This window comes from Trachypithecus francoisi, unplaced genomic scaffold (genome assembly GCF_009764315.1).
Source record: "Trachypithecus francoisi isolate TF-2019V2 unplaced genomic scaffold, Tfra_2.0 Lachesis_group0, whole genome shotgun sequence".
In the NCBI taxonomy this organism is placed as follows: domain Eukaryota; kingdom Metazoa; phylum Chordata; class Mammalia; order Primates; family Cercopithecidae; genus Trachypithecus; species Trachypithecus francoisi.
This window is the reverse complement of record NW_022681453.1, coordinates 144,535,680-144,824,037: the sequence shown is the minus strand read 5'-3', so window position 1 is coordinate 144,824,037 and position 288,358 is coordinate 144,535,680. Positions and strand designations below refer to the sequence as shown.

The 288,358-nt window shown below is 38.9% G+C and overlaps 6 protein-coding genes and 1 long non-coding RNA gene across 23 annotated transcripts in view; 1 reads left to right on the top strand and 6 right to left on the bottom strand.

The window, feature by feature from the left end:
• HLTF (helicase like transcription factor) overlaps nucleotides 1-25,917 on the bottom strand; it is a 54,725-nt gene extending 28,808 nt beyond the window's left edge. For all 7 annotated transcript variants that reach the window (XM_033212361.1, XM_033212362.1, XM_033212364.1 and 4 more), the window contains exons 1-12: nucleotides 25,679-25,917; nucleotides 24,035-24,242; nucleotides 15,964-16,130; nucleotides 14,294-14,427; nucleotides 13,299-13,396; nucleotides 11,669-11,743; nucleotides 11,341-11,532; nucleotides 7,965-8,060; nucleotides 5,082-5,157; nucleotides 3,707-3,797; nucleotides 1,059-1,138; nucleotides 925-969 (exon numbers count right to left, since the gene is read on the bottom strand). In XM_033212361.1, coding sequence (XP_033068252.1) covers nucleotides 925-969; nucleotides 1,059-1,138; nucleotides 3,707-3,797; nucleotides 5,082-5,157; nucleotides 7,965-8,060; nucleotides 11,341-11,532; nucleotides 11,669-11,743; nucleotides 13,299-13,396; nucleotides 14,294-14,427; nucleotides 15,964-16,130; nucleotides 24,035-24,242; nucleotides 25,679-25,698 — 1,282 coding nt within the window. In that variant the 5' untranslated portion in view covers nucleotides 25,699-25,917. The remainder of the gene's footprint in view (nucleotides 1-924; nucleotides 970-1,058; nucleotides 1,139-3,706; nucleotides 3,798-5,081; nucleotides 5,158-7,964; nucleotides 8,061-11,340; nucleotides 11,533-11,668; nucleotides 11,744-13,298; nucleotides 13,397-14,293; nucleotides 14,428-15,963; nucleotides 16,131-24,034; nucleotides 24,243-25,678) is intronic.
• Nucleotides 25,918-67,718: 41,801 nt separating this feature from the next.
• Nucleotides 67,719-112,914, top strand: HPS3 (HPS3 biogenesis of lysosomal organelles complex 2 subunit 1). Of its 6 annotated transcripts, XM_033212359.1 has the most exons (18): nucleotides 67,957-68,073; nucleotides 77,649-77,700; nucleotides 78,106-78,600; nucleotides 79,120-79,291; nucleotides 79,393-79,478; nucleotides 83,913-84,105; nucleotides 90,239-90,320; nucleotides 93,377-93,531; nucleotides 94,964-95,072; nucleotides 97,175-97,356; nucleotides 98,307-98,487; nucleotides 99,682-99,915; nucleotides 101,809-101,994; nucleotides 102,345-102,533; nucleotides 103,485-103,592; nucleotides 106,670-106,876; nucleotides 107,524-107,614; nucleotides 112,074-112,914. In XM_033212359.1, exons 3-18 carry the CDS (start codon nucleotides 78,210-78,212, stop codon nucleotides 112,199-112,201), a joined length of 2,694 nt encoding a protein of 897 aa, XP_033068250.1. In that variant the 5' UTR covers nucleotides 67,957-68,073; nucleotides 77,649-77,700; nucleotides 78,106-78,209; the 3' UTR covers nucleotides 112,202-112,914. The 6 variants fall into 6 exon arrangements, 4 of the variants coding, with proteins under 4 accessions (XP_033068247.1, XP_033068249.1, XP_033068248.1 ...); XM_033212356.1 differs by lacking the exon at nucleotides 77,649-77,700 and having other exon boundaries at nucleotides 67,719-68,073; XR_004437297.1 differs by lacking the exons at nucleotides 77,649-77,700; nucleotides 112,074-112,914 and having other exon boundaries at nucleotides 67,729-68,073; nucleotides 106,701-106,876.
• On the bottom strand, nucleotides 86,762-87,583 carry LOC117084050 (non-histone chromosomal protein HMG-17-like). Its single transcript, XM_033212360.1, has one exon. It carries the CDS (start codon nucleotides 87,502-87,504, stop codon nucleotides 87,244-87,246), a length of 261 nt encoding a protein of 86 aa, XP_033068251.1. The 5' UTR covers nucleotides 87,505-87,583; the 3' UTR covers nucleotides 86,762-87,243.
• Nucleotides 102,071-105,737, bottom strand: LOC117084051. Of its 2 annotated transcripts, XR_004437300.1 has the most exons (3): nucleotides 105,577-105,737; nucleotides 103,956-104,036; nucleotides 102,075-102,530 (listed from the first exon to the last, which is right to left on the bottom strand). It is a non-coding gene; the product is annotated as an uncharacterized LOC117084051 (long non-coding RNA). The 2 variants fall into 2 exon arrangements; XR_004437299.1 differs by lacking the exon at nucleotides 103,956-104,036 and having other exon boundaries at nucleotides 102,071-102,530.
• LOC117084046 (ceruloplasmin) lies at nucleotides 112,456-164,274 on the bottom strand. 4 transcript variants are annotated; one of them, XM_033212353.1, is made up of 19 exons: nucleotides 163,867-164,274; nucleotides 154,403-154,650; nucleotides 152,089-152,301; nucleotides 151,134-151,307; nucleotides 148,964-149,218; nucleotides 145,833-146,004; nucleotides 142,130-142,269; nucleotides 139,553-139,705; nucleotides 138,208-138,419; nucleotides 128,213-128,363; nucleotides 126,675-126,887; nucleotides 125,364-125,571; nucleotides 123,911-124,050; nucleotides 122,403-122,531; nucleotides 119,878-119,984; nucleotides 118,737-118,953; nucleotides 118,160-118,299; nucleotides 116,225-116,399; nucleotides 112,456-113,688 (listed from the first exon to the last, which is right to left on the bottom strand). In XM_033212353.1, exons 1-19 carry the CDS (start codon nucleotides 164,010-164,012, stop codon nucleotides 113,672-113,674), a joined length of 3,210 nt encoding a protein of 1,069 aa, XP_033068244.1. In that variant the 5' UTR covers nucleotides 164,013-164,274; the 3' UTR covers nucleotides 112,456-113,671. The 4 variants fall into 4 exon arrangements, with proteins under 4 accessions (XP_033068244.1, XP_033068246.1, XP_033068245.1 ...); XM_033212354.1 differs by having other exon boundaries at nucleotides 112,712-113,688; nucleotides 116,237-116,399; XM_033212355.1 differs by lacking the exon at nucleotides 116,225-116,399.
• Nucleotides 164,275-169,330: 5,056 nt separating this feature from the next.
• LOC117078741 (ceruloplasmin-like) lies at nucleotides 169,331-217,150 on the bottom strand. Its single transcript, XM_033202157.1, has 19 exons — nucleotides 216,996-217,150; nucleotides 215,941-216,176; nucleotides 214,010-214,222; nucleotides 212,159-212,329; nucleotides 211,232-211,474; nucleotides 208,113-208,284; nucleotides 198,663-198,793; nucleotides 197,648-197,788; nucleotides 197,181-197,392; nucleotides 195,276-195,426; nucleotides 194,000-194,212; nucleotides 191,151-191,358; nucleotides 190,216-190,355; nucleotides 188,540-188,668; nucleotides 186,842-186,948; nucleotides 185,447-185,648; nucleotides 182,564-182,703; nucleotides 173,369-173,530; nucleotides 169,331-169,378 (listed from the first exon to the last, which is right to left on the bottom strand). The coding sequence occupies exons 1-19, from the start codon at nucleotides 217,148-217,150 to the stop codon at nucleotides 169,331-169,333; spliced, it is 3,174 nt and encodes a 1,057-aa protein (XP_033058048.1).
• A 40,621-nt stretch (nucleotides 217,151-257,771) lies between these two features.
• Nucleotides 257,772-277,339, bottom strand: TM4SF18 (transmembrane 4 L six family member 18). Of its 2 annotated transcripts, XM_033212350.1 has the most exons (6): nucleotides 277,096-277,339; nucleotides 276,794-276,987; nucleotides 273,411-273,500; nucleotides 271,869-272,011; nucleotides 261,560-261,740; nucleotides 257,772-260,795 (listed from the first exon to the last, which is right to left on the bottom strand). In XM_033212350.1, the coding sequence occupies exons 2-6, from the start codon at nucleotides 276,968-276,970 to the stop codon at nucleotides 260,781-260,783; spliced, it is 606 nt and encodes a 201-aa protein (XP_033068241.1). In that variant the 5' UTR covers nucleotides 276,971-276,987; nucleotides 277,096-277,339; the 3' UTR covers nucleotides 257,772-260,780. The 2 variants fall into 2 exon arrangements, with proteins under 2 accessions (XP_033068241.1, XP_033068242.1); XM_033212351.1 differs by lacking the exon at nucleotides 277,096-277,339 and having other exon boundaries at nucleotides 276,794-277,089.
• Between the last annotated feature and the right edge of the window lie 11,019 nt (nucleotides 277,340-288,358).

Sequence of the window (288,358 nt, the reverse complement as noted above, 5' to 3'; positions counted from 1 at the left end):
TCATGGTAAGACTTGAGGAGAAATGAAAGTAGGAGCAGTTGGCCGGGCGCGGTGGCTCACGCCTGTAATCCCAGCACTTTGGGAGGCCGAGGCGGGTGGATCACGAGATCCTGGCTAACACGGTGAAACCCCGTCTCTAATAAAAATACAAAAAAATTAGCCGGACGTAGTGGTGGGCGCCTGTAGGACCAACTACTCGGAAGGCTGAGGCAGGAGAATGGTGTGAACCCAGGAGGCCGAGCTCCCAGTGAGCCAAGATTGGGCCACTGTACTCCAGCCTGGGCAACAGAGCGAGACTCCGCCTCAAAAAAAAAAAAAAAAAAGTAGGAGCAGTCATATGCAAAGTGATTCAGTTCTCAGGTGGAAGAAGAATTTTTCAAGGAAACAAATAGTTTGATTCCTAATGATAAGGCTGCCAAATTTTCAGATCAGTCAAGATGATCAGTTATTTTCCAAACTGCAATACAATTTCTCAACAGAAATATAGTATGATCTGAATTACAGGAAAATAGAGCATATTTTAAAGAAAAAGAAAAAATATTAATTATTTTCACATCTGTATAATAATGTAAACTAACAATAATAGTATTGCCAGGAAGACATTCTCAACCTAATTTTGTAATTACTATTCATACTACACACATAGGTTTTACTGAAGTCATTTTATAGGTAGTAGAAAATTGTTTTAAGGATAGTTTAAATATTATTATACTGTAGATTTTAATTTGCAACTATTCATTCACTTTTCCTCCTTTACAAAATTAATTTAACACCCATGGTAAGCTCCATGAAGAGTTCAAATGTAAACATCAGCCAAGTTTAAGAACTATTATTAAAACATTCCAACCTAGCGAGATACAAATCAATGGAGTTGTACTTTAATAATCTTGAAGTCTAGATTATGGATATATAGTATACACATACCTTTCGCCCTGCCTTTAGTTTCGGACTGTACATTTTTCAGTTTGCCTAAAAATAAAACAAAAATAAACATTAAAATGTGCAAAATAGGACATTAGAATAGGACACATTATCAAATCAAATCTATTACATGTTACCTTTCATTTTCTGTGGCAATTCACTTGTTTCAATTTCCTCTGAATCACTGCTTTCTATGTACTGGACAGCAGTTTTTCTTCTAAAATTAAGTATACACAAAGAAATTTTTGGACCAACCCAAATCAAAATAAGATACACAAACATGTTTAACAAATGCAATAAAAAACTTTTGCACTACTCGTTTATTTTCTGAAAATTTTTTTAAAGATTTTGACAAATGAAAGTCAAATCTGCTAAAAACATTCTGCTTTCATAACCAGATAGATGCATTTATTATACAAAATGAAGTACCACTGTTACTATTTTTTGAGACAGGGTCTCACTCTTTTGCCCAGGATGGAGTACAGTGACACAGTCAGAAGTCATTGCAACCTCATACTTCTGGGCTCAAGTGATCATCCCGCCTTAGACTCGGGAGTACCTAGGACTACAGGTGCGTGCCACCACACCCAGCAAATTTCACTATTATTAAAATAAATTTGATAGCCGGAAATGGTGGCGGGTGCCTGCAGTCCCAGCTACTCGGGAGGCTGAGGCAGGAGAATGGTGTGAACCCGGGAGGCAGAGCTTGCAGTGAGTGGAGATCACACCACTGCACACCAGCTGGGCCAACAGAGCGAGACTCCGTCTCAAAAAAGTAAAATAAAATAAAATAAATTTTAAAAATTAAGTCATTCTAAAAAATTAATAATTTCAATACAAGGTTCAATATTTAGTAGTTCAACTAAAGTATGTAAAACTACAACAAAAAAGAATTGGCTCTTGGTCAGGCACAGTGGCTCATGTCTGTAATCCCAGCACTTTGGGAGGCAGAGATGGGCGAATCACCTGAGGTCAAGAGTTTGAGACCAGCCTGGCTAACATGGTGAAATCCCGTTTCTACTAAAAATACAAAAACTAGCCAGGTGTGGTGGTGCATGCCTGTAGTTCTAGCTGCTTAGGAAGCTGAGGCAGGAGAATTGCTTGCACCCAGGAGGCAGAGGTTGCAGTGAGCCGAGATCGTTCCATTGCACTCCAGCCTGGGCAACAAGAGCGAAACTCCGTCTCAAAAAAAAAAAAAAGGAAAAGAAAAGAAAAAAAAAAAACTGGCTCTCAAAGAAAATACTTCTAATACAATGAAATAAGCAACCAAAAGGCAAAAATATAATTCTTTCACAATAGAAAATTTCATAAATTTTGTGTAGAAAGTTTAACAGTGATTAAGTGCCTAAGAGCAATAAATTCTGAAGTCAGACTGCCTAGCGTCAAATCCTCATTCCACCAGTAATTTGTTATGTGATTTTAAGTAAATCACCTAATACTCTTCAATGCCTGTTTCCTCGTAAGATAGAAATAAAAATATAATCCTCATAGAATAAAACGTTACTACATGCAAAAAGCCCCTAATGTTACTACATGCAAAAGTCTGTTATACAATAAGCATATCTGTATTAGCTATAACACATGTGTCAGTCGTTGTTAGTTTTTCTCATGTCCTCACCATTATTATTTCTATGTCCTTTAATCTGATCTGGTCCAATTAACAGTGTTGTGTTACCCAGGTTTATGGTTAAGTTCAAAGTTGTAACATTTGTCATTTATCTAAATCTGAAGGAATTAGATTTAGATAACACTGATGGGTACTGGCTTTGTGCTTATTTCAGACGGCTATTAATGATAGAACAGTTAGCCAGTTTCAAAACCTTTGTTGATGAAATAGCTAGCAGAGACAGATTTGCAATGACTTGTGTAGATACTGATGGTAGACAATATAACACAACAAAAGCCCAGTTTTTAGACCTACTTCAGAGGATAAATGAAGTTTGTAAAGTTAACAGATTCAAGACAAGATCAGAGGGGAATTACATCTTTTTTTAAATTCGTCCTCTAGTCTATGTTAATACAATACTGTTCATAAATAACTGTATCATGTCTTATTTCTACTACATGTGAAGAACTGAAATGATCAAGAATGCTTTTGTTAAGCTATCTAATAAAATATCTTCAGTTTTCATCCCCTTAAATCCACAAAGAAAACTTCTAAAATCTCAAAAAAAGCAAAAATCCCAAGATCTAGATCTTAGCTCCTTGATAAAGTAGAAAAAAAGTAGTAGAAAGATGAGTGATTATTAAAATTTACCAATTCATTTCTTTTATAGGTCAGTATCATTTTTCTTCATCTGTAAAATGAGAATACCCTATCTGCCTAAGTCATTGTGATCTTGGCAGTTTCAAATAAAAGAATGTATTTGAAAGAACTACTTAACAAATATAATGGTCATGGTCATCTTTATCTCTCTCTTTTTCTTTTTTTTGAGATGGCGTCTCGCTCTGTCACCCAGGCTGGAGTGCAGTGGCGCAATCTTGGCTCACTGCAAGCTCTGCCTCCCGGGTTCATGCCATTCTCCTGCCTAAGCCTCCTGAATAGTTGGGACTACAGTCACCCACCACCAGGCCTGGCTAATTTTTTTCTACTTTTAGTAGAGACGGGGTTTCACCATGTTAGCCAGGATGGTCTCGATTTCCTGACCTTGTGATCCGCCTGCCTCAGCCTCCCAAAGTGCTGGGATTACAGGTGTGAGCCATTGCGCCCAGCCTCTATCTCTCTTACACATAAGAAAACAGAGTCTAAATAAACATATGACATAATCAAACCATAATAGTTTACCTTTTGGGGCGGGAGCTAGACAATTCTGACATGCGACACTTATTCTTCTCCTTGACATCTGAAATACTGGGTTGTTCACATCTAGATGTTTCTATTTCAAAGAAAAATGCAAATATAAAGTATTAGTAAGGTGTCTTAGAAACTAGTACTATCCCTCTTAAAACCTTGGTTTTCTAATTACTGATTTTCAGTTTTCTTAACATCTTCATTCCTTTCATTACTCTATTTTCTCTACTTTTTTCCTAATCTAGTATTTCCTCATTTCTAATTAGAAAGTACCTTCAAATTTTTATGACCCAGTCTTTTCTTTGTACTCATCCAGCCAATCCCCACACTAGCTGAATGTTTTGCTGTACCAAGGCAGCTAAGAGCTACTGGAATCACAAATAGGTGCTGTTATAAATTTACATGTTCAAATCTCAGCTGTTACCTTGTGTCACTTGGTAACTCTTACTAAACACTGTTCAGCTCCCCTACCCATTCATCAGCATGATCCATACTACATTGACCCCTTTGCCTAGATTCTAACTCCTTTTATTCCAAGATGACCTATTTCACTTTACAAAGAAAATGAGATGGTATCTTCCATAAAAATCTCAATTTTCCTATCTTTTAATCCACTCATTTATCTATACTTTCCCTCAACCTTACTTCTTTCCTTCTACTGCTAACTCATCTACCTATTCTCCTGATTCTATTTCTTCCCACAACCTACTAGTCTCTCTACTAAATCCAAAATCTCATGGATTCCTTTCTTAAAACCACAGAACAAAATCAAAAACAACAAAAAAAAACCTCATCTTACCCTAACTCAGCCACCTATTTCTTTCCTATTCCAAACTTAAGAGCACACAACTGTTATTTACAATTTTTCACCTACTACTCTTGAAGTATTTTTGGTCTGCTCTAATCTATCTTTAGAAATTAACTTAATGAAGGTCATTTAACTGTAAAATCCAGATCTCTTTCCATTTCTCCTATGACTTCAGAATTTGGCTCTAAAGCTAGCTTTCCAGCATTATCTGCTGTTATCCATGCGTATTACATTTTAAATACAATAAAATTCACTGAGGTCCCAAAAGAAAACATGCTCTTTTTAAAGTATCCTTTCATGAGATTTTTTTTCACAACCCAAAATGCTCTTCCCCAGTTCTCTAAATGGCATACTACCCAATTCAATCATCTCCTTGATGAAACCTTTCCTACCAGTACTCAGGAAAGACCTTTTAAAAAAGAGATCCTAAATTTTTGTACAGTACAAAGCCAAAACTAGAATTACAATATTAGGCTGAAAAAACACAAATCAAATATTGGGTCATATTCAAATTAAAGTTTACCAGATCAAATATTGGGTCATTTCAAAATTAAAATTTACCTTTGCTTAGTCCATCTGCCTTTTCACTGGTAGTGTTTCCTCCAAGTTTCATAGCGTCATCGTTAACATTACATTCCTGGGTAAATAGGCATATTTCTTAAACAGTACTGCTATCAGTTTTAAATAACTTTAAATGCATCCTGTTTTATATTGCTTTACTTTGCATAATAAAAACAACTTAAATTGCTACCCAATTCTGGAGCAACTGAAGGGGAGGGTGAATAAGTGAAAAGGAAAATACACAAATTGATTTAAAATTTTTTCACAGGTATCTCAAAAAAAAAAAAAAAAAAAAACTACTTGGTCTTTACCTTTTCAAAAGGAATACCGAAAGCAAATCTCAATTATAAATGACACATTAATGAGAAATTCAAGAACTGGGATTTACTTTATAATTAAGAATTCTCAGACTTCAAACTTTTCAAATCAATGTTCCATGTTCTTATCGTGCCACTGCACTCCGTCTCAAAAAATAAAATAAATTAAAAATCCAAAATACAATATTTTTAGAGATACGTAACTAGAAGAGTTACTTTAGATAGTTAACGTCTAAGCATTAGCTCCGAGAAAGAGATGGTAAAAATGTTTTTCATCAAACGTCCTACCAGTCTTCAATAATTACTATAACCATTTATATTAAACAGTATGGGGAAAAAAAAAAACTACACTTTTATTCAAACATAAAGGATGTCCTTTGCATTCATTTTCTTCCTTTTTTTTTTTTCTGAGCCAGAATTTCATTCTTGTTGCCCAGGCTGGAGTGCAATGGCACAATCTTGGCTCACTGCAAACTCCACCTCCCAGGTTCAAGTGATTCTCCTGCCTCAGCCTCCCGAGTAACTATGATTACAGGCATGCGCCACCACACCCAGCTAATTTTGTATTTTCAATAGAGACAAGGTTTCATCATGTTGGTCAGACTGGTCTGGAACTCCTAACCTCAGGTGATCTGCCCGCCTCGGCCTTCCAAAGTGCTGGGATTACAGGCATGAGTCACTGTGCCCAGTTTTGGATTATTCTTTATATCAAAATATTTTGTTCAGCAAACTTTTTCTCTATAAAGTTCAAAGATAAACTTTTTATCAAGTCCAAGCTGGATGAAATAATAGTATGTTAGAATCTAGAGGAATTTAAATCAATATTTCAGTATACTTATGTTTGGAATATCTAAACACACTTGAAAGAGTGATTTTTTTTTTTTTTTAGTAAATCCCTGACTGGAAATCACATCTTCAGTTGCCATTTCAATTAATGTAGCAACCCAAATATCCTAAAAACCTTCCTACTATAAAACACACCTTAAATATGTAACTGATCTTGGGGAAAAATAAGAGAAATCCTTATTGTCTATTGATAATTTCTCAATTAATACTTGAGACTAAAGCCGTAAGCAGTCTTATGTGCTTCTATCAAATCTGGTAACCTAAAACTTCAGTTTCAATAACCAAATGTAGGAAGAACAAGACATAACACATTAGGTTGCTCAGGGTGAGGAACTGAATCTGAGACTTCAACAGGTTTAACTCTCAATAAAAGTAGAAAGTAGGAAATATAACTAAGTGCAGACATTAATAAAATAAAATCTCAATAGCACTGACAGGAAACTGATGTACTGCCTTCACTGAAAACTAAAAACAGGGAAGAATGGCAATTCAGAAGAGTTCAGAAAAGAAGTATACTGCATACATCTTTTTGCTATTTCCTTCTATTTAAGTTATTTGAATTTGCAGGTAAGAAAAGAAGTAACTGTTCCTCTCCAATAACACTTATTTTTCTCACTAAACTAATTTTTAATTCTTAGAGACCAAATATAAATGTATGTTTATATTATATACATATATACACACACACATACACACAAAGTTTCAAGAAAAGTCACCCTTATTCTCATCACTAGGATGTAAGTTATTATTAACATTTTGGTACAGATAGTGTATGTGAACGGACTTAAAACACACATGAATATATTATTTACAAAGTGAAGAACCAAACTTCACACAAAGATTTGTACCTGTCATTTTTTAACTAAAAAGAATCATGAAAGTGATTATTCATAAAAAATAATACTTAATGGTTGCATTAAGTTTTATTAATGTAAGTTTTATGGCTATATCGTTTAACTGTTCCCTTGTCAAAAGATGTTTCAAATTGTCCACCTTTATCTTATTTTTATTTGTTTTAGAGACAGGGTCTCACAATATCACTGAGGCTGGAGTGCAACTGTGCAATCATAGCTGACCATAGGCTCAAACTCCTGGGCTCCAGCAATACTCCTGCTTCAGCCTCCCAGGTAGGTGGAACTACAGGCGCCAGTCACCATGCCCAGCCTTTAAAACAATGTTGAGGAAAAAGAAAAAACTTGTACTTTCTTTGGAAAAAATGAATTTCTGGTAACTCCTTTCAGATAGTTGCTTAGAAATGGCATTATTGACTGGCAAAATTGTTCAAAGATTATAAACAATTTTAAGTCTCTTGATACAAATTATTAATTGCTCTCAAGCATGTGATACCTGCTGGTGGCTCACACCTATAACCCCAGCACTTTGGGAGGCTGAGGCAGATAGATCGCTTGAACTCATGAGTTCGAGACCAGCCTGGACAACATGGCGAAATCCCATGACTTGAGACCGGGAGGCAGAGGTTATAGTGAGTCGAGATTGCAACACTGCACTCCAACCTGGGCAACAGAGCCACACCTTGTCTGAAAACATAAAAAGAAGGTGGCACGAACTTTCATTCTTATCAGCAACACATGAGAGACAGAGAGACCATTCTTCACATTTCTGAAAACACAATTTCTTGATAGTTTTTTTAAATGATGAAATTGAAAGATTTCACAATAAACTGGAGGTTTCATATAAAGTGCACTTACTACTACTTTACCTTCTTCAGTAGATTCTTTTTAATTCTTTCAATAGGAAGAGGTCTGCCATCATGGAAGTTGGTGAGGATTACTGCAATGGCTGTAAGAGTTTTACCCTTAAACATGTTTTAAAAAGAAAAATGGTCAGATTCTGAAACCCAGTTCACCAGAAAAACATTCCCATTTTAAAACCACGTAATCAAATATCAAATATCATTCAAGGCCACAAAAGTGTACTGTATATACATGTCAATGAAAAATGAGTATTTCATTTAGTTAGAAAATGCTTTCCTCCACTGCATTAGTAGGGAATTATTAAATTATTTACACTATAAAATACTACAAAGTATCTCTGAGAAATGTCATTTTTTTGAATGACTGCTATTCTACAATTCTACATTTAACCCTGAACTATTGATTTTTATCACTCAGCTATTTATAACTATTTATTTGCCGTGAAGTTCGGACCTAAAGTGATTAGTAATTCCAGTATGCATATAATCATTTTATTAAAATTTGACTTAAAGATAATACCAAGCTTAAAAGTCATAACTTCTCCATAAAGCATAAAAGACATATTTCTTATGCATTTCTCTTAAGTGGAAGCATGTAATTTTTCAATGTTTACTGCAGCTTAATTCATAGTTAGCAATACAGAAGTAAAACTGGCAATTTTAAAGCAGTGTAAATAACAGCAGTTTTAAAAGTGTGGTCCACAGGCCACTGGGGATGGGGATGGTTTCCCAGGAGCCCTTCATGAAAATGTGAAGTCAAAACTGTTTTCATAATACTACTAGGACAGACCTTACTCTGTCAACATCTGCACTAATCCTACAAAAAGCCCAAATACCAATGGTGAAAAAAGTGTCTCAGCATAAAACAAAGCAGTTGGTAGTAAGGGGTATATTAGTACTAGTCATCACATTCTTAACTGCCACATAGTTTTTAAAAAAAAGTTTTCCTTAAGAAAGTTCTTGGCTGGGTGCAGTGGCTAAGGCCTATAATCCCAGCACTTTGGGAGGCTGAGGCGGGTGGATCACCTGAGGTCAGAAGTTCAAGACTAGACTGACCAACATGGTGAAACTCCGTCTCTACTAAATACAAAAAATCAGCCAGGTGTGGTGGCGCATGCCTGTAATCTCAGCTACTTGGGAGGCAGGAGAATCACTTGAACCTGGGAGGCGCAGGGTGCAGTGAGCCAAGATTGAACCATTGCACTCCGGCCTGGGCAACAGGAGTGAAACGCCATCTCAACAAAAAAAAAAAAAGAAGAAGAAGAATGTTCTTGATGAAGCAGTACACATTAATTTTATTAAATCTCATTACTTAAGTACAAATCTTTTTAATATTCTGTGTAGTGAAATGGAAATTACATATGAACTACTTCTGTTGCGTATCAAACTATGAGGGTTAGCTAGAGAAAAATAACTCAAGATGGGAGTTATAAGCTCAACTAATCACTTTTTTCATGCAACACCATTTTTACTTGAATGACAACTATCAATCACGACGGTCTAAAGATATTTTCTTAAAAATGAACAAAGTGAGACTGTCATCTACAAAGGAAACAACTGAGATTATTTGTAAATGATAAAATGTGAGTTTTCAATAGAAAATAAGAATGTTAGAAAAGTTGTGACACTATGAACATAGTGCCTTCTCAAAATGTAAATGATTTTCTAATAACATCAGTGGTAACATTAATGAATGTAAGTTTTGGATATTGCATACGAAATACATCAACATTTGGCAGGTCTGCCCAACTCAATGAACCAACATTTTCTAAAAGAGCAATGCTTGGTGTTATAAAAATCATACATGGGTAAAATATCCATTCAATGGGCAAGATTCACAAATAGATTTTAATGGAACAGGGTATAAAAAGCTCACTGATATGATTTAGCGTTCCGTATTACAACAGTTAACCTTTAATAAACTAATACTTACTGAATTTTGATGTAGTATATCAAAGAAATCTGCAATTACCTAAAAAGCTATTAAAATACTCCTTCCTTTACAACTACATACCGTCGTAAGGACAAACTTTCTTCATATACTTCAACCAAAACAACCTAACAGAGCAGACTGAATGAAGAAGCAGGTGAGAATTCAGCTGCCATCTATTCGGCCAAACACAGAGATGTGCAAAAATGTAGAACAATGCCAGTTGTCTCAACAAAATTGTTAAGTGTTTTGGCATACTTTTCATTTAAAAATATGCTATTTATGTTAACAAGTAATGAGTCTGTACTGTTATCTTTAGTTACCACTGGCTAATACTATAAATACTGATAACAGCACCAAAAACAAAAGTTCTTTGAGATCATTAATTTTTTTTTTTTTTTTTTTTTTTTTTTGAGACGGAGTCTCGCTCTGTCGCCCAGGCTGGAGTGCAGTGGCCGGATCTCAGCTCACTGCAAGCTCCGCCTCCCGGGTTTACGCTATTCTCCTGCCTCAGCCTCCAGAGTAGCTGGGACTACAGGCGCCCGCCACGTCGCCCGGCTAGTTTTTTGTATTTTTTAGTAGAGACGGGGTTTCACCATGTTCGCCAGGATGGTCTTGATCTCCTGACCTCGTGATCCCTCCGTCTCGGCCTCCCAAAGTGCTGGGATTACAGGCTTGAGCCACCGCACCCGGCCGAGATCATTAATTTTTATAAGTAGAAGGGGTTACTGAGACCGAAAAATATAAAAACTACTAGTTTAAGGACCCATAAATATTACTCTGAATACCACAATATTTGTGATGGAATACAATTTCACATAACATTGTTTTGTCTTTACTTTTTAAAAGAAAACCTATGAAAGACAGGTCACCCTGAATTTCAAAGAGCAAAGAAAATTGAGAAACATGGCCAGACAGGGTGGCCTACATCTGTAACCCCAGCACTTTGGGAGGCCAAGGCGGGTGGATCACTTGAAGTCAGGAGTTCAAAACCAGCCTGGTCAACGTGGTGAAACCTTGTCTCTATCAAAAATATAAAAATTAGCTGGGCATGGTGGCACATGCCTGTAATCCCAGCTATTTGGGAGGCTGAGACAGGAGAAATGCTTGAACCTGGGAGGCAGAGGCTGCAGTGAGCCAAGATCACGTCATTGCACTCCAGCCTGGGTGACAGAGCAAGACTCCACCTCAAAAAAAATAAAAAAAGAAAACTGAGGAAAACATCTTTATACCATTATTGTTGCCTAATTATTTTAATTGTACTTTAACCAAACCAAAACTTTACCACTATTTTAAGTAAAAACTATAGGAAACACTGTGTTCTACAAAGATAGTAAAATCTAGTCCCAAACTGGTACCAACATATTCCTATCTCTTTTTACTTCAAAATTACTTTCTAGAAAATCATAATCACAAAATTAGATTTTATTAACTAAAGAAAAAAATAATTACCAAACCCATATCATCAGCTAAAATTCCTCCATGGACATTTTCTGGTCGGTCCTTCTCAGAAAAATTTGTTATTGTGTTATAGTATAAGTCATTTCGCTGTTCCCAGAATGGTGGAAGTTCTTTGCTGTTTTCCCGTGACACCATCCAAGCTAGAGCTTGTTTTTGATGTGGAAGCAGTGGTGTTTCAATAGCCTATAAATAAAAAGTCACAAAGGCAAATACAGTAAGTCATTCCTTTTTTCACATGCAGATCCTGTGATTAAACAAAGAGTAGATTATAAGTACATTTAAACATTTTGAGTAGTCTTAAAAAATATTGGTTCAATACCTCAGCTGGTTCCATTTCATGGGTTTTATCATCTTCTTTCAAATCTTCAAACAATTTGTCAAATTCTGTTTTAAGCTACAACAAACAGCAACAAGAAATAATATAAAACAAACTAATTAAAATAATACTTGCATGTAAGTCAGATTTGAAATCATTTAGTTAATTAACTGACATTAATGTCAAATGGGCCAGGAGTGGTGGCTGATGCCAATAATCTCAGCACTTTGGGAGACCAAGGTGGGAGGATCACTTGAACTCAGGAGTTTGAGACTAGCCTGGACAACATAGTGAGAGATCCCATCTCTACAAAAAAATTTTTACAAAATTAGCCAGGCATGGTGGTACATGCCTATAGTTCCGGCTTCTAGGGATGCTGAGATGGGAGGATCACTTGAGCCCAGTAGGTAGAGGCTACACTGAACCATGATTATGCCACTGCACTCCAGTCTGGGCAAGTAAGTGAGACCCAGTCCCAAAAAATTAAAAAACTGAAATTAAATTAAATTTAAAAAACACAAAATAGTCAAACGTCAAAAAGGCACATAAATCAACCCTAGGATTACACTACTCACTGAAGAGAGAATGAACAGCTGTTTTAGTTTTTAGGAGGAAAAAGAATATAAAAGAGTTTTAAGTCCTGAGTTTCAGTCACAGTTTTATCACAAATAAGCTTATATATAAGTTTTGGCAAGACTTGACCTTTATGGCCCCATGTCTTATTCCTATAAAATGAAAGGGATGAACTAAATTTAGATTGTCTCTAAGGTTCCTTCTACCATTAAAGTTCTGTGATGCTATCAGTTATATTCAAAATATTTTGTCAGTCCTACCAGGTCAATGACATTCCATTTATTATTACTGCAATAAGGAACTTGCCATGCACTATAGGATACTTTTATTATTATGCTAATTTAATTGACTATTTAAACTAGGTTAGTCCAATTTTATATCAACATATATGTGATACAGATATTTTTGAAAATTAACACATAAACACAGCAGCAGCTCAGAAGAAATCAGGCCAGGACTAAAAAATCAGGAGTAACCTGGGGTCTATCTACCAGAAACATGCTCAAGTCCTTCTAACAATAAGCAGGGGAAATATGGTAACTACAATTAGTAGATAAAAGGACTAACACTGGTAGATACAAACATCAAAAAAAGTTTAATGTTATTTTTAAATTGATCAGCATTATTTTATAAACTTTTTTTCAAAGAAATTCAGCATAACGTCATCCTAAATTATAAATTAGACAAAGATAATGTGAAGAATTGGGAGTTAATTCTTTCACATTGCATTTGCAAAATTACTGAAAGGAGTCTCAACTTCAATTTTTTTCTTAAAATTACTACATCAACATTTAAAACATTTCAAATACAAAAACATGCCATGCATAAACAGTAATGTGTGTGTTTTGCATGTCAGGTACAAATGTTCACGTATGGATTTATTCCTAATCAGAACTTTTTATATAAAATGTTAACATATATATACATATTCTATTCTATAACATGTTTCATTATAAATATATTTGAAGATGACACATACCCACACGTACATATTCATCCTGTTCTTTTAAATACAACCCGCAACATTTGATATTCACTTTTAGATAAAAGAGAAGCACACCTGTTCGGTTGTCATCTGTACTGCAGCATGCACTGGCATACTATAGCTTGGTCCAGCTCTTCCAGAGCCCCAACCACTTTCCAAATTGAATCCTAAAGCTATAATTTACAAAATAAAAAGAATAAAGCCATCAAATAAAATAGATTTTTATCTTTTATTAAGTAGCTTTTAAAATGTTCATAACAGGGCTGGGTGCTGTGGCTCACTCCTATAACCCCAGCACTTTGGGAGGCCAAGGCAGGTGGTTTGCTTGAGCCCAGAAGTTCGAGACTAGCCTGGGCAACACGGTGAAATTCTGTCTGTACAAAAAATACAAAAATTAGCAGACCATGATAGTGCGCACCCATAGACCCAGCTACTCGGGAAGCTCAGGTGGAGGGATTACTGGAGCACAGCAGGTCAAGGTTGCACCGAGCCACTGATCGTGGCCACTATACTCCAGCCCAGGTGACAGAGCAAGGCTCTGTCTCAAAATATATACACAAATAAATAAATAAAATGTGAATAACAAACTGCATTAAAAGCCTTGTATTTTAGAGGTTTTTAAAAAGCTAAATACTAAATCACTCAAAAAACACAAGTAATTCCACATTATTTGAACAAACTCTTGCCAAGCACTCCTTTTCGTTCACTATTAGAGGATTCTCTGTCTAAAATTTATCAAAAAGAATGTTTAAAGTCAGGGGTTTCCGATGTTACCATTAGAGAAAATTAGGGGAGGGTATACATGAGAATTCCTTGTATATACACTTTTTCTTTAATTTTTTTGTTTAATATCCCCTCACTATTCTGACCATGTATATTTTTATGTGTGAATCTATTTCAATAGAGGCAAAAGGAAAAATCAGAGACTTCCTCAAAAAGACTCCTGAAAAAAACTTGTACCTTGGAGCCTTGAGCACAAATTAGCCAACAAACTCCAAGAGAGAATAAATGTTTCATAATCCCTGCATCTTATAATATTAGAATAATATTAAGTCAAACCCTAAACTTACTTTTTGGTGCAGGACCCAATTTAAATCCATGTTTCTTCAACTGATCTGAAACCGCTTTTCTATTTTCTTCTTTTCCCCAAAAAGTCATATGCAGAGGCATGGTAAAAGCATTGTTTGCACCAAAAGGAACAACCCTATTATATTTGGGAGAAAAAGAAAGGGAAATTAGAAGCATTACTTTTTATCCCCACTAAGAAGTAGTTCAATATTTTAAGTGTATCATTTACATTTTACATGGAAGTAAAGTAATAAGGAACTAGTTGAGCAGACTTGAAAGCAAAAGAGGACAAGGAATAGAATCACAATCAGAAGAAAAGGGTGATTTTTAGAAACAGAGTGTCAGAAAAAATTGAGAAAATGGAATAAAGCACTTTTAAAAATGCAAGGGTGGCCTATAAACAAGATTGTAATATAAGTAAAATAAGTTAAATGAAAGGGTAGAGCTTCAGCTAATGGAACCACTGAGGGAGTAACTCATTCTGCTTGGAAAATGGGGAATGCAAGAACTTGTGACTCACTAAGTTATTCTCAATAACTGAAAAACCTGATAAACTGAAAAAGGAGAAAACAAAGTGAGACATTACTGAGCATTTATTTTATCTTCCAAACTCAGAGTCTAGGATGATGATATGAATATCCTAAAAATTAGAATTAGAATATCAAGATCCTAAATATTCTGGATACTTAAATTGAGATCACAAGTACAAATGCCTAAAAGAGAAAAGGTAACTGAAAGACTAGAGTTTAAAAAAAGAAAAAAGAAAGAAATAGGTGATAAAACTGGGAGAGCATATGCCCTAGCTAAAGGAAGAGTTCCAGTCAACTGTTGTCATATGGAAGTGACAACTCATCCTGCATTACCAGATTTTCCACTTGTTGAGAGAAAAGTAAGTTTTTTGTATTTAAGGAAATAAATTAATATGTATAAAATGCAGACTAGCAAGGTATTTCAATATTAGTACTAAATGAAAAAATGTCTAAAACACTGCAGGGCAAAATGAAATTCACCTACATCATATCACAGAATACCAGTTTATAACCTCTGATATAAACAAACACTTCCAGGCCAGGCGCGGTGGCTCACGCCTGTAATCCCAGCATTTTGGGAGGCTGAGGGGGGCAGATCACCTGAGGTCAGGAGTTCGAGACCAGCCTGGCCAACATGGCAAATCCCTGTTGCTACTAAAAAATACAAAAATCAGCTGGGCATGGTGGCGGGCACCTGTAGCTACTCTGGAGGCTAGGGCAGGGAGAGTTGCTTGAACCCGGGAGGCAGAGGCTGCAGTGAGCCGAGATCACACAACTGCACTACAGCCTGGGTGACAGAGTGAGACTCTGTCTCAAAATAAATAAATAAACAAACAAACACTTCCAAATTCCTAAACCTAGCTACCAAAAGGTTTGGAGAAATGGAATGTACTTCCTAATATTTGAACCAAGGTCTATTTTCTCCATGGTAATAATTCCATAGGAAAATGAGAGGACAATTGTTTGATGGCTGGGGTAGTAGAAGTATGTAAAAGGAGAATTAAAACTTTATTTAACACGTATCAAAAGTACAGTGATAAAAATTGTTAGCATACCTTTATAGGCTCTAACAAGAAGGCCTAACTAGTTCAAAGATGACTATAATTCACAATTATTAAAACTAAATTCTGAAAGTACATTACCCTTCAACTTGTGCCAATTTGTTGTCCATGATATAGGCCAAAGCACCTGCAAGATCTTTCTTTAAATGGCCAACCTGATTTCCATTCACATTGTTTACTTTAATTGCATTCTTATCATAAGGGTTATTAGGATCTCGTTGTAATGCAACCATTTCATTATTATTAACCTAATAAAAATGATAAACAGATAATATTACATTATAAATAATAGACAATAACTTTGTTATACTTTATCTGGGATTTCCATTCATTTTTTAATGCTACTGCTAAACACTGCACATAAGAAAAATATATTTTCTTAGACACAAACTACAGAAATACTAACATATTTATTATGATTCTTTAATATTACTTTTCTAATCTATATTCATTAGGAAGTTAACAAATCCTTAATGTCTAAAAAATAGTCAAACGTAAACTAGCAAATTCAAATTATCTTAAAATTTTCAACATCATAACTTCTGAAAAATGGCTAACCTTTATTGAGTGCTTACTATGTGCCAAGCATTGGTCTAAGCACATTGCACAGACTGACTTTTTAAATCCTCACAGTTCTATTGGGAGGTACTATCATTATTCCCATTTTACAAATGAAGAAACTGAAGCACAGAAAAGTTAAGTAACTTGCTCAAGGTCAAAAAGTTAAAAAGTAGTAGAGCTAGGATCTGAACCCAGACAGGGTGGTTCCTGAGCCTCATTTCTCCAGAATCTAAAAGTCAGGGAATAAGGCATTTATAAGTCAGGATGGAACTAGGTAAGAAAAATATATCCAGCCTTCAACTCATGCCATTCTCATTCTACTTTATTAAAAACTGTATGATGTAACTTAAATATTATGATGTATATTTTTAAAAACTGAAGGAGTGTAACACAACAAAGCATGGTAGAATAAGGACTTTCAAAACTTTCTCAGTAAAAGCAACAAAAAACTAGATAAATTATTTGTCAGAATCAAATGTTACAGAACACTGAGAATTAAATCAAAGGCTTGCAGAAATCTGGGTAACACTTATTCAAGAATAAAAAGAATAAACAGCTGAATAACAGTACTTCAGTCCCATCGCCAGCAATACTGTAGCCTTTAAAAATAAGAGCATGTGGCCAGGCACAGTAGCTCACGACCCCAGCACTTTGGGAGGCTGAGGCTGGCAGATCACGAGGTCAAGAAATCAAGACCATCCTGGCCAACATGGTGAGATCCTATCTTTACTAAAAATACAAAAATTAGCTGGGTGTGGTGGCGTGCACCTGTAGTCCTAGCTACTTGGGAGGCTGAGGCAGGAGAATCGCTTGAACCTAGGAGGCGGAGGTTGCAGTGAGCCGAGATAGCGCCACTGCACTCCAGCCTGGCAACAAAGCGAGACTCCATCTCAAAAAAATAAAATAAATAAATAAATATAAAAATAATAGCTCATTGGGATCCTAGGTAAAGCCTGGCAGTCAACAGAGAAAAACAGAATGGAGTCAGAGTTCTTTCAGAGATTCATTCCCAAGGAACTGTTATTCTACTGAAGTTCCCCAGAAGACCCCACTTGCAAGGCTGACTGTATTTAACCTCTGAGCTCACCAAGTACAAAAAAACCTCCTTTGGGTGAATGTCAAAAACAATTTTACAGGGAAGTGTTTTAACTTCATGGCTGCCTGAGGAAAAAAAACAAAAAGGCTTGTAAAGAAGAGCTAGGGAATGAGATGTCTGTGATGGCTCTGAAAAGCTCCAATGTATTTCTGGAAATCTAGAAGGCCATAAGCAGGCACAGGGCTGGTATGCATGACCAGGGCTGTGCACATTCTCAAGAAAGACCTGAGAAGGCCCTAAACTCTCACTTTTGCCTGAACTTGAGGTATTTAAACAAGCCAGAAGTGAAAGCTAAAGCAGAGTTGTCAAGTGCTTTAGAATGTTGAAGCAATGTCTCAATATACAGAAGTTCTCAGCAAAGAATGTGCAATTTATTTGTTCCAGCACAATCATTAGCTGACCACTAAGCTATCCAAGTACAGACTTCAGTGACCACACACGATAAAGGATAGACATCACAGAATTAATTCAGAAAAGTCACTAACACACACACAATTAATTACAAAAATCAGCAACAACAAACCACCCTGGAAGGGAGGAGAATCTGACTTCCAGAGTTGCCACGTTATTTAAAATGTCAAATTTTCAAGAAAAAAGTACAAGACATGCAAAAAAATGAGAAAGTATGGTCTACACACAGAATCAATGTCAACTGTCCCCAAGAAAGTACAGATGTTTCACACAGTAGAAAAAGAATTTAAGTCAGTTATTTTCAACATGTTCAAAGGGGCTGGGCATGGTGGCTCACACTTGTAATCCCAGCACTTTAGGAGGCTGAAGTGGGAGGGATCTCTTGAGGCCAGGAATCTGAGACCAGCCTGGGAAACATAGCAAGACCCCATTTCTACAAAATAAAAATAGAAAAATTAGCCAGGTATGGTGGTACGTGCCTGTAGTCCCAGCTACTCAAGAGTCTGAGGTGGGAGGACTGCTTGAATCCAGTTCAAGGTTACAGTGAGCTATGATCATGCCACTGCACTCTAGCCTGGGTAATAGAGCAAGACCTTATCTCTAAAAAAATTAAAAAGTTCAAAGACCTAAAGCAAACCATTTCTTTCAACATGAAAACGCATGTCTAAAAGCATGAAAATAATGTCTCACCAAACAGCAACTCTAGAGTCAAAATGTACAATAACTGAAGAAAAAATTCACCAGAGAGACTCAACAGCAAATTTGAGCAGGCATAAGAAAAATCAGTGAAGCTGAAGATAGGTCAATTGAGATTATACAATCTAAGGAACAAAAAAATGAAACACATAACACAGCCTCAGAAACTTGTAACATCAAGTATACCAACATACATACATAATAAAAATACCATAAGGAGAAAAGAGAAAGGGGCAAAAAAAAAAAAAAAAATTAAAGAAATAACAGCCAAAAACTTCCCAATTTGATGAAAACCACTACTCTACACATACAAGGACGCTCAACAACTCCAACTAAAATAAACTCAAAGAGATCCACACCTGGTCACATCATAATCTGTTAAAAGAAGTTTGAGACCAGCCGGGACAACAGAGCAACAGTTTCAAAAAAAAAAAAAATTATTTAAAAAAATAAAAAACAAATTTTTAAGTATACTTTTTTGTAATTTTTGTCCTATCTGACTAAAAAGTGTATAAATTATAAATCTTTGTTGATAGGTATACTACATATATAAAGATATGCCTTGTATGATAACAGCACAAAAGAAGGCAAAAGGATGGAGCTCTGAGCAAAAGTATTTTTCGGGGGTTTTTGTTGTTGTTTTGAGACAGAGCCTTGCTCTGTCGCCAGGCTAGAGTACAGTCGCACAATCTCGGCTCACTGCAACCTCTGACTCCGTAGTTCATGCGATTCTCCTGCCTCAGCCTCCCGAGTAGCTGAGACTACAGGCAGGTGCCACCATGTCCAGCTAATTTTTGTATTTTTAGTAGAGATGGGGTTTTACCACATTGGCTGGGATGGTCTCGATCTCCTGACCTCGTGATCCGCCCACCTTGGCCTCCCAAAGTGCTGGGATTACAGGCATGAGCCATCATGCCCGGCCGCAAAGTTTTTTTAATATACTATTAAGTTGGCACTAATCCAAACTAGGTTCTTATAAATTAAGTTGTTAATTGTAGTCCCTAAAGCAATCATAAGTAACTCAAAATATATAGTAAAAGAAACAAGGGAATTAAAATGGTACACTAAAAAAAAAATATATTTAACATAAAAGTGAGTATCGGAGGCCAGACCCAAATGCTACATATTGTATCATTCCATTTACATGAAATGTCAAGAGGAGGCATATACACAGGAAGTAGAAAGATTCATGGTTGCCAGGGAATGAGGGTTAGAGGTAATGGGAGTGACTACAAATGGGAATGAGGTTTCTTTTTGGAGTAATGAAAATGTTTTGGAACTAGATTGTAGGGATGGTTGCACAACCTTGTGAGTATTCTAAAAACTACTCAACTATATACTTTAAAATGGTAAATTTTATTATAAATGTATCTCAATTTTTTTAAATTCCTTTAAAATATACAAGAAAGCTGCTTCAAACCTCTCCCAGCATCTGCCTACTGACTCAAAAGAGATTACAACCAGAACCAAACAAAGTATTAGACAGACATTCATCTCTAGCCCTTTGGAGATATTATCTATGAGGCATAGCTACGCTCTCTCCCAGTCACCACCCCTCTGCCACTGCCTACAGGATGATCTTTTTTAAACCATATTATGCAAATCCTAGAAAATACATAACCAAAAAAAAAAAAAAAGCAGGGCACAAAACTAACAATTTTTGAGCATTTCATCTCAAATAGGGTATTTCATAATTGTAATTTATCATAATAAGCTATCATTAACTGTCATTACAAATAACTAATTACTAGAATTTTAAATAAAATATATGAGCCAAAATATTGGAGACTATAAAAACAAAAACATGGTTCCAGCAGCAAGAAAAAATAGAACATATAAAAAACACACAAAGGATAACAAAAGGAATGAGAATTAATCATAACAGTATACTCATATCCTGCATAACAACATTTCAGCAATGACAGACCACATATATTATGCAATAGCTATTCCACAAGATTATAATGGGGCTTCACTATAGAAGTGTACCACTTTTTATCTTTTATACAATATTTTTACTGTACTTTTTTCATGTTATATATGCTTAAATACACAAATGTGTTACAATTGCCCACAGTATTCAGTAAAGTAACATCTTATTCACTCTACGTTCCCACAAAGAAATCACCTAACACATTTCTCAGAAAGTATCTTCATTGTTAACCAACACATAACTGTATTTTAAAATAGAAAAAGAAATAAACCACCTTATTATAAAAAAAGACACTGATGGGTCAAAAAATAAAAAATTTAACCATACGCTTATTGAAAACACACTTAAAAAAAAACCACAACAAAACAAAGAAAAAAATAAAAATAAGAATTAAAAAAAACAGAGTTAAAAATAAAGAATGCTACTATATAACACATCTTGGTGGCTAAAGGCAAGCAATACTTACAGGTTTAAAGATTAAAAGATTAAATTACTCAAATTAAGGCTCAAATTGCAAGTCCAACAGAAAAAAAAAAGAAAATGAACCTTGCAAGTCCAACAGAAAAAAAAAGAAAATGAACCTAAGAAAAATCGAATGTAAGAGAGTAATTATTAAGCCAAGAAACACAATCATTAAGAAAAATCTACGAGAGGCTGCCTTGAAATGATGTCACAGTTAATCAATAAAAAAGACACAAATGTATAATGCAAAGAATAAAAACAGGAATACAACCACCTTTTTTTTAAAGTTTTTAAAAAGTTTAATGGAGCCAATAAGGCATATAAAATTGTGTTCTAGCAGACATTTAAAAAATGGCACATTTTATCAAAATTTGACAATTCAGAGTTAAGAGTACTGAAATTAAGGTTCAGAGTACCAACTTAAAACAACCAAAAAAATGGTTATTCAACTTGGAAAGAGGAACTAGAACCAAGGCATAAAGGGGAGTTTAAATACATGTTCCTTGATCTCAAAATCCTTCAGGAATAGGAGTTCTGGTCACTTGTGAGCAACACAAGTTTGTCACACCACCAAATCCCAATTCCAGAAAATTACAGTTACAATTTTATAAGGACAAATGATTACTATATATATGCACAATTCTATGGGAATAAGTTCGACTATCTAAATAAAATGGATGCTTTTCTTCAAAAATATAAATAACCAAAACTGACCAAAGTACCTAAATTATGCTGAGTGAAAAACGCCAGACTTAAAATAGTGCATATTGTATAATTCAATGTACGTGAAGTTCTAGAATAGGCAAAACTTATCTATAGTGATAGAAATCAGACTTGCAGTTGCCTAGGGCAGGAGCAGGGAAAAATGATTGTAATAGGATAGAAGATACTTTCAGGGAGATGGATACAATCTGTATCTTGATTGGGGTAATAGTTATCAGGTATACATCTTTGTCAAAACACTAGGATCATACATTCAAAATATGTACATTTTATCATATGTAAACCACATCTCAATAAAGTAGAAAAAACTTAAAATAACAAGTATGCAAAGATAGTACCTCAATTCTTATTACTTTTTTTATAATAGTGATTAACTCAAAAATGTCCATCAATAAGGAAATTATAAGTCCAATATAGATAATATTCCTAATCACATTAGGGATAATATGATCTTATTTTTATTAATATGTAATGATTCCAATTTACACGCATATACTCACACAAGTGTAGAAGATAAGTTACAGTTCTGGATGATACACTTTAGAAAATTTAATGCTTTTTTAGCCATTTAAAAATAATGAACATGGCTGGGCGCGATGGCTCATGCCTGTAATCCTAGCACTTTGGAAGGCCAAGGTGAGTGGATCACCTGAGGTCAGGAGTTCAAGACCAGACTGACCAACACGGCAAAACCTCATCTCTCCTAAATACAAAAAGTTAGCTGGGTGTGATGGTGCATGCCTGTAATCCCAGCTACTTAAGAGGCTGTTGCAGAAAAACCGCTTGAACCTGAGAGGCAGAGGTTGCAGTGAGCCAAGACTGCACCACTGCACTCCAGCCTAGGCAACACAAGCGAGATTCTGTCTCAGAAAAAAAAAACATGTATTAATTATAAAATAAATGATATCTCAACACAGTGTTCCTGGAAAAAATAAAATTTAAAATATATACATTTGGCAAAAGAAGAAAACTGATGATTACATTTTTTCAACACACACTAGCTTACCGAGGTCACAGAGATTATTCTCAGATCAAAAATACTGATTGTTCTAAGATCAATAACTACCATAATCTAGTATTTCATGGTGGTATAAAATAATTATTGAAAACAATGTAAGCTTTGAAAAATTAGCACAAATCTGAAACAGAAAAGCTCAGAAATGCATATGAGAGCTAGAGAATATATAGATACGAAATAAGAACTGATAGATTTCAAGAATCTATTAGAAAAAACTAGAGGCTGGGCACAGAATCCCAGCACTTGGGGAGGCCAAGGTGGGCAGATCACTTGAGCCCAGGAGTTCCAGATCAGCCTGGACAACAAACCAAAACCTACAAAAAAATACAAAGAAAAATACAAAAACTAGCTGGGTATGGTGGCAAACACCTGCAGTCCCAGCTACTCGGGAGGCTGAAGTGGGAGAATTGCTTGAATCTGGGAGGCAGAGATTGCAGTGAGGCCAGATCAGGCCACTTGCACTCCAGCCTGGGCAACAAAATGAAACTTGGTCTCGAAAAAAAAAAAAAAAAAAAAAATCCAATTCTCTTAAGTGAAAGAGAAAATCACACTAGCCTGAAAATTCTATACAACATTAGGATATGGCGAGAAACTATGTATCACAAAGATTTTAAATTCAGCCCGACTGTCATTAAGTCCTTCACAACTTTCATTTTATGAAACTGTCATTCATAAAATGCCATAATTATGACAAAAACTTAGGAAATACTGTTTCTTCCTAAGGAATCTCCTAGACAACACATTTCAGACAATCAAAAAACAACTTGTAAAGTTCCAATGTAAAGGAAATATAGGAGAAAAACAAATCCAGAACACGAAACTCCCAAGGAATCTCCTGCTGAACATGCTTCAGACACCCAAAAATAAAAAAGATTTAAGATGCTTAAAAGTAAGAAACATACGGAGAAATGAAAGAATAAAATCCAGAAGATTCCACAAAACTACCTCCTTTTTGCAACAAATCAACGACATGAACAAGGCACTGGGGTGTGGGGGCGGGGTGTTACCCATAATAACCAAACATAACGCACTGAGGCCAAGCATAGTGGCTCACTCCTGTAATCCCAACACTCTGGGAGGCTGAGGTGGGAAGGTCACTTGAGGTATTTGTTATTTTTTGGGTACAAATATTTCATTAACTTAAAGTAAAATAAAGATGAACCGTACACATCACCTGCTAATTCTCTTATTTTCTAGATTAACGCCACAAATATAATCAAAATTTAACTTAGTTATCTACTATTATACTCACTACTCCCGTGTAATAGCGTAGTCCAACCACATGACCTCTCAAACTTCCAAATAAAACGGAATCTAGTTCTTCATCACTAGTTAGGAAGTCATCTGGAGGGATAACATCTTGGAACTCAAAACGTGGGAAGAAAGTTGGATATGAGAGGCGTGGAAAATTTCCATGAACTCCATACTGCACAGTCTGCAAGTACTTCCAAACAGGATCCCTAATTTTTTTTTTAAAGGCAAAGAAAAACAATATTCAAGTACTTCCAAAGACCATATGAGTAGTTTTCTCATGCTTTACTTCTGCAAATGACATCTTACATGGGAATCACAGTAAAGATTAATAGTTAGTTACTCTCGTTAAAGCAGGAATTGCAGTGAGTAGAGAAGGCTTCCCAGGAACTTTACCTGTTTTCAATACTGGCTCTTCTACCTGCCCCCTAGGAATTCAAAATGAAAAGCCTAGTCAGAGTTCACTAACCTCTTTCCTAGTGAAAATCATCTAAACTGAAATGTATATGATGTCTGCAAATACAATTATGGGCCAGATGTGGTGGCTCACGCCTGGAATCCCAGCACTGTGGGAGGCAGAGGCAAGTGGATCAACTGAGGTCAGGAATTTGAGACCAACCTGGCCAACATGGTGAAACCCTGTCTACTACAAATACAAAAATGAGCCGGGCGTGGTGGCGCACATCTGTAATCCCAGCTACTCGGGAGGCTGAGGCAGGAGAACCACTTGAACCCGGGAGGCGGAGGGTGCAGTGAGCCAGGATTGTGCCACTGCACTCCAGCCTGGACGACAGAGCGAGACTCCATCTCAAAAAAATAAATTATTAAAAAAATAAAATTATATGCCAAAATTTCAATAGGGATTCAGCTACAAAAGACTTACAAAAATACAACTATTATTGTATACGACGTTGTTTATAATTTTCCAGAAAAGACATCCAGCATCCATCACTGTAACTCCCTCCGAGCAGAACACTTACTTTATTCTGGTATCTAAACCACGCCACCGTGGGAAATTGGCCCCAAGCCACCCGTACCCGCCTCCCGTCGCTGGTTTAAGCATTACCCCAAACCCGTTACGTGTAACTGTTTCGGGAATGACCATAAAAACCAATTTGGACAATGAAAAGTGAGGGGAAGTCTGCTGGAGCATTGCAGAAAGTTTCCATTCTCCTAAGAACAGTCGCTTATTTGCGCTGCGTTTTCCTTGCAAGTGGCGCGTATCTCTATTAGCTCCTCCGCAAATACGTATCTGCACGTCTATGCATACACATAAGCTGTGAGCCACTTGGGGACAACGGCTGTCTTACTCGGCTCTCCACCGAGCATAATGCCTGCCGCACAGTGGGTATCTAATGGATGTTTTGTTGAATAACGCATGGGCCGAGAGGCTTTAAGCCCCAGGCCCCCCACAGTCGGTGACAGAGATTTCCCAAGTCCCTAACACGAGACTCGCCCTAATAGCCCCTACTCGCCAGCCAAGACAATGCATTTATTTCTCCCGCGGCCACATATGCGACCAACAGAACGAATACAACTGCACAAATCGCGCGGGGAACGTGGAGGAACGCGGGGAAGGTCAGGTTCATTTGGGGACGCCTCCAGGCCCTTAGCCCGAGCGCCCCACCCCCTCCGCCCCCTTCACCTCTTGAACATCCAGGACATGGCGCTGAGTGGGATGACAAGAGGAGCGCCTCGGCTCCCCTGGATCGTTCTTGAGCCGCCTCGATACGCCTCGTTCCAGGTCCCGCCGCCCAGAAGCCGGGAACAAATTCCGAGCGCCGGATAAGGAGCGCACCACTGAAAGATAAGTCGCCGCGAGTCTAGTCAGACGTCGACGCCGTCTCCTTCTAGCAACAATCTGGGAGACCAGCGTCGCTCTGTGACTGGCACTAGGAAAGCCCAATCACGAAGAGAAGAGTGCGGAGCCAAACCAATCAGAGCACAGAAGGGAGGGCAACTCCGCCCCGCTGCCATTCAAAGACTGCGGGGGGTCCCGGCTGCAAGGGTGGTTCCATCCGGGTTCTTCCCCGCCCCCAAGGCGGGCGCGCGGGAAAGCCACGAGGCCCCAGGAGTGCGACTGCGGTGCCTACGGTGCCTGCGGTGCCGGCGTTTTGTTTGATTCCCTGCCTCAAACGGAGGGAAACGACTTTCCTTTACCCCACAAGTCCTAAGACTCAACCCCATTCTAAAGCCTCTACCGTATCCTTCCTCTTATTTTCTGCTCATCTAATGTGGCACATAATGGGGCCTTATACTGAAGGAGCTCCACGGTTTACGAGACCTGGAGCTACCGGCGAGATACTTTGTTTCATTCCCTGTGGTGAACTCTGGGGACTTTCGCTCCAAATTTTCATGTTAAGCCTCAGCGAATGCATGAGACACAACGAGTTTGGAAAATCTTAAATGGAACTTAAGAGTCCCCTCTCCACCTCTTTTCGTTATTTTTAAGGAAAATTTTCCTTTCTTGGTACAGGAAAGCCATCACATGTTTATCACAGCTATGGGGGCGTCTGCCGGAAATGGTGGACAGGACCATTTTCCCCGTGGGCACGTGGCTGTTCCAGCCCAGCTGGGGAGACCCTTGTTTTCCCCAAGGAACTGCAGAGGGGCGCTCTGAGGCTCTCCACGGCTCGCTTTCCAGAGTCTGAGGTGACTGGAAGGAGAATGCAGCCCTGGGACCGTCAGCCTTGGACCAGCTGCAGCCGACGCCTGTCAGGGTTGGTCCCTGCGCGTTGGGGATGGAGAGGAGGTTGCTGTCCCCGAAGGTGGCCTTTTAATCGCACAGGGCGGGAAGCTGGTGGTGGCGCCGATCTGCACAGGCGGTGCCGTGTAACTGCCAGAGAATACTTGCCCGTCACAGAGAGGTCCACATTACACGCCCGTCAACACAATAATATTAGGTGGTCAGCTTTTCTTTTCTTTTTTCTTTTCCTGTTTTTTCTCTTTTTCATTGAGACGAAGTCTCCCTCTGTCCCCCAGGCTGGAGTGCAATGGTGGGATCTTGGCTCACTGCAACCTCCGCCTCCCGGGTTCAAGCGATTCTCCTGCCTCAGCCTCTCGAGTAGCCGAGATTACAAGCGCCCATCACCAGGCCCAGCTAATTTTGGTATTTTTAGTAGAGACGGGATTTCACCATGTTGGCCAGGCTGGTCTTGAACTCCTGACCTCAGGTGATCCGCCCGCCTCCGCTTCTCAAAAGTGCTGGGATTACAGGTGTTAGCCGCCGTGCCAGGCCGGTAGTCAGCTTTTCAAGAGACATTTGTTCATTATCATAAATAAACTGTAGTGATCTGTAATCATGAACCTTGGATGAGCAATAGAATTTGAAGCAATGTATTATTTCATTTGACCAAAGTTGATGAAGAAGATAAAGACAATGGCATTTCAAATTATTTTAATTGTTTTATGTTCTTCTTGAAGTGTGTTGAGGCAAATGGCAATACAGTTCAGCATTTGGTATGCCAGATTTTAAATAAATTCTTGGAAAATATGCCAGAAATTGCTCAAATTGATGTTTTGTGTGTAAGAGTAAGAAAGTCAGGCTCACTAGACAAAGAAAAAATTCCAAATGCGAGAACGTAGCTCTTCCAGACTTAAGACTGGCTAGGCGCAATGGCTCACACCTGTAATCCCAGCACTTTGGGAGGCGGAGTTGGGTGGATCACCTGAGGTCAGAAGTTCGAGACCAGTCTGGCCAACATGGTGAAAGCCCAACTCTACTAAGAAAATACAAAAATTAGCCGGACGTGGTGGTGCAAGCCTGTAGTCCCAGCTACGTGGGAGGCTGAGGCAGGAAAATCGCCTGAACCAGGGAGACAGAGGTTGTAGTGAGTTGAGATCAAGCCACCACACTCCAGCCTGAGCAAGAGTGAGACTCTGTCTCAAAAAAATAAAAAGACTTAAGATCTATGAGTAATGACTGTCCCATGGTTAAAGAATGTGCTTCGAATGAACTAAAATTTGCTATTTAAAGTCAACAGTTTTCTCTATGTTATCAGTATTTCACATCCCAGAACCAGGAGTAGAACATTATTTCCCTTAATCATTCTTTGTTTTATTTTCAAAGATCAAGTACAATTTGTACTAGTTTGATTAAAATGTTACAGCAATTACAATTTCAGAACTATTATACTAGATGTTTTCTGAAAAATTAACTTTTTTTTCTTGATTTATTCTAATAACAGCATCATATGTACATATGAAAAATGAACACTTGTAACTGGAAAATGAACTGTAGGGTGGCTTGTGGGGTTTGGCCGGTGAGTAAGGAGGAAAGTGGCACTAAAAGGATGGTGGGGAAGATAAGGTCCAGATTACATAGGAACTTAAGAGTCTCCAGTAAAGATTGTGTTTTAACTGCAATGGAAAGCCATTGAATGTTTCAAGCAGGAGGATGACTTGATTTAGGCTTTTTAAAATGCTGGCAGCTCTGTGGAGAATTACAGGAAACAAGAATAGAAGCAACTGATAGGAAATTACTGTGTTCAGATAAGAGATGGTGGTGGCTTGGAAAGGGAAGGTGATGAAGCCAAGAGAACCAAAAGGTTTACTGATAAATTTGGGTAGGAATGGTATGGAAAGGAAAGGAATCCAAAATTTCTCCAGTCAGCCACTTCCCAGTGACAAACACACTTCTCATCTGCACCCCCCACCCCGCCACACACACACACACAGAACCTTTATGCAATTTAATCATGTCATGTCACTCCCGTTTGATTCAGTGAGCCTGAAATCCAAGAATGGCATATGTGGCCCTTCCTCCCACAGTAGCTTCATTTCTCAGGTCACTTCCCAACCCACTCTGCCGATAATGGCCTTCACTAATTTCTCTAAAAACTACAGACATGGCAAAATTAATAATAAATCACTTCTTAGTATCTTCTAATAACTAGTTCATAATCAAATTTTCACAATTGTCTCAAAAAAAACATTTTTTTTTTTTTTTGAGACGGTCTCACTCCAGTAGCCCAGGCTGGAGTGCAGTGGTGCGATCTCGGCTCACTGTAGCCTCAACCTCCTGAGCTCGAGCCATCCTCCAGCCTCAGCCCCACAAGTAGCTGTGACTACAGGCACAGTGCCACCACCCCAGGCTGATTTTTGTATTGCTTGTAGAGAGAGGGTTTTGCCACGTTGGCCAGGCTGGTCTCAAACTCCTGAGCTCAAGCAATCTGCCCGCTTTGGCCTCCCAAAGTGCTGGGATTACAGGTGTGAGCCACTTTTTCTAGGCCTTTTCTAGGCTGGGTGTGGTGGCTCACGCCTGTAACCCTGGTATTTTGGGAGGCCGAGGCGGGCAGATCACTTGAGGCTAGGAGTTCAAGACCAGCCTGGTCAACATGGTGAAATCCTGTCTCTACTAAAAATACAAAAATTAGCAGGGAATGATGGTGCCACCCCTGTAGTCCCAGCTACTTGGGAGGCTGAGGCAGGAGAACCACTTGAACCCAAGAGGCAGAGATGGGAGTGAGCCGAGATCGTTCCACTGCACTCTGGTCTGGATGATAGAGCAAGACTCCCTCTCGAAAAAAAAAAATATTTTCTACATTTTGCAAAATAGAATTTTAAAGCCATTGGCGTGGGGGCAGGGACCAGGCAGCAGGGAGGGGCTTTAAGAGAAGAATCTGAATATCTAGAAGTCTGGCTTCAATACAGAAACTTCTAAGCTTATGTCGTAACTCATAGACTGAAGAAAGTAGGATGACTTATGAGCTTGCTTGTTTGTTTGCTTCTTTCACTGCAAAGGAGATAAAAGTTCAATTGAGGAGAATTTTCAAGAATGACAGGCAGGAGGGTTTGCAGAGTAAATCCCTTAAGTGAGTCTTAGAGAGGAGACCTGGAATACACACTGGGCCAGTCTCCACAAAGGGAGAGTGCTAGAAAGTCTAGCAAAGTTTCTGTAGATTACACAAGAAAAGGAAGCTATGCCACATTTCCCAGAGAGTGGCCTCAGTATTCTGCAGATCTCAGAGAGAACCTCAGAAACTAGAAATGTGCCAGGGTAGTAAAGGAGTAAAGGTGACTGAGTTGGCTCTGTTAAGGGGACCCAGGGCAGCCTCGTGAACCTCTAGCCCTGCAAAGGCTGGAGGGCGTTACCAGGATCATGGTTCAAGCAAACAAAAGCAGGATGCTGGTCCCCAACGATGAGGTGAGATGCGTTACATCTGCAATGGGTACCTGCAGAAGATGAATGGAGTCCAGACATAACCTCCCTGGCGGGTAAGAGGAAGGGAACTAAATCTGAAAGCTGCATTTAAATGACTTTAAATCTTGAAATGACTGAACTATTCAGAAGTGACTAAATTAGGTTACCTGCCATTAGGCAGACTGAAGATTTAAGAAAAAATAAGTTCAATAAAGAAATATAAAGTTTTATGTTTGCAAATATAGTCAGTGATTGAAATTCATACATGCTATATGTCCATATGCACACATTTTGATGAATATATACTTAGATATTTATAGTAAATACCTCTAGCTGGTTAAATTAGGGAATTTTCATTTTCTTCTTTTTACTTATATGTATATAAAATATTTGTTACATTAAATATGTATTTCTTTTTTGCCCTAATAAAATAAAATAATTTATTAAATAAATTAAAGAAATGATGAACTATTATTCAACTTTATTTTTATCTAATTGTAGACTTACAGAAAATTACAAATTTAGCACAAATTATTGCCTCATATCCTTTATGCCACTTATTTTAATACTGTACATAACTATAGTACAATGACCAAAATGAGGACCATTGGTACAATACTATTTCTGAACCATTTTTAAAAATAACCAAGACAATGCTGTGGAAATGATAGAAAATAAAATATTTTTTGACTTACTAAATTTTCCTACAGTTAATCAGATTTCTCTAGATTTTGGGCAAAATCCTGAGTAAAACCACAGCTGACAGGGCCAAAGTGATATAAAATTAATGCCAAGTAAAAATATTCTTAATTAAATAATAAAATGAATATGAAGTGCTGCCCTGGAGTAAGCACTCAATAAGTGCTATTGTTGTAATAGAGTTATTGTCTAACGAGTCCTCTAGCACTTAAGAAATATGGTTGATTGAGGCCTATTTCCTGATTGAGGCTCAATCAGCAAGGTTGTTCCTAAATAGCAGAATAACACTGTTTGCAGAAGCCAGTCATTTTTCCAGGTGCACGTCCTTGAAGTAGACTGAGTTGTTTTCATCAAGCACTAGGAGACACTCTAATCTCAACTCCGTCTCTGAGAAATCTATGGTGTTCCAGATTATACAGGCCTTTCCCAGGAGATAATTGTTCCCTCCTCCTTTAGGGCCTTGACTCACTAAATGCTCTTACGTGGCTCAAGCCCAGGGTTGCAAGGCATCAGGCCAGCCAGACATCTGCTCCCTCCTTTGCTTTCTGCCCAGGGTCCTTTCCCCAGCTTTAGGGAAGTACCACTCTAGGCCCTGGAATGATTTAGGGTTTCTGTCATGGTCATGCCAAAGTAATCTTTTTATTTTAATGAATACTGCAAGGATTAATAAACATTTTTTCTGCCTTTTTTTTTCTTTCTTTCAAGATAGGGTCTTGCTCTGATGCCCAGGCTGGAGTGCAGTGGCACAAACAAGCTCATTGCAGCCTCAAACTTCTGGGCTCAATCAATCATCCTACCTGTCTCCCAAGTAGGTGGGCCTACAGGCACACAACACCATGCCCAGCTAACTTTTGCTTTTGTTTTTTTTTTGGAGAGACAGGGTCTCTCTAGGTTGCCCAGGCTGGTCGTGAACTCCTGGGTTCAAGTGATCTTCCAACCTCAGCCTCCCAAAGTGCTGGGATTACAGGCATGAGCCACACACCCAGCCTTTCTGCCTCCTTTATGGCTAGAATATTAAAACTTCAACTCTAAATGCACTTTTGATATAATAAAGAAATACTACTTTTATTTATTTATTTATTTTTTAGACAGACTCTTGCTCTGTTGCCCAGAGTGGAGTGCAGTGGCGCGTTCAGCTCACTACAATCTCCGCCTCCTGGGTTCAAGCAATTCTCGTGCCTCAGTCTCCCGAGTAGCTGGGACTACAGGTGCATGCCACCATGCCTAGCTAATTTTTGTATTTTTTGTAGAGATGAGGTTTTGCCATGTTGTCCAGGCTGGTCTCAAACTCGTGAGCTCAAGAGATCTGCCTGTCTCAGCTTCCCAAAGTGCTGGGGTTACGGGCATGAGCCACTGCACCTAGCCTAGAAAGTGAGCAATTATATTGTAGTAATAATTCACTGGTTTCTTTTTTCTTAGAAAATGGGTTTCACTATGTTGCCCAAACTAGACTCAACTCAGGCTGTCCTACCACCTCAGCCTCCCAAGTAGCTGGGACTACAGGCGTGGGCCATCTCACCTGTCTGTAAATGGCTTTTTAAAAGTCATTTTTATCACAATTCACCAAACTATTGCATCCTGTAGCAATATTTATGCTAACCCTAAAATTAAGATTTAACTTGCTAACTTGCTGTTTCAAATAGCCTTTTAGAAAATTAAGAAAAAACCTCACAAAAAATACATTTCTCAAATTTGAAGAAAAAAAGCAGGGTGCTGTGGCTCAAACTTGTAATCCAAGCATTTTGGGAGGCCAAGGTGGGAGGATCATTTGAGCCCAGGTATTTAAGACCAGCCTATTTAAGACTACCCCATCTCTATAAAAAAAAAAACAACACAAAAATTAGCCAGGCATGGTGGCACGCACCTGAAGTCCCAGTCACTTGGGAGGCTGGGGAGAAAGGATGGCCTGAGCTCAGGAGGTAGAGGCTGCAGTCAACTGTGTTTATGCCACTGCACTCAGCATGGATAACAGAGTGAGATCCTGTCTCAAAAAAATTTAAAAAATTAAGCATTCCAATAGATTTTGAGAGGAACTTAATCTGATCCAATAGAATTAGAAATTCTAAGAGACTCAAATTAATAAACTGATGAAGTTTTAGGGTTAGAATATATTGATATCCTATTGCTATCATATGTGTATATTAAATTAGCAAACACATGTTAATTATCTCAATTAATATTGAGTTGCTAACTTGGTAACATTTACAAGTAAAATTTCTAGCCAGGTGTGGTGGCTCATACCTGTAATCCTAGCACTTTGGGAAGCTAAGGTGGGAGAATCGCTTGAGGCCAGGAGTTCACGGCTGCAGGGAGCTATGACCACTGCACTCCAGCCAGGGCAATGGAAAGACTCTATCGTCAATTAAAAAAAAAAAAAAAAATTCCATTTCTTAAACATTTTTAGGTAAGGCATTGGGTTGAAGAGGAATAAGGTGAGATATCCCCCAAGAGAAACATTAAAGCACTGATGACCTAGGTTAATGTATTGAAGTCTGTACAGCTGGCTGTAAATATTCAGAAAATTCAGCTTATCAGGAAACATCAATAGTTGGCTAAATTAGCAATCTATGAAAAAGAAAGATAATCAAAAAGGACCAGACATATTTTTACTCATAAAAGTAGTTCAGATTTTTTTTTAAATGCTGCAGTGAGAGGGGGGAAAGAGTAGAACAAGGAGTTCGATCTGTAACTGACTGAACAATTGAGATAACTCACTAACTTCAGACCAGCCAACTTTAGATTTTTTAAAAGAATTAGAAACACAGCTAGCCTGGTATTTTAAGAAGACTTCTTTAAGATATTTCTGGTAGAAAAGAAATGACTATGCACTTGTTTAAAATTTCCTATTTATTTGAACAAAAATTTGGATTTAGAAAAGAAATGGCAAAATTGGGTACAGGCCAGGTGTGATGGCTCATGCCTGATATCCTAGCACTTCGGGAGGCAAGGCAGGAGGATGACTTGAGCCCAGGAGCTTGAGACCAGCCTTGGCAACATGGCCAAACCCTGTGTCTACAAAAAAATATAATATTTAGCTGGGTGTGGTGGTGCGCACCTATAGTGTAGTCCCAGCAACTCATGAGGCTGAGGTGGGAAGATCGCTTGAGCCTGGCAGGTCAAGGCTGCAGTGACCTGTGATCATGCCATTTTACTACAGCCTGGGCAACAGAGCAAGATCCTGTCTAAAAAACAAACCCTGGTACATATATATTTTTTAACTAGATACCAAATAGAATTGTTCCCAATCTTTTCACCAAGTACCCCTTTATTGTAGAAAGATCATCTAAAACTTGATCAGGTTGTTCAGTTTTTAATCAAGAAATTTTAAAAGCCAATCAAAGCTTCAAATTAGCACTAACAAACTTGAAATGATATAATTTGAGTAAAAACAATTTTAAAGGCTTTGTTTAACCTATACATTCTAATTAATGAGATATATTTAATCATATTTAACATCAAAAATAGGTAATGAGTATTTTGCCAAGGGTTCCTAGCCTTAGGCTGGGAATTACAGATGATGCTATATACACACAAAAACAAAAATACATGGCCATGAAGTATAAAAGGTAAGTAATGCGGCCCAGCATGGTGGCTCATGCCTGTAATTCCAGCACTTTGGAAGGCTGAGGTGGGTGGATCACTTGAGGTCAGGAGATCAAGACCAGCCTGGCCAACATGGTGAAATCCCCTCTCTATTAAAAATACAAAAATTAGCCAGGCATGGTGGCACGCACCTGTAATTTCAGTTACTTGGGAGGCTGAGGCAGGAGGATCACTTAAACCCGGGAGACAGTGGTTACAGTGAGCCAAACTCACGCCACTGCACTCCAGCCTAGACGACAGGCTGGATAAATAAATAAATAAATAAATAAATGGTAAGTAATGAATTGTCCCTAAATACACAAAGGAAAGTAGTGCTTGTCTTTCATGAGCTTATAAAACAAAGGTGCATAAAAAGAGACAAAAATCACTAAACTACCAGGGAGATTAACAAAGTACAGTGATAAAGATAAAAAGTATTGTGCTCTGGGAACAAGGCCTTGCCTTGGGTATTCTGAGCTTCAAGGACTAGGTGACAGTTAAGGGGAACCAGGAATGATGACTGGATTTCAATGCCTGTGTTGCAAATGGGTCTTCAAAGCCAAGTCACAGAGTCCACAGAAAAAATGATGGATGAATGGAATGTTTGTTTTGAGTAGAAGGACGTCTAATGAGAAACTATATAAAACAATGAATTGAAAACTCCATCCAACTAAAGCCAGAAACAGTGCAGTTTTGTATTTCTCAATATAGGATCTGAGGTGGCTAATGAAAAGAAAAAGGGTAAATATTTTCCTAAGCATTAAGGCTTAACATGGTTTTTCTTGTGGTTATTTTGCTGAGTGGCTGTCCTGATGGCCACTACCCACCCCAGCAGTCCCTTGGAATCAATATTGCCTATTAGCAAAATCTTCCTTAATGAAAATGTATTTCAGAAACAAAATAAAACAAAAACAAAACAAAACGGAGAGACTATCACAGCAAACTTTAACTCCTTATAATTGGCCTATGTCCCTAGCATATTTCCTCTCCTACCATCCCCCAAATCATTAAACATCACTGAAAGAATAAAATAAAGGTCACATAAGTCTAAGGATCCTACTGTAATACTACTACATAATGAGGATCTTGTTATCCTCCTTCTACCTGTTTACAAAATATCCTCATTCCGAGAGCTAGGGAATCATTACAAATACTGCTGCTTTAGGGCCCGGCGCGGTGGGTCACGCCTGTAAGCCCAAAACTTTGGGAGGCGGAGGCAGGCAAATCCCGAGGTCAAGAGATCGAGACCATCGTGGCCAACATGGTGAAACCCCGTCTCTACTAAAAATACAAAAATTAACTGGGCGTGGTGGCGCATGCCTGTAGTCCCAGCTACTCAGGAGGCAGAGGCAGGAGAATTGCCTGAACCCGGGAGGTGGAGGTTGCAGTGAGCCGAGATCACCCCACTGCATTCCAGCCTGGAGACAGAGCCAGACTCTGTTTCATAAAAAAAAAAAAAAAAAAAAAATTGCTGCTTTACTTGAGATAGTTCAAAGTCCTGAAATAAACACAGCAAAATGACATATTTTTCTATACCACCACTGAAGAGTAATTATCCCCAAAGGCCTACCACCAAAGTCCTCATTTCCTCACACCGCCAGTAGAATGCTTTTCCTCCAATCACGCAATTTAATCTAACAACTGTACACACGGAGATTAAAAGTCACACAAAAATCACAAGTTAAATAAATAGCAAAAAAAAAAAAAATTAAAAAAATCCACTAAAAAAGTCTGTAAGTGGCAGCATATTAACAGACTAAGCAAAAGATCCAAAACTCACCTGTTTTTGAGAGGGAGTCTCGCTCTCTCACCCAGGCTGGAGTACAGTGGCGCGATCTCAGCTCACTGCAGGCTCCGCCTCCCGGGTTAACGCTATTCTCCTGCCTCAACCTCCCAAGTAGCTGGGACTACAGGCGCCCTCCACCAGGCTCAGCTAATTTTTTTTTTTTTTTTTTTGTATTTTTAGTAGAGACGGGGTTTCACCGTGTTAGCCAGGACGGTCTGGATCTCCTGACCTCGTGATCCGCCCGCCTAGGCCTCCCAAACTGCTGGGATTACAGGCATGAGCCACCTCGCCCAGCCACTTAACATTTTTTAAACTACAGCTATAGTATTTTAGAAAGTACTTGAGAAATTAAGTTTATAAAACTAGGGTAAGGCCGGGCGCGTCCCAAAAATTAGATGGGCATGATGGTGGGCGCCTGTAATCCCAGCTATTCAGGAGGCTGAGGCAGGAGAATCGCTTGAACCCAGGAGGCAGAGGTTGCAGTGAGCTGAGATTGTGCCACTGCACTCCAGCATGGGCAATAGAGACTCCGTCTCAAAAAACAAACGAAAAATAGGGTAAAAATGTGCTGAAAACTAAAATTGTCTCATACTTGGTAGAGTCTTCCTGCAAAATGTTTTGTCTGCAAAAATTAATGTCTTATGAAACCCTCTTCCTAGGCTGAATCATACACAAGATAATTTTCTTTTTTTCTTTTCTTTTCTTTTTTTTTTTTTTTGAGATGGAGTCTCGCTCTGTCGCCCAGGCTGGAGTGCAGTGGCCGGATCTCAGCTCAGCTCACCGCAAGTTCCGCCTCTTGGGTTTACGCCATTCTCCTGCCTCAGCCTCCAGAGTAGCTGGGACTACAGGCGCCCACCACCTCGCCCGGCTAGTTTTTTGTTGTTGTTGTTGTTGTCGTTGTTTTTGTATTTTTTTTAGTAGAGACGGTGTTTCACCGTGTTAGCCAGGATGGTCTCCATCTCCTGACCTCGTGATCCGCCCACCTCGGCCTCCCAAAGTGCTGGGATTACAGGCTTGAGCCACCGCGCCCGACAAGATAATTTTCAAGCCAGTTCACTTTGTACTTGTCTTCATGCTTGCTTCACAGGTGCAGGGATATTAGCAGAAGCTTTTTCCAGGTACATCAAGTACTCTTGACGAATTTCTGAAGGTTTTCGTGCTGCCTGTTGATGTTGTCCTGCACCTGCCTTTGTTTTATCAAATGTTTCTTGACCAGAACATCTTTCCATTATAATTTATTCCTTAATGCCAACACATCCTTTTGGATGCCTTGCTCTGGTTTTCTGAAAGATAACTGCAATATTTTTTGGTAGGAAAAAAAGTTCTGTCTTGCAATACCTGGAAACTTCTGGATACACTTCTCAACATCAGTTTGAATTTCTCCTTGATTAGTGCCATTAACAGTCATAAAAATTAGTCCAAGACAAGTGATATCTTAAGCAAATGACAGGGAAATTACACCTCACTGATGTTTCATATGCCACTGAAAAAAGTTTAGTCAGTGGAGTAGCCACTCCTGCAGCAAGGGAGGCTAGGTAGTGATGAGCCCAGCTAGAAGTTTATTACCATGGAAGACAGAACAGATCTAGGGCATTTAGGGATACAACTAGTGATCTTCTACAAATCTTAACGTTCAATAACGTAACTTTTTTTTTTTTTTTTTGAGATGGAGTCTTGCTCTATCGCCCAGGCTGGAGTGCCGCGGCACGATCTCAGCACACTGCAACCTCCGCCTCCCGGGTTCACACCATTCTCCTGCCTCAGCTTCCCGAGTAGCTGGGACTACAGGCGCCCACTACCACACCCGGCTAATTTTTTGTATTTTTAGTAGAGACAGGGTTTCACCGTGTAAGCCAGGATGGTCTCGATCTCCTGACCTCGCGATCTGCCTGCCTTGGCTTCCCAAAGTGCTGGGATTACAGGCGTGAGCCACCGCGCCTGGTCGACATAACTTTTGACAAGTATACAAGATGAAATGCAAAAGTTTTTTATGATAAAATGCCTATGTTATCGAATCAAAGTAACAGAAAAGATGCAAAATTAGAATCAGGAATACAGACTTTCTCTCTCTCTCTTTTTCTCTCTTTCTGCACATACAGCGGAAAGTCTATGTGAGCACACAGCAAGGCAGCTAGCTGCACACCAGGAGGAGAATCCTCACAGAACCCAACCATGTTGGTACCCTGATCTCAGACTTCCAGCCTCCAGGATAGTGAGAAAGCACATTTATGTTGTTTCAGCCACCCAGTCTATTTTGTTATACAGCCAAACCTGACAAATAAATACGGGTTTGTCTCTACATTTTCTTCTGTAGATTTTAACTACCATTTTTAAATGCAAAAGTGTATGAGTAGATGTTAGATAGCATTTACCATGTAGACGAGTTATTATGCAGAAAAACTTCATACAAACATATTTGAAAGTCTTAATGCTGTTATATAAAACAAATCAAATTTCTACACAAATACAAGAAACCAAAAGAAATGTAATTCCACATCAACTGTTACCCAAATATCTAGAACAGAATCGTCCAATAGAACTTTCTACAATTATAGACATATTCTGTATCTATGCTTTCAATAGGGTAGTCACAAACTATGTGTGGTGGCTGAGTTCTTGCAATGTCGTTAGTGCAGCTATGGAATGAATTTTTTTTTCTTTTCTTTTTTTTTTTTGAGAGAGAGGGTCTGGCTGTGTTGCTCAGGCTGGAGTGCAGTGGTGTGATTTCAGCTCACTGCAACCACTGCCTCCTAGGCTCATGAGATCCTCTCACCTCAGCTTTCCGAGTAGCTGGGACCCCAGGTGCACATCACTACACCCAGCAAATTTTTTGTACTTTTGGTAGAGGTGGGGTTTCACCATGTTGCCCAGGCTGGTCTCAAACTCCTGACCTCAAGCGATCTGCCCTTTTTGGTCCCCCCAAGTGCTGGGATTACAGGCATGAGCCACCACACCCGACTGGAACTGATTTTTAAATTTAAGTTTAAATATAATTAAACACATGTAGCTAGTGAGTACCACATTGGATGGCACAGATACAGAAGATACAACTTTGTAATTTTTTCCAGCACCAGATCCAGTCAGAATGTGCAAGTTTTACTGCAGTATGTCAGCTCATCCATTCAATGATCTTTAAGGGAAAATGGAGGAAGGAATATATAACCCACTGAAACTTCAGCAGTACATGTCCATGTTTCTCTAACATAAAACATCCACACCCTTCATCAAGATTTCCCAAAATGGACATTGTTGAAATTTTATTTATTTATTATTTATTTATTTATTATTTTTTAGAGATAGGGTCTTGCTTTGTTACCCAGGCAGGAGTGCAGTGGGGCAATCATTCATCTCAACTCCTGCAGCCTTAAACTCCTAGGCTCAAGGGATCTTCCAACCTCCCAAGTAGCTGGGACTATAGGGGCACACCACCATGCCCAGCTAAATTTTAAAATTATTTTGTAGAGACAACATTGTTATACTGCCCAGGCTGGTCTTGAACTCCTGAGCTCAAGCGATCCTCCTGCCTTGGCCTCCCAAAGTGCTGGGACAGGCATAAGCCACCACACTCTGCCACTATTGAAATTTTAGACTGGATTATTCTTTGTTGCGAAGGGGAAATATCTGTCCTGTGCATTGTTGAAGGTTTAGCAGTATCCCTGGCCTCTATACGCTGGATACTAGTAGCAACCCCTCCTGACCACTTGACAGTCAAAAATGTTTTTTGGACATTGTCAAATGACCCAGTAAGAGGGGAGAAAAATCACTCTCCATTAAGAAACACTGCCTTACATGATCATATTCACACATGACTTCCTTTTTTATTTAAAATAACACCACCTTCCAAACCTAACACAATTGTAAATACCATCTATATGCTGATCACTCCCAAATATATATCTCTCTAACCCGGACTGCTTTTTTTTTTAACTTTTAAGTTCAGGGGTACATGTGCAGGATTTGCAGATTTGTTACATAGGTAAACATGTGTCATGGGGTTTCGTTGTACAGATTATTTCATCACCCAGGTATTAAGCCTAGTATTCATTAGTTCTATTGTTCCTGATTCTCTGCCTCTTCCCACCTTCCACCCTCCAACCGGCCCCAGTGTATGTTGTTCCCCTCTATGCGTTCATGTGTTCTCATCATTTAGCTCTCACTTAGGAGGACATGCCGTGTTTGGTTTTCTGTTCCTATGTTAGTTTGCTAAAGATAACAGCCTCCAGCTCCGTTTCCCTGCAACGGACATGATCTCCTTCTTTTTTATGGTTGCACAGTATTCTATGGTTTATATGTACCACATTTTCTTTATCCAGTCTATTAGGTTGATTCCATGCCTTTGCTATTGTGAATAGTGCAGCAATGAACATATGCATTCATGTGATTTTATAATAGAATGATTTATACTCTTTTGGTTATATATCCAGTAATGGGATTGCTGCATCAAATGGTATTTCTGTCCTTAGGTCTTTGAGGAATCACCACAGTTTTCCACCATGATTGAACTAATTTATACTCCGACCAACAGTGTATAAGCATTCCTTTTCCTCTACAACCTTGTCAGCATCTGTTGTTTTTTGACTTTTTAATAATAGCCATTCTAATTGGTGTGAGATGGTATCTCATTGTGGTTTTTATTTGCATTTCTCTAATGACCAGTGATGTTGGAGCTTTTTTTCATATGACTGTTGATCGCATTAATGACTTCTTTTACAAAGTGTCTGTTCATGTCCTTTGACTACATTTTTTTCTTTTGCCCACTTTTTTAATGAGGTTGTTTTGTTTCTTGTAAATCGATTTAAGTTCCTTACAGATGCTGGATATTAGGCCTTTGTCAAGTGCATACTTTGCAAACATTTTCTCCCATTCCATAGGTTTTCTTTTTACTCTGTTGAGTTTCTTTTGCTGTGCAGAAGCTCTTTAGTTTAATTAGATCCCATTTGTCAATTTTTGTTTTTGTTTTAATTGCTTTTGGCATCTTCACCATGAAATATTTGCTCATGTCCGTGTCCTGAATGGTATTGCCTAGTTGTCTTCCAGTAACCCTAACTTCTCTGAGCTCCAGGTTCATATTTAATAGACATCTTAAGCTTATAAATAAAAAAACAGAACTTTTGATTCCACCTCTCCACTTCAACAGGCTTATTCTTCCAGCTTCCCACATTTCAGTAAATAGTATGCCAACTTGTAGTCAGCTATTCTTAATTCTTTACTTTCCCTCATACCATATGCGTCTTATCCCTCCTATTTACTCTCCTTCCAAAATATATCACAACTTACTTATGTCCATCTATACTATTATTATACCATTTAAGCCACTGTGACTTCTCATCTGAACTACTGCGATACCTTCTTGACTAAATGCCTTCCTTTTTAGAATGTAAAGTATATTATGTCATCATCTTGCTTAAAACACTCCAATGAATTATGTTTGCCTTAAAACAATATCCAAATTCTTCCACGGCACATTATCTAACCCCAGCCTATCTCTTTCATCCTATTTCACATCATACTTTCCTCAGTTCTCTATGCTCCAGCAACACTGGCCCTCTTTCTGTTTATGACATAGGTACTACCAAGCTTGTTCAGACCTCCAGGTTTCTGAAGTTTCCTATATGTGCACCTCCGGATCCTTCCATGCCTGGCTCCTTTTCCTGCTTCAGACTCTGGCTCAAAAGCCACCCTCACAGGTCTTTCTTGACTTCCTGATCTATGATACTATTCCCCAGTTACATTCTATCTCAGGGATCAACAAAGATTTTTTTCTGTAAAAGATCAGATGGTAGGCCGGGCATGGGGGCTCACACCTGTAATCCTAGCACTTTAGGAGGCCGAGGCAGTGGATCACCTGAGGTCAGGAGTTTGAGACCAGCCTGACCAACATGGAGAAATCCTGTCTCTACTAAAACTACAAAGAATTAGCTGGATGTGGTGGTGTATGCCTATAATCCCAGCTGCTGAGAGGCTGAGGGAGGAGAATCACTTGAAACTGGGAGGCGGAGGTTCCAGTGAGCCAAGATCGTGCCATTGCACTCCAGCTTGGACAACAAAAGCGAAACTCTGTCTCAAAAAAAAAAAAAAAAAAAAAAAAAATCAGATGGTAAATATGTTCAGCTTTGTGGGCCATGAAGTCTCTGTGACAACTTTTCAATTCTCTTATAGTAGCACAGAAATAGCCACAGGCAATACATAATGGGAGTAGCTGCATTCCAATAAAACTTTATTTACAAAACAGCCAGCCGGACACAGTTTGCCTACCATTTCTATCTCATATTTCCTGTTATATTATCTTCACAGAATTTATAACTAACTGGAATTAATTATTATTTTGTTTTCTTGATCACCACTTGTTTCTTTCTCCTAGATAAACACCAAAGCAAGAACTTACATTCTTCACAGCTGATCCTATAGCACCTAGAAGAGGATCTAGTAAATATTAAACATTTGTTGATTAAATAAATGAAGTAAATCACCTTTTCTTGCATCTAAGCATAACTTAGGAAAGTAATAATATAAAAAATCAAATTATATCCTGCCATGAAATATACTTTCTCCTGTAGATGCTTGTGTTATTATATTGAGTATTCCTTACTCGAAATCTTAGGACAAGAAGTGTTTCAGGTTTCAGATTTTTTTAATTTTTTTTTTTTTGAGATGGAGTCTTCCTCTGCTGCCCAGGCTGGAGTGCAGTGGCCGGATCTCAGCTCACTGCAAGCTCCGCCTCTTGGGTTTACGCCATTCTCCTGCCTCAGCCTCCCGAGTAGCTGGGACTACGGGCGCCCGCCACCTCGCCCTGGCTAGTTTTTTTTTTGTATTTTTTAGTAGAGACAGTGTTTCACCGTGTTAGCTAGGATGGTCTTGATCTCCTGATCTCGTGATCCACCCGCCTTGGCCTCCCAAAGTGCTGGGATTATAGGCTTGAGCCACTGCGCCCGGCCCCAGATTTTTTTAATTTTTTAATTTTTTTTATTTTGGTGTATCTGTGGCCAGGTGCAGTGGTTCACGCCTGTAATCCCACCACTTGGGGAGGCCAAGGAGGGAGGATCGCTTGAGCCCAGGAGTTTGATACTACCCTAGGCAATATGGTGAGACCCTGTAATTCCAGCTACTCAGGAGGCTGAAGTGGAAGGATCACTTGAGCCTAAGAGTTCGAGGCAGCAGTGAACTATGATCAACTCTATTGCACTCCAGCCTAGGTGACAGAAAGAGACCCTGTCTCTATTTTTTTTAAAGAAGTATTTGCATATACATAATGAGATATTTTGAGGATGGTCTCCAAGTCTATGCATGAAATTCATTTATGTTTCTTATATACTTGATACACATAGCCTGAAGGTAACATCATACAACATTTAAAAGTATTTTGTGCATAAAACAAAATCTGTGTACACTAAACTATCAAAAAGCAAAGATGTCATTGTATCAGTCATCCATGTGGACAATCTGTTTTTGATTTGCATCACTGTCATTCCTGATTCTGAATTTATATGCTACTATCAGTAGCAAAGCAATCATTTTCTTACACTTATTTGCACATAAGTACTTAACAGTAAAAAAAAAAAAAAAAAGCGGGGGGGGACATATCATTAAGATACTGAAAAAAATAATGTTTTGGAGGTAAGCAGCACAGTAGCATCACCAGAATGCCTATACCATCCATTAAAGAACAACATCAACAAACAATGGCAGGCTTTCAGTCTCCACTTACAATGCTGTACAGGTGAGCTTTGAAAATAAAAACATGGATTTAAACTGTGTGGGTCCACTTATATGCAGATTTTCTTCCATTTCTGCCACCCCCGAGATAGCAAGAACAATCTTTCCTCTTCCTCTTCCTCATTCTTTGCCCATTTAATATGAAGATGACACGTATGAAGACCTTAATGATGATCCACTTTCACTTAATAAGTGGTAAATATATTTTGTCTTCCTTATGATTTTCTTTATAAAATTTTCTTTGCTGTCATTTATTGTAAGAACACAGCATATAATACATATGACATACAAGATAATATGCTAATCGACTGTTTTTGTTATTGGTAATGGTTCCAGTCAACAGTAGGCTATTAGTATATAAATTCTGGGGCAGTCAGTTATATGTGGATTCTTTTTTTTTTTTTTTTTTTTTTTTACTGTGTAGGAGGTCAGTGCTCCAACCTCTGCGTTGCTCAAAAGTCAACTCTATTTTGATTAAAAGGTTGCTGTACACTGTATTTTATATTTTTAGATGAGAAGAAACATCAGAAACTGTTGAGGGTCCAGGAAATGAGTCCTCAAGGGATAAGAAGCCATTCTGCTGGATGACTTTTTAAAATATTTCCTCCACAGTCATCTGACTCATTAACAATAGTTTTTGTCTTAAAAGTCTCTGATTTCATAAACTGATACGGTTTTTTGTTCTGTGATAAATGCATGCTGCTCTAGTCCTTTTTTGTTTGTTTGTTTGTTTGTTTTGTTGTTGTTTGTTTGTTTTGAGACAGAGTCTTGCTCTCTTGCCCAGGCTGGAGTATAGTGCTGCTAGTTTGGCTCACTGCAACCACTGTCTCCCAGGTTCAAGTGATTCTCCTGCCTCAGCCTCCCAAGTAACTGGAATTACAGGCGTGTGCCATCATGCCCAACTAATTTTTGTATTTTTAGTGGAGACGGGGTTTCACCATGTTGGCCAGGCTGGTCTTGAACCCCTGACCTCAAATGATTCACCCACCTCTGCCTCCCAAAGTGCTGGGATTACAGACGTAAGCCACCGTACCCAGCCTTGCTCTAGTCCTTTGATAAGTCCATCATACCTTTTTCACCATGTTATCCATATGCAGTTTTTCTGCAATATAACAACGTCATCTTCATTGTCATGTTGGAGCTCAAAAAGATTTGGATTTTGGAGCATTTTGGAATTCAGATTTTTGGATTAGGGATTTTCTGATTAGGGACACTCAATCTGTAGCTGAAAAAAGACAATTGATAATCCCCCAAAACTTCTCAGAAAGCAATTTCTTATCCAACATTTTGTTTTAGGTATTTTAGAAATTTTATCCAAATCATTGCTGTTTCCAGTGAGACCTTCTGCTGTAAATTACACAAAATACATCTAACATGTTTACTTTTAAGTAGAATAAAGTCATACAAATCTGACAATCTTGATAAAAATTACAAACCTAGAGGAGAGTAGAGGAGGTCTCCTTCACTAGAATACATACAAAATGAATCATATTGTTACCAAAACACCATGGGTTCAGTCTAGGTCCTGCTGTTCACCACACAGAAAGCCAATCACTGAGACAACAATTATTGCCAAGGAAGAAAGTTTTCATCCAGTGCTGCAGTGGAAGAGATGGGAGATCAGTCTCAAATCCATCTCCCTTACCAATACAATTAGGAGTTTATATAGCAGAAAATAAATATAACAGTGTGTTGGAAAACAGAAACTAGAAAGGGGTAAAGATACAAAATGAAGGATCTGGCATCTCACTGTCTGCATTTGGGGATCTGGTTTCAGTTCTCTGATACTTTTTGAGAGACCTGGGGGTCTCTCCTGAGGAAGGAACTCAGAGAAAGGCAAATACATGTTTCAAGCTTTAAGACCAGAAGGACCAATTTCTATGTTTATCCAAAAAAAAAAAAAAAAAAATCTATTTGACTATTGGATTGGTCTCAATCCCTGCATTCTATTTATCAGTTCCTTAATTATGGGGAATCTGGTCATTGATCTTTCTGACTGCTGAGGAGGGGAATTGTGACTCCATATCATGGGTGACCACATGGCCAGCTAGGAATCCAAGGTGAATCTAATACTATAGTTTTTTTCTGAAACACAATCTTTCTCACTCCAGTTTCCCACTTCCACCAAAGACAAGTCACAGCAAGGCCAACCTACTTGCAAAATAAGCTTCTGTCACTATACTTGGCCTGATTACCCCCACAAATACAGCAAGAACCATTGTCCATATAGGGCCTCCTAAACTGACTTTGCTGGAACCTCTCACAAGGACATTTCAGTCAAAATTCTGGGAAAATAACAAGCTCCTCCAACTGTGTCTCATCAGAAAAGAAAACAGGTTCTTATTAACCACATGCAAACAACCATATTGCCATGAATTAAGAATATTCACAAACAGTTTACAAATTCTGGAGAAATTAGGCACAAAGAGAAATATGCCTCAAAGTCTGTTTACAAAAGTATATTCTACTCAATATACTTAAAGTATCCTTAAAGACTATAAATAGCTCAAAAGAAAAAAAAGTTCTCCAGACTCTGAAAAAAACGAAAAGAATCAGCAATAGTTCAAACAAAAAAAGCTATAAAAGTTATTTCAGTCCTCCATTAGTTCAGTCCATGCAATCAACTCTTGCTCTGCTTCATAAAGGGTTAGCAATCTTTATGAACATATCAGCCTTTCAATTAGTGCCCTGGAAGTTTTCTTTCTAATGCAATGGTACAGTCTCCAAAGTTATCAGAAGCCTGCACTCAAGAGTCCTTTCATGAACTCCCCCAAAGTTCTGTGGACTGTAGCCAATTATAAGTCACTTTTTGAGAAGGATCAAAACAAAACAATTGTAGATGGCAAAATGTAGCACGGCTGTAAAGACACAGTTGACAAGATAATTTGATTATTTCCATGGCATACAACAATTTAATAATCATAATTATTACTGATAACATATATATTGGGACATACCAGAATTTTAGGAATCTCATACAATCCTGGAATACGTTGGAAACACATCTAGAAATATGACCCAAAGGAAGCTAACTACCACCTCAGATTTGACAGTGCTTTTTGCATAATTCTAACAGAACAAATAAGCCTAATATGTCTCTCTTGGAGAGAGAGACAGGTAACTTCAGGGAACCCAATATCCAAAAAAGTTTGTTTAAGGTCAAAAAGATTGAATTTAAAACCTGAAATTCCACTCTTGGGGTCTGTCGAAAGTTTAAGACACTTCATACCACAAAATAGGACCATAGGTCATTATGAAATAGTCATTCATCTAGCTGAAATGATAAAACAAAAATGTTTACTCTTTGATAGGGGACAGACCTAGTCTCCCAAACAATAATACCTAATAAACTCAACATGAAGTCAACTAAATGTGTCTCCTCGCTGTCTATTATTTTTCCTGCAGTTTACTCAAAAGGTAAACACAAATCTCTTAAGATCTCTTACATGAAAATTTTGTTCAAAAGAAAAAACCAAATTTTATATTTATATGCTATATTATTAATACTAAAGCTGATTTAAGTAAACCTTATAAACAAATCTATCTAATTTTAATCAGTCTGACCATAAAGTAAGATTTCCATAAAATTTTTATAACCTTTTACTATTTTTTATTAAATAGCTGATTAATGCTCCAAGAAAACCTTGTTATTCAGACATATGGTCCCAGATGCTGGCCTTGCATCAGTATGCTTTTGATATTAATGTTTAATTTACAGAAACAGTCTAAACTAATCTTATCCCTCAAAATCAGCACTTAACAATCTCATGTGCCCACCTCTTCCACTATAGTCCCTGGGCCTAGAGGGACTAAATAGTTTTAATTTCCAGCCCTGTGTCTCATGAAAGCAGTAAATTTTCATTATTGCCTTCTCCAGCATCTGAAGACGATGCTTCAACTTGTGTCAACGCTCAAAATTTAGAAGGGGTAAGTGCCTTCTTAAGACCCAGGAGTCAAAGCCCTTAACAGCACAAGGATTAGTTAACAGGGTATTTATACTGCAGAAATTCCTATCAGTCTCTCTAACATGTTACAAATTAAAACACTGTGATTTGGTGTATAGGTGTTACTGCCTATAGCACTTCAAACCACCGTATTAAAGTAGTTAGATTACTCATTGCATATGTTTAACTCTAGCATTCTAGTGGTAGATCTGTGACCAAAAGCATCAAAAAGTGATAGGTCCTATGCCAACTCACCAAAGTAAGACAACTAACCTTTCTCTCCATTATTAAAAAAAAAAAAGGCAAATGCAAATATCAGTTCTGGAAACTCAGTATGAAGATAAATTATCTCCCTTCCCTTAAACTCTATACTACAAAACAGTCACAAAGTAAGAACAAGCACACAATAATTTATTTTCAGCTATTTAAATGAGCATCATCATGCATTTCCAAGATTGGTTTCTAGATATAGTACTGACAACTGTTTAGGTAACTTTCACCATTAAAATCTTCAAACCAATATAACACTTGTACATATTTTATTTTCAAGTACACACATGAAGGCCTAACAGTGATAAAAAGCTTAGGATCAAAGACCACTAGAAAGTCTCTCCTTAAAAAAAAAAAAAAAAATTACTACTTAATTCAAGTGACTGTCACTTAATTTTAATAATGGTTAATGCAACTAAAGTAATTTCAGAGAAATCCTCGTCAAAGTAATTTCTTTAAGAACAAGGCTGACTGGGCACAGTGGCTTATGCCTGTAATTCCAACACTTTGTGAGGCTGAGGTGGGCAGATCACCTGAGGTGTGGAGTTCAAGACCAGCCTGACCAACATGGTGAAACCCCATCCCTACTAAAAATACAAAATTAGCCAGGCATGGTGGCACATGCCTGTAATCCCAGCTACTTGGGAGGCTGAGGCAGGAGAATCGCTTGAACCCGGGAGGTGGAGGTTGCAGTGAGCTGAGATGATGCCACTGCACTCTAGCTTGGGCAACAGAGTGAGACTCCGTCTCAAAAAAAAAAAAAAAAAAAAAAGAACAAGGCTAATCTTTCCTGAACATTAAAACTTTGCACCCATATCACAGTTTTTCTTCATGACCTAAAGGAAAAGATCTGAAATCAATTCCAATTATTGAGTGAATTGAATTTCTTTGGAAATAAACACCATTTAAAAAATCTTAATCTCATCTACTTTTCCAAATAATAAGATATATAATATACTATTTCTGCTTAGAACTTATAAAAGTAAGTCTTTTATGTAATTTTTTTTTTTTGCCAGGAACCCTAAAGCTCTCATAACTCTCGAGAGCATCAGAAGTAGCAAAACCAATCAAATTTCAAATACCTGGTATCCTCTATCAATTTTTAGAGGCTTGATAATGGCAGCTTAGGGATTTTTGGATTCTTGGAAATTCATAGGAAACAAAATGACTATTCATAGAACCAAATAAAAGCCTTCCATTAGAAACTAAAAACATCAATGGTGTTATATGTGTTTGTATAAGTAAAATGCAAAGGAGAAAAAACAGCAAATAAATGAAAATTAGAAGAAAAACAACTAATAAACAGGAAACCACTTCCCAATTTTTCTCTTACTTGGTTTACCAGGGAGGCTATAGTATTGCCTGGAGCCTAAAAAAACACATGATGAATATTTTGTTCCTGATACCCAATTTAATGTCTTTAAGTCTACCAACACCTTTATGTATTTTTTGCAATTGAGAAATTCACTTTAGGTACATGACCAGTAAGTACTTTAGTGCTGAAACTATCTATGCAGAATAGCAAATATAGTGTCAAGCAATGCAAGCATATATGTGAAATTTGGCTCCATGCTAACTAAATCTGGCTTCACGCTTAACTTCATTAAAAAAGAATGGCCAAACTGCCAATGTATTTCTTTACAATATTTTTTATTTTACTTTCTTCAAGATTAAGGAATTTATGAGCAATGTTAATTTGCTGAATTTCTCCAATTTTCTAGCAGGCTTTAAAGAATATTTTACTATCCAAACTTTTTCAAGTATTTTTTTTTTTTTTTAACTAACCAGTCATTTTACTTTAGGACAAAAATTTACCTTTCAATTTACCATCCTTTCTCATATGAAAGTATTCTCTTTTCTTTATAACCTTCCTTACCAAAAACACATCTTCATATCTGTAACTTTCTTCACATCACTCTCCCCTATTTCTTACTACTTTGTTTCACAAAGTACCTTTTCAAGTCCATATTTTGAATTAAACTTTAGATAACTTCTGAATTAAACAAAAATTATTATTTTTCTCACTAAGAACACCTCTTTGGTACATTTTATATACAGAATAATATATTAACTATAATTCTTATCCCTAGACCTTAAATTTTAGTGAAAACCTGGGAAGCAAAAAATCCTGAGCTGCCTATCAGATATTATCATTTTATAGATGAAAACCATTCCATAATTTTTACAAATATGTTTCACCATATCATAACCTTTTCTTAATTGGAAGCGATCTAGATATCTAATGAGCATTAAAAATCATTTTAAGATTTTAAACTACACAAAAAAAACCTACAACATTTATCCCATTTACAAGTACTCAATTCTTTCATTTTTAACAGTTTAGACTACTTCTGAAAACTCAGATATTAGTCACAGCTAATCATCATTTAAAGTTATTTCCTTGTTAGCCTTTGTTTTATTTATTTATTTATGTATTTATTTATTTGTTTATTTTGAGAAGGAGTTTTGCTCTGTCACCCAGACTGGAGGGCACTGGCGCGATCTCAGCTCATTGCAACCTCCGCCTCCTGGGTTTCAGTGATTCTCCTGCCTCAGCCTCCCAAGTAGGTGGGATTCCAGGTGTGCGCCACCATGCCCAGCTAATTTTTATATTTTCAGTAGAGATGGGGTTTCACCATGTTGGCCAGGCTGGTGTCGAACTCCTGACCTCAGATGATCCATCCTTCTCAGCCTCCCAAAGTGCTGGGATTACAGGCTTGAGCCACTGCACAAGCCTGTTTTATTTTTTTTACAGCCAGTGAACATCAGGTACTCACCTACGTAAGAACCTTAAATACATAGGTATTTTTGCCAGTAACTCAGAAGATTCAGCTAACAACATTAAATTAGTCTCATTTGTCAAGGCACACAAACCAAGATCATTTTGTTTTGGCTGGGTTTATAGTTTTATAACCTCCTATGCCAAAGCCTGATACTTCAAAATATCTAGCAGAGACAAATACAAAATCCAGACATAAAGGTATGCTGACAATTCTGAAAAGATTTCCATTTTTATATTATCAATAATTTTAAAGCCAGCTTGTTTATTAAAGGTTTACATAAGTCACATGAACTTGAAAAATACTTTGGGCTTAATTTATTAAGCGCTCTTTTATTTATAAGCCAATTTAGTAGACACAACATATAATAAATGTATATACATAAACACATCTAGACACGAATACACACACATAAACAAAGATCCAATAGCTTTTACCTCAGAACTCTAGCCATGAGATAGCAATACAAACTCACCAGTTTACATGGCTATGCTTTGTTTGTCTCAATAGGTAATCCAGTGTATTAGTCTGTTTTCATGCTGCTGATAAGATTTAACTGTAAGTCCAATTAAACCTCTTTTTCTTCCCATCCAAGACTTGGAAGAAAAAGAGGTTTAATTGGACTTACAGTTTCACATGACTGGGGAGGCCTCACAATCATGGCGAGAGGTGAAAAGCACTTCTTACACGGCAGCGGCAAGAGACAATGAGGCAGATGCAAAAACAGAAAGCCCAGGTAAAATCATCAGATCTCATGAGACTTATTCACCACCATGAGCACAGTATGGGGAAACTGCCCTCATGATTCAAATTATTTCCCACCGGGTCCCTCACACAACATGTGGGAATTATGGGAGAAAAATTCAAGATGAGATTTGGGTCAGGACACAGCCAAACTGTATCATTCAGTGAACGCTGTGAACCAAAATTTTGGGTAAAGCAGTTTCCATGGCAGTTTGATTTTTAAAGGCCAAGCCTCCTAGGCTCCAAGGAACACTGAGGCCAAACAGCAGCACCACAGGAGAACACTACATACTAACCAGGCCAGACCCTGCTTAGAACAGCAACACAAAAACCTGAACACATGGAACTCCATTTCACTTGCCCATTTAACAGCAAACTCCAGATTCCAAACAATATTGGGGTGAAACAATATTACAAAAGGATATTAGTTTATCAAATTCAAATTTCCCATGACTATATTGACACACACACAAAAGAATCACCAAAACACAATCCAACTGCTGCAGCCACAAACTAGCTCCAACAGTGTCCTCTCTCAATAGGTTGGGTTTGGTCAATCTGCAAACAAAAATTCCTTCAGAATTTCTCAAATTAAGAGGAGCCAATCCCTCTGTCTGATGTCCACAAAAGACACTCACACAACAATTGTGACATACACACAACAGTTACAAACAAGCCTGGACGCACACACAATTACAAACAAGCCCCCAAGAGGGTCCAAACTGAAACAAGGTGTTTCACTCTCTTACTCAATTGGGCTTGTTCATCCTGCAAATGGAAATTCCTTTAAAAATTTCTCAAATTGAGAGGAGCAGATCCTGCTGTCTGGGCCCACAAAGGACACTCACCTATTTGTATACATACATCAAATTTCAAAGGCTGTTCTTTGTAGGCTGTCAGGCACATAGTTGGGGCTGGCTGCCACAAGGCCATAGACAGACCAGAACTTACCTCTCGCCAAAACTGGGAGGTCCGCTGATTAGAGGTTTTCCAAGACTTACCTGCCCCAAAGCAGCTGAGCAATGCACTCCACGTCAGGGAATGAAATCTGTTACTGAAACACCAGGGGTTCAATCTAGGTCCTGATGCTCATGGCACAGAAAGCCGATCACTGAGATGATTATTGCCAAGGTTCAAGGCTTTTCCAAGAAAGAAAGCTTTCAGCAAGTAGTGACTAGGGAGATGGGAGATCAGTCTCAAATCTATCTTCCTGACCCACTAAAATTAGGGCTTTATATAGCAGGGAACATATGTAACAATGTGTTGGAAAACAGAAACTAAGGAGGGGTAATGAAACAAAATGAGGGGTCTGGATTCTAATTGCCTGCATGTGGTGATCTGGTGAGTTTCAGTTCTTTGATACTTTTTAAGTGGCCTGGGGATCTTCTCAGGAGGAAGGAACTCGGATAAAAGAAATATACATTTCAAGTTTTAAGACGGGAGGATCAGTTTCTATGTTTATCCAAAAGAACTGTCTGTGGCAGGAGTCCCCAGCCCTCGAGTGGCAGGCTGGTACTGGTCCATGGCCTTTTAGGAATTTGGGCCTGTGCGCAGCAGGGGGTGAGTTGCAGGCAAGCGAGCATTATTACCACCTGAGCTCTGCCTCCTGTCAGATCTGTGGTAGCATTGGATTTCCTATTGTGAACTGCACATGCGAGGGATCTAGGTTGTGTGCTCCTTAAGAGAATCTAACTAATGCCTGATGATCTGAGGTGGAATGGTTTCATCCCAAAACCATGCCCCTCCCCAGCCTCCTGCCCTAGTCTGTGGAAAAATTGTCTTCCACAAAACCAGTCCCTGGTGCCAAAAAGGTTGGAGACCGCTGGTCCATGGGGCTACTAGATCAGTTTCAATATCCCCTTCTCATCCCACCTCCAATTGCTCTCCCAATTTGTGTCCCTTCTTTTCTTTTCTTCTTTGTGCCATTCCTTAGGTTTTTCCACTTAGAATTTGTGCTTTTACAAGAAACATAAAAATATCAGTAGCACCCATTGTGGGTATTTTTAGACCTCAAAATGTTTCTGGAATTAAACCACTTAAATAACTTTTTTTTTTTTTTGAGACAGAGTCTCACTCTGTCGCCCAGGCTGGAGTGCAGTGGCATGATCTTGGTTCACGGCAACCTCCAACGCCTCCTGGGCTCAAGTGATCCTCCTACTTGCTGAAGTAGCTGGGACTGCTGGTACACACCACAACACCTGGCTAATTTTTTATATTTTTAGAAGAGATGGGGTTTCACTATGTTAGCCAGGCTGGTCTCGAACTCCTGACTTCAAGTGATCCACCTGCCTCAGCCTCCCAAAGTGCTGGGATTACAGGCACGATCCACCGTGCCTGGCCTAACTGACAAATAGTTTGAATAGAAGATCACTGTAATTAGTATTAAGGCTTAAAAGTTTTCATATCTTTTGGCTAAAGGAAGTTGTAAGGTGTTTTTTGGAATTTAAATCTAAAATTATTTCTACTTGCCTTCCAATTCAAAATTTATTCAACTCTTAAAATGAACTTTGAATAATACTGTAATTTATTCTCTAAAGCTAGAGGTGGGAAAACCTGAGAATACCAGCTAAAGCAGGAACTAATAAAAAATGAGGCCTATACTTGGCCTATCTAAAAAAGATTAAGCAAGAGGCATGATAAATGGTTAAAGTATGACCCTCTAGGACTTAGCAAAATTAGGGAGTTCTTTTCTCTCCAGGCTAGACCACCCTTACATTTTTTTCCACCAAGACTATTTTACTGCAATACCTAAGATAGTACTGAATATTTTGTATTGAATTTTTCATTTAGTTATTTGAAAAGTATTTATTGGTCAGGTGAGAGAGCCTTTTCTACTAAACACTGGAGTTACAGAGGAGACAAGTAGCTGACAATCTAGCTTATTTGGGTAGGTCTTAGTACTGTTTATCAGCCAGCCTGATTCAGTTCCAGGCTGTCATTGGAAAATGGATTGGACTATCCCATTGAGAGTCACCAGGAAGAATACTTCAGAAGGATAAATGTTCTGGAGCTATAAGGTTCTCTCATGGGTTAGTTGCATAGGGGAGTTCTGCTGAGTGGTAGCTTCCTTTCCTCCATTGCCCAATGCACCTCTATCTGTCCTTCCCCCTGACACCCCTGATACTTGTAAGGAAGCAGCTTGGACCTCCAAGATATCTCTGGGAAGGTACTCCACTAACAAAGACCTTTTCTGTTTAGAAAGGTTTCCTCCAGGTGTGGATATTCCTCAGGGACCTAAAGCCTCATACAATCCCCAGAGAAAATCATTCCTCTACCACCCTCTTTGCAATGCCAAGAGGCTGAGATTTACTGTGCTATAGGTCCCCCTAGAATTACCACATACCTAGGAGCTGGCCCAGAAGGAGTTATGTTACTGAAGACTTAAGTTGCTTCTAAAAGGGAAGTCACCTCTTCTCTGCTCCATTTGGGGTCTCCTCTATACTCTTCTCCACTTTTCATTGTAATAAAAACCATTAGCACAGTTGCACGAGTTACTAGTTATTTCCGGGAGGTACTTCCCCATCACCCAGAAAGGAGAGAGCCTGGTTTTTACTTCTCTCTCCCTGTGGGGATCCCAGGGAGATCTGGGACATCTAACCTCTTCCTATAAAGAACTGTGCTACAGACCCCGTGGAACCTCTCATCAACTTGGTCAACAAGAATCTGGCATTTACTGGGGAAGAAACCTACCTTCCCTTGTTCATCCTGGCATTGGTTATGGCCTACTTCTGCCTCTGGGTCAGCCCCAGAAGAAAACAGGTTTTTGGTTTCTCTGCCATTTCCCAGTCCACCCTTCAACAACACGAGTATATATGTTGACAGTTCTGTGGTCAGAAGGAGGCTGTGAATGCTTGTTAATTTTTACACCATAATCTCCATTTCATCAAATGTTCCCGAAGTTCCATGTTTGCATTTTTAAACCCTGGAAGATATATTTATTTCAACCCTTCTTTTCACTTGTTTTTGTACAGTCACGCTGAGAGGTGACAACATGCTAGCAGCCCTCACTCTGGGTGCCTCCTTGGCCTTGGTGCCCACTCTGGCCAGGTTTGAGGAGCCCTTCAGCCCACTGCTGCACTGCGGTAGCCCCTTTCTGGTCTGGCCAAGGCGGAAGTCGGCTCCCTCTGCTTGCCGGGAGGTGTGGAGGGAGAGGCGCAGGCGGGAACCGGGGGCTGTGGGTGGCGCTAGTGGGCCAGTGCGAGTTCCGGGTGGGCATGGGCTCAGCTGGCTCTGCACTTGGAGCAGCTGGCTGGTGCCTCCGGCCCCGGGCCACGAGGGCTTAGCACCCGGGCCAGCAGCTGCGGACGGTGCGCCAGGTGCCCCAGTACTGCTGACCCACCCGCGCCGCACTCAAATTCTCGCTGGGCCTCAGCCACCTCCCTGCGGGGCAGGGCTCGGGTCCTGCAGCCCACCATGCCTGAGCCCCCGCCCGGCGGCCCGACAGTGGGCTCCCGCACGGCCTGAGGCTCCCCCATGCGTCCTGCCGCCTGCTCGGCAGCACCCGGTCCCATCAACCGCCCAAGGGCTGAGGAGTGTGGGCGTGCAGTGTGGGACTGGTGGGCAGCTCTGCCCACGGCCAGGGCATGGGATACACTAGGGGAAGACAGCTGGGCTCCTGAGTTGGGTGGGGACTTGGAGAACTTTTATGTCTAAAGGATTGTAAATGCACCAATTAGCACTTTGTGCCTGGCTCAAGGTTTGTAAAGGTACCAATCAGCACCCTGTGTCTAGCTCAAGGTTTGTGAACACACCATCAGTGCTCTGTGTCTAGCTAATGGAGTGGGGATTTGGAGAACTTTTGTGTATAGCTAAAGGATTATAAATGCACCAGTCAGCACTCTGTGTCTAGCTCAAGGTTCATAAACGCACCAATCAGCACCCTGTCAAAACAGACCAATCAGCAGGATGTGGGTGGCATCTGATAAGGGAATAAAAGCAGGCTGTGGGAGCCAGCAGTGGCAACTCGCTTGAGTCCTCTTCCACACTGTGGAAGCGCTGTTCTTTTGCTCTTTGCAATAAATCTTGCTGCTGCTCACTCTTTGGATCCTCAATGTGTTTATAAGCTGTAACACTCACCATGAAGGTCTGCAGCTTCACTCCTGAGGCCAGAATGACCACGAAGCCACCGGGAGGAATGGATAGCTCCGGAAGGAATGAACAACTCCAGACGTGTCACCTTAAGAGCTGTAACACTCACCACGAAGGGCTGTAGCTTCACTCCTTAAGTCAGCGAGACCACGAACCCACCAGAAGGAAGAAACTCTGAACACATCTGAACATCAGAAGGAAACTCTGGACACACCATCTTTAAGAACTGTAACACTCACTGCGAGGGTCTGCGGCTTCATTCTTGAAGTCAGCGAGACGAAGAACCCACTAATTCCGGACACAATGCTGGGTTCCTCTTTTCTAAGTGGGCATCTCTTCTACAGATGCCATTATCAATAAACACACTAGGATTCCTTTAGTACTTAAGGGTCATGCTTAAAGTGCCACATGCTTGTAACAATTGACTGGTCCATCTCTAAGCAGTTGCCTTTTGGAAATTAAACCAAAAGAGGCTAAGCAGCTTGCATAAGAGCTCACCATGAAGAGGAACAGTTCCTGAGGTGTATAAAGGGAGGAGTGAGGTGGCAAGGACGTAGTCTGTCATTCCAAATCTAACACAACTTCTGCATTTATGTCTATCAGTGCATTGCATATTATGTGTGTTCACATGCACATGTTGTGCAAATGGCTGGAAATCTTCAGTTTATTTATTCAAATAAGATAGTTTATAAATAAGGATATCCTGTGCAAGAAAAATGGGCAACACGTGTGTGAATTTCTCCACCCAATGAATGGCACCCACCCTACCCCCAAGAGGCCCAAAGTAATCTACCATCCCCCACCCAATCAATGACCATTTTTTTCCCCCAGCCTATCTCCTAAATACATCTCATTGCCATAATATCGTCTCCTCTCCATCTCCACTGCTTCTGCTCTAGCCAAGATCACTATCATTTTCTTCCCATGAATTCCTGACCCCAATGTCAGTCATTCCAATCTACCTTCCACAATGGAAATGGATTGTTTTAAAATCCAATTTCGAGGAGAAAAGACCTCTGCCTAGAATTCTAATTTCTCCATACTGTCCTAGACACACAGTCCAAGTTGCTCAATCTAGCTTTGGGTGATCCTTCTCCCTACTCCCATATCTCTCCTTACCTCTTTACTCTCCCCACCAAAGGTTTAAGTTCTGTTAACTCCTCTCTGGTCTTTGGGCCTGCCTGTACGCCTTGCCAGCTTCCAGCTTCCCCAGATTTCAGCTCGAACTTCAGTGCCTCTGGGAAATTTTCCCACCCACACACTTCCGCCCAACATAGCAATTGTGACATATGATTGTTTTGTTGGTTTGCTTGTTAGCCCTTTCCAGATTGTGAGCTCTGGATACACTAAGTCCCATGCTACAGTAAAGTCTTAATGACCTTCCACCCTGGACAGACAGGCAAACCTAAGGGTAACAGTCTCACCCACTCCACCCCTGGTGGTGAGAGGCGATGACGTGCTAGCCAGCACTCACGCTCTCAGCGCCTCCTCCACCTCGTGCTCGAGGAGCCCTTCAGCCCTCCGCTGTGCTGTAGGGGCCTTTCTCTGGGGCTGGCTGAAGCCGGAGCCGGCTCCCTCTGCTGGCGGGCAGGTGTGGAGGGAGAGGTGCCGGCGGGAGCCCGGCTGCGCGTGGCCGGGCCGCACAGGTTCCGGGTGGGCACGGGCGCAGCGGGCTCTGGACTGGGCACGGCTGGCAGGCAACTGCTGGGCTTGATCGGAGTCTAGTCCCATGCGTGGACTGCCCTTCCCTCTTCGTGGGATCATTGGCCACGATTGCCGGTCTCTGACTCTTTCTCACTTCCTCTCTTTGCCTCTTGGCTGTCTGTGAGGAGCTGCCTCTGGGCTGCCAGAGTGCCCAGGCAGGGTGCCGCAAAATCCACCCGGAAGGCCAGTGAGAGGTGAAGTCGGCTGGGCTCCTAGGAGGGGTGGGGACTTGGAGAACTTTTGTGTCTAGCTAAAGGATTGTAAATACACCAATCAGCACTCTGTGTCTAGCTCAAGGTTTGTAAACGCACCAATCAGCACTCTGTCAAAACGGACCAACCAGCTCTCTGTAAAATGGACCAATCAGCTCTCTGTAAAATGGACCAATCAGAAGAATGTGGGTGAGGCCAGATAAGGGAATAAAAGCAAGCCACCAAAGCCTCAGCAGTAACCTGGTGGGGTCGTCCTCCAGAGTGTGGGAGGTTTGTTCTTTTTCACAATAAATTTTGTTGTTGCTCCCTCTTTGGGTCCCTGTCACGTTTATGAGCTGTAACACCACAAAGGTCGGCAGGTTTACTCCTGAAGTCAGCAAGACACACCATCTTTAAGCACTGTAACACTCACTGTGAGGGTCTGTGGCTTCATTCTTTATCAGACCAAGAACCCACCAATTCTGGACACAGTGGCACCAGGCCAGCCTTGAAGGATGGCCATATGTGCCTGCTTGGCACAAGATCAGGCCCCAGCCTTAAGTGCAGCACAGATGCCAAGCAGATCATGAGCATCTGGAGCACAAAAACTACTATTTCCAAGGAGCTTCGAAAATGTACCCTCTTCATTCAGGACTACACTTCCCTGAAAGCTCCACAGGGCTTTGTGCTGGGTTTCAAAGCCTTTCTTTCATCTGGACTACAGAGACTAGGATTAATCTGTATTTTTCCCTTTGCCAAGGAAACAAAGGCAGCCCCTAGCTTTCTCCTGGTGAAGGTGTCTGTGAAGCCTCTCTTAGACTTGACAGTTTGGCACCTCATGGTGTCAATAAAAGTTCCAAGAAATTAAGACTTTGGATGGAGTGGAAAGGGTAGGACTCTCCACTGCTGCTGCTGGATTCTCCTGTGTCAAGCAGAGACAGGTGAATAGAAAGGGATAGGAGACCCTATCTATCCGCCAGGTCTTTTCTTGCTCACACTGACTTGAAAGGTCTCTTGTTCTTTAGTGGTCCCAGTGCCCTGGCATCCACACCTTAGGCATCTGCTGCACAAAATGAGGTAGGAGCAGTGCAGCCACTGGCTGTTCTCTGTCTCTAGAGGGGACACGTACATAGGGCCCCAGCCTTCCCTTTTCTCTTGCTCCTGGATCTTCAGTCCTCAAATTCCACTCAGTTCCTGCTTCAGGAACTAATTCCCCCAGTCTAGGTTCAAGGATCCCTCCCCTCCAGCATGAATTTTCAACCTCTGCCCTCCAACTCTGATATCCTAGCTTCTTTCAGACTACTTTTCCTTTGGACTCTGGCATCATCCATTGTTAGTTCATATTGAGAATGTCACACCTCTGGTGTCCCATTACTGTTGGTGCTACAAGTCAGCCAGGGGCTTTCAGAAGCCTACCTGGAAAGCATAGTTCTGTACTTGGGTCTCAGTTTCCCCACTTGGTATGAAGGCCCTTGGATTCAGGACAGAGAGAAAGAACATGTGGAGATAAATGGTCTTGGCAATTACCTTCAATGGGCCTTAGTCCTCTAATTTGTTAAATGGGAACCATTATTGTTAACTGGAAAAATCAGCCTATATGTTGTCCCCATCCATCAGATTTTCCTACCTAACAATGCAACTTTTTCCTTCTACCCACAGGGAAAATCAAAACCCTAGGGTATAGAGGAGAGGGACCACCATTACTCTCCAGATACTCCGATTGAGGTTAGTCATGTGGCTGTGTTTGGCAGTTGCAGGTATCAACCACAGTCATGCTTGGGAGCTAGAAAAGCCCTGGAAGCTATTAGTGAATGCTGGTGTTCCTTATAATGGGAAGATGTGAATATGAGGCCACACTAGGGGAGGATGCCCTTGAGAGGAAGAGGAGGTAGGTGGACCAGTCAGGTTCCAGTTCCACAGCTATCAATTACTCTCTGGGTCTCCGTTTCCCCTTCTGTATAATATGTGTATGTAGGGGAGGGGGTGTGTTGGCGGGGGGAAGTGTTTTCCTGTGTTAAGAGTGGTCCTGGCCGGGCGCGGTGGCTCAAGCCTGTAATCCCAGCACTTTGGGAGGCCGAGACGGGCGGATCACGAGGTCAGGAGATCGAGACCATCCTGGCTAACATGGTGAAACCCCGTCTCTACTAACATACACAAAAAACTAGCCGGGCGAGGTGGCAGGCGCCTGTAGTCCCAGCTACTCGGGAGGCTGAGGCAGGAGAATGGCGTGAACCCGGGAGGCGGAGCTTGCAGTGAGCTGAGATCCGGCCACTGCACTCCAGCCTGGGCAACAGAGCGAGACTCCGTCTCAAAAAAAAAAAAAAAAAAAAAAAAAAAAAAAAGAGTGGTCCTACACCAAGAAAATTAGATTATTCGTTTAGGTTCTCATCAGACCGCCAGAGGTCGCTATTGACTAACAGTATTCGTCTGAAGAGCTATTTAGTCTGTTTAGAACTTGAGGACATACTTTCATAGTTTTATACACATTAGTTAGAAAAGTGAAACAACATCTTAGAGTAAGGGCTTCGATTTATTCAGTGCTCTAAGCACAGAAAAAAGGGGTCTATAAACTCAGTGGTTCCTATTGGAATCTTTTTAAAATACTGACTTTAAAAATGTCTAGGCATTTTGAGAGGGGTTCTGTGTCAAGGATGCAATGAAAGATAGTGGTAGGAAAGCTTGGTTGGAAGTTGGAGAGAGACACAGGCCAGATAATGCAGGGCCTCGCAGGTCAACCTAAGAAATTTTACTTTTAATCTCAGTATCATGGGAAGCCATTGGGATGTTCTGAGTAGGAAAGTGGCCTCATAGAATAAGTTGGGAAGCATTTTCTCTTTTAACATTTCCTGAAAGATTCTGTAGAATTGGTACTTGCTTTTTCTTCCTTAAATATTTGGTAAATGTTTACATGAAATCATCTGGGCTTGGAGTTTTCTTTTTGAGAAGGTTCTTAGCTACAAATACAATTTCTTAAATAGATACAGCTATTCAGATTATTTCTTTTTGAGTGAGCTTTGGTAGGTTGTGTTTTCAAGAGTTTTTGTCCATTTCATGTACTTTGTTCACTATATTAGCATAAAATTATCTATAATATTCCCTTATTATTGTTTTAATATCTGAAGAATCTTTAATGATGTCATCCTTCTCATTCCTGATACTTGTAATATGTATTTTTACTCTTTTTTTTCCCCTGATAAGTCTGGCTAGAGTTTTACCAATTTTATTGATCTTTTCAAAGAAACAGCTTTTGATTTTATTGATTTTATCCAATGTTTTTCTGTATTTGGTTTCTCTGAACTCTGCTCTGAACTTTATTTCCTTTCTTTTGATTACATTGGGTTTAATTTAGTCTTCTTTATTCTTGTTTCTTTTTTAAAAAATTTTTTATTTTTAAAATCATTTTCCCCTATTCTGAGATCTAGTTTCTTAAGGTAGAAGCTGAAGTCATTAATTTGAAGCCATTCATCTTTTCTAATGTAGGTATTGTTTTTTGTTTGTTTGTTTTCATTTTCATTCAGTTCAAAATATTTTCTGATTTTCCATTTGGTTAATTCTTTGAACTATGGCTTCTTTAGAAGTATGCTATTTGGTTCTTACATATTTGGAGATCTTCCAGACATCTTTCTGTCATTAATTTGTAGTTTAATTCATCATAGCATCTTCCTCAAATTGCATTGGTCTGGCCAGGCACAGTGGCTCATGCCTGTAATCCCAGCACTTTGGGAGGCCGAGGTGGGTAGATCACCAGAGGTCAGGAGGTCGAGACCAGCCTGACCAACATAGAGAAACCCTGTCTCTACTAAAAATACAAAAATTAGCAGGGTGTGGTAGTGCATGCCTGTAATCCCAACTATTCGGGAGGCTGAGGCGAGCCGAGCTCGTGCCATTGCACTCCAGTCTGGACAACAAGAGCGAAATTACGTCTAAAAAAAAAACCAATTGCATTGGTCTGATGTTTTCCTCATTATTAAATTGTGCAATTTTAATAAAAGCATCTCAGAAATGATGCTGTATTCTTATTGCTTCCCATCACATGATACACAATTTCAATTTTTCCTATTGACTAATTCTGATTTTCTCCTTTTGGTAATTATACTGTCCTTTCCTTTGTCAGCAGGGAGAAACTTGCCTCCCACTCTTCTTAATATACTGTATTTACTGAATAGACCAACCCTCCACGCCAGGCTGCCCCTCTCACACGAACACCCTCACATGAACACTCCTCCTCTCTGCTCAGGCTCTAACACCTCAAACCAGCCCACCTCATGTGTGGATGCCCTCCTTGTCCTGCATGAGTGCTCTCCTCACTAATCAGGCTCTGACACACCATGGCAATGCCCTCTTCACCCACTGTGGCCTCTGACTCCCCACACTAGGCTGTACCACCCCATCATGGATGCCCTTTTCATTACATTTGGCTCTGCTTCTTCACTTGCATGGCTTCCTCCTCCCCCCACTATGGTGGTCTTACTTTACTCCACTTAATAGTTTTAAGATGAATTTTTTGGGTGATAGAGAAAAGGAGAGGGACGAGAAGGTGCAGTACTTTTTAAAAAGGTCTCTGGCTGTTCTATGAAGAATAGACTAGAGGTGGGCAAAGAGTACAGCAGAGAAACCAGTTAGAAGGCATTTGCTTAGGTAAGAAATGATGGTGACATGGACTGGGATGGTAATCGTGATATGGTGAAAAGTGGTCAGATTCTAAAGGCAGAACAGACAGGACTTGCTGATGGATTGGATGTAGGGTGTGAGAGAAAAAGGGTCAGCCGGGCGTGGTGGCTCACGCCTGTAATCCCAGCACTTTGGGAGGCCGAGGCGGGTGGATCACCTGAGGTCAGGAATTTGAGACCAGCCTGGCCAACATGGTGAAACCCAGTCTCTACTAAAAATACAAAAATTAGCTGGGCATGATGGCAGGTGCCTGTAATCCCAGCTACTCGGGAGGCTGAGGCAGGAGAATCGTTTGAACCCGGGAAGTGGAGGTTGCAGTGAGCCGAGATCGCGCCATTACACTCCAGCCTGGGGGACAAGAGAGACTTCGTCTCAAAAAAAAAAAAAAAAAAAAAAAAAAAATACAGGAAAAGGTGGGTCAGTGACATTCCAGGGCTTTTAGCCTAAGTGACTAGTGCTAGTTACCTAGTTAGGGAAGATAAGAGGTGGATGCAGGGCACGAAGGAATCAGAAGTTTAGTTTTGGACATCTGAAGTCTGAAAATGACTGTTAGGCAATAAAGATGTTAAATTGGTGACATAGTTTGGATCTGTGCCCCCACCTAAATCTCATGTTGAATTGCAATCTCCAACGTTAGAGGTGGGGTCTGGTGGGAGGTGATTGGACCATGAGGGTGGATTTCTCATGCATGGTTTAATATCCTCCCCTTGGTACTGTCCTCATGATAGGGAGTGATTTCTTGAGAGATCTGGCTGTTTAAAAGTGTGTGGCACCTCTCTCCTTTCTTTTTTCTGCTTTGGCCATGTGACATGCCTGCTCCTCCTTCACCTTCTGCCATGATTCTAAGTTTCTTGAGACTTCCCCAGAAGCTAAGCAGATGCCAGCATCATGCTTCCTACGCAGCCTGCAAAACCGTGAGCCAATTAAACTTATTTTCTCTATAAATTACCCAGTCTCGGGTGTTTCTTTATAGCAATGTGAGAATAGCCTAACAAAACTGGATATTCAAGGTAAGAGCTCAAGGAAGCTGAGAGCTGGAGATATAAATCCAGGGGTTCATAATATTTAGATAATTTTGTAAGTGATGGGATTGGTTGATTTCACTGAAAGAGTGAGTATAGATGGAGAGAACATGTTCATCTAATTTTAGAGTTCAGAGAAAGGAGGGATAGGATCTAGTAAAGTAGACAGAGGAGGAAAATCTGAAGTGGACTGTCAGAAGCCCAGTGAAGAGAATGATTTAGGAAGAGAGAGTAATACAATGGTGCTGACGGGTCAAGATTCTAGCACTAGTTTTGGCAATGTGGTGGATCTTAAAGGCAAGGATACCCTCTAAATGCAGCAAGCCAGGAAAACGACAGAAGTGGCCTGCCTGTACCACTTTGGCAAAGAAAACTAGGGAAGAGAGGGGAGAGAAGAGGAGGCTAGGGAAGAGAGAAGGAAGGCCATTTGGAGCTGTTGTTTGCACCTCCTTACACCCCACCAACTGCTCTATCTGAAGGCTAAGGGCTGGACACTTCAATGCTGGCACTTGATTTCCCCAAGTGCCTTGGGCTTCTCTGACCGTTGTGATGGTGTTGTTTAGAGATGCAGAAACCACTTCATCCATTGCTCTGAGAGAGTCATGTTCTATTCTTCTGGAAGCATGCTTACAACAGCAACCTAATTTTTAAAAAATCTTTCAGAGGCCCCTTTTTTAAGAAGCAAAAATAATGGAGCCACCTATGCAAATAGTGGTCAGCTACCTTTTGGGAATTCCTATACACTTTCCTTGTTTGATTTTTGTGACTTTTCCAGAAAGAACTTTGAGGAAATATAGAAATAAATGAGAAGTAAATGGCATTTTGTGAGTGACTTTCTCAACACGTTTTCTAAGATCAATGCAGATATCCCGAGGTACCTCACAGATGGGATAGGGAATCAGTGCTCCAGAGATCCAGAATCCTTCTTTTCTAGGCTGGTTGAGTAGAGCTCTTTGTCCATGTTGTTGCAGAACCATTTTTGTAGCCATCCCTAGCAGTGCTGTCACCCAGAAGAAACTGGGGGGAGCTTTTTACCCATAAAGTATCCTAAATCTCCCCAGCAAATATAGCTTGAAGAAGTTCTAGGGCCAGGTGCAGTGGCTCATGCCTATAATCCTAGCACTTTGGGAGGCTGAGGCAAGAGTATCGCTTGAGTCCAGGAGTTCAAGATCAGCGTAGGCAATATAGTAAGACCCTATCTCTTCAAAAAAATTTAAAAATTAGCCAGGCATGGCAGTATGTGCCTATAGTCCCTGCTAATCTGCAGGCTGAGATGGAAGGATTGCTTGAGCCCAGGTGGTCAAGGCTACGGTAAGTCAAGATCACACCACTGCACTCCAGTCTGGGTGACAGGCGAAACCCCATCTCTTTAAAAAAAAAGAGAGAGGAAGGAAGGAAGAAAGGAGGGAGGGAGGGATGTTCTCAAGACAACCTTTTTCAACAGAGTGCTACCCTAAATTTAGCTATGGGCTAAATTGTGTCTTGCCCCCAAATTCATATGTTGAAGCTGTAACCTCCATTACCTCAGAATGTGACTATATATAGTGATAGGGCCTTTAAGAAATAAGATTAAATAAGATTGTAAGGGTGGGTCCTAGTCTAATACGGCTAGTATCTTTATAAGACGAGGGAGAGACACCAGGGATGCAGGCACACGGAGGAAAGACCATATGAGCACCTAATAAAAAGGTAGTCATCTTCAAGCCAAGGAGAGGGGCTTCAGGAGAAACCAGACCTGCTGACATCTTGGACTTCTAGCCTCCAGACCTGTGAAAATGAAATATCTATTGTGTAAGCCACCCAGTCTGTGGTATTTTGTTATGGCAGTCCTTGCAAACAAATACAACCTCCCATAAGGAATTGATGGTGTGCCACTGCTGCCCCTGAATTCGTAACAGGAATACAAGTGGGCAGCTCCTGCTCACAGCGCCTGACAAATGTGGAAACCAGACACATGCCCCACCTTCCCTTGGGTAGCATGTCTCTTCCCAAAGAATTTTAGATGAGTCAGGCGCAGTGACTATACTAAGGAAGAAGACACTATCTCTAGGAAGGACTGGGGTTCCAGGCTTTGAGCAAATCTCACTTCTTTATCCAGAATAGATATTCTTTTTATGCAGGTGAGATTACATTAAAGTCAATATCAGTCTTCATTAGGAGGAAACTGAATTAGGAGAATTAAGTCTTGAAGGAGAAAATTAAGCCAAAAAGAATAATATGGCAGATATTTGTAGAAAGGAACCTTTTTTACTATTGATTTTTGATATTTGCTCTCAAGTGTTGTATCTAGAACAAATAACTTGTGGACTATTAGTCTGGTTGTTTTCCACAGAAGCTTTCTGTGATTTTTTGCAGCCTAGTTCCTGACCTGAGATACCTCCATGTCTACTTCTCTGCCTCACTGAGTTTGACGAACCTGTTGTCTCCCATTACTTTGAGATACTTTATTCATCTGAAGGGCCTAGGAAGGGAGGCAAGTTTAACTGCAATCCAATTGCATCTAATTTACAAATTCTTTAAATAAAGTGCTCATGAGGGTGATTGAACTGGAAACTGACTATAGAAAATTTTGCACTTTCATTTATGTCCCTGTGTGCCTAAACAAAACATCATCCCTCAGTCCATGCTAACACATATATTTTCTAGGTGAACTGGAAAAAGTTATACTACTTGTTTCATCTAAATCTGTTTAAAAAAAAAGGGGGGGGGGGAAGCGTTGCAATCGTTAACTCCACGTTGAGATGTCAGGAATGGATCATTTACTACATAGTTTTAGGAGCACTGGACTGAAAGCCAGGGGATTCCCCTCCTAGTTCTCCTATCCTCTGGGGTTCAAACTAGTCTTTTGTCAAATGCCTACAAGATTAAATCCATGAATTCTTTCATTCAACAAATATCTTTTTGCCAAGCACGTTCAAGGCGTTGCTCTTTCCTGCTAAACTATTCTAGAATTTCCAATTTTTTTTAGCAACTCTTCAGAGTGTTTAGACCCGAGTTGCACCCCATTTCAGTTTTTGCAACCCCATCCTCCAGAAGCTCAGGGGCTACTGAAGAGACATGAATAACGCTCCTGAAAGTAAGTACAAAATGTTACAAGATAGATGATGAATTGTCAGAACTTACTCAAAAGTCAAAACATCTCGCTTGGCCCGAAGGAGTAACAGGCAGGACCCAGCGGTCCCCGCACCCACCAGCCACTGAGCGTAGAGCGGTGGCGAGCTCTGGGCGGCAGAGTACGGGGCGCTGAGACCGAAAGCACTGCAGCGCGTGAGCGCGGGCCAGACGGCCGTGACCGCTTTCCCAGAGCCCGCCACGCCCAGCGGCGGCCCCTTTAAGTAGCTTAGCCGCGGGCGGGGCCGGCTGGCGTTCACGTGACTCGGCGTCGCCGGCCCGCTCACGGAAGTGGTCCTACCTTCGCGTTCGGCGCGGGGTCTCCGGGCGCCCTGCGGGGCGGGCAGGCTGGGCCATCCAGCAGCCGGAGGTCGGGATGGTGCAGCTGTACAACCTGCACCCGTTCGGGTCACAGCAGGTGGTGCCCTGCAAGCTGGAGCCGGAGCGGTTCTGCGGCGGGGGGCGTGACGCCCTTTTCGTGGCGGCGGGCTGCAAGGTGGAGGCTTTCGCGGTGGCGGGCCAGGAGCTGTGCCAGCCGCGGTGCGCCTTCTCCACGCTGGGCCGGGTGCTGCGCCTGGCCTACAGCGAGGCGGGTGAGTAATCCGGAGAGCCAGGGGCCGCCTGGGGCCCGGCTTGGGGCCTCCTAGCTAGCGGACCGAGCGTTCGTGCTGCAGCTCTAGCTGGGGATGGGACTTCTTGCTTTCCGGAACTTGCCGGATCGTCTCCCTGGGTCTGGCATCTGATTGCTTGAAGTCACATTGAGCTATGCGGTTGTCGCGGCAAGCATAGGTATGAACTTGCTTCTGTCGGGGCGGAGACGCTGATATCTCCTCTTCGTTTTGGGTCTCCGCAATAAGGCCTCTGGCTGGATTCCACTCATCTCGGATACTTAAGCGAACAACAACAAAAGACTCTTTAGTGCAAAGATTTCAAAGACTTACCAAAAAAAAAAAAGGTAGGAGAAAGGAGACTGGTACTGTATCCTGAACCTCCAAGTACCCCCAGCTTTAACAGTTATTCCAACTCACGGCCAGTCCTTTCACATCTGTACTTCCATCCACTTCCGGTCGGTTTTTGAAAACTCACATTATGTGTTGATTTTTAAATGTCTGTAAGTAGAACTCAAGTCTTAGATGGTGCCCCTTCTCTTTAACAGCCGTGGCCGGGCCAGTGGCTCACGCCTGTAATCCCAGCACTTTGGGAGGCCGAGGCAGGCGGATCACGAGGTCAGGAGTTCGGCCAGCCTGGCCAATTTAGTGAAACCCCGTCTTTACTGAAAATACAAAAATTAGCCGGGCGTGGTGGCGGGAGCCTGTAGTCTCAGTTACTGGGGAGGCTGAGGCAGGAGAGTGGCTAGAACCTGGGAGGCGGAGGTTGCAGTGAGCGGAGATTGCGCCGTCAGACTCCAGTGTAGGCGACAGAGCGAGACTCCGTCTCAAACAAAACAAAACAGTTGTAAGAGCAGCCATTACTCTTTCCCACCAGAAATGTGAAGCAATGCCAAGGAAATACTGTGTGGGTGAATCCTATTTTAGAAAAATCCAACATTTAAAACTAGATCCCTTTTAAGTCACAGAAGAATTTACCATAGAATTCCTTTAATACACTTACCTTCGATTCATACTTTACAAGATGGGTGTAAAGTTCAATATTTACGGTGCAAAAGCTGGTGGCTGTGGTATTAATGAAGCGGAGAGCTTGAACCTGGAAGAGTGGAGATGTCTCTAATCCTTACCCTGCAGCTGGTTCTGTGTGAGTTTATAGAAACCGTGGGGTCTGAATTTATGTTAAAAAAAAAAAAAGTTGAATTAATAGATTAGTGATATCCAGACACTGGGATTTTGTGTTAGTGATATCCAGACACTGGGATTTTGTGTTAGTGATATCCAGATGCTGGGATTTTGTGGCTCAATTAAAAACTGTGGGGTTACCATACATAGTATCTGACTGCTTATTTTGTCAAGACATATACAGGCATACCTTAGTTTTTTGCATTTCACTTTGTTGTACTTTGCAGATACTGTGTTTTTTTTTTTTTTTTTTTTGTCGTTGTTTGTTTGTTTTTTGTTTTTTTACCAATTGAAAGTTTGTGGCAACCCTGTGTGGAGCAAATCTGCCAGTTCCATTTCTCACACTGCATGTGCTCGCTACATGTCTCTGAGTCACATTTTGGTAATTCTTGGCAATATTTCAAACTTTATCATTATTATTATATCTGTTATGGTGATCAGCGATCTTTGATGTTACTATTGTAATAGTTTTGGGGTGCCATGAACTGTGCCCATATGAGATGGTGAACTTAATTGACATGTGTTGTGTGTGTTCTGATTACTGCTCTGATAGTCTCTGCCTCCTCAGGCTGCCCTATTCCCTGAACAACAATATTGAAATCAGGCCAATTAATAACCCTACAATGTCTTCTAAGTGTTCAAGTGACACTTGGATGTCTCTCACTTTAAATTAAAAGCTAGAATGATTAAGCTTAGTGAGGAAGGTAGGCATGTCAGAAGCTGAGATAGGCTGCACGGTAGGCCTCTTGCACCAAACACTTAGCCAAGATGTGACTGCAAAGCAAAAGTTCTTGAAATTAAATGTGTTACTCCAGTGAACACAAATGATTAGAAAGCCTTATTGCTGTTGGGAAAAAAACTTTGAGTGCTCTAGATAGAAGATCAAGCCAGCCAAAATACTCCCTTAAGCCCAGGCTTAATACAGAGCAAGGCCTTCTGTTCAATTCTGTGAAGGCTGAGAGAGGTGAGAAGCTGCAGAAGAAAAGTTTAAAGCTAGCAGAGTTCAGCTCATGAGGTTTAAGGGAAGAAGCTGTCTCCATAATATAAAAGTGCAAGGTGAAGCAGCAAGTGATGATGTAGAATCTGCAGCAAGTCTAGAAGATCCAGCTAAGATGATTTTATGGAGGCAGCTGTTCTAAACAACAGATTTTCAATGTAGACAAAACAGTCTTAAATTGGAAGAATATGCCATCTAGGAGTTTCTTGGCTAGAGAGGAGAAGATAATGCCTGGCTTCAAAGAACAGGCTGACTCTTGTTAGGGGGTGATGCAGCTGGTGACTAAATTGAGGCCAGTGCTCATTTACCATTCTGAAAATCATAGAGCCCTTTTAAAAATTATGCTAAATCTACTCTGCCTGTGCTTTAGAAATGAAACAAGCCTGGGTGACAGCACAGCTGTTACAGCATTGTTTAAGCCCACTGTTTTGCTCTGCTCAGAAAACAGTATTCTTTTCAAAAGATTACTCCACATTGACAATGCACCTAGTCCTTCAAGACCTCTGATGGAGATGTAGAAGGAGATTGATGTTGTTTTCATGCCTGCTAATACAGCATCCATTCTCCAGCCCATGGATCAAGTAGTAATTTTGACTTTCAAGTCTCATTAAAGAAATACATTTAGTAAGGCTATAACTGCCACAGACAGTGATTCTTCTGATGGATCTGGGCAAAATAAATTGAAAACCGTCTGTAAAGAATTCACCCATTCTAGGTGTCATTAAAAACATTCAGGGTTCATGGAAGGAGGTCAGATACCAACATTAACAAGAGTTTGGAAGTAGTCGATTCCAACCCTCATGGATGACTTTGAAAGGCTCAAGACTTAGGTGGATGAAATAACAGTAGATGTAGTGGAAATAGCAAGAAAGCTAGTATTAGAAGTGGAGCCTGAAGATGTGATGGAATTCCTGCAATCTTATGATCAAACTTGAATGGATGAGGAGTTGCTTCTTATGGATAAACAAAGAAAGTGGTTTCTTGAGATGGAATCTGTTTCTATTGAAGATGCTGTGAACATTGTTGAAATGACAGCAAAGGATTTAGAGTATTCCATAAACTTTGTTGATAAAGTAGTGACAAGGTTTGAAAAGACTGACTCCAATTTTGAAGTTCTACTGTGGGTAAAATGCTGTCAACATTGCATGCTACAGAGAAACCTTTTGTGAAAGGAAGAGTCATTTGATGGAGCAAACTTAATTGTTGTTTTTTTATTTTATTTTATTATTATTTTTTTGAGACAGAGCTTCGCTCTTGTTGCCCAGGCTGGAGTGCAATGGTGTGATCTCGGCTCACCACAGCCTCTACCTCCTGGGTTCAAGCAATTCCCAGCCTCAGCCCTCTGAGTAGCTGGGATTACAGGCATGCACCACCATGCCCGGCGAATTTTATATTTTTAGTAGAGATGGGGTTTCTCCACGGTTGGTCAGGCTGGTCTTGAACTCCCAACCTCAGGTGATCCACCCACCTTGGCCTCCCAAAGTGCTGGGATTACAGGTGTGAGCCACTGTGTGCAGCCCATTGTTGTCTTATTTTAAGGATTTGCCACAGCCACCCCAGCCTCTGGTGACCACTGCCCTGATCAGTCAGCAGCCATCAGCATCGGGGCAAGACTGTTCACCAGCAAAAAGATTATGTCTCATTAAAGATTTGGATGATCGTTAGCATTTTTACTAATAAAGTATTTTTAGTTAAGGTATCTACATTGCTTTGTTTTTTGTTGCAATTTCATACCTAATAGACTATAATCTAGTACAAACATAACTTTTTTTATGTACTGGGAGGCCAAAAAATTTATGTGACTCTTTTTATTGTGTTATTTGCTTTATTGCAGTGGTCTGGAAGCAGTCCTCCAATATCTCTGGGATATGCCTGTGTTTTTTTTTAAAAAATGAAAAGCCTTACTATTTATTGTCATTATTTATAAAAGAAAAAACACTTAGCATCAAACATTGGATATCTTTAGCTTTGTGAGCAACTTACTCTGCTGTCATTGGTTTTTTTGTTTTTGTTTTTGCCTAATGACAACATCAACAGGCCTGCACTGGGCCACGGACCTGTTTGAAAACCTCTCATTAACTCTTTAAGTTCCCTTTTAGCAGGAATACTCCAATTTTGGTATTTCTTATAAAATCTGTCTTTAATAGTCAGACCTGTTACAACATTGGTAGTTTTCTCTACACCACCCCTTTTAAGGCATAACAGTTCTCACTTTCAAGAGTTCTGTTGAGTAACAAACTCACCACTTTCAACTTTTATGTGTGTGTGTGTGTTTGTGTGTGAGAGAGAGAGACAGAGACAAGCATACACATAAACAGTATGTTTACATGATTTACTTCATTCTTCCACGTGGATGTGTATTTTAGAATTTGGAGTGGCAGGTATTATGTAAACTTCTAGCTTTCTTGCCTGTCGGATCCTTGGATGGCCACTATCTATGCATACCAATCACTTGGGGAGTTTTTAAAAATCCCCATACCCGGGCCACACCCTCAGAGATAACAGTAGTAGTTTCCCTGGAGTGAGGCCAGCACTGGGGTAAGTCAAATATTTAATCAGGATTGAGAACCACTGACCTAGAGCACTACTGACTGCAGGAGGCCATGAATGGCATTGTAACCTCATTAACGAGGCCTTAAAGAATAAAGATGTTTTTGTAATCCAGTTGGCTGCCTTAAAGCAAGTTTAAGAGTCATGTGGGATGGAATTAGCATCACGGGTCATGTGGCTTAAGGGTAAATTTCAGTCCACAGCTTGAACTTCAACCCCCTGGGTACAGCTCCTATTAATCTACCCGTAAAGGAACATAAATAGGGCTGACTCTGGCTATGATGGTATCCAGATAACTTGTTTTCCACTTCACAGCGTTTCCCTTTTGGCCCTTCCTTCCATTCACAATAACTGGGACATGAGGATTTCTGCTCAATGCCCAGTGTCCTCCTCTGTAGCAAGTCTCCTCATCAAAAATGGAAAGAATCTTACATTAGTCATCTGTATTTACTAAAAATGCTTTTCAGGTCTCTACTGAAGCAGAAAACATTTTCATGTTAAGAAAAAATCTCAAATTAGCTGAAAGTTGTTTTTAAAATAAAATTTGGGGGTATTAGGGATAAAGTAGGTAGAAATTTTGAAGGACGGGGGCCCCTGACATCATCAGTAAGGGAAAATAAATTTAGGCTCTGTGTGTGGTACAGTTTGGCCGTGTCCCCACCTACAATCTCATCTTGAATTGTAATCCCCATAACCCCCACGTGTCAAGGGCGGGACCAGGTGGAGGTAATTGGATCATGGGGGCAGTTTCCCCCATGCTGTTCTCATGACAGTGAGTGAGTTCTCATGAGATCTAATGGTTTTTAAGTGTCTGGCATTTCCCCTACTCACACTTATTTTCTGTCCTGCCGCCCTGTGAAGAGGTGCCTTCCACCATGATTATGTTTCCTGAGGTCCCCCCAGCCATGCGGAACTGTGAGTCAATTAAACCTTTTTTCTTTATTACCCAGTCTCAGGTATTTGCTTATAGCAATAGTGTGAAAATAGACTAATACAGTGTGTAAAGCAAAGAAGAGAGGAGACCTGAGAACTCCCCACTCCTGAAAAAAGACCTGGTGGCCAGGGTCAAGTGCTGTGTGGGGATCTTTGGTGGTAGACACTTGTTTATGGGGTGTCTAGGGGTGATGGGGCATGGAGGACACAGACCGCAAGGCTGTCATTGCCTGGCCATTAGCACAAGTGTACTAAAACAGCCCCAGCCCATCTACCCCTCCCACAAGCCCTACTTTCTCTCAGTTTTCCTGAGGTCTTAAAACATATTTAGATGCCTTATAAATTATTTCTGCCTTGTGATACAATTTTGTCATAGGAGTACAACCTGTAATCTGGTGTTACTGTTAGCCATGTTTGTGATCTTGCTACGTAAAAGGGAAAGCTTATTTTTAAAAATCAGTAACTCTAAGCTCAAGAGTAAAAATGAGAATGATTTTTCAGCGTACTTAATAAAGACAGAAGCTGAGCCTGGGCTACATAGTGAAACCCTGTTTCTACATGTGTGTGTACACACACACACACAAATTAGCCAAGTGTGGTGGCTCACACCTGTAGTTTCAGCTACTTGGGAGGCTGAGGTGGAAGGATCACTTGAGTTCTGGAGATGGAGGTTGCAGTGAACCAAGGCAACTTGGGCAACAGAGCAAGATACTTAAATTTAAAAAAGGTAAAATGAAGCACCGCACACATAATGCTTAAAAAAATTTAGTTCCCTTCTCTTGTAAAGGGTTATAGCCTCCACAGACTCCTGTAGACTTGTATTTCCCTTCTATCAGTTGGGGAAACAGCATTGTTGGGCAAAGAACATAAACTTTTGAGCTAACCAGATCTAGATTTGGGTCCTAGTTTCCTAATTTGTTCATTGTGTTGCCTTGGGCAAGTTACTTTGCTTGTCTGTGCTTCAGATTCCTGATGTATAAAATGAGGAGGGAGATTTATATCTTGAAGGGCTGTTGTGAGAATTAATTGAAGGAACTCTAAAGCTCTGATCATAAGGATTGTCAGGTAGGCACATTTAGCAAGTGCTGGATCATCATTTAAAGACCAGGCCATTAATCTGAAAACACACAACACAACATGGACACTATCTACAATTTGCAGACTATAAACATTAGTTAATATATGAATTTTATAGAAGAAATGGGCATGTATTTATAGGTATATGAATAAAAAGGTTGTATTGTAATTAAATATTCTTAGTTTTAAAATTTATTTACTAACTTGAATATGATACCAAAAGTATAGGCAACAGAAGAAAAATAGGTAAACTGGACTTTATCAAAATTAATGACTGTTGTATGTCAAAAAACTGATCAACAGATTGAAAAGACAACATGGAATGGGAGAAAATATTTCCAAATCATATATCTCGTAAGGGATTAATATCTACAATATATATAATAAAGAACTCTTACAACTCAACAACAACCAAAAAAACTTGATTAAAAAATGGGCTAAGGACTTGAATAGACATTTCTCCAAAGAAGAAAATACATAAACAGCACAAAACATGAAAAGATGCTCAACATCCAAACCACGGTGAGATAGCACCTCACACCATTAGGATGCCTGCTATTTAAAAAAAAAACAAAAACAGAAATTAGCATGTGTTGGGGAGAATGTGGAGAAATTGGAACCCTTATACATTGCTGGTAGGAATGTAAAATAACACAGCCTATGTGGAAAACAGTATGGCAGTTTTTCAAAACGTTACACATAGAATTACCATATGATCCAGCAATTCCCCTTCTGGGTATATACCCAAAAGAATTGAAAGCAGGGACTTGAATGAATACATGCATGCCAGTGTTTGTAGCAAAATTATTCACAAGAGCCAAAAGGTGGAAGCAGTGCAAGGATCCATTGCCAGGTAAATGAGTAAATAAAATATATTGTATGAACATACAATAGAGTATTATTTGGCCTTAAAAGCAGTGAAATTCTGATGCATGCCACAACCTGGATAGATCTTGGAGAAGTTATGCTAAGTGATACAAGCCCGATACAAAAGGAAAAATACTATATAGTTCAACTTACATGAGGTACCTAGAGTAGTCAAATTCATAGAGATAGTATAATGGTGGTCTCGCCCTGGGGAGAGAGAGAGGAATAGGGAATTATTGTTTAACCGGTGCAGAGTTTTTAAGTAGATGAAAAAGTTATAGAGATGGATGGTAGTGATGGTTGCACAGCAATGAGAAGATACTAGTGCCACTGATCTGTAGACTTAAAAATGGTGAAAATGTATATTTTATGTTGTGTGTATTGTACTACAATAAAAAAAAAAGCTTAATTTATTTACTGCAGGAATTTTAGGAAGATGGAGGCCTCAACTTTATCCCAGCTTTGTCCAAACTGCTTCCCTGGAAAAGTGAACAAACTTAGGGCAGCTACAGGATCCCTTTAGGCATTCTACGATCTCCAGAGAAAGAACAGGTTCAGGCTGCATCTCTGTGGCATAAAAAGAACCATCATCAGGAGAAAGCTTGCTACCTCTAGAAGGCGGGATCATTTTGGAGGAGGGAGCCTGGTCAGCCCAGTGAATGTCTGCAGAAAGGGGTAGCACTTGCTTGCTTGCCTCTTAAGTACATGGGAAGTCAATGTAATGGCAGCATTTCAATTTCAATTCATTGGAAAAGGGCCAATTTGCTTAATAGTGTTAATTATATAGAGTCTACATTTGAAAGAAGTGAAATTAGATCGTCTGACTTATCCCCTTCTTTACCCACAAAATTCTAAAGATTAAAAATGTATATTTTCTAAACCTCCACTAAAATAGAAGAAAATATAGGAGCATATTTATGTAATTTGGAGGACATGGATGGGAACTCAGAAGGCAAGGAGGAAAAGATACATATAGTACTAAATTAAAAGGGTATGGTAAAAGATGCCATCAGCAAAGTCAAAATCAGACAATAGACTAAAACCGTTTACTATTTATAGACAACAAAAGGTTTATATCCCTTTTAGGTAGAGAGCTACAGTGTCATTATAAGAAAAACAAATGAACAACTTAATACAAATTGGACATTATGCAGAAGAGAAACTATACATGGCTGATAAACACAGGAAAAGATGGCCAGCTTTATAAAAAGGTCTAAGAAATGTAAGTTATAATAGCCATGAGAGTCCATGTTTCTCCCATTGTGTAGAGTCAGTGCTAGTGAGGATGTGGGGAAACAGGTTAGTTTAAGCAGTGCTGCTGGCGACATGAATTTCCATTATCTAATTGATAGTAATCGGGCAATATTGAAATTTAAAATGCTTATGTCCTTTGGCCCAACATATCTCACTTTTGGGAATCTGTACCATTACAATAAATCCCCCAGGAAATATATAGATACAAGCCTATGTATTACTATGAAGCATAGTGGCAAAAAAAAAAAAAAAAACAAAAACTTGGAAATACATTTGAATGCTTATCAGTAAGGGAATTATTGAATAAATTATGCATATGTATATATGGGATGTTGAACATATTGAAAAGGATGTTAGATATCCATGTGTCAGCCTGGAGGGAGAGATTTATTAATAATTTTTGGAAGTTGCAGATTGTTAAATATGTTTAATGTGATTACATTTTTGTTTTTGTTTTTAAAAAAGACAAAATACCGCTCTGTGATCTCTATATGAGAGAAGGGTGTTGAAAGGCACATACCAGGCTGTGTGTTAACATTGGGTCCCCAAGGGGGAGATCATTATGCTTTTCATTTTGCATTTCTTTACCACTTTACCATTTTGACTTCCCACAACCAATATATGTTTATAAGTTAAAACTTATACGATCAACAATTTAGAGAAAATTATCTTGGATTTGTATTTTCTTTGCTATTTCCAGCTTTATCATGTTTCTCAGACTTGTGACTTGTGGGAAGGAGAGGGTTTGAAGTGTAAGTTCTGCTAATCTGAGAATTCCTTAATGTATACTTAATTTTGGTGTCACATGTCACACTAGTAGTGAATTCTGTGTAAGTAGAGCTTTGTTGGAACTGCAGATTTAGAGCTACAGTAAACACTTAATTTTACATTTTATTCCTTATATTAACTTTCTCTATGTTACGTGGACTATTAATAGGTTGTCTTAAGACACTAAAATGGGGAGAGATTGCATTTCAGAACCTCAGAGCCTAATGGCGGTTAAAAATACACCTAAGATTTTGTTACTTAGGGTTTTATTCTACTCAGTCTTTAATTCAACCGTTGGTGTTAGAATTCATTAATAGTACTCATGTCAGCAAGGGAAGTGGTTGTATTTCTAATTACAAATTCTCAGTATAATCTTCATTCCTTCTCAGGAGATTATTTGGTAGCAATTGAAGAGAAAAACAAAGCTACATTTCTGCGTGCTTATGTGAACTGGAGAAGTAAAAGGACTGAAAACTCTCGTGTGTGTATCCGAATGATTGGGCATAATGTGGAGGGAGCCTTCAGCAAAGCCTTCAGAGACCAGATGTACATTATGGAAATGCCGCTTTCGGAGGTCCCTTTGTGCATTTCCTGCTGCCCTGTGAAAGGAGACCTTCTTGTTGGCTGCACAAATAAATTAGTCTTATTTAGTTTGAAGTACCAGATCATTAATGAGGAATTCTCACTATTGGACTTTGAACGTTCTTTAATTATACACATAGATACTATCACTCCTGTTGAGATTTCTTTTTGTGTTGGATATGTTGCTGTCATGTCAGACTTAGAAGTCTTAATCCTAAAACTGGAGCCGGGCCCTAAAAATGGAGAGAGAGTTCACCACAATCCACATAAGACCAACAATCGAATGAGACGGACAGAAGAAGGTAAATAATAAATCTGACTTGCTTTCTTGTTTTAGAAATATAGAAAACCTTCACCTTTGGCAGTCTGAAGGTCCGTGGTATATATGGTGCCCGGCCATGTTATTTATAGATTTAGTTATTCCTATTTCATGGGATTTGAGTTTATGATTTGGCTGTTCATATCTTATTCTGTAGCACGTGAATATATTTATCAGTAGAAGTAAAGGAATGACCACTGCTAGATGAGGGGCTTCTAGTCCTAGTCTTCATAGTTACTAGTTGAATGACCTTGGGTTAATAACACCATCTCTGAATTTCAGTATCCTCAATTGTAAAATGGGGATAATAATACCTACCCTGTTGTACTTTATCAGTTGTTGTGGAGGTTAAATGAGCAAACGCTAAGTCTTTTCACAACCATAGTGCCTTGTAATGTGTGCATATTATAAATAAATAAAATTATGTCTATTTAATTGGTGAGAGGATGTTGTAAAATCTAATTTTCATTCAAGCAGGACTGTTACATTTTATTTTTTTAAGGCATCAGTAATGAAATTTCACAGCTTGAGTCCGATGATTTTGTTATCTGCCAGAAGCCCCTGGAACTTCTTGGTGAAAAAAGTGAACAGTCTGGACTATCTGTTACACTGGAGTCTACGGGATTAGCTGATGAAAAAAGAAAATATTCCCACTTTCAACACCTGCTCTATAGGTATTATAGTGCTTTTTATTTACAGCATTTAATGTATATATGCCTGCTTAAAGTACATGGAAGTTATATTTTTCCCTTTCTCTGTCTTTTTAAACCCATAGACGTTTTGCTCCTGATATTTCATCCTATGTATTGTCTGATGACATCAAGCTACATTCCCTCCAGCTGCTGCCCATTTACCAGACTGGTAAGCGTGATAGTGCAGGAGTGTGACAGTGCAGCAAGGTGAAAATGCTCTGTCTGGGCTGGAAGTGGAGACCCATGTGGGTAATAGGTTTGGTGGTTTGGTTCTTCCACTAGAGTCTCCTTGTGGCCCTTTAACAAGTTTTTTTTTTGAGACGGAGTCTCGCTCTGTTGCCAGTCTGGAGTGCAGTGGCGCGATCTCGGCTCACTGCAACCTTTGCTTCCTGGGTTCAAGTGATTCTCCTGCCTTAGCCTCCCGAGTAGCTGGGGCTACAGGCGTGTGTCACTACGCCCGGCTAAGTTTTTTTGTATTTTTAGTAGAGATGGGATTTCACTGTGTTAGCCAGGATGGTCTCAATCTCCTGATCTTGTGATCTGCCCACCTCAGCCTCCCGAGTTCAGGTTCGTAAAAATGTATTATGTAATAAAAAAGATGGAAAGAAAGGTATATACAAGGATAACAATAAAAGAGCGGTATGCACCAGTAAAGTGGTATCATGAATGCTAAAATCCCAAGAGTTGAAGCTTGGAAAAATAGCGAGGATGACAATAGATTTTTTTTTTTTTTTTTTGAGACGGAGTCTCACTCTGTTGCCAGTCTGGAGTGCAGTGGTGCAATCTCGGCTCACTGCAACCTCTGCTTCCTGGGTTCAAGTGATTCTGCTGCCTCAGCCTCCCGAGTAGCTGGGACTACGGGCGCCTGCCACCACACCGGGCTGAATTTTTTTGTATTTTTAGCAGAGACGGGGTTTCACTATGTTGGGCAGAATAGTCTTGACCTCCTGACCTTGTGATCTGCGCGTCTTGGCCTCCCAAAGTGCTAGGATTACAGGCGTGAGCCATAGCGCCCAACCTTTATTTTATTATTATTTTTTTTATTTACTTTTTTTTTTTGAGACAGAGTTTTGCTCTTGTTGCCCAGGCTGGAGTACAATGGTATGATCTTGGCTCACTGCAACCTCCGCCTCCTGGGTTCAAGCGATTCTCCTGCCTCAGCCTCCCGAGTAGCTGGGATTACAGGCATGCCCAGCTAATTTTGTATTTTTAGTAGAGATGGGGTTTCTCCATGTTGGTCAGGCTGGTCTTGAACTCCCAACCTCAGGTGATCTGCCTGCCTCAGCCTCCTAAAGTGCTGGGATTACAGGTGTGAGTCACCACGACTGGCCCAAAATTCTTAGCAAATACCTTTGGGTACTAGAAAGGGAAGTGATGCCTGCTAGTTCGAGAAGCCATGGAGAAGGCGTGACAGATTGAACTCATTTCCCTTTTTGAAATGGCCTCTAGACCCAAAAAGGAAATTGGAGACCTGTTAGAGCTGAGGTATGTCTGGGTTCTAGCTAGGTATTTGGCAAAGCTTATGATTGGCTTGTGAACTAGGTGTAAAAATGTGGACTGAATGGAAAATAATTTAGAGCAGTTTTCAACCCTGCCACACAATGGACTTACCTGAATGCTTTTTAAGATATTCATGCTCAGGCTCTACATGCAGCATATCCGTTGCAGGGCCTGGACATTAGTATTTTTTAAAAGCCCCCAAGAGTCTAATGGGCACCATGATTGAGAATCACTAATAGGCCCTGCACTCAGTTTTGGTCTGATTAACATCTTTAGATGTTATCTAGAGAAAGATACAAACATTATTCTGATTAAATGTCTTTCTAGCTTTCATTTGTTTTTTCTTTCTTTTAGTAAATGTTCATTGAGTACCTACTATGTTGAGCGTTGTGCTGAATACTAGGGAACTAACCGTGAGTGAAGTGCTTGCTCTTATGGAGCCAGTTGTCTAATGGGGGAAGGGAGACAGTTGAATAAAGGCAGATTCACAGTTGCACCCTGAAATGAGTTATCTGTGGTAAACCTCCCTTTGGGAGCCTATAACAAAAGACCCTGACCTCAAGATGAGGTCTTCCTCAAGAAGAGGAAGAAGGCTTCCTGAGAAAGAGGATCTGAAGGGCGAATTGGACGCACTTGGGAATAGGGTTGGGTTGGTGCAGGGGAGGGGAAGAGAGCCTTCCAGGCAGAAGCAGCAACAAAGGCTTTGTGGCAGAGGGAGGATCACATCTGAGAAACTGAGAGAAGCAAAACTAAGGGGGCAGCAGTGAGACAGGGCTGGAGACAAGACAGGGCCAATAGACATATTAGAGGGCCAGCTAAAGATCCAGTGAGCTTCCCATAGTAGTTGGAATAAACACTCCAAATGCACTCCGTGGCCTACATAACCTTAACTCTGAGCCCATCTTGTCCCACTCTCACCCTGCTTACTATTCTTCATCCATAGTGGCCTTTCTCTCTTCTTTAGAGAGCCACCTGCACTCTTATCTAAGACCTATTATTTGCTGTTCTTGTGCTTAGAGTGTACTCCCCTCAGACCTTGTGTGACTGGTGCATTTAAGTCATTCAATTTGCAGCTGAAGTGTTACCTCATCACAGAGGACTTCTGTGACCTCTCAATTTAAAATATCCCTTCTCCACTCACACTGGGGTTTACTCGTTTACTCTCCATCCCAATCCCCATCACTAAAATGAAGGCTCTGTGAAAGCAGTTACATTGTCTTATACACTGTTGTATCCCTAGAATCTGGAACAGCAGCACTTAGTGAGTACCTGATGAACACTGACTGAATAGACGAATGGATGGGTGATATGTATTTGAGCTGGGCCCTAATGGATGAGTAGAATTTTTAGAAGATAGAGATTTTGGTAAGATAGTACATAATGGGAACCAACATTTTAGGAGGTGTAAAATTATGTGTATTTGGAGATTCGTGAGCAGTTCTCTTTGGCCAGAGTACAGATGTGTGAAAAAAAAAATAGGGAGAAAAAAACTGGACAGTTGGCTTTCTGCCAAATATGGAGAGTACAGAATTGGACTTCTGTACTATTAATTGGTGTCCTTGAAGGGTGTTAGTCAGGGTACTTGTTAAACAACTTTGGTTATGAAACATTACAGCCACATGTAGATAGAAAATAGTGCAGTGAACCCCCATGTACCCATCAAACAGCTTCAACAGTGTTGCTCCATGCTACATTATTTTGATGCACATCACAGAGTTCATACTATTTCATTCATAAATATTTCAACATATGTCTCTAAAAGAATTCTTTTACTTAAACTCAAAATACTATTTCACATTATAAAAAAATTGTTGCTGGGCGCGGTGGTTCATGCCTGTAATCCCAGCACTTCGGGAGGCTGAGGTGGGTGGATCACAAGGTCAGGAGTTCGAGACCAGCCTGGCCAATATGGTGAAACCCTGTCTCTACTGAAAAAAAAAAAAATATATATATATATGTATATATATACACACACACATACATACACACACAAAAATTAGCCAGGCATGGTGGCGGGCACCTGTAGTCCCAACTAGTTGGGAGGCAGGAGAATCACTTGAACCCAGGAGGCGGAGGTTGCAGTGAGCCGAGATCACGCCACTGCACTCCAGTCTGGGTGACAGAGTGAGACTCCGTCTCAAAAAAAAAATTTTTTTTGTTGATACCAACAGATATCCAATAAGTGGTCACATTTCTCTGATTGACTAAAAAACTTCTACAATTCATTTGTTTGAATCCTATTCCAAATAAAGTTCATACATTGCAATTGATTGCTATGTCTTTTAAGGCTCTTTTAATATCTAGGCTTTCCCTCCTCTCTTTTCTTTGCATCTTATTTAACAAGAAATTAGACTCTTTACTATAAAATTTCCCACAATCTGAATTTTGCTAATTGAATCCTTACAGTGTCATTTAACATGTTTCTCTGTCCACTGTATTTCCATGTGAGTTGGTAGATGGAAATGTATGCTGTTTAGTATGGTAGCCATTGGTCACATGCTGCTATTAAGCACTTGAAATATGACTAGTCTGAATTGAGATATGGCATAAGTAAAAAATACACACTAGATTTTGAAGACTTAGTACAAAAATGTATATAATATCTCATTTTTTTTTGTTTATTGCTTCTTGAAATGGTAATATTTTTGATATGTTGGGTTAATACAATATTATTAAAATTTTAGCTGTTTCTTTTTACTTTTTAAAATGCGATTACTAGAAATCTTTACATTACAGATGTGGCTCACATATTTCTATCAACATTGCTGTTCTATCCTCAGGCTTGCTCAGTTTATTTATTATTATTGCTATTATTTTGAAACACAAGTAGTGTTGAGCTCTGCCAGTGGACTCTTTTTGTGATGTTAACAGCCATTGATGATCATTACTTAGATCTGTTAATTTAGTAGGGGTTGTACAATGTTGATATTCTAATTATATTACTCCTTTTTTATTTCTTGTCAGCATTCTTCTATAAAGAGCAACTTCCCCTTTGCAACTCTTTGGTTACCCGCTGATACAGTTTGCATAGCAAAGTCAGTATATGATTATTTCCTCCTTTACTGGTTTCATGGTGTTTTATTTTTTGCATTTTTGCATGCAGGTTCTCTTACTTCTGATGGAAGAAATTTGTCTCAGGAAAAACGGTTGCTGAGTCTCTTTTGCTTTTTCTCCTTACCTCATGTGGGCTATCTCTACATGGTTGTGAAATCTGTTGAACTGATGTCAGTCTACCAGTATCCTGAGAAGTCTCAGCAGGCAGTACTCACGCCACAATTTTTGCACGTCATTACAAGGTACTGTTACAGGGTCACTTGCTGGCCTGTGAGCCACTTTGTACATTTTTGAGGTACTGCCTAAATCTGTAAGAATTTTGTGAACTAGCATAGAGTACTCTAAATGCATGAGTTCTATGTCATCATTGCAAGTCCATCTTTTGGTGACCCATACCTGCCTTTTGAATGTCAAAGATTTAGACCCTGGTTTTGTCTTTGTTTTGTTTCCTTAGACTGAATGGGGATCCCTGTAAAGAAGTATAAGGTTCTTCCATAAAGGAAGACTTTCATAGGGAATTTTAATGAAAAGTCAATGCAGCCAGTCAGTGTGTCTCTTTATGTTTCTTTTTAGATTTCCAATTTTTTTTTTTCCTCACTGCTACCATATTTTTCTAGTATAAATTGAGTTATTTCATAATAGTTTAGAACTGTGAAGGGGCCAGAGAGATGATCTTATTCTCTCCCTCATTGGCACAGATAGGGAAGTAGTTATAGAGAGGTTAGAATTGGTCAAAGTCATGTGCTATTTGGTGGCAGATGTGTTGAGTTGCCTTCCCCTGTTATGCTGGCATGTAAACTAGGTTCACAAGCAGTAACTTGATTTCATTTCCTTTTAATCTCAGCAGCATATGATGGTTTTGGTTCTATTTCCTGTTTTTTGAGCTTAGATTATGTTCAGGGCACTTCATTGTGTCCTCTGACCAAGCAACTGTGAATAAGATACACCAACCACTTTCTAAAACAACAATAGAAGAGAAGGTTAGAGAGACATACAAGAGTCATAGACACTGGGAGATTTGTGAAAAATGTCTTAAGACCTCATGAAAGTGCCATTGACATTGAGAGGAGGGAAATTACTTCTGGCTAAGTTGTATGGGGAAGTTGTAGATAGCTGATTGTGTTTGAAGTGAAGCATGAAAGCTAGCTAGAATTTTGGTGGATGAAGATGGAAAGAGATGTGCATTATAGATTGAAGGAAGACTATAAACAAAAACTGTATCAAGTTTTTAGGAACATCCAAAAGTTAATTGCACAGGACAGAGATCCCCCCACCACTGAGTGGTAGTATCAGAATCTCTAGCAGGTGCTGGAGATTCCAAACTGCGTAGAACCAATCTGGAGATTCTGATATCCACTCTTAGTGGTTGTACTCCCTTCTCCACCTGATTTCTGGCTTAAGGAGAAATGCTGCCCTTGGTGGTGTGTTTCTTAAGTGAACAATGTGGAGGTAGCTAGTCTTTCCAATGTCCAAAGTGTTGGGTAGTGATGTTCTTTAAATATGAAGAAGCTGAAAAGTAGACAGGTGGTGAAAACAGTGCTTGAGAGAGAGCTCAACGATTTGAAAATTACACTAAGGACTTTTTAAAGTTTTAACCAGAGAAAGTAATATGATCAGAACATTGCTTTAGGAAAATTAATGGTGGCTGTGGTGGAAGATGGATTGAACATAGATAAATAAGCTATTGGAATAGTTCAGGCAAAGATATTAAGGGGTGGTATTCAGGCAGGGTAGTGGTAATGAAAGGAGAAGGGAGGATGGATGGGAGAGGCTTCAGTGGGAAAGTTAAAAGACTTGTTTGATGGGATAATGGGGATGTAGGAGGCATGAAAAATCCCACCATGGTTTTGCCTGCTTTTATGGAACAATGGAGGCTGGTGAAATGTGGGGCAAAAGAGATGTTTGGTTTAGACATTTGAGTTTGAGATGCTTATAGATGATCGAGAGAATGCTAAGTAGGCTTTTGGGCACATAGAACTGTAGATTAGGGTAAAGAGGAAAGCTTAGAAGTTTTATTACCACCAACAAAACAGTTGATTGTTAAAGTAGTGAGTGTGTATATAGATAGTGAAAAGTTATTAAAGAATTAAACTCTAGTGAAGGTCTTGCTCAGTAAGCAAGAGGAGAAAGATGAAAATTTTTAAGGATGCAGAAGAATCTAGGAAACTATACCATCTCAGAAACAATGGAAAAAGAAAGGGAAGAGGAAGGAATAAAAATACTGATTTCTGTCCCATCATATAGATGTAAAAGACTATCCATCTTTTTCCCCTCTGATTGCGTATACTTGAAGTACACTGAGAATTTAGTGAGTGGACCCACTAAATCTGTTGCCCCATCTGTCTTGTTTATAAGTTGTGTACAAGTTTGGAGTGTAGAGTCCTGAAAGCATTATATTATGAGTTTGAATGGACTTGTAATTCGTGCATTTTGACTGCCTCCAGATAGGAAATTTTTGAGCTTATTATCAGCACTAAAGGAGACTGACATCATTAACTTGACTGTGAAACCATTAGACATTAGAATAGCAGTTGTTTTATGTACATTCAGGTTCTTTTTTTTTTTCCAAGCCAAACTGTATCCAGCTTTATTAAAGATACTTTCCATAAACAATCATGATATTTCAGGCAGGACATGGGCAGACAATCGTTAACAGTATGCAACAACTTTCAAACTCCCTTCTTCAATGGACTGCCAAAAATCAGAAAGCCACTATAAAACCCAATGAAGTCTTCATCTGATGCTCTGAACAGGGAAAGTATAGAGTGAGGGTTGACATTTCACATTTAGCATGTTGTTTAAAAACTTTTCACAAACCGACCCTGACTTTTAGGAAGTGAAATGAAAATGGCAGAATTTATCTGAAGATCCATAATCTAGAAATGGAACCACTGCTGTTTTGACAGGTGCCATCTCAGTGGCATCACTGGAAAGTCCAGATTGCCAGACACACTGGTAACCAATGACTAGGGGTCAGTTCTCAACAGATGTCTGGGCTTAAGGGAGTTAAGTCTATGCTGAAAGATGGAAAGGGAGAAGAGGACATAAAAACAAATCTGTTTTTCCATATCGCAAGGCTTTTGTGCCAAGATGGCCATGTGTGTCAAAGTTAGGGAATCCCTCCTCCTGGGAACCAAGAGGAAGTCTCTCAAAACTAGAAGGGAAAGGTGTTTTCCCCACATCTTTGGAGACATTCTATTAGTGACATATGCCCCTTCCCCACAAAACAACAATGAAGTGTTCTGTGTGCTGACAGCATAGTTTTTAAAAAAAAAAAAAAAAGTAAAACAAAATTCTGCATTTTAATAAAACTTGATAAAAAATAGTATTTCAAACTGTACAGTCACCAGAAGTACACAGTTATCAAAAATGCACACACTTCAAATGGCATCTCCAGAACCTTCAGCTTTCTGTGCGTGGTCTGTTTTGGCATCTCCGTTTTCTGCAGGGTTAGTCCCCTCCTTGCCAGCATCAGCTTTTCCCTTTTTCCCTTTGGGTACCTTCTCTCCCTTCTTTTCAGGGGCCTTTTTAGGCTTGGGCTCTGGCTTTGGAGGAGCAGGTTTAGCAGACAACCTCGTGGATCTTCTCTGTGGTTCGTCCTTCACCTTGGCTTTATCTCCTTCAGCCTTTCTCTTGGGCATGGTGGCGACGGCAGCAGGACGTAGGTGCTGGACGCGGGATGCAGCGCGCGCAGACTGGTCGGTCCGGGGGTCGTTCTTGCCTCTTCTTCACACTGCTCTACATTCAGATTCTTAATAAAAATCTCCACTCCTGTTTTTCAAATCAAATCGGAGTTTCGCTTTTGTTGCCCAGGCTGGAGTGCAATGGTGCGGTCTCAGCTCACTGCAACCTCTGCCTCCCGGGTTTAAGCGATTCTCCTGCCTCAGCCTCCCAAGTCGCTGTGATTATAGGCACCTGCCACCATGCCTGACTAATTTTTTTGTATTTTTAGTAGAGATGGGGTTTCACCATGTTGGCCAAGCTGGTCTCCAACTCCTGACCTCAGATGATCCACCCGCCACGGCCTCCCAGAGTGCTGGGATTACAGATGTGAGCTACTGCGCCTGGCCCATCTTTTTTATTTTACCCAATAGATAAATGTTTCAAAATCTCTTGTCCCATAAGGTGGTCTTGAAAAGTTTCTTAAAGATTGGTATATGCTTAAAGAAAGCAATAGAGATTTTTTTTTTTTTTTTTTTTTGAGACGGAGTCTCGCTCTGTCGCCCGGGCTGGAGTGCAGTGGCGCGATCTCGGCTCACTGCAAGCTCCGCCTCCCGGGTTCACGCCATTCTCCTGCCTCAGCCTCCCGAGTAGCTGGGACTACAGGCGCCCGCCACCTCGCCCGGCTAGTTTTTTTGTATTTTTAGTAGAGACGGGGTTTCACCGTGTAGACCAGGATGGTCTCGATCTCCTGACCTCGTGATCCACCCGTCTCGGCCTCCCAAAGTGCTGGGATTACAGGCTTGAGCCACCGCGCCCGGCCAATAGAGATTTTTTAAGAAGCAAAGAACAAAATAAAATCATGTAAAATGCCAACTTTATAGAAATATGTAAGTAAGAAAGCCCCCCATGAAATCCTGTTCTCCCAGAGTTAAGTATATCAAGACTTCTTTTTTTTTTTTTTTGAGGTGGAGTCTCGCTCTGTCGCCCAGGCTGGAGTGCCGTGGTATGATCTTGGCTCACTGCAACCTCCATCTCCCTGGTTCAAGCAATTCCCCTGCCTCAGCCTCCTGAGTAACTGGGATTACAGGCGACTGCCACCACGCCCAGCTAATTTTTTTGTGTTTTGAGTAGAGGCAGGGTTTCAGCATGTTGGCCAGACTGGTCTCAAACTCCTGACCTCAGGCAATTCACCTACCTCAGCCTCCCAAAGTGCTGGGATTACAGGCGTGAGCCACCGTGCCTGGCCATGTGGTTTTTTTTTTTTTTTTTTTTTTGGTATTTTTAATAGAGACAGGGTTTCACTGTGTTAGCCAGGGTGGTCTCGATCTCCTGACCTCGTGATCCGCCCACCTCGGACTGCCAAAGTGCTGGGATTACAGGGTTGAGCCACCATGCCCAGCCGAAACCCTGCCTTTTTATCTCTAGAATCTAAAGGTCATTTGTTTTCGTGGTCATAGCTATTCTCAACTGTCCTTCTGGTCCCACTGCAGGTGCTTTTTTGCTTCCCTCTCTCTCAGTTTACTTCCCAAGGTTGCTAACTGTACTCCAGATTTGTAAATGGTGGTGCTGCTGTCCTAGTTATTGTCAGGACTCCAGAGGTCATTTCCTAGAACTTTGCAGAGATAGAGATGGCAGTGGGCTGAGGCTGAATTGGAAGCACCAGCAGATGGAGAGAGGCCTGACTACCTCTTAAATTGTGCTAAGTCTCCTAACTAAAAACATCAGAATGCCTTTTTGAGGAAATTTTTTTAAATTTAATATTACTGTTAGGTTTGCTTTAGTCCTTTTTTTTTTATTTTAAAGAGTTCATTGTTGCTTCTCCCACTTTATAGTTTTTTTGTAAAAAGGGAGGGAGAAGGAAGGAATAAAAATACTAATTTCTGTCCCATCACATAATGGCACAGAAATATACATCATTGTGTAGCAATTTCTAAGTTAATTAACTGTTTTTAATGTCAATATTCGAGGGTTGACCTAGATGACAACCAGGCACTTACTGTGGAGTCCCTAGGTCCTTTTGGTATGCAGAAGCAGCCTGGAGTTGTGGAAAGAGGTAGAGGAGTGTGAGTGGTCAGGAGACCTGGGATCTAATTGACTGTACTCTCCAGAGAGGCTGTGGACCAGTCATGAAGCTTTCATGCCCCAATCTTTAAAACAAGCTGCTGGACTAGGTAATTCTGAAGATGCCTTTAGATAGTCTCTCATTTTCAATTTGACCATTGGATTTGAGTTTGCATAGTCTATGCTGTCCAGCATAATCCAGGATGGATTTCATCATGAGGTGGGTGAGGAAGAACAACAGTTAAGAAATGGGTTTTAATCTTGGTTTTGATAGACACCCTTCTGTACCTTGGGCAGATACTGGGGGCATCATTTGTCTGTAAAATGAAGATATTGACCCAGTTCCGTGGTTCCTAACTAGGGATGCACATCAGAGTCACATATGGAGTTTTGTAGAAATATACACGTCTAGATTCAGCCCCTAGAGATTGTGATTCACTGGGAGTGTTATGGGGACCAGTTGTATATTTTTAAAAACCACAGGGATTCTGAGGCATTCCTCTTACTGAGAAGCAGTTTAACTTGGCAATATTTGACAGATACTTGACTGCCACCCCTGCCATTGGCCTGTTTGCCTGTGAAACTCTCCCTGGTGCGGGTATGTTGGTTCTTGGCCTCACTTTGCTCAGCAGCCTGGTTCTTCCTCCTCAGTAACAACCTGCAGTGTTTCACTGTACGGTGCAGTGCGGCGGCAGCTCGTGAGGAGGACCCGTACATGGACACCACCCTGAAGGTAAGAACTGGCTTATGAAGACAGTGAAACCTTACAATCACAAAGGAGCACATGGAGTACTCGTAGATTTGCTCTCAGACCTAAGCTAGGCAAGAACGAAAGAACTTAAGGTTGTCTAATGTATTGAATTAGAACTTTTGGATATAAAATAGTAAGGATTTTATGATTCATGGCTTAGTTGACAGTTTTTAAGATTGCTTTGCAAACATTTCACTCTGAATTGATTTAGTGCATAGTTTTTAAAGTTTGGTAAAGAATATAAAAAGTGTGAACTGAGAGCATTTCACAACTATAGTATACTACAATTTTATTTTTTATTTATTTATTTTTGAGGCGGAGTCTCGCTCTGTCGCCCGGACTGGAGTGCAGTGGCCGGATCTCAGCTCACTGCAAGCTCCACCTCCCGGGTTTACGCCATTCTCCTGCCTCAGCCTCCCGAGGAGCTGGGACTACAGGCGCCCGCCACCTCGCCCGGCTAGTTTTTGTATTTTTTTTAGTAGAGACGGGGTTTCACCATGTTAGCCAGGATGGTCTCGATCTCCTGACCTCGTGATCCGCCCATCTCGGCCTCCCAAAGTGCTGGGATTACAGGCTTGAGCCACCGCGCCCGGCCTATTTTTTATTTTTTTAATTTTAACTTTTAATTTTTTCGAAGCAGGGTCTTGCTCTGTCACCCAGGCTGGAGGGCAGTGGCACAATCATAGCTCACTGCAGCCTCAAACTCTTTGACTCAAGTGATCCTGCCACCCCAGCCCCTCAGGTAGCCAGGACTACAGGTGTGCACCACCATGCCCTGCTCATTTCTTTTGTATTATTATTATTATTATTATTGCAGAGATGGGGTTTTGTCATGTCGCCCAGGCTAGTCTTGAACTTCTGGGCCCAAGTGATCTGCCTGCCTCAGCCTCCCAAAATGGTGGGATTACAGGCATGAGCCACCATGCCTGGAGCAATTGTATTTTATTAAATGGAAATATAGGTGGCAGTTTTACAGAGCTGTTAACAAAACAGTCCAGAAATCAATATACTTAAGAGCACAAAATTGAATACAATGCATTAAAATGGATTTGTTTATACTATTATCAGCTATGCCTGTAATTCTGTAGTTTATAAGCCTTTGATAACCTTCTATACTTAATCTAAGAGTTAATGGATATGGTAGATCAATAATCTCATTTTTAGTGAGAAGTAAAGTGCTTGGTCTCTAAAAAAATCCTCTTGACCACAAAATAAATGTAGGCATTATTATATTGAGATTCTGTGTTTTCTGACTTTGAATTTCTGTTCTCAGAAATATGCTGATCATGTACATTATATTCACCTATGTTATTTTACCTCTGAAGTATAAGCTATTTGAATTGGCTGTTTGTTAGGAATATACATGCTGCAAGAAGCTCCCAAATCATGATGCTCTGCATTTCAAAAATTGGTTTATATCTGTCTGGAAACTGGAATACCTTTTTCCAGAAAAATAAGCCTTCAATAATGATGGTTATCTTAACAAGCCAGCCCCGACACAGTGCCTAATGTGTCTGAGATACTCTTTCACAGTCACTGTCGCCCAAATCGTGTCATATGATAGTGTTTTATGGAAAGCATGGTCTCTGAGTTCCTGGTGACCCTTTTTAATGGCCTGCCTGTGGTTTCTGTTGCTGACCAGGCTTACTGCCTGCTCTCAGCCTCTTGGGAAACCAGAACCACAGATTTCCTGTGCCTTTGTTTGTATAAGATACACACACGGCCTTTTTGAGAGATTATTTTAAATTCAGGATTATTTCCTTTGTAAAAATAGAAAAGTAACATTAAAAAAACAAAACTTCCATTCTTTGTCCTCTTCTTTTCCCTCCTTGCTTTTTCAAACCTCAGAAAGACATAGGCTTATCTATGGGTGACGGTGTGATTTAAAGTACCTTATAGATTGAAGTAGGATCAATGTAAATTTGGGAAAAAATAATTCCATGTATTTTCAGAGTCTTATAAAAGCAGAGCGAAGGAACAAGGAAGAGGCAAAGGGGAGGGATGAGGAGAGGTGGGCACCTGGTGGGGGTAGGCTGCCCTTGAGGCCAGTGGAGGTAGGAGGGAGAAGGGATGATCACACCTCACGGTTCCTCCTTTCCTGCAACTCCACCAGTTCTGAAGCCCTGGGTGCCAGTTAAACAAGCACACATTTAGCCCACCTGCCGACTCAGGCTTTGGAGCTGTGACGTCTGGAAAAAGTTTCACAACCTCAGAGTCTGGTTGAAAGTGCATGTGGTCTGTCTCCTTTTCCTCTGAGATTCTGGCTGCTCAGCACTAGCCAAGCCACCTGAACTATTTTTACATGGAGGTAACAGTGAAGATGACCTCAGAATCAAAACAGCATGTGTGGACAAGAAGGCAGGGTCCTGGCAGCATGCCAGAATAGAGCTCTTCCATTAGTTTTCTTATTCATTTCTACTTGAATTAATGGTCCTTTACAAGAGCAAAAGGCTGTCTCCTCTAGTTTATCTGACGTGTTCCAGCCTGTCAGCCATTCCATGCACTCACTGTTCATACCTAACAGACTAACAGTCAGGGGCCATCGGAACTTACAAGCATTTCTTTCACACACACATCCACAAAGAAACCATTTTGTGTACTCTACATGCAGTAGAATGTCCTTTCATAGTGTCTGGTTTTGCCTAAAAACCCCATTTCGGCATACCCCTAACCATCCTGCTAGTAGTAGGGGTTTTCCTGGGTGGCAGGGTACCAGCTTCCTCTCATGGAGGTATCTGTGGGGCACACACAGAGGTTCCTGCAGCTGTGGGACCCTCTTTCCACATTAATTCAATCAATAAATAACAGTTTGTTGACTGAGTAGCTCTATAGAGTGTGCTATTGGTTACATAGGTTTAGATAACCTCCTCTGTTAAGAACAGGCATTTAGGTTATTTTTTGTTTGTTTGTTTTTTGGTGGTGGTGGGTATGGGATGGTGGCAGCAGAAGAGATTTTATCAAATAAACTGACTGATTTTTGAAGAGTGAAGTGCATGTACCTTTATTTCTTGCTTAAATTTGTGGTCTTCCTTTACTAGGCTTGCCCACCTGTTAGTATGGATGTCTGTGCTTTAAGAATACAGCTTTTCATAGGCTTGAAAGCCATCTGTCACTTCAAAAACCACATCATACTTTTGACTAAAGCAGACCCTGAGGCCATTCCAGAGAGAAGACAGTCACCCAAGAGGCTTCTGTAAGCATCCCCTTGCCCCAGGCATTCCTGCCAGTTTCTGGAATGAATTGTAACTGGTATATTTTGTGTTTATCTTTTTTTAAATCATAACTTGGAATGATCAAATGGCTTTTTTTATGGTAGTCTTTTTCCAGAGAAAGAAAAGAAGGTTCTAACAATCTCTGTAATACACTTTATAACTGACCTGGGAACTTCTAGGAGAAAATGGATTATAAAATAGTTTCAGTAAAAATCAAAGGTGTTTTAGATTAGTGAAAGGTTTTCTGTGTAATTAATGGGAAAGACTGAGCCTGTAATACTAATTGAAACTACAGAACTTTTTACTGTCTTTCTTCTTTGACCCTTTCAGTAGTTACATTTTTATCTAAAATTATTTTCTGATATTCCAAAAGAAATTAATAATGTATGTTTTACCTTAAAGCACATTGATGATCTATAGATGTGCGATCTATCTGAAAATAAAGTTGTATTTTGATAACATTCATCTCTTGTTATCTGTTAGGTTTCTGCTTTCCCACTGTTTAGAATAGAATGCTTAATTCCAGACTAGTTATGCTTCTGTTTGATGTTTTCTTACTTAGTGGTAGAGAATGCAATCTAATTTCTCTAAGGAAAATTTAATCAAGAAAGAAATCTCTTCAGGGAGTGAAGCATATGGTGTATGTCGTATCAAACATTTTATTTTAAAAATCCATGTTAAAAATAACTTTTTCAAATTGTTAGTGGCTATGCTTTGTTGCTTCAACAGGAATCAGAGGGGGACTTTTGGTAACTGATCACTTTGAGTGTACACAGAGTGATCTGGGGCTTACTGATCCTAAAAGCTTTCTGGCGAGAGGAAAAGCAGTTTGTAGTCTTGCACATTTGATATAATTTTTTAAATGATCTTTTAAAAATTCTAATTCATTTGATAAACAATTTTAAAAGATTATACACTAAAGAAAATGCATCACATAGTGAAAGCAAGAGATAAGATAGTGCTTTAAGCAAACTTAACAGTTTTATGTGTCTTCGTCGTATTCTCAGCAGCCATGATGTTGCTTCTGCTTAGATTTGTGGCTTAAGGCATGCTAGATTCGTGAAAGTCAAATGCAGAAATGAGCCTGGGCATGGGAACTTATGCAGTCAAGGATCTTTTCCTTTTGATAGGACTTGCCTGTTCTTTGAACTTATTGCTCATTTGAGAATACTTGTGGAGTGAATTGGAAGCAGTTGGTTTATCATTACATGAAAATTACAGAATATTAAATGCAGTTAGCCTATGTAGTATTGTGAACTAATATTCCATAAAAATAGAGTGTACAGTTAATCACTTAAGAAAATAGTAAATGAAAATGATTTTATAGTTATTTTATATCCAGTATTTACCATTTACAACTACCATTTATTAATAATGTCATTTTAAAATTATTGTCCTTTGTTTTGCTTTTAGTTCTAGAAAAGATACCAGTGTTAAGATCAAAATACCTCCTGTAGCTGAGGCTGGGTGGAATTTGTATATTGTGAATACGATCTCACCAGTGCAACTGTACAAAGAGATGGTACTCATTTCAAACTTCTGATTCTTGTTTGTAGATATTTAGACTGAAATTAATGATCAGAAATTGATTCTAATTATCATACATTCAAGATGCCGTAGCCATTCAGCTTCCTGACTCTGTCTGACAGTGGAATGTGTGTCTGTCTCTGCGTCTTCATTTTTACAGCTTCTGACATCCAAGGAACCAGTAGAAATTCCGTTCACTAGAATAAGACTGCCTTATTCATACCCACTCTCTGAAGGAGATCGATTGGCCAATCTAAACATAGTCTTTGACCTTAACTTTGAACCCTGGCAAAGATAGCTAAGAAATGGAGGAAAAAAAAATCTAGGATTGTATATCCCTGTCCCACTCTTCTTATTTAGAAATGTTAGCAGATTGTCCCAGGGCACTACAGCTACTGCAGCATTGTCCTGGGGGAAGGGACCCAGAGGGAGCATCCTTATTCCTGATCTAAAAGTGACAGCTTCCTACTCATCCCTGGCAATTATTTTACTCTTTATTTGGAACAATTTCAGACTTAAAGAAAAGTTACAAGAATAAGTATATTGTTCTGAACCCTTTGGGAGACTGAGGCAGGTGGGTTGCTTGAGGCCAGGAGTTTGAGACTAGCCTGGGTAACATAGTGAGGTCCCATTTGTACAAAAAATAAAAAAATTAGCCAGTTGTGGTGGCACATACTTGTAGTCCTAGCTACTTGGGAAGCTAAGATGGGAAGATCACTTGAGCCCAGGAGTTCAAGGCTACAATGAACTATGGTCATACCACTGCATTCCAGCTTGGGTGACACAGCAAGACCCTGATTCTTTTGACTTCAAAAAAGAATGTTCTGTATATTCCCATTCCCAACACAGATTTCTCCACAGTCAACATTTTACCCTATTTGCTTCTCTCTCTCTCTCTCTTATGCACTCTGTGCTTTCTGTGCACACACATATACATACACTGTTTTCTGATTCTTTGGGAGGTAAACTGCATACATCAGTCTTTTGCCCCTAAGTACTTCAGCATATATTTTCTAAGAATCAGGATACTCTCTTGCATACCACAATACAGTAGTATGTTTTAATACATTTACCATTGGCACAGTGCTTTATCTGGTTTGTTCATAGTCTAATTCTGTCAGCTGACTCAGTGGCTTAATAGCATTCCCCCTCCTCCAGTTCAAGACCCAGTCTAGGATCAGTTAGTGTGTCTCTTTAGCCTCCTTGAATCTTGAATATTTCTATAGCCTTTCATTATATTTTATGACATGGATATTTTTGAAAAATACAGTTTTCCCCTTTACTTTTTTTTTTGAGAGTGTTCCTTATTTAGGGTTTGCTCTTTTTTTTAATGGTTAGATTCAGATTATGCATTTTCAGCCAGAATATTGCATAGGTGATTTTTGTGTTAAGGGTATCACATCTGGAGGCACATGCTGTTCATCTGCCCCTCTTTGGTGATGTTAATTTTGATCATCAGATCAAGGTGTTCCCTGATTTGTCCCTGCCAATAATTTAATGCCAGTTATTATGTCAGCTGTGCCCTGTATTTTCAGTCTTGCTTAATTGAAAGTCTTCATTTAGGTGATTTGAGTGCTAGAGTCTGAATATATTGATTGAGTCAGATTAGCGAGTGATAATTTTTACGAGCTCTCTATGAGTTATGGAAATAGATGTAGTAGAGCCTAAACTTACAAACTGAAACTAAAATAGAGGAAGAATACTCAGTCTAAATTTGAGAAAGAATTAAATCACAATTTTTTTTAAGCTTAACTATTTCAAATATTAGTACCTTCACTAGTCTTTTTGAGATAAAATTGTTGCTAAGTTTACAGTATTATTAGTATTACAATATTATTTGGACCTCTCTAATGATTAGAGCTGTTTAACAAGGTATTATTTATAATCATGTATGTATTAAACTGGCTCATAGATGATGGGAAAAAAGCCGTTCAGCTAAGCCCTTGTCAGAATGGTAAATAACTAGTTTGTTTACTTTTAGAGTTTAATATATCCAAGTGTTAACTTTACTAACAAAATATATAAATTATTTTAAGAACTGAGGAACTTTTGAGCGTCTCTCTTCAGCAACATTAGTGTTTGTCTTTTTTGTTTTAGATAGATTATAGCAATACCTATAAGACTGTCAAAACCCAGAGCTGCATTCACCTTCTCAGTGAGGCTCATCTGTTAGTAAGAGCTGCCCTGATGGATGCCAGTCAGCTGGAACCTGGAGAGAAGGCAGAGCTTTTGGAAGCATTTAAGGAAAGCTGTGGGCACCTTGGGGACTGTTACAGCAGGTGGGTAACACCTCTTGAAACCTTGTTACAGAAGCCATCTTGAGCTTTGGGTGCAATTGTTAGCTTTTCCATCTCGGGTAGTTACCTGATAAATGAGGAGGTGGTTCATTTATTCACTTCTTCCACAAGCATTTATTGAGCACATACTCTGTTAGATACTGTACTAGGCTTAAACATACAAAAATGAATGTGACCCATTTCCTGCTCTCAAGGAGTCACAGTTTAGAAGATGAGCAGTAAGTCTCAAGTTTGTGATTTTCCCACTGTTTAACTTAGGACTTTGACATTTTTCTCAGGCTTTGAAAATCCCTGACATAGCTGTATGACTAGTTTATTGTCTGTAGCTTAAGGGAGAGCTGCCAGTTGGACAGTCTATGATTTTGATCTTAGTAGTCAGTGCTTTTATGATATCAGAAAGGGACACTAGTATGAATAGTATTCTTATTTTTGAGAGTAATGTTTACACATTGTTTTGCATATGATTGTTTTCAGACTTACTTGATCCACATGAATGATTAAAAATTAATAAAACAGACTTTTCCTCCTATAAACACCATTATTTTAGAGTCTGATCATGAATATTAGAATTAACTTAAATTGTTGTTTTTGTTTCTATTATGAGCAGGCAAAAAGAAAGTGCATTAATTAGAAGTTTGTAAAATAAAACTTAGGAGTTTGTTTTAGTTACTAATGGCAGTAGAAAAGTATTTTGGAATTTATATCTTCTGGAAAGCATGATATATTCTATTATAGAATGTGTTAGATATCCAAGTTTAAAAATTACAAATTTGACTAGGCATGGTGGCTCACACCTGGAATCCCAGCACTTTGGGAGGCTGAGGTGGGATGATCACTTGAGGTCAGGAGTTTGAGATCAGTCTGGGCAACATAGTGAGACTCTGTCTTTAAAAGAATGACAAATTTCAGAGTTTTTATTTCCTTCCATTTAGGCTTGACTCCCAGCATTCTCATCTCACCTTGCCATACTATAAGATGTCTGGTTTGTCTATGGCTGAAGTTCTGGCCCGCATGGACTGGACAGTAGAGGATGGATTACAGAAATACGAGAGGGGATTAATCTTTTACATTAATCATTCACTTTATGAAAACCTGGATGAAGAATTAAGTGAAGTGATTATAGTTTTCTGTTTTATATCTATTTTTAACTTTTCATTTTAGTGGTTTATTTTATGTAGTACTGTTTAGAAATCAGGTTCCAAATATTTTTCTTCTTTGATATTCTTTTTCTAAAAAAGTAATGTGCCGTTTTCTTCATTAATGAAGACAGAATTATAGCTTGGAAAAGAACTTATGAGTAATCTTCTCATACTTTCTCATTATACAGACAGGGACATGTGGTCTGTTCTAGTCTCAACACCTGCCAGTGACAGTAGCATGTCCTCAGAAGAGCTACACAGAATGCGGCCCTTGCCTTCCATCTTCTCATCTGTAGTCCTTCCCGCAACCCTAATTATCCCTTACTCCGTGTGTCCAAAACTTCACTTACAAAACTCTGACCTTAGGCCAGTGACCTTAAGCCATTATTAGGGATTATTTTTAGGGCCGGGCACGTGGCTAATATCTGTAATTCCAACACTTTGGGAAGTCGAGGTGGGAGGATTACTTGAGGCCAGAAGTTTGAGACCAGCCTAGGCAATATAGCAAGACCCCATCTCTACAGAAAATTAAAAAATTAGCTGGGCTTGATGGCATACATCAGTATGTAGTTACAGCTACTCAGGAGGCTGAGGCAGGAGGATCGCTTGAGCCCAGGAGTTTGAGGCTGCAGTGAACCACAATTACACCACTGCATTCCAGCATGGGCAATATGGAAAAACCCTGTCTTAGAGAGAGAAAAGAAAAGATAATCCCTCATGTATTTCATACATAGTTGGATGCAAATATGCCAAGTTAGAAATTGTGGTATCAAATGTTCTAAGGTTTTGAAGTGAAATTTTCTCATACAGTTTACTTAATTGGGCATATTTTGAACTAAATGGTAGTTTTTATGATGGATTTTTATTGTAATTCAATCAAATATTTATTTTCTTCTTCTGAAGTGTTGAAATTAGAAATGCTGGTCATAACCTGGTACATATTTTCATTGTTTTTCTTCATTACAATCAGCAAAGAGATCACTTCAGGTTATCTCAGGCCTCCCTTGTATTAGTATCAGTTTTGTCTTTTTAAAATTAGAACATAATACTGTAGTATTATCTTACTTGGAATGTTTGTGTCTTGGCTTTTTGCACGTTTTGCTGATTTTGTTGCTTTCTTCTGACTGACTGACCTTTTATTCCTTTTATTCCTTCGTGCTCACTAAAGGAATTAGCAGCAAAAGTGGTTCAGATGTTTTATGTGGCTGAGCCAAAGCAAGTGCCCCATATTCTCTGTAGTCCTTCTATGAAGAATATTAATCCCTTAACTGCCATGAGCTATCTAAGGAAGCTGGATACTTCTGGGTTTTCATCAATCTTAGTGACATTGACCAAGGCAGCAGTGGCTCTGAAAATGGGAGATCTTGACATGCACAGAAATGAAATGAAAAGCCATTCAGAGGTATGGAGCCCTGCCCAGTGCTAACAGAAGGCTGAAATAGGCCCTGGTAATCCTGAAGTGTTTAGCTGTCTTCTGGCTTCTTTCTAGCTCATATGTTCTTGGTTGTAATGGAAAACAGACAATATTAGAAACAAAGTGATCCAAATGGGACTTCGAATCTGGCAAATGAAAAAGAAATAAGACTGATAAATGACAGCAGTGGATATCCAAAGACTTCAACTTAGTGTCAGGTGTGTTCAGATCACTGAGCTTGTTACTGAAGAACTGGCTCTGCTCCGAGGGGATGATGTGATCTGGCATCAGGGATATGGTGTGTGCACTGGAAAAGAACAGAGTAATATGTATTTAAGAACAGCAAAGGGCATATTAGCCATGGACTTTAGAAGTCTAGTAGTTGCAGAAATAACCCCCACTTGGTACAATCACAGATAACTTTATGGAGGATTGGACTTTTGAATGTTGTACCAAGAAACACAGGCTTCCCCGTGGAAAAGAGGTCATTTAGGGACACTACCAAAGGTGTTAATCATTTAAGGGAAGAAAATAAGAGGTAGTGTAATTGAACACTTATTATTTACCAGCTCCTTGCGTATATTATTTAATTCTTAATAATGCTATAAGGTAGGAGTATTATACAAATGAGGGAATTAAGTATTATACAAATGAGGGAATTAAGACACAGAGAGGTTAAGTAACTCATCAGGATCACACAGCTATTAAGTGGTAGAACCAGAATTGAACCGGGCAGCCTGACTTCAGAACCTGTGCTCCTGCACTGTTTTCTTGCCAGATTGTGGCCAAAGCCCACAGTGTGACTTGGGTTGCTAAAAAAGGAAGAACATAAGTGCTTTATCGCTGTACAAATGACATGCTTTGTTATGATGAGGAGGGCAAGTCAACATCGGGATGTCTTCTGTTTTGAAGAGTAGAATTCTAGAAAAATGACTTTTCATAATTTTGAAAAAACCTAAGATATATTAGTCATTGCTTGGTATTTATAGGAGAATGGTTTCAGAACCTTCTACAGTTACCAAAATCCACAGAAGCTAAAGTTGCTTATATAAAGTGGCATAGTATTTGCATATAACCTATCTGCTTTCTCCAATATACTTCAAATCATCTCTATTACTTATAATACCTAATATAATGTCAACTGCTATATACATAGTTGTTAATACTGAATTGTTTAGAGAATAATAATTTAAAAATCTGCAAATATTCAGAACAGAGGTAGTTTCCCCCCCGCCATTTTTTTTTTTTTTTTTTTTTTGAGACAGAGCCTCATTCTGTGGCCCAGGCTGGAGTGCAGTGGTGCAATCTCAGCTTACTGCAACCTCCACCTCCTGGGTTCAAGTGATTCTCCTGCCTCAGCCTCCCAAGTAGCTGGGATTACAGGTATGCACCACCGTGCTTGGCTAATTTTTGTATTTTTAGTAGAGACGGGGTTTTACCATGTTAGCCAAGGTGGTCTTGAACTCCTGATCTCAAGTGATCTGCCCTCCTCGGCCTTCCAAAGTGCTGGGATTACAGGCATGAGCTACTGCATTCAGCCATCCCGAATATTTTTGATCTGTGGTTGGTTGAATCCATGGATGTGAAACCCACAGAGACAGAAAATTGACTGCATTTTCAAATCAAGTAGACCTAAATATAAAGCTCTCTACAAAAAATAGGACACCTTGATGCTTAGTGAAATGTTAGTAACTTCTGTAAGACAGTCAGTGGTGTCCTTCTTTGGGTAAGAACTAGCCTTTATAGTCAAAGAAAACATTGTGATTAAATTATTAATAGCTTAACCATGCATTGTGAATGCACTAGCATGTTTAGTATTTCTAAGGTTGACAATCTAAATACAATGTACCTTTTGTTCCTAAATTTCTTTCTTATCTGAAGATGAAGTTGGTATGTGGCTTCATTCTGGAACCTCGGCTATTGATTCAACAGAGAAAGGGACAGATTGTTCCAACTGAGCTTGCACTTCACTTGAAGGAGACTCAGCCTGGATTGCTTGTGGCTTCAGTTCTGGGCTTGCAGAAGAACAACAAAATTGGAATTGAAGAAGCAGATTCCTTTTTTAAGGTTTGTCACTTTGAAAATGGGATTTTTCTGGATGGCCTCATTAAATTGGTGGTGGGGAGGGACAGCATAAAAGAAGTGAGTTTTTCATTTGTTTGTGTATTGAAAAAACAGACATACATAATCAGTTATAAAAGTACTAATTAAAAGATTATATCTGAAGAAACTTTATTTGTACAACCTAGAATCTGTTTCCTTTAAAAAATGTCTAACTTTTATTTCGCCATGGCACTAATGCTAATGGTAAATTATTAATTGCATGGCCCATGTGATGCTTTGATATCCAGCCCGGCTGTCGCTTTATCAGTGCTCTATTTGTCTGGAATATAGAGGCTTCTGTTACTGTTTTCAAGGTGCTTTGTGCTAAGGATGAAGATACAACTCCTCAGCTCTTGGTAGACTTTTGGGAAGCTCAGCTAGTGGCATGTCTCCCAGATGTGGTCCTTCAGGAACTCTTTTTCAAGCTCACATCACAGTACATCTGGAGATTGTCTAAGAGGCAGCCTCCTGACACCACACCATTGCGAACGTCGGAGGATCTGGTAAGATAATGGAATAATACCTTAAATTTAACCTATGCATTGCCCATTACAAAAACATACCTTCTTATTTTTAATAACTTATTATAAAATATAACCTAGTTTTCTATTACCAGGTATCTTATTTACGCAGGAGTTAAAAATACACTTAAAATTTGTCTATAACTGAAGTGGCCTACATTTTAAATAATTTTGTACTCTGAAGAATGTCCTCTACTTATTAATTTCCCTCACTTACTTGAAGTGGTAGCTCAGTTGCCAAAGCATGGAGAAAGGGACTTCTTCCAGAACATCACATCTGGCCTTCCTCAGCAGAGGATCATTAAATAGAACATAAGAGAGAAGACATCTGCAGACCTCATTGGTGGGAGAGGAACTGCAGAAGGCTGTGGGAGGGAGACTTCCTTAGTGAGCCCCCATTTCCTGTCTGTTTCACATAAAGGAGCTGTTCTGTGGCACTTGAGGCAGCCAGTAATAACTCTTTCTACCCTTCTTGCTCCCAGCCCATTTCTCTCACAGCCCATTAGCCATGGCTAATGGAGGGCTAAGTGGAAAAGTTACCAGCTTCTTGAGTAAGCAAGGCTTCTTGGGAATTGTCTTGAGAATTTATGAAAGATATTTTGCCTTCTAAAGAAAGTAGTATTAATAAAAATTAGTTCCAATATTCTTACTAGGTATAATTGGCTTAAATGCAGTATTGTTCTTTTTGCTAGAAAGTGCGTGTTTGGAGTATTTACATTTTAAAATATATGGAAATATTTAGTGTAGAAGCAAGCAAGACTGAAATATTTTCCAGGGGAATATATTCTTAAAAACTGTCCTTCCCATTCCCAGGAAAGTGTATACCTAATTCTATGACATGGCAGAGAATTAATGATTGCTTGCTCTTCGTGGAATGGATAAGCAAGCTTTTGTTGTTATATTTTGTTTATGAGAAATTCCTTTATGTTTTAGATAAATGCCTGTAGTCATTATGGCTTAATTTATCCATGGGTTCACATCTTAATATCATCTGATTCATTAGCGGATAAAAATTATACAGAAGATCTTTCAAAATTACAGGTAAGTAAAAATACCTCCTTTTCTTATGAAAATGCATATTATGATATAGTGTAAGATTAAATTTGCTGAGACCCCAGGTGTCCTGTTAATCTAGAATGTAGAATTTTGAGGGGCAAAATCCATAGTTAGGCATACTCAGGAGACTTGGAGGGAATTCCTGCCTCTGCCTGAAACTGATGATGGATGGGACACCTGTGCTGAGTGGCTGGTTTCATTGCAGGTGGATGGACAAACTTCACCAAGTCTCCTGGCTGATTTCCTCGTTTTCAGGATGCGCTTGAAAACACTTTGTGAAATGAAAGTGTGGCAAATGTTTAGTGGTGTTTTTATTGATGTAGTTTGTTTTTGTTAGTGTTGACTTACACATTTTAGGCCTCTCACCCAAGCCAGGCACTGCTCTTTCTCTTATAAGAAACAGGTCAAAGTAGTCAGTTTATCCAGCTCCTGAAAAGGATTTTTCAGAAATGAAGGGGATGATTAGAGAATGTGGGTCATCCTTTAATAATTCTGACTGCAGCAGTGTTTTGGCTGGCAGTGAGAATTAAAGTCCACATTTTTGGTGGATCAGGCTGGGCCACATGAGCATGTGATTTTATTTAATGCAGTTGAGTGGCCCAAAGACCGAATATAATTCCCACATCTATTTTCTTTGGTCTTCCCAGTGTAGGTGCTAACATACAAAAATCAAGATTTCCTATTAAGAATTCTGAGTGTCAAGTCACTATTGAAAAATTTAGCAGCTCTGTTAACCCAAGGTCCTCATTGCTTCTGACCTGAGGGTTGGGACTGACCCGGAGCCCCTCCTTGGGCAGTGCTCACACTGTCCTCCTGCACAGTTATCATCTTTGGGGCATCCTGACCCAAATGCTGAGTGTCTGTTTTCCTTATCCCAACTGCCCTCATGCATCTTCATCATTTGATTGGCCTCTATAGGCTTTTGAATTTGCAATGCCTCATTTACACTATGGGAACTGATGTAAGTGTAGTTGTTACTTAATATCAAATTGGGAATGGGGCTTAGAGGAGGGAAGCTGAAGAGGCCATACTGCTTAGACTCAGCCTTCAGTTGGGGCTGTGGTGTTCCCAGAGATGGCATTATTTATGTGCTTCTTTAAAAAATAACAAAAGAAGATTCTTCTTGTCTCTTGTCTCTAGTACCATTGTGATACAAAGCCTTCTGAGGGCCTAGCCTCAGATTTTGTTCACCTCACAAATATTGCTTGAGCATGTGCTATAGATGTTATGGGGAGCATTGGACAAGACAGTGGAACTTTGCCTTCCTAGAACATATACACTAATTACATATTTAAAATTGTAATTGGAATAAGTGCTATTAAATTTTCCTGATAAATCTTTAAAGCATATTTATAATCATTGCTTGAAAAAGTATAATTCAGTGATCTTTTAAAATTTGTTTCAAAATATTTTAAAAGGAAAATCTTTGCTATTAAAGGTGGAAAATCTTTGCTATTAAATAGCAAAATCTTTGCTATTGAAGGAGAAACATAATCTGCCTAAACTTTTATAATTTTTTTTTGAAGATACAGAGTCTCACTCTTTTGCCCAAATTAGAGTGCAGTGGCAATCATGGCTCACTGTAACCTCGAACTCCTGGGCTCAAGTGATCCTCCCATCTCGGCTTCCCAAAGTTCTGGGATTACAGTTGTGAGCCACTGCACCTGGCCTTATTTTCAAACTTCCTGATTACATGGATAAAACTAAGTAAAAGTTCATGGGTAGTTGAAGTTATGACTAGTTTTATTTTAGTCATAATTCGGTACACATGCCTTGCTCCTTCCTACTGCCCCCACTCCCGTCCCCATTATCTGGATTAGTCAAGAGTTAAATAGAGAGATAATCTCTTTTCTTCCATGTTGGAAGACCCTTTGAGTGAGAGATTATCAACCTTATTTCATCTCTGCCATCTGATTGTCAGGAAATTATTCACATGAATAATTTATTAAACTTGCAGGAAGGGACCAACCTTATTCTCCTGGTCATTCCTTGGTAGATATTTGGAATAAAATAATCACACTGACTGTGATTGGATAGATCACTTTCCATATTCTCCTGTGAGCCTCAGAAGATGCTGTAGCAAAAAGGAGGCAGGGACAAGAAAATTAGGATATGACCATCTCATCTTTATCCTGGAGAAAGGGAAAGTGGAGATTATTTTTGTGGTAGAATCAAAAGTAGTGTATATAGTTTAATTGCTTAAAGTAAATGTTGGTGAAGTTGTAAATTCCGAGATAATACTGCCCGCTGTTATTCATCTTGTGACAGAGTGGTATTGATAACAATGACTAGTTCTAAACAATCGCTTTAATCTTATTAAGTGTTAAATTGTATTTTTGCATATGTATGTAGCACGTGCTTATTATAGAAAATTTGGAAAATGCAGGAAGGGATGTAAAGAAAACAAAGAGTAGGCTTTGTTGTCCCATCCTGTGTGCTGTTTCAAATTGCCATGCTCTTCCGACAGTATTTCCGTATGTGCATTTACCTATGTAGATTTTATAAAACTGATCATGTTCAGAATATAATTTCATTTTGAAATTTTTTTACTTATTTTATCATAAGCATTTTTTTATTAACTAGCCTTTGAAAACATAGTTTTGATGGCTGTGTAATGTTCCATTATCTGAGTGTACCATATGTGTTTACTTATCTTTTGTTGTTAAACATATAGATTACTTACAAATTTTCAATATTGTGAATACTCTTGCGGTGAACATCATTGGACATAGATCTTTAACCACAATGTTGATTATTCCCTTAGGATAGAGTCCTAAAGAATGTCCATTGGTTTTAATTTGCAGTCCACGCAAAGCAAATAAGATAATGTTATTTAACAATGATTGCTTTCTATTAAACAGATCTTTATACTAGAGGTAGTTTCAAAATTATACTTTACTTAGATTTATTAAATAAGGACCACATGCATGTACTCTAATATGGCATTCTTTCTATTTTACTTTCGGCAAGTGAGTGTTTAGTCTTAAGAAACTAAATTCTGTATGTTGTGTTTTAGTTTTTGAGGTGCCTCATTTCATAACATTTCACTTTTCTGTTCATAGTCTCTTATATGTGGTCCCTCATTTGACATAGCTTCCATTATTCCGTTCTTGGAGCCGCTTTCAGAAGACACTATTGCCGGCCTCAGTGTCCATGTTCTGTGTCGTACACGCTTGAAAGAGTATGAACAGTGCATAGACATACTGTTAGAGAGATGCCCAGAGGCAGTCATTCCATATGCTAATCATGAATTGAAAGAAGAGAACCGGGTATGCTTTTTCAGATTATGTTTTTAGGCTTGATCAGTGATAATCAGATTTGATAACCTCATTTCCTTTCCTGCAAAACGGGGACAATTTATGCTAATCCAACCTCAGGGCTGTGTGGGTCCAGTAAGCATATATGTTTAATAATGTTATGTGTTTTGAGTACTATTAAATGCTGTTAAATATATGGAGATGGTATATTATCATCATTAAAAATCTTTTGTTTGAAGATGAAGTAGTTGATTACCTGAATATTTGGGAACAGTGTATGAAGGGAAAATATTTTCCCTGCCATACGGTTTTTAGTTTAGAAATTAGAATAATTTTGGACCTTGGTTCTTTTTTTCTTCATTCCTTCCTTCTTGCCACATAAGAGATGATAACGGGATATGTCTGTTACTTCTTGAAAATAGCCGTGTACATATATACAACATGTATTACTGGGTTTTCAAGTTACAAACCTGACTTTTATGTTATAGTTAAGGCAGAAGACTGGCTGCTGACATAACTTCTGTTATAACAAAGTTAGCTGCCTTAGACAAAATGATGTATTTTTGCCCTGTGCTTTCCTGCACAATCTTCTTATTCTTGTTTGAAATCTGAGAATAAAATGCATCAAACTAAAATTTATTCTTTTTTTCCTAAGATAGACTCTGTGGTGGAAAAAACTGCTACCTGAACTTTGTCAGAGAATAAAATGTGGTGGAGAGAAATATCAGCTCTACCTGTCATCATTAAAAGGTAAAATGATTTTTTTTTTTTTTTTTGCTTGATTATAAACTTAAGAATCTCAGTTTTAAATTTGGTGAAGCCTTCTTTCTCAAGTATTTTCATGTGATTCTCAAGTGAGACTGAGGGCCTTTCAGAACCGTCTGGGGAGCTTGTTTTCAGCATTCACATACCCTCCCCTTAACATTTGATATTCATTTATCCCGTAGTCACAGAACTATGTTCTTTTAACTTAATCCTTTCAAAAACTTAACAAATTATCACAGTCATAGAAAATGACAGCATCAATGTTTTAAAATGTGAGTAGTCATTAAGGCAATTACATATTTTATCAATGATCAGAGTACTTAATTTACTTCGTGTAGGAAATTAAGATCATTACTGTTAAACATAATTATAAGCAAGTATTCATGAATAACAACCTCAAGGATTTGAAAGTTGAGTATCTAGATTGTACAGTATTTTACAGCATAGTAGTTATTGGAATTTTCATAATTCGTAATCATAAATCTTGATAGATATGTAATCCGTTTCTATACTGCTGTGCATTAATATAATTAGTGAATTGCTTTCCTGATGACAAAGGGTATGGGTATATCGATTGCAGAGCACATAAAATATTAGAAATTGACAGTGTTGAAATTGTGTTTTCTAGCCAAGACAGTTGATTTTTAAAATGTAAGGCCGAGGCAATGATTTTTAAAATGTAAGGCCTAGTGGCCATTGGAGATTATTTTTCTGAAGATCTCCCTTTAATTAAAGCTGTATGCTTGTGATTGGGAAGGGAAAGGGGTGACTTTATTCTCAGTCCTACCCATCTCCCTGATTGCTTTAGGTTTTCAGAAGATGGAAGTGTCAGGTGTCTGATTGCTTTGCCCTACTTGCATACCCTTTACATAATTTATCACTGACTGTTTGTGTTGGTGGAGCACTTTCCAGTACAGACATCCCGCATCTTTACATCTCAGCATCATCATTATCTTAATCAGAAGACTCTTCATCCTTTTATGATCCACATCCACACACTCCACCCCCTCACCCATAATCATTCCTCCAAATGTTACATTTTTCTGTGTCTTCAGAATACATTTATGTGCATACATGTGTGTGTGTGTATTGCTAATGAGACTTAAGTGCCATGTGTGATTTGCCTTTATTAGACTGTAATACCTCAAGAGCTGGCATAGTGTTTTATTCATTTTTCATGGTTACACTTTCCTCACCCACAATATGCCTCTCCTATAGGAAGCATTCTGTAACTGTTCATTGATTAGAAACAGAGACAGCTAAAGAACTTTATGTTTATTTCACAGAAGGGCGTTTTCTTAACACCTGTACACTGAGAATAGCCCTGTATTGGGATCTGGAGAATTGGAACTGAGTTCTAGGTGTGCTACTTAGAAGTGTGCTAGCGCAAGCCAGTTTTCTAGTGTCGTGAGACTAAATGAGAAGTTCAGCACTGAATCAAAAGTTAAATGTTAGGCAAAATTACAAGAGGGTGAGGTTGGAGACGGAGCTCAGGGACTTACATGCTTAGGAGTTTGGATTTCTTATCTCTGTAATACAGCATTTCTCAACCTTGGCACTGTTGACATTTTGGACGAGATAATTGTCCATGTGCATAGGGGTTTCCCCTGTGCATTTTAGGATATTAAACAGTATCCCTGGTCTCTGCTCATTAGATGTCAATACTACTGCCCCAGTTATGACAAGCAAAAATGTCTCCAGATGTTGCCAGATGTCCCCTGTGGGACAAAATTTTCCTAGTTGACAGCTACCACACTAATGTAGAACCATTAAAACAGGGGTTAGTGGGTTGGTTGTTTGTTTTAAGGAAATATTCAGTACTGTTTTTGTAATGAACCATGCTTATTTTTTAAAATTCTGGTACTGTAGTAAATTACAAACATTAAATTTAAAAATAATTTAAAATCCACCATCCAGAAATAACTATCTTCAACCTTTGACAAATAGTTTCTAGACATGCTGGAGGATTTTAAGGGTACAGGTTTACATTTCGATAGATCATTTATATGTAACTTGTAGATTTAGGTAGCTGGTGAGTGGAGTAGAGCAAGTAATTTTAACTTCTCTTAACCTCAATTTTCCCAACTCTAAATCAGGGGTAATACCCCTTAGTTTACCCTGTTTGGGATGGGGCTTGGATTAAATAAAAACCTCAAAGGATTCTAGAAGGAATTAAAGAGAAGTTATATATGAAAGTACTTTATTAATTTTTAAAGTACTCTATGAATTTAAGATATTGACCTTGTTCTTGGAGTGATAACCTGTATTATCCCCTCCTTATTTGGGAGAAGAGGAGAATTGGGAAGTGGTGAGATTTTTGTTGACTCTATAGCAACTCCACACTAGCTCTCCAACTTAATTTTTTTGTTTCTGAGATACTACTTACAGGTTCCACATTTAGGTAAGTAAACTGCTTTAATAGGAAAACATCAATAATTCATATTTTTCACACATATTTTGCAAGCTAGTTAGTAGTTGCTGTTTATTAAGGTCTGATTTTATGTCAGATTTGCATCATTGTATTTTAGCTGAATTTTCACAGGAACTGTGGAAGCTAGCAAACAGTACAACTACATTATAAATGAGGAACCTAGGATTGGGAGATGAAGTGACTTTCTTAAAGCCAGTCAGTGAGTAGGTGGAAGGGTCTGGATCTCTTCCCAAGTCTCTCTGAATTCCAGAACTAGGAGTCTTTTCTATAAACCATTGCTGCTTTATTCATTAACTCTTTAGCAACAAAGGCAGTTCATTCTTTTGTATAAAGAAAAATTTAGCTTGCTGCATATTGGATGGATGACTTTGGAATGGATCTTATATTTCACTTACTCTGCAAATAGAGTAAGTGACGGGCATGCAACGATCACACAGGGAATGGCACTGACATGTGGATAGAAGATGTAAGACCAAGTGGATGTTTATTGGGAACATTGTTCATAACTTTTACCCTTCTATTCCAGGAGAGGGCAGCATGTATCTATTAAGAAGCAGGAGAATCATAAAGTTGCATTTTTTTTTAATGTATGTTACATTCCTTAATATTAAAAATGTTCATTGGGGCTGGGCACAGTGACTTATGCCTGTAATCCCAGCACTTTGGGAGGCCAAGGTGGGCGGATCATGAGGTCAAGAGATCGAGACCATCCTGGCCAACATGGTGAAACCCCATCTCTACTAAAAATACAAAAATTAACTAGGTGTGGTGGTGCACACCTTTAGTCCCAGCTACTCGGGAGGCTGAGGTAGGAGAATCTCTTGGACCCAGGGGGCAGAGGTTGCAGTGAGCTGAGATCGTGCCACTGCACTCTAGCCTGGTGACAGAGAGAGACTCCGTCTCAAAAAAAAAAAAAAAAATGTTCATTAGAACACTATTGCAGTTGGGGGAAAAAAGAAGTAAATGGTCGTGAAAACAGATTTGTGCTTATTAACAACATGAAATGTTTCAATAGGAACTAATTTGGGAAAACATTGGTGTTATTCTATCAAACAATCTTTATAAATTAGCTTCAGTATGACTTAGCTTTAAAAAAAGTATTTAAATGATTGTACTTTTCTTTAGAGGACAGTAGAAATCGATTGCAAAATAATAGAGTAATTCAGCAATGAAATAATAAATCCAAATTTCATGTGGCTGATATAAAATAAACTTCAAAGGATTCTAGTAAGGAAAAATAAGTTACAACCATAAAGAAGCCTATGGATTTAAGAGATTGATTTTTTTATTTGAAGTTATAACATTTTGTTATCTGAACTAGCTTCTTTTTTTTCTCCCTGATATGTAGTCTTGCTCTGTCACCCAGGCTGGAGTGCAGTGGTGCGACCTCAGCTCACTGCAACTTCTGCCTCATGGGTTCAAGCAGTTCTCCTACCTCAGCCTCCTCAGTAGCTAGGATTACAGGTCCATGCCCGGCTAATTTTTTTGTATTTTTAGTAGAGACAGGGTTTCACCGTGTTGGCCAGGCTGGTCTCGAACTCCTGACCTCATGATCCGCCCACCTCAGCCCCCTGTGCTGGGATTACAGGCGTGAGCCACTGCGCCCAGCCTGAACTGGCTACTAATTGGTTGGTTAAGTAAGAATAGATTGAATGGGCCGGGCGCGGTGGCGCAAGCCTGTAATCCCAGCACTTTGGGAGGCCGAGACGGGCGGATCACGAGGTCAGGAGATCGAGACCATCCTGGCTAACACGGTGAAACCCCAGCTCTACTAAAAAATACAAAAAACTAGCCGGGCGAGGTGGCGGGCGCCTGTAGTCCCAGCTACTCGGGAGGCTGAGGCAGGAGAATGGCCTAAACCCGGGAGGCGGAGCTTGCAGTGAGCTGAGATCCTGCCACTGCACTCCAGCCCAGGTGACAGAGCGAGACTCTGTCTCAAAAAAAAAAAAAAAGAATAGATTGAATGAAAGACAGAGTTTCAGTTCTAATGCACATATTCTTTTCTACAAACAGAAACATTGTCAATTGTTGCTGTGGAACTAGAACTGAAGGATTTCATGAATGTTCTCCCAGAAGATGGTACTGCAGCATTTTTCTTGCCATATCTTCTCTATTGCAGTCGAAAGAAATCATTGACTTAAGGTATCATTTGAAAAATACCATAATGGCATTTGAGACTGAATTTCTAAAAATTGAATGCCAAAGTACAAGTAGAGGAGTTTTTGACTTTATATATATCACACACACACACATTTATGATGCAGATGTTTTCAGACCTGCTTACCTTACCCTGTAGTGGTAACTATTCATTTCTTAACTTATGACCTCGATCAATTTAATTGTCTAGAATATAAAAAGTCTTTAAGACATAAGAATTCCTTGGAGAAGCCATATATTTTTTAAGGTGGGGATTGACTTTTATTCCAAGGAACAACATCAGTTCACTGTTGTTGGAGACATGACAATCATTTTCATCCCAAGAACACTTTAAGGAAACATTTTGCAAGTATGCTTGAAAGAATGTCACTAACTGGTCCAGAATTTTATCTTCTTGATTTTTCCAGATTTCTCTATGTTTTTGAGAAAGATGTTAATGTTTTGCCATGGTAAAAAATTTCAAACCTCATTTTTTTTTGTTCCTTTTCTCGTTACTTTAAGAAAACTCATGCTGTTTCTCTGAATCAAATGAAGAAGTTTACAGAGCTAACTTTCTTCTTGTCTAGCTATTAACATTATTTGTCAAATGCATGTTTTTTTCAGCCAAAGCCTTGTTTCCATTTTTTGTTGATGTGTACTCTTGCTGTTTTAGCTAGCGTGTATGTGAAAATAAATAAATATATCATTGTGTTCACAACCATGTGTCTTTAGTTATAACTTCTTGTTTAAAAAATTTTTAGTTCAAGTTTAGTTCATTGATATTATCCTCTGAATGCAGTTAAGGCTGGGCAGAAATTCTACTCACGTGACGTCTGCCACAGGTGTATTTTGAAGCTTTTCTTCTAATGGCAATGTTTATCCTTACCAGGATTTGATGTATAGAATTGTCTCTCAACTCTGCTTTTCAGAGTTAGACGTTCCAGATAATGTCCTTTAGACTATCTCTTCAAGGGTTCACAAAACTCAGATTTGCGTCATTCTATTTTATTTATTTTATTTTTATTTCTTTCCCTCATACCTTGCCCATTCCCTCTGAATATTAGGTGTCATGTCAATGGCATGTTAGAAGGATCAATGGGAAGGCAATGATTGAAAACGTTTCAGTGAACCTTAATAGTGTTCCTTTGAGGAGCACCCAGGAGAATATCTGGTCATAGATCTTTTTTTAAATGCAGTTTTATACAACCCTAATAGTGGTGATATGATTAGACTATATGAATCCATTTTATTAACTAATGTACAAGTGTCAGTCATGTATCATTATATAGTCTGTTGATCTTTCCATTTGCAAAAAATTAATAGTTTTCCCCCACAAATGCACGAAGTTGTATGTTTTCAGTCTTCTTTTAATGTTTATAGTCATTCCAAAGTAACATGCTATTTTACACTTTCACATACACTGTTATGAATCATTGGTTTTTCTCTTTTTTCCACTTATCACCAATTTATTTCATTCAGCCAGACTTGGTGTCTATAGAAAAAGAAATTTTAAGACCATTATTAAAAATAATAATATGGTTAAAAAATTAGTAGATGGTTCTTTAAATATATTCTAATTTTTTAATGTTACTTTATTCTTGATTCATTTATAGTTTTCTATTTTTTATATGTTTAAAAATCTCTCATTCTATTGCTGCTTTATTTAAAGAAAGATTACTTTCCTCCCTACAAGATCTTTATTAATTGTAGAGGGAAGATGAATAACTTTACAATGGAGACACCTGGCAGACACCACCTTAACCAAAGCTTGAAGTTAACGAGTAATGGAACCGATCAATATCTTGTGCCTCCTGATATGGTGTACTAAGAAAAACACAACATCATGCCATGATAGTCTTGCCAAAAGTACATAGCCTAAATCTAATCATGAGGAAACATTAGATAAACTCAAATTGAAGGACATTCTACAAAGTTGCTGCCCTATATTAAGGAACTATTCAGAGTAAGGGAGACTTAAAAGACATGCCAACAATGCAGTACATGATCTGGGATTTTCTTTTTCTATAAAGAACATGAGTAGGATTATTAGTGACGTTGGAAGAAGATCTCTAGTTTTTAAATCATTGTTACTTTTCTGATTTTGATCATTGTATTGTGGTCATGTACAAGAATATTCTTGTTTTTAGGAAAGGTGGTTGTATGTGTCTATACATGTCTGTGTGTATACATACAGAGGGTGAGCATGAGAGGGAGACAGGAAAAAGAATGAGAAAGCCAATGTGGCTACACAAATCATTAACATTTAGGGAATCTGGGTGAAAGGTATATGGGAATCTGAAATTATGTCAAAAAAAAGTTTTAAAAGTTTCTCTTCATTGAATTAATATGTTGTTATATATTCAATAAGCAAACTATTGTATTGGATTTGGGTACTTAGCTAGAAATACAGAATACATAGTCCCTGCCTGTAAGAAATTTAAAGCTAAGCAGACTTTTCTAAGACTCATAATTAATGTAAACTTGCTCAAAGCTTTATTGGACTTATTTAAAGATGATTCAGACTGATAAACTTAGCTACTGATTTTATGGGCCAAAGATAGTTCAAACTATCTTTTTTTATTCAGTCTGCTTCTTTCAGTCTCATGCAATACTTTTTCTCTTTGCAAAAGTCAAATTTCTCTTTAATTCTGTATCCAGTGTTGATTTTTCCTTCATATTTGCTATTTGTTCTGTAATTTGTCCTATGGCTTTAAAAACTATCTCAACTTTCTTAACCAAGCAGTAATCTCCCTCTTCTTTCACGGTTGTTATACACAGGAGGAATCTTCTCTGTGGCTGTGTGTGTAGGGTTACCCTGTAGTACCATACTCTGCATGCCAGGCATTTGCACACATGAATTCCCCAAATACCTCCATGTTACTTACTCACCATTATTTTTCTGAGCAAGACTATCCTTTTGTGTGGTTTACATGCAACCACATGTAACCACATGGTTTACTAGTGTTATTTAAAGACGAAAGTTTTCTTTCTCATCATATTTGGCTCTCTTCACCTTGTTCAAGTTATTGGCATTAAATTTAGTGGCTTGTCAGAGTCTTTGATATTCTAGTGTTATCAGTGACTGCTCTAATAAAAAGGGCATTAATGTAAATAGTTTTTCATGATATAAGTTGTTAGTGTAAGACCCAGGAGTAGAAATTAAAACTTTTCATTTACACTAAAGGTTAACCCTTCAGAGCTTTTTAAATCTTGAAATATATTTACATTTATATTTTCTTTATTTGTATGTTCCCCTTTTTCCCCATTTTAGGGAGGAAAGACATAGATTGGTTTTCTTTACATAATTTCCTCCTTTTGGGTTTACCATTTCCAATTACAACAATCTTCAACTCGAAAGACCCAGGAAAGACCAAAACCTGCAGCCACAGTGCAGGAATCCTACCAAAAAAAACTGTTCGGTTTTCTCCATTTTAAGTTTTGTGTGTGTGTGTGTGTGTGTGTGTGTGTGAGTGTGTGTGTGTACCTACACATGGGGAGGGTTATTGCAGGGGTTGGGGAGCAGTGCATGTAAATTTTGTTTCTTCCCTGGATCTTTCACAAACAATAATCAGTAAGGTTCCTCCTTTCCCTTGGAAGCACAGAAAAACACTGCCTATTTGAAATTACATTATTTGGGATTGTCTTGGGCTTCTTTTACATGGAGGTGCCATCTAGAAAAAAATGTTTTTTTTTATTAAGAAAGAAATTATATTTTAAATGTGTCGTATGTGAATAGTGGTTTGTTTCTTGGTAAATAACATGACTCTTCCCTTATATCAGCTTTAGGTATAATTACACATTTGTATTAACTTAGAAATGACTGGTGCTGTTACAAGCTCTGGCTGTCAGGAAATGAGCAGTATCCCTCACCATTTAGCAGGAAAAAAATCCTGTTTGGAGGTAGAGAAGGAAGAAATCAGTGGAGCAGATTCACAAATGCTTCATATTGATGCTTCATATTGGGGGAAGTATTTAGGAAAGTAGTTCCTTTAATTATATCTTTTATATATGGCTTCGAGAATTACTACCTGGATATTCACCTTCATTTTGTAGAACAGTGTAAGTGGTTTCCATTCCAGCATGAATGTGGTCAGTCACATGGCAGTGGAGTAACCAGATTCCAGGTGCTCTTGGAAACATTTCTAGGGTTTGGTATGTTCCAGGGAAAATGTCAAAGACATCAGAACTATAAACGCCCCTGTGCTTAATTAGAAAAATGACAAATAATGTATAATATTGTATATGAGAGTTCACTCATGTCATTTGTTAATGGTCAGCTCAAGGATATTGAAAAAATGGATAAATCTGTTTTTAAAAAATTGAGCTCGTTGGCCGGGCGCGGTGGCTCAAGCCTGTAATCCCAGCACTTTGGGAGGCCGAGACGGGCGGATCACGAGGTCAGGAGATCGAGACCATCCTGGCTAACACGGTGAAACCCCGTCTCTACTAAAAATACAAAAAACTAGCCGGGCGAGGTGGCGGGCGCCTGTGGTCCCAGCTACTCGGGAGGCTGAGGCAGGAGAATGGCGTGAACCCGGGAGGCGGAGCTTGCAGTGAGCTGAGATCCGGCCACTGCACTCCAGACCGGGCGACAGAGCAAGACTCCGTCTCAAAAAAAAAAAAAAAAAAAAAAAAAAAAAAAAAAAAAAAAAATTGAGCTCGTTTCTTTGTTTAATACAAACGGTAAAATGTGGTTTTTGTCTTCCTACTAAGTCTTTGATATCCACATCAAGTGGGTGTGAAGATGTGATGAGAATGAACTCATCAATCAGGACTACCCACAAACCTCCTATACCTTGATTCTGGTTTGCCTGTTTGTCATAGCACTTAAGCTACACAAAAGGAACTCAGCTGTGGCCCCATTTCAGCCCTAGCCTCACTTTTGCTGAATCTATCCTAGCTTGTCTGTGAAGCTTTAAGTCAAGGTAAATAATAAAGGAAGCAGAAAAGGAGGCTGATGAAAAAGACAAAAACCAGAGGCACTTCAGGGAGTCTCAACTGGAAACAATAGTTGGGTGCTAATAGTCTATTTCTACAAGGATAGAATTGAAAGCCCTCTAAGAATACAATATATCTATGTAAAACAAAATGCAGATAACAAAACAGGCTTTCTGCAGTATGCTTTTTGTTAACTTCTGCATTTTCTATATTAGCCCAAAGCATAAGGAAAAAGCATTTCCAGGAGGGCCACTGGCTTCTGCTGAAATCAGTACTGAGAAAGAGCAGAAGTAAGACTGAGATGTACAGACCAAGTTGCTTGTCACCTAACTAATCTTGCTCACCTCAAACCATTTAAGATACAGAACTTAGAACAGGCAGGGCAAGGGTTATAATAAAGTCTTGTGGTCTCTACTCTTATCCATCATTATGTGAACATTCCTACCCTCTTTGTTAGCAATTCCACTCAGTTGCCTTAATCAGGAATCTGTGAGCAGAACTCCATGAAAATTCAGTTAAAAATCCAAATCCCAGGAAGAGCTCAAGGTGTAACAAAGGCTGGTGTGTCCGTTGAAATTGCTGTGCCTTATATAGTCATCCCTCAGTATCTATGGAGGATTGGTTTCAGGAATGCCCCCATACCGAAGTCCATGGATGCTCAAATCCCTTATATCAAATGGCATTTTCCATATAACTTACGCACATCCTTCCATATACTTTAAATCATCTCTAGATTATTATAGTACCTAATACAATGCCTACAAATCATTTCATTTCCATGGATTCCACATAGTACTCAGTGCAGCAAATTCAAGTTTTGCTTTTTGGAATTTTGCAGAATTATTTTTTCCTAAATATTTTCAATCCATGATTGAATCCTGGATGGGGAATCCACAGATATGAAGCACCAGCTATACTCTTTGCAGCTTTTAATTTTTCATAAGTCTCTCTGAGGAAATGTTTTCTTCACTTGTATTAAAACATTTTCAAACAGAGCAAGAGTAATTGCCATGGATAGCTCTTACCTTGTATTGGAAACTATGGCCATGAAAATGTACAGTGTGTAAGTCTATTTCATTGCCCATTCCCATCAGATACCAGTTGACTTCATCTCCCACGTGCATTGTGAGGCCTTGTAGGTTTCCAAACATTCTTCCATTAATAGCTAGGGAAAGCATATGGTTTTATGTTACTTTTCAGGATATTTTAAACCAATGGCTATTTCAAAGAAAATATGATTATTAGGTTAATGTAAAGAATCTTTTTGATGTTATAGGACTTATTTTACTACAAATGAGGGAAATCGATACTTTAAAGTGAATAATATCATACACTGCTTTTCTAGGCACTTTGCACCAAAAGTCTTAATCTTAATTGTGGATTATTTCAAAGGAAATGAGATTTTGGAATTGGAAAATAAATTAGCAAAAGATTTTGAGCATAATCCCCTTTTTGTTGTGAACAGAATTCTACCTCACATACAAAGTGAAGCAGAAGTGGTTTATTTTAAGACAAAACAAATGAATAGTCTCCAAAATAATTTTATTTGAAAGAGAAAATGATAAAAAAGTAGAAAAATTCTTTTAGAATAATGTAACATACCATGCATTTTATTGCTTTCTATGAATTCCTCATCATCTTTGTTTACTTTTTCCGGGTGATCAGAGTATGTTTTGATGTTGTCATCTAAGTACCAAGATTCATTCTCATCGAAAACTAGAAACAGAAGGGCAAATTCCAGTTTCTTTCTGGGATTGAATACTTTCAAGTAATGTCTTCGACAAACAATCAGGGGGCCAATTAATCCACTGTAGAGATCCTGGAAACAAGGAAAATCTTCAGTAACCCTTGTGATGTAGGTCAGGATTTCAGAGAACTGAGACTTTACACCCTCGGCCTCAGGAATTTTGGAGAGACTGATTGAAGTAGACTTTGCCCGATGTGGTACTGCCAGTTCAGTAACTTTTCACTTGAAGTAGTTAAATTGGAACAATGGTGAGTAGTAAGTAGGTCATGTGGTGATGCTGACATAACAGAATGTCTGCAGAGGCAAAAATTAACTCAGCCAATGAGCAGTGATTTTAAAAGAATCCCAAATGAACAGTGTTGGTTTGTTCTGTAAACTCATGAACTCTTGAGTGTGAGCCAAGCACTATGGCAGTATCTAAAAAATTCATAGATGAATGAAATGTATAATAATAAATAGCACCACAAATACCAAATTTACTCATTTGTTTGAGCCAGAACTCTGAATTATCAAGGAGCTACTTCCCTCTGGCTCACTCAGGCACTTCACCCACCTATCTATAACTCACTCCGTTTCTTTTCTCCCTCCTCACAGTAGAGGTCCTTGAAATTTGCCTCATGTATTACAGCGGGCTCCCAACCTCCAGTCTCTTCCCTCTCCAAGCCTGCCTTCATTCCACCAGAATGAATGATCTGAAATGCAAATATACTGCCATTCTTTGTCAATTTTTCAGTGGCTACCTGTGACCCACAAGACAATATCGAAACTTCCCGAATATGATCTTGAAAGGCCTTTGAGCTGTATCATATTAGGAAATGTTAGATTTTTGTCTTGTGTGTCATAGGTAGCAGCATATTTGCTAAAGTAGATTGCAAAACAGCTTATTTTCCTAGGATTTTAACATACAGTTGGACCACAGGAAAATGCTAACCTCATCTTCCTTCAGTTGTGTGTCTGTTTTGGGAAGTGTCATAAAACAAATGATTTACACTTTACCTTAACTTGATCCACAGTTGAAGAGTAAGCCCATGGAATACAAGCAGAATCCTCTGTTCCAGGTCCAGATCTTTCTGGGATTTTCCATATGTAAGTGAGAGTTTCACCTAAATTCATCAAGTGTTAATGGATCTGGTTGTATTTGGTTTATATTACACACACACACACACACACACACACACACACACAGCCTGGATAACTAGGACCCAGGAACTGGAAATGTCAGTGTAATTAGTTTTTAAAAATTGTAGTACTCAAGATTCTTTTTTTTTTTTTTTTTTTTTATTATACTTTAAGTTCTAGGGTACATGTGCATAACGTTTATATCATGTATAACTCCCCAATCAGGAATTTAGTTTTAAGACAAACTAAGACAACATTTTGTCATTTTTTGAGTTAATTATAAATTAACTAGCTATAACCCACTTGCCATACCACAAAGCTAGGAGGTGCACTTCCAATATTACAATTTGAAAAAACTTTGCAACCAATCTCTTCTTAGCTTGAAGTATGAAGTATGTTTTCCTAATATACTTTTTTCTCTTCAGATACCAAGTGATTTTTCTCCAGTGGCTGGCATCTTTCCCGTAATCTTCCCTGCATGTGTGTATCTGGACTATGTTGTGTAATTCCCTCAGCTTCAGCATGGTCTTCCTTTCCTTGTCCTCTCTCACAATCATCCTTAGTGAGCTCATGATTCCTGGCGAGGAGCCATTAGACCTCTTGATCTCATGAGTCACCGATTTGCCACAGTTTTGTTTACCCCCCTCCGGTCCCTCTAATTCGATCACACCATGTGCTGTTTTGTCACTACTCCCACATACAGGACATAACCACACCCTGGGCCTTGGCACTTTGAAGACAACCAGTTGCTTCACCCTCATACTTTGCCAAGGCTCTGGGCATGTGCTCTGGGCTTTTCTCCAGTCTGATCTGCGTTTCCAGTCACTTCAGGGCTTCCTGTGCAACTGCTCACAGACCTCGGCTTTTGGCCATGCGCACTCACCAATCCCAGCCACGCTCATTTTCCATCCCATTTATTTAGACCACACCATGACATCTTCATGCTCTCACACTAACCTGCCAGAGTCTGACAGACATTCACTAGAGAATCAAGCAAGATGACAGATGATCTCAAGTGATGTGGTAGACATCTTACTCTTTCTTCAAGCCTCAGTCTGAGCTATTCCTACGTCCTCACCCTTTTTCTAAGCAGAAAATTTCACTAGAATATAAAGTATTGATTCACCACCTGCACATATTACTGTCTTGCCATCTCTGCTTTTACTTATTCTCATAAGCTGCAAAATAACATTCCCTTCTCTTTTCCACACCCCTTTACAACCTGCTCTTCTACCAGTGGTCAATGCCCAAAACTTTGGAATCATGCTTGACTCCTCTCTTCCCTGACACTCCCTAGTGCCCATTTTCCAGCAGGTCCTTTTAGCACCACCTTTAAAATAGAACCAGAGTATGATAACATCTCACCACTTCAGCTGCTTCCACCATGTTCCAAATCTCTATGATGATGATGATGATGATGATTTTACCCAGATTATTGCAATGGTCCTTAACCGACCCCAGATTTTGTCCTTGCCCCCTTATGGTCACTTAACCACACATCAGCCAGAACAGCCCCTTAAAAAGTGTCCATCAGAACATCAGTCTTAAATCTCGAGTCTGAGGTCCTCCCTACTCCATCTGGTCCCAGCTCTTCCTGGATCTCATCTCTAGCATTCTTTCCCTTGTGTGCTCTTCTCTATCCTCTGGTTGCCTTGCTGCTGCTCAAACACACCAGGCATGCTCCTATCTTCAGGGCCTAGAATCTCTTTGTGTACAATTACCTGAATTTCATTACTTCTCAATCTTTAAGTGTTTTCAACAATGCCACCTCCTCAAGGAAGCCCTCCTGACCACTCTACCTAAAAGAGCACCTTTGCTACTCCCTGGTAAGTTATTGAGAAATAGTCTTTTCCTGGAAGCCAGTTTTATAACTAATAGAAGAAAAATATGGTTCTTGTTAAAGAAAATGCTCACCTATGTATATGATCTGTTTAAGATTTTACTCTGTGTTTATTAAAGAAACATTTGATGATCCCCTAATACATGCCAGATACTGGACTAGATAGGGGGAATTTAGAGTTCCAAGTAGCAGCCTCTGGCCGTTAGAACCACATGTGCTGGAGGCAGGCGTGGGAACATCCAGCCACATGCGGTGTGGTAGATGTCGTTTGAGCTGTGTTCTAGCTGAGCGAGGAGACAGCATCTCTCTGATTCACCCTTGAGGATTCATAGATGTCCACTACCTTCAGGTTTTTCTCTTAAGCTCTCCTGTGGACTTTTTTTTAGTATGAACATGTGCATGTACTTGCATACACACAGACACCTCCTTGTATCCCCTCTTCACAACTACCTCCCTTTTCACTTTCTTGGTCCAGACTCTCTATGATGAGAGTAATCTATGGAAAGGCTGTATACCCCTGTTAAAATGACACCCTCCCCCCGCAACCCCACACCACAAGTACCTGGTAATGTTGGAATAACTGTAGAACTCTCTGTTTGTACCCCATGGGCATGTATTGAGTAGGGCCTTGTGGCCATGTTTTTAAAGATAATTTTGACTTTGTCTCCAACATCTGCATGAAGTTGTGGACCTGGCAAAAGTGAAAAGGAAAAGTGGCTTGTATATCTGTCCAAGCAGAAGGTCTAACTTAGTAATAAAAGCAAAGATCAGCAAAGATAACTTGTTTCTCTCCCCATGGGTTTGTGCTGTAATACTCTTGGATTTATACTGCATCCCAGGGAAATTGGAATCAACACACTGGAAATAAAGATGGAGACCATTTGTTTATCTCTTAAGAGTTCTAGGGAAGGTTTGGCCTGAAAGTCCTTTGCAGAGTACTGGTCATTTAATCATGGTGGGTTAGATATCTGGCCAGGAGTCATTTTGCAGCCCTTGGTGTGGGGATACCCCTCCCATTTCTACCCTTTATCATATCTTAGCTTGTCTCTTGTCTGGTAGGATTTTTGTGCTCCAGGAACAATGCCATTTTGCCTTGGTGTCTTAATGTAGGGGTTGAGGATAACCAAGCCTCAGGGGAATGCTGACCGTATGGGAACACAGTGGGGTGGGGATAGGAGTGGGGATCCCTGCAATTGATAGTTTCAAAGAAATGTCTCAAGACCAGTGTTGCTTGAGATCTAGACATTCTGTCTTAAAGTGAATCCTAAAAAATTGAAGGCAGCTTTTCCTCTGCTTTGTGCAGTGTGTGGTACCATTTTTTCTTTTCTTTATTTCCTGTTGTAATTAATTTCCTTTTGTATATTTCTTCTTGTAATTAATCATTTATATTTTAATTTTAAAAGTAAATAGCTATAATTTGCGAGAAATGAGTAGGATGATGGGGAGAATTTGGTTAAGAATTTCATTAGGGCCAGGTGTAGTGCCTCATGCTTGTAATCCCAGCACTTTGGGAGGCTGAGGTGGGTGGATCACTCGAGGCCAGGAGTTCGAGACCAGCGTGGCCAACATGGCGAAACCTCATCTCGACTAAAAATACAAAAATTAGCCAGATGTGGTGACTCATCCCTGTAGTCCCAGCTACTTGGGGGGCTGAGGTGGGAGACTCACTTGAGCCCAGGAGTGGCAGGTTGCAGTGAGCTGAGATCATGCCACTGCACTCCGTCTGTATTTTGACAGAGCGAGACTCTGTCAAAATACAGAATTTCATTAGAAAATAGTTTCTGGGAACTTCACTAAAACTACAGGCATCAATTTGATAAAAACAAAATATATATAATTTTATCAGTATACGGGTTAATACATTGTTTCTAAGAGAAGTAATATTTTACTATGCCATGTTATGTAATAAACTTAGGTCTTATTTTATTAGATAACTAATTTTTAAATTTTTATTTGAACAACTTTGATATATGAACCAAGAAAACGAAACCCATAGATATGAATTGACTGTTACTGCAGGTAGCATCACATCATTAACCCACACCTGATAAACTGGAGCTATTAACATACCTAGAATTCCCAGATGTTCTTCTTCAGCTTTTCTCTCCACTGGAACACGGAATGTGTTATCAGTATACTGCCGATACACAACTTTCTTGTACTTTGAGCCTATGTAAAACTCTTCCTTATCTAAAAATGCATTTGAAACACTTAAAAAAAAAAAAAAACTAAGGTTAATATTTGTCTTAATGAAAATGTAACAAGTTTTAAACTTTAAATTTTGAATAAAAATATAGTTTTTATTAGAGTAATTATAGTAGTTTTTAATCATCACTCTTCTATCCAAGTAAGAAAGAATAATAAGACTGTATGTGTGGTAGAAGGCACACCTAGCCATTTGAGTGTAGTCATCTGAGTCCTGGCCTCTACCCTGCCACTAGTGAAAATTTCCTCCAGCTAGTCACTGCCTATTGGAACTTCAGTTTTTTCATCCCTAAAATGAGATATTTGAACAGATCATCTCTAAGATTACTTTATAACTCTAAAATTTTATGAGTCCAGTATTTCTGATTTATAGGAACTGAAATGGACATATTTTCCCAGGCATTCCCTTTTCCTGAAGTTTTCATTTCTAATGGCACCTGTAGCCTTTTAACCATTTTGCCCCAATTACAAAATAAATGTTTATTCCTTTACACTGCAAATCATACTCACTACTGCTGTCAAGCTAACCAGGTAACCACTGGTAGCCACAGGTCACCAGTTGTGCTATGCACCCTGGATCTGAACACCTGCCCACCCCAATCCCTCAGATCATCTCCATGCAGTCAGTGCATGATGTAAGGGGGATGATGGAGAGGAAGGTGCTTGGAAAAGTATGAAGAAGGGGCTAACTAGAAGTGATGAGTGATGCTGCTCTAAATTAATGTTTCTGAAGCTCTGATAATCATCCTCTACTTACATCTATTCATACAGAATTTATTTTGTACTTTTCCATAATGCACATGTTACTGGTAATGTTGTGCCATATTTTCCTGTAAGTTCTTGGAGGGTAGAGACTATATCTGCTATATCACCTTTAAGCATTTAAAATATTCCATACATTACAGTTTTAAGAATGTGAAATGACTGTTAGACTAACAATGAAAACTCTGAAGGAAAAATAAGCAACAAACTGTTGCTAAGGGGAATAATATTTCTGCTCTGAATTTGGGAATTAACTTTTGTTAAGTTTGAAAATAAATGATACGTGAGGGCACATGAATGTGAGAAGACACTGCAGCAGAAAAGAAAGCAAGACTCCAAAGGATCAAAGGAGGTAAATGGAAATTTTCCCTTGAGGAAATTGAAAGAAACAGAAATGAATGAGGACAAGTTCCTAGGAAGTGTTTTGTTGTTGTTTTTGTTGTTATTGTTTATGCAACTTTTTTTTTTTTCTCTAAAATTTGGTGTAATTCTTACTTCTCTGAAAAGGAAACCTAAAATTACAGCTGAAATTGGGAATCAGAGTCTGGAGAATTACTTCTGCTCTTGTAAATGATGCAGCTCCTTCTCCCACTGCCTTTGTGGGGAATAATCCCATTCCACCTCCACTGCTGCGATATAGTATGTCCTCTCTCCCAGGTAGAAGGTGGAATCCTCAGACTGCCGCCTGCATTGGTTCACAGTATATTTTTGCTTCATGCCGCCTGTGTAATGATCAGTTGTAAGGCATTCAACATTAAAAGTCCCTGGAGTGGTAAATAAGAAAACATGTCACTTCTTTGCTAGTGCCCCCTGGGGCTCTCCACCTTCCTCAGAATTAATACTGAAGTCCTTATTGTGGTCTCAGTTAGGTGATCTAGCTTTCCACACCTCTGATTACATCCCCTCCTGCTCACCCTGCTCCATACACCAAGGCCTTTTGCTGTTCTTAGAACAGGTCAAGTGTGTGCCTGCCTTGGGACCTTTGCACTTGCTGTTTCCTCTGCTGTCTCCCCAAAATATCCTCATGGTTCATGTCCTCATTTTATTCTGGTCTCTCCTTAAGTAGCACCTCCTGAGAGAATCTTGACCCTTTCCCCTCTCAGTCACCACCCCCTTCCCCTGCATTATTTTTCTTTATGTACTTATAATCACTTGACATACATGCATTAATATACTTGCTTGTCTGTCTCCCTGCATTAGAATTGCAGCAACATAAGACATCTTATCTCTTTTGTTCATCGCTGTATTTACATTTGTTGAAGGAAGGAAAGGGTGACACTGGATTGGTCTTAAGTTTCAGTGGCATATCGTAAACCAAATAAAGCCTGAAACAAGCTAGCATATTTTCACATTTTGATTAAAATTCTTTCTCTTCTGTTTTAGTTTGTTTTACTCATTCAGAGCCAGGTCTATAGATGTCTCTGAATCTGCATGGCTACAATGCTAAAATAGAATATTCACTTGCAACCAACAAGCCTCTACTTACAGCCTACATCTAGGCTACAGAGACATGAAAAGTTTAGGTGCAGAATATTTATGGGAGTCATTCCCCTTCTAGTCTGATTTTCCAGCTGTCTTTAAAAGGACCATAATCTAAAAAGGGATCATCTTGAGGAGCCTATGGAAACGGAGAAAAGCCACACCCTGTTCTTTTCTTACTCCGCATTCTCCTCAGTAACTACGAAACAGATCCATCTGGTACATACTTCAGCTGATAGTAGCCTGGACTTGCTCTTTCAGAGATAGGAAGGGTACTTGGGAGGCTTGGGGAAGGAATAAGTTTATCGCTCAACACATTCTGCTACAGAATTTTAAACCAAAACTACACAAATTCATCCACTAGAGACTTGGCTTTAAATAAATATACCTTCCGTGTCAGGCCACATGAGGAGTGTAAGACTTGTTTGAGGGAAGAGGTTTACTGTGTCTCTCCGTTCTCCTCTCCACAGATATGTGTTTCCTGAAAAGTATATTCCATGTACATCGGCCTCATTTCCAACGCTGAATAAGTACCACACGACCGAATCTCCTTTGCACATATTGAGACCAGGCTGATTCCCATACATGAATCCATTCATGGCTATGAAAGTTGGGAAGTAACATTTTGGAAGTGGTTTAGATTCTACTACATGACAACCTCACAGACTTTCCAGGACCAACTTTGTTTTTTTAATTTTTAATTTTTGAAAGACCTATTCAGGCCTGCCCACGCTTTATGTGTCAGGAGTGTCCTTGCAACTCCTTGCCGTTCCTGGCACTTCCAGAGCAGACGCTGGCTGCAAGGACCAGAGCTGAATGCATAGTTCTTGAAGTTCTATGCTAGTGTCCCTAGCAACCTGGGAATCCCACTGCTCTTCCTGGCTAAAACAATGATTCTGTCATTTCCAGTTCTTTAAGTGATTATATTTGTGAGCACCCAAATCTGCGAATTATAACAGCTTTTTCTGTGCACCATATACTGGGGTGTGTTGCTGTTCTAGATGAAAAAGTCTGTAATTCATCTTGAATAACAGGGAAGGTCATATGTAGGAGGTTTTTTTCTTTATCTTGCATATTTAATTATTTTTGATGAATAATATTCTCAGTGCTTCCAAATATACAAAAATGCAGAATCAAAAGAAATATTTTAAAGATTGTGGGTAGCATGACTAGTACCTAGCTTGAAAATATCAGTTTGTAACACAACTTTACATGTTTTTCTTCTACTAGCTACAGTAATTTTTACTGATGTCCATTAGTGGTGTGGGCCTTTTGAATAATGAACTCACTGTTTCTGAGCTCTAACCACTTTATAGAATTACACTAGGTATTAAAAAAATCTAATATTGGACTTAAATAAAAATCTCTGGGGGTATTCCAGGGCACTGGTCATTTTTTGAAAGCTCCCAGGTGATTCTAATGTGCAGTCAAGGGTTAGAATCATTGAGGGCTGAGATCATCTCTTTCTGCATATTGAATAATCAAATGAGCCTGTCATTATTGAGCCACACATGAGAAAAGCATCTGATCCAGTAGTTTTCGAACTGTAGCGTTCATCAGAATCACCTGCAGAGTTTGTTGAAAATAGATTGCCGGGACCCATCTCCAAAGTTTCGGTCTTTGTAGTTCAGGGTAGGGGTCCAAGAATTTGCATTTCTAATAAGTCCCTCAGTGATGCTGAGGCTACTGATATAGGGACCACACTTTAAGGACCATTCATGTAATTGACCTATCTTGAATTAAGTGAAATAATGACTAATTGACTGACACATCAAATAACCAATGATATTACCTTCAGGACACTATTGTCATCATTTATTGAAAAATAATTAATGAGCAAAGCTCTTCACATTTTGGTTTAGTTAAAAGCATTACATATGCAGTACTAAAATAACTTGGTAGATTGGTGGATGATGCAGTACTTACAGTGCATTTTATTAGATTCCTGAAAGTCTTCATCTTCCTTATCCACCTGATCAGGTGCAGTTGTAAACATTCTAATATTATCTTCCAGGAGTAAACTCTCATTCTCATCAAATACTGTGGGAAACAAATAGAACTCCTTGTCTACATCTTTCTGTAAATCAAAACAAAATGAGATGAAGACGGAGTGAGTAAAACAGAAGACTTCCATGTGCACAATACTATTTGTGCACAAACACGCCTAAGGGAAGGAATGAGAACAGAAGTTTCTGTTGCTCTTTGTAAACTAGGGTTCATGAAATATTTCAGTTCACCACCAGAGCTTTCTTTGGTATCTGTTTAGTGGATTCGTGGTTCAATATAGTAATCTGAGCCTCTCTCTGCATCTAAAGGTTCTAACTCTGCCTTCCTGCTCACGTTGCACATACCAATTGAAGCCACCAGAGGGAAAAAAAAATTGTTAAAATACGAGAGAATATGGGTCTGTGCTGGAAATCAGGGAAGATGCCATCCACATTCATGAAAACCGGAAGAATTTTTGTAAGGCAGAGCAGGATGGAAGCAGATTTGAGGAAGAAATCATCTTGGATGAAGAAATAACCTCCCAATGAATTCCAACAGAGATTCCAACAATCTCCAGCCAGCTGTTCAAACATTATCACCTCCTCCCACTTCTCCCAGTGGGGGAAAAAAAAAAAAAAAAGGAAGCAGAAATGCTGTCTGGTCTTTGAAATGATTCAGTAGTTCAGAAGAAGGCAGTCAAAGGAATCAAAGCAAATGAGCTCCTGAGAATAATTGACTCTCAAAGGAGAGAATAGAGATTATTGCCTGTCTTTCCCTTGAGATCAGTCCTTCAGATACATGATAAGGTGATTATCAAATTGAAAAAAATCAAACTAAAGCAAAGACCTGAAGGTTAGATCCTGCAGAGAACTGAATCAGTGATGAAGGTGATCTAAAGAAAGCTCCCATTAGCTGGGTGCGGTGGCTCACGCCTGTAATCCCAGCACTTTTTGGGAGGCCGAGGCAGGCGGATCACGCGGTGAGGAGATTGAGACCATCCTGGCTAACACGGTGAAGCCCTGTCTCCACTAAAAATACAAAAAAAAAAAAAAAAAAAAGCCGGGCGTGGTGGCGGGCCCCTGTAGTCCTGACTGCTTGGGAGGCTGAGGCAGGAGAATGGAGTGAACCTGGGAGGCGGAGCTTGCAGTGAGCCGAGATCGCGCCACTGCACTCCAGCCTGGGCGATAGAGCGAGACTCTGTCTCAAAAAAAAAAAAAAAAAAAGAAAGCTCCCATAAATCGGATGAGAGCATTTGAAGATGAAAAATATACACATTGTAATAATTTTAGAAAGAAGTTATAAAAGGAGGAGGCACAATCGTAAGAAATACTAATGGAAGTGTTTGCCACCACAAAGGGAAAAGACTAGAGGATTCAGATTCAAAAGCTTCCTGAAAACAAGATAAAATTAATAATAGAGATCTATACCTAAAAATGTCCTGGTAAATTTTCCATTTTAAAAATGTTATCATGAAAGGAAAAAATCAGGTTGACATTGAAATTACCAAGTACAATAAATGCCAGAAGAAGGTGAAGTAGCATTTATCTTTTTGAGAAAAAAATATTATGATACAAAAATGTAACACCAGGTAAAGTACAACAAAAGTCATTTTCAGATGTATAAGGATTCCAGCAGGGACTGGTACAATCACCTATATACTGATCAACAGAGAAAACTTTAGTGAAATGTTTTCAGGCATGTTTTCTAATCATAATGCAATAAAATTAAAAATTACTAGTCAAGGACAAAAAGTAAAAAAGAATGTCATTTTTGATCCAAATAACTCTTAGATCAAAGAGAAAATGAAATGTTGAGATAACAAATCTCAAGTAATTGAGATAAAGTAATGTCTGTGAGAACGCTGTAAAGAAAAATGTATGGAATGTAAACATATAAACTAAGAATCTGAAAAGCTTTTTATCTTAAAACCAAATAAAAATAAATGTAAATATCTGAAAATTTTTTAAAATTAGTTACAGAGAAAAATTAATAAAGACAAAAGCATAAATTAACAAATTTAACACAGGTAAAATGATTAAACCCAAAAATATATTTTGTGAAAAGACCAGAGAAATATATAAATCTCTGGCAAATCTAATAAAAAAGGTGGAGAGAACCAAAAAATACCACATTAGAAATGAGAAAGGAATATAATCACATATATAGGGAAGAAAAACGTAAACCATTATATGCAATAAGTGTGATCAACTGACTTAGAAAGAAGTGCCTGACTAGACCAGTACTCATGGCTGAAATGAAATAGTGATTAAAAACATAAATAGGCTGTGTGCAGTGGCTCACACTTGTAATCCCAGCACTTTGGGAGGCCAAGGCAGGCAGATCACTTGAGGTCAGGAGTTCGCGACCAGTCTGACCAACATGGCAAAACCCCATCTCTACTAATAATACAAAAATTAACTGAGTGTGGGGGCGGGCACCTGTAGTCCCAGCTACTCAGGGGGCTGAAGCACGAGAATAGCTTGAGCCCAGCAGGCAGAAGTTGCAGTGAGCTGAGATCACACCACTGCACTCTAGCCTGGGCGACAGAGCGAGACTCTGTCTAAAAAAAAAAAAAAAAAAAAAATAGGATGGGGGGAGCCCCATACATAAACAACAAAACTACTCCTTTTTAGAAGTCAAAATAATTTTACAGGTAGTTTCTTTCAACTCTCTAAGGAGCAGATGGTTCCCAACTATTTAAACTATTCCTAGTTTATTTAATAAAGATAGTATAACCATGGATATTAATTTCATTTATAAGCTTAAATGAGAAATTCTAAATCAAACACGATCAAACTCAACCCACCAATATATTAAAGAAAAATTCACCATACTCAAGTATTGTTCTCCCCCAGAGTGCAAGGATAGTTTAACAAAGATAGTTAAACATTAGAAAGTCCTTAATGTAGCTGGTTATATTTATTTGTAGTTGATCATATTAAAGGAGAAAAATTATATAATAATTTCAAGAAAATCTAAAAAGAAATTTTTATAAAATATGACATTCTGGCATTAGCTCTTCCCTTTGCTTTCCTCTCAGATCTTTGCAAGGCTGTCTCTTTGAAATTTAGGCATCACATTAAATATTATTTCCACATTATCTGAACTAGAATTTCTGTTCACTATCTCATTACCCTATTTTTCTTTTTTTTTTTTAACAGAACTTGTCACTTTCTGAAGTTATCTATTTCATTTTCTTTTGTTTGCTTATCTTCATCTCCTTTCCTCCCATCCCCCTCCTTCCTCCCATGTACACTAGAATAAAAACCTGTCAGAGCAGGAAACTTACTTGTCTTATTTACCAGTGAATTCTGTGCCTAGCACAGGATGTTTTTTGAGCAGCTCAAGTGATTTGTTTTTTAAATAAGTGATTTGTTTTAAAAACACTCTGTGTAAACTGCAAGTAGAATAAAGCACAACCACTAGCCAATTCATACTTAGTGGTAAAATAAATAGAGATGTTCTCATTAAGATCAGACACAAAACAAGGCTACTGGCTATTACCACTATTGTTTAATATTATTTGTAGTATTCTACCCATCATAATAAGGCAAGAACATAGAACAAATTTGAAATACTGGCAAAGAGAATTAGCATTATTTGTAGATAATATAGAACCTATATGAATCAGTTGGAAATTACTTGAACTAAGAAATGAATATTTAGATGTCCATCTCCAAAATAAATGTTAAGCAACTAACAGCTATTTCTATAATGACAATATGCAATTAGAAAATACCATGTAATGCATAATATTAAAAAAATAGGAATTCAATAAGAAACATGCAGCACAAATATGAAAAAGACTGTAAGAATTTACTGAATAATTAAAAAGACAACTTGAATTAAAGGGCTCCTGAGTGAAAGACTAACTATAGCTAAGAGATGAATTATAGCCAAGAGATGAATTCTCTCCAACTAAAGCTATTCATTTAATGTAATAATAATAAAAACTACCAATGGCAGTTTTTTAGTTTAACAAAATTTTATTAAAATTGATCTAGAAGAATGTGTACGTGAGGGCATCTAAGAATAAAAGGGAAAATAATTCTTTTCAGTAATGGATGAACATGTTCTATCATGTATTTAAAACTTTACAAGCTATAATAATAAAAACAATGTGGTATAGGTAGGGTACAGATAGGTCACATGGTAAACTAGGAAACCTAGAAAAATCATCCAGATATATGCAAGATTTACAATGTGATAAAGGTGACACTTCAAATCAGTGAGTAAAGAATAGATTGGTTAATATATAATGCTCAGGTAATCTAATAGTTGTTTAGAAAAGGTAAACTTAGAGCCTTAGAGCTCTACTCACCAAACTCAAAATGTGTTACAAGTAGAATTTTAAGATACTGACTAAAATGTAGATGAATATTTACTTACCTACAGAATAGAAAATAATTTTCTAAGTATGATACAAAAGGCAAAAAAAATAAAAGAATTGATAATTTGGCTATGCAGCACTGAAAACAGCTATATCGTCATAGGCAAACAAAAAATAAAAACACTCAACTGTAAGCAATAATGGAATATGAAAAAACACAAAAAAGAAAAAGACCTGCATTATACATAACAAAGGTAGTATGTATGTAGTATATACACACATATATATATATTATATGACTTAATATGTAGATACTTTATGGATTAATAATTGAAAATGAATATCTGCCATCACCAAGAAATTGACAAAAGCAGTACAAATGGTCAAAAAACTTTATTAAACTATAAATTTAAATGAGAATGAGGTGCAGTAATTCACCTATGCTGTTCGTAAAAATGTAAAACTAAGTATTAGTAAAATAGCAGAGAACAGCCTCTCTCCTACACTTTATGCAGTGATTTTCAAACTTTTCTATTGCAACCACATAAGAAGTACATTTCATGTTGTGATCCTATACACACACACACACACACACACACACACCAGAAAAGAAATTTCCTTAACACTTACTTGTACTTACTGTATGTTGTATACTTTGACAACACTTACTTGGTACTTACTGTATGTGGTATACTTTGACATTGTCTCTTCTTTCCCACTTGATACTTCAAAAAAATTCTACTCGCTAGTTACGGCCGACTAAATGGGTCATGAACTGCAGTTTGAAAAATACTACTTTATGAAGAGCAGTTTGACAAGCACATAAGTTGTGCCTAGCCTGTGACCTAGAAATTTAAGTCCTAAGGTTTGTTCCCATGAAGTAAAAATGGACCTATCCTACTCTTTAGTTAAAACAAAAAATAGTATGCCAAATACACAGAGTTCATAACTGTAAAAAATTGCAAACCATCTAAATGTTTGGCAATAGGGAACTGACTGAATAAATTATGGTGCATTCATATCATGAAATACTTTGCAGTCATTCAGAATAATGACGAAGTTTTTTTAATGATATAGAAGGATAGTCATAATATTTTAAGTGTATAAAGCAAATTACAAACAGTATATTCAATTGTGATCCCTTTTTTGTGTTGAGACTATTTTCTTTTACTTCCATATATTTTCATAATTTTAACAGTGTTTATGAAATACTTTCATATTAAACTGATTTTTTTAAAAAAATAATAGTTATAAAGGTCAGGAACTTGCTTTAGAAATTGATTGACTTCACATTGTGTTGTATGCATTTAGACAAGATAACCGTTCCTTGTCAGCTTAATATATTTTAGCTTACTCAGTGCTTTAACCTATATTCGTTCCATTTGTTTCTTTCAAAAAGAAAGAATGCAAGCCATCAAGATGCATCAGCAGGGCAGGTTTCATCTCCATTTTACTGATGATTCAGATGGACATGAGAAATATTAAATAACTAATCTGTAGCCACATGACTAGTAACTGAGAAAACCAGGATAAGGACTTCTGATGCCTCTGTAGGCCTTCCTGTGTTGTGATTTCTTCATTTGCAAAATGAAGATAATGAAATATGCAAAAGGTAAATCTCATTTTAAATCTCAACTCATTGAGCATCAGTTCTTTGTCCACAAAATGAGCATAAAAATACACAGCCTCTTGTGTTGTTGCAAAGGTTAAATAAGCTAGTATGTGTGACAATACCTGGAGAGAGTTTAATAAATATTAGTCTTGTTTTATTCCTTCCAAAATAAGCAGGAGATCAAGAATAGGAATCTAAAAGTAGAAAACCTTTTTATTCTTTTTCAGTTACATATTAAAAAAAAATTTTTTTTTTTTCGAAACAGAGTCTAGCTTTGTCCCCCAAACTAGAGAGCACTGACGCAATCTCTGCTCACAGCAACCTCCGCCTCCCGGGTTCAAGCAATTCTCGTGCCTCAGCCTCCTGAGTAGCTGGGATTACAGACATGTGCCAGCACGCCAGGCTAATTTTTGTAATTGTAGTAGAGACAGGGTTTCACCATGTTGACCAGTCTGGTCTCAAACTCTTGACCTCAAGTGATCCACTGGCCTCAGCCTCCTAAAGTGCTGGGATTACAGGTGTGAACCACCGAACCCGGCCACATATTTAAAATTTTAAGTGATCGTATTACCATTTACAAAGGCCAAATAAAAATAAAACATCTCGGCGTAATCTTAAAAAAAATCCAAGATCCATATAAGAGGAACTATAAAATACTCTTGAAAAACACAAAAGTAGACTTGAACAAATGGAAAGACATACATTCTTATGTAGGATGACTCAACTTCATAATTATGTCTGTTCTCACTACTTATATTATTTGAAACAATCCCAATAAAACACTCTCAAGCCTTTTTCTGGATCTAGGTAAGTTTTTCTAAGGTTCAGTAGAAAGAATAAGTAAGCAAAATTAGTCGTTAAAATGAAGGAAAAGAAGAGAAATGAGACATAGCTTTAGCCATTAAACATACTAAAGGGCCCTCTAATTAAAGCTGTATAGTACTGGTGCATGAATAGATAAAGACCAGCAGAACAGCATAGAAAATCTAGAAATAGACCCACTTATGTATAAATATTTTAGTAGATGATAAAGGCAGCATTTCAATCAATGCGGGAAAGTTTAGCTTTTTTGTGGATAACTGGATAGCCGTATAGAAAAAGATAAATAGGATCCACTCCTCGACTGTACCATTTATTTTCTATCAGATTTGGGCAGATCCCCAAATTTGACAATATAGTTTGTAATAATGCTGTGGAAACACAGATAATCTCACTTGTAACTTCTGGAAATACAAACTGGCACAACTACAGAGGGGATTTGGCAATATTTCACAAAACTGTATAAGCATTTACCTTTTGTTCCAACAATACAATTTTTAGGAATTTATCACTAAGGTATGCTGGCAAAGATACAAAGAGACGTGAACAAGGCTAACAAAGCTGTACATTATTTTGTATTTGTGAAGGCAAAGACTAGAAGCAACCCAAACACTCATCAAATAAGGGACTGATTGTATAAACTGTAGCATGTCCACACATCAGAGTAATATATACTATGCAAAGAAATGAGGAATGAGCAATGTTTCCATACAATACTGTGAAGAGATGTTCAGATTCTATTGTGAAGTGAAAAAAGCAAAGATATGAATACACACACATTTGTTTATTTAAAAATGGAAGGATAGGCTGAGGCGTGCAGAAAATACAAAAAACATTAGCCGGGTGTGGTGACGGGCGCCTGTAGTGCCAGCTAGTCTGGAGGCTGAGGCAGGTGAATAGTGTGAACCTGGGAGGCGGAGCTTGCAGTGAGCTGAGATCCTGCCAATGCACTCCAGCCTGGGTGACAGAGCGAGACTCCGTCTCAAAAAATTAAATAAATAAACCATGATTTCTTAAATAGCCAATTTAGTTTTTTGACAGGGATATGAAATTATTGCAATAAAAATAAAACAGCAGAAAAAAATAAATAAATAAATAAATAAACCATAAAGCAAAAATAATAATAATAATAAGTTAACTATAGTGAGTTATGAATATTTTACATAAAATAATATTACAGTTTTAAAAGCAATTGCTGAAACAGAGAAGTATAATAAATTAACCTGTATATCCAGTGATGGCAAAACTATGTAGAGAAGAACTATTTCAAGTGACTTTAAATATGTAATTTGGCTAAAAATCTCTAGTGGGATCTACCCTAAGGACAAAAAGATTGGCAAACAAATCTTAAACTGTTTTTAGTAATCATACTGTTGATTGTAGTGTTGTAATTGTGATTCTGAGACTGTTGTATGTATATTGTAAGATGAATCAAGTGAATATGTGGGTGTCATTAAAAAAAAGATTTTTCAGTGCAGTTTAAGGCAGATACAAATATAAGATTGATGCAGTCAATAACAAACCAAAAAGTCTGTAGACTCAAATTTGAATAGAAAGTATTAGTATGAAATCATGATGAATTTATCTGAAAAGTCTTTTCCCATGTTCTTCCACTGAAAAGGCCCCGAAACAATTGTTTGCCCAATAGCAACAAGCAACTCTAGTGCCCACATTGTGGTTCCAAAAATGATTCCTCACCAAAAAAACAAACAAACAAACAAAAAACAGGGCTTTTGGAAACAAATGGTTAGTTCCAGTTCTGGCTCAGAAAATGTGCAAAATTAGCCTGGTGTCTCGTTATACTAGAAAGCAAAGAATCTTCAGAATACTATGATGTAAAAATAAAGGAATCAACCTGAACAAGTCCTTCGGTGTCAAAAAGGATACTTTGAACATCAGTAGGAATAATGGCAGTGAATCATAACACACCAAATATGCTTAAATCCATGAGTGCACAATGCTACTTAAAAGTAAAAAAAATTATTGAGAGGCTTTTGAAGAATGCTAGAGGAGAGTGATTAATTTGAAAACTTGTAAATACAAGGAATGAATCAAGTATTTGTCATACCCTTTCTGTATACTGTGTACCTCAGGGTAACCAAATAATTCATTAAGAAGTTTCTGTTTATAGAGAAGTATGCCAGCTAATAAAGAAAGGAAGATGGAATTAGAATATTACCATTATGCAACCCTGATTAGTTTATGAATCTAGGAAACCATCATCAGTAGCTGATAACATCCCCAGTTAAGGGCCAACTATCAATTATGTACTCCCTGATAGAAGTGCCCAGTACCACATTTGAAGCAGTCTTGAAAGAAAAAAAAAAAATCTGAATTAGATCAAACTTTTAGATCTAACTACTAGTTATAGGAAATAGAAGCAGAGGGAAAGAAACATGTTTTAATGACCGCCAACATTTTTGGCACCAGGGACCGGGGTGTTTCACGGAAGACAATTTTTCTACAAAACATTGGGAAAGGGGAGTGGTTTCTGGGTGAAACTATTCTACCTCAGATCATCAGGCATAGATTCTGATAAGGAACGTGCAACCTAGATCCCTCACATGCACAGTTCACAGTAGGGTTTGTGCTCATATGAGAATCTAGTGCTGCCACTGATGTGACAGGAGGCAGAACTCAGGCGATAATGCTTGCTTACCTGCTGCTCACTTCCTGCTGTGCAGCCCAGTTCCTAACAGACACCTAATAGGCTCACCTCCTGCTGTGTGGCCCATGGGTGTGTGTGCGGGGGGTGTTGGGGACCCCTGTGTTAAATGATACCATATGATAAAATAAATAAAATCAAGACATGGGAAACTTCTACCAGACGGATGACTCTTGCAACAGAAAAACTGCAAGTAAACAATCTTAGGAAACATATAAATTGATTGTAATATGTGTAATTGTTTGGATACTGATCCAAACAACAGACCTAATAAGTCAATTGGAGAAATGTGAACATTGATTGGCTATTTTATAACTTTAAAGAGTTATGATGTGTGTGGTTATTATTTTAAGGTGTGATCGTTGTGAGCATTTTTAAAGAAGTCCTTATCTTTTAAAGGTATACACTAAAGTATTTTTGGAGATAATGATGAAGTTAGATATTTCTATTTCTGTCAAAGGATCATTTTCAAAGAGATTGAACAATTCTTTTCCCCCAAGTGCACTTACCTGTCTCCCATTTGCATGTAAACTTCCTTTCCTGCATATTTTCATTGGCCCAATAAGCCCAGTGAATATATCTTTAGTGGGATCCACAGCAGAATAATACATCTTAGCTAGACATACAGGATCTGCATAAGTGGGTCCTACTTCTTCGGGGACAGTCCATTCATAGGTGAATGTTTCTGTGGGTGCCACATGGGAGGCTGAAGGAGGCACACCTGTGAGAAAGGTCACAGTAGAGAGGTGAAGTGTGCTTTCTAATATGGTCATTTGAGCCACAACGTAGACTAAGTTTAGTCTAGAATAACCCACTTTTGAGTTCTTTGTTATAAATTAGAATGGAATCCCACTTATGCTCTGGTGTCAGATAACAGACTGATGTGATTGCATCCAGACAGACTCTTCTAAACCTTCTCCTGGGATTGGTGTCCCTCTTTGTGCTCACACATCTTCCGGGAATGTCCCTAGCACCTTTCATGTTATTTTGTGTGTATTTCTCTCGAACAGAGCTTAACTTTCTTGAAGGCAAGTGCTGTCTCTATTTCTATCAGCTAGAACAATGCCTGGCAATACAGTGTAATCAATGCATTGTCTATTGAATAAAATGGAACTGAAAATAATCGTAGAACTGAAAGGAACTTTGCAGGTGATCCTATTTAAATCTCTCAAATTTACACTCGAGAGAACTGAAGCCAGAAAGATTGAATAACCTGCTCACAGTCATACTGCAAGTGGTAGCAAAGTCTCCAGTCTTCACTGGTCCTTCTTGATATGTAAAAATAGTGAAAAAATCCACATGATGAAATATTTTATATCATTAAAATTATGTTTCTAAAACCCTTGTAATGCTAAAAGAACAAACTCTGATTATGAAATTAAAATAACATTTATTTGCTATGATCTCAGCCATATTTAAAATATATATTATATGTATACAGATGAAAGTGGAAGAATTATATAAAAATATGAGTGTTTATAGAACTATAGATAATTAATATTTTGGGCTACACCTTTCTAAATTCTTCAAATATTCTAAAGTTAACATGCTACAGTCTTATAAGAACTTTTTTAAAAATTAAAAATCACCCAGAGTACTCCAGAAATGTATAATTGATACAACCCAACTAAATTATTCTCAGGATTGTCAATAATCATCCAATTAAGGCAGGACAAAATTCCATAAACCAATTGGAGGTAGGAGAAGGGGTTTATTTGTTTCCTGGCATGATGCCCAGAAATGATATATGAGCGGTTTCCTTGGGAGTTCCTGCCTTCAGTTTTTGCAGGACACTGTAAGTGACCAGTACAGTGGGTTATAAACATTGTTGATTTGTTACAGTGCTGTACTCACTTCCGCTCTGGGGGTTGTAATGTGAGGAATAGTATGTGCCCTCGTTGTTCTTATTGAATCTCACCCCAATCGGCTCAATACTGAGGGGGTATGCTCCTTTGTTATGGAATGTTACTCTGATGGTGTCTCCCACCTCTGCCCAAATGACAGGACCTGGGAACAAAGAGAGAATTATTATCCTTCCTTGGTATATAACATGCAGAATGTAGAAGACAGTTATCTTCTTTGACTGTATTCTCTGGCAAGAACTACTAGGAGCAACATGCTTATTTGTGGTGAATGGAAAGCTTGGTTTTTGAAAAATCCATAATCAATCTGATATGTCGAGGTTAGAAGGAGAGAAGGGCTTTTTAATTCAACTTCAGATTAATGAAATTGATTATCATTTTTGTACAAGCCAGTTAGCAAGTTTACACATCTACAAAAACTATTCAGAATGTTGACACTCCTCAGCCTAATCTTCTGTTGGCTGGAGGTGTGTCATTTGTACCAAGAGTTAGGTGCTATAAACTTTGACCACCCAAAGCAGGTAAGTTGAATTGTTTTGGATGTGAAGGATAACACTGTTTTGGATTTTCCATGACCAAAATTAATGATTACCAATTATAGAATAAAAATACATATTTTACATAAATATTTTATGCAATATACAAAATAATATTTATTGAGAGCTTCCTATCTGTTTTTCTGAGTGTTTATGTCTATTAACTCATTTAATCCCTATACCAACTTTAGTAACTATTGTTCCCATTTTACAGAAGGGAGCAGGGACAGACAGTGAGTAATTTTCTTTTTTTCTTTTTTCTTTATTTTGAGAGGGAGTATCATTCTGTTGCCTAGGCTGGAGTGCAGTGCCATGATCTCTGCTAACTGCAACCTCTGCCTCCCAAGTTCAAGCGATTCTTCTGTCTCAGCCTCCCGAGTAGCTGGGATTACAGGTGCTCGCCACCATGCCCTTCTAATTTTTGTATTTTTTTTTTTTTTTCAGTGGAGATGGGGTTTCGCCGTGTTGGCCAGGCTGGTCTCGAACTCCTGACCTAAGTGATCTGCCCGCCTTGGCCTCCCAAAATGCTGGGAATATAGGCGTGAGCCACCGCGCGCGGCCAAGTTCAGTAACTTTCAAAGGTCACGCAGCTAATGTATGCATTGTGTACTCACAAAAAAACAGCTTTTTATAAGAGCCTCCAATTCTTGTAATACCTTGTTCAAAAAGTATTATACCTCTGAGTCACTGCTAGAAAAATAAAAGTGAAGAGCCAGGACAATCTGAATCCATACTCTGCTCACCCACTAGGCTTTTCTGCCTGAGTGCCTTGGTGAGAAGAGGTCTCTGGACTCTGCCTAGGGGCAGCCTGCAGAGGGCTCTAGGACAGATCCTGCTTGTCTCATTAGTAGCCTGGGTTTGTTTTATTTATTTATTTATTTATTTATTTATTGAGATGGGGTCTCGCTCTGTCACCCAGGCTGGAGTGCAGTGGCAGGATCTCGGCTCACTGCAAGCTCCACCTCCCGGGTTCATGCCATTCTCCTGCCTCACTCAGCCTCCCCAGTAGCACAGTAGCTGGGACTACAGACGCCCGCCACCACGCCCAGCTCATTTTTTGCATTTTTAGTAGAGATGGGGTTTCACCGTGTTAGCCAGGGTGGTCTCGATCTCCTGACCTTGTGATCTGCCTACCTCGGCCTCCCAAAGTGCTGAGATTACAGGCGTGAGCCACAGCGTCCGGCCCTAGCCTGGATTTTATTTCTAAGGGAACACATCTTTAAGTGCGGAGGCTCACAACTTAGTTGTCTATTTAAACCAAGTCACATAAACGCACAACACACAATTCGCCTTCCTCTTTGAAGAAAAAAATAACCATTTGAAGTCAGGTCAGCATGGGTTGTGTGCCTTTCTTTCTTTTCTTTCTTTTCTTTCTTTTCTTTCTTTTCTTTCTTTTCTTTCTTTTCTTTCTTTTCTTTCTTTTCTTTTTTTCTTTCTTTTCTTTTCTTTTTCTTTCTTTCTTTCTTTCTTTCTTCTTTCTTTTCTTTTTTTCTTTCTTTTCTTTCCTTTCTTTTCTTTCTTTTCTTTCTTTTCTTTTTTTTAGATGTAGTCTGGTTCTGTCTCCCAGGCTGGAGTGCAGTGGCAAGATCTTGACTCACTGCAACCTCCGCCTCCCGGGTTCAAGTGATTCTCATGCCTCAGCATGGAGGCACGAGATACTGGGATTACAGGTACCTGCTACCACGCCCTGCAAATTTTTGTATTTTTAGTAAAGATGGGGTTTCGCGATGTTGTCGAAGCTGGTCTCAAACTCCTGACCCAAGTGATCTGCCCCCCTTGGCCTCCCAAAATGCTGGTATTATAGGTGTGAGCTACCAATCCCAGCCGTCAGCAGGGCTTTTAATGATGAGAATTTACTATTGGTAATTTACATTTGGAAAAGTAATTAGCTGCTGCATTTTATTGTTTTATCTTCCACACACCTACTTTACACATAGAAATCATGCAGTAGGTCCTGAAGTTACTATTCTTTCTGAGGTTGATTTAGCCCATGGGACGTGTACACCAGCCATAAATATTCTGCACGGACTCACCCAGGATGCCAAGATGCTCTTCTTCAGGGCTTCTCTCCTTTCGATTTGTGAAGGAGGCATCTGTGTACTCACGATAAACCAGCTTTTTATAAGAGCCTCCAATTCTTGTGGTACCTTGTTCAAAAAACACCATTGAGTCACTGCCAGGGGGAAAAAAATGTTTAATGCTGGGGTTGAAGTAGAACAGAAAGCAGGTATTCACTTAAGGTGCTAATTTAAGAGAAAAATTCTGACCAGTGCTTAGAGATGAATATTATCCATGATTTACAGCAATCCGTACCAGTTACTCAAACAAAGAAGACAGTTCCAGGCCACTCATAGAAGGATGGTCAGTTAAGTAGAGAATCATGGAGGATGTTTATTTTTTCAAGTGAAGAGAAAATTTTCAAAAGGGCCTCTGTCAATTCCTTAACAAAGGATTCTACCATAGAATCTTTTTATCAAATTGTGAAATGTTTAAAAACACAGTGGCTACTCTTTTTTTTTTTTTTTGAGAGGGAGTCTCTCTCTGTCACCCAGCCAGGAGTTCAGTGGCGCCATCTCAGCTCACTGCAACCTCTGCGTCCCAGGTTCAAGCGATTCTCCTGCCTCAGCCTCCCGAGTAGCTGGGACTACAGGCATGTGACACCGTGCCCAGCTACTTTTTTGTATTTTTAGTAGAGACAGAGTTTCACCATGTTAGCCAGGATGGTCTTGATCACCTGACCTCGTGATCCGCCCGCCTCGGCATTGCAAAGTGCTGGGATTACAGGCATGAGCCACTGCGCCTGGCCCACAGTGGCTACTCTTTGTTGTGTATTAGCACTGGCCAGCCACTCAGGAGCATTTATTTATTTATTTATTTATTGTTTTTTAAGCAGAGTCTCCCTCTCTTGCCCAAGCTGGAGTGCAGTGGTACGATCTTGGCTCACTACAACCTCTGCCTCTCTGGTTCAAGTGATTCTCATACCTCAGTCTCCTAAATAACTGGGATTACAGGCGTATGCCACCATGCCCAGCTAATTTTTTGGTTTTTAATAGAGATGGGGCTTTGGTATGTTGGCCAGGCTGGTCTCGCACTCCTGGCCTCAAGTGATCCACCCGCTTTGGCCTTCCAAAGTGCTGGAATGACCGGTGTGAGCCACCACGCCTGGCCAGGAGCTCTTGTTTATTAGCTGAAACTCACGTGATGTCAGCACAAAGTCGGTATTATTCTCCCTATTTTGCAAATGAAGAAATTGAATTTCAGAAAGGTAATTATTTGACTTGCACAAAGCCACCTCATTCATCATTTTTTCATTTGACAACTGCATCAAACACCTGCTCTTTGCTGGGAATCCTGCTACGTATTGATGACTTAACCATAAGCAAGGTGAACTCATCCCTATCCACATGAACCTTACATCTAGCAGAGAAGACAGACTAGAACCCATCAATATAATACAGTGTAATAAACACAGGGTATTATGGAGCATTTCTTTGAGGTTGGGGAAAAGTGCAGCGAAGAGGCCACAGAGATGTTCCAGAGGAAGTGATTACTTAAAACTATCTAAAGGGGAAGTAGAGTTAGCAAGATGAAGTGTGTGTGTGTAGCGTGGAGACTAGGGCAGTTGTATACAAAGAAGAAACTGCCTATGAGAAGGCTTAGAGAAAAGAGCGAGCATGCCATGTTCTAGAAAATATGGCAGAAGCATAGTATGTAGGGCAGGGCAGAGGAGTGAAGAATGAGGCTTAGATAGATGGGAGATAGGCAGGAGGACCTAGTTAAGGTTTCAGCCCATCCCAGGGCAGTGAGAAGCATTTTAAAGATTTAAGCATCCAGGATTAGCATTTTAGGAGGATCCCTCTGGTAGCTGTTTGGAGAATGCGTTGGAAAATACAAGATTGAAGTAGGGAGACCAGTCAGGAGCCTGCTTTTCTAATCTCAGTAAGAGGCAGAGATGAGTTCATAGATATTGGCAAAGAAGATGGAGAGAAGTAGATAGCTTTCAGAGATAGTTTCTATAAAATGAGGCAGTACTTGATGAGGAGAGAAGCTTGAACAGCCTCATCCAAGTGGGGATGTCACTAAGTTAAAGTTCAAAATGCAAATCTGAAATTCACAAGAGCCTTCTGAGTTGGAGATGCAGCTTTAGGAGTAATCACATGTAGGTGTCAGTGTAGCCTGGGACTGACATCTCTGCTTCAGGAGTCACAGGTCTGGGCTGAGTGAGGCCTAGCTGTCCATTTATTGCGTGATGTTGGATGAATTACTTAACCTTTCCAAGGAGGGTATTTTTAATATGGATGGCAAACAGGGCTTCTCTGAGGAAGTGATACATGAGTAAAGACTTGGAGCAGGGGAGTGGCATCATCTCATTGATATTTTTGAAAGATCACAGTACTGCTTTGCAAAAAATCGATAGTAGGAAAGGAAGACAAACAAAGAATGGCTGGGAGGCTGTGGAAGTCATTCAGACATGTACAAAGAGTAGCTTGTGTACATTAAAGGACACTATCAAGAAAGTGAAAGACAACCTATAAAATGCCAGAAAACATTTGCAAATAACTGATAAGGAATTAATATCCTGAATATATAAAGAACTCCTACAGGTCAACAACAACAAAAAACCCCACTTCAAAAATGGCTGAAGGACTTAAATCGATATTTCTCTGAAGAAGATACACAAATGACTAAAAAGTACATGAAAAGATCCTCAACATTACTAGTCATTAAGGAAATGCAAATCAAAACCACTATGAAATATCACTCATGCTCATTAGGATGGCTATTAATTAAAAAAAAAAAACAGAAAATAAAAAGTGTTGATAAGAATGTGAAGAAGTTGGAACCCCGTACATTGCTGATGAGCCTGTAAAATGGTGCAGTTGCTATGGAAAACAGTAATGTGGTTCCTCAAAAAATTAAAAATAGAATTACCATATGATCCAGCGATTCCACTTCTAGCTGGATATGCAAAAGAATGAAAAGCAGAGGCCTGAACAGTGACATTTGTATAGCAATTGTTCATAGCAACATTAGTCACAATGGCCAAAAGCTGGAAACAACTCAAATGTTTATCAACAGATGAATGAATAAACAGAATGTGGTATATACATACAATGAAGCAGTATTCAGCCTTAAAGAGGAATGAAATTCTGATGCATGCTACGACATGAACAAATCTTAAAACATTATTCTAAGTGATATAAAAGACACAAAGGAACCAATGTTGTATGATTCCACTTGTATGAGTTGCCTAGAATAGGAAAACTCATAGAGACAGAAAGTAGAATCGAGCTTATCAGGGAGTGGAGAAAGAGAGGAAGAAGGTTGTTACTGTTTAAAGGGTTCAGAGTTTCTACTTGGGATGATAAAAAAAAGTTCTGGAAATGGATAGTTGTGATGGCTATATAGCACTGTAAATGTACTTAATGCTGCTGAATTGTACAGGGCCATGTTTTCTGAAATGGAAAGCAAATTAATTGATTTATCTAATTGTATTCAGTGTTTTCTTAGGACTTTGTCAAGCATTTGATATCTTTTGAACCCAATTTTCTTCATGGACTCAAAACTCATAGTTCTCAAACTCAGACTCTTACACCAAATACCTTAATAAATATTTAGCAGTCTAGTTACTCAATTTCAGATACCAATTAAAATTGTAATTGCTGAATTAGCCTTTTGTAGTTCCTTTGTGTGGGGGAGAGCATATTTTGAAATAGTACTCTTTTTGTGAATTACCTTCCAGGTGCTGTTAAGTTTTCTTTGGTGAAGATGTCTATACCAGAGGGAGCATAGTTCCAGATGATTTCCTCAGCGGCAATGTAGTAGTGTCTAACATGCTTCCCATGGGTATTATCCTTTGATGAAGACTTGTTACACTCCTGGACCTGGAAAAAGGCTTGCAAACCAGCTGAAATGAAACAGAAAAAGACATTGATTAATGGAGCCAATGTTTCTCTCTCCTATTGCCCTGTAAACACTGCTCGGGTGATGACAAGTAGAAATGGAAAGAATAGACAGATAGAAACAGTACTATAAAGGAGGGCAAACAGCTGTAAATAAATTCGTGATGGAAAACTCAAGTTTAAAACAGACATACTTTGTTTTTTATGTACATACAGCATAGAGATATTAAGCATATGTGTTTTCAAACTATGGTACCAGTTTCTGTGGGGTTTCACTTGATAGTTCTTTTGATGGGAGAAAAAGAACAAATCTGTAGATAAGCAGAGAAGAGAGGCTTTGACATATATATATATATTTTTTATTATACTTTAAGTTCTAGGGTACATGTGCATAACGTGCAGGTTTGTTACATATGTATACTTGTGCCATGTTGGTGTGCTGCACCCATCAACTCGTCAGCACCCATCAATTCGTCATTTATATCAGGTATAACTCCCAATGCAATCCCTCCCCGCTCCCCCCTTCCCATGATAGGCCCCGGTGTGTGATGTTCCCCTTCTCGAGTCCAAGTGATCTCATTGTTCAGTTCCCACCTATGAGTGAGAACATGCGGTGTTTGGTTTTCTGTTCTTGTGATAGTTTGCTAAGAATGATGGTTTCCAGCTGCATCCATGTCCCTACAAAGGATGCAAACTCATCCTTTTTTATGGCTGCATAGTATTCCATGGTGTATATGTGCCACATTTTCTTAATCCAGTCTGTCACTGATGGACATTTGGGTTGATTCCAAGTCTTTGCTATTGTGAATAGTGCCACAATAAACACACGTGTGCATGTGTCTTTATAGCAGCATGATTTATAATCCTTTGGGTATATACCCAGTAGTGGGATGGCTGGGTCATATGGTACATCTAGTTCTAGATCCTTGAGGAATTGCCATACTGTTTTCCATAATGGTTGAACTAGTTTACAATCCCACCAACAGTGTAAAAGTGTTTCTATTTCTCCACATCCTCTCCAGCACCTGTTGTTTCCTGACTTTTTAATGATTGCCATTCCAACTGGTGTGAGATGGTATCTCATTGTGGTTTTGATTTGCATTTCTCTGATGACCAGTGATGATGAGCATTTTTTCATGTGTCTGTTGGCTGTATGAATGTCTTCTTTTGAGAAATGTCTGTTCATATCCTTTGCCCACTTTTTGATGGGGTTGTTTGTTTTTTTCTTGTAAATTTGTTTGAGTTCTTTGTAGGTTCTGGATATCAGCCCTTTGTCAGATGAGTAGATTGCAAAAATTTTCTCCCATTCTGTAGGTTGCCTGTTCACTCTGATGGTAGTTTCTTTTGCTGTGCAAAAGCTCTTTAGTTTAATTAGATCCCATTTGTCAATTTTGGCTTTTGCTGCCATTGCTTTTGGTGTTTTAGACATGAAGTCCTTGCCCATGCCTATGTCCTGAATGGTACTACCTAGGTTTTCTTCTAGGGTTTTTATGGTATTAGGTCTAACATTTAAGTCTCTAATCCATCTTGAATTAATTTTTGTATAAGGAGTAAGGAAAGGATGCAGTTTCAGCTTTCTACTTATGGCTAGCCAATTTTCCCAGCACCATTTATTAAATAGGGGATCCTTTCCCCATTTCTTGTTTCTCTCAGGTTTGTCAAAGATCAGATGGCTGTAGATGTGTGGTATTATTTCTGAGGACTCTGTTCTGTTCCATTGGTCTATATCTCTGTTTTGGTACCAGTACCATGCTGTTTTGGTTACTGTAGCCTTGTAGTATAGTTTGAAGTCAGGTAGCATGATGCCTCCAGCTTTGTTCTTTTGACTTAGGATTGTCTTGGCAATGCGGGCTCTTTTTTGGTTCCATATGAACTTTAAAGCAGTTTTTTCCAATTCTGTGAAGAAACTCTTTGGTAGCTTGATGGGGATGGCATTGAATCTATCAATAACCTTGGGCAGTATGGCCATTTTCACGATACTGATTCTTCCTATCCATGAGCATGGTATGTTCTTCCATTTGTTTGTGTCCTCTTTTATTTCACTGAGCAGTGGTTTGTAGTTCTCCTTGAAGAGGTCCTTTACATCCCTTGTAAGTTGGATTCCTAGGTATTTTATTCTCTTTGAAGCAATTGTGAATGGAAGTTCATTCATGATTTGGCTCTCTGTTTGTCTGTTACTGGTGTATAAGAATGCTTGTGATTTTTGCACATTAATTTTGTATCCTGAGACTTTGCTGAAGTTGCTTATCAGCTTAAGGAGATTTTGGGCTGAGACAATGGGGGACTTTGACATATTTTAAGGGGTTGCATTGGGTGGAGGAGGAGGTACCAAATGAGCATGTATTATTGCTCTCTTGTACAAGATGGTTGTGCATCTGCTGTGCTGGGCCTTCTGTGGCCCAGAGCATATTTGATAAAAGCAATTATATTTGCAAGTCAAAGTAAAGTATCCGAACTCCTATGTTAAACTTAATTTATTCAGTAGACCAATATTAAGAACTAATATTTTTCAAGAACAAAGAATGTTTTTATTGCCTAAGTTAAAGAGATAAAGGAAGAATTTATTGAGTTAAACTAGGGGATGGCCAGGCTCAAATAAAGAACAAAGTTAATTATACTTGATGGAAATAAGTCGAAAAACAGGGTACCTTCCACTGCAACATACAATTTTTCTGGATTTTACAACACTGTATATTTGACAAAGTTGAGTAAGTATATATAGTACTATACTTTCAGGGCCAGTTGTTCTTTCCAAAAACTAATATATTTTCAGAGTTCATTACTTTATAATATTCTTGTCTTACAGTCTTTTTAATTACATTATTTTATATATACCATCATAGGAATAACACAAAGATGCCAGTTCAATGCTCAGATTATTTCAAAGATATTTAGCTTTTATATTCTGATTCCCAGTAACCACCTTTTTCAGCTCACTGCTAATTTCAGATAAAGATGTCCTACCTTTCAGATGGTTTAGATTCTGACAGCTGAGCATCCATTCTCCAGGGTTCTGGGCCACCATATAAGCATCAAACAGGGTAGCAGGAAAGAGGTTGATTGTATCAATACGGTAGTTCTTGTTGGTCAATGCTTGCCCGTGAAAGAAAGCTGCGTGCACATCAATTTCATTACCCATACCAAAAAGGTACCATTTTACTCTGTCTTCAGCACACATGGAGAGTCCTGGGAGACTTCCAAAAGTGTATCCATTCACAGCTGTAAGTCAAGAGCAGAGTTTGTGACTAATAGTGATTAATGCTTGAGATAGTGAGAGTTACCTCTATATAAATAGAATCAATTTGGAATGGAAAATATCTGGCACACCTGCTGGTGTTCCTCCCTCCTATACTCATGTCAGACATTGCTAATCAATCACAGCACTCTTTCATTTTGGAACTGAATTGAGCCTGAGGATTCTTTTTTTTTTTTTTTGAGACGGAGTCTCGCTCTGTCGCCCAGGCTGGAGTGCAGTGGCCGGATCTCAGCTCACTGCAAGCTCCGCCTCCCGGGTTCCCGCCATTCTCCTGCCTCAGCCTCCCGAGTAGCTGGGACTACAGGCGCCGCCACCTCGCCCGGCTAGTTTTTTGTATTATTTTTAGTAGAGATGGAGTTTCACCGTGTTAGCCAGGATGGTCTCGATCTCCTGACCTCGTGATCCGCCCGTCTCGGCCTCCCAAAGTGCTGGGATTACAGGCTTGAGCCACCGCGCCCGGCCAGCCTGAGGATTCTTATCAATACCATATTAACAGATGAACGCAATACTGAAGATAAAACCTATTTGCTGTCTTCGTTATAAACCATACACGTGTGTGTGTGTGTGTGTGTGTAAATACAGATGTGTGCATATATACATACATATAAACAAAGCACACACATAACATTAATAGAGAAAAGATTGAAGATTAGTATTCAATCAGTTATTAATCATATTGGTAGTAGTAGTATAGATGTTTTTGCTTATCAGAAATTTTCCAATTTTCTACCATAAATTTCTTTTGTAAAAAGAATGTAAGAATAGCTTTTTTAAAAGATTGCCAGACAAAATTTTTAAGATTGGAAGAGATATGAAGGAGGGAAAAAAATATAGAAGAACAGCAGGGATAGAGCCACAAAGACCTAAAAGTTCATGTGCAAGGTGGCCTGAAATACTCAGAAGAAACTTGTGGTCCTTGTTCAAACTGGGTGGCCCTAAACATTTCCAAAGTGGAAATTAGTTCTGGGAAGAATCCTGAGTTTACCACGTGTGACACTGGTACCAAATCAAACCTGCTCAGACTAGAATTTTGAGTATCTTTTTATAGCAACTATTTTTGTTGGTACACAACAGAGATAGGATTAAAGTATGGAAAGAGGACCTTCCACCCAGATATAAGTAAAAGTTAGAAACAAAATCTGTACTTTGTTAATTAGTTTATTTTTCTGCTTTGGTAGTATAGTTATTTTTGTGCTCTCGGTTTCTGAGTACAGGTTATTTTGAAGAAGTTAAACACAAACAAACAAAAATCTCTACTTATTGATCTAGTTGTTGTTAAGAGATTCTGTTTCTCATGCAAATTATGAGAAATAGATAATCTTACTAAGCTCATTATTTTGTGTCTGAGAATTAAGAAAAAGTCTAAACTGTAGAAAAAGCATTTCTAGAAAAGTAAAGTGAACTGAAATGTAGAAAAGAATGATGTAGACTAGGGGGCCCAGTGAGGGCAACATAGTATGTAGAATGAATACCTTTCAGAACTCATGGTTTGAACTATTTTCTTAAATATAGTTAGATGCTTTAAAATATAATATAGTTTTAAGTATTTAGTTCAATAATTTGGAGCTGCCTCAAATAATTTTTAGAATGAGTCTAGTGGATAAATAAATATATTAATGTCACATACATATGGATTAAACCATAATTGATGTTTTATCTTTACCAGTTTGGGAACAAGTTTGATGCATCTGGCTTTACCTGGCTTAGAATTTTTATTTGGACTTACTTGGCTGAATATCACATTGCACATCCAATATGCTTTGTTATAAGGACCACAGACTAGACACACAGTACTTACTTATATGAGGGAATAAGCTTAGCAGAATTAATGGATTAAGGGGAAAAAAAGTAAAGTTAACATGTCTTCTATAATCTTACAATACATTCTGTTACTCTCCTGGAAGTCTTCATTGTCTTTGTCAACTTTCTCTGGTTCTAAGCAGTAGGTTTGAATGTTGTCTTCTAGGTACCAGCTGAAATTTTCATCCACCACAGAAAACATCACCACAAATTCTCGGTCAATATTTTTTTCTTTTTCTTTATCTAGAGAATCTGGAGTTAAAATTACGATTTTAGTAAGATTAAACTTTTAGCATGTATTTTGACTTATGTTTTCAGGTGATTTATAGTTTTTAATAATTTTAATATTTATTTTTTTCTATTAAATCACAAGTCTGGACCAGTCACTCCTGTTTTACAGACCTAGAAACACTCAGGGAATTTTTATGATCAGTATCTGCTGCTTGGAAGACATTCCTATATCTCGATATCTGCTGACCACATAACTATTAAATGCTTTTTGGCAAATGGGAAGATTGGAATTCAAATTTCTGTGTCTGTTTTGTGGTACATATAGCCACAAACTGAGACAAGTCTTTATAGGTAACTATTGTTCAAGTTAGAATTGTATTTCAGGCTCTTGAGCTCCGCTGTCTTTTTCATGATGTTAGAAATAAATACTATGATATTATGTTTACCAATATAGTATGAGTAACTACAGATCTATCACCGTGAAGTGCCTTTTTGGTAGTCACATTTGGTAAAGTCATATGTCTCTTCAGCACCACTGTTGGAAGTTAGACACAGCAAACTGATCCCTGGGAGAATATATTTCTTTCAGTTTAGCTTCATTGGCATTTTCCCCATACGAATGCTTGTTCCATTTATCCCTTTTCTGCTAGTCCTGCCTGGTTCTTCCCTTCCTTTTTTTCTAGTCACCACCTCTCTACCTTACCTACTCAATCTCAACACAGAAGACTTGACTTATTTTTAAAAGACAAACTGCCCTGCCCCTGTCTTTTGGTCATATAGCATGTGCAATAAGAAGATGTACCTTTTTTGCAGATTATTAAAGGTCCGATGAGTCCTGAGGCAATATCTTTTGGAGCATCAATGTGGGAATGGTAAATCCTAGTCACACAATTGCTATCTCCTTCACCAGGACTATGTTCTTCGGTGGCAAGCAACATGTATGTATACTGCTCTCCTGGATATACTTTGTCATCTGCTTTTTGAAAATCTGTGGTGTTATCAGGGTAGATGGCCCCTAGGAAGCAACATGCAATGAAGGTGCAAAGTGAATGTGTTTGAACTTAAATGAGAGAATAGATAGTCCATTAATTCATTCAGCAAACATTTATTAAGCCTCTACTGTGTGATCCTTGGGGATGTGATATCCTATTTGGACACAGGAAAATGAAAGGCTAATGGCTAGGGTGTTTAGAAGCTTCACAGACATTTTTAATTTTTTTAAATATTTGACTGGGTTTTCAGAAAGCAAAATGACTTTTTGTTTGCAATGTAAAGAACTCGGGTCATGATATGGAAGTCTGAGAAAAATGGCTACCCTCTTCTAAATTCAAAACTTCTTATATGATCTCAGAATTTTGCCCATGAATTAACCATAAAATTTTAAAAATTTCTACTCTTAATTTTAGAAATTTCCAAACATACACAAAGGTTGAGAGAAGAAAATACTGAACCTCCATGTACCCATCAAACCAGCTTTAACAGTGATCGACTCAAGGCCAACCTTGTTTCATCTGTACCCCCACATACTCTTATCCCCAGTATCATCAAATTATTTTAAAGCAAATCTCAGACATCATATTCCATTCATAAATACTTGAATATGTATCTCTAAAAGATAGGAACTCTTTTTTTCTTTTAATAAAACCACAGTACCATTACCATAACTTTAAAATGAATGGTAATTCCCTAATAAACCATGAAATTATTAAAAAGAAATAGGATGGCAGTCAGCCTTTTATGCTATGAAAGTAATTATCCCTAAACAACAACAAAAACAAGAAAAGTCAACACATTCACCTTCTAAAACAATATCTCTTTAAAAAAGACAACTAATAATGAATCAAATCTAATTTTAAATTAATTTCCCTACTTGATCATTATAATTTCAATGAACTGTAGCATGACTTCAGCATTTTTGCTTATGATAACAGCTGATATTTATTGCGGTATTACTATGTATTCTTATTGTCTGTATTTTATAGGTGAGGAAACTGAAGCTGAAAGAATTTAAGTAATTTGTCCAAGGTCACTCAACCAGTAAAAGGTAAGGCTGGGGCTCAGACCTTGGTCTATTAATTTCACCTTGCTCTTCATCACTACAAAATACCACCTTTTTTACCATCATTGTTAAGGACTAAGAATAAGATCACTGGCACCAAACCTTATCTTTGTTTTTCAGGTAATATTTTCAAGTTTTCCAAGTCCTACATTCAAATGACTTTTTCAGTTAATTGTGTCTCATATGTGACTAGAGTCATCCAGGCACATGTACCATTTGACTGACATATGAGACTACTTATGCCACCTTAGCTGGGGCAGAGTTTATCTAAAGTTAGGATGGGAGGTAACAACAGCCACAGTATGTTTACATGTAGGAACTTCAGAGATAAGGCAATTCACATATTGAGTCCTTCTTTCTCTTCCCTCTGGATTTTTGCCTCTTCTAAGCTCTAAAGCACATTGTCCATTTCTCTTATTCTGACTATTTGGCCAGAAAGGATTGGGCACAGGGAAAGAAGCTCCAGCTCTCTCTGACTCTCACTGAGTCACCTAGAAATTCTCTCACATTCACACTTTCCACAAATGGGCGCAACCAAGAGAAATATGCCATTATTATATGGAAACAAAGTATCTATTAATAAAATAGTTGACCGGGTGCAGTGGCCACACCTGTAATCCCAGCACTTTGGGAGGCTGAGGCGGGCAGATCACGAGGTCAGGAGATCAAGACCATCCTGGCTAACATGGTGAAACCCCGTCTCTATTAAACATGAAAAAAAAAAAAAAAATTATCCAGGCGTGGTGGTAGGCACCTGTAGTCCCAGCTACTCAGGAGGCTGAGGCAGGAGAATGGCGTGAACTCCAGACTTAGAGCTTGCCGTGAGCCGAGATCGCCCCACTGCACTCCAGCCTGGGCGACAGAGTGAGACTCCGTCTCAAATAAATAAAATAAAATAAAATAAAATAAAATAAAATAAAATGAAATAAAATAAAATAATTAAGAACTGAATGGCAGTTATAGGTCTTATCCAGGAGAGAAGTCCACAATTTTAGAAGCTAAAAGGCACTTCTACTGAGAAGTAAGAGGAAATTCCAGCTACATGAGCTGAACTTACCCTCATGTTCCTTATAGTAAGTTATCCCATGTGAATGAAAGGTGTAGGGCCTAGAGGCAAAGTTTTTTAAGTGCACATAAACTTTATCTCCAGTTTCAGCTTTGATAATAGGGCCTAAAAACCCAAGCCAGACCGGTTTTTCTATAGTCGTCCTAAAGGTTTCATCTGTGTACTGAAGATAAAGGGCCTTCTTATATAGTCTCCCAATTCTATCTGGGCCATTTTGAAGATAGATATTGGCATGTTCCCTGCAAAGAGAAAGAAGACAACTCTATCAGAAGCCATCATTTCTAGGGATGACATTATCATTATAATTTAATAACATTATAATTAGAGAAATTAATGACCACATCACATTGAATGTTTGCCTGTTGTAGGGATGCCTCCAAAATTGAAGTGGAGGGCTGGCCGTTAGCCCTGTTATTTTATATGAGACTTCCTTATCAGATATATGTCAGAGAACTGTCTGTGAAGGCATCATAGAAATACATTGCATCTTACTGAAGTATTCTCTCCATGATTTTTATACTAAAACACAGACATATTATGTAATGGCATAGAATACAAACTTAAGCTGAAATATTAAAATAAAGCGGTTAATTAAGACATTTTTTCACTTATACTTCTCTTAGCTACTGGAAAAATTTGAGTTTACAACTAATCAATCTGGATATTTGAGACTTCAAAGTATGTGTGTGTGTGTTTATATATTTTTTCCTTAAAGGAAGATTAATAAAGCTAAATTAATTCTTTTTAATTTCCTTTAACAGCACTAAATCAAAGCTAGAGTTGTTGATGCATGCAATGTGTGTGGTTTTTAAGTTACTTTTGAATTTAAATAATCCCTGTGTTTTTTAATCCCTCACTAGTACAGATATTTAACATTGAATGTTTGTATTCTAGTGAGTGTCCATTAATAGTTGCTTAAAACTTTCTTAAAAGTATCAGTGAAGAAAATAGCAATCTGGAAAAGAAAAGATGGAAAAAAAGTAAATTTGGTTTGAACTGATTTCTTGTGTTATCCAACTGAAGGCTGTATATAGCCCAGTGGGATCTATTCGTGGGCAATATCATGTAGCCATTTGGCAGGACCCACTTAGATTCTGGCCTTTGGCAAGCCCCTCCACAACCAAGGCTCTTCCATTTGAATAAAAACTGCTCATCATCGTGGGGGGGGGGGGTGTGTGTGTGTGTGTGTTGCCTTCTTTCATCTTAGTGATCTTTGATACTTTACCAATTTTTATTCAACATTTGTGGGGCTGAGTAACCTGACTGAGGAATAAATTTTGTCTTGTTTCCTCAGTTGTAAGCTCATTGGTAAAAGTGAGATATATTTTTCTTTCCCTTCTTCAAGACAAGAGCAGAGCTTGTGCGAGAGCTCTGGACTTTCACTGCTACAGAATTTAAAGATGTGGTTTTTCAAAAGTCTAAGGCCTGGTGTTTCTTAAGTTTGAAACGCACAGGAATCTACTGATGAATTTAGTGAAATGGAAACTCCTGGGGCACAACTCCATTGATTCTGATTCTGTGGGTCTGGGGCAGGGCCCAGGCATCTGCATTATTAACCAACACACTGATGTCTTTTGATGAGATAGGCTGCTCTGGGCCCCTGGGTAACCTGTGTTGAAGAGGCTCTAAGGTTGAAGATTAAGAGAGCTGCCCAATCCCAGAGGCAGTGGGATTTCTGATACCATGAGGCAGAAAGGTAGAAAGCTCTGTTTCCAGGTCATACCTGGTGGTGGCAGGACCTCTGCGGTGGTGGCTGTGTAGATTAAGCCTGAGTGCTGGGGCCAGGTAGCATAGCCACTTGGCAATGGTCCTGGTGGCTGAGTTTGGGCAGAGTGAGCAGGTGTTGGAAATAAGAGCCACCATTCTCTGGATTGATCAAGCAGTTTCTGTGATAAGCGTTTCCTCCTAGTCACTACCATATACCAATACACTGGGAATGCCAATTTCCCTGAATTGTATAAACCCGAATTCCCAAAGAAGATAAAATTATTTACTAAAAAAATGACTGAGATGATGTTTCCCTGCCCATCCCCCATCCTGGTGGGAGGGCTAAGCTAGAAGTTAGAAAAACAAAGTGTCCTTATTTGCAGCCTGTGTGGAGCAGCAAAACTGTGGGTATACCCTCATTTTTCCTATTTGTTTTCACCTTCTAGTTGTTTGTTGCCATTTCCCAATTTGTTAAAGCAAAACAGGAAAAGATTGGGAGAGACTTCATGGACACAGGGAGGCATGGGAAAAGGGCAAGACACTGGTGTGAACTCTGTCCCTAAACCCATAGCAAGGAATGCGCAGAAAGAGTCTTAATAAATATATGCCTTAACAACAGCAAAATTGTTGCATCAAAGACCACTGAGATTAAAAGCAGAGAGTCATTCAGTCCATATGACTGATAAGAGGTCAAAAAGAGTGCAATTTCAGTTAGGTACACAACTGCAGCTGCAAAGTCTACAGTACAAAGGTACAATTCCACTCTGGTCCCACCAGAACCCCGGACCAATCAATCTCACAGAGACTTGTCTGAGCCCCAGGGTAAACTTTCTTAAGAGTCTGAACACACTTTTATTTCTGAGAGATGAATTTGATAATATTTGGAGACTTTGCTCCGTGCTTTACCATGTCCTATTGGTACACATCTTACATAGGCCAAAGTTAAAAGTTAACCCTCAAATTCTTAAGGCTTCATTTAAATAAAATGTGTATTTATGTTTTCAGAATGTAAATACACTTTGGCATACATCACGTCCTATTTTGATCAACTATAGCAGACTTTGTCAAAACACTTTTATTGCATTGAAATGCTCCTGTATTAATCATTTCCTAAAATAGGAAGAACATTGCCATAAACCAATACCTAACAGCAAGACCAAGACCTACATTGCCTAGGCTTTGTAACTAATTTTTCTAAGCAAGGTTTTTTTTGGGGGGTTAAAATTGCTTTTAAAATTATTGATCTGAAGGTATAACATGTCTAGGCATTTTAACATTTGAAATTCCTTTTATACACATTGTAATATGCAAACTGCTTTTTGCATCTTGCCTTTTATTGTGAAAAAAACTGTCTTAACCAAACTGGAAAATATTTTACGCTGTGTGACACTTCGGGAGAAGTCTATTTGTTTATGCTTTGTCTCCAAATAAACATTAAAAGGTCATTAGAGGCTCTCTACTTAATTTCGACAGCACAGCTTAGGGACAAAGGGTCAGTTACTGGAAGCTTGCGGGAAGTTTGCCAGTCAGATATTCAGCCACAAGAATCTATTATAGCTGTTCTTTGAACCAAATAATTCACATTTAATTGTAGTTCTTCCTGTTGACAATTGTAATATGTTCCTTTCTACTCGTTACTATAGATGTATTTCTCTTCAAGTAATCAATCACATTCCCTCTTTTTAGCCCCTTATTTTAAAAAAGAAAAGCCCGCTTCTATAATTTCTGGTAGTCTTAGACCCAGAAATGAGTTTTTAATAGTAGGATAATTATTTTTAGTATTGCTTTAGTAAGATATTAATAATGCTCTTCCCTCCCATAAATTTAGAATTCACTCTTGGTTTATGCTTAGACATGGTTCCCAAAACTTGGGTATTATAGGTGAAAAGTTTCTGGATTTTTGACTTCATTAATTGAGACATAATATATTAGTTTTGTATTGCTGCATAACAAATTATCACAAAGTAGGTTGAAACAACACCCATTTATAATCTCACTATTCTATGGGTCAGAAGTCTGGCATGGCGTGGCAGGGTTCACTGCCTCGGGCATCACCAAGCTGAAATCAAGAGGCTGCTGGGCTGTGTACTTTTCTGAGGCTCTGTGGAGAAATCTGCCTAGCTCATTTGGGTTATTGCCAGAATTCAGTTCAATGGGGTCATAGAATTAAAATTCCTGTTTGCTTGCTGGCTATGGGCCAAGAGCCTCTCCCAGTTTCTTAAGGTCACCTGTATGCCCTCCTAGATGGCCCCTTTCATCTTCAAGTCAGCTCCAGTGTGTGGACTCTCCAGATAATCTCACTGACTAAAACATAAATCATGATGGTGATGTCTCATCCTGTTCACAGGTTCTGGAGATTTAGGATAGGATTTCTTCCTGGAACCACTTTGGAAATGCTGCCTGCCATAAACAAGAATCATAAGGAAAAGAGTCAAAAATTAACTGCTGCAAAAATATGGCAGAGATTCAACCTAAGTGTATATAACACAAATTCAAGTGATTTGCCAGTTCTAACTAGCCTTCCTCCACTGGCACAGCACGAATGCAGTACCTAGTGATGAATTTTCTTTTGTCTGTGTTCTCAGGAGAAATAGAAACGTGGTAATAAATGGAGTTTGGTATGTGTGAAATGTAAGTCACTTAATTAGCTCTTCCACACAAGCTGTCTTGTGTGAAATGTTTGTACTGCACTAGTGATTGCTTGCTATTTTTTTTTTTTTTTGAAATGGGAACTTGCTCTGTCGCCCAGGCTAGAGTGTAATGGCATGATCTTGGCTCACTGCAACCTCCACCTCCTGGGTTCAAGCAACTTTCCTGCCTCGACCTCCCGAGTAGCTGGGACTACAGGCACAAGCCACTACGCACAGCTAATTTTTGTATTTTTACTAGAGACGGGGTTTCACCATGTTGGCCAGGCTGGTCTCGGACTCCTGACCTTGTGATCCGCCCGCCTTGGCCTTCCAAAGTTCTGGGATTACAGGTGTGAGCCACTATGCCCAGCCCTATTGCTTGCTATTTTTTGTTTGGCAACCTTGGAGAATGAGTCATTTAAACTAAATTTTCCAGAGAATTTTAGCTAGTAATTGTATCTATTTAAGAATCATTTAAATATTTAAAAATCATTTTTGAAGGAATGGTAATAAATTGGGAGGCCATTAGGCTGAGACAGTGTCAGTGCTTTGGGTTCCTACCTAAGCAAACCAAAACCCAATTCAGTGTGGTAAACAGTAAAATGAAACTTCTAATCTGTAACTAGAGACTTTACAAATCAGAAGCCACCAACTAACATCTAACTAGGGAGTCTCCACTTTAACCAGTCTAATATCTATTTCTTAGGCTGAGAATACATTATAAAAGTTTCCTGGCTGGGCGCGGTGGCTCACGCCTGTAATCCCAGCACTTTGGGAGGCCGAGACGGGCAGATCATGAGGTCAGGAGATGGAGATCATCCTGGCTAACACAGTGAAACCCTGTCTCTACTAAAAATACAAAAAATTAGCCGGGCATGGTGGCAGGTGCCTATAGTCCCAGCTACTGGGGAGGCTGAGGCAGGAGAATGGCGTGAACCCGGGAGGCGGAGCTTGCAGTGAGCCCAGATCACGCCACTGCACTCCAGCCTGGGCGACAGAGCAAGACTCCGTCTTGAATAAAGAAAAAGAAAAAAAAAAAGTTTCCTCCCTGCCTAGAGGAATACTGTTTGAACTGCTTGTGGTGCTAGGGCACCCAACTGATGTGGCTGACTGCTTGAATAAACTTGTTAAACTTTTAATATGTCCAAGTTTGTCTTTTAATAGGGGTAAAATCAATGCCTTTGGTGCAAGCTGTTTCTTTAAAAATATTTTATTTGCTTCCCTGTTTTCCAAAACAGGGGATATAATGGGAAAAAAGCAACTTTTTGGATAATAATAGTGAAATGAACACTTATTGAATACTTATTACATCCTGATCACTCAAGATCATAATTATAGGAATTACGATTACTATAGGGTGGAATATTCTTTGTTGTCTAGTTTTTTGGTCAGGATTTGACCTGTTATTTCTTCTTGGTCATTAGGCCTGCTTATAGTGACATCTTCACTGTACCATTTGTTTTGGAAACCTACAATGGAATGAAAAACCCGGTAATAATGTTTGTAAGAACTCTATGTTAAGAAAGTCGCCAAGCCTGAGTGAGAGCCTATGAAGTCAAGTGTAAAAGAGTTTTGTGATGGCTGTTGTTATGCTTAAAACTTTTTTGACTTATTTCCAGCTTCCTAGAGGTCATCAGAAAAAAAGTAATCTGAAGATATCAGAATTATTATAATTTTTGCTATTATATAGTCAATTAATTCAGTAAATAATTAACTAATGCCTACTATGGGCCCAGAACACACTACTGTGTTTACTAATTGTTTTTATATGTATGTTATTTGTTTTTAATTGAATATATATAACTTAGGATCTGGAATTATATCTTATAAAGTCTTTAAGTATTTATTGATGTGTTGAAGTGACAGATAAGGCACTAACCCAAGTAAATGGCAGTATTGAGTATAAGGAAATTATTTTCCACTTCATCCTTTTAGAAATAAGTATCATTGGCATTAATACCAGAGAAGTAAGCTCTATTTTTTTTAGTTCCCCCAAACCTATACATTTTTGTCTTTTAATATCTGTCAGTGTTTTCAGTTGCACTAACCCTGCATATAATCCCCTAAGGTGACTTTTCTGTTTTATTCTGTTGCTTGATTTGTTCTATAGCATGAATCTCTCCACATGAGGAGCAAGGAAAAGTTTTTACAATACAGTTTATGATTTCTCTTATCTTCCTATGTATCTTTTACTTACTCATTTAAACTTATTCAGAAATGTTTATTTAGTGTCTTCTATATTCTAGGTACTAGTGACCAAACACTAGTTCCTGTCATCTCAATGCGTATTTTCCTGTTCATCATCCGAGACCTTGAAGATCAACATTCAGCTTAAACTCGATTCTTTACCTAGAACTTTTATTGCACTCTTTCACATCTTATTCTTCAGCCCATTTATTTCCACTCCTTTGTAGTCATCACACAATAAGGAGTCACAACCGTGTCTTGTGATACTCCATCATCCTTCACTGACTGGGCCAAACATGCTGCAAATCTGGTACAAAGAAGGGACCAAAAGGTTGCTATCTGCATACATCTATGCAAAAAGTTTAGCATAGTATTGGCAAAATTGCTGAAGTTGTATTCAAAATTCACTGGTCAGATATATGGGGGAAAAAATCACAGAGCAAGCAGTCCCACCTAGAGTTTGCACAACTATAGCATATTGTTGAAGCCAAGGGAGATGTTAAAGTCACAGGACAATGACAAAAAGAGAGGTGGACTTCGCAACTAGAAGATGCTCCATTTTTCCTTTTAAGGATCCTAAAGTATCACTATTAAGTATGCTTTTTAAGTAACTGATATGGTTTGGCTGTGTCCCCACCCAAATCTCAACTTGAATTGTAATAATCCCCACATGTCAAGGGTGGGGCCGGGTGGAGATTATTGAATCATGGATGTGGTTTCCCCCATACTGTTCTCATGATAGCGAATAAGTCTCATGAGATCTGATGGTTTTATAAATGAGAGTTCCCCTACACAAGCTCTCTCTTGCCTGCTGCCATATAAGATGTGCCTTTGCTCCTCCTTTGCCTTTTGCCATGATTGTGAGGCCTTCCCAGCCATGCGAAACTGTGAGTCCATTAAGCGTCTTTTTCTTTATAAATTACCCAGTCTTGAGTGTGTCTTTATTTGCAGTGTAAGAACAGACTAATACAGTAAATTGGTACCTGGAGTGGGGCACTACTGTAAAGGTACCTAAAAATGTGAAAATGACTTTGGAATTGGGTAGCAGGCAGAGGCTGGAATAGTTTGGAGGGCTCAGAAGAAGATAGCAAAATGTGGGAAAGTTTGGAACTTCCTAGGGACTTGGAGGGCTCAGAAGACAGGAAGGTGTGGGAAAGTTTGCAATGTAAGACATGCCTTTGCTCCTCCTTTGTCTTCCACCATGATTGTGAGGCCTCCTCAGTCATGTGGAACTGTGAGTATATTAAACCTCTTTTTCTTTAGAAATTACCCAGTCTTGAGGATGTCTCTATTAGCAGCATAAGAAGAGACTAATGTAGTCACAATGGGGTAAACAAGCTTGTACTCATTGGATAGCTTCCCTGGCACAGACAGGCCATGGGAGTAATTAAAAACAAAGGAATTTCCTCTGCCCCCATTCACCAAATTCTAAATAAACTCCTTCACTCTTCTACTCCCTGATTTTTAGAATGAAAGATTTTTTTTTTTAATTGAAGCATAGTCAAGGCAATGTCTTGCATTTAGTTTATGCCTGATAAAGCTGATTTGATTTTTGATCATGAACAATGACAGAGTAGTGGTGAGGGAGGGCATGGAGAAGGATAGTATTTTTATTTTTTTAATGTGTCTGACTTTTTTCTTGGAAATAAAAATCATGTATAATTTATATTATATTTAATCAAGAAAATACTGAATCCATGCAAAATAATGTTTTTGGTGAAGCTGTAAAAATATGTCATATTCTTTAGAAGATAATACCACCTTAAAAACAAGTTAAAAAAAGAAATAATTACAAGATGTATTAGTTTTATTTACAACCACTTATCTTCAGGTCAGAAACTTTCCTTACTGTATATTATTAACTTCATAATATAATAATTGGATATTATTATCAGTTATGTATTTATTTTTATGGTGAAAAATTTTGACTTTACATAACGTTAAAGAGAATAGTATATACTCATCAATAACATTCAATAATTACAAACTTTGGCATCCTTATTTAGTTATTTTTTAAAGATATAATCTTAGCAGCTGATGGTCATTAGGCTTGTTTGTGTTTTATTACCACTGAAACACATTTTAATGTAGTGAATATTGATTTTGAATTCCAAGTTCCCATTTGGTGGTTAATGTTTAATTAACATTACTAAAAGTGAAGACCTCAGTATAGATTAACTTCTGAACAAAAAACTTCAAGGAAAACTAAACATTTTTTGTTTTTCTGTGTAGTGAATATTGCTTTCAATAAGGGGATTTTCCAACTGAAATATGAAGACATTTAAGTTACATGGAGCTTTTTGAGGACCATCCTAATAAGTGCCTGACATTTTTTCTGCATGTATGTGCCAAGCATTGTACTAAGAGCTTTACATGCACTCGCTCTTTCAATAACCTTATGAGCTATGCTTATTATCCTCATTTTACAAATTAGGACTCTGACACTGTCAAAGATTAACCTACTTAACTGTCCGGAGTCTCTCAATAAATATCAGGCAGACTCATATTTGCTAAAATCATATTTTATTTCTATAAGTGATGTTTGGAAAGATATAAAAAAATTTATCTCTATCATGAATAACCATTAAATGGTGTAATAAACATAACATTTTATACAGTAATTGTTTAAATTAAAGAACTTCTGCATAAACAGACAAAAAGACAGAATCCTAATCAGAGATGGAGTAATGACCATGGGAGGTAATAAGAGGTGAACACAGATCCCAGGAACAACAGGAAACAAGCAGAGTAGTCCCCCAAATAAAAAATATACAGGAATATAAGGGAGATTGATTCAAGTGTCCTGGGTTTCAAGCCCACATTTTGCAGTTTCTGTATATAAGATATTTTAAAAGTATTTCATTTTATTGGCTCTATTCTTTAAAAATAATTTAAAATTTTGGTCTATAAACAATAAAAATAATGACTTACGTGTCAACAGAAATAAGTTTCTTTTCCCCATGGTCAGAGACATAATCCCAAGTCGTTTCAATAATTCCAATGTAATAATGCTTTTCTTTCGCCCAGGCCAGGGTACTATATAAAAACAGAAAAATACCAAGTATCAAAATCTTCATTTTTTCCCCTTCTTGGAGCCTGAGAAGCAATGAAGTAAAATCAGGAGCAGGCAATTTTATAAATAAGACTTTCTGCCTTATTTGCTTGATTGACACAATTTAGTGTTGCACAAGAGTAAATTGTTTCATTAAAGCAAATATTTTCCAATTCAGTTAAGTTCTCGTAAACCACCAAAAAACCAGTTCTTGGTTGCCAGGCTTCTCTGACTGAAAATAAAAAGTCAACAGTTATTGTTGGAGACATTAGAGTGTGCATAACTCTGCGCCTTTTTCCATTCAGCATGTAAATTCCAGGAGGGCAGACAACATGTCTAAATGCTCCCTTTGTTCCTCTGACAATATGTCACAGCACAGAGTCCTGCACACAGTGCACTTTTAGTAAATCAGGGTAAGGATTTAGTAAATCAGGGTAAGGTATGTAAAATGAATCAAAAACATGTAGCTTTTTACTACAGTCGTTCTTAATGACAGGGATATGTTCTGAGAAATGCATTGTTAGGCTCATTTTTCATTGTGTGACTATCATAGATGTACTTACACAAACTTAGATGATACAACCTACTATACATCTAGGCTATATGGTATAACCTATTGCTCCTAGGCTACAAACCTGTACAGTACATAACTATGCTGAATGCTGTAGACAATTGTAACACAATTATATTTGTGTATCTATACATATATAAACATAGAAAAGGTACAGTAAAAATACATTATTATAATCTTATGGGACCACCATCACATATGCAGTTTGTCATACACTGAAACATTATTATGTGGTTCATGACTATTTCTAAAAGTCTAACAAGTGATTAATTGCAGCTTTATGATATGGAACATGATATCTAGCATGCCGAATTTAAGTAAACAAAAATAAGAATTTAATTTGGAAGAATGTATCTATTTTATGAGCTTGGACCACATCTGCATAAAAACTTTACCAGATCATTCTGTATTGCTATATGCAAATAACTAGCAGAGCCTAACAGGGGCTAATAACTTTATTTTAATCATCAAATAAACCAACCATAACTAAACCTGTCTTCAGAAGCAAAGATTAATCTTAGTAAATAGAAAGTACCCCAGTTTATTATATTAGACTGAGATTTCTCTCTTTGAAGTGGACATGAATTTTAAGGTGGAAGGCTTTTTCTTAAAACCCTGTTTTTAGTCAAGAAGTATATGTCTAAAAGTATGAAGTGGCTTTTTTAGCTGAAGAAAATCCTGATAACAGTTGACACTGTGTTAGTAAAATTTTTTTTCTCTCAAATACCTCAAAATATTGTGTATTTGCTAAAGGTCACTTGTTGAAATAGATTGGTATAGAAGAAAGCATCCTGATATTTGAAAAATTCATTCATGTAGAAAATATTACTGAATGAGCCTCATTGTGTGCCAAGTTCTGTTCTAGTCATTGGGAATACAGCCAGTGAATAAAACAGCTACCATCATGGAACTTACATTCTACTTGGGGGAAACTGACAATATGAAAATGGAAAATGAAATACACAATATTAGTGGTAAGTGCTATGGAGAAAAATAAATCAGAGAAGGAGAATAAGGAATGCTAGGGAAAACAGCAGGGTAAAGATCAAAATCTGACGCTACCACATGACCTCCAGTAAGATACTTCAGCTCAGCCTCAGTTTCCTCATCTGAAAATCTCAGGTTAATTGAAATGACCCATGTTAAGACAGACGGTGGAAGAGCTTCTCTCACCAGCTGGTAATAACCTTAACTAAATGGCATGATACAGAAAACTGAATCATGTTGCCCAGGATGCCCCAAGACCTCCTTCTAGGACTGCCTTGAACAATTGTGCCATCATGTCCACTAAGAGGACTGACGAGGGACTAAAATCTTGCCCAGATGTCAACCCCTGGCCAAGGTTTGCCCTTGGCCAAACCCTGTGCCTTGCAAGAAGCTAATGGTTCACACAGATAGGGGGCATCTTTCAGCCGTTTATCCTCCCCAGAGCTTGGGGAAGGGAGACAGTGTTTTTTCTAATTGGCATGAAGCCACGATGTGAACCAGCAACCGTTCCAGCCATTTGCGTTTCATTTTTCACTCAGTGCGCAAACTCCACCCCAATCCTGTGGATGGAAAGATGTTGATCAGAGCACAGTAACCATGCCCAAAGTCACTTGTTTCAGCAAATTGTACCAACCAACCATCCAACAAACAAACCTGTTCAAATAGTTGCTGAAGGTTCCAGAATGTATGCATAGCACACCCCTCATATTGGTGGTGAAATGAAATGGTTAAACAGTAACACTGTGACCAGTGCCCTTGTGAACATTTAATGGTGTAACGCAAAAAAGGTCATGCAGTCCATATTTCTATTCTGTTTTGTGGTAATTACTCTTGTCATCAAATGGCATGTGACAGGAAGTGGGGAGAATTCTCTGAGCCTTAGGACTATTTAAACAGGAGGGAGAGGGGCGGGCGCGGTGGCTCACGCCTCTAATCCAAGCACTTTGGGAGGCCGAGGCAGGCAGATCACGAGATCAGGAGATGGAGACCATCCTGGCTAACACGGTGAAACCCCGTCTCTACTAAAAATACCAAGAAAAAAAAAGAGAAAAAAACATAGCCGGGCGTGGTGGTGGGCGCCTGTAGTCCCAGCTACTCCGAAGGCTGAGGCAGGAGAATGGTGTGAACCCGGAAGGTGGAACTTGTGGTGAGCCTAGATCACGCCACTACACTCTAGCCTGGGCGCCAGAACAAGACTTTGTCTCAAAAAACTTAACAAATAATAAATAAATAAATAAATACAAATAGGAGGGAGAAGCCCCTGGGAGCTATTAAGCTCAGCCATTGGCAGAGTCATTTTGCACTGCAAACTTCATTACAGTGATTCCAGAGACAGTACTTTAAAATGAACTTTGGATAATGTTGCAGTTGAGAGTTTTCTGCACTCAAGAAATGCACCACAACAGCACAGACTGGGGTGAGACAAGAAGGAGCAGAGGGGCACCAGAAGCAGCCTAGGAAACTTAGAGCGTTGCAAGAAAGAGAGGAATCTAGACTGCGAAACAGCCTGTCCTCTTCGCTGTGCTTGTCAAAAGGTTTTTACCTCAGAATCCCAGGGTATATCTTTGTTATAAACAACTAGTGTATGTCTAAGTTAACAGCTTAGTAACCTGAGTACAATTATGTAGCAGAAGTTTTAATCATTTTCCACATTTTCTTTTCTTTTTTTTTTTTTGTCGTCTTAAGGATTTCTGGACTGGGTGAATCTTATCTGCATTTGGCAATCACGATTCTGAGACTGTGGATAGCTAACGTCAAGGAAGCTGCCTTCTTTAGAGAATATCCCCTCTGTTTATTTCTGTCTGGCAGGATGCAATCTCTCTTTACTGCCACTATTCCTGTATATACCTTCTAGTTCCATTTTTTGCTGACCCTTGAGAACTGGCTCTTAACCTCTACTCCATGCCAACAGAATTATTAGGAAACCACCGAGAACTGTCCTTCACTTTGTGACAGCTGGAGACTCTAAGTACAAAATAGCAGGTCATTCTGACTATGACCAATTGGACAGATAACCATGCTGCTTTCTTTTTCACAGGAAATTGTGTAACTCTGGAATTTTAGAGGTGAGTGTGGTCACGTACAGACTTTGCTAATGAGTACACTGACTTGCCCTAGCACAGTGTGAGGAGCATTGCTGATACTATTCTCCCCTATCAGTCAGGTCATGACTATTTTGAAAATGATCTGTCAGATAGGTCTTCAGTCATGTCACCATCCCCCTTTGGCTGCACATTAATGGGGTCATGGCCCTAGTCATCAGCTCCTGGGATGTAAAATGGTCCCAGGCAAGGGAAGAGAGAAAGCCCAGACTCTAACATACAGAAAGCCTTAACATACAGTAGTACTATGGGAAAGAGACTTTAAAAAAACAGCATAAGAATTTAGCTGAATCCTTCATTCTTGTTCTATCACTACCTTGACTGTTATAGAAATCAAAGCATGTGATTTATCAAAAGTGAAATAGAACCACAATAATATAATTATGTTTTTAAAAGATTAAAAAACAACCCTTTTTAAAGGAATAACTTAATTCACTACTTGGACTACACAGAAATTGAACGCATGACTTTCTTGAAATGCTCTCCTCTCATAACACCCCTGGCCCATTTTCTCTTGCTTTGACCCCATGTGAGGGTTATATGCACTGCATAGCTCTTAACACTGATTTGTGTCCGGGTCTTAATTTACAAAAGGTGACTGAGTGACAATTCTGAGAGGCCAATGCCATTGAGAGAAAAGCTTACTGCTACTCGTGGCTCCCCTGGAAGCAGAAGACACAGCACACTATAGAGGGCCATGTGGGAAAGCACCGGAGCAGCTCCAGGCCGGGCTTCCCAGTCTGTCTGCACTCTAGAAGGAGTTTGCCTGGGTTGATATCGTCACATGGTAGATTCCAAACCTTCATTTTGTCAGTTTACTTAAAGGTGACTGGGTTTAAAGGGGCTGATTGATTGTGAATACCTTGGAGAATAAATCATTATTCATTAATAAAGTTAAATAATTCATGTAAAATTAAAGTATAATAAAGCATAATAGCCATAATTTATATCATTTAAATTATTGGTTTTTTTTCAATTTAGGGGCATTCCGTCCTTGTTTATAGATTCACTCAGAAAATTGTATTATGGAACACAGTTTCCTTCCCAAGTATAGAGTTTGAGCAAAAGGGTAGGTATTCTTTTTTAGAAATTAATTTTGTAATTAATTTTGTAAATTAATTTTAATTTGTATTTTAAGTTCTGGAGTACATGTGCAGGATGTGCAGGTTTGTTACATAGGTAAATGTGTGTCATGGTGGTTTGCTGCACCTTTCAATCCATCATCTAGGTATTAAGCCCATATGCATTAGCTATTTTTCCCAATGCTCACCCTCCCCCTCACCCCAGCCCCCAACAGGCCCCAGTGTGTGATGTTCCCCTCCCTGTGACCATGTGTTCTCATTGTTCAGCCCCCACTTATAAGTGAGAGCATGCAGTGTTTGTTTTTCTACTCCTGTGTTAGTTTGCTGAGGATAATGGCTTCCAGGTCCATCCGTGTCCCTGCAGAGGACATGATCTCATTCACAAAAGGGAAGATACTCTTAAAGCATGTTTCTTTTCTTTTTTCTTTGACATTTTAAAAATTAACATGATTTCTGTCTAAATACTGGGTACTCATTATTAGAATAAGAGCACCTTCCAACAGCTGTGCAGGTGACACATTCCACTGACACATTCTTAGTCTTTGACTCTCTTCTGTTAAGAATTCATACAGATTACTACCCTTCCATTCAACTCCATTTACTAAATCATACTTCGTCCACCTGATAAGTCAAAGTTTGGAACTGTGTTCTTAAATGAATGAATGAATGAGTTAATTAAACATTATTCTTGGTGAAATTTGGGCAATATCTTTTGCAGTTTCTTAAAGAATGTTCTAGTTTTATCAGCACCTTTGAAAGTCTCAGACATGAATGTTTCTATGGAGGGAGTTAATTGCATCCATATTTCATAAGTTCTTAATAGTTTTAATATCAAATAATGAGGTATTACTGCTAATTTTGTCTGATTTTATAATAGCATTATTACTATATTACGTTTTTTTTTTTTTTTGAGACAGAGTCTCACTCTGTTGCCAGGCTGGAGTGCAGTGGTGTGATGTCAGGTCACTGCAACCTCTGCCTCCTGGGCTCAAGTGATTCTCCTGCCTCAGCCTCCCCAGTAGCTGGGACTACAGTCATGCGCCACCATGCCTGGCTAATTTTTGTATTTTTAGTAGAGACAGGATTTCACCATGTTGGCCAGGATAATCTCCATCTCATGATCTCATGATCTGCCTGCCTCGGCCTCCCAAAGTGCTGGGGTTACAGGCGTGAGTCACCACACCCAGCCACTATATTACTTTTTTAAAGTTCTTTTATGCTGGAGACACATAGTGGAGTATTTTGGAGTGAAATGATATAATATCAGGAATTTGCCTGATTACACTCCAGGTTTTCATGTACTGCCTACACAGCTAAGAAGCTAGAAAGTAAAAACATGAACTCTTTTGTTTAACCAAGCTCTGATTTCAAGTATTCTTACTTATTGTCTAAAGTAAAGGCTGTTAGCCAACCCACAAGACATTTCTAACCCAGTCTCCCTTGATTCCTTTCATGATAGAGGCTACAAAATTCTTTTCCAGTCTCCTTTGCAGTTAGGAGTAGTCAGCTAATATAATGGTTTTGACCAATAAGACAAAGGCAGAAATTGGCTGGTGTCTCCTCAGATGTGACTGATGCTCCCCCTTTTTCCATCTTCTCTGCCTTCAATGTGGATGTAATATCTGGAGCTGCAGCAACCATTTTGCAACCGTGAGGCAACAATTATGAGGAAAAGGCCAAGGGAATTAAAGACACTGGCCCTCATATCATCAAATTGCTAAACCAGGCTGGGTGCAGTGGCTCATGCCTGTAATCCCAGCACTTTGGGAGGCCGAGGCGAGTGGATCACTTGAGGCCAGGAGTTTAAGACCAGCCTGGCCAACAAGGTGAAACCCTGTCTCTACTAAAAATACAAAAATTAGCCAGGTGTGGTGGTGCACGCCTGTAGTCCCAGCTACTGGGGAGACTGAGGCAGGAGAATTGCTTGAACCAGGGAGGTGGAGGTTACAACGAGGCAATATCATGCCACTGCACTCCAGCTTGGGCAACAGAGTGAGATTCTGTCTTAAAAAATTGCTAAACCAATCCTAGCAGCCACTTATCTCCAAACTTTTTTATTATGTAAGACAAACAGCACTGATAATTATCTCTTAGCTGGGTTTTCTGTTGCTTATAGAACACATCCTAACTGGTTAGTACTGCCAGATATGAGCTCAGAACTTGAGTCTCCCCACCCCACCCCCTTTTTTTTTGTTCTGGAAAACTGAAAATTATATTTTCTGTAATCTATCATCTTCCAATCCTAAGGCACAATATAATATATAGATTTACATTTCAAAGATTGATTTAAATGCTTACACATGCTATGAGAATTTAATTTTTTAAAGGTTTACAAATGTTGCAGTCTAGGGTAAAGTCTTGGGTTGCATACGTTTGGTACATTTTATAACTGAGCAAGACTTTGCTCTTGCTCTCTTTGTCTCTCCTACCTACCCCCATTGCATTGGTTAAAACCTTATTACATCACTCACAAGACAATACAGACACCACTTCAGGGTCAATTTATGAAAACAAGAAGCAGCTCTCACACAAAACTTACTAAGAAAACTTTTATTTCAAACTACTTTTCCTGGCACATTGTCATGAAAGTCTTTAGCTGGTTCCTCCCAGACTCCTTTGTCCCTGGAGTTTTCCTACTTTGGCAGTTTTACCTTGGTTTGTAAGCTTGTCAATATTCATATCATATCAAATATTTATGCTGTAGAAAAGGAAGTTTCAAAAATAGATAATATTATATAATAGCATGCAGTTCTAAGTTAAAATACTAAACCAAAATGATTACATACATTTAAGGAATAAATACAAAATATATATTAGTCTTAGGAACATCCTTAAAATGATTACCATCACTTTTTTTTTTTTTGATTACTATCACTTTTGCCACAAAAAGTTTACTTACTAAGTTAATAGCAACATCAATATCACACTTCTGTGGGAACAGATGACCTATAAATCCAATCAAACTTGACTTCATATTCTTTGAAATGCAAAATCTACTTTCCCAAAGAAAGAGTGTTAGCAGTGGGGGATTTATTTCATGGACAGCACACCAAAGTCTCTTTTACTAAGAATGTGCATGAACACTGATAGGAATAAGGGTAATGATTATTAGAATTGTATCAATAATGATATTATTGACATTAATAGGATGTTGTAGATAAAAATTATATTGGTGGCTAATCAGTTTTTGGTTTTGTTGACAAACGTAGTCCTGATATTGAGAGAAGATTCTGAGAAACTGTTCATGCAGACTCTCCTTTCTCTGTTTCAGAGGCTCTGCTCCATCAGCCCTGCAAAGAGCCCCACAGAGAAAATATTCACATAACTTGAGAGCTGCATGGTATATTTTAAATAGTGTATGATATCTATGTTCAATAGTTTTCCTAATTTTGAAAGTAACTTAAACTTTACAGAAACCTTGGAAGAAACAGATTATTAGTGAGATATGTTATTTCTTAATACATATCTTATTTTCTTAATAAATCTCACTAATAATTTCACTACCTAGAGAGAGTCATCAGTAATATCTCACTAAATTTCTATTCAGTCTTCATATATATATTTCAGATACTCTTTTGTAGATTGCTTTTTTTGCCACCCAATATGGTATTATAAGCATTTACTGATTAAAATTTTTTTTTTTTGAGGCGGAGTCTCGCTCTGTCGCCCGGACTGGAGTGCAGTGGCTGGATCTCAGCTCACTGCAAGCTCCGCCTCCCGGGTTTACGCCATTCTCCTGCCTCAGCCTCCCGAGTAGCTGGGACTACAGGCGCCTGCCACCTCGCCCAGCTAGTTTTTTTTGTATTTTTAGTAGAGACGGGGTTTCACCGTGTTAGCCAGGATGGTCTCGATCTCCTGACCTCATGATCCGCCCGTCTCGGCCTCCCAAAGTGCTGGGATTACAGGCTTGAGCCACTGCGCCCGGCCTGATTAAAATTTTTAAGACATAATTTTTAAAGTTGGATATTTTAGATGATATGTTGCAATTTTTACACACATTATGTATATCATTTGCTTGTTTTCAGTTTTCCATTAGCATAAAATAATGTGGTGATACATATTTTTCTTCATTGTTGATAATTTTCTGAGATAAAATGCCAGGTGGAAATACTGAGTCAAAATATGGGGATCATGATTTAGGTTCCTGCAAGATCTGCAGAACCAATTTACTCATCCACCAAAGTATATGCAATGCACCCTATCTCACTGCACTGTTATTGATGCTATCATTAAAAATAGATAAATATTTGCCAAAATATACTCAAAAAGGTATTTTATTGTTGCTTAACTGTGATTTTGAAGTGATTTGATTATTGGCAAGTTTGGATATTTTTATAGGTTCAAAAGATATTTGTTTTTGATCTTCTATGAATTGTCTGTTTATACCTTATATGTATATCTTATGTGAATCTGGAAATTACATTTAACTCTAGAGTATCTTTTATCAGATCATGAAAAGTTATCTGAGTTTTACAAAGAAAATAAAACTAGAGTATCTTGGTCATCTCCAAATAGTAATCTTTGAATGAATGAGTGGCACATCACATTATGTGACTGTACAATGCATTTATAATATCCTTATAGAAATACTGCATTTGTTTAAATATCACTTCTAATTAATTTAGCCAATGGATCTTACCTTTTTTTCAAGTACAGTGTAAGTGCTTTCCATTCCACCACCAATGTGCTCAAAAACATGGCAATGAAATAACCAGGTTCCAGCATCTCTTGGATACATTTTTACAGTTCGATAGACCCCAGGAGGAAGGTCATAAACGTCAGATCGATACACTCCCCAATCCTTCACAAGGAGATTAAACACCATTATGTGGCTTCTAAAAGATGTCACTTTACCACTTGCTATAATTCCCAAATTCTGATATACCTAATTAGGTGATAATTAGAAAGCATTAGGTGCTGGGCTGGGCATGGTGGCTTATGTCTGTAATCCATCACTTGGGAAGCTGGGGTGGCAGGGGAGGATGATTTGAGCTCAGGAGTTCAAGACCAGCCTGAGCAACATAGCAAGCTCCTCATCTCTAAAAAAATATATATTTAAAAAATTAGCCAGGCGGTGGTGCGTGCCCATAGTCCCAGCTACCTGGGAAGCTGAGGTGGAAGGATTGCTTGAGCCCAGTTCAAGGCTGCAGTAAACTATGATCATGCCACTGCACTCCAGTATTCCAGCCTGGGTGACAGAGCAAGATGCCATCTGAAAAGGAAAAAGAAAGGGAAGGGGAAGGGAAGGGAGTGGAGGGCAAGAGAAGGGAGTGGAAGCCAAGAGAAGGGAGGGGAGGGGAGAGAAAGGAAGAGAAAAGGGAAAGCAAAGGAAAGGAAGGGAAGGGAAGGGAAGGGAAGGGTTAAGCTATTAAAGCTATTTTGTTCTCTTCTCTGAGTACACTTGAGGCTTTGGAGAAGTAAGTCCCAGAACATTCCAGTGTTAGGTAGAACGCAAAGAAAATGTTTCACTCTACAAGGGTACCTGTAACTAGTACTGGTGTTAGAAACTTGCCAATGTCTCACACCACTGAGCACTCTAGATTTCAGAGAACTTCTAGTCTCAAATCCCAAAGGTTCTAACTGACATATTTCTAACTCAAGATGTTATGTAGGTGTGACATAACATGTTGATGTGACGGATTGTCATTTCTTGAGATGCAGCTAATCAGAAAAACTCATTGTTACAGGAAAGAGAAGGGGAAAGGGAGGAGAAGGGAAGAGGAGCTCCCTTGGCATCTGCAACCAAGTCTGCCTTCTGGAGATTGGAGCTGAGGGCTGAGGGCTGAGGGATGAGGGCACTTTTTAGCTAATTTCTCTCCTAAGCAGAGAACCCAATGTTTAGGAAACTATCTCTGTAGGCTGCTTAGAGTTTTAGAGATGAAGTCCTAGGCCCTAGTCCAGATGGATTGGAAGAGACTAAAAGGAAGGTGAATTGCTCTACAAAATAAAATGGGAAGTATCTGGAGGATGGTGGTAGGGGTGGGTTGGGGAATTGCAGCTCAAGAATTCTGAATAATTTGAGGAGAGAAGGGATGCCAGAGAGTCTAGAGAGGAAAAATGTGATAAAAACAAGTCCTGAGGGTGAGCGTGAAAGGCAAATGAGCTAGAGGCTCACAGTGATGCTGGTGAAAGGGTAATTGGGGGTGGGGCATCTAATGTCAAATGGTAAGTGCTTTCATTATGTAGCACGAAAAAAAACTTCATTTATCCCCACTCTTTCACTAAAAGTCTGTGACTCACGATGACCTTGATTTTGTGGTTGCTTAAGAGTACCAAAGGAAATGGGATGTGCTCCATGTTTGGAATTGCACACAGATATGAAAAAATACCAGCCAAGGAGTTGAGAGGCAAGGGAGATGAGCAGAAGCAGGAAGTTAGAGTTGGGGTGAATAGAAGACATTTAAGCTCTCAAGACTCCCTGCAGATATCAGAAGGCAGACAGGAGGAAGACTGAACTGTTTCTTACTGGACTTACTGGATGCAGAGTTGGAGCTCAAGCCATGGTTACTTAGGAACATTAATTTTGCAACTAAAGTGAAAATAATACAGATGACTTAGGATACACTTTTTGGATATCAGAAAAATGTAGAGAACAGTATGAAAAAAAAAATTTAACTACAAATTGACAATGTCCAAAGCACCAGTAAATGGGGAAAATATACCTAGAGCCCTGGCACCCAAGAAGACTGTAGCTTTAGGGAACAAGCTGTGACTGGCTGGCTTGTCCCAGAACTCGGTTAGTAACCACAAAGGGCTGCTTCACTGCCCTGGGAGTTTCAGGGACTAGAGCCCAGTGTCTGCATAGATGTTGGTGTGATAGCATTCTGCCTCAAGGTGGGAGGCTAGATATATCCTGCAATGGGTTTAGAGTGAGTGGTTAAAGTTGAGAGCCAGTGATACTAGGCTCTGTGGTATAAATAGGATTATACTTAAGGGAGGTAGTTTTGTGAAGCACTAAAGAGTTCAGACTCTAGAGTGAGAGCCAGGGTTTACATCCAACTTCTATCACTTCCTGCTTGTAGGAAAGTTCCTTATTTTGTTAATGCTTCATATAATTTCCCTGCAATTGTCCCTGAAAAGCAATTCTGATTTCCTTTCAGCTCCATGCAACACTTAGCATGGTTCTAGGCATGTTAGAGGCATTTGCTGGACTGAACTATTATATTTGACAAAATCAGATAATCTGTAAAACATGATGACCAGATTTTAAATATCTCTTTTGGCCCAATTTTTTTTTTTTTTTTTTTTTTTGACAGCATCTCACTCTATTGCCCAGGCTAGAGTGCAGCAGCATGATCTTGGCTCACTGCAACCTCCACCTCCTGGGTTCAAGTGATTCTCCTGCCTCAGCCTCCCAAGTAGCTGGTACTACAGGCACCTGCCACCATGCCCGACTAATTTTTTTAGTATTTTTAGTAGAGATGGGGTTTCACTGTGTTAGCCAGGATGGTCTCAATATCCTGACCTTGTGATCTGCCCACCTTGGCCTCCCAAAGTGCTGGGATTACAGGCGTGAGCCACCACACCCGGCCCTCTTTTGGCCCAATTTTAAAAGTCTTTAATATAAACACTTATGAAATGAGTAATCCTAATATGTAGGCTTTTGCTTTTAAAAAACTGGGGAGTGTAGATGAAAGTGTAGTGAGTTCATGGTGATTAGATTTGGGTAATAGGGGTTTGTTACATTATTCTGTTTATTATATAAAATTCTCCATAATAAAGAGTTTTTATGCCAAAAATAAATTTGAGAGGAATAAATTTGTTCATTAAATGGTGGGAAATAAAGCAGCACACCAATAAGGCTTGGTGCAAACCAAGAGGTGCTTGCTTATCTAATTTATTTGTACAATAGACACTGCATTAAAGAAGCTATTAACATGATACATAGGGAATTCAGGAAAGCTTTACCTGAAACTTTTATCTGTGTGGAAAATGTGAACTGTACTAATGCCTAGTGGTTGGATTAAATGTCTAAGGTGTGAAACACAGAGAATATAATTGATCCTAAATTATACATTAATGTTTATATAAGGAATTAGGATGAAGAAATAAAAAGCTCTTTAAGTAAACATTAATGAATGATACGAACTTGGAAACTGAAAGAGGAAGGATAAAATTTAAAATACTTATCATAAAGAAATGATGAGTCAAAAGTGGCCATGATAACAATTGTAAAGAAGTATGGGGGAGGGGCCAAGATGGCCGATTAGAAGCAGCTGTGGTCTGCAGCACTCGTGGAGAGGAATGAAAGAAGCAAGTGAATTCAGCAACTTCAACTGAAATATTCAGGTTCTTGCACTGGGACTGACTAGGCAAACCACTCGGATCCATGGAGAATGAAGAAAAGCAGGGTGTGGTGATAGCCCTTTGGCTCCATGCCATGTGGGAGTGGCATGGAGCCAAAGGAACTCCCAACCCCAGCTAAAGAAAGTGGTAAGTGGTTGTGTGACACCACCCAGGAAACCATGCTTCTCCCATGGATCTTTGCAACCTGAGGATTAGGAGATCCCCTCATGAGCCCATGCCACCAGGGCCTTGGCCCCATACACAAAACTGTATGGACTCAGCAGAGCAGCCATGGAGTCACACACAGAGACCCAGAAGTTTTATATACTCCGGCCCCAGGAATCCTGGCAAGTCAGGAGATCCATCCATACATTCCCCTAGAAAGGGGGCTGAATCCAAGGAGCCAAGCAGCATTGTTCTGCAAGCCCCAATTCCATGGCACCTCACAAGTTAAGACCCACTGGCTTGGAATTCCAGGCAGCCAATGGCAACAGGTTGGAAATTGCCTGGGACAGCACAGAATTCCTAGGGGGAAGGACAACCACCATCTCTGTGGTTCAGTCAACTCAGCTGTTTCAGCCTGCCAACTCTGGAAAGCCCAGGCAATCCGGATGAGGAGGGGTCTCCTACAACATAGCACAGTCACTGTGCCAGATCATGCATGGCCAAACTGCTTCTTTAAGTGGAACCCTGATCCATTCCTCCTACTGGGCGAGGCCTCCCTGCAGGGGTTTCAGCAACTGGTTTCAGCCAGGGTTATACAGACAGAACTCTGACCTCTCCCTGAGACAGAACTCCCAGGGAAATGGGCAGCTGCCATCTCTGCAGTTCAGTTGACTCAGCCATTCCACCCTGCTGGCTCTGAAGAGTCCAGGAAGGGTCCCCAGCAATGCAGCACTCCTGCCCTACCAAAAAGCAGCCAGACTGCTGCTTTAAGCAAGTCCCTGAACCTGTTCCTCATGACTGGGCAAGACCTCCCAACAGGGGTCTCCAGACACCTCCTACAAGAGCATTCGGGCCAGCAACAGGTTAGTATCCCTCTGGGATGGAGCTTCCAGAGGAAGTATCAGGCTGCCATCTTTGCTGTTTTGCAGTCTTCACTGTTGATACCTCCAGGTACAGGAAAAACCAAGACAACTAGGGTCTGGAGCAGACTCCCAGCAAACCACAGCAGCCCTATGGAAAAGTGGCCTGTTAAAAATAAACAAAGAGAACAAAGAGAAAACAACAACAACACGAGACCCCTTAAAAGCCTCATTCGACGGTCAGCAACCTCAAAGATCAAAGGTAAATAAGCCCACAAAGATGAGAAAAAATCAACGTGAAGATGCTAAACACTCAAAAAGCCAGAGTGCCTCTTCTACTCCAAATGACCACAACACCTCTCCAAAAAGGGCACAGAACTGGACTGAGGCTCAGTTGGCCGAATTGACAAAAGTAGGCTTCAGAAGGTGGGTAATAACAAACTTCACTGAGCTAAAGGTCCATCTTGTAACCCAATGCAAAGAAACTAAGAATCATGATAAAATAATACTGGAGCTGATAAACAGAATAGCCAGTTTAGAGAGGAACATAACTGACCTGATGGAGCTGAAAAACAACACGAGAACTTCACAATGCAATCACAAGTAACAATAGTACAATAGACCAAATGGAGGAAAGAATCTCAGAGCTTGAAGAGTATCTTTCTGAAATAAGACAGGCAGACAAGAAGAGAGAAAAAAGAATAAAAAAGAATGAATAAAACTTTTGAGAAATATGGGATTATATAAAAAGACTGAACCTATGACTGATTGGAGTACCTGAAAGAGATGGGGAGAATGGAACCAAATTGGAAAACATTCTTCAGGCTATCATACAGAACTTCCCCAACCTAGTAAGACAGGCCAAGTTTCAAATTCTGGAAATACAGAGAACCCCAGTAAGATACTCCATGAGAAGATCAACCCAACACACAAAATCATCAAATTCTCCAAGATTGAAATGAAAGAAAAAATGTTAAGGGCAGCCAGAGAGAAAGGCCAGGACACCTACAAAGGGAAGCCCATCAGACTAACAGTGGACTTCTCAGTGGAAACCCTATAAGCCAGAAGAGATAGGGGGCCAATATTCAACATTCTTAAAGAAAAGAATTTCCAACCCAGAATTTCATATCTGGCCAAACTAAGCTTCTTCATAAGTGAAGGAAAAATAAGATTCTTTTCAGACAAGCAAATACAGAAGGAACTTGTCACCACCACCCTGCTTTGCAAGAGCTCCAGAAGGAAGCATTAAATATGGAAAGACAAAACCATTACCAGCCACTATAAAACCACAGTGAAGTACAGAGACCAGTGACACTATGAAGCAACCATATAGTGGTTTATGAAGCAGCCACATAAACAAGTCTGCAAAATAACCAGCTAGCATTATGATGACAGGATCAAATTCACACACTAATCTTAAATGTAAATGGGCTGAATGGCCCAGTTAAGAGACACAGACTAGCAAGCTGGATAAAAAACCAAGACCCATCTGTATGCTGTCTTCAAGAGACCCATCTCACATGCAGTGACACCCATAGGCTTGAGATAAAATGATGGAGGAAAATTTAGCAAGCAAATGGAAAACAGAAAAAAGCAATCCTAGTTTCTGACAAAACAGACTTTAAACCAACAAAAATAAAACAAGACAAAGAAGGGGATTACATAATGGTAAAAGGTTCAATTCAACAAGAAGCACTAACTATCCTAAATATATATGTGCCCAATACAGAGCACCCAGATTCATCATGCAAGTTCTCAGAGACCTACAAAAAGACTTAGACTTCCACACAATAATAGTGGAAGACTTTAACACCCCCTCCTAACAATATTAGACAGACCATCAAGACAGAAACTTAACAAAGATATTCAGAACCTGAACTCAGCTCTGGATCAAGCAGACCTGACAGATATCTACAGAACTCTCCACACAAAAACAAAAGAATATACATTCTTCTCATCACCACATGGTACTTAACTCTAAAATTGATCACATAATCAGAAGTAAAACACTCCTTAGCAAATGCAAAAATAATTAAAACCACAAGAGTCACTCAGACCACAGCATGATCAAATTAGAGATCCATTTTAAGAAATTCATTCCAAACCAGTCGGGCATGGTGGCTCATGCCTGTAATCCCAGCACTTTGGGAGGCCAAGGTGGGCAGATCATGAGATCAGGAGATCGAGACCATCCTGGCTAACACAGTGAAACCCCGTCTCTACTAAAAATACAAAAAAATTAGACAGGCGTAGTGGCAGGCACCTGTAGTCCCAGCTGTTCAGGAGGCTGAGGCAGGAGAATGGCATGAACCTGAGAGGCAGAGCTTGCAGTGAGCCGAGATCATGCCACTGCACTCCAGCCTGGGTGACAGAGCGAGACTTCATCTCAAAAAAAAAAAAAAAAAAAAAAAGTACCAGACTCTTGTAAGTTCATTCTCTCCTGGATCAGGAAAAGACCTGGAAAGGGAAGAGGATTCTCTGCAGAATGCAGATTTTCCCCATAACAGTTAGATTTGCAGGGATGTTTCAAAAAATGTCAAAGAAATATATTTTGGGGTAAAATACTTTGATTTCCTAATTTAGGGCCTGCTAACTGTCATGTTGGTATCTTATTACTACAAAGAGTCTGTTCTTTCAGTCTTAAGGTCTTCATTTTAATGTTAATGCTGGTCAGCTAAGAATGAATTCCAAAGGGTGGAGAGTATAATGAGGCATATCCAACCCTCACTTCCCATCATGGCCTGAATTAGTTCTTCAGGTTAACTTAGGAATGCACTTGGTCTAGAGGATACTTAGAATTTCATTCAATTTTTCAATTGTTTGGAGGGCTTAGAATTTTATTTTTGGTTTACAGTGAGGATTGGTCACCAGAAAGACCAGGACAGGATTAGAGGATTGGGACTTTCAGCCGCATCCCCTAACCTCTGAGGAGGGAAGAGAGGCTGAAGGTTAAGTTAATCACCAATGGGCAATCATCTAATCAATCATGCCTATGTAATGAAGCCTCCATAAAAACCCAAATGGACAGAGAGGCTCCAGATAGCCAAACATGTGGTTCCTGGAGGGTTGCTTGCCTGGAGAGGGGATAGACGTTCCATGTGCTCCTCCCATACCCTACCCTAGCATCTCTTCACCTGGTATTCATTAATACACTTTCTAATATCCTTTTTGATAAACCAGTAAATGCAAGCGAGTATTTCCCTTCATTCTGTAAGTCATTCTAGGGAATTAATTGAATTCAAGGATGGGTCATAGGAATCCCAATTTATAGCCTGCTGCACAGAAGCATATGAAAACAACCTGGAGCTTATGATTGGCATTGGAAGTGGGGGCAGCCTTGTAGAACTGAGCTCTCAACCTGTGGGATCTGACGCTGTATCCAGGTAGATAGTGTCAAAATTGAATTGGAGGACACCTAGCTGGTGTCCAATGCAGAACTGATTGATTGGTTGCAGAGGGAGAGAAATCTCCACACACTTATTTGTGACCAGAGATCAAAGAAGTCTTCTGTGTAACTGATTTTGAGTGAGAGAGAACAGGAAAATCACTTTGATATGGTTTTTATTCCTATATTCTCAGAATCACCTTAATCAAGTTCTTAAACTTAGCCTCAGCAATATGAGGACCTATTGCCATCATGTACCTCTTGATGCGATGCATGGGGAGCATACAACATCACCTTTGTGGTGTTCTTGGCAAATTTGTTAAACATGGATCCAATCATGAGGAAACTATCAGGCCAATGCAGAATATGGAACATTCTACAAAACAACTGGCCTGGACCCTTCAAAAATGAAATGTTATGAGGGAGGAATTTTCTTAAAAGGCAAGGGGATCTCTTCAGATTTTAGGAACGGTATGGCAATGGCAACCAAATGCTATGTATGCATCTTGATCAGGTCCTAGATTTTAAAAACAAACAAACAAAAAACAGCTATACGGAACATTTTTAGGACAACTTGGGATATTTGAATGGATTGTGCATTAGACTATATTATTGAATTAATGTTAATTTGGGGGTGTGATCATTTTATTGTAGTTGGGGTGGAGACTGTCCTTATTCTTAGGGATGATTCAGTATTTAGGGGTAAAGAGTCATAAGGTTTGCAACGTACTTTGAATTGCATTCAGAAAAAAACATAGAAGAGAAAGCTAATGTGGCAAAATGCATATGAGCATTCAGAGTATTTTTCTTTATGTTACTGAGGGCATAAAAAAAATTTTTTAAGTTGGGATAGAAAGTGAAAAACTAGAAATGACTATAAAAGTCTTATTTATCTATTAACTAACAATAGATTAGAGTGAGAATCTCTTTCTTTGGTCGTCATTTCATTCTTTGGTCAGCATTTATCAAGTGTCCATGGGATATAAAGAGCTAAATTATAATTATTTTCTTGTACCTGATATAGATGATATGGATCAAATTTCTGACTTGGTCATTTTCTTTCCAGCCCTGTTATCCATACTACCCCATAACTGGTTTACAAGGCCTCACAGTATACGGACCCGTCAAAGGCTCTTACCTTGTATTCATAGCTATGGCCATGAAAGTGAACTGTGTGCACATCAGCTTCATTTCCCATGCCAATCAGATACCAATTCACTACATCCCCAACGTGAAATGTTAGACCTTGGTTATTTCCAAACAGTCTTCCATTAATTGCTGTGAGTGGCAGGGAAAGGCACAGTTTATTATATTCAACAAGGATTTAAAATAATGTGGGCTTTAAAAAAATAACCACTTAAGAAAGCATAATCATCCTTATAGAAAATATCATGGATGTTTTCAGAAGCAATGGGGATCTTAAACCCAGCCTGAGGAAGCTGTTAAATGTGACCAAGACATCCATTCATGGATGTGTCTAATTCTAAGGAGTTTATTTTGCCCAAGGAAATGAGGCACTGACTTTGTGTTAACACAATCGGGTTGAATTTGACTATTTCACAGCTAAGCATACTTATATTGGTGAATTGTGTATTTAAAATTATCACAAGAGACTTAGAATATCAGGAATGGCCAAGCATGGTGGCTCATGCTTTTAATCTTAGCACTTTGGGAGGCTGAGGCAAGAGGATCACTTGAGTTCAGGAGTTCAAGAACAGCCTGGGCAACATAGCGAGACCCTGTCTCCATAAAAGACAAAGAAAAATATTAAGAGCATGCATTCTTATTTAACTGTCCTAAGTCAAACCTCTGTGATCTGCCACTTGTATGTCTGGAATGGCCATTTGTGAGGTCTGGGCCCCCTCTTATCCTCTATAGGTGTGGTCTCCAAAGGGTAATATAAATAAAATATGAAGATTATATATACACACATACACACACACACACATACACACACACACTCATACATACACACACATACACACACACATATCCTCTTTTACATTGCTATTTTGTGTGCATCTTTAAAATCTATAAAATGCATTGGTACAGTGGTGCAAGTATATAATCTATAACTAATATATCTATGGAGGCTAAACTCTAATGGTTTCAGCTGATGGAGGGATGTAATAGAAGAAACTAGAAGACACTGCTCTAGACTAGTACTCTTCACACTTTAGTGTGAATATGGCCTGGGGATTTTGTTAAAATTCAGATTCTGACTTAGGTCTGTGAAGCCTGAAATTCTGTATTTCTAGCAAGCTCCCAAATGATGCTCATGCTGCTGGTCCTTGGGCCATGTACTTGGAGTACAAGTGCCCAGACGAGTGCCAGAGTTATTCCTAAAATCTATCCCCACCAATCCCTAGCTCAGTATACTTGGTGCTTTAGTACAGTGGTTCTCTACAGGAAGTGATTTTGTTCCGCAGGAGACATTTGGCAATGCCTAGAAATATTTTTGGTTGTCATAACTTGTGGGGAGATGCTACTGGCATCTAGTAGGTGGAGGATATAGATGCTGATAAACATCTACAATGCACTGGATAACTCCATACAACAAAGAGTTATTTAACCTAAAAGGTCAGGAAGTTAAGAAACTCTGGTTTAGATTAAGTCTAAATTCTTAACAAGGTGTTTGAGGTCTTCCACAATTCTGTTGGCTCTTTCTTCCCAAGTGCTATGTGACTTAGATCACATTCTTCCATCTACCCAGAATGTCATTTCCCTCCTTTTCTAAGTGGACAGACTCCTATGCAACCTTAAAAAATCAACTTGAATGTCTCTTCCCTATCATGAAGCCTTTCCAAATCTTCCAAATAAGGATTTAAAGCACTGCACTGTGTTTAAATTCCCATGACAGCATCCCACCCCGCGTCATACTCCTTGGATTGTCGCAAGTCTGGCGTCCCTTAGACTGTAAACAACATGAGGGCAGATGACCCATATTATGGGCCTTTGTATCTCTTTAGGGCCTTGCAAGGTGTTTTGTGCCCTCTATGACACTTATTAAAAAGACTATTGGTAAAATGGATGTCACCCTTGAATTAACTTTAAATTTACATATATTTCTAAAAAAGAAAAAAGAAACCTTAGAAGTGGGAAATTACTATATTTGAATTTGCCTTAGTTAAGGATCTTTTACCCAGTCATATCTCTGAGCCCCCTCAGCTGAGCAGCTGAAGACCAGAAGTTTCCCTGGCTAAGAAAGTAAGTGAGATTGTTTATGTGCTTTCTATTGGAATAATTGTCTTGTTACTGTGATTCTAGATGGGGGGAGGTCATCTAGGTGTACCTAGATGCATCTAGTCACAGTCAACCTATAAAATAACTTTGGCTGATGAGCATGAAGTTTTCAAAACTTCTGCCTGTGAAGGTAATGTGATGGAAGGGTGGGTGGGGCCATGTTCACTTCGGTTTGCTCCAAGCCCCACCTCTCCCTGTGTTCATCCACGCAAAATACTTAGAAAATTATGATAGTAAGGCCTTCCTGAAATGACAGCTGATGTTCCTGGTTTTACATTGTCTGCATAGCTCTAGAAAGCATGAGCATTTGCTGTGCTGGCTAAGTCAGTAGTCTGTGGCATATGGGCAAGGCCCAACACACTGCCTCTGTTACTGCAGCCCATGAGCTAAGATTGGTTTTAAAATTTCTAAATTGTTGAGAAAAAAGGTAAATAATATTATTTCTTGACATGGTATATGAGATAAAAATTTCAGCATCCATAAATGAAGTTTTTGGCTCTCAGTCACTTTCATTTGCTTTCCCATTGTCTATGACTACTTTCGTTCTACAGTGGCAGAGTAGAGTATGGCTTATGACAGAGACCATGTGGCCTGCAAGCCTAACTTCTTTACTATCTGGCCCTTGCAGAAAAAATTTGCCGATCCCTGGTCTACATGATCTATACCAGACCTATGTAGTTGAATTCTATAAACTGTGCTGAGTGAGGCCCTTTCATCTGTTTCATTTGTGCAGAGCAACCTGTGTGTTACCATTGGTGAGTCAGTGAGTGAATGTTACCATGCATGCGGTTGCTGAGTTGAAAAGTATCATCTTCCTTGTCCACTTTGTTTGGCTCTGAAGCATAGGTGTTGATATTGTCTTCAAAGTACCAGGATTCATTCTCATCGAAAACCATGAAGTGAAGAACACGGTGAACTATGTTGGGGTTGATGTCTTTGCGGCATACAATCAGAGGGCCTACCAGTCCACTGTAAAGGTCCTGAGGAGGCAAAGCAAGATCATTCACTGTGGCCCCAACTAACATTTTCCCTCACAAAATAAAAGAAGTAGATTCAAGTTTTAGTTTTTAATGAGGTCAGATCCTGGGTTTTTAATTATCAGGATTCTGAGATTTAGGAACAAAATGTTTGACGTGCTCAATGCTTGATTGAAGAAAAATTGTAACCTCATTCATTAGAGTTGAAGTCTAAAGAGAACAACAGACCTCTGAAAGGGATTTTAGATACATTTTTCAGTGGATTTAGCTCTATTTTTGACATTTTAATAAAAAAAGAATTTTGGTTTTAATTAGAATTCCTGGCATTGAAGTTGGTTGGCAGGAAGTCTAAAGGAGTTAGTCCTTTCACCTTTGTGCTTTTGCCCCTGCAGCAACTTTTAGTTGAGAGTCTTCATTTTGTTTTTGAATTAAATCTCTGTGTAGATTCTTGTTTCAGGCAGAGTGGGCCAAGATAAGAGTTCAAACAGAACACTTGCACTGTTTTTTTTTTAGTGCAAACAAACTTGAACCCTATAGTTGAGGGTTTTAAATATAAACACACACATACACCCCCTACACACACACACACACAATATGTATATATTCATTTCTTATTAATCATAGAATTATACCATTCTTCATTTATTATTACTATTGTTACTATTATTATTATTGTTTAGAGACCGAGTCTTGCTGTGTTACCTAGGCAATAGTGTGACCATAGCTCAGCATAATCTTGAACTCCTGGACTCAAGCGATCCTCCTATCTCAGCCTCCCATTGATAGGACTACAGCACATGCCACTGCGCCTGGCTAATTTTAAAACTTTTTGTATAGACATCAGCCACCACATCCAACTGAATTTTAAAATTCTTTACAGTATGTTGTTTTCTGTAATTCAAATACTATTCAGTGGAACAAAGTATAGTCTATTATTGTATAATTAGTTATATTTTTCAGTTCACAGTGAGATTATGCAAAGAATTATAAACTTAAGTAATCATAATGTAATAATTTATTTTGCTTTTGAAAAATGCAAACCCATGTAGGAATAAAAGCTGAACAGTAGTTAAGTTACTTAATGGAAAGTTTACACAGAACTAAGATTTTTAAGAACAATGATAAACACCTTCTTTCTTCCATTATAATTTCTAGGAGGAGATAGGATAAGAACTCTTATTTGATTTAAACTTTACCTTAGCCACAGATACAGTTGAATAGTAAAACCAAGGTATGCATTCAAAGTCCAGTGAGGTAGGACCAGTTCTATCAGGTATCTGCCAATTATATATTTGAATCTCTCCTGAAATAGACAAATGAAGTGTATTTAAATAGAGCTTTTAAAATCAGACTTCTTTATGGAGAACCAGACGATGAGCAAACACTAAAGCTATAAAAATAGTAGGCAGCATAGTCCTAGCTTTCACTTCTGGTTTCACTTCTTGCTTTCTGATCTTAGTCAATGTGGCAATTACTCAATGTGACAAAGCCTTGAATCCCAGTTCTGAACCTTCCAATGTGTGGATCACATGTACCTCCTCCCTGCCCTCAAGGCTGTGCATATTAGTCCCGTTGGATCTTAATTCTATATTCTTGCAGTAAAATTCTTTTGCTCCCTCCCTACCATAATCCTGTGTCTCCCACTTCCAAAGCTCCATGGGAGTTATAGTCCTGTGACATTAACCAACCCTACCCCCAGCTCCCAAATCTGTAACAATCTACTTAGCACTAACCCTTGCCTTCCAGTACACCACACAATGCCTGGCATATAGCAGGTAGAGTAGTCAGAAGTGTTTGTGGAATGCATGTAGTAGATCCTTTCCTAACTAATCAGAACAGAGGGCTGACTTGCAAACTCCCTTAATACAAGACTCAACAGACCATAAGACTGTTTTTAAAAACAAAAAGAAATATTTCGCCCACCATCAAAGTCTATCATCAGTCCCTCTGCTTTACAAATCTTTTCTTTCTGAATTTGGCTTTCATTGATACTCTTAATTTCCAAAACTACTTGTTTTGGTGAGCAACTATAGTGGACATTCTGATGCCACCCCTAGATCCGCAATCAAGAATGAAGAACATTTCACTCCAGCAGGTGTAGCCCGCTTTAGAGAGAGACTTGGCTGAAGAAAGCCACCTCGCTCAAGATTGCATCTAATGACTGCTGCAGGGACATAACAGCCCAGCTCTCTCACTCCAGCTTAGGACAGCTGAGGGTCACCCTATCTTCAGAGCGAGGTTGGCTGTGACTTCTGTTGAGGCTGCATCTCTGTTCAACCTCACTCCTTGTCCAATCCTACTCATTTCTCACTTTCCATATTAGCTGATTCCAAGAGCACTATCTACACACAAATCCTCATATCAGAGTCTGCTTAATGGGCATTTTTTATTAAAAAATATTAATGTTCTTCTGAGTTATTTATGTTGAATGGCATGCTGTGTAGCAGTGATTCCATTTCATGGAAATGTTAATATATGGGGTCCATCATTTCCTCTTATTGGCTCAATCCTCCCCTACTTTCTCACATGTTGCATCTTGTACTCAACTCCTACTTTAGCACCTTAGTTGGAGAGATTAAATATAGTATAAGACTACCTGGCAGCTGGACAGGTAAAGAGGTGGAAGGGAGGGTGGATCTAGAGGATAAATTGATACACTGGGGAGGTGGTCCCTGAAGACCAAACCTTCACTTCACAGTTTTGCTCATGGTGCCCCAATCTGGAAGTAAACTTGACTTGCAGAAGGAACTTCCCCGCCAAATGTTTCTTCAGGCCCATCTTACTAGTCCACTGGTCTCTCTCATCTGGAACTGCACCCATATATTTAAAAGAACATTAGCCTCGTAGTCCTGCATAAAAGCTTTGGGGATTTTTTTTTCTCCCAGAGTAATTACCTGGCTGAGTTGGAACAACAGTGGAATTATTTGTTTTCACTCCATGAGCATGAATAGAATACGGTCTTGAGGCTTTATTTTTAAAGATAATTTGAATTTTTTGACCAGGGTTGAGCAATATTAATGGACCTAGAGAATATAAAAAGGAATATGTCTGGATAATTGTTATTTATTTTAAATTATGAGTCATCTGTCTTCTTAAGTATTTACACAGTGACTTATTCTTATCCTTTTACTTAACATGTAGCCAAATGAAATAAAAACATTTAACAAGTAGATCACTGCTGATTTATGAGACATGATTCTTGCCTGAAATTTTTAAGTCATTTAGATTTTATGAGTTTTTGTTTTGTTTTGTTTTGTTTTTGCCAGAAAACTTATTTTAATGAACATCGGTTTATGCCTAGGAAAACATACAATTTAAAGATGAAACCCTTTCTTTTCTTTCTTGACCAATCTCAAATTTCAAGGCTTTTATTCTCTTGCTCCTTATTCTACTGGAGGATTGCAAGGCACTGCAAGGCCTGTTTATTGACCCAAAGTGATTTTCTCTCTTACAGACTAAAAACCTTCATCTTACTCTCTCTCCCTTTCATCCTAAGCCAAGAACTACAGGTATAAAATTAATTTTAAATCTTCTTTCTATTTGGAAGCAGATTAAATCAGTGGCTCTGAAAACTTCTGAAACACAGGTGGTTTTGAGATGAGATAAGCAGCAAGAACTCTGCAAACCTGTGCTACAGTTACTAAAATTAGAGCCCTGAAGATGCCTGCTGGAGGCTAAATGCTAGCTAAAGACAGGGCCTCTTTGCTCCCTGTGACCATTTCACCTCCCCAAACAATACGCATGTTTTTTCTTTTTAATAAGTGTTTTCCTTTTTGCATACATAATAATAGAACCTTGAGGGTCAGATTGCATTATTTATCTTCATGCATTTAGCCAGAATCCTAGAGAAAACAAACATCCTGTGGTTACTAAAGATAGGAGCCCACTCAAAAGCAGCAGCAACAGGATAGCATAGGCTTCCCTCCAAAGAGGCTTCCCTCCAGGGCTCACAAAGCGACAAGCTCTAGAGGCTCACAGAGAGCCAAGAGGAGCAAAAGTTCCTCTTCATCAGCATGTAAATCCATCTCCTCAGAGTCCCACATCATAAAATAACCTCTAACATACACATAGATATTAAGACTGAAACAGGAGTTGGTCGTGTGGAAATGTCGCATGTGGGCACCTGGGGTGACTCAGAGGTTTCCTAGTTGATCTATCAAGGGTGGAAGAAAGAGTTGTAATTTCCTCACTCAGACAGAAAACACTTAAATTTACATAAAGAAGTTCCTTTCCTCACTATACTAGGGTCCCCTGGACTTTGTTTTAATTTTATTGAAATGATCCCTAAATGCTACTTCTAAACTCCTTTCTAGAATTTTTTAATTCTGAGAGCAAGAATCCAGGTAATCTGACACTGAGCACATTACTTTTCCACATTCTCCTTATTTTTTAGGAAACAACACTTGAATCATTTTTTTCCCCAGTGAAAATGCCTATCAGCAAACAAATTAGAATTACAGGAACTTTCCTCTTTCAAAGTAGAGGTTGACAACGGCCTCCATGCGTACAACAATTTCTAATGGCTGAAGACAAGAAAAACTCAAAAACCAATCTTATGGTATATCAATACCTAGTATATCGAGATGTTTTTCATCTTCATTCCTTTTTGTTTGATTTGTGAACGTGTCATCATCATATTGACGATATAAGACTTTCTTGTATTTGGACCCAAGAAGTGTTCCACTTTTATCCACAAACATGCTCGTTTGGCTTTAAGAAAATAAAAGCAAAAACAAAAAAAAACCCCACAAAGTTAGTTAATTTAGCCATTAATTTAGACAAAGAACTCATATGGAAGAACTTCTTATATCTGGAAGCGGTTTTACCTAGAACTGTAAGTCATCTTTTTAAAAAATATATTAATTCTAGCAAGACAGTTATTCACTCTACATTTTAAAGCATATTTTCTGGATAAAATTTAGTTTTTATAAATAGTAAGAGAAAAACCAGAAAAAGAAATCAAATTGTACAAAAAGAGAAAAACGGGTGTCTTTAATTTGAAGTTCTCAGAAGAACAGAGGTAGAAGAAAATGAAGACAAAAGAAAAACCTGACAGATTGTAAATACTGAAAGTAGCTGAAGTTATGTTACTGTTCCTGTGGTGAGATCAGACAGTAACATACGTCCAGGAAGGATGCAAGAAGTGAAAAGACAGGCAGGAAGAAATAAAACCCATAAGTAAGTTATATAGACATTTAGAAAGATCTGAAGCCCTTTGCAATTGAATATGTCACACGCACACATACACACACACACAAATTTTGAAGTGATTTATAATTGAGAATATCCTAAACACACAAATATCATACCCATATACCTGTTATGCACACAAACACCATAACAAACACAAGTAAATATACCACACCCACCCACCATACCAAACACAAATAAATACAACACACACACAGACACAGACACACACAGACAGACTGAAAGGAAAGAGAGGAAGACTCAGAAAGAACCCTTAGAACCCTTCCCATTTAGAGACTGGAGCTATCACCATACTTCTCTCTTTGTAAGTGGTGGAGTTCATTCTCCCACTTTCTGCTAGGAGAATAATCCCATTCCATTTCCTCGGCTGCAATGTAAATAATTTTCTCCTCCTGGTATTGTGTTTGATCATGGTTTGGCTTCCCACATTGCCTCACATGATATTTATGTTTCATACCTCCTAGATTGTGTTTTATTGTTATGCAAACCAAATCAAAAGTTCCTACAGATGAATAAGAAAGGAATGGTTAAAGCTTTGCCTTCAGATTTCTTTCCTCCGTAAAATTATTCATAAGCTGCAACCCTCAAAAGAAGTATAGTAAAATCATTCATTCATTCTTTCATTAGTTCAACAAATATTTATTGATCACCTTCTTTGTGTCAGATGTATTTCTAGGCATTCAGGAAACATCAGAGAACAAAATAGTTAAAAATTCTTGCTCTCAGAGTTCATATTGCAAGGTGTTGTGGAGACAGACAAGAAACATGTTAAGCAACTTGTATGTATGCTGGAAGGTGGTAAGAGCTATGATTAAAGAAAAAAAGGAAAACAGCGTAAGGAGGACTGAGAATTCTGGATGTTGGGAAGGGCTCAAGACAGCAGTGAGCAATATCATGGGTAAGCAGGGTAGGCCTTGATGAGAGGGTGATATCTGGGCAAAAGTTTATAAGAGATGAGGTGGGTCTGAAGGAAAAGTATAAAAGTGTGTTCTCTCTAGGCAGAAGAAACAGGTAGCAAAGGCCCCAGGCCAGGAGACTGGTGTGTATGAAGACCACCCAAGAGGCCAGTGTGTCTGGAGGGAGGGAGCAAGGGTGAAAGTACTAGTGAGCGGAGGGCCAGGTCGTGGAGCCCTTGTGGGCCACTGAATACATGATAGCTTTCACTGAGTGAAATGGAGAGCCACTGTGGGATTTTAAGTTAATGAAGGGTATAAGGACACTCTAGCAGCTGTGCTGAGAATAGACTGGCGTGTACAATGGTGGAAGAAACGGAATCTGTTGAGAGGCTATCAAAAATAATCGATGAGAGATGATGGCTTTGATCAGAGTGGTAGGTAGCAGAGGAGGGAGTGAAAAAAGTTGAATACATTAAAAATACATTAAAAATCCAAAACAATGACAAAAACGAAAACAAACCACCATAACAAAAAAACTCTAGCCTGATTCCGACCAGAACATTCCACCTGAATTCCAGTTTTCTTTCTTTTACCTTGGTAATTTTAGGCCCACCACGTGCTGACACTTCTTCTTGATGAATGTTCTTTTCAACTCTACATATTTCTGTTGTTGCTGTGACTTTTGTGGAGAGTAAGGTTTAAGAAGATGTACAAGGAAGCAAAACCTTCAGACTCAGAGGGTTTGAGAAAAAGAATTTGTTTAAAACGAAATAATCCCTGTACAAGCTCTAGCACCATGTTTGACATATAGTGTACATGTCTCCACTTGTTTGCTACAGTTGATATGCCTTGGAAAAGAGAATAAGACAAGGTAGTTTTTAAATCCAGAAAAACACCTGCAGGGGAGAGGAGAGGAAGGACTGGGGCAGGAAAAAGAAATAACTTGTCCCTGAATGAGCATGGAGGTGCATCTCTAACAAAGAGGAGGGAAAAAAGCACCAGAGAAAGATCTCTCTCTCTTTTTTTTTTTTTTTTTTTGAGACTGAGTCTTGCTCTGTTGACCAGGGTGGAGTGCAGTGGTGCGATCTCTCACTGTAAGCTCCACCTCCTGGGTCACACCATTCTCCTGCCTCAGCCTCCCAACTAACTGGGACTACAGGTGCCCGCCACTACACCCAGCTAAGTTTTTTGTATTTTTAGTAGAGATGAGGTTTCACCGTGTTAGGCAGGATGGTCTCGATCTCCTGACCTCATGATCCACCTGTCTCAGCCTCCCAAAGTGCTGGGATTACAGGCGTGAGCCACCGCGCCCGGCCAAAGATCTCTTTCTTTTCCCCTCCAATTACTCTGAATCACAAATTTTGCTTGTTTGAAAAGTAAAATTTTAAATGTTGAAATGAAGAAAATGTAGTCAAATGAATATCTGGCATCACAAAGAGTCAAGATACCAATTCATGGTATTTACACAGTAGTTTATCATATAGCCAGGTTTTGGTTGGTATCAGTTATTTTTGACCAAGATAGATGGATTTTGGGGGGACAAGTATAAAGGACAAGGGCTGATCTACTGGATTAAAGAAGGAACTCACATTTATTGAAAGTCTAACATATGCCAGGCACTTTACTATACTTTACCTATCTCATTGATCACTGTCTATTCCTTTTTGCAAATTACAAGTTTTTACAATTCCTGTTTTACAAATGAGAAAATGAGGTTCAGAAAGAAGGCTGGTTTCCTTTGATCCCCACACAGTTCTTTGATACGGGGTGCCTTCTTAAAAAAAAAATGTTGCCAGCAAGGATCAACCTCACTGAAGCTAAAACATTGATCTAGAGAGCAAAGCAAATAAGGAGTATAGAAAGAGGAAGGCACAAGGCAGCAGGGTAAGGTCGAAGCAGGAGGAAGGTCTGGGAAACAAATGGACCGAAGAGTAAGAAATGTAGAAGATAACAGAATGAAAATGAGTTTAAAGGGTTTAAAACATCTGCATTATGTTTGAAGAGCATTGGGATGGTTTAAAGCCTAAAGGACTAGGAAGAGGACCTGAAAAAACTGAGGGGATTTATGTGTACAGGAAAATGTGACACTAAGGCTCTTATAAATGAAATGGAGCAGGGCAAAGGTTTCTCAAGCATTGTTTGTATCAGTTCAATGTTTTTTTCCTGTACAGAATATTCAGTGCATATAAAGATAGTGCTTCTGCATATTTTAATGTTTCAGGCTGAATGAAAAGACCCACTGCTCACCTATAGAATCAGGTGTCATCAAAAGCGTCTGAGAAGTATGAGGAAACACAGGTATTGTGTCCTTTCTTGCTCCTAAAGAAGTGAAGGTATTTCCTGAAAAATATATCCCGTGTAAATCTTCCACTGATCCTACACTAAAAACGTGCCACAAAACGTTGTCTCCTAAGCACATATCCAATCCAGGCAGATTTCCATACATGTATCCATTTATGGCTGCAAGGCATTTGTAACAAAGGAAAGAGTATTTAATGTACTGGTACTTGATATCTTTTGAAACCCAACAAAACATTAATCATGAAGCAGCTCATTTATGTAAAAAAAGCAAAGCAATTTTTTCAACTTTCCTCTCTTCTATTGTTATTTAATCACTTCATGGGGGCTAAAACTGACATTATAGAATTAGAGAATGACAGAATTCCATGATACTCTCACTGCGTCATTCCAGTCAAGCCCTTCCTTTTAGAGTTGAGGAAACCAAGGCCAGAGAAGTAGTTACTTGTCCAATGTCATATGGCTAATAAACGAAAATGTTAAGACCAAAGTCCATGTCTCCAGATTCTGGATCAATCCTTTTCCCACTGCACTGTACAGTCTTCAAAAACCAGCAACCAACCAACCAGCCACCTACCAACCCACCCAACCAGCTCAGCAAACACCCTACTCCACCCACTCTTCGAATTTGGCAATAGAGAAGTATGTGACTTTTAACATATAGCTATAGATAAAATATATTGCACCAAAAAGGTGTTGGTAAATATTTGCTAAGTTAAATTCAAAATAATCACCCTAGTAGACAATATTCTTCTTAGGAAATGATATTTACTTATTATGTGTATATTTATTTATTTTTTGAGATGGAGTTTTGCTCTTGTTACCCAGGCTGGAGGGCAATGGCACGATCTCAGCTCACTGCAACCTCTGCTTCCTGGGTTCAAGTGATTGTCCTGCCTCAGCCTCCCAAGTAGCTGGGATTACAGGCATGCGCCACCTCTCCCGGCTAATTTTTGTATTTTTAGTAGAGACGGGGTTTCACCATGTTGGCCAGGCTTGTATCAAACTCCTGACCTCAGGTGATCCACCCACCTCGGCCTCTCAAAGTGCTGGGATTACAGGTGTCAGCCACCGCACCTGACTGGGAAATGATATTTAAAGGAAACATAAGTGTATTAGCCGACCGTTGTGGGGAAAACCTAAGTCGGTTTTAATCCATAGTTCTTTAGGCAAAATAAAATTCAGTGTTTAATGCATTTATCTTGTAAGTTAAATTGTTTCTTACAGTACATCTTATTTGAGGCTTGGAAGTCTGGATCCTCTTTATCTATGTTTTCAGGCTCTGTGATAAATGTTCTGATATTTTCCTCCAAGAGATCACTTTCATTTTCATCAAATATTGTGGCAAGTAGGTAAAACTCTTTGTCTACTCCTTTCTGTGGAAGAGAATAGAAAAAGGAATAGACATGAAGTATAGACAGTCCACATTCAAATCTAGCCAAATGGTTGATCTACATACAGTGTTTCCCATACAAGGAGATTGTGTACTTGTGAAAAATTTGATCAATGGACTTCCTGATTTTGGATAGTCCACAGAAAGGCACAAGTCCCAGTGAATGAATTATCACAGAACTAAGAAGTTGGGAGAAATCTCTATGACTTTTTTAATATAAAGTGTTTACTCCAGAGATTCCTATATCTAAACTTCATAAACTAAACCATAAGATATTTATAGTGGCTTTTAACACAATGTACTCTATGGAAAGTAAGTTGAATAAATAGTTTTCAATTCTAGAAAGTCTGAATTTTTAGGGCTTTTGAACAAATTTAATATAAACATATTACTAGATTAAATGTAAAAATTATATGTGTTATAAGAATGATGACACCATAAATATGACTCATTATATAGATAAATATAAATATATATTTATAATTTTGAATAAGATATACATTGTTATATATGTATGGATTTATAAAGCTTTGTTACCTATACTTTTTATATAAATGTAGAAAAGAACTAGATATTAGTTCACTTCTGAGTGAGAAAAAAGGGAAACTCATTTAATTAACATTTATTGAGCACCTATTATATGCCCAAGAGGAGCTGTGGCTATTATTAAAAAATTAATAAAATCTTGTGTATACTTTCTAGAAACTTTCTAGAAAATCTTGTGTATACTTCCACTAGAAACAGCCTAGTGGAAGAAACAGGCCAATGAAAACAATTGCATGGATAAATATTCTAAGAGAAACACACCTAAGGGACTATGGTAACCTGCAGGAGCTTCAATTAACTTTAGTCAGGGAACATTGTCCAAAGGAAGGTACTCTCAGTCTGAGTTTCAAAAATGTCTCCCACTTTTGGCAGATAAAACAGTGAGGAAAGGCCATTCCAGATGGAGAGAAGAGGGGAAAATCAGAGATGTCAAATAACCTTCCTTACTCAGGGCCTAAGGAGCGAATTCCACCATAATGCAGACTTCTACTTTGCCATTTAGAAGAAGCGAATTCTGCAGTGTAGGGGTGGGAGAGGACATAAATCTGAAGGAATTGTCAGGATCTGATGTGTTGGCTTCTGAGTCAACAAACTGTGGGGAGATTTTTGTTTCAGGGAGTGCTATAACCAGATTCCTTAGGGAGGGATGTGGACTAGCTGTACTAAAGCAAGGTTAGAGTGGAGACAGAAGTTAAGAATGAAAGGCCACTGCACTCCAGTCCCGGCGACAGAGCGAGACTCCGCCTCAAAAAAAAAAAAAAAAAAAAAAAACAAAAAAAAAAAGAATGAAAGGAATTCAGAAAGAGATGATAGTGCCTAAAATAATGCAGAGGTATTGGAGACTTAGTGATAAATGTGTACCTGAGACAGAAGGAGTTGTTGATGAAAGTCCAAGGTTTAGTGATATTATTAACTAAGGGATAGAACACAGGAAGAAAAGAGGCTGATTTAGGAAAGGGAGGGGTGGTACACGTCTGCTCAAAAGGATGAGATGTCTGTGGGACATGCCAGGGTGCATGTTTATTGGGCAGAACCAGGTATTTAGTTGAGGAAAGAATAGACTTGGGAGACATCAGTACACAGAAGTTGAAGCTGCGGATTCCTCTGGCCCTGAGACATTGTCATTCCTCTGCAGTTCTGTCTCAGGCACCTGTCACCAAGGGTTACCTGGCCATATGCCTCAGGACTCACCTGTTGGCCATCCTCTCCAAGACTTCCATTTCTACATACAAGGAGAGGCCCCAGAAGGCCACTGTTGATGTTTCTTTTCCCATTTACTGAAGAGTAATAGAACCAGGTCAAGCAGATGGGATCTGTGGAGGTGGGACCCACATCTTTTGGAACTTCCCATGTATAGACAAATGTTGTGCCAGGATTTACATGTGAAGAGGGTGGAGGGGTACCTAACAAGAGATAAACATTTATAGAATATAACCTAAAACCATAAGTACACTAGTCTAGACTGTGAGATCTCTGAGAGCAAGAACAGATCTTTCTCTTTGGGTGACAGTTGAATAGGAACTAAAGTAATAACTCTGCCACAATAAGTATGCAGAGCTGTTACACTGTGACAGGTAGGCTGCACAATAGGAGTTATATTTCTTGCTGGCATTATATGGCGGTATGGCTCACTTGGACCTCCCTTGAGCTCTACTTACTTTCTCCAGGTGTTTTGTAGAATGAACCCTCTTTGCTCTTGTTGTAAAGGAGTCCATGAGGCTGAATGCTGAGTGGTAGGGAAGCATTGTTATAGAAAGTGATTTTGATGGTCTGTCCCACCTCTGCCTTAATAACAGGGCCTAGAAACCAACAGAGTTAGTAGTTATCCTTTGTTTTCATAAAGTTAATTAATTGTCAAGTTGTGTTACTTGAGTAAAGTTCTTTTAGGAAGAAATTAAAGGGATGATGCCATGAACCCAGAAATGGGTGCAACTGCAAGAAGACTAGATGATTCAAGGTCTTATAAAGTCACTTTGAATCAAAGATATTAGATATTAGATGAAGATTAGTCTCTTTGGATTTATAGGAACAAAGAATGTAGTTAAAATCACGGTGGGCTGGGCTCGGTGGCTCACGCTTGTAATCCCAGCAATTTGGAAGGCCGAGATGGGTGTATGGCTTGAGCCCAGGAGTTCGAGACCAGCCTGGGCAACATGTTGAAACCCGGTCTCTACAAAAATTACAAAAATTAGCTGGGTGTGGTGATGTGTGTCTGTGGTCCCAGCTACTTGGGAGGCTGAAGGACGAGAATTGCTTGAATCTGAGAGGAGAGATTGCAGTGAACTGAGATTGTGCCATTGCACTCCAACCTGGGCAAAAGAGTGAGACCCTGTCTCAAAAAAAACAAAACAAAAGCATCACAAAAATTAGCTGAGTATGATGGTGTGTTCCTGTAGTCCCAGCTATTCCAGAGGCTGAGATGAGAGGATCATTTGAGCCTGAGAGGCAAAGGTTGCAGTAAACAGAGGTCACACCACTGCACTCCACCCTGGGCAACAGAGCAAGACTGTCTCAAATAAAATAAAATAAAGTCATTGGGTGAATTGATGTATTATTTTCATAAGGCTATCATATTATTGCTAAACTCTCTAACTGGGTTGATGAATACTATTTTGATTGCAGAATATTTATAAATAATGTTTATAACCCCACAAGCTATGAATAGAATTTTACCAAGGATTCCAAGGTGTTCTTCTCTTGCCTTCTGTGTTTGGAAGGAAGCATCTGTGTATTCACGGTAAACGAGTTTTTTGTAAGTTCCTCCAATTCTGATTGGACTTCGTTCAAAAAATAACTGGGATTTACTGTGCAGAGAAGGTAGATACACAAAGAACTTTTATATTTACAGTTATCATGTGAAAAGGTAGAAAGACTCCAAACACGTCTGTTTAAAATATTTGTAATTTATTTCTGATTATAAAAGTAATGCATGCTCATTACCTAAAATTTGAAAAAGAAAGAAAAATACAACAAAGAAAACAGAAATCTCTGTAATCCCATCTATATATTACCATAGTCAATATTTTATGTAAATATCCTTTCAGTCTTTTGTCTATGCACATATATATAATGATCTATATGTATTTACCTAGTTATTTGTCTGCAAACTTTCTTTTGGAATAAAAATTAAAAAGATATGATATCTGACTTTTTTTCAGGCAGGCAATAACAAATATTGCTATTAAAACAATTATTTGCAGAGATGCTATAATATTAAAAAGATAGATGTTATTATTTTTTAAATTATTGTAATAAAAAGGAGGCTCTGAGAAGAAGTATTTCCTAACAACGAAGTGGTAACTTGCTGTGCCAAAACATCATAGAATTTTACAGCAAGGAGGATCAAGCAAAATGAATCTATTAATTCATACTTATTTTAGTCGATATAAAATGAGAGTAAGCCCTAAATCTAAATCTAGTTTTTTGCTCTAAGCCCAGTTATCTTTCTGACATTTAATAACCAAATTTTCATTACACAGATTGAGTAATTTATTGATAAGCTTAAAATGTAAGAAAAGGACTAAAGGCACCCAGCACTCACATTCACAAAGAAGGACCAAAACTCTGAGTAGATAATCACAAGTTGGATAGAGCATCGAAGAGAGAACACTGGAATTTGGCAGGGAAGTGTCAAAGAACATCTGAGACACAGAAGGAAAGGGAGGCAAGGCAGCTGTCACTACTCAGATTGGCTGGGAGCCAGGAGAGGCTCCCCAGTGTGGGAAAAAGATAAGTGAGAGATCTTCAGCAGTCCATACTTCAACCATGGATTCTTGCAATCCTAGCCACAGGAGAGCCCCTCAGCCCTTGCAGGCTGTGAGACCAGTAGAGAGAGTGGCTTGGAGTTGATACAATGGCATCATTCCAGAGAGGGAGTTCATGCTGGGTCCCATGCAACCCCCGAGACCCAAGTAGCTATAGCATGGCACCATTTGAGCTCCCAGCCCCCACCAGACTGTATCCTGCCCCAGGGCCCAACAGCCCCTGTATCTCCACATCCCTAGAACCCCACTGAAATTCCCCTGTGTCCACTCAGATGGCTGAAGCACAGTGACACTAGCCGGATCCAGTAGAGTGGCAGGGTCCCCAACACTCCAGCCCATATGATGTTCTACACTGTGGGGGATGGGCTGTGCAGTGCACCAGGGAGGCTACCCCGGAACAAGGTAAGCTGTGCATACCCTCTCCAGAGCCTGACAGCCACCTGCCTGGAGTGACTGCCACTGATAGCAAACATTGCCCTTTCAGCAGCAGAGCTACCACACACCTGAATGCACCTTTGGTGGACATGAAACCAGCCCATCTAGATGCTGTCCTGGAGTCTGAGGACAGGCACACCTGCCCACTGCTGCTTCTACCCAAGTGTGCCATCTTGGGCACTGGGGATCAACTTGCCCTGCCTGCCACAGCTGTTCCTCATGTGCACTATCAGGAGACCTGAAGACTGTCTTGCCCCACCTGCTATTGGCACCCAGGCATGCCATCTAGGGACCTGAGGGCGAGCCTGCCCACTCTGCTGGTGCCCACACACATTAACTGGGAACCTAGGGATTGACCCATCCTATCCACCACAGTCTACACTCATGCACATCATCGAGGGCCTGAGAACAGGCCCACTATGCCTGATGCCACCTCTGCCATTGCCCACATGTGCTGTCCAGGGACCTGGAGATCGATACGCCCTGCCTGCCATCACCAGCATCTATGCACTTCTCCTGGGGACCTGCCTGGCCTGCCAGAGCCCACAAGGGTTATTGAGGCCTGAGGATCAACCTTCTCCACCAACCACCGCTGAATTTGTACACTACTTCCAGGGTATGAGGACAGGTCTGCCCAACCTGCTGCCATCACCACTGCTAGCACCCACCTGCATGTACCACCTGCGGCTCTAGGGAATGACCTGCTCAGACTGTTGCTTCCACCACTGGCACTTATGTATGTCATCTGGGGGCCTGAGGGTTGGCCTGCTACCACTCCTGCCATCACCAACACCATACATGCCACCCAGGGACCCAAAGATATGCCCAAATCACCATTGCCACTGCTGACACCTAAGAAAGCCACTTGGAGGCCCAATAATTAGCCTGTCTGGATCCTCTAACACCAGTGCCCATGTGTACTGCTGGGCCCCAGGGACGGGAAGACTCAGCCTGCTGCCACCACCACTGGGGCCCAAGAACTGTCCCATCTGGCATCCCCATCCCCAGCAAAACCACAGCCTCCACTAACAACCACAGCATAAGCCATCAAGGAACTCACAAGCACCACTGATACTGATTACAGCTGAAGAAATCGTACAGAAACCACATGACTGCATGCAGCAAGAATCAAAGTTCAAACATCCTACCCAATCCACACTATAAATACATCTATAGAAAAAGTCTTTTCCTACAAAAGCCAACCCCCGTCCCCCCAAAATGGGAAGAAGTGCAGATATCAATGTAAAACACAAGCAAGAAAAAGCAAGGAAACATGACACTTCCAAAAGAACACAATGATTCTCCAGCAACAGATTACAATGAAAAAGAAATCCATGGAATGCCAAAAAAAAAAAAAAAAAAAAAATCAAAAGAACAATATTGAAGCTCAGCGAGATACAACAGAACACAGATAAGCAATACAAAGAAATCAGAAAAAAATTCATGATCCGAATAAGAAATTAAACAGATACAACTTTTAAAATCCAAAAAGAAATCCTAGAACCGAAGAATTTTTTAAAAATTAAAAATATGATCCAGAGCTTCAACAATAGACTCGAAAAAATAATTTTTGAACGTAAGGGCTGGTATTTTGAAACAACCCAGTCAGACCAAAAAAAAAAAAAAAAAAAAGAAACAGAGAGAGAAAGAAATGAAGAATTAAAAAGAATGAAAAAAGCATATGTGACATATGAGTGACATAAAGCTACCAAATATTCAAATGTTGGGTAATCCAGAAGGAGAAGAAATTGACAAAGACATAGAAAACCTATTCAACAAAATAATAGCTGAGGACTGGGCATAGTAGCTCATGTCTATAATCCCAGCACTTTGGGAGGTTGGGAAAATCACTTGAGGCCAGGAGTTTGAGACTAGACAAGGCAATGTAGTAAGACTCTATCTCTACAGAGCATTTGAAAAATTAACTGGGTGTGGTGGCATGTGCCTATAGACCTAGCTACTTGGGAGACTGAGAGACTGAGGTGGAAGGATCACTTGAGCCAAAGAGTTTGAGGCAGCAGTGAGCTGTGATCATGCAACTGCCCTCCAACTTGGGTGACAGAGCAGGACTCCGTCTAAAAAAAGAAAGAAAAAATGTTGTTTTCATTCCTTGTTGAAACACACACACACACACAACACACACACACTGTTAATGCAAAATAATAATAACAAACTGAAAAGTTCCAAAGTCTTACAACAGATATAGACATTCAGGTACAGGAAACTCAAGGATCCCCAAATAGATCAACTTGAAAAGGCACATTACAGTCAAGAGTCAAAAACAAAGACAGAAAAAAGAGAATTCTAAAAACAGCAAGAGAAGAGCATCAAGTCTCGTATAAAGAAATCCCCATCAGACCAACAGCAGATTTCTCAGCAGAACTCTTACAGGCCAAAACAGCATGAGATGATATACTCAAGACACTGAAAGAAGAAGAAAAAAGAGTCAACAAAGAGTACTATACTCAGCAAAGCTGTTTTTCAAAAATGAAGGAGAAATAAAATCTTTCCCAGACAAGCAAAAACTGAGGAAATTCATCATCATTAGACAGGCCCTATAAGAAATGCTTAAGGGAGTACTATATCTGGAAGCAATAGGATAATATCTACCATCCTGAAAACACATGAAAACATAAAACTCATTGGCACAGCAAACACACAAATGAGAAAGACAAAGGACTCAAGGACTACAGAAAACCACCAAACTGAAATTATAAACAATAAGAGAGAAACAGAAGGGAACAGGATACATGAAATAACCAGAAAACAATTACCCAAATGACAGGAATAAGTTCTTGCCTATCAATAATGACTTTGAATATAAATGAATTAGATTCCCCAATTAAAAGATATAGACTGGCTGAATGAATTTGTTTAAATGACCCAAATATATGCTACCTACAAGAAACTCACTTCACTTGTAAAGACACATAAAGACTAAACACGAAGGGATGAAAAAAGATATTCCACAGAAACAAAAACCAAAAGTGAGTAGGAGTAGCTATCCTTATATCAGATAAAGCAGACTTTAAGTCAAAAATGTAAAAAGAGATAATGTCATTTTATAATGATAACAGGATCAATTCAGTGAGGGAATGTAACAAGTCTAAATGTATATGCCCAACACCAGAGCACCCAGATACATAATGTAAATATTATTAGAGCTAAAGGGAGAGATAAGCTCTAACACAATAATAGTTGGGGACTTCAAATCTCCATTCTCAGCATTGGGCCAATCATCTAGACAGAAAATCAACAAAGAAATATTAGATTTAAACTATACTTTGGACCAAATGGACCTAACAGATATTTACAAAACATTTTAACCACTAGCTGCAGAACACACATTCTTTTCATCAGCACATGGAAAATTCTGCAGGGTAGACCATATGATGGGCCACAAACTATTTCAACAAATTTTTAAAACATTGAAATCTTATCATTGTATAATGGAATAAAGCTAGAAATCAAGAGGAACTTTGGAAACTGTACAAATACATTAAAATTAAACAACATGATCCTGAGTGATCACTGGGTCAATGAAGAAATTAAGAAAGAAATTTAAAAATTTATTGAAAAAAATCAAAATGGAAATGCAACATAACAAATCCTCTAAGATTCAGCAAAAGCAGTGCTAAGAGAGTATTTTATAGCAATAAATGCCTACATTAAAAAAGTTGAAAAATATCGGGTGTGGTGGTTCACGCCTGTAATCCCAGCACTTTGTGAGACCAGGGTGGGAGGATCACTTGAGGTCAGGAGTCCAAGACCAGCATGGCCGACATGGTGAAACCCTGTCTCTACTAAAAATACAATAATTAGCTGGGTGTGGTGGTGGGTACCTGTAATCCCAGATACTTGGGAGGCTGAGGCAGGAGAATCACTTGAACCAGGGAGGTGAAGGTTATAGTGAGCTGAGATCATGCCACTGATCTCTAGCCTAAATGACAGTATGAGACTCTGTCTGAAAAAAAAAAAAAAGTAGAAAGATTTCAAGTAAACATCCTAATGATGCACCTCAATGAACTAGAAAAGCAAGATAAACCAAACCCCAAATTAGTAGAAGGAAAGAAATGATAAAGGTCAGATCAGAATTCAGTTAAAAGGAGACTAAAAAAAAAAAATACAAAGGATCAACTAAATGAAAAGTCAGTTTAAAAAAAGGTAAGCAAAATAGATAAACCACTAGCTAGACTGACCAAGAGAAAAGAGAAAAGACACAAATAAACAGAATTAGAAATACAAAAGTAGACATTACAACTGATACCATAGAAATACAGAGGATCATTAGAGATTATTATGAACAACTGTACAGTAACAAACAGAAAAACCTAGAGGAAATGGATAAGTTCCTGGACACAGACAACCTCCTAAGATTGAACCAGGAAGAAACAGAAAACCGGAACACTCCAATATTTAGTGATGAGATTGAATCACTAATAAAATATCCCCCAAGAAAGAAAAGCCCAGGACTGGATGGCTTTACTGACAAATTCTACCAAACTTACAAAGAAGAATTAATACCAATTCTTCTCAAACTATTTCAGAAAATTGAAGAGGAGGGAATTCTTTCTAACTCATTCTGCAAGGCCACCATTACCTTAATACCAAAACTAGACAAGGACACAACAAAAAAAGAAAACTACTTATCTCTGATAAACATAGATGAAAAAATCCTCAACAAGATACTTGCAAACCAAATCCAACAAATATCAAAAAGATAATACACCATGATCAAGTGGTTTTTTTCCCCCCAGGGATGCAAAGATGTTTCAACATATGCGAATCAATCAATGTGATATATTACATTAACAGAATAAAGGACAAAAACCATACGATCATATCAGTAGGTACAGAAAAAGTGTTTGATAAAATTCAACATCCTTTCGTGACAAAAACTCTCAACGAATCAGGCATAGGAGGTACACTCTCAACATAATAAAGGCTATATATGACAATCCCACTGCTAACATATTGAATAGAGAAAACCAGAAAGCCTTTCCTCCAAGAACTGGAACAAGACAAGGATGCCCACTTTTACCATTCCTATTTGACATAGTATTGGAAGTCCTACCCAGAGCAGTCAAGCAAGAGAAAGAAATAAAAGACATTCAAATTAGAAAAGGGGAAGTCAAATTGTTCTTTTTGCAGATGACATGATCTTATATATAGAAAAATCTAAAGACACTACCAAATAACTCTTAGAATTAATAAATGAATTCAGTAAAGTTGCTGGATACAAAATCAACCTACAAAGATCAGTAGTGTTTCTATATACCAATAACACAGTAGCTGAAGAAGAAATCAAGACAACAATCCCATTCACAATAGTTACAAAACAAAAACCAAACCACACAAAAAACCTAAGAATAAATTTAACCAAAGAGGTGAAAGATGTTTACAAGGAAAATCACAAAACACTGATGAAAGAAATTGAAGAGGACACAAAAAGTGGAAAGACACCCATGCTCATGGATCAAAATTAATATTGTTAAAACGACCATTACACGAAAAGCAATCTACAGATTTAAGGCAACCCTATAAAATACCAATAACATTATTCACAAAAATAGAAAAAAAAATCCTATAGGCTAACGACATATAGGCCAATGAAAAAGAATAGAAAACCCAATGACATATAGGCCTATGAAAAAGAATAGAGAACCCAGAAAGAAATAAGTCCACATATTTACAGCCAACTAACCTTCTTTTTAAAAAAAAGTGCCAAGAACATAGAATATACACTCGGGAAAGGACACCTTCTTCAATAAATGGTGCTGGGAAAACAGGATATCCATATGCAGAGGAATGAAATTAGAGGCCATATCTCATCACATGCAAAAAATCAACTCAAAAGGGATTAAATACTTACATGTAAGACCCAAATATAAAAACTGACCAGAAAAACCATGAGAGAAACACTCCAGAACATTGATCTAGGCAAATATTTTATAGCTAATACCTCAAAAGCACAGACAACAAAAACAAAAATAGACAATTTCAATTATGTTAAACTAAAATGCTCTGCACACCAAAGGAAACAATCAACAGAGTGAAAAGAAAACCCGTTGAATGAGAGAAAATATTTGCAAACTATTCATCTGATGAAGGATGAATATCCAGAATATACAAGGAATTCAAAGAGCTTATCAGTAATAATAATAATAATAATAATAATAACAATAATAATCTTCCCCTTAAAAAATGGGCAAAGGGTCAAATGAAGAGACATTTCTCAACAGAAGATACACAAGTAGCCAACAGATGTATGAAAAAATGCTCAGCATTACTCTTCATCAAGGAAAGGCAAATCAAAATCACAATGAGATATCATCTCACCCCAGTTAAGATGGCTATTATCAAAAATACAAAAAGTAGCAAATGCTGCTGAAGTCATTGAGAAGGAATTCTTACACACTGTTGGTGAGAATGTAAATTAGTACAGCCATTATGGAACACAGTACAGAGTTTCATCAAAAAACTAAAATTAGAACTATCATACAATCTAGCAATCCACTACTGGGTATTTATCCAAAGGAAAATAAATCAGTATATCAAAGGGTAACTACACCTCCATGTTTATTGCAGCATTATTCCCAAAAGCCAAGTGTGCATTAACAGGTGAATAGTAAAGAAAATGTAGTATATATACACAATGGAATGCTATTCAGCCATAAAAAGACTGAGACCATGTCATTTGCAACAACATGGATGTAACTAGGGCACATTATATTAAGCAAAATAAACCAGGCACAGAAAGACAAATATCATATGTCCTCATACATGGGAGCTAGAAAAGTTGATCTTATGGAGGTAGAAAATAGAGTGCTGGTTACCAGAGGCTTGGAAGAATGTTTGGGGGTGGTGGTGGGGAGTAATGGATAATGAAGAGAGGTTGGTTAATGGGTATAAACATACAATTAGATAGAAGAAATATGTCCATAGTGTCCAATAGCTCAGTGGGGCGACTATGGTTAACAACAATATATCATATATTTCAAAATAGCCATAAGAAAAAAAATTGAAAAGTTTCCACAACAAAGAAATGATGAATGTTTGAGACAATGGATATCCTAAATGCTCTGATTTAGTTATCACATGTTGTATGCACATATCAAAACATCACATGTACCCCCTAAATCTGTACAAATATCATGTATCATTAAAAAAAATTTTTTTAAAAAGGGAAAATGTCTACTTGACATAATATTCTTTGCTTTCTCAAATTCCTGAGTGAATTAGAGAAAAATAAGTATCATAAAGAAAGTTATTTTCTGGTGGTTTTAGAACTTTGTCTGTTCTAACATATATCTTCATTCAGTAGCCAGAAGAATTAAATCTGCTCTTGTCCTCAATATGGTAAATATACTTGGCAGTTGGACTATCAGAAAAACTTTTTGACCACTTTTAAATGCTAATACCAGAGTAATGTATTTTAGTGTTAGTTTTTGGTTATTAAGACAACAATTGCTAGCATAGTCTTAGGTGTTATTGAGTAAATAATATTTATAGAATATAGTTGAAGGATATTACGTTCAATGATTTAATTATGCCTTCAGATCTTAGCAGGAGTGTATAAGTTACACATAAAGAATGTTTTAAAATTTTAATAAAATGTTATTGATGACATTGTCTGCTATGTTGTTAAATGTTTCATAAGTATAAAATAAATCCATTTTAAAGTTTTGTGCTAGGAAAAAGATGAATAGTATATTTTCCTTTACATTGTTGGCCAGGCCATTTAGAGAAGAATTTTGTCTGGCAATGCTCCTTAGCTTCAAAATTTTCCAATTATTTTCTTATATTTATTTTATCAGTATATTTTAATTAGATGCCTAAATCCTTTTTAGAAAGAACTAGATTATGAAATATTTCAGTTATCTTAATTATTTAACTATAAATATTTTAGCCAGTGAATCATTACCTTCCAGCTGCTGTTAAATATTTTTTAGTGAAGAAATCTATACCAGATGGAGCATAGTTCCAAAGAATTTCCTTAGCAGCAATATAGTAATGTATAACATGTGTCCCAGTAACAAAGGCTTCTGTTGAAGGTTTCTGGCAATTACTTACTTTGAAAAATGCCTGCATACTCTCTGAAAAACAATAAACCCAGATAGAGAATGTTATTAAAACATTAAGACAATTTTCTTGGTCAATACATATTTTCAATTTTAGCCAACAATATTGAGACTTCCTATTTCTTTGAGAAATATGATGTACAAAATGTATGGAAAAATTTAAGATGTATGAAACAAGCACAAAAGTCAGGATGCAGAAATGAATATTAAAGGGATATATATTATTAGAGAATAATAACCAGCTTTGGACCAACTCTTATGTGAAGATGGTACCTACATACTGAGAAGAATTTGAGAGTCCAAGAACATCTTCCCTCATGAATATGAAATTACTACTACTAGTCACTGATGAGTTACTTGGTTTATTCAATTAACTAGTTGGCTGGAAGAAAGAAACTAAAGGCATGAGAAGATCAGTCCTGCGTTTTAGTTTCGGGGCACTGTTGGTAGGAATGGAAATTAATATAGACTTTATGGAAGACAATTTGGCAAAATTTGTTAAAATTAAAAGCTCTGGCAGGCAGTGGATCACATGTGTAATCTCAGCACTTTTGGAGGCCAAGGCAAGTGGCCTCATTTGAGCCCAGGAGTTTGAGACCAGCCCTGGGCAACATGACAAAACCCCATCTCTACAAAAAACAAAACATCAGCTGGGTGTGATGGTGTGTTCCTGTAATGCCAACTACTCTAGAGGCTAAGGTGGGAAGATTGCTTGAGCCTAGAACATTGAGGTTGCAGTGAGCCATGACTGCACCACTGAACTCCAGCCTGAGCAACAGAGCACGACTTAAAAAAAAAAAAAAAAAGCTCTCTGCCGTTATATAGTTTTACTTCTTGAGAGTCATGAGAAATATTTTCACACACATGAAGAGACATATAAAAATGTATTAACTAAGGCCAGGCATGGTGGTTCATGACTGTATTCCCAGCACTTTGGGAGGCCAAGGCGGATCACCTGAGGTCGAGCGTTCAAGACCAGCCTGACCAATATGGAGAAACCCCATCTCTACTAAAAATACAAAATTAGCTGGGCATGGTGGCGCATGCCTGTAATCCAGCTACTCGGGAGGCTGAGGCAGGAGAATCACTTGAACCTGGGAGGCAGAGGTTGTGGTGAGCTGAGATCGTGCCGTTGCACTCCAGTCTGGACAACAAGAGGGAAACTCCATCTCAAAAAATAAAAATATATATAAAAAAAGGTATTAACTATAACATTGTTAATAAACCAAAAAAGCAGTAGCAACTTAAACATCTGTCTGTACGCAAATGGTTAAATAAATTACAATTCAACCAAAATATGGAAAACTATGCAACAGTTAAAAAGAATTAGCTAAATGTATAGGGAATGCATGGAAAGAGACTTCAAGACTTTGATATGAGTGATGAAAACAACAGAATATTATATGCAGTGTGATCTACTTACATAAAACCAAACACAAAACATAGCTATGTGGTTTTTTTTCTACATGTTCATGTTTATGTTGTGTGAAAGTGCATAGTGAACAGGTTTTCAAATACTTACACAAATTGATCACAGTGGCTTAGATGGTGCTGGGGTGGAGTTGGACTAATGGTGTGTCCTTAAAGCAGCTCTCCTAAACTAAACACAAACTCTGATTTATGTGCTAACTTTTTGCAGTGTAAGCACTCCCATTGTGACTAATTTGAAGTTACCAATAGTTTAACAGCTGGATTATTTAACTCTCAACTCTCAGCTCTTTTGAGCTGGTATGAACAGGCTAATGTATGCTGCATTAGACTTCTTTCACTTTTTCTGCCTGCTTTCCTCCACCTGTTTTTCTGCCTATTTTCCTCCTTTCCTCCTTCCATTTCTCTCTCTTTTTTTCCTCCTTTCTTTCCTTCCTACCTTTCTTTCCAGCAAAGGTCTATTTATATATTCTTGTAATTACTAAAAAAAAAAAAATGGAATAAATTAAAGAGCAGAAAAGCTTCAGAAGGACATAGAAAGAGAAGACACACAGGAGAAAGTGATGGGATCCCATCAGCCAACTAGACTCTGAGGCGTTTTTTCACTTGGTCTAGGGCTGACAGTAGTCTTTCTGCACGGCTGAGGTGGAAAGACTGGCTTGAGGGCATGATCTGAGAATAAGGTAGATAGGACGTATTGGTGGAGCCGAGTTTACATTTTAGTCTGAAAATGATCATCTTTTCTAAGTGACAGCTTTTTATCACTAAATTCAGTCCTTGAGTTATAATAGTCGTGAGTGGTTCTTCTTTTCCTTACACCCCTGGGAGGGATGCAGCACATAGAAAATCCTGATAAATACTTATCATGTAGTTTGAATAATTAATTGAAACATGATACTAACCAAAGTTCAGGACTTACAAAAAGAAAGGTTTCATCAGAGAAGTAAACTCCATTTTTCTACCAAAAAAATAAAGTCAAATTCCTTAATTCTAATGAAAATTATGTTTTCTGATTGAAAAATAACACAGAACATTTACATGATCATATATAGAGTTTTGTCATATTCAAGAATAAAAAAGATAAATAACATCATAACTGACCGTTCTGTTATTAAACGGCAAATGTGATTGGAGAGGGAAATAACCAAAAATAAGGAGGTTTACTTGAGTAATCAATTTGAATTATTGGGTTCTGCATAATTTCTTGCTCTGCTTCTCATAGGATTTTGACACTTGTTTCCTCAATTAAAGAAAAAGCTGTAATAATATCTGCTCTGTCTGACACTCAGGGTTTATATTCTCACAATGAATATAAAAGTTTTTGTAAAAACAGCAACCCAATTCTATATACTTAAAAGGATTTATAGTAATCGAGTGAAAAGTTGTCAGGGTCCTGGGCTCCATCACCGACTGTTTCCAAAAGGAGTCATATCACTTTCCTGGATCTCGGTTTCTTCATTTGTAAGGTAAGACATTTGTAATGGGCCTTGGAAGTTCTCTGACTCTGTGTTATGCAAAACTAATAAATCCCTACCATGTATCTGGCATTCCAGCATCCACACTCCAGTGCCCTTGGCCACCATGAAGGCATCTTCCAGTGAGGAGGGGAAGACCACAATGGTGTCCTTTCTGTGATTCCGAGAGATCAGAGTTTGTCCATGGAGGTAGACGGAGTGTATGTCAGCCTCGCCACCCATGCCAACAAAATACCACTTGACCCTATCTTCAGCACACATGGTGAGATTGGGCAGATTTCCATAGATGTATCCATTTATTGCTGAAAATAAATGTGTATTAATCAGGCATGATAGATCAGTGCAACCTTGTAAAAATTCTATGTATTTCCTCGTTATATTAATACAAACCTCACAATGTCAACATTGCTCTCATACATAATCTACAACATCTGATTTGTGTTTCATGGGGAAGGAGTCCATATGCATTGTGTATGATGAGAAGTGAGCGGAGCACAAAGGTTTAAAGGCAAGAGGAGAAAAAGTCAGCTGAAAGGCAGGAAGCAGTGAAAAGGGGAAAAAATAGAAACTACGTTCATGAGAGAAGAAAGCAAGGATAAGGGTGACGGATTATGACAACATCATTTCTGAAAAATTCTATGTCGGATAAAAACACATATTCATAAAATATTTGGTCAATTATGTCTTTGTTATTCCATATTTTATTACTTAAAGTTACATCTTTCTTAGGTATTTACCATCTATTTATATCAATATCAGACTTCAGAAAACAAATGTTGGCCAAACTTTACTTGCTATAGGACTTAGGAAATGAGTAGGCTTTAACTAGTGATTTACGTTTGCATGTCAACCCAGTATGTTCTGAGTGAAATGCTGCAAAATATAAACTCAACTAAATAAACTTGAACAAAGGGAAATGACTGAATACGATCATAGAAGTTAGAATAATAAGATATTATGTATGAGAAAGTTCTTTTTAATCGTACATTGCATGCTCATGCTGTCCTCAAAACCGGGATCACTAGTATTAATTTTGCCAGATTCAGTAAATGCACGAATATTTTCATCACTATACCAGCTCCTGCTTTCATCAGTTGTAGAAAACAGCAGAAAATAAGACCTGTCGATATCTTTTTCAGTATCTCCATTCAGTGTCCCTGAAACAAAAAACACATTTCTTACTTTTCATATACACATTAATTAGAACCATTGTTACAGATATAACTAAACTACTTTTATGATCTACAGTTTTGTTAATTGTTAGGGCACATGAAAAAGGTAAATGTTTGGGATGTGGGATGCCAGTTTTTGTAAAGTTCATAACAAACTTTTAAAAGCATATTATCTATATGAAGCCATATTTAAATAATCCATACTCATCTCTACATCAAATCAGTAACTTTCTGCAGTGTCTGCATCTGATGACCATTATCGCATGAGATTGTTCAAAGTCTCAAAATTTGTACTTCCTCAAACGAAGGATAACTTTAGTTCATACCAATTTATTTATTCTTCTATGCTTATATTCAACAAATATTTATTGAATATTTGTAATGTGTTAGGTACTATGGCAAATTAAGTTCATAGAAGTGAACAAGACTGTTATCTACCCTGGCAGGGCATATAATCAAGGGTGGATGCTATAATTAATAAGATACTATAGTGTGTAAAGTTCTATAGCAGGGAATAGCTCAGTGTTTGGGAGCTGGTTAACTTAATCTTGGGTATGGAAATCTTTTCTGAAGGCAGTAACACCTCAGTTGATATTTAAAGGATGAGAAGTTTGCTGGAGTGTACCTGTAGAGAAGATTACAGGCAGCAATTAAGACAAAAGGAATTTGGACTTTATCGTCAGAACATTCAGCAGTCTTGCCATTATGCAATTGAGTTACTTGCAAGTTTGAGAAAGGCAAAAAGCTCTTCCAAAGTTGGTTAAAAAAGTTATCTCCCAGCCGGGCGCGGTGGCTCACACCTTTAATCCCAGCCCTTTGGGAGGCCGAGACGGGAGGATCACAAGGTCAGGAGTTCAAGACCAGCCTGGCCAATATGGTGAAACCCTGCCTCTACTAAAAATACAAAAAAATTGGCTGTGCATGGTGACATGTGTCTGTATAGGCTGAGGCAGGAAAATTGCTTGAACCCGGGAGGTGGAGCTTGCAGTGAACTGAGATCAAGCCACTGCACACCAGCCTGGGCAATACAGTGAGACTCTATCTCAAAAAAAAAAGGTTATCTCCCAAGGAATGTAATTTGTAATCATGAGACTATGTGTGTTTGCCACAGGAAACTGCAATTGTTAAAATATTTATTGTGGAGAGTTGTTTATTCACCTAAAATTTAAACTTTGATTGTCATAGGAAGTTAAATTTGCTCACTAACTTCATAATTAATCTAGTGCTGTCACTTTCTTGATCTTGTTTTAACGAACCAAATCAGAATTTTCAAAACTCTATATTCCCTTGCAAGTTAGAAACATATCGGTAAAACTTCCTCCTTGCAAGAATTAATAAACTGATGATTCTAACTGATTCACCTTAAAACATAAACACAAGAAGGTGGCAGTAATTTTGAATGAAGATGGCTGAAGTGAAGTTCATTGGGTTTGACTACCATCTAGTGACCAACCTGCATTATTGGTTGAACTGAGGGTTGGATTTGAGATCGCCATCTAGTGCTCAGAGTCCAAGATGGCGAGTTTCCACTCTTGACTGGAAGACCAAGGTGACGGCAGGAAAATGGAGTGCCTTGGATGGTGAAATTCCTCTAGGAGAGCAGAGGACAGCCTACACATTCTGGTTTACTCTTTTACGGCAATGAGATTTTTTTAACAAAGTTACCTCTTTTACAAGTCAGAATTGGTCCAATAAGTCCCGAAGCTACGTCTCTTGCAGTGTCTATATGGGAGTGGTAAATCCTTGTCACACAATTACTGTCATTGGGGCCCGGCCCCTGATGTTCTTCTACATACCACTTGTAGGTATATTGTTTCCCTGGCTCCAGATAGTCATCTTCCTTTTCCTGGCCTGTTGTATTATCAGGATAGATGGCACCTGGAAAACATATTCTGCACTGTGGTTACAGTAAATATTGGATAACACTATTTTGAATGTGACTCGGGCTTCCTCCATTAAGCTATTTTGCATTTCTCCCCACCATTTCCCATATTCCTACCTCCCTAAATCCCCTTTAGTTGGCTTCTACATGAATGCTCAGCTTGGCTGCAGTTTTTAGACTAAATTAGAATGAGGCAGGCAGTATATTAATAGATTATCATCACCTTTACTGATAGATACAACAAATATTTATTTTGCACCTACCATGTGCCTAGATCTCAGATGCAGAGGTAACCTCTGGACTCCCGAGTTGCCCTCCATATTTTCTTCATTGCCAGTCAGACTTGGGACCCAGGGCATCCAAAGATGTCCTTGTTACTTCCAAGTAGCCCACTGCAATCTGAAGGTGGCCCATGCCACTACTCTGAACTTTACCTCAGTTCTGACTTTGGACCCTTCTCTCCTTTCTTTCTTCTTCTCTGGCTAAAATGTTGCCTCAGATCCTTACCCCTTGTGGCTGGGATCCTGCTAACTATGAATAAAATCCCTTTAGTCAATAAAAAACTTTGAAACATGAGCAGCCTCTGATTCTCTGTTCTTCTTTTGGGACCCTCCTGTTCTACACTGATCATGAAGAAATTATGACTGACTGACTTTTGTACTTTCTTCCTACCCAGCGGCCCATCTGGAACTGGCTCCAGTCATGGTCCGGTTTCCTGAGTCTGTTTCAGTCCAGAGGATTAATTCAAGGCCTGTTTCTAATTCTTCTTCATGCTTCCCTGAGGGAATCATCAAACCTCAGTCTAAGTTTCAAAACTTGATTAAAAAATAAACAAATAAAGCAAACTCTTGTTAACATTTTTCACATTATATGTCTATAATATAGACTATTTTTCTTTTATTTTTTCATAGAATATATTTAAAGGGCAATAATCATTGCAAGATGGTCATGTAACATGGCAAAATAATAATGACAGATGAATGGAATGGCATGTGGGATTTCCACTGCCCTGTATTATCATAGAGCCTCTGTTGGAAGGAGCACATATCCTATAGGTGGTACTCTTATCAACTTGGCCTAAAGTTCCAGTTTTCTAAAGATTTATGATAGGCCTTTTAAAAACCATATTTCAAACACTGGGAAAAAATATCTGTGTTCTACTAAAGACAAGTCGAAACTCTCTTTTCCTAGCTTTCCTTGTTGTCTTCAAAAAACTCATAAAATCCTATTTGTTGGCTTTCTCTTCCCTTCCTTTTTTTCAAAATCATGATGTATCTGTGACTGTAATTGTGTAGGAGAGAAGATTCTGTCTGGAGAGTAGTGATTTCTCTTGACACTGATATCTTCCCAGAGGGTGATCCTCATCTACTAGGAAATGGAAATGAGGTGGGGGCAGAACAGGATTTCTGCCAACCTAACATTTAGCTGTGTTTCCTACAAAACAAAACAAAATAAAACGCCGTTTTTTTTCTTTTCTGGTGATTAAGGGGAAAATGTTTTATTTTCTAGGAATTGCATAAGGGCTGTCATTCAAAATAAGAAACTGAAAAAGGACTGTCTTGGGGATAAACATTAAATATGTGAGACGTAGAGTCTGCATCCACTCTAAACTCCATGTAGCTCATAATGCTGATCACCTGGCTTTTTCTAATGCAATGTGCTCATACTCTCCATAAGCAAAACTCAGGAATATCAGGAAAGAGGATCTGCTTACCTTCATTTTCTTTGGAGTAGGTGAGTCCATGAGGATGATAACTATAAGCTCTTGAAGCATTATTTTTTACATGTACATAAATGAAGTCTCCAGTCTCTGCCTTAATCATTGGACCTAAAAATCCCAACCAGGATGGTTTTTCAATGATCCTTTGAAATGTATTATCAGCATATTGAAAATACAACGCCTTTTTATAAACAAAGCTCTTCCTTGCTTGACTTCCTTGTAGAAATTCTCTACAAACAAACAAGAGAGAACTTTAACAAATGTTGACTTTTGTTAAATAAGCAAATAAGAAACAAAGGTTAAATAAGCTAAAATGAGAAGTCAGAAGCTCTACAGCCTAATTTTGGCAGATAAAACCCAGAGGCTGGAGAAAATGTGAAGGAAGTTAAAAACAGGTGTAATTGGTGAGAAGAATGTTGAAATACTGAATGAAGAAATCAAATACAAATGTAGTAAGTAAAACATGTAGCATTTTGGTTTAAAAGACATACCAGATTCTTCAAACTGAACTGCGTCTATGTTTCTAACCCCACTTTAAGGTTACTTTAGCATTTAAATAGTCGATCAATTTCCATGATTTCGGACTGTTTACACATTTAAATGGATTTGTGGATTTGTTGGTAGCATTAAGGTGTTTTCCTCTTAAACCGTGGTAAATCAGAACCCCACTCATGTCCTCTATATTTCCCTCTCTCAATTATCTGAAGAGAAAAATCGAGAAAACAGCCACATACATATCAAAAGGAAAGTGTTGTTTTATACCTTATCATGTGAACAAAATTAATGATAAACAGAATTAGCTATGATCTGCGAAATAACGTGCCAGGAGGACAAGAGTGGTGATCATCCCAGGAAAGAGCAATTTTGGATTTACTACCTCTTTTCCATACCATGTTTAAGCTAAACAAACTAAAAAAATGTGGTTCTAATGGCATATGTGCCCTGCAAGTGTCAGTCACGAGAAAGTCTTCATCAGCATTTCATCAATGATCAACAATTACCAACTTTTGCTTCAGATAGTAACTTTTTAAATGCAAAGGGTTACTTACAGGTCTTCAGAAAAAGGCTTTCCGCTGAGCATGTTTTTACCAGAAGGAGCATAGTTCCAAATGCTTTCTTCAATGCCTATGTAGTAGTGCCTATCTATTGCCCAACTTGGAAAACTAATAAAAAACAGAAAGATCAATGGTAAAAGCGCCTTCATTTTCAAATTCGGAGTCTGGAGAAGCTAACTGAGTAGGGCTTGCCCACCTTTTATAATCCAGGCTTTCTTCTTTCACTTGTGTCTATTTACATATATTATGTCTTCATTAGCATATATGTCATTTGCATTTCAAGTAGTTTTGGATTTTATTGTCAGATGAGGTGAAATGTTGCATAACACACTGGATCGTTAGGTTGCCCATCATCCACTGTCCCTTGATAATGATTATCTATTCCTAAATTATAGGAATATTCTCCTGTCTAGTCTCCAGTCTCCACTTTCTTACTATTTAGTCCATTCTACATATCATTCCCAGAAAATTCTTGAAATGCTACCTTTATCAAGTTTTACTACTAGATGATAATTGAAAATTTCTTGTCATTTAAGACTTTCATTAAGTTATTCTCAAATTTCTTAGCATTTAAGATTATCCATATAATCTAGGCCCCAATCTGGTATCTCTGATATTCCAGATTTGTCCCCAGCATTCACTTATATGATCCCTTCCCTTTGGGGAGTTTTCTTACTAGGAACACAGTGTGAGATGGGACAGAATGCAGAAAACCTGGAATCAAACAGCCTGGGTTTGACTCTTAGCTCTGTCAGTTATCAGCAATGTGTAATTATGTAACTTCATTTCTTCATTTATAAATTGATAGTATTACCTACTCAGTTAGGAAGTTGTGTAAATTCAATGACAGCCATCTTATAGAGGAGCTTGCGGACACACAAGGAAGCTGATGCATAGGCAACATTTAACAAGTGTTATTTACAGTACTTCCTTTTCCTTCTTGTGATAATGTGCTTTCTGAATTTTTCCCGTCTTATTTGTACCCATTTCCCAGCCTGATTTTGCCTCCCTCTGCCTCTCTTTTTCTCAGCTAATCCAAATTTTTATCATTCTTCAAGGCTCAACTGAAACTTCACCTTTTCAGTAAAGACTTCCCTGACCATTTCAGCTTACAAACATGCTCCTCTCTGAATTCACCAGCTGTAACACAGACTGTCAACCAACCACATCCTGCTTCAGACTGTTGCTTACATTTCCATGTGGTATTTACTTTACTCCAGGAGGTTATAACTCCTATAGATTAGGAAGCATTTATTCTTTTTATTTCCTGGAGCTACCAAGAAATGTTAAATTTAAATGTCAAATTTATTGAACAAACAGAGTGCCTTGACTGAGAATACATTAAGTAAGGAAAGGAGAAGGAGTGTTTATAAGCCATTGATATGATCTGGGTATTATCATGTATTGTAATATCTATTACTATTAGGTATTGTTTGAGATTTTAGAATTGGAAAGCCACAGTGTGTTTCAAAAGTTAGACTCTGATTTCGGTTTAGAAACCCATGGTTAGAAATATTAAGACAACACAATCATATGATATATGAGTAAGACCTACTATTTGATAACACAACAGGGTGACTATAATCAATAATAACAACTATACATAAAATAACATAAAGAATGTAATTGGATTGTTTGAAATTCAATGGATAAATGCTTGAGGGGATGGATACCCCATTGTTCATGATACGCTTATTTCACATTGCATGCCTGTATCAAAACATCTCATGTACCCCATAAATATATACACCTACTATATATCCACCAAAATTTTTTAAAAATGTAAAGAGTATGGTGTGTATAATTCTGTAGCTTGCTTTTATTCCTCAACTATATGTCTTAGATGTCTTTTATGTCAATACCTAGAAGTCTAGTTCTTTCATTTTAACTGCAGCATAGCTTTTCCTTATTTTGGATATACTATTAATATACAAATATACTATAGTTTATTTCTTTTCTTTTCTTTTTTTTTTTTTTCGGGACAGAGTTTCACTCTGTCACCCAGGCTGGAGTGCAGTGGTCCAACCTCAGCTCACTGCAACCTCTGCCTCCTGAGTTCAAGAGATTCTTGTGCCTCAGACTCCGAGTAGCTGGGATTACAGGTGTGTGTAACCACACCAGGCTAATTTTTGTGTTTTTAGTAGAGACGGAGTTTCACCATGTTGGCCAGGCTGGTCTCAAACTCCTTGCCTCAAGTGATCTGCCTGCCTAGGCCTTCCAAAATGGCAGGATTACTGGCATGAGCCACGACCCCTGGCCTATTTTTCAAAACACACAAAATCAAAGTATATTTTTCCCATGTGTACACATAGATGTCTATACATATTTAAGAAAATGCCACATACTCCAAATATCGATACTCCAAAAAGTGTTGGAGTTTTGGATGAAGAGATCAAATATAAAATGTAGCAAATAATACATGTGGCATTTTGTTTTAAAAGACATACCAAATTGTTTGGGCTGAACCATCTATATGTTTCTAGCCTCACTTCAAGGTTACTTTAGCTCTCAAGTAGTAGATCACGTTCCATGATTTAGGATTGTGTATACATTTAATTGCCTGAGCCACCAAGTGCTTTGGCAGATTTAAAGTCACCAGCAGATCTTGGAAGGAATTCAGAAAAGCTGGGTCTCCTCGAGAGACCTTAGTATTGGGAGAAACCACCCACAGGAGAACCAAGAGAAGAGATTCACGTTCCACACCTTTTGGGAAACAGTTGAAAGGGCTGGCAAGAAGAGCCCAGTCAAGCACAACATGTCACAAGAGAAAAGGATTATACATGGGTTCTCTGCCTCAAGGAGAAACTCAACTGGATTTGAATAGTTGGAAGCTATAGGCCCACAAATTTAGCTCTGTATATGGAAGAACCTTAAAACCTACCCTGTTACTGTGGCCTGGACCAGCAGCTGTAAAAGGACCCACCCACCAGGTGGGAATGGGATTCTTTAAATGAGCTTTCAAAGGCCCCTTCCTCCCAACATTCTATGACTTCTTCCTCATTCTCATAGGAACATTAATTTTACCCTGGAATGTGGATAGCAAAAGATTGATTCAGCCGGCATTGTTTTTTTGTACAGAAGGTACCCCAGAAAGTGCAAAAAAATCTCCTATATTCAATTCAAGCAGATCTACCTCCAATTCAACTCCACCATTTACTAGCTGTATAATCTAGTAAATGACGAGTTGCATAAACATTCTGACCCAGAGACCTGTTATCTGTAAGCAAGGGTAATAATAATTAAAGTTTATGTCCTGCGAGGACCTGACCTCTACTTTGATACAGAGCAGCTACATGGAGTAAGTTAGCTTTCGGCCCCCTGACAATGAAAATGGTAGAGCATGGTATTGGTAAATATTTGTTGTTTTGGTTCTTCTCAACAGGTGACTAGGAAAACTGGCTTCTATTTTTTTTTCTCGGTTGAAGGGTGAAGGGTCAAGCACTTTTTCTTAGGTCATGTTACATATTATTGTTTGTCAAGATGACAATAACTGTTCCAGTCCTTTCTGTCCCCCACTGAATAGCCCTCAGTAGATCAGCCTTTTGGTACAGCAGTGTTTAAAGTTGGTCACTATCATTTGATTATGTTCTTGGTTACAGCTCAAGAACATAACTCACTTTATTAAGTTTACTTAGCTAAACTTCACTGAATTTAACCTGAAGGTGTGAGGCTAAATACCTTGGAGGAAATTTAGATTCCTTCCTGGTTGTTCCATTCCAGAACTGTAAATAAGTTTATTAAATAAATAGAGATAATAAAAATGTACATAAGGGACTAGTGATAATAGCATCTTATGTTTGTAAAAAAACTCTAGTATACAGAAAATATTTTATAAATGAAAATTATTACCCTATGTAATTTTCCCAACAGTCTCTCCCTTACTCCTGCCCCTTCTTTACACTTGTTTTGTAGATAAGAGATCAAAAACTCAAAAGGTCAAGTAATTTGCTATAGAATGCACATTTCCAAATTGTAGTGCCAGTAGTCAGATAAAGATTATTGGATCCAAATAAAATTTTCTGTTCTTTTCGTGTTACCTGTAATAGCAGTGGCTTTAATAGTTTAAGTGTGTAGACTTCTATATTATCTACTAATGCTCAGTTTTTCTCAGAGTATATGGCTCTAATTATATCTTCCAATAAGGCTGATAAATTAGATATAAAAGATGCTGGGGCAAGATGGGGAGTTTAAAGACACCATGGAGGATGTCAGTCACTGTTAGATCCATTTCTATTCTTTGTATTATGTCTACCAATAACCACCATGTGTTGAAAGTCAGCTCTTCCTTAACTGTTTTGTAAATATTAGCTCTGATTTTGCCAGCAACCCTGAAAGGGAAGCTTATTAAGTTCCCTTTTATAGATAAGGAAACTGGAACTTGGAAGTTTTAAACAACTAGCCAAAACAACTAAATGTTATTACCAGAATTTAAATCCAGGCCTTAAAGCCTGGTGGATGCCCTATCATTAAACTCCTTGCCTTATAATCGAGGTTACTCTATGGAAAACTATCAACCAGATTAGAAAAATTTAAATTAGTAGAGCAACTAGCAGCTGGGGCAGAGAGTTCCACTTGCACTGGAGCTCTGAGTCCTTCACAGTTTAAGGCTATGCAAATCACAAGCTTTCGCAGTATGGGGTAGACTACATAAGAGACTGGAGGCCTACAAAGCAAGGCACAGAAGGGAATAGTGGGAAGACACCGAAGAACAGTAAGAAAGAGAAAAGCAACCCCCAACATCCAGGAGTTGTCCTGGTACTAGTGGGTAAGCTTTGCCCAACTAGGAGCTGGCCTGGCACTCACAGCTAGGCCCTGGTGTCCTCCTCTTGGGCATAAACAATCTCCCAGAACACCAACATCAGACAGCTGTGACCCTAATGGAGCTAGAAAGAAAAAAAACAATACCACTCTAGAAAATGTCCAAATATTGTCGATGAAAAGAGTCAAACTCCGTAAAATATTTGAAGACATTTATTCTGAACCAAATATGAGTGACCTTGGCTGGTGACACAGCCCTTAGGAGGTCCTGAGAACATGTGCCCAAGGTGGTTGGGTGCAACTTGGTTTTATACCATTTTACAGAGGCATGAGCCATCAATCAAATACATTTAAGAAATACATTGGTTTGGTCAGAAAGACAGGACAACCTGGAGTAGGGGCTTCCAGGCTCTAAGTAAATTTAAACATTTTCTGGTTGAAAATTGGTTGAGTTTGTCTAAAGACCTTGGATCAACAGAAAGGCATGTCTGGGTTAAGATAAAGAATTGTGAAGACCCAAGTTGTTATTTGCAGAGGAAGCCTTTAGGTAGTAGGCTTCAGAGACAATAGGTTGTAAAAATGTTTTTTGTCAGACTTAAAAGTCTGTGTTGGTGTTAATGCTGAGAGGTGTAATGAGGCATGTCCAACCTCTGCTGCCCGTCAAGGCCTGAAACAGTCTCCAGACAAAATTTTAAAAGAGCCCTGGCTGAGGAGGAAGTCCTTTCAGATGGTTGGGGGGCCTTAGAATTTTATTTTTGGTTTACAGTATACATGAGAAACATTAACATTGTCCAAAACTCAAAAATAACCATGCATTCCCTAACTATATTTTATGGCTCTAGCTTTGTTTTACTCTACCAATTATGCGTTAGCTTTATTTCATTCTTCTTGTCTTACAGATTACATTTATTAAGATACCCAATTATAAATGTCTCCCACTTTCTCACTGCCTCTGATCCAGAGCAAAGCCCTGCTTCCTCAAACATCCCCCACAAATCACCTAACACAAACCCCAATCGTATAATAAGTTCTTTTTAACACCTTTTTTTTTTTTCTGAGATACCTCAAGGTTCTATATCATGTGTGTTCTCTCTTAATGCGTTAAGCAACAAACACAACTTGTTCATCTACAGATGTGTTCCTGTGGTTGAGTTGGAGTGCACTGATACCAAAGTCCATAATGTAGGTCAGAGAATCTGTTTCATGGCTTAAAATAGTGCCAACATGACAAAAAACTCAGAAATGTATGTCTCCGGCTTGAACCTCTTTGCCTAACAGTATATACAATAATCTATGCCACATTTCTAATTAGCTGGTTAATGTCGCAACTTCTTAAATGTTCATGCACAAAAAAATCATCTGGAGATTTTTTTTAAAAGCAAATCTGTATTCTATATGTCTGGGTGGGTCTGAAATTGTGCATTTCCTCACTGGCTCTCAGATGATGCCAGTGCTGCAAGTCCATGAACCACACTTTGAGAAGCAAAAGTCCAATGAACTCTTCAAACTCAACATGCCCAAATACAAACCCCTTAGACTTCCAGTTTCAGCTCCAGCATGTAAAAAGCATGGAAGTCATCATCTTTACAATGAGAGAAACTGGACAAACTGAAAATCAACAGCTTTTCTTAAACCCATCAGATAATGGAGTTTGTAGGGCAAATCCCCAAATCTGCAGAGACAGGCAATCTAGGGTCACAGAAGAAGTACACTTACCTGGAGCAGAAGCCACTGGCAAAATAAACTGGTAATTTTAACAGTTGCTGGAGGCTGAGTTTGGACTGGATAAAAGTCAGCTTAATTAAAAGTCTAACATCCAAGATGTGGGCGTGTGTGTATGGGTGCATGTGTGCGTGTTTGTATTTGAAAGGCCTTCGTGTTTTTGGTTTTGTTTGTTGGTTTGTTTTTCTCTCCTAAGACCTTGTCTTTTTGAGCAAAAGTTTATTTTTTTCTTTTTTTCTCAGTTGACTGAATTCTGTTTTCACCTGGTTTTTTCATTTGTTTGTTTTTTTGACTAAAGTTGTTACTGCAACAGAGGCTACCCTTCAGATTTTAAGGAAGAGTGTAGATTAATTTTATGTTTAATTTGGCTCAAAGAAAAATAAAAGTGTCTCCTTCTAGCACCATCAGACATTTTCTCTTTCTATTTTATAATGTAAATTTTGCTATTTGATTTTCACCTGAGTTGTTTCCTTTAATGTGCACATTTTAGACTATCTAGCTGACAACTGCCTAGGATTGTGAAACAGGTTATCAAGAATCTAGAAGTCTAAGATAGGAAAAAAAAAAGGAAGGAGTCTTTGTAAATCTATAAAATGTACTGTAAACACCCAGTGGATTCACCTTGCCAAGACAGACTGATTTATCAAGATAGGAGAATTGCAATGGAGAAAGAGCAATTCAGGCAGAGCCGCAGTTCGGGAGACCGGAGTTTTATTATTACTCAAATCAATCTCCCTGAGCATTTGGGGATCAGAGTTTTAAAATATAATTTGGCAGGTAGGGGCTTGGAAAGTAGGGACTGTTGATTGGTCAAGTAAGAGATGGAATCATAGGGGGTCAAGTTAGGTTTTCTTAATGTCTTCTGTTCCTGGGTGTGATGGCAGAATGGGTTGGGCCAGATCGGAATGGTGTCCACTGATCCATCGAGTGCAGGGTTTGCAACAAATCTCAAGCACTATTAGGTTTTACAATAGTGATGTTACCCCCAGGAGCAATTTGGGGATGTTTAGACTCTTGGAGACAGAGTCTGCATTATCCCTAAACTGTTATTTCCAATCTTGTACTTAATTTGTTAGTCCTACAAAGGCAAACTAGACCCCAGGCAAGAAGGGGGGTCTTTTTGGGAAAGGGCTGCTACCAATTTTGTTTCAGAGTCAAACCTTGAACTGAATTCCTTCCCAAAGTTAGCTTGGCCTATGCCGAGGAATGAGCAAGGACAGCTTAGGGCAAGATGGAGCCAGTTAGGTCAAATCTTTTTTCAGTGTCTCAATTATAATTTTGCAATTGTGGTTTCACAACTTTAAATCATGACTATCATAGTTTTCATAAATAATCTAGGTAAACAATTAAAATGAAATAATTAGGTAAATGTAATGGGATAAATACTTGTAAATAATCTAGGTAAACAATTTTCATAAATAGTCTAGGTAAACAATTAAAACAAAATAATTAGGTAAATGTAATGGGATAAATACTTGTAGACAAACTGGTCACAATTTAGAATATAAAGTTATACTCAATTAAATAATAGATATTTTACTATTTGAGTATTTTCCAATAAATATATAATGCAGGAAAACATTCTTGCTAAAAAAAATTTGTCTTTAAAAAAATGGTGAACAAGTTTTGTCTAATTCAAAGCTTATTTAAAGGTCATGTATAAAACAAGGTAAAAGGAACCAGGAAATAAAAAAAGATGCATAAAAAGTTATAAAAATAAAGAGTTTTTTTAGGTAAAAAAGCTTAAAGAGAAATAATTTTATGTAAGAAAAAATTTTGCATGGTAAATATAGTCCTAAAATAAAATAGCTTGTTGTTTAAAAAGAATGTTCAGAACAAATTAGAAAGCCTGACCATGTCATGAACAGTCAGTATAAGTCACAATAAGATGATATATATATATATCTTTTATATAATCAAGTTGTCATATTATTATTAAGTTTTGGTTTGCTTAGAAATACATACATAAACCTTTTATATAATCAAGTTGTTATATTATTATTAAGTTTTGGTTTGCTTAGAAAAAAACTGAGATAATTTTTTTTAATTAAGGTTATTATATTTATGTATCTTTCTTGTGTATGCTTTTAGAATCTTCATAACATTGAGTTACAGGGTTTTTTACACCTTGGTCTATAAAGTACACAGTCCTGCTAAATCTTAAACACTGACAGCAATTAAAGCCTCACCTTCAAGCCCCATAGAAGATGCCAGTCAAAATAAACTGCATTCCTGAGACACAGGGCAAGAAATTAAAGCTATTCAACTCCTCAGGGCTCAAGGACTATTGTGGAAGAGGTGGGCATGTAAGATTGTAAGGGCTGATTTTGAAAGATTAAAAAAGTTCAGTTTCTCTATCAATTAATCATTAATGTCAAAGGCACACTGATGCAAAACCAGTATATGGACTCCTGCCAGATTAACAAGATTTTCTTAAAGCATTAACCAACTCCTCAATAAAGATTATAAAGGTTATAAAAGGCTTATGAAAGTTATATTTTATAATCAAGATGAAATGTTATAGATTGTTCACAGAATTTTGAAAAACAAATGTAATTGGCTTCCTGCTGTTTCTATTAGGGCTTCTTGTTTAGAAAATTAAGTCTCCTCTCTCAAAGAATGAAGGTTTTCATGGTTTTCTGAAATCCTTGAATTATCACTTTGGTTAAATAAATGACTTTACGATGACCTGTAATCCTATTTTGCAATATCAAGTGTTTAAAACCTTTTATATTTGACAGGCTTTCCAAAATCAAATGTTAAATTATGTCTTTTTCTAACATAATTAATCCTTTAAGACATTAGGTTTAGGCTCCCTAAAGTTCAAAAATGACATAATATGGTATACAAATTATAGAGGAAGCATTGTCAAATATGAAATGGCATTTGGTTTTTGGGGAGCTGCATTTGCTGTATTTATATAAATATGTTATTGGTATGTGTTTCACAATTATGGGAAACTCCTGAAATTCTGATATAACTTAGTGTACATTATCAGCAATAATTATAATTGTTACATTAAAATTATTGTGTGCCACAGAGGTCACAAATTTCCTTGTCAGTTGTGTCATTTATGGCTGCCTTAAAACTATGTTTTTCATCCACAGACAATTGTCTTGTTTTGTCTTGTTTTAAACTCTCTTTAAAAGGTGGGTGTATAGTCAGCTATAGGATTCTAACAGGTGTACATAAATTCAGGTTTTCTGTTAACTTTGGAAATTGTGACATTGGAATAAAGGAAAAGAATTTCAGAACTCTCACGGAGAGCTGAAATATTCATGACTACCAAACAGAATGGGAGTTAACTGAATTAACTGAATCAATAGAAAACTGAAGTAATATTTTTGACTTTTTGCTTAAAAGGTCGCTGATACTTTGTTTTTGTTTTGTTTTTCAGAGTTAGGGAAAACTTTTCTTTTAAGCTATTTATAGCTTTTAACACTTGAGCAAATTATACTCCCGTGAACAAAATTTGGAGCATATTTGTTTCTGTGATTTCTCCAGAATTTGAAACTATTTGTGAGTATTCTTAAATTATGGCAATATAATTATTTGCATAAGTACAATAAGAATCTTTTGTTTCTCAATAGGACATAATTGGAGAAATTGGTTATTTTACCAAGGGTTTGACTGGAATGGTGTGCTTTCCTTTAAGAAATCAAACTTGACTTATGGAAGCCAATAAAGCCCTTGGAAAAACTGATCTCATATTTTGTACACACAGTTCCTGTACAGGATTTCTGACCTGTGGTAGTAAAGACTATAACCTTCTGACAGGAACAGAAGCCCCAGGTTTACCTTGGAACCTCAAGAGGATAGGGAATTCACCCAACTCACAGGTATCCAACGGCACAGATCCATGGCTCGGCTCAGCTTTCAAAAAGTCAATCTGAGATTCCTCCTTTGGAACAAAGTTCCATCAAAGTCTATTTAAAAGCCATTGTAAAAAATAATTATTCTTGCTGCACTCTTTACAAATAATTATGCCAAATATAATAAAGCAAACCAGTCCTATCATGATTTGTGTTTAGTAAAAATAAGAAAATGGAGAAAGAAAAATTATGTTTCAAAACTACAGTAGACCTGTTGTTATACTCTAGTCTTAACTAATGTTTTCTAATTTTTTTTACTATTTTCTTTTTTTTTTTTTTTTTGAGACGGAGTCTCGCTCTGCCGCCCAGGCTGGAGTGCAGTGGCCAGATCTCAGCTCACTGCAAGCTCTGCCTCCCGGGTTTACGCCATTCTCCTGCCTCAGACTCCCGAGTAGCTGGGACTACAGGCGCCCGCCACCTCGCCCGGCTAGTTTTTTGTATTTTTTAGTAGAGACGGGGTTTCACCGTGTTAGCCAGGATGGTCTCGATCTCCTGACCTCGTGATCCGCCCGTCTCGGCCTCCCCAAGTGCTGGGATTACAGGCTTGAGCCACCGCGCCCGGCCTTATTATTTTCTACAGTTTGTACTGAATTCTAATTTTTCTTGGCTACAAGTCTTCTGAATAATGTTTTCATTTTTTTCCTCCTTTATTTTTTCCCCATTTTTTACTAATTTGGAGTCCCTGAAAACTAAGCTGTGGTTTCTTAAAACCCTGCAAACTGAAGCCAGACAACTTAAACTTCAGAAGAAAGTAGCAGAAACCTGTTTATATGCATAAGCCACTTTCATTCCTGCTTACTCATGTATAGACTTCAGAGTAATGTGGCCTATATCAATTTTTCCAGGATTGTTCTTTTGTTTGTTGTTGTTTTTTCTTCCTTCCTCCCACTTATTTTAGCTTCACAGGACATGAGACTTCACAATCTGCTAAAAATGAGCTTTTGGGACCTATCTATCTAGGAATAAACCATCCTAGCCACGAAAGATCAGATGAAACCTGAGACCAGAGACTCATTTTCTATGGGGGAAACCCCACCCCTGATATTTAATGTGAGTTCTTTTCTATTCCATAAGTGTCTTGGCTGGTTTGAGAAATAAAGGGAAAGAGTACAAGAAAGATAACTTTTAAAGCTGGGTGTCCAGGGGAGACATCACATGTCGGCAGATTCTGTGATGTTCCCTGAGCCTTAAAACCATCAAGTTTTTATTAGCAATTTTCAAAAAGGGAGAGAGTGCACCAATAGGGTGTGGGTCACAGAGATCACATGCTTCACAAGGTAATAAAATATCACAAAGCAAATGGAGGCAGGGCAAGATCACAGGACCACAGGATGGGGCAAAATTGGAATTGCTAATGAAGTTCTGAACACCATTGTCACTGATAACATCTTATCAGGAGACAGGGTCTGAGAGCAGACAACCTGTCTGACCAAAATTTATCAAGCAGGAATTTCCTCATCCTAATAAGCCTGGGAGTGCTACAGGAGACCAGGGCTTATTTCATCCCTTCGGCTTTGACTGTAAAAGGCGACCGCCCCCACAGGGGCCATTCATAGGCCTACCCTCAGGGTTCATTCTCTTTCTCAGGGATGTTCCTTGCTGAGAAAAAGAATTCAGTGATATTTCTCCTATTTGCCTTTGAAAGAAGAGAAATATGGCTCTGTTCCGTCCGGCTCACTGGCAGTCAGAGTCCAAAGTCTTATATCTCTTGTTCCCTGAATATTGCTATTATCCTGTTCTTTTTTCAAGGTGCCCAGATTTTATATTCTTCAAACACACATGCTCTACAAACAATTTGTGCAGTTAACGCAATCATCACAGGTTCCTGAGGCAACATACCTCCTCCTCAGCTTATGAAGATGATGAGATTAAGAAATTAAAGTAAAGACAGGCATAGGAAATCACAAGGGTATTGACTGGGGAAGTGATAAGTGTCTGTGAAATCTTCACAATTTATGTTCAGAGATTGCAGTAAAGACAAGCATAAGAAATTATAAAAGTATTAATTTGGGGATCTAATGAATGTCCATGAAATCTTCACAATTTATGTTCTTCTGCCACAGCTACAGTCGGTCCCTCCATTTGGGGTCCCTGACTTCCCACAACAGTTTTCTTGTAAAATGCTTTCTCCAAAAGATTTTTAAAAAGAAAAGGAGGGAAATGTGAAAGGAAAATATCTTGAGTCCCCAAAATCACTAGGAAAATTCAAGCTGGAAACTGCTTAGGGCAAAGCTGCCTCCCATTCTAATCAAAGTCACCCTCCACTGAGGTAGATGCATATCCAATTGCTTCATTTGGAAAGGCTAATCAGAAATGGAAAATAATGTAACTGTGTGTGCATCACCTACCTGTGACCTGTAAACTGCCTCTCTGCTTCCAGTCTTCCTGTCTTTGCTTCAAGTTGTCCCACCTTTCCAGATCAAACCATTGTACTTCTTACATATATTGATTGATGTCTCATGTCTCCCTAAAATGTATAAAACCAAGCTGTGCCCTGATCGTCTTGGGCACCTGTTGTCAGGACTTCCTGAGGCTGTATCATGGGTGTGTCCTCAACCTTGGCAAAATAAACTTTCTAAATTAACCAAGACCTATCTTAAATTTTGGGAGTTCACAAGGGAAACAAGGGTAAGAATTATAAAACTTAACTAATATTTCTTACCCTCCAAAGTCACTTCAACCACTGCCTTTCTCATTTCAGTTAATAGCAACTCCTATCTTCCAGCAGTTTAGGCTGCAAAACCTTAGCTCCTCTCTGTCTTACACTTCACATCCAATCTGTCACCTCTTCAAAGCATCCCCCAAATCAAGCAATTTCTCACCGTCTCTTACTAATACTCCTCAGGTCCAAACCACCAGTATACCTCCCTAGAGTACTCCAATAGTGTCCTAAATGACTTTCTTGCTTCTACCTCTCTTCAGGTTATTCTTAATAAAGCAACCTGAGTGGCCCTTTAAAAATATAAATCCAATCAGGTAATTCCTCCGCTCATTGCCTTATAACGGGCCCATATTTTGATATGGACAGGAGACAGGGAAATACTGGATAGAAGAGGGCAGTTCCCTGGCAAAGGCCTCACCCTCAAGCTTGGAGACCCATGGCCTTAAATGGGAACAGCCATTTCTGTTTTCACACCCCAAAAGTTGCCTTTTATCCTGCCATGCTCCCCTATCCTGTACCCATATAAACCCCAAAACTCAGGCTCCAGAAGCAGATGAGCAGATGAGGAGACACCTCTATTCTCTGTTGTTTAGAATGAGCAAACAGCTGTCTTCACCACTCCAGACAAGCAGATGAATGGTGAAATGACACAGCAGAGAAACAGAGAAGAGGAACATCTGAAGGCCAAGAGGAGTTCAGCGGAGGATGGTCAGAGAGGAGTTTGGCCGCCCAGCAGGAAGATCATCTTCCCACTCCATCCCCTGTTCTGGCTCTGCATCCATCCTTCAGAGAGCCACCTCCACCACTCAATAAAACCCTGCATTCAACCTTCAGGCTCATGTGTGGCCTGATTCTTCCAGGATGCTGGGCAAGAGCTCAGGATACAGAAAGTGGTCACACTGGCCCTCTGCCCTTGTGAAAATGCAGAGGGTCCATTGAGCTGATTAACACTCAAGCCATCCATGGACAACAGAGCTAAAAGGGCACACTGTAACACACGCCCATTTAGGCTCCTGAACCTGTCCATCTGCGTGCTCCCCTCCCCTTAGGGGTTTCAGCGCGTAGCAACAGAACAAGCGAGCCATACCCTATAAAGCCCTGGGGCAATTGAAGGTATTTTTTGCTGGAAGACCCCAGGACTGAACTCTGTTGGCCAAAACCCCCAGATTTTGCTCTGTGTCTTCTCTTCTCTCACAGTTTGAAATGGCTCTTATCTTTTCCTTTATAATGTTACAGGTTTTCGTTCAGGCTACGCAATATTAAATAGAATGAGCATTTGACTCAGCCATCAGAAGTGCAATTCAGGCCGGGGGCGGTGGCTTACACCTGTAGTCCCAGCACTTTGGGAGGCCGAGGCAGGCAGATCACAAGGTCAAGACGTCGAGACCAGCCTGGCCAACATGGTGAAACCCTGTCTCTACTAAAAGTACAAAAATTAGCCGGGCATGGTGGCGGGTGCCTGTAGTCCCAGCTACTCGTGAGGCTGAGGCGGGAGAATTGCTTGAACCCGGGAGATGGAGGTTGCAGTGAGCCGAGATTGTGCCACTGCACTGCAACCTGGCAACACAGCGAGACTCCATCTCAAAAAAAAAAAAGAAAAGAAAAAATATGCAATTCAGAACAATGTGGTTTCTGTTTATTCTTAGAGGTGTCATCACCACCCCCACCCCAACAGTCTCAGGTGCAGTCCTTCTAATTAAGAACTTGTCCCTAAATTCAGCCACCTTCCTCCAAGAGGAAGCCAGGAACTCGAACATGACTGCCAGCAAATAGTAGTACAAACCCATGCAGCCAGAGAGGACCTCAAGGAAACCCCCTTAGATAACCCAGACTGGATTCTGTTTATGGACGGAAGTTTTTGTAGAAAAAGGAACCCACAGAGCAGGGTATGCAGTAGTTACTCTGAATGATATTGTTGTTAATGCACCTCTCTCCTTTGGCACAAGTGGTCAGCTAACTGAACTAATCACCCTCACGAGGGTGCTCGAATTAAGCAAAGGAAAAACGTTAGTATTTATACTAATTATAAGTATGCTTTCCTGGTCCTCCATGCCTATGCCACCATCTGGAAAGAGGAACTTCCTCATTGCTAATGGGTCTCCCATTAAATATCATCAGAAAATTAATAGACTATTATCTTCAGTTTTCCTCCCACAGGAAGTGGCAGTAATACATTGTAAAGACTACCAAAGAGGGACAGATGAAATAGTTGAGGGAAATAGGCTGGCAGACCAAGCAGTTTAATCAGCAGCAAGTGGGCCCCAGGTCTCTGACCCATTTGAAGCCCCACTGATCTAGGAGGTCCCCATGATAGAAATAAAACCTCAATATTCTCTTGTGGAAATAGAATGGGCCACCTCTTAGGGATATATCCTTCAGTCCTCAGGATGGCTATAATCAGAGGATGGCAAGCTTCATCTACCAGCTGCCAACCCATGGAAAGTTCTTAAAAGCCTTCACCAGGCCTTCCACCTAGGTAAGGATAAAACCTATCAACTTGCCCAGAGATTGTTCTCAGGTAAAAACCTGATACAAACGGTTAAACAGGTCATTAATACTTGCAAGACCTGCCTTGAAAACAGTCCCCTTAATTGACAGCTTATTCTCCCAGGAACCCAAAGGATAGGAGGCTACCCAGGGGAAAACTGGCAAATGGATTCACCCATATGCCAAAGGAAAGGTACATGCAAGTACCTCCTAGTGTGGATAGATACTTTCACTAACTGAGTAGAAACATTTCCACGTGGGACAAAGAAAGCCTCGGAGGTAATAAAAGTACTAATCAATGAGATAATTCCTTGTTTTGGACTTCCTAAGTACCTCCAGAGCAATAATGACCCTTCATTCAAGGCAGCTGTCACTCAGGGTGTCTCAAAGCACTGGGTATACAGCACCATCTTCATTGTGCCTGGAGACCACAATCCTCAGGAAAGGTAGAAAAGACAAACGGTATTATCAAAAGGTACCTCAGGAAACTGTCTCAGGAGACTCATCTCCCCTGGACTATCCTTTTCCCCATAGCCCCTGTTAAGTATTAGAAATACTCCTTCAAAGCTAAGTTTCAGTCTCTTTGAAATGATGTATGGTTGATTTTTCTCACCAATGATTTCTTGTTAGACTAAGAAACCCCTGATTTAATTAAGTACATAATATATTTGGCCCATTTCCAATAGGAACTGAAACAACTGTTGGAAGCCCAATCCTGCGTACCAGGGCCACCTCTATTCAACCCAGGGGACCTAGTGCTAGTAAAGGTACTTCCATCCCTTTCTCCTTCTATAGCCCAAGTTAGGAGGGACCCTACATTGTACTTCTTTCTACTCCTACAGCAGTGAAGGTCACTGAAATAGACTTTTGGATTCACTATACCCGAGTAAAGGCCTGGAAAACCAGTGGAGTCACCTCTGTTGACCCAGGAAAGCACTCAAAGTACAAATGTGAAGAGATCGGGGGCCTCAAGCTAAAAATCACAAAAGATAAATGGTAATAACTAACCTTCGGTGGATATCCTCCTTACTGTCTTGTCTATGCCTGCTGTTCTTATCTTTGTTCTGTTCTATACTATGGGGCACAATAGTGTTTTCAGAACAAATAGTATATCTTACTTCTTATTTCTGTAATCTTTGGCACTAGATTCTTTCCTCGTGTAATACACATTTTTAATCCATGCACACTTAACATTATAAAACTTGTTTTTTTTCCTCTCTCTCTCTCATCTAGAGGTCATTAAACTCCAAATGGTCAGGCAACTGGAGCCTCAGACTATGGCTCCCTTTTGCTGGGGACCCTTAGACCTCTGGGAGAAATCTGATTGCCTTTTTCCCCAAACAACACCCCCTGTCAGCGGGAAGTAGCTAAGATTGGTCATGGTCCATATTCTAACGGCAGTTAGATGTGCCTTTTCAGAGTGGGGATGATATGGACAGGAGACAGGAAGAGGGCAGTTCCCTGGCAAAGGTCTTACCCTCAAGCCTGGAGACCTGTGGCCCTAAGTGGGAACAGGCATTTCTGTTTTTGTGCCCAAAAAGTTGCCTTTTGGCCTGCCATGGCTCCCTATCCTGTACCCATATAAACCCTGAACTCCAGGCTCCAGAAGCATATGAGTAGACAAGGAGATGAGACAAGCCGATGAATGGCAGAATGATGTGGCAGAAAAAGAGAGAAGAGGAACATTTGAATGCCAGGAGGAGTTTGGCTGGGGACAGTCAGAGAGGAGTTCAGCTGCTGGGCAGCCACATTTCAGGGGAAGATAATCTTCCCACTCCATCCCCTTTCCAGCTCCCCATCCATCCTGGTGAGAACCACCTCCACCACTGAATAAAACCCACGTTCATCCTTCAAACCCATGTGTGACCTGATAGTTCCAGGACGCTGAGCAAGAAGTTGGGAAACAGAAAGCTGTCACACTGGCCCTCTGCCCTTGCAAAAAGGCAAAGGGTCCATTGAGCTAGTTAACACTGAAACCATCTGCAGATGGCAGCACTAAAAGGGCACACTGTAACACATGCCCACTTGGGCTCCTGCACCTGTCTGTCTGTGTGCTCTGCCTCCCCTCAAGGGTTTGCGCACCAGTGGCGACTGAACAGGTGAGCCACATTGCTGTCGCACATCCTGCGAGGGGGATCAGGGAACTCTCCTATTTCTATTTCATACAGAGTAAAAACCATAGTTCTTTCTATGGCTTTCAAAGCTCCTTAGAGATCTCACCTCCCATTATGTGTTTTCTTTTATCTCCTACTCCTCTCTCTTGCTCACATTACTCCAGCTAGTCTTTCCTTCCTGCTGCTCCTTGTGCATACCAGTCATGTTTACACCTTAAGGCCCTTGCACTAACTCTTTCTCTTGCCTAGAATCCTCTTCCCTCAAATATCTTCATGACTACTGTCTTCCCCTTCTTCAGGTCTTAACTCAAATGTCACCCTCTCAACGAGGTCTACTCTGTTTTGTATCCTCTGCCCTACCCCTCACTCAGGGTCCCCAAGGTTTAGTTTCCTGTCTCTCCATCCTCAGAGTTATTCTTTTCTCTATTGTGATAGTCATCTTCTGATTTACTGAAAATTTCTCTTAGTTATCAGGTTTATAACTGGTCTTTCTCTCATTACTAAAATGGAAGCTCTGCAAGGGCAGGAATCTGTTATTTTTGTTTGTTGATATATCCCCAGTGCACGGAACAGTGTTTGGCAACAAGTAGGTGCCTAATAAATATTTGTTGGATATAAGTATTGTGAGATACTCTGAAACTGGCTTTGTGACCTAGGAAAATAACAGCAGCAACAATAATGATGCTAATAATAAATGATACCATTTTGAAGGCACTTTCTGTATGTTAAGTGCTTAATGAGCTTAATTCATTTTGAGAAATGAAAGTAAAATTCTCAGTTCCCTAACCAACTGACCCAACTCCCACCTTGGCCAAGGGGACCCCAGAGAAACCCTGGAAGCTGAGTTCTGGGCAATGATAGGATGTGAGGTCTGTAATGCCTCCTCCCTTGCTCACTGCCATTAAGGTTTCTTTACTAAAGGACAAACAGAAACCAGCCTTTTCCAAAAACCATCACTGCTTTCAACCAACTGCCTGACGCTGCCCCTCCCTTTAGTGGTTTTGACACAACCGACCAGCCTTCCTTCCTAATAAGAGACAACCAACTCTGGAGTGGTTCTTGCCCATCTAGGGATGATGCACTGAGGGTTTTTGTGTTCTCTGCTTCATCTTTTGATGTCACAGAGCTGAAAACTTTACCCTCAGATCACGCTAATGCCACCATTTTTTGAACATGGGTCCCATGGAGGAACAAGAAGCTCAAGTACATGTTTCTCCTTTCATAAATACTCATGACTTCTCCTATAGTTTATTGAATATGTATGGTTGGCCACCCAATTCAGCATCAATCCCTATCTTATTCTTCCAACCCTCAAAGTATTGGTTGCTGGCTTCTGGCCTATCAGAATGGCCACCCTGCCAGCTGCAACTCTTTGTGAGAAATAAAGCTCTCCTTTCCAAATGTTTGAACCTCATCATTCATTAGTTGACAATTCAATTCTTACAATCCCAAGTGCAAGGCAACTAAAGCAGAAGAAATGTAAGACTCCTATCCAGGCTCACATAGCTGGTTAGAGGCAGAGCCATGCTTTGATTCCAAAGCCATGTTCTTAACCAACGTGCTGTGTGGGAAAGAGGATTATCCTTTCTGCACCAAAAGCATTTTCTCCTTTATTACAAGTTGTTGTGCCAGATTATTTTTAGAGATCCTTTCAGATCCACAAATGATATATCACTCTGTTTCACCATTTTATCCACTTCACCAATATACTGCAGACAAAATTGCCAGATAATGACCTGATGGAACTAGGAACTAGTTGTTCTGTTTTTCTGTGGACCTCACATTGTAGATCCTTCACAATGTTCCTCTCCTTTTCCCAAATGCAATGATACAAGTGTGTATGAGAAAACTTTTTTTTCCCTGTGGCATGATGATACAATAACAACCAGTTCCGACTATCCATGGTCCTAGTATTCTTAAGGATAAGCAAACAGTCATTTTATTTTTCAAAGGAAACAGAACAATTTTAAACAGACAGGTTAATCAAAAGTAGGCAAAGCCGCAACTCCTGCGGTTAGGAGTAGATCAGGACTTTTGTGGGAAAGAGACCAGGGGAATCTGGCACAGCTTAGAGATATTCAATGAGCAAAAAATACTGGGATGGAACAAAGTGGCAGGATGGATAAAGAAAATTGTGTTGGGAAAAAAACTATGTTTTGCTTTCTTTGTTCCCTAACTATGAGCCATTCCTACTTCACTATATATGTGAATGACAGTTCTAAAGAGGGAATCAGATCATCCATATATTCAACATTCAGCAAATATTTGAGACTTTCTGTGCCCCTAGCCTTTTGTCCAACTGCTATTGGCTATATATATATGGCTAATATATATTAAAAATGGAGCCAGTATAATGAGTACAGAGGGTCTGCAATCATGGTGCAGCCACAAGTAAAATACAAACAGTATTTATGATTTTCTATACTCTCATATGTATTGACCAGCTTACTTACTTATTTACCTGTTTACTTATTAAAAGCAACCCCATCTTCAGTGGATGAATATTTGCCAACTCAAACGACAGCAAGAAAGCAGGGTGTGGTGGCTCATGGCTGTAATCCCAGCACTTTGAGAGGCTGAGATGGGCAGATGGAGTTTGTGACCAGCCTGGCCAACATGGTGAAAACCAGTCTCTACTAAAATTACAAAAAGTTGCCGGGCATGATGCCACATGCCTGTAATTCCAGCTACCTCGGAAGGCTGAGGCACGAGTAGTGCTTAAACTCAAGAGGCAGAGGTTGCAATGAGCCGAGATTGCACCCTGCACTCCAGCCTGGGTGACAGAGTACGACTCTGCCAAAAAAAAAAAAAAAAAAAAAAAAAAGGACAGTAGAAAGAATTACTGCCACAGAATTTTTCAGGGCAATTCCAGAGGAGACCCAGCAACTGTTAGGGACTATGCCCCTATTATTAAAATGTCCATATCACCTCTGAGACTGATGACTCTGGGAAGACCTACACCTACAGAATGTGACAATTCACATTCTGGTGTCTCTCTTTCTTTCCTTCTTTGAGACAGTATTAGTTTTACTCTGTCACTCAGGCGAGAGTGCAGTGGAGCGATCATGGCTCATTACAGCCTTGAACTCTTGGGTTCAAGCAATCCTCCCATCTCAGCCTCCCAAGTAGCTGAGAATACAAACATGCACCACCACAGTCAGTTAACTTTTTAACTTTTTTTTTGTAGAGATAAAGTCTTGCTGTGTTGCCCAGGCTGGCCATGAACTCCTCACCTCTAGTGAACCTCCTGCCTTGGCCTCCCAAAGTGCTGAATGTGTTTCTATTGAAAACATTTACAGTATGTCATAGTCACAACTTTTTAGCATACTGTTAGCTAAAAAAGAAAAATATAAGCCGATTGCAAAAATTTATTTGCAATTCATCATTTGGGCCTCACAATGACTTTTCTCCATTGAAGCAATGTTGCAAGTGGTTGGTGGATTTCATTTTTGCCTTCCCAATGCCATTGTAAACCCAAATGTAGATAAAATAACCAAGGATAATTGCTACTAAAAATTATCCATTTAAAATGAATCCATTGGAAACTGGAAACAAATCAAAATATTGTATTAGGATTTTATCATGAGAAATGAAACCAATCAAGAAAATAAGCTGATTTTATCTTATATTATGTTAAACCCTACTGTTTAAAATTTATTAAAAATGGCAGTTATTGTGGCTCAAACCAATATTTAACACAATTTTGATTATGTTTGTAACTCTTTACCAAATCTTAGAATGAACCAAGAATAAATCAAGTGTTTGGATTTGAATGCTACAATTTTTGTTGACAAAGCTGTAAGAGGAACACAATATCAAGTCCTTTATTTCACTGTTAATTTTTGCAGTACCTTCACAAATAGGGTCATTTTGTCTAAATATTAGAGGGCACTTCACTTTTTCCAAGGGCATCTCTTAATCTATGCTATTCAAACTGTTCTTTTGAGATGCATAACATATCATTACCCCCTTTGCTTTTCTTCAGACGTTTATCAGATTCTTATTTGTCAAATCTTTATGTGTGACTTAAGTAGTTCCTCATCACATCTGGTCACTTTTAAATCCTGCTATTTGCATTTAGTTGGCATTCTGTCTGCTCCATGAGAATAGCAAATATATTGACACAATAAATATGGAAATATATTTGCATCACATGGGAAGAAATGTTTACATGGAGACTAATATCATAAGTGGTCACTTCTAAGAAACACTCCATTCTCATGTAATTATATTTATAATAAAAATCATGGAAGACAATTCAGATACAAATCTGACAACTAAAATAATTGTAAAAATTATGGAATAGTTTTAAAACTTTTTCCAGTCGGGCGCGGTGGCTCAAGCCTGTCATCCCAGCACTTTGGGAGGCCGAGACGGGCGGATCACGAGGTCAGGAGTTCGAGACTATCCTGGCTAACACGGTGAAACCCCGTCTCTACTAAAAAATACAAAAAAAAAGCTAGCCAGGCGAGGTGGCTGGCGCCTGTAGTCCCAGCTACTCGGGAGGCTGAGGAAGGAGAATGGCATGAACCCGGGAGGCGGAGCTTGCAGTGAGCTGAGATCCGGCCACTGCATTCCAGCCCGGGCGACAGAGCGAGACTCCGTCTCAAAAAAAAAATTAATAAAAAAAAAATAAATAAATAAAACTTTTTCCTTGAATGTTGGCTCTTTAAACAAAGAAGTTTTAATTAGAGAAATTTACGCATAAGCATGTGATTCTGAATGAGTCCTTTCAAGGACTTTATATATGAGTATTTGACTTTTGAGGTTAATAGAATCAATTCTTTAGTATGGCTTGAGAAATAAAAATAAAGTCCTAAGCTTCTCCAACTCATTGAACACACCGTCTCTTGGCCCAGGGGGCCCCAGAGAAACCTTAGAAACCGAGTTCCTGGCCATGATGGGCTAGAAGGTCGAACATGCCTCAGTATGCCCCATTCCTTCTAATCTTTAACCAGAATTCTTTCCTAAGGTGTAAGTAAGCAGAAACCAGCTCTGGAAAATGAGAAATGGATGACTCATTACTTTGTCAACTTTATCCAGTCCTCTGAGGCTGCCATAGGACTCCCTTTCCCACGTTGCAGTTTCAACATGACAGCTCACCAGTTAAACAATAAATCCCTTCCAGATAAGAGACCAACAACTATCAAGTGGTTCTGGCCAATCTATGCAGGGTGCACAGTCAGGGCATTTGTGTCCTCCCCTTCATCTTTTGACATTAGAGGGCTGAAAAGTTCACTCTCAGATCATGCTAATGCCACCATTTTTTTGTACAGGGAACTCATGAAGCTCAATTGTGAAGCACATGTTTCTCCTTTAATAAATATTCATGACTCCTCCTACAGCTTAATAAATAGGTATTTTCAGCCACTCTGCTCAGCATAAATTCCCATTTCTTTTAGCACTACCTTGAAGTGCCTGTTTCTGGCTTCCGGCCAGAGGTTACACTTCCCAGCCTGTCAGAATGGCCACTCTGCAGGTTGTAGCCTTTTGTGAGAAATAAAGCTCTCCTTTCCAAATTTATGAACCTTGTGATTCTTCAGTTGACAGGGTGATTCATCTGAAAAACATAGTTTTTCTTCTTGGAAGTGGACTTTCAATATCATGATGCTAAAAACATGTCATACTGTAATAAGAGCTGTTTGGTACTTTTACAGAAGGCATTTTTTAAAATGTATTTTTAATTTTCGTGGGTACATAGTAGGTGTATATATTTGTGGGGTACATGAGATATTTTGACACAGGTATTCAATGCATAATAATCACATCGGGGTAAATGAAGTATCCATTACCTCAGGCATTTATCTTTTGTGTTATAAACAATCCAGTTTATAACTTTTTGATAAAGTTATAAATCTAGTTGCACTCTTTTCATTATTTAAAAATGTACAATTCAATTATTATTGACTGTAGTCACCCTGTTGTGCTATCAAACAGTAAGTCTTATTCATTCTTTCTAACCATCTTTTGTACCTATTAACCATCCCCACTTGCTCTCCACTACCCCCCGCCCCAATACCTTTCCCAGCTTCTGGTGACCATCCGTCTACCCTCTATCCCTGTGAATTCAATTGTTTCCATTTTTAGCTCCCACAGATAAATGAGAACATGTGCAGTTTGATTTTTTGTGCCTGGCTTATTTCACTAACATAATGGCCTCCAGTTCCATCCATGTTGTTGAAAATGACAGGATCTCATTCTTTTTAAAAATGTATATACCATTTTCTTTATCCATTCATTTGTTTATGGACACTTAGGTTGCTTCCAAGTCCGGCTGTTGTGAACAACGCTGCAGGTATCTATCTCTTTGATATACTGATTTCCTTTCTTTTGGGTATATACCTAGAAGTGGGTTTGCTGGATCATATGGTGACTCTATTTTTAGTTTTTGAGGAAGCTCCAAACTGTTCTCCATAGTGCTTGTACTAATTTACATTCCCACCAACTGTGTATGAGGGTTCCCTTTTCTCCACATCCTTGCCAACATCTGTTATTGCCTGTCTTTTGAATAAAAATCATTTTAACTGGAATGAGATGATTCAGTAAATTTTCGTTGTAGTTTTAATTTACATTTCTCTGATGATCAATGATGTTGAGCATCTTTTTATATACCTGTTTGCCATTTGTATCTCTTCTTTTGAGAAATGTCTATTCAGACCTTTTGGCCATTTAAAACATTAGATTATTGGATTTTTTCCTATGAAGTTGTTTGAATTCCTTATATATTCTGGTTATTAATCTCTGTTAAATGGGTAATTTTCAAATGTTTTCTCCCATGCTGTGGGTTGTCTTTTCACTTTGTTGATTCCTTCCTTTGTTATGTAGCAGGTTTTTAACTTGATGTGATCCCATTTGCCCATTTTTGCTTTGGTTGCCTGTGCTTGTGAAATGTTACTCAAGAAATCTTTGCCCAAGCCAATATTTTAGAGGGAGAGTTTCCCCCAATACTTTTTAGTAGTTTCATAATTTTAGTTCTTAGATTTAAGTCTTTAATCCACTTTGATTTTATTTTTGTATATGGTGAGAGATATCACTCTAGTTTCACTCTTCTGCATATGCATATCCAGTTTTCCCAGCATCATTTACTGAAGAGACTGTCCTTTCCCCAATATTTGTTCTTGGCACTTTTGTTGAAACTGAGTTCACTGTAGATGTATCAGTTTGTTTCTGGGTTCTCTGTTCTGTTCCATTGGTCTATATGTCTGTTTCTATGCTAGCACCATGTTATTTTAGTTACTATAGATCTGTAGTATAATTTGAAGTCAGGTAATGTGATTCCTCCAGTTTTGTTCTTTTTTGCTCAGGATAGCTCTAGCTATTCTGAGTCTTTTGTGATTTATAAATTTGAAGTTTTTTTTTTTTTTCTATTTCTGTGAAGAATGACATTGATATTTTGATAGGGATTACACTGAATCTGTAGATTGCTTTGGGTAGTATAAACATTTTAACAATATTAGTTTTCCAGTCCATGTATATGGAATATCTTTCCATTTTTTTGGTGTTCTCTTCAATTTCTTACATACATGTTTTTTACTTTTCATTGTAGAGCTCTTTCATACCTTTGGTTAAATTAATTCCTAGGTATTTTATTTTATTTTATTTTATTTGTAGCAATTGTAAATGGCTTGATTTCTTTTTTAGATTGTTCACTGTTGGCATATAGAAATGTGAATTTACTGAATTTGCTTATCATTTCTAATTGTTATTTTGTGGAGTCTTTAGGTTATTACAAATATAAAATTATATCATCTGAAAACAATAATTTGACTTCTTCCTTTCCAATTCATACGTCTTTTATTTCTTTCTCTTGCCTGATGGCTCTAGCTATTCAGTACTGTGCTGAATAACAGTGGTGAAAGTGGGCACACTTGTGTTTCAGGTCTTAGAGGAAAGGCTTTCCCCCATTCAGTAAAATACTAGCTGTAGGTCTGCTGTATATGGCTTCTATGATGTTGAGGTATGTTCCTGCTATACCCAGTTTTTTTTTTAATTGGGTTGGTGCAAAAATAATTGAGGTTTTCACAATTAAAAGTAATGGCAAAAACTGCAATTACTTTTGCACCAACCTAATATCATGAAGGGATGTTGAATTTTGTCAAATGCTTTTTCATCATCAATTAAAATGATCATTTGGTTTTTGTCCTTCTTTCTGTTGATATTATGTATCACCTTGATTGATTTGCATGTGTTGAACCATCCTTCCATCCCAGGATATCCACTTGGTCATGATGAATGATCTTGTTATAATAATATGCTGTTGAATTTGGTTTGCTAGCATATTGTTGGGGATTTTTGCATCAGTATTCATCAGGGATATTGGCTTGTAGTTTTATTTTTATTATGTGTGTTTGTCTAGTTTGGGTATCAGGGCCTTGTAAAATGAGTTTGGAAGTGTTCTCTCCTCCGTATTTTTTTTGGAATAGTTTGAGTAGGATTGGTATTAATTCTTCTTTAAATGTTTGATAGAATTCAGCAGTGAAGTCATCTGGTCCCAGGCTTCTCTTTGCTAGGAAACTTTTTATTATGGCTTTGGTCTTATTATTTGTTATTGGTCTGTTCAGGTTTTGGATTTCTTCATTATTCAATCTTGGGCAATTGTATGTGTCTAGAAATGTATCCATTTCTTCCAGATTTTCCAATTTATTGGCTTATAGTTGCTCATAGTAGCCACCAATGATCTTTTGAATTTCTGTGGTATTGGTTGTAATGTCTCCTTTTTCATCTCTGATTTTATATATTTGAGGCTTCTCTCTTTTTTCTTAGTTAGTCTGGCCAAAGGTTTGTTTATCTTTTCAAAAAGCCAACTTCTTGTTTTGTTGATTTTTTTTGTACTGTTTTCTTCATTTCAATTTCTTTTATTTCTGCTCTGATCTTATTTCTTTGATTCTACTAATTTTGGATTTGGTTTGCTCTTGTTTTTCTAGTTAAGAAGCATCATTATGTTATTTATTTGAAGCTTTTCTTCTTTTTTGATGTAGATTCTTATAGCTATGAACTTCCTTCTTAGTACTGCTTTTGCTGTATCCAGTAGGTTTTGATATGTTCTGTTTCCTTTATCATTTGTTTCAATAAACTTTTTAATTTTCTTCTTAATTTATTTATTGACTCACTGGTCATACAGGAGCATATTATTTAATTTCTATGTATTTGCATAGTTTCCAAGATTCTTCTTGTTATTGATTTCTAGTTTTATTCCACTGTGGTCAGAGAAGATGCTTTACATTATTTCAATTTTTTGAATGTTTTACAACTTGTTTTGTGGCCTAATATATGGTGTATCCTTAAGAATGATCCATTTGCTGAGAAGAATATATATTCTGTAGCTATTGGATGAAATGTTCTATAAATATCTGTTGGATCCATTTGGTCTATAGTGCAGATTAAGCCCAATGTTTCTTGGTTGATTTTTTTCCCTGGAAGACCTGTCCAAAGCTGAAAGTGGGGTGCTGAAATCCCTAGCTATTATTTTATTGGGGCCTATCTCTCACTTTATCTTCATATGTGGCTTTATATATCTGGGTATATAAATATATCTGGGTATATAAATACTCCAAAGTTGGGTGTTTATATATTTACCATTGTTATATCATCTTGCTCTATTGACCTCTTTATTATTATATAATGGCCTTCTTTGTCTCTTATAGTTTTTGACTTGAAATCTATTTTGTCCAATATAAGTATAGCTACTCCTCCTCATTTTTGGTTTTATTGGCATGGAATATCTCTTTCTATCTCTTTATTTTCAATCTATGTGTGCCTTTATAGGTGAAGTGTGTTTCTTATCAAAAACAGATCACGGGGTCTTGTTTCTGTATCCATTCATCCACTCTATGTCTTTTGATTGGAGAGTTTGGTCCATTTATACTCAATTTTATTATTGATAAGTAAGGACTTACTCTTGCCATTTTGTTATTTGTTTTCTGGTTGTTTTGTGGTATTCTTTTATTTCTTTCCTTCCTTCATTGCTTCCTGTCTTCCTTTTAGTGAAGGTGATTTTCTCTGATGGTGTGATTTGTTTTTTTGCTTTTAATTTTGTGTGTATCTGCCGTATATTTTTTTGATCTGAGGTTACCACAAGGCCTGCAAGTACTATCTTATAACCCATTATTTTAAACTGACAACAACTTAACACTGATTGCATAAACAAGCAAACAAAAAGAAAAATAATAAAAACCCTATGCTTTAACTTCATCTCCCTACTTTTTCACTTTCTGTTGTTTATCTTTATGTCTTACTGTGCTGTTTATGTCTTGAAAGGTTATCGTCATTATTATTTTTGAGTGGTTCATCTTTTAGTCATTCTACTTAACGATAGTTTACGCACTACAATTACAGTGTTACAATATTCTGTGTCTTTCTGTGTACTTACTATTACCTATGATTTTGTACCTTCAGACAATCGCTTATTGCTGTTAGTGTTCCTTTCTTTCAGCTTGAAGAACTCTCTTTGGTATTTCTTGTAGGAAAAGGTCTAGTGTTGATGAAATCACTCAAGTTTTGTTTGTCTGGGAAAATTTATTTCTAATTCATGTTTGAAGCATATTTTCACCAGATATGCTATCCTAGGGTAAAAGTTTTTTCTTCAGTACTTTAAATATGTCATGCCACACTGATAAGATTTCCACTAAAAAGTCTGCTGCCAGATGTATTGGAGCTCCATTGTATGTTATTTGTTTCTTTTCTCTTGCTGCTTTTAGGGTACTTTCTTTATACTTGACCTTTGGGAGTCTGGTTATTGAATGCATTGAGATAGTCCTATAGATTAAATCTGCTTGGCGTTCTATAGCCTTCTTGTACTTAAAAGTTGATATCTTTCTCTAGGCATGGGAGGGTCTCTGTCACTATCCTTTCAAATAAAGTTTCTACCCCATCTCTTTCTCTTTACCACCACTTTCAGGCCAATAACTCTCAGATTTGTTCTTCCAAGGCTATATCCTAGATCTTTTATATGTGCTTTATTCTTTTTCATTCTTTTTCGTTTGCCTCCCTTGACGATGCATTTTCAAATAACCCGCCATCAAGCTGACTAATTCTCTCTTCTACTTGATAAATTCTGCTGGTGAGAGACTCTGATGCATCCTTCAGTATGTCAATTTCATTTTTCAACTCCAGAATTTCTGCTTGATTCTTTTAAATTGTTTCAGTCTCCTTGTTGGCCAGGTGCAATGGCTCATGCCTGTAATCCCAGCACTTTGGGAGGCCAAAGCAGGCAGATCACTTGAGGTCAGGGGTTCGAGACCAGCTTGGTTAACATGGTGAAACTCGGTCTGTACCAAAAAATACAAAAATTAGCTGGACATGGTGGCACATTCCTGTAGTCTCAGCTACTTGGGAAGCCGAGGCACAAGAATTGCTTGAACCCTGGAGGCCGAGGCTTCAGGGAACTGAGATCATGCCACTGCACTTCAGCCTGGGTGACAGAGTGAAACTCTGTCTCAAAAAAATTATTTAAATTTCTTTATTAAATTTATCTGATATAATTCTGAATTTATTCTCTGTGATATCTTGAATTTTTTTGTTTCCCCAACACAGCTATTTTGAATTCTCTGTCTGAAAGGTCACATATCTCTCTCTCCAGAAATGGTCCCTGGTGCCTTATTCAGATCATGTGGTTAGGTCATGTTTTCCTGAATAGACTTGATGTTTGTGGATGTTTGTCAGTGTCTGGGCTCTGCAGAGTTAGATATTTACTGTAGTCTTTTGCACTCTGGGCTTGTTTGTACCTGTCTTTAGGAAGGGTTTTCAAGTATTTGAAGGGATTGGGTGTTGTGATTTAAACTGTATCAGCATTAGGGAGCACCCCAAGCTTCATAATGCTGTAGTTCTTGCAAACTTGTAGAGGAACTCCCTTGGTGGTATTGAATAAGATCTGGAAAAATTCTCTTGATTACAAAGCAGATACTCTTGGTCTCTTCCCTTACTTTCTCCCAAACAAATGGAATGTCTCTCTGCACTGAGCTCCATAGAACTAGGGGTGGGGTGACACAAGGACCCCTGTGGCCACCAATACTGGGACCGTGCTGAGTCAGATCTGAAACCAGCACAGCACTGGGTCTCGTCCCCGGCCCACTTAAGACCCTTAGGGCTTCTGCCTATGTTCACTTAAGACCCTTAGGGCTCTACAGTCACCAGGTGGTGAAGCCATCCAGGCTTGTGTCCTTCTCTTCAGAATGGCAAGTTCCCCCAGGCCCTGGGTGGGTCCAGAGATCTTGTCTGAGAGGCAGGAACTCAAGTTAAAAACCTTAGAAATCTACCTGGTGCTTTTTCTGTTGGAGCTAAGCTGGCACTCAAACACGGAGACAAAGTCCTTTCCACTCTTCCTTCCTCTTTCCACAGGCAGAGGAGCCTCTCCCCACGGCCACCACCATCACAAGCCCTTGGGGACTACTGCCAGGGTACTAATGATGTTCACTTAAGGCCCAAGGGCTCTTCTGTCAACTTATAGTGAACACTGCCAGGCCTGAGTCTCACATTTCAACACAGTGGGCTCCCCTCTGGCCCAGGGCAGGTCCAGAAATGCCACCCAAGTGTCAAGGCCTACAATTGGGGACCCCAAGAGCCTGCTTGGTGCTCTACATTACTGTCATTGAGCTGGTACCTAAGATGCAAGACAAAGTTCCCTTTAGTTTGCTCTCTGCTCTTCTCAAGCAGAAGGAGTCTTTCCTCTTAGCCACCATAGCTGGGAATGTGTTGGGTCTCACCTGAAGCCAGCACATCTCAGAGTCTCACCCAAGGCCCATGGTGTCTTGCTGATGGTTATTCAGGGCCTGAGGGCTCTTTAGTCAGCAGGTGATGAATCCTGGAAAGACTGGTTCCTTATATTCAAGGCAATGGGTTCCCTTTTTGCCCAAGGTGTGTCAAGAGACATCATCCTGGAGCTGGGGCCTGGAATGGGGGCCTCATGACTCTGCCCAGTGCCCTATCCTACTATGGCCGAGCTGGTATCCAAGATGGAAGACAAAATTCTCTTTACTCCTCTCTCTTCTCCTCAAGTAGAAGGAAAGAGTCACTTTCATTGCTACAAGCTGTGCTGCCTGGCGTTGGGGAAGGGTGGTACCATCATTCTCTTAGCCACCCTGATTAGTGTCTCACTAGGTTATGTGCTGCCCAAGTTCACTGGCTCCCAGGCTCAGCACAGCACTAGTACTTGCGTAGGAGTTGCAATCCTTGCAGCCTAGACTGCCTTTCATTTATTTGGGATCCCAGAGCACTTTAGCCCATGGTGGCACTCAACTTGGTCACTTGAAGAAGGTGGTGTCTGCCAGAGCTCTTCATTATAAAAGTATCTTTCCCCTTTTGTAATTTATAAGTAATCTCAAAGATAAGATTTTGAGATCAAATGAATATCTTAATACCCAAGCACATTTTCACTTAATCTTAGTATTATTCATTCATAACTCCTTAACACAGTGGATCAGATCCTAGTTCTGATCTCTGGGCTCCAAAAATTTGTAATTAATGAAGTTTAACCTCACCTGAGCTCCTGATGCCTTTGAGTCTTCCCCTCTGACTATCAGCTCAGGTCTTCCTGTTCAAAGGAACGCATCCCTAGAGTTTTTCTAGTGTTATAGAATCTGACCCAAGATGCCAGGAACTGCCTCCAGGATTCTTGCACACGTTTTTCTTTCAATCTCTCTGTCTCTATGCCTACAGCTGGGTCCATCTGCACTTTGCCAAACTAAATAAAAAGGAAAGGCCTAGAGCTCAGAGGCAGAACAAAGAGACTTACCCTCTCATATTCAAGAACACTAAGAGACTCTTAGGAATCTCATTTTTTAGCTCAAGTGAACATGAAGGACAGTCCCATGGGAGGCAGTGTTTGTACTTACTAGAGTTCCCATCATGGTAGACTTGATGGATTCCCTAGAGCAGCAGGACTCAGCTAACATACTCTAGCCTGCCTTCTGAGGTAGAAGCTCCCATGTCCCATTCATTTCCCAGGCTTCTCATTTCTAGAGTCTTTTTCCCCCTAGGTCCCTCAGGAATAGCTTCATCTGGATGCCCTAAGGCCAAGAAAGCTCCTTAGCTCCCATTTAGCAGGGTTTTTTGTGTCCTTTATCCTCAGAGGAAATTCCAGCTCCCAGCCCAAGGAAAGCTAAACAAGCTCCAACTACCAATGAGTGCCTTCTGTTATATCCCTACTAGGTATAGTGTTTCTGGGAGTGGAGAAACAGAACCACACTGAAGATAAAAGGGGGGTGGGGGAGCCCAGAAGCTGTATCGAGTTGCTCTGTAAGGATTTCAGGCTCCAAATTTGCCTATAGACCCAAGTGAGTTCCTCTCAATATGTTTAGAATCACTCAACTATATTAGTCTTTGTGCCTAGAATGTTAGGTTGTGAGCTCTACCACAACCAAGGTTCTCAAAGGTACTTAAACATCTGAAGGCAGATGGAGCAGAACAAGATCTGAGTTATACAGAGGTTACTTACAAATTTTGGAGAATATGATAAAGGCCCCAAGACCTCAGTATTAACATCAGTTCTTCAGCTGCTGTGCTTGAGGCTTTTTGTAAACTTGAATTCCTCAAGATTCCTCCAATAAGACCTTTTGTAAAAAATCCAGAACTTATTGCTAAAGACCCAGCAATAGCCAGAGTGACACTGGAATCTACCTTGGTGAACACAGCTCATCTCCTGGAAAATACTCTCTCCTGTATCATGTATCACCTGTATTTCTAACACTAAACAATGTATTGTTTATTTTTGAAGAAAAAGGTATAACAAGTAATATGGTTTGGGTCTGTGTCCCCACCCAAATCTCATATTGAAATGTAATCTCCAATGTTAGAGGTGGGGCCTGGTGGGAGGTGATTGGATTGTGGGGACAGATTTCTCATGAATGGTTTAGTACCATCTCCTTGGTACTGTTCTTGTGATAGTGAGTGAGTTCTTGCAATATCTTGTCATTTAAAAGTGTGTGGCACCTCCCTCCTCTCTCTTTTGCTCCTGGTCTTGCCATGTGAAATGCCTGCTCCCCTCTGCCTTCTGCCATGATTGTAAGTTTCCTGAGGCCTCCCCAGAAGCTAAGCAGATGTCGGCATCATGCTTCCTGCACAACCTGCTGAAACATGAGGCAATTAAACCACTTTTTTTTATAAATTACCCAATCTCAGGTATTTCTTTATAGCAATGTGAGAATGTACTAATCCAGCAAGTATAACCTAGTCTCAATCAATTTAGAAGCTTATTTTGCCAAGGTTGGGGTATGCCTGGGAAATCAGTCTGTGTCTTTCTCCAAAGATGATTTTGAGGGATTCAGTATTTAAAGGGAAAAAGGAGGCTGGAGGGGAAAATGAAGGGTATGGTCACAATACTGAATCCACATGTTGCAAGAGAAAATAAGCAGATGGGGAATAGTCAATTGTGTATCCATCTCATACTCAGTAAATCAGGACTTTACATAAGATGAGGTGAACACAGAACAGTTGCCTGTGAAGATATTTAACCTTTTTTCTGTAGTTGTTTACTTAGGAACAAAAGGAAAGGCAGCTTCTTGCATGACTCAGCTTTCAGCTTAAATTTTCCTTTTGGCATAGTGAATTAGGTTCCCAAGTTTTTATTTTCCTTTCACAAAACTATTTGTGAGATAAGGGCAACTGTGCTACTGTTTGATGAAGGTTCCTGGGAGAAGATCAGCTGGGTGTTTTTTTAAGTCATAGTTTGGTTTCAGTTACCTGAAGTTTTAAGAGTCTTGGAAAGTCAAGAGTGACTTCTGCTAAACACAGGGCTCGCCAGAGTCAGAGAGGCTAGCAAGCTTGTGGTTTGGACCAGGTACTAAATATTTGACAAGAGTATGCCAGGCGTAATGAGCTGCTGTCTTTTCCCCTTTAAAGCTCCCATGGCCTAACTCCAGCTCTCAGAAGTAGGCCAAGAGAAGCACTTCTGTGTAGGAAAATGAGTGTTCTTAGCTGATCCAAACAGAAGAACGTGGAAGGGAAAGCAGGAACATCTTCAGCACAAAGTTAAGTCAAGCCAAGTAAAGATGAGACTCTCACCCAGGCATACTTTCCTGAAGTTAAAAGAAATGTACATTGGTAGCAGGGATCTTGCTGACGAGCACTCTTGGCATAGCTAACTCTCAGGTCACACGGCTCCCATGGACTGATTGCTCTACACCTGCTGAACGGCTGTCATTCTGGGACGCTCTTTCCTGGGCATTCCTCTTGCCTCTCTCCTGTGCCCTGTTTCCTGAATCCCATTTCTTCCTGTTCTTGGAAAAAGAGGAAATCTCTCATCTTGGTGGAGTGCATTCTCCATTGGCTTCTTGGGAGGGAGAGTTTTTGAGAATTTGCTCATTTGAAAATGTGAAAATGATGGAAATAATTTTCTTCAGAATTTTAAAGGCATTGCTCCACAGTCTTAATCCAGTTTAGCTATTCAGAAGTCTAAAGCCAATGTAATTCCCTACACTTTCTTTGTGACCTTTGCTATTTCTCTTGGAGGCTTGTAACTATCCATATCACCTCGGAGTTTTAAAATAGTGAATTATGCCTTCCAATCCTATGTTCTTTCAAGAAATTCCTATTACTTGGGCTGGGACTACATAGACTGACTGGCTTTCTAATTTTCTTAGCTTTTTTCTCCATTAAAAAATACCTCTTATTCTTTTTGCTTTAGTCTCTGGATGATTCCTTTACTTCATTTCACAAGTTTTTGATTGAGTTTCTCATTTATGCTATCTTATTTTTAAATCTCGAGAATTATTTTTGTGTTACTCTGTGAATGGGTTTTTATTAAAGCATTTTCATATTGCTTCCTGAACAGAGGATCATTTTTTACCCCTCTAACATTATTGATAACAGTTTTTTAAAAAGTTTTCTTCTCTCCAAGATTGTTTCATCCAAATTGATCTTTTAAAAAAATTGTCCTTTTAAAAAAACATACTAAGGGTCAATAAAATAAAAAGTTGGTTTTTTGAAAGGGTAGACCACTAGCTAGATTAACAAAGAAAAAAGAAAGAAGATCCAAACAAGCACAATTAGGAATTAATAAAGGTGACATCAAAATAGATCCCACAGAAATACAAAAGAGCCTCAGAAGCTACTATGAGCATATCTATTTACACAAACTAGAGGAAATGAATAAATTTATAGAAACACAAGGAATTGAACAAGGAAGACTGAACAAAGTTAAACAAGGAAGGAACAGAAATATTGAATAGAACAGAAACAAGTAATGAAATTGAAGCAGTAATTAAAAACCTATCAGTCAAAAAAGCCCTGAACTGAGGAAGAGAGACTCCTCCTTAACTCATTCTATGAAATCTGTGTCATCGTGATACCAAAAATCTATCAAGGAACAATAAAAAAAGAAAATGACATTCCAATATCCCTGATGAACATAGATGCAAAAATCCTCAACAAACTACTAGCAAACCAAATCCAGCAGCACATCTCAAAAAGTTATTTCAAGTGGGCTTTATTCCTGGGATGTAAGATTCAACATATACAAATCAATAAATGTAATTTACCACATGAGCAGAATTAAAAAGGAAAACCATATGATCATCTCAATGATGCAGAAAAAACATTCAATAAAGTCCAACATCCCTTCATGATAAAAACCCTCAACAAACTGGGTATTAAAAGAGCATACCTTAAAGTAGTAAGAGCCATCTATGACAAACACACAGCTAACATCACACTGAATGGGAAAAAGCTAGAAGCCTTCGCCCTAAGAACTGGAACAAGGTACCGACTCTCACTACTCCTGTTCAACATAGTAATGGAAGTCCTAACCAGAACAATCAGGCAAGAGAAAGAAATAAAAGGCATCCAAATAGAAAATGAGGAAATTAAATGACCCCCTTCTTTGCTGAAGATATGATCTATACCTAGAAAATCCAAAAGATTCCACCAAAAGACTCCCAGACCTGGTAAACAAATCCAGGAATGTCTGTGAACACAAAAATCAATGTACAAAATTTAGTAGCATTTCTGTACACTGATAACATTCAAGCTGAGAACCAAATCAAGAATGCAATTCTATTTACAACAGGCACACACACACACACACACACACACACTCAAATAACCTGGAAATACATCTAACCAAAGAGGTGAACTATGTCTATGAGGAAAACTACAAAACACTGCTGCAAGAAATAATAGATGACACAAATAAATGGAAAATCATTCCATGCTCACGGGTTGAGAGAATCAATATTATTAAAATTTCCATACTGCCCAAAGCAATCTACACATTCAACACTATTCCTATCAAATAACCAGCATCATTTTTCACAAAATTAGAAAAACTATTTTAAAATTTATATGCAACCCAAAAACAGCCCAAATAGTCAAAGCAATCCTGGGCAAAAAGAACAAAGCCAGTTCAAACTGTAATACAAGGCTGCAGTAACTATGAATAAAACATCATGGTACTGGTACAAAAATAGACACATAGACCAATGGACCAGAATAGTGACCCCTGAAATAAAGCCACACCCCTACAACCAACTGATCTTTGACAAAGTTGACAAAAATAAACAATGCAGAAAGGATACTCTATTCAATAGATGCTGCTAGGATAGCTGGCTAACCATATGCAGAAGAATAAAACTGGACCCTTATCTGTCATTACATACAAAAATTAACTCAAAATGGATTAAAAACTTAAATGTAAGACCTAAAACTATAAAAATTCTAAAAGAAAACCTAGGAAGTGATCTTTTAGACACTGGCCTACGCAAATAATTTATGATGAAGACCCTTAAAGCAAATGCAACAAAATAAAAAATAGACAAATGGGACTTAATTAAACGAAATAGCTTCTGCACAGCAAAAGAAACTATCAACAGAGTAAACAGACAACCTACAGAATGGGAGAAAATATTTTCAAACTATGCATCTGGCAAAGATCTAATATCCAGAATCTATAAGAAACTTAAATGAATCAACAAGAAAAAACCAAAAACCCCATTTAAAAGTGGTCAAAGAACATGATCAGACACTTCTCAAAATAAGACATGCAAGTGGCCAACAAACATATGAAAAAGATGCTCAGCATCACTAATCATCAGAGAGATGCAAATCAAAACCACAATGAGATATAATCTCACGCTAGTTAGAATGGCTATTATTAAAAAGTCAAAAAATAACAGATGTTGGTGAGGTTACAGAGAAAAGGGAATGCTTATACATTGTTGGTGGGAATGCAAATTAGTTCAGCCCTTGTGGAAAGCAGTTAGGAGATTTCTCAAAGAACTAATAATAGAACTACCATTTGACCCAGCAATCCCATTACTGGGTACATACCCAAAGGAAAATAAATTGTTCTACAAAAAAGATATGTGCACATGTATATTAATTGCAGCACTATTTGCAGTAACAAAGGCATGGAATTACCCTAAATGTTCATCAGTGGGAGAGTGGATAAAGAAACTGTTGCACATATATACCATGAAATACTATGCAGCCATTTAAAAAATGATTTCATGTCCTTTGCAGCAAGATGAATACAGTTGGAGGCCATTATCCTAAGCGAATTAATGCAGAAACAGAAAAACAAATATTGCATGTTCTCACGTATAAGTGAGAGAGAAATCTTTGGTTCACTTGGATATAAAGATGGAAACAATAGACACTGAGGACTCCAGAAGGAGGGAGGAAGGGAGTGGGGCAAGGGCTGCAAAACTTCCTATTGGGTACTATGTTCACGAACTGAGTAATAGAATCAATAGCACCCCCAACCTCAGCATCATGCAATATACCCTTATAACAAACCTGCACATGTACCCTCGAATCTAAAACTCAAATGGAAAATAAATTTAAAAAATAAAAACCTATTTGTTCTCTATCTTTCATGTAAGAGACTTTCATCAGATGTCTAGGACACTTGACTATTTACTTGTACTTATGAGTCAAGAAAAGTGCTGCTTGGAAACTCAAAGTGAGCTTTGAGCTTATTTCCTCTGAATTTCACTGTTGTGTGAATTGGGTGAACCACTGACTGAGGAATTTCCAATGCCAAGATATTAGTTTCTTATTGCTTCTGTGAAAAATAACCACAGACTTCGTGACCAAACAACACAAATTTATTATCTGCAGTATCTGCAGTTCTAAAGAGCAAAAATCCAGAATCAGTTGCACTGGACTAAAATAAAGGTGTTGGCAGGCCCGTGTTCTTCTGGCAGCTCTAGGTGAGAATCTGTTTCATTGTCTTTTCCAGTTATTAGAGGCCTCGCACTCCTCAGTTTGTGTCCCTTCCTTCATGGTCAATGCCAGCAGTGTAGCGACTTCTCTCTTCTCTGATTCCTACTTCTATCTTTACATATTTTCTCTCTGAATCTAATACTGTTACCTCCCTCTATAAGGATTGTATGATTACCTTGGGATCCCCTGGAAAATCCAGGAACCCCCTCGACCCCCATTTTGAGATCCTTAATTTAATCACAACTGCAAAATGCATTTCCTTCCTTTCCTGTGTAACATATTCACAGGTCTCATGGATTAGGATATGGCCTTTTGTCGGGGCTATTATTTAGCCTACTACAGCCAGTATCTAAAATTTTCCCCTTGTACTAGGCAGACTCGCTAGAGAGTCTCCAGCTGGGAAGGTCAAGCTCTAACTGGCCACCAGCGTTCTGAGATCTGAGTGGGTTAAGACGACTTTATGGGAGGAGTGCCTCAGCATTCATCCTTCAGGATATACCACTTACTTAATTCTTCTGATTTTTGAGGTTGTATTCACATCTTTAATGAATCTAGTTTCCTCCAACTCAGAAGACCGTCTATTTTACCCTGTCCAGAGAATTTTCAGATGCCAGTCACTTCCCAGTGGCATGGAGAGGAGAAAGGATGCAGGGACTCACAGAATTCCTGTTTTAATGGTCTTCCTTCACTTCCAGGTCCAGAGGGCTCTGACACTATCAATTTGGGAGTCTCTGGAAAATTCTGAGGTATAAATCAGGTAGCCTTCAGCTTCACCCACTGACAGCTCAGGATTCTCATGTTTCTTGAGTTGGTTTGATCAGTTACCTGTCACCAATATGTTTTGTAGCTTCCAAAATTTTATTTCTTTTGACACCTCTCCTAATCTCCCCGTATTTGTGGTTTTATGTCTTAATAAAAAAAAACCTTTATTGTAAATTTAGTGTGATTTTAGGCAGGAGTGAAATGTGTGTGTGTGTGCGTGTGTGTGTGTGTTTTCATCTTAACCCAGATAAAGCATTTTATCTGAATTGGTTAAGTTCCTTGGACTGACTAGGTATGGTGTGATCGCTGATCTCGGTAGCCAGGCACCATATCCAGTGCTCTTTCTAACATAAAAAGATTTCAGTGGCCAGGTTTGTGTATCTTGCCCTGCCTGTCCAGCTGCACACACTCAAACTTGACTCCTTAACTTAGATCTCGGTTCTTCTAGAACTGGAATCTTGTCCTTAATTTTCAGCTTCATCTCACAAAGCAGGAAGCAGAGCTAGCAGGATTCTTTCTGAATACAAATAGTTATGGTTTTCACAACAGTAACCTTGGATTGCCCCTATTCCTTATAGCTTTCCAAAGGGATGGAAATGTATAGGTCAGAGGCAGGGGTTTTAGGAATCTGAATATGATGTCTGCTAAGCTCACAGTCTCCAAGTATGTGACAAAAGGTGAGGCAGTGCTGGCCTCTTGTGCACTTCGTCTAGCCTAACGATGCCTATCTACCTTCACCTTCTTTCTCTCCTAAAATGGCTGACCCTTTGCTGTCTCTATGACCCTATGACCTTTCTCCATCCTCTTCCCGTTCTGTTGTTTTTGTGGCATTTCCATGTCCCCACCATCCCAAATCTGCTCCAACTGCACCTGGGTTCTGATTTAAGTCATCCAGGCACTAAGAACTTTACATGTTTGAACTCAATTAATCTTCACAACAACCCTATTATTATTCCTGTTTTACAGACTCAGAAACTGATGCTCACAGAAGTTAAGTAAACTTGACCAAAGTCGCACACCTAATAAGGCAGAGCCCAGATTCAAACCCAAGCAACTTGACTCCAAAGTACATCTTTATTCCACTGTGCTATAGGCCACTTATAAATCATATCTATGTGCCATATACTGTTTTCTGATATGTATATCAATAAAAGTATAAAATTACTCTATATATTCATTTAATCCTCACAGCAACCCTAAATCAAGCAAAGAACCAAACAGAATATTGAAGACCTGAACCAAATTAACGACTTGACCTAATATTAGTACACATATAGAATTTTGACCTCCATATTTGGAGAAAACACATAATTTTACAGCACATAGAACATTTACAAAAAGTAATCATAAAATAAATCTTAAAAACTTTCAAATTATCGGAATCATACAGACCACTTTCTATGATCACAATACAATTAAGTTCAAAATCATAAAAACATAACATAAACTCATATACTTGGAAAGTTTTTTTTGTTTGTTTGTTTCTTTTTTTTTTTTTTTGAGATGGAGTCTCACACTGTTGCCTGGGCTGGAGTACAGTGGCACAATCTTGGCTCACTGCAACCTCCGCCTCCCAGGTTCAAGCGATTCTCCGCCTCAGCCTCCCAGGTAGCTGGGATTACAGGCACCCACTACCAAACCTGGCTAATTTTTTTGTATTTTTAGTAGAGACAGGGTTTCACTATGTTGGCCAGGCTGGTCTCGAACTCCTGACCTTATGATCCACCCTCCTCGGCCTCCCAAAGCCCTGGGATTACAAGCATGAGCCACTGCACCCAGGCATATACTTGGAAATTTTGAAGCACATTAAAAATCTCACGGAACAAAAAATAAATCGTAAAGAAAACTAGAAAATATTTGTAACTAAACAAGGAAAATGCAACATTTTAAAGCTTGTGAGATTCAGCCAAAACGGTAATTAAAGAAAAATGTCTAGTCTTAAATGCTTGTTTTAAGAAAAAGAAAGTTAGAAAATCAATAAGCTAGGTATTCAATTTAAGAAGTTAGGAAAATAACAATGAGACAGAAGCAAGGAGAATAGTAGATAAATAATAAGTGCAGAAATGCATAAAACATAAATCATTCTCAATTAGGATTAGCTGGTAATACTCTCTTTCAGAATTAGGAAGTAGAAAGATTATTTCTGGAAAGGGTAAGAGAAGGCCAGTCACACACATACCTATATATATTTTCTATTTTAACTCCTTAAATGAATTTTACAGAAAGAATTAGAGGACCATTGCTTTTTAAATGACATTTATTTTTTCTAATAACATAACACATTTTCAAAGGGAAATTTGAAAATACTGAACAATGTAAAGAAAAGAGATATAACTAACTCATAGTCCTATCATCAGGAGATAATTATTAAGTATTAACTTGTATATACTTATGCTTTCTTTTTTCAGCCTATAGCATCTGGTATCCCATCCAAAGTAATAACCTGGCCCAACCCTGCTTAAGCTTCCAATATTAGGCATTTTCAGGGTGTTATGACCACAGATGATGTAACTATTAACTTTTAAATATTTTTCTGGTCTTTACATATCTGAAGGTTTATGCATGTCTACATGTAATTATATGGTCACTTAATTAAAAATTTGGCCTCAAACTGTATACATGCATTTGGTTTTTGAGTTTTTTTCCTTTTTCCTTTGAATTCACAAGGATATAAAACACACATATTCAGCTTTTTTTGTGTTCAGCTTTTCTTGTGTTCAGCTTTTTTTGTATTCAGCTTTTTTTACTTAAAATTGCATGATTAGCATATACTCTTCAAATATAGAATATTTGGTGGCTGTGTTAAAATTTAATTTTCCGGATAGAGATATCATGCTGCATTTGGCTGTACCCCTGATGTGTCCAATGCTGTGTTGGAGTCATTCAGCAAACATCTATTCATAGTCCATTCAATGTATGGTGCCATGCTGAATCTAAACAACAGATAGACAGTCTGAAAGTATCTGACAAACCGATGAGGTGGACCTTCCAGAAGTCTGTTTACAAGAGGGCTGAGGAGACTCTGGGAGAATCTTTAACAAGATGGTCCTGGATATGACTAGCTTATGGACTTGATAGAGAAATCCTGGGTTGTCAGAGACGAGAGGTCACTCTGAGTACAACATGGTGTCTGTAGCGTGGGTTTGTCTCCTGGCCCAAGTCCTTCGGATCTCATGTTTAAGTTCTTTGGAAAGTAGAGTGTTATTGAATGAAGCTCCTTAAAACTCTGGAGCCTAAGCATCTTTGTCTTAGCATCCCTCCAACCCAACATCTAGAAAAGGGAGACTTTGGTTGGGTCATTTTGGTTGCAATAGGCAGAGCTGCACTGATTTAGTGGTGGGGTTTACTGAAATGATCAGCACAGTGACAAAGAAGAAAGACTATCTAGGAATCCAAGAACAGAAACCAGGCCTAGTGTACACTGTCACTGTGGGCAAAGGCAGTTTTAGGAACTTTTGGAGCAGAAGTTCACATATCTTCCTTTTAATATGATACCGTTATTAACATGAACCAGATACTCTCTCTAAATATTGGCTTCCTTCTTCATCCTTTAACCACTTTTTGATGGTAATACTCCAGTTGCTTCATTCTTGGCTTCCTAGTTCAAATTCTCATGCTTGAATAACCACCAGTCTTGCTTGGATAGTCTTTTACTCCAGCCTAAGTCAGAGGCCATTAGCAAGACAATAGGCTGCCCAAGACTCTGGGGCTTGCCCCAGTTCAGTCAGCTGGGCCCAGAGTATGAAGGTCATGTGGTATATAACATGGCTTGCTTTCAAGATGCTTGTTTCAGCAAAAGCTGTAAACAGGGCTTAAAGGGGGCTGTTGGCACAGCAGGCATCAAGGAGAAAGATATTCTCTTCCGTATCCCCCCAGCCTACTCCCTGGCTTTGGCACAGAGCAGGTGTTGACAAACCATTGTTGACAGTGTCCATGGAGGAGACAAATGGGGAAATAGCAGAAGTGTTGAGGCCCAGTGCACCTGTGATGGAAGCAGTGTTCAGCAGGGTAACTACAGGAAGCAGAAAACTTGGTATGAGCATTCAACACTGAGTGCCTACCGGCTCTACTGTGTACTGGGTCCTATGGATGGTGGGAAAATATAAGATGTGACTACTGTCCCTGAGGAAATCATGGCATGTATAGGTGGAAAATTTGTAAGTGTTCTACTTTTTAATTACTTTAAAAATAAATATAGGTACTGGTACCTCCCCCTGACACAGGTATTGACTGGTCAGTGGTCATTTTCTCTTGCCCATTGAGCATGTTCCCTAGCTGCTCGCTTATTTTAAGGCTACCTCTTCTAGTCCATCACACTCACCATCAGGAGTCAGAAAGGAAGAGCAAGAGTTTAGATTGTATAAGTTTATATAAAACTCTTTTTGGCTTATCTATATCACTACTTTCCTCATTGAATGTTGAATGGAAGTGTCATTTCATGATGTTTGCAAATAATGTTGAGGAATGTGGAAAGAGTATATGCCTTAAAGTTTGGAAAAATAAAAAAAAATTAATAGTGGAAATATGAGTTTAGAAAATATTTATAGTAAAACATTCAGTAAAGAAATCTTGGAAAATATAGAAAAGTGGGAAGAAGGGCCGGCCATCAATGACCCAAACCAAGCATAATTGGCATTTTGTTATATTTCCTTTTAGATTGAGCTTTCATCCTAAATTTTGATTATTAGTGTTTCATTTGCTTTAAATAGTTATACTGTAAACATGAATTTGTGACCTGCTTTTTGATTTAGCATTCATAATTTTAAAAACATCATTTGTAATGACTATAATTTTACAACCATTTAGTACTCTTTATTTTTTATTTAATTTATTTTTTTAATATCAGAAAGCATTTACAGTATGTACCACTCTTTACTTAATCCTTCCTCTGAATTTAGAGTCTTGAGGTGTTTCTAATTTTCCAGAATATTAAATAATGCTGCAATATACATATTTGCATAAAGTTTTCTCTCATATTCTTATTTACTTCCCTAGTATAGATTCTTGGAAATGGATTTGTTTGGTCAAAGGGCAGAAATAATCTGAAGTTCCTGATGCATATTACTTAAAAAACATTCTAAATGAAAGAGTGGCATACTTGCATGTGCAGTGAGGACTGCAAATTTTACAAATAAACACCAAATGGAGAAAGCACCATCATTTCAATATTGTCCTTAAGTCTACACAGTTGATATAATACTTAGATAGATGGCCATGTCTTGATAATGGAAAACATTTTTGTTCTTATTCAAATGATTCCAGGCTATAGGAAAAAAGGAAAAACAAAGTGATTAAAGTTATAAACTTGGCTTGATTAGTAATCCATAATCCAGGTAGCAACATAAACTTACATTTCATATTCAAAATATGATAGAACAGAAACACATCTCTTAGAAATTTGTAGGAAAAGTATTACACATTCTATGTTACTAAACAAAATACAAGATATCTCATTCATAAATTTTCTTCTCACTGGACTTGTTGATAGCAGTTTCAACCATAACTAAATTAACATTAGTATTTTAGCAGATGAAGTAGAAGTAATTTCAAGAGGATACATACATATTTCCCTTCTTCTTCAAAAGCACTCACTATGCACTCAAGATAAAGGTTTGTTAGTTGAATGTAGCAGCATTCAGAAGAGAAGTTATTTCAATGAGATAAGGTTAGGAGCCTTTGCTTATCTTATGAACAGGGAAATTCTTGATAAATGGTAAAATTTCTTCATGCTTTGAGTTATCTCTATGTAGAATACTAAAACATTGCTCATTCAAAACACTTATGAAGCCTTACCATACAACAAGAAATGCAGATTTTACAATTACTGAGTTGATTCAACCCTTATACATAAGCCAAGACACATTGGGATATCAGAAAAAAATGAGATATTAGAGCTTGAATAAAGATGAGGGCAAAGGAAATGGGGGGAAAGTGATGGAATTCTAGAGTCTTTTCAAAAAGCTTCATTGAATCCTGGGAAGTGGGGATAATATGGAGGAGCTACAGGTGCCCATGAGAATCTGTTACCTGGATGATCACTGAATAGCTTCCACACAGTATCCTGGATAATTGCATGGCTACTCTGATGAGGCAGATGATCACTTGAAGCCCACTGAGGGTTATGAGAATGGAAAATAAAATGATATTCCACTCCACAATATGTGCAGGTTCCAGGCACTGAATCCATATGCTGGAATCTGTAAGGAAACTGAGAGAGACCCATGGCCAAATCTACATACTGGGTCCAAGGAAGAAAGCTACAGGTATTTGTATGTTTGAGAAATTACTGTGTGACTAAAATATATAGTTTTATATAAATATATAAAATTACTGTGTGACTAAAATATATTAATTCATATTAGATATGAATTAATATATTTTAAAAACCATTCAGATACACATATTGGACACATCATATGCATAGCACTGAGCTAGATACATAGTTTATTATAAATGTTGTGCTTGCCTTACCAGCCCCATGGCCTCTCCGTTTTTCTTTCTCTCTCTTCCATTTCTTTCCTACTTCCTTCTTTTTTACTCTTTCTGCCCCTTTATTTATCTCCTACCTTCTAATGCTCCAGGAAACAGGGACACTCTGAGAATTGCTTTAATTGTTAATGGCTCTTATCTCCAATGGGAAAGAACACTGAATATGAAATCAGAATTCCTGGATCTGTAGGATGTTGAGCAAAGAACTTTACCCTTCTGGCCTACAGACTCTTATCTTGATAATGGGGTTAAATATCTAACCCCAGAGTAATTATGAATATTTCGTAAGAGTGTGTATACAAGTGGTTTGGAACCTGTAAAGTACAACACGGATGTGGTTTTCTGTTAAATTTCCCTAGACCTATCTCATATCCCCATTTGCCCCATCTCCATCTCAGCCGCCAGGGAAATCAGTCCCTCCAGATCCCTCCTCTAGACTGTTCCTAGTACATGCTCTGCACAGATCATCTAGCAATTTAAAACAAGATGACTTGCAGTGTTGCAGGAAGTCAGGGACCCCAAATGGAGAGACTGGCTGGACCTGTGCCAGACAAACATAAATTATGAAGATTTCATGGACATTTATCAGTTCCCAAATAATTCTTTTATAATTTCTTACACCTGTCTTTACTCTAATCTCTTAATCCTGCTATCTTCGTAAGCTGAGGATGTACATCACCTCAGGACCACTGTGATAATTGTGTTAACTGTACAAATTGATTGTAAAACATGTGTGTTTGAACAATATGAAATCAGTGCACCTTGAAAAAGAACAGAATAACAGTGATTTTTAGGGAACAAGGAAAGACAACCATAAGGTCTGACTGCCTGCATGGTCAGGCAAAAAGAGCCATATTTTTCTTCTTGCAGAGAACCTATAAACAGACATGCAAGCAGGAAAGATATCACTAAATTCTTTTCCTAGCAAGAAATATTAATATTAATACCCTGGGAAATGAATGCATTCCTTGGGGGATGTCTAAAAATGGCCACTCTGGGAATGTCTGTCTTATGTGGTTGAGATAAAGACTGAGATACGCCCTGGTCTCCTGCAGTACCCTCAGGCTTACTAGGGTTGGGAAACTCTGCCCTGGTAAATTTGTGGTCAGACCAGTTCTCTGCTCTCAAACCCTATTTTCTGTTGTTTAAGATGTTTATCAAGACAATACATGCACTACTGACCATCAACTCTTATCAGTAGTTCTGCTTTCGCCCTTTGCCTTGTGATCTTTGTTAGACCCTTATTAGTAGTTCTGCTTTTTACCCTTTGAAGCATGTGATCTTTGTACCTACTCCCTGTTCTTACACACCCTCCCCTTTTGAAACCCTTAATAAAAATTTGCTGATCTGAGACTCAGGTGGGCATCACGGTCCTACCAATATGTGATGTCACTCCCGGTAGCCCAGCTGTAAAATTCCTCTCTTTGTACTCTTTCTCTTTATTTCTCAGCCAGTCGACACATGGAAAATAGAAAGAACCTATTTTGAAATATTGGGGCGGGTTCCCCCAGCATCTGGTGCACCAACATGGTTTTCTTTTTCCTAAGTGCATATGGGAACCCAATTCCCTTTGGTAGGTGCATAGAAATGTTCATTGGTCCAGTTCACAGAAATGCTTGCTCGGCTCCCTGATGATTGGTGAGTGTGATGGACTAGAAGAGGTAGCCTTAAAATAAGTGAGCAGCTAGGGAACATGCTCAATGGGCAAGAGAAAATGACCACTGACCAGTCAATACCTGTGTCAGGGGGAGGTACCAGTACCTATGTTTATTGTCCAGGGTAACTATGGGTCATGTGGAGTCTAAATATTATGCTTATCTCTGCTATATTAAAATCCTTTTAAAATAGGGAGGAGTTCGGGTACCCATGGAAAATATGGTCACCCTATTTGGAATGGTGGAAGAACACTGTCCTTGGTTTCCTGAAAAGGGAACATTAGATGTGGAACTATGGGACTGTGTTGGTGCAAAATTCCAGGAACTGGTCCCGACAGGGAATTATGTTCCCATCACTGTTTGGGGTGATTGGGCCTTGGTACATGCCATCCTAATGACATACCAATCCTGTGACCCCCTGAAGTTACCACAGTTTTCTGAATCTGGTGACCATCTACCTCTTCCTCAGCTTTCCTTTCCCACTCAGCCTTCATTATTTGCTCAGCCTCTCCCTTCACCTACTTCTCCCCCACCTGACAATATTGAAGATTCAATATCTAACTCCACTGACTTTGGCTTAACGTCATCCCCTGATGATCTTATTTCTTTTCACGAAGAGCTGGTACTTGTAGCCCCCGAAGGCCCAACTCGGACAGCCGGGGACCATATCTATGCTAACTCTTCCCTCTTCAAACCTTTGCAGCCTTTGCCTCTGGAGCCATCTAATGGCTCTAGGACCAAACTACAATTTACCTGTAATTCTGCAGGCCCTCCCCTGTCCACCACAGTCCCTCACCCTCCTGTCATTTCAGTCCCTCAACTGGTTACTTTGCCATCCACTCAACCTGCTTCTCTGTACCCTTCTCACACCTGGACGCCCCTGCCACTTTGGTTGCACAGGATTGGGACAATAATCACCAGTATGCTTCTGCCTTTTCTGCTCCCCCAATGCCCTTTTCTCATGTTCTCATACTGGTCTGACCTCCTCAACCTTAGTTTCCCTCACCTACACATATTCTCATGTGCCTGTTCTTGAAACTTCCATGCAATGCTTATTACGCCAGAACAAAGAAACAAGTGGATTAGAGGCATGGGCTTATCTGGTCGTGCTCGAACCTCCCAATGCTCAAGGGGTACAAGTGCATCGATATGTGCAGCTCAATCCTACCTTTTTAAAAGAATTCAAAGATGCTTGTACTCAGTATGGTCCTACTTCTCCATATGTTAAAATGGTATTACAGACTCTTTCTACTGAGGTCATTTTGCTTCCTTTAGACTGGGACCTTTTGGCAAAAGCTGTTCTAACTCCATCTCAGCATTTACAATTCCATACCTGGTGATCAGAGGAGGCCCATCTGCAGGCTCAGCTAAATCGGGCTGATGGCATTCCAATTACTCAGGTTCAGCTCACAGGCTCCTATAATTACTTTGACACTACCAGCCAATTAGGCTTTGATGCTCTTACCACAGAACAAGCAATAAAACTGTGTATGAGAGCTTGGGATAAGTTATGCACCCCAGGCTAAGCTCTTGTTTCTTTTACTACTGTTAAACAGAGTCACAATGAATTATATCCTGATTTTTGGCTACATTACAAGATGCTGTTGAAAAATCTGTCTCTGATGAGCATGCTCAAGGTATTCTCCTTTGTATGTTAGCTTTTGAGAATGCGAACCATGAGTGTAAAGTGGCCATGCGTTTCATTCAACGACAAAATTTACCTCAATTACATTTGCCATGATTTATTTTAAACTTTCTAAATGTTCCTAAAGACAATACTCTGACTGCAGCCGAATGCCATTACACAGGCAAAAAATTCTCCCTAAATGAAGGCAAGCCAGTATTATGGAAAAACTCCCAGACCAGTACCTGGGAACCTGGAATAATTATAATGTGGAGAAGAGGGTATGCTTGTGTTTCACCAGGAGATCATCAATCCCCTGTCTGGGTGCCCACTAGAAGACTTAAACTTCGTGTGAATACTAACAATGAAAATCACAGGGAAAAGATGTCCACATCAGAGACTACCCTCATACCTGGTGAGATCTGTGCCGACTCCAAAAACTGGCACACCAAGTCAAAATGGGTCTGGCTCAATCCTCTCTAATTGCAATGGAGACCCCTCTAACTAATTCCACTTCTCCTAATTCCCTTTCTTTTTCTCCTTATGAATCTAAAAATCTCACCATTTCTATTAGCCTGAAAATAATATCCCCCTGTTCTCTTCCTCATTCAGCACTGGATCTCACTTAAGATAGGTTTTAATTAATAATTCTCCTCTTTATACTTTCTGTCTCACCAGTTTCCCCTCATACTGATTTACCTGCTACACAAAATTATTCTTATTGGGCTTATGTGCCTTTTCCTCCACTTATTCGACCTCTCACCTGCATGGATGCTCCTGCGGAAATCTATACCAATGATAGTATGTGGATGCCTGGAGCTACAGATGACTGTTGCCCAATTCAACCAACAGAGGAAGGCACTGCATTTAATGTTACTATGGGTTATAAATACCCTCCTCTGTGCCTCGGACATGCATCTGGTTGTATCTATCTAGAAACTCAAGTCTGGGCTGCTTTTCTTCTGGAGTGATTAGCCACAAGAGAATAGGGACATTTGGTCTCTGGCCTCTCTTTTCCTCCCTTAAGACAAATGTGAAGGGGAGTAATAGGAGATACCCCATACTTTCAAAATAAACCTGTAGGAAAACTATGTCCAAAAAATTTTGAGGGCCCATCTAAAACTTTAATTTGAGAAGATTGTGTTAACTCACATGCAGTAGTATTAAAAAATGACTCATATGGCTTAGTAATAGACTGGGCACCAAAAGGCTATTTAAGAAACAATTGCTCATCTGGCAGAAGGGAATGCCTGGAGGCTACTTAGTTTATTTCTTATTGGGAGGACAAGAATCATCATCCTACTTTGCATAGAAGGTTCAGCTCATTCTTTCTCTTAAAATGGGAAGATAAGGGCATAACAACCCTGAGGCCTCGTATGATATTCCCCATTCTGAGCCCAGAACACCCAGAACTTTGGAAATTGGCTAATGCCATGTACGAACTGCAAGTATGGGAAGGGGAAATTTTCTGTCTGTTGTCACCACTACTGACCCTAGCATCTGTGATTCGGAACCCTATGATAAATCCCCTTTGAACCCTTTTCCTCTTTTTGATGCTGATCCTCCTTTATGGGACTCTGATTGGCATTATGATAATTCTTCTTGACCCAGGTATGCCCCTCTACCTCTTCGGCATCCCTGGGCACCTTGGATTGCTTCTTTATGGCAGAGAACATCAGGCGTTGCCACTGCTGCTCCTCTCCCTCTGTATCAACGTAGATTCAAACATTCTGCTTTGTTTACCTCCAGTCTCACTATTCCTATATAGAGCTGTGTTAAGCCTCCTTCCATGCTATCAGTGGGAAATATTAAAATTTGGATGAACAATCAAACTGTCCAATGCATTAACTGTCATTTATATGCTTGTATTAACTCCCGTTTTGACTCCAGGAAAAGTGTAATGTTGGTTCGAGCTCGAGAAGGAATCTGGATACAGGTAACTTTACCCAGACGCTGGGAATCTTCCCCCTCAGTACATTTAATTAATGAAGCATTACAACAAATTCTCAAAAGAGCTAAGAGATTTGTTTTCACTTTAATCGCTGTGATCATGGGCCTAATTACAGTCACTGCACTGGCCACCACTGCCGGACTGGCATTACACCAATCTATTCAAACAGCTCATTTTGTTAATGATTGGCAAGCCAATTCCACCCAAATGTGGAATTCTCAACAGAGCATTGATCAGAAATTAGCTAATCAAATTAATGGTTTAAGACAATCTGTTATTTGGCTTGGAGATTGGCTAATGAGTCTCGAACATCGCATGTCCAAATGCAGAATGATTGGAATACTTCTGATTTCTGTATCACACCATATTCCTACAATGAGACTGACCATTCATAGGAAATGGTCAAAGGACACCTTCTGGGTAGGGAAGATAATTTATCCTTGGACATAACTAAATTAAAGAAACAAAGTTTTGAAGGCTCTCCGGCTCATTTATCCATTGTGTCTGGAGCTGAGGCATTAGATCAGGTGGCAGAAAGTATTTCTGCACTAAACCCCACTACTTGCATTAAGTCTACTGGGGGCTCCACTGTAGTAAATTTTGGAATTATGCTTCTCTGTTTAATTGGCTTGCTTTTAGTGTGCCAGAGCAGTCAAAGAATCCTGCATCAAAACTGAGAGAATGAACAAGCCTTCATCGCTATGGCACATTTATATAAAAAGAAAGGGAGAGATGTTGTGGGAAGTCAGGGACCCTAAATGGAGGGACTGGCTGGACCTGTGGCAGGCAAACATAAATTGTGAAGATTTCATGGACATTTATCAGTTCCCAAATAATTCTTTTATAATTTCTTACACCTGTCTTTACTCTAATCTCTTAATCCTGCTATCTTCGTAAGCTGAGGATGTACATCACCTCAGGACCACTGTGATAATTGTGTTAACTGTACAAATTGATTGTAAAACATGTGTACTTGAACAATATGAAATCAGTGCACCATGAAAAATAACAGAATAACAGTGATTTTTAGGGAACAAGGAAAGACAACCATAAGGTCTGACTGCCTGCATGGTCAGGCAAAAAGAGCCATATTTTTCTTCTTGCAGAGAACCTATAAACAGACATGCAAGTAGGAGAGATATCACTAAATTCTTTTCCTAGCAAGAAATATTAATATTAATACCCTGGGAAATGAATGCATTCCTTGGGGGACGCCTATAAATGGCCACTCTGGGAATGTCTGTCTTACATGGTTGAGATAAAGACTGAGATACGCCCTAGTCTCCTGCAATATCCTCAGGCTTACTAGGGTTGGGAAACTCTGCCTTGGTAAATTTGTGGTCAGACCAGTTCTCTGCTCTCAAACCCTATTTTCTGTTGTTTAAGATGTTTATCAAGGTAATATATGCTCTGCTGACCATCAACTCTTATCTCCTAGCAAGGAATATTAATATTAATACCCTGGGAAAGGAATGCATTCCTGGGGGGAGGTCTGTAAACAGCCACTCTGGGAATGTCTGTCTTATGTGGTTGAGATAAAGCCTGAGATACGCCCTGGTCTCCTGCAGTACCCTCAGGCTTACTAGGATTGGGAAACTCTGCCCTGGTAAATTTGTGGTCAGACCAGTTCTCTGCTCTCAAACCCTGTTTTCTGTTGTTTAAGATGTTTATCAAGACAATACATGCACTGCTGAACATCAACTCTTATCAGTAGTTCTGCTTTTGCCCTTTGCCTTGTGATCTTTGTTAGACCCTTATTAGTAGTTCTGCTTTTTACCCTTTGAAGCATGTGATCTTTGTACTTACTCCCTGTTCTTACACACCCTCCCCTTTTGAAACCCTTAATAAAAATTTGCTGATCTGAGACTCAGGTGGGCATCACGGTCCTACCAATATGTGATGTCACTCCTGGCAGTCCAGCTGTAAAATTCCTCTCTTTGTACTCTTTCCCTTTATTTCTCAGCCAGCCAACACTTATGGAAAATAGAAAGAACCTACACTGAAATATTGGCAGGAGTTCCCCCGATATTGCAAGGCTCTTGTTTTTTTCCCAGACTATGATACTGTTTAATCCTTCTTGTAAGCTGCAGAGGGACATAAGTGCCCTGGCAGGGTTGGGGAGGAACATAGAAGCTTGCCCTGACACCCACTCCTTCCACTACCTCCACATGCAGCTCTATGGCAGCATTTACTTCATTCATTGTAATTCTATCTGTATCTATATATCTATTTGTGGCTGCATCTGTATCTGCATCTATTTCTATTTCCTTAGCAGGCTGTGTACTCTGAGAGCACTAACTATGTTTTGTTCACTCTGAATTGCCAGGTCTAAGCTCTAAGGTCATGCTTGACAAATTGTAAAGATGAGTAAGTATTTGTTGGATGAAAACGAACTCAGGGCCGGGCACGGTGGCTCAAGCCTGTAATCCCAGCACTTTGGGAGGCCGAGAAGGGCGGATCATGAGGTCAGGAGATCGAGACCATCCTGGCTAACACGGTGAAACCCCGTCTCTACTAAAAAATACAAAAAAACTAGCTGGGCGACGTGGTGGGCGCCTGTAGTCTCAGCTACCCAGGAGGCTGAGGCAGGAGAATGGCATGAACCCGGGAGGCGGAGCTTGCAGTGAGCTGAGATCCCGCCACTGCACTCCAGCCCGGGTGACAGAGCGAGACTCCATCTCAAAAAAAAAAAAAAACTAACTCAGGATCCTCACCAGCCACCATGGCAGTGACTAAACCTGCCGGCTACCTGGCAGGTGGGGAATATCATGTGGCATAAAGGAATATACAGGAAAATAATGTTAATAATAAAACCTGAAAATTTATCACATCACATTTGTTCATTACTTCCATTTAATTCTAAATTCTATGAGGCAGAAGTGATTATTGTTCCCAACTTACAGAGGCTCAGAGATAGCCAGATACTTGTCTAAGTCATGTAGCTTATAAGTAGGAGGGAGGGACTTGAATCTTGATCTATAACCACCAAAGACCTGTACTCCAATGGCAATGTTCATTCACCTTAAGGTTTCCATCTCAGTAGAATGTTCTGTCAGGTCTGTGTGAGTTTCCGGAGGGAAAGGACTCTGTGTGATTTACCTCTGATTCTCCAGTACTTAGTGCAAGGCTTGGACCTAGTCAGTGCTCAATGAATATTTGCTGAATAAATGCACTAATGAATAATTGATATGCACAATTCAATATTAACACCTGCTCCACACTGTATTTGTCAGGCTTTGGAAACTTCTTGAGGGGACCAGAGACTTAGCTTCTCTGTGTTGCCACCTATCAATGTTTCACCTTGAAACATTTTTATATAGATGGAAACAGGTGAAAACGAGCCTCCGGGGCAGCTTAAGGGAGTAATGGAGGGGCATACAGGCAGCCTAGAGAGTCATGACTTAAAAGGGGAAGTTTTGGTTTTGAGGTAGGGAAAAGTTCAGGGGCTGATGGCATTAAAAAGGGGTCTCTTGCGCCTAGTGGGAATTTCTACATTAGGGTCTTCTTTACTGAGCCCTGCCAATCCCCCAGGAGTGTCTCTTCCAATTCCTCAGGAAAGCCTGAGGTTATTGTCTAGGTTTTCCTGACCTGAGGGAGATTCATGTTTGCTAAGAAAGGTCGTGGTATGTAGCACCTTGTAAAAATCTTCAGAATGAAGGCAGGTACAGGCACAGAAGCAACTCTGCCATGCAGGCCTAGATGCACATGTAAGACCTCAGATGGACACGGGCCTTGAACAATAAAGCCAATCATGGAGAGTTGAGAAGAAAATATAACTTCCCCCAGTGAATGGTACAGACATTCCCTTATTTTACTCCATTAGAATTCTGAGCACAGGATAAAAACAAGGAGAGATTCAATGGACTTCTTCTGTATTTCTTTCTGGGCCCTGCTACCTCCTCATCTGCATCTGGTGCTGGGAACCCAATAAGCCCAGCACAAGGCTAGTGTGAGGCATTCTGAGATCTGGGTTTGGGTTGTGAGACTCCTGACTGAATTACTAGCCTTCTGAGCAAGACCACCTCTTTAGACACTTCTCCAGTAAAAACTGCATAAGCTCTGGGTCATTTCACAAACTCCTGCACCTAATCATGTCCCTGGATTGCAGACTGCACTTTCCTGCTCACCCTGCCTTGTTCTATCTCTTTATCATCCCTCCTACTATAGCCCTGAGTGGCACCATCCAAGAGCACCATGGTTTCTCTCCTTCCCAAGCCCTTTCACAGTTGTAACAGGCCATATGTCCAACCTGGCCATAAAACAAAACTGAGTTCCTGGATCCACCCAGGCCATAAGCTCCAGCTGTTATCAGACCAGACCATAGTAACTACACGACTTTAATCTGAGGTAGGGAGAAACACACCTTTCATTTGGATGGCTCCATGACAGCCTCAAGACATTGAATGAAAAGCGCATTAAAAGACTGAAGAAAAAAATCTAAACAAATATCTGTGCAAGAATAAATTGGTCTGGATGCTAGTAAACTAACAGGAAAATTCTGCACTAAAACAGCCACATGGAACCCCAAAGTGATCATGGAAAATGAGCACGAGCATGAGCATGAGGCCAGGTATTTCTGATTTTCTGACCTCCTTGGTTTGGGGAATTATTCCTTACCGTCCAGCAGTGCCTTCAAAAGCATACTCCCAGCCATCAAGGGTGCGGCAATATGGCCCCTGGATAAGACCCAAGGCAGAGATGACCAGGCAGTATCCAGAAAAAGCAATTCCAAGGGAAGAAAAGATAATCGACAGCAGTGTCTAAATTAAAACATAGAAGCAGGTTAGTAGCATAGAATGCAATGAAAAGGGAATATTGTGGATAAATTATCAGATAACTACATTCCCCTATTCATCCAAACTCATGCAGTCTATACAATACTAAATGCCCACATACAAATAAAAAAAAAGTAACCAAAACCTATTTGATCTTAAAAATAAGTTTTTAAATAACGTTTTGTTTGGCATCACATAGAGGTAACTAGGTAATTTACTAAATTTATTCTTTCCTTCTGGAATTTTGATATCAAAATAATGATCACCTCTTATGAAAATGCACTGAAGGACGTGATCAATCAACCCATAACTATCTATTGAAGACCTGTTATTTTCTAGGTAGAGTGGGTTCTCTATGCAAGTGTGAATAATGATGAAGAGGAGGAAGAGGATAAGGAGAACGGTAGAAATGCAGGAGCACTGGCTTAGAAAATTTGGTTGTATTATTCTTCCTGATACTATTTTAATTATTTTTAAAGTGCCAACTTAAAAAATGCACATCACATACACCCAACAACATGGATGAATCTAAAAATTATTATCCTGGATAAAAAAAAAAACAGATAAAAAAAGACAAATACTGTGTGATTCCACATATATAAAATACAAACTAATCTATAATGACAAAAAGTAAATCAACGGTTAATCTTTTTGGTTTGGCAGAAATATTTTGTTATCTTGACTGCAATGGTGGTTTCATGGGTATAGTCAACTGTTAAAACTCATGATATTGCATACTTTTAATGGATGCCATTTATTATATGTAATTTAGCCCTCAATAAAGTTTATAAAGAAAAAATAGACTAATAGAAACTCAGTTAAGAAAAAGTAAGATTTCCTAATTTTAGGTATCTTTAAATGTTGATTTTCTGAAAGCACATCAGTAGAACAAAGATGGAGGAAAGACTAAGCAAAATGGAAGATGATCTTGGCAGTAAATTCTTGATCTCTGTACCGTACTCAACAGTAGTGAGGGTACAATACTGTCAATACTTTTGTGTTTCTGAGTGAGAGGAAAGAAAGCTGGAACCCACTCAACCATCCTCAAAAAACTATTGCTCTTGGCCGGGCGCGGTGGCTCAAGCCTGTAATCCCAGCACTTTGGGAGGCCGAGACGGGCGGATCACGAGGTCAGGAGATCGAGACCATACTGGCTAACACGGTGAAACCCCATCTCTACTAAAAAAAAATACAAAAACTAGCCGGGCGAAGTGGCGGGCGCCTGTAGTCCCAGCTACTCGGGAGGCTGAGGCAGGAGAATGGCGTGAACCCGGGAGGCGGAGCTTGCAGTGAGCTGAGATCCGGCCACTGCACTCCAGTCCGGGCGACAGAGCGAGACACCGCCTCAAAAAAAAAAAAAAAAAAAAAAAACTATTGCTCTTACCACATATTTTTTGCTGCAGTTTTCACTCTGACAACATTTATAGTTGTTATTATTCTCCAGTACCAGAAGAACTGTTGCTACTATAAGCATCTATAGGAGGGAAGACATAAAATGTTAGCAATGAAATGCTCATTTACATTTGTACTTCGAGGACAGTGACTTCAAGCACAGACTCTGGGATCAGGTAGATCTGGAGTTGAATCCAAGCTCTGCCAGTTTCTAGCTGTGTGAATTTGAAACACCTTCTCTATAAAATCATATCAAGAGGTTGTCATGAGGTAATATATGTGACATTTTGAGTATAGTGGTTGATTGATAGTAAGTGACTGATAAATGTTAGCTATCACTATCATGGTTCGCAACCATCAAAAGCTAACGATTAAGGCGAAGTAAATGGTATGGACATGAGAATACCACCCTGGGCAGCAAAACCTGCCTTTCTCAATGACTCAGTTGTGGAGAACCAAGGAAAATCATTCAGCAGGCTTGGTAGTTTGCCAACCTCTCTTCGTTTACTGTCCCCTGGGAATGCAGGTGAGAGGCTCAGTTAATCCGAAACCATATCTCTTTAAAGTGACTTCAATTTCCCCATGCATTCAAACCATCTCAGGTTTAAAATGTTTCAATGTGTTTTGTCTGTATCAAGCCAACAAAGTGGGAGAATCAATGCATCTTATTGCCTTTTTAAAATTTTATTTTAGGCAAAAGGCCAGAGCTCTGGAAAGAACACGTATTTCTTTACCATTATAATCTCTGGTTAGGCTAGATACAGACCATGAATTGCTTATGGGAAATTCTCCACCCAGTTTTTACTCTTACTGTTCAGGACTGAATCCTACAGCTGAGTTCACTGTTATTTTACTCTTTGTAGCCAATGTTTCTAGTTTCCAAATTTCTTCAGCTTTCATTAATTTTTTTGTTCATTTAGTTATTTACCTATATTCTTCTCCTTTTCTCCTGAAAGGATTTGATGTAGTTATAGTAATATATTTTAATAATTCCTGGAAAATGAAAAAAAATAGAGAACAGGTTTCTTTTCCCAGTTTTAATTTTTACATGGAATATAAGCAAAAGAGTCCTATATTCCCCTCCTTTCAACATCGTTAGTTATGACAGACTGAAAGAAATTCTGGTCTAATCTTAGTTATGTCTTGCAACTCTTCCATCTATTGCAATTGCATATTGAGGGAAACAATGATGAGACAAGGCCAAAGCATAGTAACCAGTTTCATTACAATATTGATAGAGATAATTAGACCTGGAGCCTATAGTCTTATTGCTCAGACATCAACTGTCGAAAGAGACACTGCCTTCTTTTTTTGTTTTAAAATCTAAGTGCAATATAGAGGAGTCAAGAATAATGGAGGTAAATTACACATAATTCCACCACCCTCGTGTGTCTTCTTGCATTTATTTCTGGTGTTTTCCCACATGTGTCTATTTGACACAGCTGCAATAGTAATTTACCCACAACGTTGTTGTGCCTTTTTTCACTTAACATGAAATAATGTGCATTTTCCATGTTGTTACATCTTCATAATTATAATTTTCACCACTGTATGAAGTGAATGTACCATAATTTATTTCACTACTCCTCTGTAAGATGCTTCTTCTAATTATTTACTATTATACCAATGCAGCCACAAACATCTGTGCACATAGCTCTTTCCTTATTTTGGATGATTTCCTCAGAATAAATGATGAGACATAGGATTACTGAGTCAAAGGACAGAAGCATTTTCATGGATCTTGATATATTACACCAAACTCTTCCCCAAAAGACTGACATTTATTTGTAGTGCAGCCAACATTAGTTATGTACTTATTTCATAGCAACTTCAATAGCATTGGATATTAATATTTTAAAGTTTATTAATTTAATGTGCAAAATGAATAAATGAAAATTGCTTTACAACATAGCTATTCAAATATTACAATTAAGCACCCCTAAAACATGTAGAAATAGATCATAATGAATTTTCTTCTACATTATTGGTGGTCTGATTAGCTTACAGTCCATAATGCACTATTACTGGGTATATACCCAAAGGATTATAAATCATGCTGCTATAAAGACACATGCACATGTATGTTTATTGCAGCACTATTCACAATAGCAAAGACTTGGAATCAACCCAAATGTTCATCAGTGACAGACTGGATTAAGAAAATGTGGCACATATACACCATGGAATGCTATGCAGCCACAAAAAAGGATGAATTTGTGTCTTTGTAGGGACATGGATGCAGCTGGAAACCATCATTCTCAGCAAACTATCCCAAAAACAGAAAACCAAACACCGCATATTCTCACTCATAGGTGGGAATTGAACAATGAAATCACCTAGACACAGGAAGGGGAACATCACTCACCAGGGCCTATTGTGGGGAGGGCCTGGGGGGAGGGATAGCATTAGGAGAAATACCTAATGTAAATGATGAGTTAATGGGTGCAGCACACCAACATGGTACATGTATACATATGTAACAAACCTGTACGTTGTGCACATGTACCCTAGAACTTAAAGTATAATAATAAAAAAAAATTAAAAAAAGAGAAATGACTTGACCAGGAAATTGTCTTTTCCTCTGAGTTGCCAACATGATTTACTATCAGTATTCTTATTTTTAAAGAACACAAAGTCATCAGGAAAATGTTCATGGATTCTTACCATTGATAATTCAATTTACTTTTCAAAAACTCCCTCCATTATTAGGGTCTCAATGTAGGATTATTTAATGATGACATAGCTCATTCTTTAATAATCATAATTACAACAGTCACTGACTATCTACTACATGTCAGTCTCTCTCCTGGGCACTTTATCTATATATATACATATTTTATCTTGAAATTTTAGGATTTTATCTTTCACATTAGAATGCTGAGGCTCAAAGATACTGAGTAACTTGCTAAAGGTCCATGGCACAAACAACAGAACTTAGACTGACATGCAGGTTTGTCTGAATATTCAAGTTGCTGCTTTTTTTTCATGCTGTCCTAAAGCCCATTCAAGCTAGAAAGACATGAGTGCAGACAGAAAATCCATTCTAGAAAACAGTAATGCCATTGAAGATGAAATAGCTTAAATTGATATGCAGTGTTCATGAGAACATGTTATTTTTACAGGCCAGTGTCCCACAGACTTTCATTAGGACTAATTTCCTGCATTACTGAAGCTGCATTGCTGAGCAGCTTATTGAAAACAGAGTTATGCCCCAAATCCTAGCAGATTACCTACCCCTTCATCCCCATCCCTCTTTCAAATCTTAACCCAAGATTAGCAGAATGATTTTTCCATTGTTCATTATTTTTACTAGGTACAAGGTAAGTCTCAATTACAACTCCCCCTTCTCTCCCAAGTCTCCAAAATCACACTTACCATGACGCCTGAGAAACAGATTCCTTCAAAATACCACACGTAGTTGGTGAGTTTATGGCTGGATGCATAGGAAGTTTGCCCATTCGGAAAATACAATAATATGTTCACGATTATACTCCAAAGTGCAAGCGGAATCAGCAGACAACTTAAGCAGCCTCCACACTTCCGAGACCCCATTTTGCCCTGCTTAGAACCTGTGGGAGATTTCAAGAGTATACAGCCACAGAAAGTCTAGTTTTCTTCTTCCTACCTGACCTTTTTTCTCTCTCTTTCTTTGTTTTTTGTTTTTTGAGATTACCTACCACTTTCAGGGTCAGAGCCCTTCACTTCATATTCATGAGGAGCCGGGGAATTGGAATATATCCGCAGCCGACAATCTCAGTGTGAAATAGTGGTTTACTGTTTGGAGAACAATAGACAATGATCAACAACTGAAGAGCTGAGCTGGTCTTCATCCTGTGCCAAAGGAATGCAGTGTTTTTCACTGCTTTTTAAAATAAGTCATTTTCCTCTGGATTAAAGCACTGAAGGCTTAACCCTGACCCTGTGTTAAGAAGGAAGTTGGGGTGGGGACTGGGATTGAATGTAGCAAATTTCATCCAACAGTGGAGAGAGGGTTAAAGAGAAAACTACCAATGAGGCTTATATTTAGAGCTTGATATGTTTGTTAAAATGTCCTGACTTTACCCTCTTTATGTATCTGTCTTTCACCTAGTTTGCTTTTGTGTGCTATTCACCAAGCTTTGTTCAAATTGCAAGGGATACAGAAAGGACTGAGAAAGGAACTGGTGGATGAGAAAAACAAAATATCTTGGTTAGATCAGTACAGCTTTCTTTCCAAGAGTTTGCATCTATTATCTCTACCTCTCTGAAAAATCATAACAGAAATAAACGCATATTTTCCCTACTATTAAGAAAACAAAGGTAGGGCTGGTGCAGTGGCTCACTCCTATAATCTCAGCACTTTGAGAGGCCGAGGCAGGTGGATCATCTGAGGTCAGGAGTTCGAGACCAGCCTGGCCAACATGGTGAAACCTGATCTCTACTAAAAATACAAAAATTAGCTGGGCATGGTGGTGGGTGCCTGTAATCCCAGCTACTCCGGAGGCTGAGGCAGGAGAATCACTTGAACCTGGGAGATGACGGTTGCAGTGAGCCGAGATCGTTCTACTGCACTCCAGCCTGGGTGACAAAGTGAGACTCCGTTTCAAAAAAAAAGAAAGAAAGAAAGAAAGAAAGAAACTAGCAGTCCAGGTTCCAAAGAGGTTTCTTGGCACCCCCTTGTGGATATGATTTTTTTCCCTCTAGTGCTTTTGATCTAAGTGCATCAAAAAATCTGGGCATTAGACATTTTTTCCAGTCACATAGAAGCAGCATAAAATCATATTTACTAGAGTTCCTGGGATGATTGGGAAGAGAATAATATTTTTGGTTGAGTATTCATTGAGCATCGCTTATGTGGCACGCATTGTGCTTGATGTTTTAAAAGGTTCACTCTGGCTGCTGTGTTGCAAATAGGCGGTAAAGGGTGTGGAGGAGATAAAGGAGATGAGTTCTGAAGCCATTTCCACCATCCAGGTAAGAGATGATGATGACTCGGATCATGATGGTAGTAGTAGCAGAGGTGGTGAAAAGAAGCTGGATTTGGGATATATTTTGAAGCTTGTGCCAAGAAGATTGGTGGCAGATTGGATGTGGGTGTAAGAGAAAGAGAAGTCAAAGACGACATAATTTGGGCCTGAGAAACTGGGAGAATAAAATTTTCATTAACAGAAGTGAGCAAGTCAGCTGACTGAGCAGGGCTGGGAGAAGAGGGATGACATGGTCAGTTTCGAACATACTAGGTTTTGAAATACCTTTTAAAAATCCAAGTGGAGATGTCAACTAGGCGGCTGGATATACAAATATGAAGTTCAAGGAAGAGGTCTGGGTGACATATAAATATGACAGTTGTCAGCATATAAATGATATTTAAAGCCATGAGACACTAAGGAAATGCTTGTTGATAGAAAAGAAGCCCAAGGACTAAATCCTGGGCAGCCCAGGACCGAGTTTGGGGGCATGAGAGGAAGGCAGAAAGGATACTGAGAAATGGCCAGTGAGTCAGAAATGAAGATCCGGAGCTTATTCTCAAAGTTGACTTTCTAAGAAGAAGGCATGATCAACTAAGTTAAATGCTGCCAAAGCGCACATCATATGAAAGAACTGAGAATCAGCTACTGGGTTGAGCAATGTGGAGGTCACTGGTGGCCTTGATAACAGGAGCTTTCTTGGTGAGTTAGAGATGAGATGAGAGTACAACTGGAGTGGGTTCATGAGAGAATGGGAGGACAGAAATTGGAAATAGAAGAGGTAACTCTTCTGCAGAGCTTTGCTGTAGAGGAGAGCAGAGAAATTGGGCAGCAGCTAGAGGAAAAGTAGAAGTCAAGGGGAAAAATTAATTGAAAAAATTGTAGCGTATTTGTATATTGTTATGGGAGGGGGGATGAGGGAGGGGAGGTAGGTATTTACCATAAAGGAGATAAAGGAGAGAATTGCTGGCACAGGCTCCTTGAGTAGGTGAGAAAGGGTGGGAGTGTGTGCACAGATGGAGGAGCTGACCTTAGATGGCAGCGGGGCAGGTCAGTGTCAGCAACAGAAGGGGGACATAGCAATGGGCTTGGAGGTGGTCAGTGGGAACTTCTCTTTATTATACTTCTGTTTTCTCAGTGAAACAGGAGGCAATTTTATCAGCTGAGAATGAGGATGGGGAGAGGGTGTTAAAGGTTTAAAAGAAGAGAGGAGAGGTTCAAACAGTTGGCTTGGAAAGTGGGAGAGTGAACAGACTAGAGAAATGTGGCAGGTGCTGAGGGACCACTTGAGTCTGTGACCGTGAATGGATAGTGAGACTAGACAGGAGACTTGGGTATTTTTCCTAGTAAGGTTCACTGGCAGAGGTGTAGCCAGCAAGTGGGAAGAAAGCTGAAGTCAACCTGGATTGGGACTTTGCCAGGCAGATACCACGAAGAGAGGGATGGGCAAAGGATTCAAGAATATATGCAAGTGAATGGTTACAATGATGGACTGTGGAACTTAAGCTGAATAAGGAGGGAAGTAAAGATGTGAGGGAGTGTGAGAAATAATAGTAAAAGGGGCACTGGATTTGTAAATTATGTGTCTCAGTGTGGCTGAAAAATTACTGGTTTTAGGTAACAGAGCGAGCTAGAAAGAGAGGAGGTAGTGATTGAGAAGTGTGATGCTGGAATTTGAGATTTTAGAGATGTTTCAGGAATAGGTGAAGAAAAAGTTTGGAAGTGTGTTATGGGCTGATCATATCTCTCCTAAATGCATACATTGAAGCTCTAACTCCCATACTCTCAAACGTGACTGTATTTGGATAGCGCATTTAAAGAGGTGGTGAAGTTAAAATGAGGCCAGCATGGTGGGGTTAATCCAATCAGATTGATGCCCTTATAAAAGAGGGAATTTGGACACACAAAGAGATTCCAGGGGTACAAAGAGAAAAGGCCTTGTGAGGACACAGTGAGAAGGGGCTATCTGCAAGCCAAAGAGAGAAAGGCCCCAGGAGAAACCAATCTGCCAACAAAGATTTGTCACACAATTTACAAATCTGCTTTGACCTTGGACTTCTGGCCTCCAGAACTATGAGAAAATAAATGTCTTATGTTCAAGTCACCCAGTCTGTGGTGTTTTGTTATGTCAGTCCTAGCAGGCTGACACAAGGTGTGACCCTAGGAGTGAGCAGCGTAGGGAGGTAGAGGACAAGATGACTGATGAAAAGGAACGGAAAGGGCAGTGTATTTGGAATGATTATTTATAATGAATACTAAAATAAAAAATTAGACAGTGTCAATTTGGGAGAGAATGACTACACTTAGAAAGCCAGGTGCTAGACTCTTCAAGGAATGAAAGAAAGTAATCTTGAGGGGGACTGAACTGCAGATGGGAGATGGAAATATCATCTAGCATTGAAATTTACAGTTTCTTAAACCAGTAGTCACCACTTCCCTTCCCAATAATTTTTAACAAGAGTTTAAAAAAAAAAAGAAAGTGTTTGATTTGGCTCTTAGTTTTCCTCTACGTGAAACCTTGTCTCGTAGAGGTTCTAACAGGCACCAAAACGAGAATTAAGGAGGGGTGGGGGCAGAATAATCGCTGAAGGGGGTCATTGGCTACTAGGAAACCCAGAAGTAGCTGTGTTCTACCAGACATTCTTGCAAGGTTGTAAGGATGGTTAACTTAATTGTGATTAGATTTTTAAAAACTTTTTATTGCCAATATTTTGCTCTTTGGAGAGCAGTGACTAAGATTACGTTTTGTTAACGTTTGTGGTGAGCAGAATCATTAAGCATTTTCTGCCTTGTAAAAATGCTGTGGCTCCTAGGAATCTTCAGTGTCAGTGAAGGGAACTGTCACTCTCAGGCAGGGTCTCCTTTCAATTAACTAGGATAAATTGACATCTATTGAATATCTTCTATGTGGAGGCACTGTGCTAGAAGTTTTCACATGCATTAAAAACAAAAAGCCAAAAAATGAATTCTTACAATAACACTAAAGGAAAGGCATTATTAACCCCATTTTGCATGTATAAAAAAATGGATATAAGAAAAAAAACTGTCCTTTTTACTTTATTGATATTTAAAAAATAATTTCCACCTTTATTTTAGATTCAGAAGGTACATGTGCAAGTTTGTTACATGGGTATGTTGCATGATGCTGAGGTTTTGGACCATTTGGTATAAATGGTCCCATCACCCAGGTAGTGAGTATAGTACTCAGTCGGTAGTTTTAAAGTCCTTCCTTTCCTTCTGCTTCACTCTGGTGGTCTCCAGTATCTATTATTGCTATCTTTATGTCCATGAGTGCCTAATACTTAGTTTCCACTTATAAGTGAGAACATTAGGTATTTGGTTTTCTGTTACTGCATTAATTCACTTAGAATAATGGCCTCCAACTGCATCCACGTTGCCACAAAGAACATGATTTCATTCCTTTTTATGGCTGCCTAGTATTCCATGGTGTATGTCTACCACATGTTCTTTATCCTATCTACCATTGATGGGCACCTAGGTTGACTCTATGTCTTTGCTATTGTGAATAGTGCTGTGATGAGCATACACATGTCTTTTGGGTAGAACATGGATTTTTCTACAAAAGAAATTTTAGGCCGGGCGCGGTGGCTCAAGCCTGTAATCCCAGCACTTTGGGAGGCCGAGATGGGCGGATCACGAGGTCAGGAGATCGAGACCATCCTGGCTAACATGGTGAAACCCCGTCTCTACTAAAAATACAAAAAACTAGCCGGGCGACGTGGCGGGCGCCTGTAGTCCCAGCTACTCGGGAGGCTGAGGCAGGAGAATGGCGTGAACCCGGGAGGCGGAGCTTGCAGTGAGCTGAGATCTGGCCACTGCACTCCAGCCTGGGCGGCAGAGCGAGACTCCATCTCAAAAAAAAAAAAAAAAAAAAAAGAAATTTTAAAACTTGCTCAGAAACTAGCAGTTAAGTCTGACTTTCACGTTCTTTATACTATTCTGTCATGTTCACCCTTGCCTGATAACATTGCTGTGCATTACCCCTCTCTTCTTCATTGTAAATTGATTTCAAATTTGGAGGTTCTGATTCCTTGGTAGTAGCTTCCTACAGAAAGGCACACTGGTTACAGTGGGAGAGATATACAGATTAGCTAGATAGATGAATGATGTCTGTTGTGGGGATGGGGTCAGAGAAGAACAACATGCATGGCTAGTATTCCCTAGTCTTTGTCCAGCCACAAACAATGTCTCTACTGACGGTATCATGTCACAGGTAGTTATGAAGGCTTGATGAGAGAGTACATGACCAATTGTTATTTGGAAGATGGTTCCAGAAGAATGACAGAAGTGAATGAAGAGGATATGCCTGGCTGGAAAACTCGATAAAATTGTTGAAAAGGGAGTTGAGTAATCTATTTGTCTTCGGTTACCCTATTAGTGAAAATAGCTAATGAAGTCTCCCCAGATAACTCAGCATTTTACTTAATTTCATTTCTAAGAAAACACTTTTAACCTGCCTCTGGAAAAAAACTATGTTTGCTCATAAATAACATTCTTAAAGCCATTTGCCTCTGGTAAACTCTTAATTTTTTTGCCAAAGAATTCTTACTAAATCAGGGTTTTCTTGCTAGTCCTCCAGTAACTGGGAGGAGCCACTGGGATGCCTTGCTTTTTGGCTGCTTCTGGCCTTGGCTTCCTGTTCTCCACAGCAGAGTTGAGGAAATCCGCAGGATGCCTGCTACCAGGGGACAGGGTGACTCAGGAGGAAAGACTCCACCTAAAATAGTCGTGGTATGCAGTCTCTGAGTCACTTCACTTTGAAATCAGTTAATATAAGATCCTGGAATTAGCCCCACAGGTGATGGGAAGTGGGGAAGAAGGAAATATCTGAAAAAAAGTTTATCCAAAAGAGAAATTGTCCATGAATATGACTTTTTAACAGCAGAAAAGGCTAATATTCAGGGAGAAATCTCACCTTCAGAGTTTAAAGTAGATAAACTGTGACTTCTTCCATGGAGCATGGGCATAAAGCACTGGTCTGGGTCCAACTTAGGGACCCACTGGGAGTGAATGTTTGCTTAAAAACACATTAGAAAAGCAACAGCAGGGCAGCTGTGTAAACAGAAGTGTGCTGTTTTGATGCAGTTTTCCTGAATTTTGTATTTATAATCCTTTCTCTAGAATTATCTGGCCAAAATGTCCATAGTGCCAATAGATTCCAGGTTTATCTCTAATTAATGATAAACATTAAGCTTTTCCCTACTGAGACAGGGAGAAGAATATTCCTATTTCTATTCAAAGTTCTCCAAAGCAGCTTCCTGTATTTGAAATGTCCTCTCAGACCATTGTTGAATCCTCCCTTTACTCCCTTCTGACTGGCTCCCTGCCTCCCAGAATTAATTTATTTATTGAAGCTCTTCATAGTAGGGGAGCAAGAAACTGTATTCAGTCATTTATTTTTAAAACGTGTATTAAACATTTAAATGAAGACACATGATGACTGATGCAAAGAACACTCATTCCCTCAAAATGCTCAGAGTCTAGTTGAGGAAATAAAAAAGTTAAACAACAAATTTGTAATACAAAGTGTTGAATATCCAATAGATTTAACCGTAGGCTTTTTGAAAGACACAGGAACCTTGAATGGAGCTGGAGTTCAAGTGAGATTTCTTGGAAGTCTGGGGGACAAAACAGAGTGTTCAAGGTTAAGATGCAAGTATCTGGGTAAACTGAGCCTCCATCAAAGCTAAATGTTGCCAGGTGTGGTGGCTCATTCCTGTAATCGCGACACTTTGGGAGACCGAGGCAGGAGGATCACTTGAGTCCAGGAGTTAGAGACCAGTCTGAATAACATGGGGAGACCTCGTCTCTGAATAAAATTTTTAAAAAATTAGCCAGTCATGGTGGCACATGTCTGTAGTCCCAACTATTTGGGAGGCTGAGGTGAGAGGATTGCTTGAGTCTGGGAGGATGAGGCTGCAGTGAGCCGTGATTGTGCCACTGTATTTCAACCAGGGTGACAGAGTGAGATCCTGTCACACACAAATAATAAATAAATAAAAATAAACTAAAAATGCTAGATATTCACTGGTAGATAAATGCAGTGTGAAGCTTGATTGTATATTGGTTTAGAAAAAACATGGTAAGACACATTTTGGGGATGATTGGAAAAATATGAATATATGAATGTAGACAGTATTAGACAATATTAGAAGGTTGTTATTAACTTGGATGTAATGATGGTGTTATGAAGGAGTTGCTCTAAATTTCCCTGAAATGGTTTAGCAAAAGAATAAAGAGAAGGAGGAGGAAGAGGAGGAGAAGAAGAATGGTAGATAGATAAATGAAGCAAATGTGACAAAATATTAACAATTGTTGAACTTAAATCTGAATGTTCATTGTACTAGTTTTTCCACTTTCCTGAAATTTTCGTAAAAAGTAGTTGCAGCAGAAGAAACTAGCAGACACTCAGTTACATGAATGGCAATGTTTTCCAGAATTCAGAGGATAATTTCATCTTGGGAATACAAAGAAGAAAATAAATGCTCTGTCCAAACTACTGCACTTGCCAGCACAGGCTCACTGTGTTAGAAAAGAGTGGCACCCGCTGTAACTTGGAGCCAATTAAGCTTAGTTGTGTCCAGCTGCTTGTAGGGTGCAAGAGATATGATTGGGAGGGTGGGTGAGGATGGAGCTCAGAGCTTGAAGGATCTTCTCTATGTCATGCTGAGTAATTTGGACTTTATCCTGAGGATGTCAGAGACACTAAGGATTTGAGGGCATTTTTAGAGACTCATTCTGGTTTCTGTTTGAAAGACAGATTAGAGTTTGGAAGGTATAGGACTAAGAGATCAGTCCAGAGACAACTACAGTCGTTCCATCAGAGATAAAGGCCAAATGCTGATGTGAAGGGGGAGCAACAGAAATTCTCATTCATTGCTGGTGGGAACACAAAATGGTACAGACACTTTGGAAGGCAGTTTGGCAGTTTTGTTTTTGTTTTTTGTTTGTTTGTTTTTGTTTTATTTATTTATTTATTTTACAAACTTAGACATGCACATACCATATAATTCAGCAGTTCCACTCCTAGATTTTTATTAATGAAAAATGAAAATATGTTCACATAAAAACCTAGAGAGGACTATTTAGGGTAGCTTTATTCATAATCACCAAAAACTGGAAGCATTGACTGGCAAATAATTAAATAAATTGTACATTCATAAATAGAATACTTATCAATAAAAAGGAAAGAACTGCTCATACTACAACATGGATAAATCTCAAAAGCTTTATGCTAAGTGAAAGAAGCCAGACTACCTACTAAGTCACTTCATTCATATGACATTCTGAAAAAGACAAAGCTGTTGGAGCAGAGATCAGATCAGTAGTTACGAGGAGCTGGGGTAGGGGAAGCAGTTGATGACAAAGGGGCACATAGAATTTGCTGGGGTCATGGAAATACTTTCTACAGTATCTTTCTGGTGGTAGTTACACAACTGTATACATTTATCAAAACCGTGTACCTATAAGTGTACATTTTACTCAATGGAAACATTCTATAGGAAAAGTGAAAGATGTTTTAGTGATCAAAAGATGGATACACTAATAAAAGAAGTAGCGATATGAGAGAATAGCACCTGATACAGCCAAGTGACTACCGCAAGGATGAAATGCTGAACCAAGTTACATCTTGGAGTAATTCAGAATGTACTAAAATATTTTTGTCCATTTTCATGTTGTTACATTAGAGGCTACTGTGATCTGAGTGTTGGTATTCCCCCTAAATTCATATGTTGAAACCTAACTCACAGTGCAATAATATGAAGAGGTGGGCCTTTAGAGGGTGATTAAGTCATGAGGACTCTGCCTCATGAATTGAATTAATGCCCTTATAAAAGAGGTTGAAGGGAGCTGCCTTTCCCTCCTGCCACATGAGGACACATAGAAGGTGCCATCCATGGAGCAGAGAACAGCTCTCACCAGATACTGAATATGCTGATGTCTTGATCGTGGACTTCCCAGATTCTAGAACTGTGAGAAATAAATTTCTGTTCTTTGTAAATTCGTGGATTTAAAATATTTTGTTACAGCAACTTGAATGGAGGCAGAGGCCAATTTGGCACAAGTATTATTAACTTTAAATGTGTATAACTTTAAAAAGCGCATAAAGGATTCTCAAGAAGAAATTTGTGTTCTAGGATCACACAGAGTTAAGTTTCTCTGTGTGTATATATGCATGGGAATGCCTGTCTTGAAGCACTTCCTTGGGATATATTTTTCATTGATTTTATATGTTCTTTAAACAATTAAAATGTATAAAAATGCTTTCTTAATTCTAATCAATAAAAAATACTACACATTCATCTTTTATAAATGAGGAACACCTATAATATGGTGGTGGCACTGAATGTGGAGATAATTTAAGAGTAGAATCTTTTCCAGGAAGAATTTTTCAGATAAGACATGGTTGCACATGGGCATACAAACCTATCAAATAAGAATTCTACTGTGGAAAGAAAGGACTGGAAATCTATCTCCCCATCCATAGAACACTGGTGAAATAGATTATGGAATTATTTATACAATGAACTACTATACGATTGTTAAAAATGAGATAAATATATTTTTGCTGATACGCAATGATAGCTAAGTTTAAAAACAAACAAACAAACAAACAAACATGTGACTGGGCACAGTGGCTGACACCTGTAACCCTAGCACTTTCGGAGATGGAAGTGGGACGATCACTTGAGTCCAAAAGTTCGAGACCAGCCAGGGCAACGTAACCAGACCCTGACTCTACAAAGGATTTAAAAATTAGCTGACCGTGGTGGCACACACCTGTAGTCCCAGCTACTCAGAAGACTGAGGCAAAAGGATGGCTTGAGCCCAGGAGTTCGAGGTTGCAATGACAGAAAGAGGCCCTGTTTTCAAAAAAATAAAAATAAAAAGACTGTGTATAAAGTGTTTCCATTACATAACAAAAGCGTGTGTATACACACATACACTTGCATAGGCATAAAAGATCTCTGGAAGACTACAATAGGAAGCTGTTGCATTAGTCAGGATCCATTCAGGGGACAGAAACCACAAATAATTTGAATACAGAAGGTTTAATATGAAGAATGATTATTTACAGGGAATTTACTAAAAAGGAACACTAAGAGAACTCTAAACAATACCCTAGGGCTGACAAAGAGTACCAAGGAAGAAATGAGCTTGGAAAGGGGTGTCCCTCAAGGTTGGATCCAGACTTCCTGGGAGAGGGTCCAGTCCTCTGGATGTGCATTTTGCTGGACTGCTCCAGGTCAGAGCAGATCCCCAGTTGACAGGTTGGGAGTAATAAGCCAGGGCTAGCGAGGTGGAAATCCCCCCACGGGGGAACCAGCAGGCTGAGGCTGGCAGTCAAGAAATCAATGGCTGAGGGGTGCTGACAAAATTCATGGGGAAACTGCCCATGGGGAGTGCTGTTAAACTTGTGGGAAACTGATTGGGCCACTGTGGGGACACACTGGAAAGCTTCCAGGATGCTGCTGCAGGACCATTGAGGAACTGGTCACAGGGAAACCAGCTGGGGCACCCACCAAACTTGGTGTGAGCTCCATCACTGCGTCGCTCACATACCAGCCCAACACCACAGGAGCAAGAGCAGAAGGTCTACCAGAATCAGGAAGGAAGAGAATCCCCTTTTTTCTTCCAGAGTCCCTCCAGGCTTTCTAGTGGCAAAACTTAACACTGTGTCAGCTGGCAAAGGAAAGATGTTTCAGTATCTCAAGCAGAGAAAGGAAGGGTGCGTTTGGCACAGAAAGGCAATAGGTTCATAAATGCCACAGCTGGTAGCAGTCATATCTAGGGAGAAAAACCGGATGATGAGGCTCAGATGTGAGAGAGAAACTTACTTTTCACTGTAAATCTTTGTACTGCTTGATTTGTGGGAAAAACATTGAGAAATTTCCTTACTGCATCAAGTATGAGTTTCATGCTTCAGAATAATAATGACACTGCTGATAGTAAATAACAGCCATTGTTAAAT

Coding starts and splice junctions, on each gene's coding strand:
- HPS3 (XM_033212356.1), top strand. CDS start 67,857: ATGGTGCAGCTGTACAACCTGCACCCGTTCGGGTCACAGCAGGTGGTG. Junction 84,106..90,238: donor TTTTTGCACGTCATTACAAG/GTACTGTTACAG, acceptor CTTCCTCCTCAG/TAACAACCTGCAGTGTTTCA. Junction 103,593..106,669: donor AAGATCTTTCAAAATTACAG/GTAAGTAAAAAT, acceptor TTCTGTTCATAG/TCTCTTATATGTGGTCCCTC.
- LOC117084050 (XM_033212360.1), bottom strand. CDS start 87,504: ATGCCCAAGAGAAAGGCTGAAGGAGATAAAGCCAAGGTGAAGGACGAA.
- LOC117084046 (XM_033212352.1), bottom strand. CDS start 164,012: ATGAAGATTTTGATACTTGGTATTTTTCTGTTTTTATATAGTACCCTG. Junction 126,888..128,212: donor GGAATCTAATAAAATGCACT/GTAAGTACTGCA, acceptor CAACTTTCATAG/CCATGAATGGATTCATGTAT. Junction 124,051..125,363: donor CATCATTTACAAGAGCAGAA/GTAATTCTCCAG, acceptor TTTTTTTTTAAG/TGTTTCAAATGCATTTTTAG.
- LOC117078741 (XM_033202157.1), bottom strand. CDS start 217,150: ATGAAGGCGCTTTTACCATTGATCTTTCTGTTTTTTATTAGTTTTCCA. Junction 208,285..211,231: donor GCTGGAATGCCAGATACATG/GTAGGGATTTAT, acceptor ATTGTTTTTCAG/AGAGTATGCAGGCATTTTTC. Junction 198,794..208,112: donor TATTTAACAGCAGCTGGAAG/GTAATGATTCAC, acceptor TTCTCTGCACAG/TAAATCCCAGTTATTTTTTG.
- TM4SF18 (XM_033212350.1), bottom strand. CDS start 276,970: ATGGGGTCTCGGAAGTGTGGAGGCTGCTTAAGTTGTCTGCTGATTCCG. Junction 273,501..276,793: donor TCTGTTTCTCAGGCGTCATG/GTAAGTGTGATT, acceptor TCCCTCCTATAG/ATGCTTATAGTAGCAACAGT. Junction 261,741..271,868: donor TTTGAAGGCACTGCTGGACG/GTAAGGAATAAT, acceptor GGTCTCTCTCAG/TTTCCTTACAGATTCCAGCA.